Source organism: Anomaloglossus baeobatrachus, chromosome 3 (assembly GCF_048569485.1).
Source record: "Anomaloglossus baeobatrachus isolate aAnoBae1 chromosome 3, aAnoBae1.hap1, whole genome shotgun sequence".
Lineage (NCBI taxonomy): Eukaryota > Metazoa > Chordata > Amphibia > Anura > Aromobatidae > Anomaloglossus > Anomaloglossus baeobatrachus.
In genome coordinates, this window is record NC_134355.1 from 282,608,351 (window position 1) to 282,867,940 (window position 259,590).

The following is a 259,590-nucleotide window of genomic DNA, read 5'->3' on the forward strand; positions in this document are numbered from 1 at the left end:
TCCAAACAGTGAGTAAACACGTTAAAAGACTTCTTGGACTGTGTTTGAGTCATTCTGCGACTTGTGGTACTACAAACTCACACCGGGCCCTGGGGCTTGCCTCACTCTCAGGAGGCTACTATATCCGACTGCACCCACCATCAGCCCCAGGCATCCCTTAATCTGCAGTGGCGGTCCCCACTGACCGCAATACTGAGAGTGGCGTCACGATCAAAACTGAAGATTCCCTACCTGTGACCAGCACCAGCTACGTGGAGTCCCTGAAGGTATGCACCGATACAACACCTGTGGGGCTTCACAAATGTCTTAGAGAAAAAGGCACATGGGCGAAGTTTACCTAGTGACTGACCCTGAAACAACACAGCCCCCACCCCTACTTCAGAAGCGTCCACCTCCACAGTGAAGGGAAGTGACACATCAGGCTGTATAAGCACTGGTGCAGACGCAAAGCATTTTTTTAGGTAGTGAAACACATTTAATGCACTCCCAGACCAGTCAGAGAAGTCCGTACCCTGCTTTGTCATATCGGTCAGAGGTCTTGCTATAGCGGAAAAATTATTTATAAATTTCCTATAGTAATTGCGTAAACTTAAGAACCGCTGTAGCATGTAGTGCCCCTGAGCTACTCAGGGCACTACTAGGAACTGCATCCTCACCAGGGTGCAGGGCCTACCCCCTGAGACCTGGAACACCAGTGCCAGAAACACCCACACACACCAAAATCCTAGTTACTACTCCACACCAGGGGTAATTGGCTAGTCGGACACAAGGGGAGGGTCACCTAGAGGGCGGAGCCAGACCAGAGGACTAGACAACCTGGTGGGAGGAGACAGCAGGCAGACAAGAAGTAGAGAGTGAAGAGTAAGAAAGTGCCTGAGAGCTGGGTCGTGTGACGGTGACCCGGGGGCACAGGAGAGTGGTCGCCAGGGCAGGTACACCCGAGTACCACTGGGACAAGAGCATGCACGGGGCACAGGGCCCTAGGTCAGACGACAGTTTTATATGGCCTGGCAAATACCTGCACAGTGAGGAGACCTCCATGGACCTCACTGACGCACAGATCCGGGGGCATCAGCAGTAAAGCAAGGATCAGGGTTCAGGACACAGACCAGCCCTACAGGGTCAGCACTGCCCGCCGTATGTACAAAGAGGCTGCCACCACAAAGGGACAGTTGGGCCCCAAACGCTCCATGCTACGGGGACCCAACCACACTGAGAGTGCCGGGGACAGAGCAACAGAGTCAACAACTGGCACTGGAAATACAGGGACCTGAAACAGCCATCCAATGGTCCAGCATGAGTAGAGACTGTTAATTACAACCCCAGTGTGGCCTCCCTTATTCCGGCACTCCCACCATACAGCTCCCAGGGCTCAGCCCTACCTGCAGAGGGCCTACCACCTCAGCTGCCATTACCACGAGCCCCAGGAGTAACCAATCCAGCAGTGGTGGTTCCCCCATATTAACCGCAACCCGCAGGTGGCGTCACACAAATGATTTTAATCTCTCCTGTAAATACTTCCCATTAAAAAGCACCCAGGGCATGGGACCGGGCAACGGCCACTAAAATGACATTCCCCAGCTAAACACTGCCCGGAACTGAGTACCCCATTCCCTGGGTGACACAAGCACTTTAAGATTTTCAGGGTGGTTCCAATTTAAAATTATATGCAGTTTGGGGGATCCATCCTGAACCCCGATGCGAAATAATGTAACCCAAAAACGGTAATTCCTGCATGGCGAATACACATTTCTCAAGCTTGGCGTACAGCTTGTTTGCCCTAAGTATCTGCAATACCTGTTTAACATGTTCCATGTGTGCCCTAGATCTTGAGAAAAAATGAGGATGTCATCCAGATATATGATCACAAATTTACCCAGGTGAGAGAACACATCATTGATAAAATGTTAATATACTTCAGGCACGTTTATAACACCAAAGGGCATTACCAGATTCTCAAAATGACCATTAGGCGTATTAAACGCCGTTTTCCACTCATCCCCCTGATGGACCCTAATCAGATAATATGCCCCTCTAACATTGAGTTTGGAGAACCACTTGGCACCAGCATCTGGTTAAATAAGTCTTGAATGAGCGGCATAGGATAAGCATCGCAAACAGTATTCTGGTTAAGCTCCTGAAAATCCAGACATAATCCATTATCTTTCTTTTTAACAAAGAAAAACCTGCTGCAACCTGAGAGGAGGAAGGCCTAATATGACCATTGGCAAAGCTCTCTTTTATGTACTCCTTGAGAGCTTGTCTCTCTGTATCGGACAGATTATATAGTCTGCATTTGGGCAGCTTGGCCCCAGGCTTCAACTTTATAGTGCAATCATAGGGTCTGTATGGTGGCAGCTGCTGATAACCCTTCTCAGAGAACACATCCCTAAACTCTGAGAAAGGCTCAGGGATGATAGGGGTCACAGTCAAGATGCAGATCCGCAGACAATATTCCTAACAGTACGGGCTCCATTGACCAATGTCCTGCATCTTCCAGTTTACTATCGGGTTCTGTACAGCAAACCAATGGAACCACTTGCGCCGGTAAGTCCTTGAGCACCTGGCAACTAATACGTTCTGTATGAATGACCCCGATGCAGAGTTCCAAACCTTGTACATATTCCTTGAAGATCCCATGGGAGAGAGGAGACGAGTCAATGGCAACAACCCGTATCAGACTAGGAAGCTCGTCCACCCTCAACCCAGATGAGAGGGCAAACTGCTCATCTAAGATATTAGCCCAAGAACCGCTATCTAGGAACACCTTCCTAGAGACCTCTTGGCCCCCATTGTTTACCTTAGCAGGTAAAATACACTGAGAGATAATCGTGGAGGAGATGTGTAGAACCAGGCAGGAATCCCCTAATCCCCATGGGCCTAGGAGTTTTCCGCCGGACAGCCTTTCTTTGGTACCTGGGGACACACGCAGATGAAGTGCCCTTTTTCTTCCACAGAAAAAACATGCATTTCCCCTACTAGAAACAAGGGGTTCTTGCTTCACCTGAGTTGTCCCACCGAGCTGCCACAACCGAGGTCTCCGGGGGTGATACAGGTGCCGCTGCCCCCTCCCAGATAGATTTCGTAACATGAGACCTCTGATGGAACCAACGGTCAATACGGACTACAAGGGCTATGGCACACTCCAGAGAGGCAGGAGTCTCATACATCTCCAAGGCCTCCTTCACCCTCTTTTAAATGGCAGGGGTGGCTGTGATAGGACATCAGCAACTTGTGACCCCAGCACCCATTCACCAGCCAGCAAGAATTAACTCCTGCTAAACCCAAGAGCAGAGAGCACAAAACAGTCGACGCCTGACTCTGACTGAGTAACTAAGATGCATTAGGTTGCCTGCCAGACTTTGCAATGTGAATAGTTTGAAGTCGCCATAACAAAAACATGCATACTGTATGTGTCTTAATAGAGTGTATGTAGACTTCTGTTTTCAACTGTAACTGTAAATAATCCTGTAAATGATTAATTGCTGCTGTAAAACACTGATTGTACAAGGATGACAAGTGAGGAAAAAATTGTCCCAATTTTCTGGATGACTTTCTGATTTTTTTTGTATGCTCATGTGACCCAACCCTAAAGGCCCCGTTACACGCAGCGACGTATTGAACGATATATCGCCGGGGTCACGGATTCCGTGATGCACATTCGGCATCGTTCGCGACGTTGTTGCGTGTGACAGCAGGAACGACCGTTAACGATGGAAAATGCTCACCTTATCGTCCATCGTTGATACGTCGTTCGTTTTTAAAAAATCGTTGATTGTGCAGGACGGAGGTTGTTTGTCATTCCCGAGGCAGCACACATCGCTACGTTGGTTGTCCCGGGCCCGGTGATGGGGTAGGAATGGATGGCAGGCGGGTTACGGGGCCTGGCGAGGTGCAGGGTCGCGGGGGGCAACGCTGTGCCACATGGCACGGTGGCACTCACTCAGCCAATGATGTACACAGAGTCTCCGGTAAAACAAACGGCTGGATGGATGGGTCCCACAGACGGCTGCGGTGTTTCTCCTCCCAGCAGGTTGATGGTGACTGCCTTTCCCTGCACCTGTGCAATGTGATGGTTCCAATGGGTTCCCACCGGTAACCCGCTTCCCAGCTTGAAGGTTGCTGAAGGAGCCCTTTTTGCCCGCAGGCTCTGGCCCTGTGAACTTTAGCCATGGCGGTGACTGTGTTTCCCTCTCTCGGTTGGACTGTTGCCTTCTGTTGGGACTTGGCTGCTGGGAAACCCAGGAGGTTCCCTTCGCTAACGGATTTGTCAAATTCACGGCGACTCCTAGCCTTGCCGGGGTCCGTAAGCCCCTGCCGGATGGTGCTGGCTTCTCTTTGTGTACCGGTCCGGTACCGCCGGGCCACCGCCCGTCCACGGTCCTTACGGCTAGCTCCAATAGGCCACTCCTGCAGACGGTCACCACCGTCTGCCAACCTTGCTGATCCGTCCGGGCCACACACCCGGACCAACTTCAGGCCTCTCAACTGCTACTTCCCTCCTTCCACTTTCACTTCCAAACTCTATCTCTCTCCACTCCTCAACTCATCTGCCTGCTTTTCCCGCCTCCAGGACCGTGAACTCCTCGGTGGGCGCGGCCAACCGCCTGGCCCACCCCCTGGTGTGGACATCAGCCCCTGGAGGAAGGCAACAAGGGTTTTTGTCTGACTTTGGTGTGCCTGACCGGGAGTGTGGGGTGTGTTGGTGTGTGCTGTGACGACCTGGCTTGTCCAGGGCGCCACACATACATGAATACAGTTCTTGTGTAGTTCTTGCTTAGCTGTGTATACACATTCTTTACATTTCAACTGATACAGTTCATCTCTGATTTTTCCTTTTGCTAGTGTGTGACCCTCCTTTGAGATGATGCAGCTATCGTGCTTAAATGTAACTTCATTCCCTTGTTTTGTGAGCTTTTTCACAGATAATAGATTACTTTCAAGACTAGGCACATATAGCACATCCTTTACATGGATCCTTCTGCTTTGTGTTGCAGAGATGTTACAATCAATTTAACCATCTCCTATGCCTTCTGAGTTCATACACTGACCATTCACCATTATCACTTTCTCTGACTTGCTTTGGATAAGCTTAGTAAAGAAGTCTCTGTCATTGGTCATGTGACTGGTTGCACCAGAATCTATACACCACGCATGCTTTGATTTAAATGCATTGACTGATGTGAATGCAGCCTCAGTATTTACAGGATCATTATTTTCAGATACAGTGCTCTTAACTCTTTGTTGACTGTTTTGCTTCTTCAGCTGATTCATTTTAGCTTTCCAGACTCTGCATTCAGCTTTTAAATGACCTGGCTTCTTGCATACAAAACATTCACGTGTTTCTTTAGGGTGGTTTCTGCTGGTGGGCACATCCTGTGTTTGTAAAGCAGTTTCCTTGTTGCATATCTTGCTGCTCACACTTTCTGCCTTTCTCTTATATTCATCTACAAACTTTCCTCTGACGTACTCCAATGTAAGCTCATCATCTGGGCGTGCATCTAGTGCAGTTACAAGCGTGTCATAGCTTTCTGGGAGACCACTAAGTAGTAGTGCTGCTACATGGAAGTCCTTCATATCTTCCCCAATGCCCCGCAGGCGCTCTACGGTCTCTAGAGTGTTTCTAATGTAGTCCTGCATGTCCTGGTCATTGTGCAGCTTAGACTGATACAGCTTTCTCATTAGATAGAGTTTATTACTTAGATTTATCCTCTCATGTACTTTCTGCAGCTGCTCCCACATTTCATTTGCAGATTCACACTTACACACATGCACAATCTGATCATCCTCTATGCTGAGTGATATGGTGCTCTGTGCTTTCTGATCCATCTCTAGCCAGTCCTGTGGTACTGGGTCAGGCTTAAGCTGGTGTCACACATAGCGACAGCGACAACGACATCGCTGTTACGTCACCATTTTCTGTGACGTAACAGCGACCTTGTAAGTCGCTGTTATGATCGCTGCTTAGCTGTCAAACACAGCGACACAGCAGCGATCATAACGTCGCTACATGTGCAGAGAGCAGGGAGCTGCGCACACTGCTTAGCGCTGGTTCCTTGCTCTCCTAGCTACAGTACACATCGGGTTAATTAACCCGATGTGTACTGCAGCTACATGTCACAGTGCAGAGAGCAGGGAGCCGCGCACACTGCTTAGCGCTGGCTCCTTGCTCTCCTAGCTACAGTACACATCGGGTTAATTAACCCGATGTATACTGCAGCTACATGTCACAGTGCAGAGAGCAGGGAACCGCGCACACTGCTTAGCGCTGGCTCCTTGCTCTCCTAGATACAGTACACATCGGGTTAATTAACCCGATATGTACTGCAGCTACATATGCACAGAGCAGGAGCCGGCACTAGCAGCAAGAGCTACAGTGATTACAGCTTTCCGCAGCTGCCAGACGCCGGCTCCTGCTCCCTGCTCGCTTCATTTCGTCGCTCTCTCGCTGTCACACACAGCGATGTGTGCTTCACAGCGGGAGAGCGACGACGAAAAAATGAAGCAGGACATTCAGCAACGAGCAACGACCTCACAGCAGGGGCCAGCTCGTTGCTGGATGTCACACACAGCGACAGCGACGGGACGTCGCTGCAACGTCACAGAAAATGGTGACGTAGCAGCGACGTCGTTGTCGTCGTCGCTGTGTGTGACACCACCTTTAGGCTCCTGAGTGTATTTCCACGTACCTTCTCTTATCAGCAGCATCTTCACCTTGAATTTCCAGAATTGGTAGTTCTGGTTATTCAGGTTTGGCACTGTAAACTTTGCTGAGTTGCTGCTGGTGGCTATCTTTACTTCTTCTCAGTTCGCTGTTGTCTTTCTATCTCTGGAGGTCTGGGACTGCTTTGACTCTGGGCCCATAACCTGTTAGCAGCGGGTTAATCAGCGTGATGTCCACACCGAGCAACAGAGAATATTCATTTATTGAGAATTAAGAACATCCAGCTTACAACATAAGAATAGGATCAGTCTGGTTTCTGGGAGAGAGAAAAAATCTGCTGTGACCTTCAGCTTCCAGCTCCACACTAGAATACACACACTGGGGGAAGGAGGAGGAACATCCTGTCTGTGAATGAGGACTTTATCTTTTTTTTAACTTTGTTAACATCTGAACAATATGCATGCAGACATAAAATCACATCATATTAAACAAACAATAGTTGTTGCAATACAAACAGATCAATATGCATTAGGCCAACAGTTACCCTTCAACCCCCCATCTGGTGAAAATTTCATGTCAATAGCACCTCTAGAAATATATTTACTTAGAAAATTAGTGACGTGTTCAATACTTATTTCACCCACTGTATATGTCTGTCAATTATCTGGAGCGGGACTGTGGAACTAGTCTCATCTCTGGCAATGTTCTCCAGACAGATTTTTAAAGTTTATTTTCTCTGAAATGCCGGCAGCAAAGAGCTGATTCATGTTGCCTTTGTTTTCAGCAGCATAAATCAAATAACAGCACATTTTTTCACAGTTAAAATACAGCTCCGACTTCAGACAAGTAATATATAATATGGAGACATTTTAAATATTGTGATTGTTGGGGTGCATGAGTTGAAAGGCCCCATTGATCAAGAGTACAAAGGGGAACAATCTTTCTTTTGTTGTAGCCAACAAGGTTCTCAAGGGTGAACATTCTTCATGTATAGTACCATGATGATAGCAGTTGTCAATTATGAAGTACATATACTGTTCTTGCACAAAGGGCTTCTGCTGTTAGAATCCACCGCTGTGATTGGACTTATGAAATAAGTTCACAAACTTTTTACACTGTTTACTTTGTTGTGTTAGGTTTGAAGGACAAGTACAAAATATGTACAATATATATTAGGTGATCAGATTTAAAAGAAATACAGGTCTATTAAGTCCACAGTAGTATCATAATGTGCTAATCCAGATGAAGGCAAATACTGTCACCAATTATACCATACTAGGGAAAAATTCCTTCCCAACTTCCAAAAAATCCATAGAAACTTCTTGACTTATTTTTACAGTGATGTCCAGACATTTGATATGGATGGCGTATCGTTATTACAGGTCATCAATATCAGATATATAAGGTTCCAACACCCAGCACCCCATCGGTAAGCTGTATTCTGCTCTGGCACTGACCAAATGTAAATAATGAATGGAGTAGGGACACTGAGCCAAGGCAGTTGAATAGAACTCAGCTCAGTTTTTATTGCAGTGAATATCCAGTGAATAGCTGAAAACAGCTTAACAGTAAGACCCACTAATTTGATATTGATGCTCTATTCTATGATTCTTATTAGTATTATAAGCCTGGATAGTTCCTTTATTTATACCAACCATCATTTTTTCACTTATAGGTACATATATAGACTTCTATAAGAGAGAAGTTTTTAGAATAAATTCTAGTTTTCATTAGACCCATATATTTCTGGGGAACATACAACATTTTGAGCAATTTTGTGTTCTATTTTTTGTTTGTCGGCAATTAGTGATGAGTGGACCCATACTGTAAAAATACAGATCCATGTGGGTTCAAAAGAACCCGAGCACCAATCCTGAGTCCACAGTCCTCAGGGAACTCTGGGTAACAATCGGCGTCCAGCCACCAGGGTAATAAAAAAAAAAATCTAAGAAAAAAAAAAAGAAGGTAAGAATAAAGCAACTACTTTATACTTACCGGTTTCTGCGGGACTGTATCTCTGCTTCCAGCTTGCTCACTCTACTTCTATGGGCTGCTTAACATCTTCAGCCATACGCACTGCTTTTCCAACTCACCGGCAGTCCCGGTGTCTCTGGTTGCAGTCAGACAGCGCCCCCGGCCTGTGGGACAGTGTGTCTGACTGCAACCAATCAAAGATGGGGTGTGTGTGTCTAGATTGGTATAAAAATAAATAAATAAAAAAAATTGGCACAGGGTCCCCCCATATTATGATACCCAGCCATGATAAAGTATGTGGCTACAGGCTGCAGCCCTCAGCCGTGCACTTATCTTGGCTGTGTATCAAAATAAGAAGAACCGCATACGGCTTTTTTAAAAAAAATATTTAAGTTAATAATTTAAAAAACTGGTATATGGTCCCCCCCAAATTTGATACCCAGCCATGATAAATATGACAGATGGGAGATGGTATTCTCAGGCTGGGGAGGCCAAGGTTATTGGGCCACCCAAGTCTAAAAATTGCAGCCTGCAGCTGCACAGCATTGTCATAGCCATTAGATACGACAATCCCGGCACTTTACCCAGCTCATCTCGATTGCCCTGATGCGGTGGCAATGGTGGTAGTAAGGGGTTAATAACAGCTCACAGCTGCCACTAAGTCCTACATTTGTAATGGGACACATCTATGAGTCAAGCCATAGTTTGTGGCTGCTGGCTGTGGGGAGCTACAGTTCACTGATGGAAACATGAATGCCAACATGTACTGTGACTTACTGAAGCAGAGCATGACCCCCTCCCTTCAGAAACTGGGCTGCAGAGCAGTTTTCCAATATGATGACAACTCCAAACACACCTCCAAGGCAACCACTGCTTTGCTAAAGATGCTGAGGGTAAAGGTGCTGGATTGGCCAAGTATGTCTCCATCTGTGGGACATCCTCAATTGAAAGGTGGAGGGGAGAGCAAGGTCTCCAACAGCTACCAGTTCTGTTATTTCGTCATGAAAGAGTGGAAGAAGATTTCAGTGGCTCCTGTGATGATCTAGTGAACACCATGCCCAAAAGAGAAGAGTGAAGGCAATATTTTAAAATAATGTTGGTTGCACAAAATATTGACACTTTGGGCACAATTTGGATGTTTTGATTTAGGGGTGTATTCACTTTTGTTGCCAGCTGTTTCAACATTAATGACTGCGGGAGTTATTTAGAGGGCACTGCAAATTTACACTGTTATAGAAGTTGTACACTGATTACTTCACATTGAATAAAAGTGTCATATCTTTTGTGTTGTCCCATGAAAACATACAATACAATATTTATAAAAATGTGAGGGGTGAACTCACTTTTGTGAGTTATTGTAACTACTAAAGATTTTAGTTAACAAATTTAACTAGTGTTAACCCAATCCCAGTCTGTCAGGGGAACACCAGTGTTACCCTGCTTCTAGTCACAGTGTTGCATATGCAGGAAATCTGAAGTCCTATATAAGGGGCACACTAGGCTTGATGCAGTTGTGTTACAATGAACTGCTTTTTAACAGTTTAACTTTGGTAATTAGTTATAATTTCCTAGTACGATATGTCATGGAGTGAATCAAGGGTCTAGCTCACTCACACTGCACTAGAGCAAATGTTCGCTTCCTACTCTTCAGTATTCCCTTGGTATTTGTGGGTAATAAAGTTATATTCCAATACAGGCCTTGGATGTAAGCAGTCAGCTTGCATTCATCTGAAGAAACATTGATTTTGCTGTTCTTCACCCTGAGTCTTCTTGAAAATAAGTTATTTGTTCCCTTCCCCGTTTGTGCCTTCTTTAGAGCTTTGTAGGGTTGGCTCAGTGCTCATCACATCTGTTCTTTACCTAGGGCCCAGTTCAGGGTCAGCCAGGGCCAGGTGTCCTTCTCAGCGCATAGCTGCACAACCTATGTAGGGTGGTCAGGGGAGCCAAGGGCCAGCAGAATGTTTCATCAGGGGTCACCATCTCCCTCTTCCCTAGACACAGTGTTTCCCTTCCCTGTTGCCGTATATGTGGTACTTCCCCAAACATAGCGTGACATCGGCATTTTATATTTTGTAACTACACCCCAATTGTCACCTGACCCAGCATTTCCTTCAAATTTTTACCTTGAGAAAACACACTTCATACACTTCAGTTTCTGCTGGTTCTGTCTCACCAGCAGATGGCGGTATTTGTTTACAACTGCTGGGGTACATTGAATACGATTGTCTTCTGCTTGCCAACCTCTTATGTTCCTCCTCTTTTTTTTTTTTTTAACTAGTAAGTCCTCGGTCGAGGAGAGTCCTTCCACATTTTGATGTTTTTCGGTAGCAGTCTTAAAGCTGCCAGCAGTTGCTCACCTATCCTGTACCTTCTCTACATTAGTCTGCCATATGAACTCGTCTTGTGCATATCTCGTAGGTGGGACACCAGCATTTACATGCTCAGTTTTACAAAGTTCTTGAGGGGGTGTTGTAGTTGCAGTGTTTCAGGTACTTTATGTAGAGGTTCAGATTTGGGATCACTTTTCAACTCAGCTGGAGATGGGGGCTTTACTTCTCAAGATTCAGGGAATACTGCAAACCATTCATCCTCATTGTGTGGAGTCCTTCTGGATGAGGCATCTCACTGTTCCTTTGGCGGCTCAGCCTCTGGCTTTTCTTTTTCAGATACACAGGTCTGAGCATGTTATGATGTAATACCCCACCAGTTACTTTCTCCTATTCTTCAGCTCAGACTTCATATACCATATTGGGGAGTCACCTCCCAACGATAATCCAATTTGTTCTTAGGACGCTTAGCCCAGACCAGCACTCGATCTCTTAGTTGAAGTTGCAAAGCTTGTACTGGAGTTACATCCAGATAAGCCATCTCCCAAAGTATTTGCTCCACCAGCTGCCTCAGGGTTTGTAGTTGATGCCGATCTTCTCACACACAAGTATGGCGTTGACTCTTATGCAAACCTCTTCAGAGTCAAGTTCTAGCTTGGTAATTTCTCTGCCGTTTCATCGACACAGTCTTTTGTGGGTGTATTCGGTGATGTGGACACCTACACTTGTTCTGGGGAGAATTCGGGCCATCTCATTTTCCAGTTCTCCTCTAATGTTCTTAATATCTGCAACAATGTCCTATTAAAGCGCTCACATTCTCCATTTCCTTGAGAATATTAAGGCATTATTCAAGACTTATTGATGCCATAAAGATTATGTAATTCTTCCATGATTTTCACCTGGAAACGGGCCCCTTGGTAAGAATGGATCTTCTTCGGGCACCCATGCATGCAGATAACCCGACTCAGCCGAGACTTTATCTGTCATCTGGTCCCTGTTTGGGGTCACATCTGCTAATTTAGTAAATTGGTCAGTCATCACCAAGTGGTATTCGTAGTCCTTATGGGATGAACCAATCATAAGATAGTCAACTATCAGCACTTTAGTGGCTCCTAGTCCTGATCATCTGAGTGGAGGTCCTTTGTTCTGATGATTTGGTAGTTTACACTGTTGACACCTTAGGCAGGCTTCTTTAACCACACAACATAGTTGAGGCCTTTCATGAGCCACTGTAACTACCAGAAGTTCTCTTTGCCTCTGCCCAAAAGTGTTTGATTTGCACCTTCACTCCCTGTAATGTAGTGAGTACTGTCTGTCCCAAGGCCAGAGTCAAGGTGGAATTGGGGGGCACCACTATTTATCCAAGAGGTTTTGAGGCAGAGGGTAACTTCTAATTCTGACTGAATCTAATGAGCTGCTGGAACGCTTTTATTCCTCGGGGCCGACCATGTCCTTTTTGATCAGCTGTTAGAGACTGTCCCACGTCTCTCAAATGTTCATTCCAAGGATCACAGTACGTCCAGTGCCACCGGAACCTTTCACTAGCACAATCTGTTTTTGTTCAATACTTTTTATGCAGACACATATCTACATCCACACCTGCATCTGCATTATGGGAATAGACAAGCCATCAGCCAGATGGTCAATTCTTTTCTGGAATGAGCAACCAATTGCTTAGAGTATATGCGCATATACTGTGTGTCTGCTTTATGTGTTGTAGATAAAAACAGATAAGTTGTAAGTTGGTGTGAAGTCTTAAGCTGGGGTCACACTAAGCGACAGCGACAACGACGTCGCTGTTACGTCACCATTTTCTGTGACGTAACAGCGACCTTGTAAGTCGCTGTTATGATCGCTGCTTAGCTGTCAAACACAGCAGAAGCAGTGATCATAACGTCGCTGTGCTACATGTGCAGAGAGCAGGGAGCCGCGCTTAGCGCTGTCTCCTTGCTCTCCTAGGTACAGTACACATCGGGTTAATTACCCGATGTGTGCTGCAGCTACATGTCACACTGCAGAGAGCAGGGAGCCGCACGCACTGCTTAGCGCTGGCTTCTTGCTCTCCTTGCTACAGTATACATCGGGTTAATTACCCGATGCATACTGCAGCCACATGTGCACAGAGCAGGAGCCGGCGCTGGCAGCAAGAGCGGAGGCTGGTAACGAAGGTAAATATCGGGTAACCAGGGAAAGGGCTTCCCTTGGTTACCCGATGTTTACGCTGGTTACAGCTTCGCAGCTGCCAGACGCCGGCTCCTGCTCGCTTCATTTCGTCGCTCTCTCGCTGTCACACACAGCGATGTGCGTGTCACAGCGGGAGAGTGACGACCAAAAAATGAAGCTGGACATTCAGCAATGACCTGCGACCTCACAGCAGGGGCCAGGTCGTTGCTGGATGTCACACACAGCGACAGCGACGGGACGTCGCTGCAACGTCACAGAAAATGGTGACGTAGCAGCGACGTCGTTGTCGTTGTCGCTGTGTGTGACACCAGCTTTAGGGTACCTTCACACTTTAGCGATGCAGCATCTATCCGACCAGCGATCTGACCTTGTCAGGATCGCTGCTGCATTGCTACATGGTCGCTGGTGAGCTGTCAAACAGGCAGATCTCACCAGCGACCAGTGACCAGCCCCCAGCCAGCAGCGACGTGCAAGCGACGCTGCGCTTGCACGGAGCCGGCGTCTGGAAGCTGCGGACACTGGTAACTAAGGTAAACATCGGGTATGGTTACCCGATGTTTACCTTAGTTACCAGCTCACACCGCTTAACTTAGTGTGTGCAGGGAGCAGGAGCTGGCACTGGCAGCATGAGAGCTGCGGAGGCTGGTAACGAAGGTAAATATCGGGTAACCACCTTGGTTACCTGATGTTTACCTTGGTTACAGCTTACCGCAGGCTGTCAGACGCCGGCTCCTGCTCCCTTCACATTCAGGATTGTTGCTCTCTCGCTGTCACACACAGCGATGTGTGCTTATCAGCGGGAGAGCAACAATAAAAAAACGAACCAGCACTGTGTGTAACGAGCAGTGATCTCACAGCAGGGGCCAGATCGCTGCTCAGTGTCACACACAGCGAGATCGCTAATGAGGTCACAAAAAACGTGACTCAGCAGCGATCTTAGTAGCGATCTCGCTGTGTGTGAAGCACCCCTTAGAGATCCCCCTGGAGTTGTACTTACATGATTCACACCCCTCTATTGCTGTGCTAGTTATTCAGCCTGAGTACTGTTAGGTAAATTTGTTCTGTGTTTGCTGTAAAACATAACTTGGGGAACTCTGAGGCTGACACACTGACCCACAAGTATATCTCATTGTACGGTATTACTGTGGTAGTCTGGCGGAAGAGTCTGTATACTGTTCTTTATCTTACATCCCCTCTCCAACCCTGTCAGTAAACTCCGTTTGGTTAACTTTCTCCCTGCGTCTCTGTCTCGTGACTCACTGGATCCCTATTGGACCATCGGTCATTACAACAGTACATGGCTGAATTGTAAGGCTATGTTCAATGGAAAACTGCTGCATTTTGAAATAAGCAGCATGTCAACTCTTTCAGTGTTTTTGCTGTTTTTTTCACCATTGAAGCAATGAGAGTAAGAAAATGCAGCTGCGATTTTTGTTGGTGAATTAAGCTAACTTTAAACATGTAGACAAATTACTGCAAAAAACATGTCTTTTTACTGTCAAGTAAGCAGATTTTGCTGCCAAAAAAACAGCAAAAATGCAACGATGGCACTGCACATGAGGGAAGCATCACAGTGTAAAATAGTGAAGCCTACTCTATTAGCTCAATAATTCATATGGGGCAGGCATATAGGGACTGTAATGAATTATTTTATGCTTCAGCTTCTCTCTCTATCTTTTGTGCTCATTCTAAAGTTCTACATACGTAATGGATAGCTGCTGGCTGATCGATAATTTGGCCTATAATTCAGCTAGTAGCTAATGCATCTCTCCCAAATCATCCATAATCACTTAGTCTGAGCCCACCTGTGTTCTTTCCAAAAGAGTTGCAGTCAGACTCCTCTGGCAGTGGTTATCTAACAAAGAGAAAATGGATTCTCATCTTCCATGACATCCCATATTGGAGAAAAGTCAGAGGTCCCCATAAACATTAGACTAAGGGCGGCTTTGCACACTACGACATCGCAGATGCGATGTCGGTGGGGTCAAATCGAAAGTGACGCACATCCGGCGTCACTTGCGATGTCATAGTGTGTAAATCCTAGATGATACGATGAACGAGCGCAAAAGCGTCGTTATCGTATCATCGGTGCAGGCTCCGACATTTCCATAATGCCGGTGCAGCGACAGGTACGATGTTGTTCCTCGTTCCTGTGGCAGCACATATCGCTGTGTATGAAGCCGCAGGAGCAAGGAACATCTCCTTACCTGCCGCCAGCGGCTATACGGAAGGAAGGAGGTGGACGGGATGTTAACATCCTGCTCATCTCCGCCCCTCTGCCGCCATTGGCCGCCTGCCGTGTGACGTCGCTGTGACTTAGGAAGGAGGTCGGTTGCCGGCCAGAGTGACGGTCGCAGGGCAGGTGAGTGCATGTGAAGCTGGCGTAGCGATAATTATCGCTACGCCAGCTATCACAAGATATCGTACCTGCGACAGGGGCGGGGACTATCGCGTGCGACATCACAGCATCGGCTTACGATGTCGCAATGTGCAAAGCCCGCCTATGGGCCACAACAAACTTTTCCTTCAAATACCATGAATCGTTGTCATGATGATCATGTGATTGAAACATGAATGAATTTCCCTCGACGATCCAACACTGATGACCAAGAACAGACCTTCCCGCAAAGCTCCGAGTCTGTGTTTATGTAGGAGGTATTTCGCCCCTCCTACTGCTTTATGCTATTTCTCTGTGTTATGAAGATAATGTGTTTTTGTCATGAGTGGTGTGGAGATAACAGGGGACTGGGGGCTCCTAGACTGGCCCTCAGGCCAGGGGGGCCCTAAGTATCCCTGTTCCCAGAAATACCTCTGTAGGTGAGGACATCTGGGCCTCCTTCCTGGTCCTGCTCCTGGCCAGGCCTGATCTAATACCCCCTCTCCCCCTCCCCAGGAGAGAACAGGGACAGGATTGGTTACACCCATGGAAATAGACAAACAAGGGAAATCAAAACTCAATCATACAGCATGCTGTCACGGTTATGACATGGTAACAAGGAGTAAGGGCACCTAGACTGGCCCTCAGACTAGGGGACCTAAGCTGTCTCTTATTCCAGAGGTATGTTTGATGGTAGCCAGATCTGAACCACCAGCATAGCCCTAACTCCTGAGCACCCCTGGTCTAACACCCCCAGGAGTGTACATGCTCAGGGAGTACAGGGAGGAAATAAACAAACAACAAGGATATTTCCACAATGCTGGAGAAAAGCTAGAGCTATCTTCAGCATGTGAGGCTAAGTTACATAATTTTTCCTATGGCAGAGGCAGCTGTGACAGGCAGTCAGCAACATGTGACCCCAGCAGCAACACACTAATGAGCAGGAATTAACGCCTGCGATACCAATAACCAGAGAGCACTAAACAGTCGACGCCCGACTCTGATTGAGCAACTAAGAAGCATCAGGTTGCCTTCCAGACTCTGCAATGTGAACAGAGGCTGAAGTCGCCATGACACCTAGTGAGTGAGGGGCAGAACACTGCATGACACACACTCACACAGAGGTATTAGACAACAAGTGATGAGGAGGAAAATAAGAGCAGGGAGGAAACAAAGATCCAATGAGAGAATTACACAACACCCTAAGCAGCACGCAGTATAAACACCAGCAAATTGGAACATACAGCACATGAACCGCTTTAGCAAAAGATATATTCGGCATGGGAAGACAGATACCACCATCTTAAAAAGGCGGGGAGCAACTGTGATCAGTTTCCCATAACATGTGATCCTAGAGGTAACCAGCAGGCTAACAGAGATTAACTCTTGCTAGCCTGACCATTAATGAACACGCAACTGGCCGACGTCCGAGCCTGCCTGTGCAATGCAGAAGCACCAGAGAAACTACAGAGTGGAGTGTCAGAATCTGTAGTGTAAACAGTGTCTAATGCCACTATGACACTTGGCGAGTTTTGAGCCAAACTCTGTGTGACAGTTTTAGGTACGAAGTGAGTTCATACACACGGCACTTCTGGAGTGGTGCACAAGTAGGGTCCAAACCGTCTCAAGTAGATGTAGAAACTTGGCACTGAAGATCAATGTGAATGATGGTTTTTATTGTGAAGAACTTGCAGGAGCAGCACAAGCACAGACGTTTCAGTCAAAAGACCTTCATCAGTGTGTGTGCAGAGAGTCCTACCACATAGACAGTGGTGGACACCGCGTCTTACCCAGTAACGCCGCTCATCACCCTACTATTTTTCTAAGGACCCTAGTAGGTAGGACGATGACAGAGGCTCAGTCAATGGAAGAGATGGCTATTGGAGAGTCACCAGGCCATGAAGACAACAATATGGGAGCCCAGTGCAATGGTAGGTGAGTGACCTGTCAGGTCGTAGCCTTGTGGAGGCGGAGTATTGGTAGACCCAGGACAGGTGAGATGCTGATCTGGATCAATCACCCATGGCCAAGTGCAAGCGGCTGCCTACAGTTGGGGAAGGAGTCTATTTCAATCGGCAGTGTGTGCACGGTTACATCATGGAGGCCGACACTCAGGACTGGGTCTTTGTTGAGAGGCCCACAGTAGAGCACGGCCATCTGTTCTGGGTCAACCGTCCCTTCTCGGTGGGGCTCCAGGTGAGTTTCTAAAATTAGAAAGCCCCCAGGGCACCTATGCAGCCCACGTCATACTAGCCAAATTCACGTTTGAGGGTGAAACATACAGCTCAGCTGGCTGTGCAAGGAGGAATAGGAGAATGACTGCGAGTTGCATGGCATAATTAATTGCTAATCCTAAGTACCCCCTCAGTTGTCTGGTTGCAAGAGAGATGTGTAGGTGCTAACGTTCACTTCCACCCCTATTGCATTATCCTGAGTTTTATATTAGGTGTATTGTATATATTGTTGAATAATATATAGTGTATGATGGAATGTATTGTTGTTTGAGAGGTGCAGTTCCTGATGTAGCAGAACCAGGACTGCACCGTGGCTGGTGCCACCCAGTGTTGAGATCTGATAATACCAAGTTTATTTTTATGTGATGTTTAATGTACAATGCAATGTATTAGTCAAATAACTGTTAGATTAAAACATTGGTTTTAATAGATGTAGCAGTGCTAGACAATTCCTGGTATAGAGAGAGCTCAGAGTCAAGAGGGGAGGAGTGACAGATAGCCAGTGGGTTGGTTAGAGCAGGGTTCCCCAACTCCAGTCCTCAAGGCCCACCAACAGTGCATGTTTTAAGGATTTCCTTAGCATTGCACTGCTGTTGGAACCAGCACCTGGGCAGGTAATTACATTAACACCTGTGCAATACTAAGAAAATCCCAAAAACCTGCACTGTTGGTGGGCCTTGAGGACTGGAGTTGGAGACCTCTGGGTTAGAGAGACGGGCCTGAAGGGGAGTTGGTTCTGCACGAGAGTTTAAGGACTAAAGACACGTCATGGAGTAAGGGCCGGTCAGAGAACACGGAGGTTTCCTTGTAAGGTTCGGAGCCTATGGCTCATCCCGAATGGGCAAAAGGAGGTCTGTCGACTAGTCAGCCGCCAGAACCCAGACTAGAACAGCAGTGAGACAAGAGTGGGGGATTGGAGGCACAGGCCTGGCAGCTTGCAGACGAGAGGTCCAAGATGGTGGAGATAGGGCAAGATGGAATACCCAAGAGAATAACAGAAGCAGAACCGTAGGAGTGAGGCCTTGACTGTCATATCGGTGAGAAGGAAAATAAACTGTTCAAGTTTGCCAAAAGAACTCCAGAGTCAAATGTTTCACTCTGCGTCTACAACAGGGACCAGCAGTGGGATGATGGACACCACCCTGAAGAGAACAGTAAGTGTCGCACACTTCTCCCAAAGTGATCCACACACACTGACTCTTTCTGGTGTAGGAGTGCGGAAGCCCCACGGTCAGGTGTCCGTACCATCCTTCAGATGCAAGGGACTGTTCTCCATTACATTAGGGGTTGGGTCAGAACACCCAGTCCCTGAAGTTGGCACGGAGCAGTCAAATATTGTTTTCCACCTTCCTGTTTTGTTCTGCGCACATTGCGCTCCCCTCTGCTGGAATGCCAAACTTTTGGGCAGGTGACAAATCCACTTGGACCTGTACCATGGACACTGCCCTGGCTTCATGGACTTTGCCCTCGCCCCCTCAAGGATTGTGAGCAATGGAATGCTACCCACTCCCGGTGTTCCTGGACAGTGTTGCACATCAGTGACTGGCATCCGCAGAGAATGGAGGAGAAAGGAGGAACTAGTAGATCCTGAGAAGTGGGTTCGGTGCTGTTGTGTGCCCTTCTAACAATGGGCAAGTGCATGGACGATAAAGAGGAAAAAGGACTGTTGCCTGTGGGCGACTTGTTATAAAGGCTTTTACCCTTGTCCAGTACCCGGATGAGTGACGTGGACTCTGGTCCCAGGCCATAGAATTAGTGAACTTTGAAAATCTGCATGACAGTTGTAATACTGTATATTTACATTTAATGTGTTTTAATGCCTTATAAGAGAGTTCTGGTCAACGACGACCATATTTAATTGAGGAGGCATGTAGTAGGTGGCCACATACCCCCCTACTGTTTTATGCTATTTGTCTGTGTCATGAAGTTAATGCGTTTTAGGTATTAAGCATACAGTTAATGTGTGTGATAAAATGATCACTGCCTCTAGTGAAGTGCGGGTCCCCAATGTAGCAAAGCTGGGACCGTCTAACAGCCGGCGACACCTAGCATTCGGGCAAGAACAGCAGTGGGTTAGATGTTAATCAAGATAGGGGAGGAAATACAGATGGCTGGTGAAAGTGGGTTCTCCAGAAGGGTTTGAGGAGTAAAGATGTGGCATGGTGTCAGGAGCCAGTCAGAGAACTCGGAGGTAACCTCTTAAAGGTCTAGAGCCTACGGATCACCCTGGCAGGCTCATGTAAGCGGACAGCAGTGAGAAGAATCATAGGGAATGGAGACACAGGTGGCCATCAGCTTGAGGAGTAGTTCAAATATAGTGGGGATAGGTCCAGTGAGAGTACTCCAAAAAAACAGCAACTACAGAGCCATCAGGAGTGAGCTTATGTCTGTCATAGTGTGGAAAGTATAAACTGTTTAAATTTTGGTTTGCCAAGAATACTCTGATGTCACCTATTTGTCTAGCAATAAGTGTTGCACACTCCGCTCGATGTTGGAACACTGGTTCTCTCTGGTGAAAGAGTGCGCAGCCCCCAAGGTCTGGTGCCCATACCATCCCTCATTTACATGGAGACACCTTGCCGTACTACTGGCATCCACACTCAGCCATGATGCCAGTATGGCACTGACAGCAGTCAAGTATCAGCTGCCTGGAAACAATGCCTAGAGAGAGAAAGAGGTCATTGAAAATAGTCCTTGGCCATCTCCATCAAACCTATACACAATAAATATAGTGGTAGTGCTCATACATAATCACTAATAATGAGAGAGTGCGCTAACCACTGCTCACTATCCAGTCTAGCATTGGAGTGCTTCAATACGTCTCGAGTACTGAATAATGGAAGTCAATGGGAAACTCGAGCATTTTCAAACTCCAATGCTCAAGGCTTGATCGAGTAACGAGCTGTGGTGAGCACACTTGCTCATAACTAATGACCACCACTCCATTCCAATGGGGAACATGGGAACCCCATGGGTATGTCTACTTTTAGAAGACCACTTTTTACGAAGTGGTTAAAGCAGCTTTTTCTGTGGGTGTTTTCATAAAAAAAACATTTCTGTCAATTCTCTTGAGTCTTGTTTGATTATTTTCTAAACAGTTTAGAAATAGAAAAAAAGTTAAATCATAAAAAAAGAGTATTAGCTTTTTGCATATCAGATTTTTTTAATTCTTTATTTAAAATACTTTGCATTCTTGTGCATGGAAGGCTCTCTCCCTGCATAAACAATGTCATGTGTAACAAGAATTTCCAAATCAAGGGAAAATATTTTCACCAGAATAACAGCTGTTCAAGAAAAGTGCTAAACGTTATGTTCTAACAAAAACGTTAATTGCAAAAATTAGTTTTTTTAAAGCCTGTTGTAAACATCTGTCCATTTGTGAATGACCTCCTGATGGCTGCTGTAATCCCCTTGTTTTATTAAGATTAGAGACAGATGCTGTAGTCCAGCCAAAACTCTAAAATGATAAGTATGATAAAATATTAGTGACTTATTCACGTCATTCGGAATAGATTGCGAGAAGTGGACATGATGACATAATAATGGAATTCCAACTGTTAGCTTGACCTCGCACCTGTACTTTTTTGGGTCATTCAGCTGTGATTGTCACCATGGCCATGTTCTTGTTTGTCCATGTTGCTATGTCAACATTATTAAAAGCAGGCTCTTTTGTTACTAAAATAGTTTTTGAAGAATTTACATTTATTCCAGATCCTTACGGTACCCATCCATAGCACATACACTGTACATTACAGCAAAATTGTCTCAACCCTCTAATTTCAGTGGCAATTGCCGACTATATATGAGTATGTCGGCCTCCAAACCGGTGATGTCTGTGGAAAGAAGGATCTAGCATGTCTCATTTTACCACTCGATCATTTTGTTCTCAGTGTGGACAAAATATTGACAGAGGTCTGTGGTAGTGACTTGCTCCCCTCTCCCTGTTCAGAACAAGGTTCGTCCTGGGCAAAATTTTTGAGACTAAAGTTTGCTGTTTTCATGGTCTTTAGATGTTTAGTCTGATGTTTCTCTGGTTACTGAAGTACAATTATAGGTACCGTATATTTCGCTTTATAAGACGCACCCCCAAATTTGGTGAAGGAATAGAGAATTTTTTAATAAATGGGGTCCGTCTTATAATGCCAGTGTCCGTCTAACAAATAATATAAGGTATATGTCCCTCATAGCCCCCTCATCCTAAAATTAGCCCCCTTAATCTGGATATGGCCACCTTATATTGAACACGTCCCCCAGTGATGCCACATTTCCCCTATGGCTGGCACACATCCTCTATGGCTGGCACACAGGCCCACTGTGGCTGGCACACAGGCCCACTGTGGCAGGCAGACAGGCCCACTGTGGCTGGCAGACAGGCCCACTGTGGCTGGCAGACAGGTCCACTGTGGCAGGCAGACAGGCCCACTGTGGCAGGCAGACAGGCCCACTGTGGCTGGCAGACAGGCCCACTGTGGCAGGCAGACAGGCCCACTGTGGCAGGCAGACAGGCCCACTGTGGCTGGCAGACAGGCCCACTGTGGCTGGCAGACAGGCCCACTGTGGCTGGCAGACAGGCCCACTGTGGCAGGCAGACAGGCCCACTGTGGCTGGCAGACAGGCCCACTGTGGCAGGCAGACAGGCCCACTGTGGCAGGCAGACAGGCTCACTGTGGCTGGCAGACAGGCCCACTGTGGCTGGCAGACAGGCCCACTGTGGCTGGCAGACAGGCCCACTGTGGCTGGCAGACATCACCCTCTGTTACATATCGCCCCCATGTTGCTGCTTTTAGTAAAATAAACTATTTCCTTACCTTCTGCAGCACTGTCTTGTCTTGTGTCTCCCTCCTCGGGGTTGAGTGTTACGGTTGCTGCGAGCACTGGAGACTATGTCCAGATTTCTTGCTACTGCACATGTGCGAGCGCTGGAGACTAAGTCCAGATTTCTTGCTACTGCACATGTGCGAGCGCCGGAGACTAAGTCCAATCTTGGAGCCATTGCACATGTGCGGGTGACATCATCGCTGACACGAGGTCACATGTCTCTGACACCTTCTATGCCGATTGGTCGCTGGTCATGTGCTTGTGACGTCTTGCTTGGTGATAGGCCAGCATGACGTCACTCCTGTCGTTCTGGCAGCGGATTGGCTCTGGTGTCCTCCATCTTGGATGAGGCACAAAGTCTATATAAGACCCTGACACACGCCGCATGGTGCTCAGTCCTCTTGGTTCATGCATATGAGTAGACGCTCTGTGCACGTTCCTCTAGGCATTCCTCTGTCTATGCTAGGTGAGCGCTACCGGCAGGGTAGCGTTCTTATACCTTACAGCTTCGGCTGCTGTCCGTATCCTTACCTCTTAGGGGAGCGGACATAGGCAGGTGCCTGAGGCACATGGTCTGGCTGGGCCTTGTGATTCTACTCGTAGGTGGACGTTGCCGCTAGGGTAACGTTCCTTATACTGCGTCTGGCAGTTGTTCGTATCCTCGCACACTAGGGGAGCGAACAGAGGTAGGAGCTTTGTGCGGCTTACGCTGCTGTTCGTCTCTTTTGCACCACTAGAAGAGCGGACCTAGGCAGGTGCCATATCTAGTGGTTCGTGTCCTCGCACACTAGTGGAGCGAACGCAGGTAGGAGCTTTGTGCGGCTTACGCTGCTGTTCGTCTCTTTTGCACCACTAGAAGAGCGGACCTAGGTAGGTGCCATTTCGCACACATTGCCTTTGTCTCTGTGATTATTAACAGAGATCATTCCACACACCCTCCAAGTAAGGGAGGAATTGCTTTACTTACTTATTATATCCTTCTGTGAGTTAACAGAGGTATTGCACTCTGCCATAGTCTGCAGCAAAGTCTTTGCACGGTGGACCCTGACTGTCTGATACTCCTTTCGGTTATTATCAGACAGCCCCCCGTAACATTGAGCTCCTCCTGTCTCCTGCACTTCCTACTTCCTGGTTCTAGTGCAGGTCATGTGATCGGGACAGCAGAGAGATATCTCTGCGTGCCTAATCACAGCAGCAGGAGGGAGACCGGGCAGACGCTGGAGGAGGTTTGTAAAGAGTTTATTATTTTACTATGGGCAGCAGCACGGGAGGCTATAGCTAACACAAGGGGAGGGGGGATCCTGTGCGATCAAAGGTAAGCACAGGCAGATATAATATGTGCAGCTCCTCCAGCCCATCAGCGCGATGCAGTTTCAGCACCACACTTCTGATGGACAGCGGCTGTGCATATTATATGAGCGGGAGCAGGAGATCAAACGCTGCCGCTCCCAGCTTTCTCTGCCCCCAGCAGCCCCCAGCACAGCTCCAGAGCTTCCCGCACCTCCACTGGACTCTGTATATATATATATACACCCCCCCGTATATTCGGATTATAAGAGGCACCCCCTACTTTCCCCCAAAATTTGGGGGAACAAAAGTGCTTCTTATAAAGCGGAAAATATGGTATTTCATAAGTTTTTATACCTACATATTAATAAATACATCACGTTTATGTAAAGACTCAATATTTACAGTGTTGACCCTAATTTTACAGACTATTGCAACGTATCCTGTCATTCTGGATATCAGCTTCTGGGCCTAATGCTGACTGATGGCTACTCATCCTTGACTAATGATTGCCAGTGTAAACGTTTATTAGAAATTCTGTGTTTTTGTTTATCCATTTGCTTTTTGAGGATTGACCACAGGATCTGAATAGGATTGAGATGTGGCCATAAACACAATTTCAATGTGTTGTTCATCAAACCACTTAGTTTTCCCTTTAACTTTGTGACATGCTGTCCTGTCACTTTGCTCATCACCAACTTCCTACTGGATCATTGGGAGAAGTTGCTCTTAGATGATGTTTAGATACCATTCTCTATTTGTGGTAGTGTTCTGATAGTGAGCCTGTAAATGAGTGGTCTCAGGCTTTACTGAGACCACTCATACGTGGACATAGGAAACGTTACAGTGCTTACCTCTTCTTCTCTGAACAATCATTATTCCAGATGTGCTAAACAGTGTTAAAGGGGCAAAATCAGAAAAAATAGCTTTATCCCAGTCCCTTGCAGTCCCTTCAGACTGCTTGGGACATCTGGAAGAATGATTGTCTGGAAAAGGAAATATAATAGATACTATGAGTAGAGATGCAGAAAATCAGTATATTCCAAAAGGAAAAATTGTGAGGAACCGTAGTAAAATCCTTGTAGCTTTATTCAAACATGGTTAAAAAAAAATAGTCGGCTGGAAAGCCCTCCATGACACGTTTCTGGTGCTGCTTGTGCCCTTAGTCATGTATGGTGCACACTACATCCGATCACCCTGTTACCCCCAGTATGAGCCATTCAAAAGCTGCAAGCGGCTCGCACTGGGCCGAGCACTGAGTGTACCCAAGCACAGCGATGCTCGCATGAGTGGTGGTCATACATAAAGCATCCAAACTGCAAATCCTGCGAACTCTGTTTTCTTTGTAAAGTCTGTGTTTGGTACGAACACTGTGTCTTGCCAACAGTGACGTATTCAGTCATGTATGGGGTTCCCATGGGGTTCATCAAAGACAGTGGGTTCACTCAGAGTTTTTCCTAAGAATGCTTTAAAAAATGTAAACATTCTCTAAAAGCAGTTTCTCCCAATGATCCAGGAGCAACTTGTTTATCAACAATGATTTTTTCAGCATGATGGAGAACCATGTACAAGGCAAAAGTGATAATCAAGTGGCTTAAAGACCAAGTTATTTAAATTTGGGTACAGAGGCAGGAAACGTCCCAGATTTTACCCTCGTTGAGAACCTTTTTTCAACCCTTAAAAGGTGGGGGAACAAACAAAGACACAGAAATTGGGATAAACTACAAGCACTGATTTGGTTGATTAACCCCTTCATCACACAGCGATTTTCTGTTTTAGTTCCCCCCCCCTCCTTCTTCCAAGAGACATATCTTTTTTATTTTTCCATCAATATAGCCATATGATGGCTTTTTTTTGTAGGACAAGTTGTACTTTTGAATGATGCCATTCATTCTGCCACATATTGTACTGAAAAATGGGTAAAAAAAAATCCACAATTGTTTTTAGAACAAAACAGTGGACAGGATCCAGCTGGACTCCAAAGGGATAAATAAAAATGCTTCTTAATTTGTATCAATTCGATTAAAAATATATATCCATTTCTCAAGTAAAGACACCGGCTTGTTCACACTGATGAATGGCAGATGTATACCACTACGCGTTTTGGCGGGACGCCTTCCTCAGGTCCTGAGGAAGGCGTCCCGCCGGAACGCGTAGTGGTATACATATGCCATTCATCAGTGTGAACAAGCCGGTGTCTTTACTTGAGAAATGGATATATATTTTTAATCGAATTGATACAAATAAAGAAGCATTTTTATTTATCCCTTTGGAGTCCAGCTGGATCCTGTCCACTGTTTCTTTCTATTACCTTCTCGGCTTGCTGCCGTAATCCGTGCCGGACCAAAGGTTATTAACAGGAGGATATATTCAGGCTTGTCTCTGCAGTGGTGAGCGGTTTTGTTCTTTTTTTTTTTATATTTGACAATTGTTTTTAGGCTTTTTTTTTACCATGTTCCCTAATGTGTAAAACTGACCTGGTAATATGATTCCCCAGGTCATTAGGAGTTCGTAGATACCAAACATGTATAGTTTTACTTTTATTTAAGTTGTAAAAAAAATTCAGAATTTCATAAAAAAGAAAATAAAGGATTGCGCTTGTCACCATTTTCCGAGATCCATAACATTCTCATTTTGCGGGATCTGAGGCTGCGTGGGGCTTATTTTTGTGTCTTGAGCTGCCATTTTTTACTATACAATTTTGCAATGATAGATAGATGCAATGTCTTAAACTTCTGTTATTGCATTTTAATGCAATGTTGAGGCATCCAAAAAAATGTTCTGGCATTTTGAGGTTTTTTTTCTCGTTACATCCTTTACCAATCAGATAAATTGATTTTATATTTATTGCATCGGGCATTTCTGCACATGGCAAAACTAAATGTGTATTTTTTTTACATTTTTTTTGTTTTATTTTCAATAGGGCAAAGAAACTTTTTTTAAGTTTTTCATATTTCTAAAACTTTTATTTTATTGATTTCACTAGTCCCGTTAGGGGATTTGAAGCTCAGGGGGTTAACAGAGCCAAGCTCACATACAGCCTACATAATAATAATAGTGATAGTTGACTTTGTGCAACTTTCTCCCATGTTCCTACTGCATCTCTGAAGCTCAGCCACAGTGATCTTGGGGTTCTTCTTTACTTCTTTCATCAAGGCTCTTCTCCCACGATTGCTCAGTTTGGCTGGACAGCCAGGTCTAGGAAGAGTTCTGGTGGTCCCAAACTTCCATTTAAGGATTATGGAGGCCACTGTGCTCTTAGGAACCTTGAGTACTGCTGCAGAAATTCTTTTGTAACCTTGGCCAGATCTGTGCCTTGACGCAATTCTGCCTCTGAGCTCCTTGGGCAGTTCCTTTGACCTCATTATTCTCATTTGGTCTGACATGCACTGTGAGCTGTGAGGTCTTATATAGAAAGGTATGTGCCTTTCCAAATCAAGTCCTATCAGTTTAATTAAACACAGCTGGACTCCAATTAAGGAGTAGAACCATCTCAAGGAGGATCACAAGGAAATGGACAGCATGTGATTTAAATATGAGTGTCTGAGCAAAGGCTCTGGATACTTATGACCATGTGATATTTCAGTTTTTCTTGTTTAATAAATTTTTAAAAATGTCTACATTTCTGTTTTTTTTCTGTCACAATGGGGTGCAGAGTGTACATTAATGAGAAAAAAATGAACTTTTTTGAATTTTCAAAATGTCTGCAATGAAACAAAGAGTGAAAATTAAAGGGGTCTGAATACTTTCCATACCCACTGTATACTGTCCAATTAATCCACCTGTCACCTTGCTATTCCCCGACCTCTCCTCTCTGCCAATCTTTTCACTGGCTTCCCATTACCCAACGACTCCAGTTCAAAACCTTAACCATGATATACAAAGCCATCAACCGGTATCTTCCATACATTTGTGACCTCGTGTCCCGGTACTTACCTGCATGAAACCTCTGATCCTCACAAGATCTCCTTCCCTGGAATGCTCTACTGCAGCATATCAGACTCTACCTACCTTGACAAGCTTCAAAAAAACCCTGAAGACCCACATCTTTCAACAAGCATACAACCTGCAGTAACCCTCAGTCTACTTCAGAGCCACATGACCATCTCCCCCCTCACCTACTGTATCCTCACCCATCCCTTGAAGACTGTGAGCCCTCGCGGGCAGGGTCCTCTCTCCTTCCGTACCTGTCTGTGCCTTGTATTGTTCATGATTATTGTACTTGTCCCTATTATGTATACCCCTTTTCATATGTAAAGCCCCATGGAATAAATGGCGCTATAATAATAATAATAAATAATAATAATGTATATGTGTGATGCTTGTTTTCTATAGATAATACATATCATTAATTTTCAGGTGTTCACACAAAAGCATATTACAATCTTCACCCTGGGCTACGTATGAGCTTTGGTTTCTATAGTTTTCAATTTACTGTAATACTAGATGAGTTTAGGAAATATAATACATAGCCAACACTAAAAGAAAGAAGTAAAAAGCATTTTATTATAAACCCTGTGTTGTAATATGAATCAAGATAGTCAATCACTGATGATAGCATGGGCAGAACTAAAATGCCATGCGCAGAAACAGAAATGCTTAGTCATTTGTTGTCGATCTCACAGTACCAGTACTTGCTGCTACTTTTTCTGTATGGTATTTGTATTTGGTAGAGATGGGAGGATTGATCGGTGGAAGTTTACGTTCATCGTTATTTGTGTGTATATATATATATATATATATATTAGGAGTCATATTTATTTGCTGATTCTATCTGAAAATCAACAGTACAGATTAATTTTGGAGCCCACGCTATATAAAGTAGGATTATGTATATACATAGATAAAGTAAACCATTTACAGAAAATCTCAGTCATTATTCAGTTTACAATAGTCTCGAATGTTGGCAGGAACGTCTTCAGCTGTAAAACTTCAGTAATGTTTGTCCCCTGTTTTTTCCTGAAAAAATCCAGACCTGTGAGTAATTCAACATCTCTGACACGAGCGGCATGAGCCTTAAGTCTCTCTTCAACCCATTCTGCCTCTGGTTTCATATCCTGAAAAGTCAAAAACAGAGACGTGAAACATATAGCACTTTGAGAGATTCTCTAGTTCTTTCTATGATATTCATGTTCCCTTTGATTGAAATAAAGAAAAATGATATGCGATTGTAATAGATCCACTAGGTATATTACGTGAATAATAGAATAGATTGGCAAGTTAAGAGTTAGCTACACTATGTCCTTTACTACCGAACATGAAGCAATACTGAGCCTCCGAGCTAGGAAAAATTCCCAACTAGTCTCTATTTATACCAGTTTGTAGAAGTTTCCTACAAAGGAAATCCAACCATAATGACCTTCAGATGTTGAAATATCATAGTGGCGAAATGTATTAGGCCTTGTTCAGACATTCACCTTGTTTGCGTAAGTGAAAACAAAAATCCAGCAGTGAGATTTACCAGATTCTCAGTGTTTGGTCAGTGTCAGTTTTTACCATCAGTATTTCATTAGTTTTTCTCATATGCAATGAGAATTGATGGAGGTTTCTTAAAGGGAATCTGTCACCAGATTTTTGGTGCTGCATCCGAGAGCAGCGTGATGTAGAGAGAGACCCTGATTCCCATAATGTGTCACTTACTGAGCTACTTGCCTTAATTTTGATCAAATCAGTTTTATTTGCTGCAGGTCTACCAGTTCTCTGAATCTTGATCTGTGTAACTCCGCCCACACCACTGATTAGCAGCTTCATGTACGCCAAAAGCTCCTAATCAGTGGTGGGGCAGGGCTATACAGAGCTCATGAATATGTTTGAGTACCTTGTAGCAGATGTACAAGTACTCTATTGGTAAAATCACTATTTTATTAGCTGTTTTTTCAAATCTACACTAAGGAGACAAGTAAGTGATATATCACTGGAATCAGGGTCTCTGTTTCTACATTATGCTGCTCTCAGATTAGGTCACAAAAATCTGATGAAAGATTCCCTTTAAGCTTCACCTAGCAGACAGTGATAAATGGATGGCACTAGGATGCAACTAAGATGCCAGCAGTATGTGGTCAAGAGTTTTTGAGTTTACCATAAACTTGAATGGGTGTGTTTGATCCATGGTTAGGACCAAAACAGACCTATCTATGGTTTTCTTATGACCTCTCAGACCATCAAAAAATCACAGCATGTAAACAGCCACATACGTTATAATAGGTCCATTTTCTTTCAGTGAAAAGTATTGACTCTGTCCTGCATAAACCTATTTGCAGCCTCAAAAGTGGTTAAGTCTTCTCTCCTAAAAATGAGTAACACTAGATAGACAGAATTCATTTAGTCTCTGGTTTTACCAATGTTTCTGCGGTCATTTCAGTATGAAATAAGGTTTTGTTGCATGATAAAAAGTTATTCAACTTTTTAATATTCTTACTGTGTCAATTCCTTAAAGCTTCAGGCTTTAAAACAAGTGAGTTCATGTTAAATGTCAGCAGCAACACTGTGCCCCCGATAATGCCCTGATAGCGGCCCTGGCATGACGTCATTACAACACACTGTCGCGCACAGTGAACTGCGTGCGGCCGTGTCTCCTGTACTATAATGCTGCCGGCTGACACTGTCTGCGCCTGTAATGTGTCAGTGCCGGCCCCGCGGCATCACAGTACAGGAGACACGGCCGCGCACTTCACTCTGTGTGGCCATGTTTGTGTTATAATGACATTATGCGGCAGGTGGCCGGCCCTGTACAGCGGTTGGGATGGCGGCCTGGGGGCCAATTGCCCACCTGCCACCCAGGCCAGCCCGCCCCTGCCCCCGATTCATAAACAGCGCCGATTTTTCTCTTCAGTATTTATGAAGGTCGTGGCAGATTCATACTCTCCTGATTCATGAAGAGGTGCACACGTCTCCATGAATCTGGAGCACCTGACCCACGGTGTGCGCCTTCATGCACCATGTCAGAAAACGTTTAACAGTCAGTAAATGGAATGAGATTTGTGGTGTAAGGAATGCACGGCTTATCATGAATTAGACAGCGTTACAACCATGACACACCCTAGTGTCACCTATTTCAGCAAAGCTGGAAGAAACTGCAGTGAAAACGCCAAAAGTCATTACATTTTGGTGGAACTCCGAGTTAAGCAAAAATGTTGTTACGTTTCAAAGCCTTTACGCCATTTTTTTGGCACAAATTGTTTGATTAATCGGGGCCTTCGGCTGCAGTCATTTAAATGGAATATGTCACCAGGGTTTGGCTATTTTATTTGAGATCAGCATAACATGGGAAAAGAGACCCTGATTCCAGCAGTGTATCACTTAGTTTATTTCTTGCAGCTGTTGTGACACAACCAGAGTTCTTAGATATAGCATGTAGCAGAGCTTATAAAACAAAATATACCCAGACTAGGCTCCCTAAGTACATTGTCTATAGACAGTGAGTTGCTTATCAGAGGAGGGGGCATGGTCAGACTAGGTCTTATGTGTTGCTGTAGCTGCTGTAGTCTGAGCAGTGATAAGGTCGAGGTGATAAAACCTTCATTATAAGTAAACAACAGCACACAGCCTGATAAGTGGCACATCGCTAAATTCAGTGTTTTAACCCCTACCTCATACGGTCGTCAGATTACATAGCAAAAACCTGCTGACAGTTTCCCTTTAACATAAACTCATTCTGTCTACTTCTAATAGATAAGAACCTGTCCATGGTCATGTCATGATCATGCAAGAAGATGGAGTTAGTGCATAACAACTGAGCAAATGAACATCACCGTCTGCTGGCCAAAGAGTATAAGGAAGAAAGAACTGTGACAACAGGAACTCGAGGGCCAAGCGTTTGTTCCATTGATGAAGAGATAGTAAGGGACATTAGATCAGGTCCCACCTGTGTCATAGTTAGGAATTATAAAAGGCCCAAAAGGGCAGTGAAGGGGCAGAGTTGATCCTGGGGCTATGTCAGAGCAGACGTGTGAAGGCAGCGGATCTGGCTTATAGCAGCAATTACCAGCACAGGCCAGGCTAGTGAAGTAAAGCTTCAGCCTGAGTGAGGAGGAGTGATCCAATTAAGAAAGAGATGAGTGACCAGAACCAAAACTGTAATACAAAAGACCAGTGGCCAGAACCAAAACCGAGATACCAGAGGAGAGAGGCCAGAACTGAGATACCAGAGACAAGTGGCCAAAACCAAAACTAAGAGACTAGAGAAGAGCAATCAGAACCGTGACTGAGTGAATGGGGTCAAGACTCAAGAGGCGTGTAATCAGATGTAGAGCCGTGATAGATGACCAGACAGATGAAGACGGGTGTATTCATGTGAGCTGTGACCTGAGGTATAGAATTACAGTACAGAAGGGACCGGGTTGATGCCTAAGAGGATGGAGACTGCCAGCGTAACGTGTCATCAGAAATTCATCGAAAAGGGTCTTGCAGTGTAACAGTGCAATAAAATTGACTCCCGTTAGAGCCTGTGTGATGGTTATTACTGCCGACAGAGTGACAGAGTGATGATGGTGACGGACATGAGTTTGACTGTGATGCACTTTAGATCCAGGTAATAGGATCCAGACACCACTGTATCATAGAATTTCTCTGCTGTTATAAAACAAGACTGTGTGGTTGAAATTGTTTTAATATATTTCTGCATTCCTATTGTGAAATAGTTTACTGTGTTTCCGTTATTACCTCTTTATGCCCCATGAGGAAAAAAATTCTCAGTGCGATGGCCTCATGAAGTCAGAATGTTATTAACCTGCAGATTAACCCCATATATGCATGTTTATAGCATTGTTTTTATTTAACAAATTCCCTTGGTAAAAAAGTGCAATATGAAAAAATAAACAAAAATCAAAGTATAATATGTACATTTTAAAATCTTATGTCTGATTTCAGCAAAAAGCAGAAAAACTAGGAAGTTAAAGGGAACCTGTCACCAGTTTTTTGACTATTAAACCAAAAAGTGTCACCTTCTGCAGCTCCTGTGCTGCATTTGTCGCGGGCGGAGGAGGGGACGCTGCGCTCTCCCACTGCTCGGGTCCGGATGCTGCTGCTGCTCGGTGGTGGCTCGAGCAGTGGGCCGGATCCCGGGGACTCGAGCGGCGTTCCTCGCCCGTGAGTGAAAAGGGGGGGGGGGAATTGATTGTGGGGATTTGATATTGTCCGTGACGCCACCCACGGTTGTGGTGAGATTGGTGACACCACCGCTGCTCTGGACGGGGATTCCGGGAGCGATGGCAGGGAGCAGCCTGGATGTTAGTTCTCCCCTCCGTGGGTAGGGGGTTGGTTGTCCCGGGGCCCGGTGATGGGGTAGGGATGGATGGCAGGCAGGTTGCGGGGCCTGGCGAGGTGCAGGGTCGCGGGGGCAGCGCTGTGCCGCACGGCACGGTGGTACTCCCTCAGCCAATGATGTACACAAAGTCTCCGGTAAAACAAATGGCTGGATGGACGGGTCCCACAGATGGCTGCGGTGTTTCTCCTCCCGGCAGGTTGATGGTGACTGCCTTTCCCTGCACCTGTGTAGTGTAAACGGTTCCAATAGGTTCCCACCGGTAACCCACTCCCCAGCTTGAAGGTTGCTGAAGGAGCCCCTTTTGCCCACAGGCTCTGGCCCTGGGAACTTTAGCCTTGGCGGTGACTGTGTTTCCCTCTAACGGTTGGGCTGTTGCCTTCTGTTGGGACTTGGCCGCTGGGAAACCCAGGAGGTTCCCTTCGCTAACGGATTTGACAAATTGCACGGCGACTCCTAGCCTTGTCGGGGTCCGTAAGCCCCTGCCGGATGGTGCTGGCTTCTCTTTGCGTACCGGTCCGGTACCGCCGGGCCACCGCCCGTCCACGGTCCTTACGGCTAGCTCCAATAGGCCTCTCCTGCACATGGTCACAACCGTCTGCAAACCTTGCTGTTCTGTCCGGGCCACACACCCGGACCGACTTCAGACTCCTCAACTGCACTTCACTTCCACAACTCAACTCCACTGCAAACTATCTGCTCTCTTTTTTCCGCCTCCAGGACTGTGAACTCCTCGGTGGGCGGGACCAACCGCCTGGCCCACCCCCTGGTGTGGACATCAGCCCCTGGAGGGAGGCAACAAGGATTTTGTTTGACTTAGGTGTGCCTGACCGGGAGTGTGGGGTGTGTTGGTGTAGTACCTGTGACGTCCTGGCTTGTCCAGGGCACCACACATTCTATGAAGGTGCACCTCATTGCAGACCCCCCCTTGCAGACCCCAAAAAGAACTTTATAAAATCTCACCATGTTGAATGCTAATGAGCTGTGTTGGCCAGATGGACGGGCCCTATTTCGGCTCCTGTCCCTATTTGTCGCCTTGTTTGCCGTCCTCCTGTCATGATTGACAAGGATGGCGCCGCCGTCATCATCCCATGCTGCTCTCCAAGTCTCACGCAAGTGCAGTTCTCTCTGCCCCTATCACGGGCCGAGCATAAAAGCAGTTTACCTCACGCGCCGGTGATGTATCTGCGCTGGCGCAAGATCATGGTTGGCGCTGTGCATGACAGCAGCGTCATCCTTGTACCCGACCATGATCTCGTGCCTGCGCAGATACATCACCGGCGCGTGCGAAGTACACTGGGATGATGACGGCGGTGCCATCTTTGTCAATCATGACAGGAGGACGGCGAACAAGGCGACAAGGAGGGACAGGAGCTGAAATAGAGCCCGCCTATCTGGCCAACAAAACTCATTAGCATACAACACGGTGGGATTTTATAAAGTTTTTTTTGGGGTTTGCAAGGGGGGGTCAGCAACGAGGTGCACCTTCATAGAATGCAGCACAGGAGCTGCAGAAGGTGACACTTTTGGTTTAATAGTCCAAAAACTGGTGACAGGTTCCCTTTAAAGCTCAAACAAAATAATTTAATCAGTAATTTCCTCAAATTAAAATACCTGTACTTGAGGATTAAGGGGTGTAATACAGAACTTGTGGAAGGAACTCAGAGCACTAACTGTTCACAAGTTAGGGTACAAAAAATATTTGACTTGTTCCATGCTACACCACTAAAAATAATCCTTTAAATCTAGGACACTCAAAGCTCTTACTTGCCTGATAATCTGTGGAGAACACATTATGAAACTGTGTGTGTACTGGCAAATCTTAACTGCTCTCTAGTTAAGTATACCCCAGAGATTGGGAACTTGTTGAACTGGATGGGGATTTTGCTTAGTGGCTTTTCCTCTGTAATCAGCACACCCTATCCCAAAGTTATGGAATTTAAAGAAAAAACATAGGTTTGGAATTCTTTATTACTTTATTTGCAAACACTGGGGAAAAAGGTAACTGAAACTTTGGCCTCCTCCTGTTTCCTATTTGGACCCAGCGAAACTTAACAGGACGTAGATAAATATCCTGAACTATATATACACCATAACCACTGGAAGAGGGCAGTCAGACAAACTTTGGTTAGCTTGAGAATATTGTTAAAAAGAATGTTATGTTGAACTTGTTTCTTTGTGGAGACTGGCAACTGACACATGAGGTTATTGTCAGGCAAAGCTCTGTGGTACAGAAGCATGAAAATTACTTCTATGAATGTCTGAAATTTAGCACTATTACCTAATTATTAAAAATAATTTTGTTTATATAGTGTCGTAGCACTTTACAATTAAGCAGGGACACGCATAGACAATAAAGAGATTAGAGGGTAACACAGTCCAACAGTTACAGGAGGAGTGAGGGCTTTGCTCACAAGTTTACAATCTAGTAAAGTGTGACAGCGATGGGTGTGGACCCACTTTGCCACTGGCCGGGCTTCCTCTGGAGGGCCTTGACTAAGCGGCTACCTGGTTTTCACTAGAGCTTCTGATGGTGAGGTTAGGCTTGTGTAGCGCCCCTGAAGCCTTCATGGTGCTACAAGGTTCTGCATCCCCACAAGGATGCAGGGCCTAACCCCTTAGGGTCCCGGAGATCCAGTGTCGGTAACACCAAAATCCAGGTAATCTTAGTTTTTCCCCAAACAATCCCCCATATAATGGTACATAACTAGAGTGGGACAAATGAATGGCCGCCTAGAGGTGGAGCCAATCCAGTCCACTAGTTGACCAGGTGGGAGGGGCGGACTGAGGAGAGAGTAGTCAGACAGAGTCTGCAGTGAAAGGGAGCAGACAAGTGACAGTTGAGAGTGTGAAAGGTGGAAACTGTCTGACGCGGGTTGATGGTGACCTGGTACCCAGGAGAAGTGGTTGCCGGTGGAGTATGGTGGAGTACTCCCGGAACTACGCACCGACAGGGTACAGGACCCTAGGACAGGAAATAGCTCCAAGCCGACTTGTTAACACCATCAAGGACCTTGCTGACCCTAAGAATCCTAAGACTTAGTAGCACAGGGAAAACCCGGGACAGGACCAGAGACTCCAACCCCACAGGGTTCACGCTACCATCAGGCGGAAAGGAGTGGACAAACCACAGGACAGGGACCCCCAGTTGTTCCATACCACGGAGACCCACTTACCAGAGACAGGTGCAGGGGAAGAAGGTACCAGAGAACCAAACTGGTACTGGAACGAAGGGGACCTGTAGACGAAACCAGACGGCCTCGGGCAACCAGTGAACATCTGCAGTGAGTAAACCAGTTGCACTAAACCTCTGTGTGGACTACCTTTTTCCGACACCCACTACACCATACATCCTCTGGGGAAAACCCTACTTGCGGAGGGACTACCATTCTAGCTGCAAACACTATCAGCCCCAGTAGAGACATTCTGCAGCGGCGGCTCCCTACACTTAGCCGCAACACTGCAAGTGGCATCACAAGTGAACATTACCTTATTCTCCCCTGTAAATATCCCCATTACAAAAAGGGCACACGGAACTGTGTAACGGCCACCACCGTGACTTCCCCCAGATCAATACTGCCCGGAACAGAGTACCCCATATCCCTGGGTGCGACACTTGTGCCACAGGTAGTAACCAAGTGCCACTTCAGAGCTGTCCCAATTTCTGCAGCAGCTAACCAACGGGTCAGGGTAGGAACACTAGACACAAAAGGATAAGACAAAGACATGGTTCAGAACTCCGATGTTGGCGCAGGCAGCACAGGTTCAATATCCAAAGCAGAGGTCAGGAGAGATCAAGAGAAATGTGTAAACAAGCCTGGCTGATAACAAGTGTGATAAAACAGGAACACAACCATACACAGCACAGGACACTGATTGACTTGAAATTAAAGCTGGTGTCACACTAAACGACAGCGACAACGACGTCGCTGTTACGTCACCATTTTCGGTGACGTAACAGCGACCTTGTAAGTCGCTGTTATGATCGCTGCTTAGCTGTCAAACACAGCAGAAGCAGCGATCATAAGGTCGCTGTGCTACATGTTCAGAGAGCAGGGAGCCGCGCTTAGCGCTGGCTCCTTGCTCTCCTGCAGCACACATCGGGTTAATTAACCCGATGTGTGCTGCAGCTACATGTCACAGTTCAGAGAGCAGGGAGCCGCGCTTAGCGCTGGCTCCTTGCTCTCCTGCAGCACACATCGGGTTAATTAACCCGATGTGTGCTGCAGCTACATGTCACAGTGCAGAGAGCAGGGAGCCGCGCGCACTGCTTAGCGCTGGCTCCTTGCTCTCCTTGCTACAGTATGCATCGGGTTAATTACCCGATGCGTACTGCAGCCACATGTCACAGTGCAGGAGCCGGCGCTGGCAGCAAGAGCGGAGGCTGGTAACCAGCGTAAACATCGGGTAACCAGGGAAAGGTCTTCCCTTGGTTACCCGATGTTTACGCTGGTTACAGCTTACCGCAGCTGCCAGTGCCGGCTCATGATCGCTTCATTTCGTCGCTCTCTCGCTGTCACACACAGCGATGTGTGTGTCACAGCGGGAGAGTGACGACCAAAAAATGAAGCTGGACATTCAGCAACGACCGGCGACCTCACAGCAGGGGCCAGGTCGTTGCTGGATGTCACACACAGCGACAGCGACGGGACGTCGCTGCAACGTCACAGAAAATGGTGACGTAGCAGCGACGTCGTTGTCGTCGTCGTTATGTGTGACACCAGCTTAACTTCAGGCAAGGTGTGGAGGAAGAAGATGTCTACTATTTTCACTACTGGCAGAGGATAGACAACACTTGCAGGAAGGAAACAGGAGATTAAACTCCTGCAAAATATGGCCACACCTGACTAAAGCCAGGTAAAGACTCTCCAGCAACAAGAGGATGTAGCAGACCTGGATGTGTTGCAAGGGATAGCTCCCAAGACAATCTGACACTGGCGGGAGTAGAACAGAGCTAGCAGTGAGTAGGGTGCCACTTACTGCTGCGTGATTCACCGACATGACAATAAGGAAGTAGGGAGAAGACGGTAGGTAAAGAAGTGTCATGTGTGTTCCAGACATCACTATAATAAATAAGGGTTTTCAAAATAAAGCTGCAGGATACAGTCATCAGAACAGTTACCAAGTGCTATTAGGTAAATGGTGGATGTGAAGACAGATGAATAAGAATGACCACATTCTTAGAAAAAAATAGAAAGGGGAAAAAGGGAAGCATTAGATTAATGAAGTCAGATGACAGTCCTGCCTAAAGAAATGTGTTTTAGAACGTGATTAAAAATGGGGAGGCTCAGTGTTAATTGGATTGTCTCGGATAGGCCATCGGCACTGGCAGCAGCAGAAACGAGAAGATTAACTGGCGCTATTTGAGAGGCCCTCATGTTTTATACTAGCTGCGATAATCCCGTCTGAATGTGACTTTTCAGCATTGTTGTGAAATAGCACATGGCATTTTTATTTAGCCAGTTCACATAAATAATTTAGCAAACTACTTGCATTTACGGGTACCTGCAAGTTTCAGGCAATTTCACTCCAATTCGATCTTAGTAGATAGATTCAATCACTTGTAGTTTCTACTTTTGTACAAATCAGCCTTGTCTGAAATCACGTTTTACGCAAAGTTGCTTTACAACTTACCATTCACAGTTAGCCCTTTTAGCAAAAAGGTTCTTTAAAACTGCTTGTTTTTCCTCATTTCAGATGTTCCGGTAGGAAACTGACTTGTGAAATGCAGGTGACATAATCATTCTGAGTCAGAGGGTATTACTAAGTAGACTTTGATTATTGCCAAAAAAATAAAATACCATTTACAAAATGCCAAAAATTACTACAACGCTGGCTCATTTATCAAAACAGTCTGTTATTGATGACCACTGTGTTCTAAGCCACATTTTTCACCTAATGATTAACTTTTGATCACAACCAATCATATCTGGGATTATTTAGCATGGAATGGTAAGGAAGAGAAGATGAATCTGTTGAAATAAACACTGATCAGTTGGAATATTAAAACCATTTGTCTGTTTTTGTACAGTTCCCTCCTTGGCTGTCAAGCTCTGGCACATCCAGATTTGTAGACCACAATACCTATGTAGTTCTTTTATGTTATGTTGCAAAAAGAAATGAACAGCAGATCTTTAAATTCCAATAAGCACTCATGCAGGGTTTCCATTGGTAATGTTTCTCAATTCATTGAGAATAGATGGTTGGATCCATGGTTTCCCCGAAAAACAATGTCCACAGTATGGCACTGCCTCCCCAAGCTTGCCTGCTTCCCACTGTGCCATGTTTTCCGCAGGTAAGAGACACCCTCATACCTTATCTTCCACATGATATAAGAAAGAAATGCTATTCATTCAACTAGGACACCTTCTTCAGTTACTCATTCGTCAAGGTCAGCTGCTCATGTCCCTATTACAGGCTCTTTAAAGGGAATCTCTCACCAGGTTTTTGCTACTTCAACTGAGAACAGCATAATGTAGGCAAAGAGATTCTGAAACTAACCATGTTTAACTTAGATTACAGGGTGCAGCTCTTATGACTTTATCTCAGAATTCAGTGTAGCAGAGCTGAGAGCTGTCCCCACCCACACTAGGCTCTCAATAGAGATTATGCATTGACTTTGAGGTGTCAATCACAGCAGGGGTCTGCTCTTCATGTACCAGAGGAGTCACGCCAATGTTAATCACAGAGTAATATACTCTTTATTATGAGTAAACAATAGCTCACACGCAGATAAGAGAAACAGATTTTTTTATTTTTTTTTTTTTAACCGTTGCAGCATGCTGTCCTCAGCTTACATTGCAAACTCCTGGTGACAGATTCCCTACAAGTGGACAAGGTCAGGAAAGGAACTCTGACGCCTTTATATCATAGCCAACATTACATTTTTAAGCATTTTTTTGCTACAGTAGTGACTTTCTGGGGCTAGGTCAGAATGGCTAGTCTTGCTCCCCACGTCATTAGTGACCCTTGGACACAGATGACTGTTGCTAATTCAATGTTTGTCCTTTTTTGGACTACGTTTGGCAGGCAGAAACCACTGCATGCTGGAAACACCCCAGAAGACCTGATGTTTTGCAGATACTCTGACCTAATCAAACATCCGTCATGATTTGGCCTTTGACAAATTGTTTAACCCCTTTACCACAGAGCCATTTTCACCTTCCTGACCAGGCCAAATTTTTAAATTCTGACCAGTGTCACTTTGTGTTAATAATAGAGATGATCGAATACCAAAATATCCGCTTCGACGAATATACGACGAATAGGTCGGCACTATTCAACTATTCGCGAATATTCGATGCGCAATGTCAGTCTATGGGAAACTCGAATAATTTCACTTTGGACCTAACGGTGAGCTGTGGTGACTGAGTAAAAGGCTAAAATGGATGGGAAAAGGCAGAAACAGTATGGGCACAGCCTGTAGAAGGTGCATGACTGCATTTCTGGTGTCTTTGAATAACGTGCTCAGAGCAGCACGCGGCATTTACGTAGTCGCCAGAACAGCTCTCAAACCAAATCTCTTTTTTGACAAACAGAACGCAGGTCTTTTGGTCTCTCTCTCTGTCTGTCAGTCTCCCCCCTCTGCCCCCCTCTCTCATACTCACCGATCACTGACTGATCACCGGCCTGGCACTGCACGGTTGTCACACTGCTCTGGTGGCTTCTCCAGCCTTTGAAAATGCCGGCCGCTCATTATTCCATCTCGTATTCCCTGCTTCCCCCGCCCACCGGTGCCAATGATTGGTTACATTCAGCAATGCCCCCACGCTGAGTGACAGCTGTCTTACTGCAACCAATCATAGCTGCCAGTGGGCCGGTCTATGTAGTGCAGTAAAATAAATAAATAATTTTTAAAAAATGGCGTGCGGTCCCCCCTAATTTTGATACCAGCCAAAGAAAAGCCACACTAATGAAGGCTGGTATTCTCAGGATGGGGATCCCCATGTTATGGAGAGACCCCCAGCCTAGAAATATCAGCCAGCAGCCGCCCGGAATTGCCACATCCATTAGATGCGACAGTCCCTGGACTCTACCCAGCTTATCCAGAATTGCCCTGGTGCCGTGGCAATCGGGGTAATAAGGAGTTAATGGCAGCCCATAGCTGCTACTAAGTCCTAGGTTAATCATGGCAGGCGTTAATGAAACACCCACAATGATTAACCTGTAAGTGAAAGTAAATAAACACATACACCCAAAAAAATCCTTTATTTGCAATAAAAGACAAAAAAACCCCACCCTCTTTCACCACTTTATTAAAATCCCCAAATACTCCTCCAGGTCCGGGGTAATCCACACGAGGTCGCACAACACATCCAGCTCTGCTACATGAAGCTGACAGGAGTGGCCGTAGAACACCGCCGCTCTCTGTCAGCTCCACGCAGCAACTGAAGTGAGCCGTGCGATCAGCGGTGATGTCACTCAGGTTACCCGCAGCCACAGCTATCAGGAGGATGACTGCAGCTGGCCGCGGGTAACCTGACTGACTGGTTGAAGTGAGACAGCTGTCACTCAGAGTGGGGGCGTGTCTTAATGTAACCAATCATAGGCACCGGTGGGTAGGGGAAGCAGGGAATAGGAGATGGAATAATGAGAGGCCGGCATTTTCAAAAGCTGGAGAAGCTGCCGGAGCAGTGTGACAGCTGTGCAGCACCGTGACGGTGATTGGTCAATGATCGGTGAGTATGAAAGAGGGGGGGAGAGGGAGACACCGACAGACAGAGAGAGAGACCGAAAGACCTGCGTTCTGTTTGTCAAAAAAGTGATTTATGGAGCTGCTAGCAGCTACTGGACACTGTTTTCAGCCCTTACAAGGACTATTTATTAGTTGGATCTACGAACGCTCTCCCACACACAATACAGTCAATCACCACCACCAGCTCCCTATCATTGCGTGTTCACAAAATGGCCGCTGGCTTATATAGCCCCTATGACGCTGTGCAGCCAAGCCAATCACAGTAACACCACAACAAAGATGGCTGTGGCGTTATTGTGAGGGCAAGCAACATTATGTGTTCATTGGCTGGAAAACAGGCGCCAGGAAATCAGAAATGAAAATGAAAGTATCAGAGCGGATGTTGTTTTATCCATCAGATAGCGAATGGTGCGAATAGCCTGTTATCCATCGGATACCGAATAGTGGCGAATACATTTGTTCATCCCTAGTTAATAACTTTTCTAATACTTTAACATATCCCAGTGATTCTGAGAATGTTTTTTCATCACACATTGTACTTTATGATAGTAAATTTTGGTCAAAATGATTTGTGTTTTATTTATGAAATAAATTTGATAAAACTTTGATAACTTTTGCAGTTTTTGAACTTTGAATTTGTATGCTCTCACAAATTGAGGTTCTGATCTGGCATAAATCCTAAGTCATATGAAAACGCTTGTTAAAGGGCCACTTTTGACTTTTAGGCCCCTTTCACTTTGCATTTTTCCCTACGTTCGCAGGTCCCGTCGGGGCATCCGTCCGGACTGCCCCTCCCCCACTCTGCAAAGTGTGCTCCGGACGCATGCGCCCGACAGGGCCATTCACTGTTATGGAGCGCACTGCGTTAGCGTGTGCTCTGTTTTGTGCCATTTTTTGCACATATACGTTTATGCAGACGGACATCCGAACGTACTCCTCTACGAGGAAAAATGTATTTTTTCATTTTCAAGGCTCAATGTTATAAAATTCTGTGAAGCATCTGGGGATTAAATGTGAACACTATACAGTACAACTAGATAAATTCCTTAAGGGGTCTAGTTTGCAAAATGGGGTCACTTGTGGTGTTTTTTCACTGTTTGTGCACCTCCAAAAATGACATGGCATCCGCTATCTATTGCAGACAATTTCTCGCTCCAAAATTCAAATGGTGCTTCTTACTTTCTGAGCCCTGCCGTTTGTCCAACCAGTAGTTTTCCACCACACATTGGGTATTAGCGTACTCAAGAGAAATTTCACAACAAATTGTATGGTGGATTTTCTCTTGTTGCCCTTGTGAAAATTCAAAATTTGGGGCTAAAGTAACATTTTTGTGGGGAAAAAGTAAAATTTTCATTTTTTCCTTCCATATTGCTTTATTTCCTGTGAAGCCACTAAAATGTTAATAATCTTCTTGGATTTGGTTTTGACTACTTTATGGTGTGTGGTTTTTAGAATGGTGTTACTTTTGGGTATTGTCTGTCACCTAGGTCCCTCAAACTCACTTCAAATGTGATTTGGTCCCTAAAAAAATAATTTTGTAAATTTTGTTGGAAACTGAGAAATTACTGATAAAGTTTTAACCTTTCTAATTTCCTAACAAAAAAATAATGTTTCAAAACTGTGCTAATGTAAAGTAGAGGTGTGGGAAATGTTATTTAGTTACTATTTTGTGTGAATTAAGGGCATAAAAATTAAAAGTTTGAAAATTGCGGAATTTTCAACATTTTTACAAAATTTGTTATTTTCACAAATAAACACAAAAAATATTGTTCTAAATTTACCACTGTCATGAAGTACAATATGTCTTGACAAACATCTTCTCAGAACACTAGGATATGTTGAAGCGTTCCATAGTTAACTCATAATGTGACACTGCTCAGAATTGTGAAATCTTCCTGGACATGAAGGTGAAAACAGGCTGGAGGGTGAAGGGGTTCAAATTTTTAACACCATTTTACGCTGTTCACCATATGGTAAATGTGATAACATGACATCATTCTTCATGTCAGTACAATTACAGCAACGTCAAGGTTATAAAGCATTTTCACAATTTGCATGCTAAACACTGATTTACAAAAAAAAGTATTTATTGCATCACCATATTCTGAGGCCTATAACTTTTATATTTTTCTGCTAAACGAGCTGTGTGGTGGCATATTTTCTGTGAGATGAGTTGATGTTTTTATTCTTACCATTTTGAACCAGGTAACAATTTTTAAATCACTTTTTTATTTTTGAGGGGCAGAGTGAACAAAAAACAGAAATTCATAAATAGTATTTATTTTTATTTTTTCACGGCAACTTTATTCTGTTAGTCAGTATGATGGTAGTGATACCGCATTTATATAGGGTTTTTCATGGTTTGCTATTTTTGCACACAAAAATCAATTTCTTACAAAAAATAATTTGTTTTTCCATTGTTATACTTTGATAGCTGTAACATTTTTGCTTTTTTTGTTGATGGAGCTATATAAGGGCATGTTGAAAATCTATGGATAGACCTCAAAACAGCAGTGCATTCAAGAGAATCCAGGAATCTCACAGAAAATCCCTCAAACAAGAATTGAAAGAATCTTTGCTGGCTACAAAAAGTGTTTACAAGCTGTGATACTTGCTAAAGAGGGTGCTACTAGGTACTAGCCATACAGAGTGCTTAAGCGGGCTTTACACGCTACAATAAATCTAACGATGTGTCGGCGGGGTCACGTCGTAAGTGACGCACATCCGGCATCGTTAGTGTTGTTGTAGCGTGTGAAAACTACGTGCGTTTGAGATTGTACAAAAACACGTTGATCGCATACACGTTGTTCAAATTCTAAAAATTGAACGTCCGGTTGTTCAATGTTCCCGAGGCAGCACACATCGCTCTGTGTGACACCTCGGGAATGATGAACACATCTTACCTGCGTCCCGCCTGCAATGCGGAAGGAAGGAGGTGGGCGGGATGTTTACTTCCCACTCATCTCCGCCCCTTTGCTTCTATTGGCTGGCTGCCGTATGACGTCGCTGTGATGCTGAACGTCCCTCCCACTACAGGAAGTGGATGTTCGCCGCCCACATCGAGGTCGCATGGAGGGTAAGTACGTGTGACAGGATTTAATCATTTGTGCGACACAGGCAACAAATTGAACGTGTCGCACATACGATGGGGGCGTGTGCGATCGCATACGAGATCGCATGTGTAATTGTAACGTGTAAAGCAGGCTTTACTTTTGCATTGGCCCCTTTTTCCTTTTTTTTTGCTAATTTAAAAATGTAAAAGATGAAAATAAAATAAATTTTGAGCTAAAATACAATGGAAATGTCCTCTTTAACTTTATGCCTTTTAGAAATCATTTAATCTTCAACTTGCTTACCTATTCACAATAACAGTAATTTTGACCAGGGGTGCCCAAAAGTTTGCATGTCACTGTGTCTATTTAATTTGTCCTGTAATACTATATTAATTGCTGTATTTTTGAGCCATTTTTTAGATATATTTGGAGTTACTGGATTAATGTAAACATAACGACTCATATCATTGTTGATATTCATAAGACTGTCTTTACGTACAGGTTTTAAATGCTTTTATATATTACTAATAAAGCTATGTTTTTGAAATATTTATGGTATGAATAGTTTTTCTATATAGGTTTAATAATTATATATTCGAGTACTGCCAGTATATTTGGTTTACCTTTTGGCTCAGTGGCTTTGTCCAAATTCTATAGGTTTTAACCAGTATTCTGGTATAAAAACTCTGAAAACTGGTATAGTTTTGGCGCAACTTAAGGCTGCGCTAAAATTTTGAGACTTTAGGTTTTCTCATTCCATTTTTGTCCGGATCTGATAAAGCAAGCAGAGCTAAGGTGGGATAGGGGAGTGGCAACCACTGCTCGACAAATTCATGATGCAAATCTTACTACAGAGAGGAATGGTGTACGATTTGTGGCAAGGCCCACCTAGAGGTACACACCACTCATCCGACGCTCCTGATTCAGGAACACGCATGCTCCACTTCATGAATCAAGAGCGTCTGACTCCAGCACACCTCCTTATCAAGACCGGTGTGAAAAACGATTAATTGGGCCCAGTGTCCCATTCCTACAATCAATCAACCATATTGGAAATACTTTTTTGCACATCTACCTATAATCTAAGAAAATACTTACCGCACAGCTTTCCGAGTTATCTGGTCTGTGAGGAATGATGAAAGATAAGACATCAAGGCTGCCAGTGCAAGTGATTGGTGTCTGAGCAATATTTTTACAGCTGGTCAACACCATAAAGTAGTGTGTTGGAATAGGAATCTTTGTGCCATCAACATAACTGTGGGCAAAGAAATTCAAAGTGTTACAAAGGGAAAAAAAGCATGATATAGGTAACATTACTAGGGTTCTTCATAATATTCATTCAAAGAAAGTAAAAAAAGATATATTTAGGCAGAGTAAGCAGAGCAAAGTATTCCATTTATTACAGGGGCAATACAGAGGCATTATCTGAGACACATGGCAGGTTGTATACTGCTGTTACTTTGCATCATAATGCAAGTGAACTGAATCGCATTGTGTAGTGTGAATATGATAGGTCACAAAAAGCCAAAACCAGTTTGCCTTTTTGCAACTTGTCGCACTACGACTTCTTTCACTTGTGTTATGTCGTGATGTAACAGCTGCAAACAGCAGACTTTAAATAAAAAAACAACTGGCCTCGTAACCTTTGACGTGGCCAAAGAAAGCAGTCCTATAGCTCCAGAGCACCTATTACCAATCTGTGACTGACTATTTTCTTTAATAAAACAATGGGCAGTTGTAGAATGATGATTTTTATAATTAACATCTATTAAATAAATTGCAGACAAGTGTCCCTAAAGGACCCTACTTTTTAACAAAATATGGGTACAAACTTCAATGTATTTGAATCCCAGCATTTAAAGTTAGATCCCATAACTCTTCACTACCTCTCTTGCAGTGAAAGTATGCAATTTCATGCTCTGAGCTAAAAAAGTTCGGCTACATCTGCCACTAAGTGGTTACTGCATGGTAACATTGTTAGAGCAGTTACCATTCGGTAATCATTCAGAAAAGGGATAGTTCAAAGTGTTGTATTGATGAGGAGAGCCATAAGATGAAATACTTAATTAACCTCTGGACATAGAGCACTGTGAGAAGTGTTTTCAATGAAATTAATTCTCTATACATAAGCCAGTCAATTTTCAGAGGAAGTCAAGATGGCCCCTGATGACATCACAGACCCTACCATCAGCATGGATCCACCAGATGACCTCCCTCCCATCACCATCATCATGGATTCATCTACTGAAGTCAGACCTGCCCATTAACAGCAACACAGATCTCCCCATTGGCTAGCCCATGAACTGTACCACTAATTGGGCATATCTGAACTTGTGTATGTCCCTAGCCTATATCAGAGACCGCACGGGTTCTCCTGCTCTGTTCGGTGCCATCTTTACTGTGATCAAGAACAGATTTCATATCCGAATGAATTCTTTCTTTTCTTTTCTTTACGCATGCACTCGGTCTACAACAATTAGGCCAGGCAGTAGGCAACTAGTGATCTCTGGTTAAGAGTTCACCCTAACAGGATCTTAAGATCTTGCGCTGTCACTGTGAGAAGGGCTGCGGAGAGTTAGCCGATTCCACTCTGCATGCCAGGATCCAGAACCTTATTACGCACTTATCTTTTTTTTTTTTTTTTAAACTTTGAATTTTTATTGAGATTTTCAATTTTCATTTTACATACATAAAATAAAACATAATATTCACAATTCTTAAGACACATGTCCCCAAAGAAGGTAAAAACCATGAATTATGTTGCAATACCTGGTGATAGTATACCATGCCACCACTCCTTCCCCACAACCATGAGTAACCCCAAGCTGTAGGGCGGAGCCGCTGCGACCTGAGGGACATCTTACTAATGGTAATGATTGCCAACAAATACCAATATGAATCAATAAAACTTCGAACCTAGACAGACAATGACAAGACAGGTGAGGGGGGTTAGGAGGGGAGAGGAGAAGTAGAGGGAAAGAGTGAAGGGTTTCAAGAGTCCACGCTCCTTCTATAGGGCCCATAGGCTCCAATCTCACAGATCCTCCTGTCCTGCAAAGTAGTCCCATGGTGCCCATATGCCCTGGAAACGGTCAACTGTGTCATTCAGTAGTGCCGTGAGATGTTCCATGTGTCTAACATCCAGTAATCTATACTTGAGGCTCTGGAGTGAGGGTGTCTCTGGCTGCCTCCAATTCTTTGCAATTAAGCATCTGGCCGCCGTAAGGATGTGGGACAAAAGCCTAGAGGCCGTTCTTCCCACTCCCCCAATCCTAAGACCCAGAACATAGGGGATCAAGATCAACCTCTATATATAGTACTTTGTGAATCAACCCTCTAACCTGCTCCCAGAAGGGGACTATCCCTGGGCAGGACCAGAATATGTGCAGAATGGTGCCCCTGCCTCCCCCGCATCTCCAGCAACAAGCCGGTATGGAGGGGTCTATGCTATGAAGGAAGTCTAGAGTGTGGTACCAAAATAGCAAAATTTTATAGATATTTTCCTTATATAGTGTGCATATTGATGTCTTGGCGGCTTTGCCCCAGATTGCTGCCCATTCCTGAGGTGGTACCCGCCTTCCCAATAGAGACTCCCATTTCCACATGTATAATAAAGACCCCTCAGGCCCATCCCGTGACTCAGAAAGCAATATGTAAATTTCCGAAATCAGTCCCTTAGTGTCAGTGCCCCTTCTGCAAATTTTCTCAAAGTCTGTGGGAATCGAGGCCCCTGCCCTGCCAAACAAGGAGCCAGCCAAGTCTCTGATCTGCAGATATTGGAAAAACTCGATTAGAGAGAGAGAATTTATCTCTGAGATACTCAAAGGAATGGATCTGCATTGTGCTTCCATCAATAATGTCTGCAAATCTGAATAGACCTGCCTTGAGCCAGGGGTGCACCATATCCGACTCCAGGCTACTTGGGAGCAAGGGTTGGTATATGAAGGACACCAGAGGTGAGCAGGGGGACGCCAGAGGAAATCTTCTAATGCAAAATGCCCAGAGGTCCTTAGTGAACTGCATCGGTCCAAGAAGAGGGGGGGGGGCGAATCGCACCAGGCCGGGGGCCACAGGAGTGCGTTTGGATCTATAGGCGCCAGCCAAAGTTTTGCAATCTCAGTCCACCTGTTGTATGCCCAAAGGGACACCCAACAGGGGATCCTCCTAAGATGAGCCGCCCAATAGTATTTTAGAATGTCCGGTACAGCAAGCCCCCCCCTGTTTCTTCGAGCCATCAACACCTCCCTGGCCACCCTATTGCGTTTTTTACACCAAATGAATCTAAGCATAGCCGCCTGGAGGGACTTTAGCTCCTTCACTGGCACCTTAACCAGGAGGGTTTCAAAAAAATATAATAATTTGGGTAGCAAGCTCATTTTGACTGCCGCAATGCGCCCCACGCACTTATCTTAACTCCAAAGCCTGGCTACACTACTATACTCTATGGCCACCATTATCTGCTGTGCTCCACTTGGAGATTCACAAATAACCCAGTATTCCTTAGTGACATCATCACCCAAGTCATTATAAGACCTACTTAGAAACATGTATCTGAGTTTTCAGTTAGTGTCTGTTTGCAGATTTACCAGTTATCTCAATGCCAAGCTCTGTGAAACCCTGCCCCAACACTAGTTGACAGCTTTTTGTGTATACGTTACATTAGCAGAAAGCTGCTAATTAGTGGTGTGGGCAAGGTTATACAAAGATCATGAATATGGAGCATTACACAACAGCAGGTTTACTAGTCCTTTAGTGAAAATCCCTGCTTATAAAACACTGATTTATCAAAACTATAGCAACCAACCAGTAAGAGACACCTCACTGGAATCAGGTTTTCTGACAATAAATCATGCTGTTGTCAGATGACGCCGAAAAAAAAATGATGACAGAGTCTCTTTAATGGAGGGCTTTGCTTAAGAAATGACTCCTAACCTGAAGAACAGACACTGCTAGTTTGAGTGGGAGTCCTCATTATCATCACCAGGAATGAACTATGGTTTAGGCTCAGAATCTTGAAAACTAGGATACTGTAATGTATTTAGTTAGTGGCCAGGTGGCAAAGGTGTCATGACTGTAGCTTTACTCTGACGGGGTTAAGTCAGGTGAGAGGGGTCTGTTCTGTTGTGCCTCGTTCCGGGACTCACACCGCTTTATTATGGTGTGGAGACCTCCAGAACACCGCTAGTAATACTTCCTGCTCTACAGCGTGCGCAACTGGTTCTTGTGAGTTAGCCCTGATCCATCCCGCTACCCAGCTTACCTCTCCCTGACCTCTGTTTCCATTGTACTGTTTGTCTGCCCTGTCTTCCAGATCCTTGTAACGTTCTGTGTGTCGTTCCCCTCCCCCTCTTTTGTACTTACTTGCTCTCCCGGCCTCTGATGTCGATAACATTTCCTGACCGCGGCTCTATTTCTGCTTTTTTGGCTTCTGACGTGACCTCTTGGCTCCTGACCCTCATGCTTCCACCACTATATGGCTTGCTCACTCCCTTGTTCAGATGTGACCTCGTGGTTAAGACTAAGGGGCACTTTGCACACTACGACATCGCCAGCCGATGCTTGCGATGCCGAGCGCGATAGTCCCCGCCCCCGTCGCAGCTGCGATATCATGGTGATAGCTGGCGTAGCGAACATTATCGCTACACCAGCTTCACATGCACTCACCTGCCCTGCGACGTCGCTCTGGCCAGCGACTCGCCTCCTTATTAAGGGGGCGGGTCGTGCAGCGTCATAGCGACGTCACACGGCAGACGGCCAATAGAAGCGGAGGGGTGGAGATGAGCGGGACGTAAACATCCCGCGCACCTCCTTCCTTCCACATAGCTGGCGTGAGCCGCAGGATGCAGGTATGAGATGTTCCTCGCTCCTGCGGCTTCACACACAGCGATGTGTGCTGCCGCAGGAATGAGGAACAACATTGTAACATCGGTCATTTCCATATTATGGAAATGACCGACGCTACACCGATGATACGATTACGACGATTTTGCGCTCGTTAATTGTATCAAAAAGGCTTCCCACACTACGATATCGCCTGCGACGCCGGATGTGCGTCACTTTCAGTTTGACCTCACCGACATCGCACCTGCGATGTCGTAGTGTGCAAAGTGCCCCTTAGGCTTGCTGATTACCCTTTCCCTGGTGCGTGTTCCTCCTTGTGGGCATTTATCTAACTGCTCTTTGGAGTTCTATCTCCACTCTGTGTCTGCACCCCCCTGACAAAAGGATTTTATTTTTGTGTTTTAATGTACTTAATTTTCTCTGTGTATAAAGATAATAAAGTTGGTTGCCGTTTTGAGCCTAAGGCCAGGGCGACACGGGGACTACTGAAATCCTCGCATGACACTCGGCTCACGCTGGCAGCACAGCGGGAACCGAGTGTCATTGTGACTGAGGTCCAATCATGCGATCGGACCACAGCTGCGGGGGGTGGGCCAGCCCTGAGGATGGGCGGGCCAGCGCTGAGGAGGGGAAGGCCAGCGCTGCGGAAGAGAGGGAGGGATTTATCTCCTTCTCTCCTCTGTTGCCAGCTATTGCCATTCTCGCTCTGCAATCGCATTACACCGGTGTAATGCGAGTGCAGTGCGATTTATCTCTCGCCCCATAGACTTGAATGGGTGTGAGAGAAACAAGGATTGCATTACACCTGCAGCATGCTGCGTTTGTTTTCTTTGTCCGATTAGGGCTGAGAAAATAATTGCTCATGTGGGCTGGTTAATATTGGTCCTAGTGGAATGTGATGTTTTGTCGCATTCTACTCGCTCCGATTTTCATGCCGTGTGTCTTAGGCCTAACTCATTGGGCTGAGTGAAAGTTCTTTTTGGGCCAAGTAAGGCTGTGTGCGCACGTACATGCTGAAATTTCTGCAGCGATTTGACAGCACAAGTGTGTGACGCCTTGGCAAAACCAGGTAGTCACAAAAATGTACATCCTCTTTGTCACCACCAAGACCCACACTCAGGTATAATACACAGCCAATAAAGCCTAGCCACCCCCTTGTTATAATAAGGGACACACCAGTGGGCAGGATCAGGCGGATGAGAACGCCCACCTAGGGGTCCTGAGGTGTCAGAGGTGGGAACACGTTAGTCAGTTGAAGTTTGAGTTGAAGGGTGGAGTTGAGTCCTGACAGTGGAAGCTGACAGTCAAGAGTAGTCAGGGGTAGGGGCCCATGGACTACCCGGCTAGGTGGCAGACGGTGAACAGGGCCACATGCGACGGAGATCCGGTAGCGGGAGACCTAAAGTGGACCAGGGCAGGGTTGAAGAACACCGGTGCCGACAGCGGGAATCCGGTCTGGAACCGTGCACAGTCGGGGTGCCTGGACCCTAGGACGAGAAAGGTTGCATGTCCCTTGTTAATTAACCAGCTGAGGACGAGGTTTCAGGCCTTGTTCTCCCAAAGCCCAGAGAGCGAAACGGAAGCCCAACGCGAGGGATAGGTTGTCTGTCAGAACCCACAGAGATCCCAAGAGTCAGATTTCGCGGGCCAGAGCTCTCAAATACATACAAAGCCGGGAGTGGACTTCTCCGTTCCATGCAAAGTCGTCCAAAAGGAGAGACAAACACAGCATGCAGGAGGAAGGGACACCTGTTCACTAACCAGGGTGTGGGACCTGATACACCCTCCAATGGCAGCCGGTCACTGGCAACTTGGTTTACTACTGGACTTGTGTGAAATTACTGAACTGTGAGTACACCACTGACCCCCGGTCCAATCCGGCGCGCCACCTCCAACAGCCATCACTCCCGTGTACCGACACAGGGCCCTGGGACTACAACTCCCTACCCATGGAGGGGATCCCATCTAGCTGCCCCGTTCCACCAGCCCCGGGCGCCCCATCACCAGGCAGCGGCGGTGTCACCATCCCTCACCACAACCCACGAGTGGCATCACAGACAATTCACCCTGTACATAATCCCCTTTTCCGACGGTTGTGAGGACGGGCAGCCGCGCGAGCCCGGGTCCGGTCACCACTCGAGCCGCAGCAGCGAATCCGGATCCGAGCAAGCCCCAGGGAAGCGACAGCGGCCCCTTCCCGCAATATGTGCGCTTCAAATCGCTGCAGAAACACTGCATAGTGGATGCAGTATTTCAGCAGAATAAATGCCGATTTCATGCGCTCGGGATGCTGCCTCTCCCATAGACAGAGTGGGAGCAGCATCCAAAGCGCACGAAAGAAGTGACATGCTGCATTTTTAAAAGCACTGATTTGGATCAAAATTTCAGCATGCAAATTGCTGCGTTCAAAAAAGCATCGTGCACAAGGATTATGCACAATATTCATAGATTGTACAAGGGACGCAGGACACATGCATTTACGCTGCAGTGCTAGACGCAGTGTAAATTCATGCAATACGCACACTTGCGCACAAGCCCTTACCCAGAAGATGGTGATGTTATGACCTAATTTTCCCCCTATTTGTCATCTATGCTGCTTATACACTATACTGTTATTATACCTTTTGTTTTGATTTGCTGCATCATAATGTCCATCAAAATTGTAGTCAAAGACAGGTCCAGTAACCACGTTAATTCCATTTTTTTCTGAAGCGTACCTTAGTAAGAGTATGTTGTTTAAGTAATTCCAGATTTCTAGATCGAATGCAAATGATAAAACCATTAGCAACCAATGAATAAAATTACAAGAGTGGAGAAACGTTATGTTACAGGTTCATATTATTTTATCACATTATTTTATCACCCTTACAAATAGTCCCAGAGCTAGAAAGGAAGAGTTTTCCCCAAATCATCAGAAAACTATAAAAGTAATATAAACAGCCAGTTATAAATAGGCTGCCATCTAATAAGGATTAACAGGACCCACAAAGAACTCTCAAGGGGAGAAAGTGCAGCTAATAAAACCACAAGTGCTCTTTGTCACATATATTGTTAATTCACCACACTATGCAATGTAAGAATTACACTCACTCAAGAACTCTTTGTACATTGGAACGAGATTACTTGTAATTAGAGAGTCATACTGTTCCACAAAGCTGCTATTAAAGTCTGCAGGAAAAAAAAAAAAGATTTTTGTTAATGACAATGCCAGATTGAATCTGAAATAAAACAAACAACTTAATAGGGAATCCATTCTATCAGTATACTACACCAATCAATAAAAGTCCACAATAATCGTGAAAAAAATAAATTAGAATAACATCAATCAGAATTACCAAACATGCCCCCCAAAAAGTAAAAATATTTTTTTTTAGGTTAAATAAAAAGATTTACTGTGTATATCTGGGGAATAGATATTATCTGCCTATAGTGTCTACATAATTGGGCATACTATTTCAAAACAATGTAAACAAAGATGAGCTTAAAATGATGAGCTCTTAAAACTCTTATGAGCTCTTAAAATGAGCCAGCTTATCAAAGTGGTTCAGGTCTACTCTAAGTATTGTTGAATTTTAGCAAATTTAGCTGGGTAAATATCAATGCTCCACCATCTATACATTATGGGCCTGATTCAACATAACTTTTATAACAGAATTCCAGAGTAAAGACTTTGAAAAATTGCAAAATTTGATCGTAAATGAAGCTGTGGAAATTTTTTTGCAACACAAGAAGTTCTCACAATATTTTCGCCCGCCTTCGACAAAGCGGGCACAGCTTGTTGGGACAGAAGCATGGCAACACCTGTTCTTCAAATTCGTGACAAGCGCCTGTGTTCCTTACACCACAAATCTTAGCACTGTGGTGTACATGGAGGCGCACACAACTTGTTAGATGCTCCTGATTCATTAGGAGACATATCTATATAACTTAATGAATCAAAAGCATCTGATTTTAGTATGCCTTCTCATGAAGATGGGCATGAACCTTGATGAAGAGATGCAAATGGCCCTTGATTCATCATCATTCCGTTTATGCCTTAAATGTTATATTTAACCGGTTACAAAGTGGCTTAAGGATAGCAAAGTCAATGTTTTGGAGAGGCCATCACAAGACCCTCATCTCAATCCTATTGAAAATATATCAGAAAAGCTGAAAAGGCAAGTGAGAGCAGGGTGACCTACAAACATGACTCAGTTATATCAGTTGTGAGAAGCTTGTGGAAGGATATCCAAAATGTTTGACCAAAGTCATACAGTTTAACCTTTTCGCACCAGAGCCTGTTTTTGCCTTTGTGACCAGACAATTTTTTGATTTCTGACCAGTGTCACTGTGACAGGTTATAACTCTAAAACACTTCAATGGATCCCGACGATTCTGAGATTTTTTTTTATGACATATTGTACTTCAAGATAGTGGAAAAATTAAGACAATATATTTTGTGTTTTTTTGTGAAAATATCGAAAATGTGTCAAAAATTTTGAAAATTTTGCAATTTTTAAATTTTTTATTTTTATGTCCTTAATTGAGAGGGTTATGTCACACAAAATAGTTAATAAATAACATTTCCAACATGTCTACTTTACATCAGCGCAATTTAGGAAACATAACTTTTTTTTGTTAGGAAGTTAGAAGGGGTCAAAGTTCATCAACAATTTCTAATTTTTCCAACAAAATTTACAAAATTATTTTCTTAGGGACCACACCCTATTTGAAGTGACTTTGATGGGCCTAGGTGACAGAAAATATCTAAAAGTGACACCATTCTGAAAACTACACCCCTCACACTGGTCAAAATCATATCCATGAAGTTTATTAACCCTTCCAGTTCTTAACAGGAACTAAAGCAATGTGTAAGGAAAAAAATGAAAATTTTACTTTTTCCCACAAAAATATAACTTTAGCCACAAATTATTTATTTTTACAAGGGTAAAAGGAAAAATTGAACTATATAGTTTGTTGTACAATTTCTCCTGAATGCGTTGATACCCTATATGTGCTGTAAAACTACTCTATGGATGCATGGCAGGGCTCGGAAGGCAAGGAGCGCCATTTGGCTTTTGGAGTGTAAAACTGTCTGGAATGGATTGCGGATGCCATGTCTTGTTTGGAGTCCTCCTGATGTGCCTAAACAGTAGAGCTCCCCCACATGTCACCCCATTTTGGAAACTAGACCCCTTAAAGAATGTATTCAGATGTATAATGAGCACTTTAAACCTACAGGTGCTTCACAGAATGTAATAACACTGAACCGTGAAAATGAAAAAATGAAATTTTCCCACAAGAATGAATTTTTAGCCACAAATTTTGAATTTTTACAAGGGTAAAAGGAAAAATTGAACCATATAGTTTGTTGTACAATTTCTCCGGAATGCGTTGATACCCTGTATGTGCTGGAAAACTATTCTTTGGATGCATGGCAAGGCTCGGAAGGCAAGGAGCGCCATTTGACTTTTGGAGCACGTGTATTCCTAGAATAGTTTGAGGACTCCATTTGCAGAGCTGCTAATTGCAATAACAGCAGAATCCCCCTAAAGTGACCCCTTTGTGGAAATTACACCCCACTGAAAATCCATATTTAGGTTTAATGACAAGTTTCTCTTCTTCGATTATTTCTAGAAACAAGCACGCAGTGGATGTTTTTAGTACAAAAATTGCATATATCCATAGTAGTGCCCAATATATTGTGCCCAGTGTATGTCTCTGGAGACATCCACCGAAACAATTGTTAAGCAAACTCCCCTCAAATGTATAATTTACTATGTAAACCATGTGTTCGAATGATAAAATGGGATACTTTTATACAGTTTAAAAATGTGGTTCTGTGTGGAAGATTTTAAAGCAGTCAGCGAGGCATAAGACTAGTAATGAAAGGCATTGTGGGCAATAATAGCGGGTATCATGTCTCATTCCTCTCTTGGTACATACACTTCTTCTCTGTGGATTCCTTTTGGTTGCTGATGATGGAATGAGTGCAATAAAATGTCGCTCAGTCTGTCTTTTGACATTTTCAGATTCTATTGGATAAGTGGGGCCAAAATTTGCAAAAAGGACATTTTCGATTACCTTTTCTTGATAATCAATGAAAGTATCTGAATGTCCTGCTTTTTTTATATAACACAAAAGAATTGTACGTGGCAACCTGAAAAGTGAATGACTAACTTTTTGTACCAGGTGTATGATTTTCTTGATACCTGGTATGGCTGTAGAACCTGGTCTGCAAGGTCCAGACCCCCTATGTATTTGCTGTATTCAATGATTAACACAAGCTTTAGCTTTGGAGAAGTGGACCCTAATTCTTCAATAGCCGTTGTGGCATCTGTGTGGATCGAGCTGAGGATATAAATATCTTTTTTATCCTTATACTTGAGGGCAAGCAGCTTTCCACTGCGAGCAGCTCCTGACTGCCCCTTTTGGAACTTTTCATTCACCAAAGATTGCGGGAACCCCTGACGGTTTTTACGAATAGTCTCACAAGCCCCTATATTACATTCAACCAGGCTTTTAAATAGTGGTATGCTGGAGTAGTAATTGTCCACATACAGATGATAAAACTGGACTTATCAGTTCCCAAACAATTTTTCTAGATGTCCCCAGATAAGTAGGGCATCCTTGTGGGTTTAGTTGGCTGTCTTTCCCCTCATAAATGCGAAAAGCTGATGTGTATCCAGTTGAGCTCGCGCACATTTTATACAGCTTTATTCCAAACCTTGCCCTCTTAGATGGAATACATTGTTTGAGGTGCAGTCTTCCTTTGAATTTTACAAGGAACTCATCGATCGAATTGTTTTGTGTTTGGGTATAGAGCTGTAAGAAGGTTTCTGTGAACTCTTCGATGATGGGTCTGATTTTATATTGTCGGTCATGTTCTGGGGCATTTCTAGGCAGGCATTGACTATTGTCATCAAAATGCCAAAATCTCATCAGAATTTCATAGCGGCTCCTAGGAAGAAGTCCAGGAAACATTGGGGTGGCGTAAACAGGGCTGTTGGACCAGTAGGACCGAATACTTGGTTTTTTGACACGTCCCATGGCAAATGTAAGCCCTAAAAATGTTCTTATTTCAGGACAATTTGTTGGCCTCCATAAATTTGATCTGACATAATAGCATTGAGGATTCTGAGTGATAAATTGGAAGCGTATAAGTTTGTTTGCAGGACAATATGCTCTAGCAACCTATCTGTCACAAACAAATTAAAAAAATGAACTGGCCCAAAACCTTCCACCTCCACATTTATACCAGGGACAGCAGTAAAATCAGGGATGAAAGGGGTAGCTGAATCTGGAGCTTCCCATCTGGGAAATGCTATATCAAAAGGCAAAGCTTTTTGTACATTGGCATCCGCATTGGCATCCGCCAATTCACTCGTACTAGGTACTTCGCTTGCACTGGGCATTGTTCCCTGATTTGGAGCCGTTTGACTCTCTTGTACTGGTTCTGGTCGTTTTTGAGGATGGACCTGACTGACTGCTGATTTCTGAGCCATCACTGGCGCTGCCACTAAAGCCCTCAAAATCCTCATCACTACCTGACAGAACACTTTCCTCGCTGTCAGAACATAAAAGGGCATACACCTGCTCTGCAGTATAAAACCGACGAGCCATTTTATTACTTTTTAGATCTTTATATATATATAATGCACACCCAACAGTACGCTACTAACTGATTAATGCTACTTACTGATTGACGCTACTGACTGATTAACACCACTGATTGATAAAAATTTATTTTTGATCAATTTTTTAATCTTTATATATTACTAAATTATTTTAATTAATGATCTAACTTATCTAATCAACTTATATTATACTAAACTATACTTTATTCTATACTACACTATACTATACTACACTATACTGTATTCGATACTACACTATACTGTATTCTATACTGTATTTTATACTATACTATACTGTATTCTATACTATACTGTATTCTATACTACACTATACTGTATTCTATACTGTATTCTATACTATACTACACTATAATGTATTCTATACTATACTAAACATCTACCCTATCTAACCCTATATGCTGCCTAACTGGGAAAAGGAGGAATTGATTTTTATAGATGTGGGTTTTTTTACTGTGTGATAAAATCGCTGACTGACAGCGCTCCTGCCAGCAGCACTTGTCACACTGTTTCTCCTCAAATCAGTCACACACGGAGGATCTGAGGAGAAACAATGTTTTATACCGGCAGATCGCCCGGGAAAGTTTGTAACTACAAAAAACTTTCCCAGCGATCGTTCTCATTGGTTAGCGTGGCGCTGACATCACCAGGACCTGAACCAATCAGATCCTGGTGAGGTCAGGGGTCGCAGCTAGCGTCCTTCACCGGAATTCCAGCACCTACAGGTACCATGTGGTCACAATCGCTGCAAAACCGAAGACCGTTCATAAACGTTGACGCTGCACAAAGCCCTGCAAGGGCCGACGTTTATATACCGTCAGTGGTCAGGAAACGGTTAAGAGTAATAGTACCAAATACTAGTGAAATATATGTAAACTTTTGACTTTGCAGAAAGTAATAAAAATGCCTTAACACATTCTCTCGCACTTTTATTATTCTAGTATTTGGCAAATATAAATAATTTTGGTTCCTAATTTACCTAAAATGGGAAAGGTTTTTTCTGATTTCATGTCAGATAGTGAGAAAAAACATACAGATGTGTCTTAGATAGTGTATGTAAACTTCTGGTTTCAACTGTAGCTGATTGTCACCCGGCCTCACCCGGCCATAACATGGATATATTTTACCTCATACGTTCACAGTACCCATCTCGGATGGTCATCTAAGTCCACGTCAATGGCACCACTGGAGGTGCAGGAATTCCAAAAATGCACCTGTATTATGGCCATTTGAACATACACAGAAATGTGAGCTCATCTCATAATACAGTTATAAATACCAATGAATCATAATTCAACTGAATGTAGAACAATCACAGGAAGACTGATTCAAAGTGACGATAATGATGATCCTCTCTATTCCGCTGTCATCTTTTCCTGGATCCTTCCTTTCATCAGAATCATACATATATTGTATGCTTTGATCTACTGTCATGTCACATTACATTTTGCTAAGATCTTAAAACCATTGCTTAACAAGATAGTTAAAAAGGATTTCTGTATTAGAAAACTTAAAAAATAGAAAGTACCTTCAAAGCCGTGCACTAAATCAATGAAATATGGACTTTTTTGTACATGCCCCTTCATGTGAAGCCAACTGTGATGTTGGTATTGCTTACATATAGGAAGTTCATGTCATTTTAACAAGAACCACGCAGAGTGCATCTCTTGCCAGTCCACATCAGCGCCCACAACTGGCAACGCTCTTGTTTTGTAATAGGTTTAAGCTTACGCTCAGCCACATCCAGATGATTAAAGCTTTTGCAAATCCCTATTTAAAGAAATGTACTTACTGGGAGGATGGAGGAAGCTGTGGGTTATGCTCATATCTGGCATGTAATCTGAGCAAGTTTGGCTGTTTGCCTCTGGGACTCTACCGTCAGGCCGCAGACAGTCTGATAACGTAGGAGGCAGAGATGAGCCTTCTCCCTGTATGGCACAATCATAAAACCTTGTGTCATTTAACCCATATACCTAATTCATAAAGCAATCAAGGTCTCCTTGTCATATTTCTAAATTTTTCCATTTGTAGTAATGATGACAGCCTGGAACTAAACTTTGTTTGTTACTAAAAGTGATGAAATCAGTGGAAAGTCAATGAAAGAGTGTTCTGTATTATGAACTTAGTCACTCAGTCCTACAAGTGAATATCAAACATTGGACACATATTTGCCACACTCAAGCTGCAGTATGATGTAACTAGGTAGGGTACAATTTCAAGGTTTTTACAGTTTTAACATGTTTATGACAAGATTTTAGTAATTCAGCAAATAACATCACCCATTTGAAACAGTACAGATTTAAGTTGGTGGTCCAAAGGCCAAAGTTATTTTCATCTACACTAACAAGCAAAAGGGTAAAAATGTGTTAAACTTAAGACTTTTAGGCTCCATATTTCACCATTCAATAAAGATTTGAGAGTGAGACGACCTTCCTTTTATAGACAATCTTGGCTATCTCATACATAAATTTGACTTGCAACTATTTTGCATATGATTAGTTATTTAGATTTTTGTCATGTGACTGCATTGTTACTGTTTTACTCCTAGTGGTGGAAAAAGCTATTTATTTCTGTATACTACTAATTACAACCAGTTATCACATTCCCTAATAGCTCAGTATATTATTATGTTGACTAAATTGAATCAAGCCATGAAGAACATTTCCCAAGAAAAATAAAACAGAATCATCCAGTTTATCGCCAGCAGTCTCTTAGCCAAGAAAATTGCCAAACTGCATCATGTGAGTGCCATGACAGTTGGAAGAATCTATATATATAATTGCCTTATTCTGTCTGTCTGTCTGTCTGTCTGTCTATCTGTCTATCTGTCTGTCTGTCATGCTCCAAAATTGTGTCCTTACGGTGACACAAAGCTGATTGGCCGCTGGGCTCGCCATGGCCCCGCCCCCCACACGGATTGGCCGCTCGCCCAGGCTGCGCCCCCACACGGATTGGCCAGCCGCTCGCCCAGGCTCCGCCCCCCCACAGATTGGCCTCTCGCCCCGGCACCCTGCAGGCATTGGCAATTCGGCCACGCCACGCCCCGCCCCCCTCACGCAATGCACGCTAGCTCTGGCCCCGCCCCCTCCCTCCCCCCGCGCATTCCCCGAACTGACACGGCTGTCACGGAGGTGAGTACTGTACTCCCCCCCCCCCTCCCGCGCATTCCCCGAACTGACACGGCTGTCACGGAGGTGAGTACTGTACTCCCCCCACACCACCCCCCCCCCCCGGCCCCCGCTCGCACGGGAGTGGTGTGGATACGTTGGTAACCATGCTCGCATGGTTACAAGCGCATCAAGGTCCTGCTGCTGAGGAAGATCCACACGCACACACATAACAGCACACACACAAACATACACACACATCAGATCACACTCACTCTCACACACACCTCACACACACCTCACATCGCATCCACACACTCACAGCATCCGGCGAAATCGCTTGCTTCTCGGCCTCGATACTGTGCTGTTGTGACCTTCCAGGACCTGACGGAGGATCACATGGCCTGAAGCATGTGGTATCTCCGGATGTTGTGACTGTGAGCGCGTATGTGCGATATCGTCAGTGTCTGTGTGTGTGAGTGTATGCGATCGGGTGTGTGTGAGTGGATGCGATCGGGTGTTTGTGAGTGGATGCGATCGGGTGTGTGTGAGTGGATGCGATCGGGTGTGTGTGAGTGGATGCGATCGGGTGTGTGAGTGTCGGCAGAGGAGCACGGCGTGCTGGAGGAGGCTGGGAGCAGAGAGGCTGATCATGGGGAAGGCTGTGAGGGGGAGGCTGATGCTGGGGGAGACTGGGAGGGGAAGGCTGATGCTGAAGGAGGCTGGGAGGGGGAGGCTGGGAGGAGAGAGGCTGATCCTGTGGAAGGCTGGGAAGGGGAGGCTGATGCTGAGGGAGGCTGGAAGGAGAGAGGCTGATGCTGGGGGAGGCTGGAAGGAGAGAGGCTGAGGCTGGGAGGAGAGAGGCTGATGCTGGGGAAGGCTGATACTGAGGGAGGCTGGGAGGGGAAAGCTGATGCTGGGGAAGGCTGGGAGGACGGAGGCTGGGAGGAGAGAGGCAGATCCTGGGGAAGGCTGGGAGAGGGAGGCTGATGCTGGGGGAGGCTGGAAGGAGAGAGGCTGATGCTGGGGGAGGCTGGAAGAAGAGAGGCTGATGCTGGGGGAGGCTGATGCTGGGGGAGGCTGGGAGGAGAGAGGCTGATGCTGGGGAAGGCTGGGAGGAGAGAGGCTGATGCTGGGGACAGAGAGGAGAGGCTGATGCTGGGAGGAGAGAGGCTGATGCTGGGATGAGAGAGGCTGATGCTGGGAGGAGAGAGGCTGATGCTGGGGGAGGCTGGAAGGGGGAGGCTGATGCTGGGGGAGGCTGGGACGAGGGAGGCTGATGCTGGGGGAGGCTGATGCTTGGGGAGGCTGATGCTGGGGAAGGCTGGAAGGAGAGAGGCTGATGCTGGTGGAGGCTGATGCTTGGGGAGGCTGATGCTGGGGGAGACTGGAAGGGGAAGGCTGATGCTGAGGGAGGCTGGGAGGGGGAGGCTGGGAGGAAGGAGGCTGGGAGGAGAGAGGCTGATCCTGGGGAAGGCTGGGAATGGGAGGCTGATGCTGAGGGAGGCTGGAAGGAGAGAGGCTGATGCTGGGGGAGGCTGGAAGGAGAGAGGCTGATGCTGGTGGAGGCTGATGCTTGGGGAGGCTGATGCTGGGGGAGACTGGGAGCGGAAGGCTGATGCTGAGGGAGGCTGGGAGGGGGAGGCTGGGAGGAAGGAGGCTGGGAGGAGAGAGGCTGTTCCTGGGGAAGGCTGGGAAGGGGAGGCTGATGCTGAGGGAGGCTGGAAGGAGAGAGGCTGATGCTGGGGGAGGCTGGAAGGAGAGAGGCTGAGGCTGGGAGGAGAGAGGCTGATGCTGGGGAAGGCTGATGCTGAGGGAGGCTGGGAGGGGAAAGCTGATGCTGGGGAAGGCTGGGAGGACGGAGGCTGGGAGGAGAGAGGCTGATCCTGGGGAAGGCTGGGAGAGGGAGGCTGATGCTGGAGGAGGCTGGAAGGAGAGAGGCTGATGCTGGCGGAGGCTGATGCTGGGGGAGGCTGGAAGGAGAGAGGCTGATGCTGGTGGAGGCTGATGCTTGGGGAGGCTGGGAGAGGGAGGCTGATGCTGAGGGAGGTTGGGAGGAGGGAGGCTGGGAGAGGTAGGCTGAGAGAAGAGAGGCTGATGCTGGGGGAGGCTGATGCTGGGGGAGGCTGGGAGAGGGAGGCTGATGCTGGGGGAGGGTGGGAGGAGGGAGGCTGGGAGGAGAGAGGCTGATGCTGGGGAAGGCTGGGAGGAGAGAGGCTGATGCTGGGGACAGAGAGGAGAGGCTGATGCTGGGAGGAGAGAGGCTGATGCTGGGAGGAGAGAGGCTGATGCTGGGAGGAGAGAGGCTGATGCTGGGAGGAGAGAGGCTGATGCTGGGGGCAGAGAAGCTGATGCTGGGGGCAGAGAGGCTGATGCTGGTGCAGCATGGGGGATGGAGCACGATGGGGGGGTGCGCAGCATCGGGGATGGAGCATGATAGGGGGGTGCGCAGCATCGGGGATGGAGCACGATGGGGAGTGCGGAGTATGGCGGATGGAGCACGTTTGGGAGTGCGCAGCATGGCGGATGGATCACGTTTGGCAGTGCGCAGCATGGCGGATGGAGCACGTTTGGGAGTGCGCAGCATGGGAGATGGAGCACGATGGGGGGTGCGCAGCATAGGGGATGGAGCACAATGGGGAGTGCGCTGCATGGGGGATGGAGCACGATGGGGAGTGCACTGCATGGGGGATGGAGCACGTTTGGGAGTGCGCACCTCCCCCCAACACACACACACACACACACGCGCGCGCACTGCACAACACACCACACGCCACACACACACACACTGGGAACCACAAACAACTGCCCTACACAGACACCCACACACACAGACAACGCTGCACACACACAACACCCAACACACAAACACCGCGGCACACACAAATATACGCACATACCGCACAACACACACATTGCACAAAACATACCTCCCCCCAAAACACACCACACACACACAAACCGCGCAACACACAAACCGCGCAACACACACACAGCGCTCCACAAACAACGCAACACACGCAACACACATACAACACCGCTCTCACCCCCCGTCACACCCAGACAACACCCAGAACATGTACAGCCCCTACACAAACACTTGGTAACTACACACAACAACATCTATATATATATATATATATATATATATCAAAAATCATACATGAACTACACAATACGTAAATTCTAGAATACCCGATGCGTAGAATCGGGCCACCTTCTAGTATGAAATGAAATCCGTCCATTCAAAGTGAAGAGGTGGATATCCAGGCAAAATATCGGAGTCAACAAGTCTGCTCATAACAAGGTCTATCACCTCTGACGCAACAAACATGGCAGTGGAGGTGGCTTGTATGGTTCATAATAGTAAGATCACAGATGTCCATGCAAGTGCCAAGCAAGCAATGCACATTACACAAGCCTGGAATGGTCCCCCAAGAAGGTGAAGAAGCTTCGACTTCAGTATCGTCATAAGAAGTGTCAGCTCAAGTTTCCAAAGAAGTACGAAACGTAAACAGTACAAGACTGGAAATGGGGGATTTCGAGAGATGAGACAAAAGTCAATAGACTGGGTTCTAATGGGTACAAATGGGGTGGGAAGAAACAAGGGAAAAAAGGGGCTAACAGATAGATAAACTGAAGAAACTGTCAAGTTTGGTGGAGGAAGCCTGATTATGTTGATTTGTTTTATAGCCAAAGGTGTTGGATACTTGACCAGGATCCATGGTGGTCTAAATACTGAGCTATATTTGAGTATCCTGAAAGACCAGTTAGTTCGTACACTTGAGAACTATAGGCATGAAAAGGACGACAATGTTCCAGCAGGACAACGAGCGGAAACATACGTCAAGATTGGCAAAAAAAGTGGTTCAATGACAATAAAGTAGAGGTGCTAGATTGGCCCTTACAGTCCCTAGACATCAACCCAATCAAACACTTGAGGGTACAGCTGAAAACAAAGCTTTATAAATACCCAAGTGAGTTGATCAGTATGCACCAACATCAGATTTTGGTTGAGATAGGCTTGATTCTGATCAAGAGCTTGTACAGAAGGTTTAAGGCAGTGTTAAAAGCCAAAGGTGGATTTACAAAATACTTAAAATAAAAATTTAGATTTTTATAAGAGAAACAGTAACAATACAGTGACATGATAACTAGCATAACTAATCATATGCTAAATAGTTGCAAGTCAAATTTATGTATGAGATAGCCAAGATGATTGTCTACAAAATGAAGGAAGGTTCTGGTTCAAACTGTGGTGGATGGTGAAATATGGAGCCTGAAATTCAAACATTCAAACCATTTTCACCCTTTACTCGTAAGTGTAAATCCCTATCTATTTAATGTCATAATCTGAACTGATTTCTAATATACCTGCATTAAAAATGCCTACTATTTCCTTATTACCTTAACTGCTATTGTATTTTTGCCTGCTACTTCCTCTCTGATGAGGCTTTATCTGAGAATTCCTGTGTATGCTGGGATAATCAAACAAAGCATCAGAGGGCAGAGGCTGTGGTAACAGCAGTAGCCACTGCCCCCTCCCTGAGGCCCCATTCACACGTACGTGTCTTCGGTACGTTTTAGGTCTGTTCCTGCACGTACTGGATACACGGGCACACGTAGACCCATTAAAATCAATGGGTCAGCGCACATGTGTGTGTTTTACCATGGAACATGTGTACGTGTGGAGCATACGTGTGTCCGTGTCTTCCACACGTAGACATGTCCACGTTTTCTCCGGCATCACACGGCTCACATACGGACCACATGGATGTAGTGTGGATGCGGTCCCGTGTGACACGCGCTGGAGAAAACTCACGTGTCAGAGAAAAAAATAACAAACCTTTACTCACCTTCTCCTGCCTTCCTGTCTCTGCCGCTGCTGTCACTTGCTGCCGTCCGCCGCTCATTATGCTCATTGCATATTCACTTCACTGCGTCCGGAAGCTGCAGCAGCGGGGAGTCGGCTGGGCTGGAGACCAAAGATCAGCACCACGGACAGCGACGCCAGGGACAGGTGAGTAGAAAGTTCTCGTTCTCCGTGTGTTATCACGGATAACACACGGAGAACACACGTAGTGCCATAAACACGGCTCACGGAGGGGAAAACGCACCTTTGATACGTCCGTGAAAGACGTGCGTGATTTTCACGGACGTGTGAAGAGGGCCTAAAACAAAGTATCATCAGTGACACTTGTTTCACGTGTTGTGCACTGTGTTATGTGCACAGTAACAGGCACTCTCTGTTACCGGCTCAGAACTGTAGTAATGAGCCAGCAAAAGAGCCAAGCGCACAGTAGGTGCACATTGGCAGGATAGCTGGCATGCAGAAACCAGAGCCACCCCCACAAATAATGTCACTTTCCTGGGGGGTCATTGATCTTTGCACGCCAGGTATTCTGCTATTGTACACCGACAGTCAAGGTGTGCAGAATTATTAGGTAACTTGTCTTGCTCATGCAAAACAGAGATTTACAAGAAAAAAGAAAAAGGTAGCAGTGGCACTCACCTAGTGAAAAACATTTTCTTTACAACCTAATGAAGCACCACTGCGCATGAAACGGCTGCTGTTATCCTCTTTTTTGATCCATGCATCCCCTCAAGAATTTGGCAAGTTTTAAAATGTAATAAAGAAAATGTTTTTCACAAGGTGAGTGCCACTGCTACCTTTTTCTTGGAAATTTATCATCCTTTGAATTGGGTGTGCATCACCTCAATGTGAATGTGTGGTTAGACTATGTCAACACTAGGACTGATTTTTTTGACTCACAAAGAAAAGAGTTATTCTGATGAGTTGGTAGTACCGGACTTTTCTTTCAATTTAATTAAAACAGAGATTTATCTAACACTGAAAAGTCCAAATTTTTTAAAAGTCTTACAGAGCCATGCCGCACTCTTGAAATTGTTAAAATATTGGGGCATGATCACAGAACCATCAAACATTGTGTTGCAAATGGTCAACAGGGTTGCAAAATATTGTGTTGAGAAAAAAGACGAACATTATTTGCCAAAGATTTGAGAAGAATCAAACGTGAAGTGACCAAGGACCTGTTATCTTTCAGTTCTGTTATGATCCAGAATTGCAAGACCCAGAAGTACAAGGTGTTCAGTGCTCAGAGACATGGCCATTGTAGGGGAGGCTGAAACTGAGCACTACTGAACAAGACACAGAAGGGGAAACATCAAGACTGAGCCAAGGAATGTCTGAAGACAGGTTTTTTAATAGTTTTATGGACAAATTAGATGAAAGGGAGTCCTAACAGACCAATTGGATGGCCTATGGCTGGATTAATAATAAGTACAGACATCTATTTTACCTCAGCCGCTAGCAAGGTAGAGGTGGAGTACTGCTGGTATTTTTTTTGAAGATGAACTAGTTTGACATTATTGGGTGGAAAATGGATTCAAAATCAACTTCCAAATCTGCTACCAATTCTTAGAACATACTTTCTTCAAATATTGGGATAGGAAAAGGTCTGACTCTTTCAAAAAAACAATTATTATTATTATGCAGGACAATCCTCCATGACATGCAAACAAAGTCTCCACTACTTGGCTGCCAGTAAAGGCCTTTAACGTGAAAAAATAATGACATGGCTCCTCCCTCACCTGACCCAACCCCTATTGAGAACTTGTGGCCCTTATTAAATGTGAGATTTACTGTGAAGGAAACCAATACCACTTCTCTGAACAGTGTCTTGGTGGCTGTGGATGGTGCTGGACAAAAAGTTGATCATCAACAGATCAAGAACGGACAGACTCCATGGATGGCTTATGGCTGCTATTCAAAAGACGGGGGACTATATTGGTCTCTGATATTACTTTACAAATGTCAGAAGTATATTTTTGTACATTTCGAGTTGTTTAGCTATTCTCACTTTAACAAATGTAATCGATCAACTGAGATGGGAAAATTTTTGTTTTTCACTCTTAATGTCTTAAATATTACAGGTTACAGTTTTATTAACATTTTATATTGACTGACAGCACTGTAGTTGTTCAAGAATATGATTAATAATCAAAAATAGAAATTGCCTAAGAATTGAGTATACAATTTAAACTCTGTACTTCAACAATAGGTGTTTTATTTAAAGGGAGTTAGTGGGTCTCATTAATGGGCATCAATGTATTTGTATAATGGTGTATTAAGACATCAAATGCTGTGGTCCCCAGAAAGTTATCAACTATTAAACTTATACCGTAAAAGACTAATCTAAACAACTAATATATTAGTCAGATGGTCAAATACATACACTTGTGATTCACCTTTCTCTGTATGTAGCACTCACCTGGGCCTCCACAGTATAGGCACTCCAGAGAGGCATGAATAAATTGTGGCTATAGCCACTCACATAGCCCTCATGGTATAGGAGGCAATACGTGCTATTAACAATTAAATTACTAGGCCTTCCATATGGCAAGTGTTTTGCTTCTGCTTGACTAACTGTAGAGCAAAGTAGAAGAGTAGTTACAGTCAGTACAAAAAAACAAAGATCTAAATGGTTAAACAATTCTTATATTACTCACTGCTTTGTTGAGTAAGAGTTAATCTTCCATTAAGCACAGCTGCATCAGGCTGAAATGATAAAAATGAAATAAATGAGATAAAAATAAGACTAAAGGGGGCTTTACACGCAACGACATCGCTAACGAGATGTCGTTGGAGTCGCGAAATTCGTGACGCACATCCGGCCTCGTTAGCGACATTGTTGCATGTGAAACGTACGAACGACCGCTAACGATCAAAAATACTCACCACATCGTTGATCGTTGACACGTCGTTCAAATCCCAAATATCGTTGCTGGTGCAGGACGCAGGTTGTTCGTCGTTCCTGAGGCAGCACACATCGCTAAGTGTGACACCCCAGGAACGACGAACAACACCGTACCTGCGTCCTCTGGCAACGAGGTGGGCGTGTCTTTCCTTCGGTTGCTCACCGCCCCTCCGCTTCTATTGGCCGCCTGCCGTGTGACGTCGCTGTGACGCCGCACAAACACCACCCTCTTAGAAAAGAGGCAGTTCGCCGGCCACAGCGATTTGCCTGTGACGCACAAACGATGGGAGCGGATGCTTTCACGTGTAAAGCAGCCTTTAGTCCAAATTCACAATGCAAAAAGAACCTGCATTGTAAGCTATTTAAGAAGTCACAAAAGCAGAAACAATATTGGATATTACATACTTGCAGCCACATGACCGCCATTCCCGACTCTGTTGCTGGAGAATCCTCACAACGCACTGTACATATGATGTGAGGATTCACAAGTCTTCAGGCACATATTGCTACTGCAGACTTATCATTTTTAGACTGGACAGCCCCTTTAACAACTCACTGCTCATAATCATTGCATGTAGGCCAGCTGGGTTTGCTAGAGCATAACATTAGCTAATGATTCCTACCAGATTCTGCTTCAGTAGGGATCAAATAGCAGCACTGCTAGTGCACAATTTCGGCAAGCAGTACCCCAATACTGATGGTTTGACCTGTCAATCAAGTAGGAGTGCCCAGCCCACAGCAACTAAGAAATTGAGGAACAGTGTGCTCCTGCTGAAGAAGATGGGGCAAACCCTTTAATGCACATCCATTTTAATTCCTTTAGTTATTAGTAGAGATAAGCAAACCCAAGGTTGGTGTTCGGGGTTCGTACTGAACACAGACTTTACAAAAAACAGAGTTTGGGTTCAGAGATAGGATGGTTTACGTATGCAAACCACTTGCACGAGCATCACTGTGCTCAAGTACGTTCGGGCTCGCATTGGGGGTAACACCAGCTCAATTGGGTGTAGGGTGCATGAAACAAAAAAATGGAAAAACCCCACCTGCTCCCGGAAGTGATCTGTTTATGGTTGGCTGCATGTGGGCAGATAACCACTCAATTAGTGACTTCCATTGGGGTTCAGGTCAAGTCCGGGTCTCAAACCGAACTTTATCTAAAGTCCGGCGGAAGCAGCCGAACTGAACTTCCATGGGTCCACTCATCACTACTTATTAATCCTATAAAAAGAGTAATCAGCCAAAAACACATTTCTATTTAAACCTCATGTGGTGAATAATCAACAGTTTTAGAATATTGCAATGTACCTTCTGCATTAATTACGCATAGATTACAGGAACTTGGCTTGCTTCCAGTGGGTAGAAATCTGCCTAGTCATGAGATCCCAGAGGTTCTCAGCTTTATACTAAATACAGTGAAAACACTACACCGTCAGGCACACCAAGAAAAAGGAGCTGGGTGTGTCACCAAACTCACAGATACAAGCAGGCAGGATCAAACAAAAAAGAACAGTGTATAGGAAGAAATCATCCAAAACAAGATCGGCAGCACTCTGCCGTGTGAGAAGTTTTCATTTTGCTTCATACAAACAGGTGAGAAAGCATAGGGGAGGTGAGGGGAGGGAGCACAGAGGACGGGTGCTTTCACGGGTCCACCATAGGAAGAAATCACACTCAAAGATAATAATTAGAGAAATAAAAGTATTTTATTAGATTTATGCTAATCAAAATATTGACAAGCATTAAAAAAAATGTAAAAACATCTAAAAATGGATAACGCCAAGAGAACCTTGAATGCAAAATGAAACGTGTAACATTAGGCTATGTGCGAACGCTGAGTATTTGGTTCAGAAATTTTCTGCATCAAATCTGCACCTTCTGGCAGAAAAACGCACCAAAAAGCGCATGCGTTTTTGTGCTATGCAGTTTTCTTAATGAAGTCAACGGCTGAAGGGCTAAGACACGCAGATAAAAATGCACCAACAATTGACATGCTGCAGATTGTTTTCTGCACCAAATCTGCATGGAAAAAAAATAAGCAACATGTGCACAGCACTTCAGAATTCTCAATATAAGGCCTAAGCCACACGGCAAGAAAATCGGTGAGAGTGGAGTGTGATAAAATATCCGCTCGGACCAATATTAGCCTGTGTGTCAGCGCACATGAGCGATTATTTTCTCAGCCCTAATCGGACCGAGAAAACAATCGCAGCATGCTGCGATTGTAATGTCTGACTCTTTTCTCTCACACCCATTCAAGTGTATGGGGCGAGAGAAAAATCACACTGCACTCGCGGTACACCGGTGTACCATGCATGCAGAGCGAGAATCACAATAGCCGGCTACGAAGGAGAGAAATCCCTCCCTCCCCTCCTCAGTGCCGACCCACCCCTGCCTGCGCGAGCCGAGTGTCATGTGAGCATCGCACTAGTGCCCCGTGTGGCCCCGGCCTAAAGATAGACATGCAGACTCAGGCCACCATCTTCCTAAAAAAATGCATAAAAACGCACCATGCGCATACAACTTAAGTGCTCACTTGATAGAGCCACCCTTCACTGACAATATTGGAGACCAGAACTTTAAACACATTATAAACTGATAACAGATAAGACAGACCTACTACTCAAAAAATAGTCAAATGTGACTATTAGTAATGTCATTTCTAATAGTCAATTAGTAATGACAACCAAGGTCTCCACTCATATACAGCCAGCCGAAGAGCATTTCCAGGGGAGGGTAGGCAAGGTTTTTTTTTTTTATACACAGCATCCAGACAAGTTGATTTTTATCCCCAGTGAGAGCCATTCATAGACTGCAAGCGTCTCTCACTGGGGTGCCGGATCCCGTCATTCTCTGAAGTTAGCTTGCTCTTTGGGTTGCATTGTTCACGAATGACACATCCAAGCACCCACAAAACTTTGCCAAATACCAAGCACCCCGATGCTCTATCGAGTATCAAGCAGTGGCAAGCACGCTTGTTCATCATTACTGGAGATCCTAGGATCAGTAAGAAGGGATAGAAATCATCTTTTAGGCCTCTTTCACACGTACGTGCCTCCGGTACGTGTATGGTCCGTTTCCTCACATACTGGAGACGCGTACACACGTAGACCTATGTCTTCCTATGGTGTCGGACACACATGTATTTTAGCATGGAACGGGTATCCGTTCCGTACATACGTGTGTCCGTGTGTTTCTCACGCCGACATGCCCATTTTATCTCCGGCATCACGGTTGTCAAACGGAACGCAATCAGGTGACACATAACACACACGAACCACACGTATGTGTTCCGTGTGACACGCACCGGAGAAAAGACATGTGTCTGCGAGAAAAAAAAACACATTACTCACCTTCTCCAGCCCTCCTGTCTCTGCCGCTGCTGTCACTTGCTGCCGACCGCCGCTCATTATGCTAATTGAATATTCATTTCATTGCGGTCGGAAGCTGCGGCAGCGAGGAGATGGCAGGGCTGGAGACCGAAGATCAGCACCACGGACAGCGACGCCAGGGACAGGTGAGTAGAAAGTTCCCATTCTCCGTGTGTTATCACGGATAACACACAGAGAACACATGTAGGCCATGCACACAGTACACCAACGGCAATACGCACCTTTGACACGTCTGTGAAACATGTGCGTGATTTTCACGGATGTATAAAAGAGGCCTTTAAGGGAGTCTGTCACTGCAAAAATGCTAGCTAAATTACTTATACAAGGGTGTAGGGGACTTAGCCCCCATAAATATAAAAGACTTGTATGCAAATGGGAATGCTTTGGTGCACCCTGATGTAGCCAAAGGGCTCAGTGCATCATTACCCCCACTCAATTTGGGTGTAATGAGCTCAGTGTTAGGGCTTGCTCACACAGGCGAGAGAATTGGCCTAATTATGTTACTGACACTAAGCTCAAACTCTGATCAGACTGTGAGCCAAGTGTCAGTTTACTAAGATCCAATTCTCTTGCATGCGAGTATAGTAGTACAGCTGAGGAGGAGATGGAAAACTTAATTTCCCCATCTTATCCATTGTCTGTGTCAGTGTAAATCAGACGACCAGGGTCGGACTGGGGTGTCTGGGGCCTACCAGGGAAAATAACTCTAGGGGCCCACCCTACAGTTACATGCAAATATCTATTAGCTGCTATGCCCGTTATAGTTTAGCGCTGACTGTAAAGCACAGGCGGCTCCTGCACATCTCCTGTGCACACACAATAACTCTTTACAATTACAGTAGTTTGCAGTAATGGGATCTTTGGTGACAAGTTATCACCGATCCACAGGGTAGGTTGGTGATAACTTATTGATTGGTGGAACCAGACCAGTGGAAACCGCACCGACCGGAAGATTGGGGAACTTTTATCCCTGACAGGACACTTATATGCCCATTATACAATGCAGCGGCAGCAGGTGGGATGTGTGGCCGCAGCTCCATCCATCCTCTGTGGCGTGGGATGTGTGACCGCAGCTCCAGTCATCCTCTGTGGCGTGGGATGTGTGACCGCAGCTCCAGTCATCCTCTGTGGCGTGGGATGTGTGACCGCAGCTCCAGTCATTCTCTGTGGGGTGGGATGTGTGACCGCAGCTCCAGTCATCCTCTGTGGGGTGGGATGTGTGACCGCAGCTCCATTCATCCTCTGTGGGGTGGGGTGTGTGGCTGCAGCTCCATTCATCCTCTGTGGAGTGAGGTGTGTGACCGCAGCTCCATTCATCCTCTGTGGGGTGGGATGTGTGACCGCAGCTCCATTCATCCTCTGTGGAGTGAGGTGTGTGACCGCAGCTCCATTCATCCTCTGTGGCGTGGGATGTGTGACCGCAGCTCCAGTCATTCTCTGTGGGGTGGGATGTGTGACCGCAGCTCCATTCATCCTCTGTGGGGTGGGGTGTGTGACCACAGTTCCATTCATCCTCTGTGGCGTGGGATGTGTGACCGCAGCTCCATTCATCCTCTGTGGGGTGGGATGTGTGACCGCAGCCCCATTCATCCTCTGTGGAGCAGTCAGATAAAAACAAGCACAGCGCTCACAGCCACTGAGGGAATGAATGGATCAGGGGTCGGGTCATACATGAGCTCCAGTGTAATGGGGATAAAAGTTGCACATTTTGCTGATCAGTTCGGGTCCCAGCAATCCGACCACCACTGATGAATAAGTTATCACATACTTAGGCCACGTTCACACTTTCAGTATTTGGTCAGTATCTTACATCAGCATTTGTAGCCAAAATCAGTAGTGGGTGAAAAATGCAGAAGCGGTGCCCGTCTTTCTATTATACTTTTCCTCTCATTTTACTGATCTACAATTCCTGGTTTTGGCTTCAAATAATGAGGTAAAAAACTCACCAAATACTGTGTGCATGTGGCCTTAGAAAAGGAGATTACTTGTTTTCACTCTTCAGACTGAATAAGAACTGGATGTTCGAAACGCGTCCTCTCTGACATGGGCTTGACCACCATAGCATGGACTTTTTAATGATAAGAAAATAAAGGAATTTTTATTTTAAAGAACAAAATGCCTGGAGTTTTGTGCTGGTGAAATCCTTCAACCAATTTCCATCCAATAGTGTATGCAGGAGAGCAGACAGCAGCTGCAGAACTACAAGGCTCAGCATACTTCATCCAGGACTGTATGCAGGAGTTTTTTGCCCCCCAAAAAAATGACGTGGGCTTCGCCATATTTTTGTATGCTAGCCAGGTGCAGCAGGCAGCTACGGGCTGCCCCCAACCCCCAGCTGCCTATTTGTACCCGGCTGGGAACCAAAAATATAGGGAAGCCCTATTTTTTTTTTAATTTCATGAATTTCATGAAATTAAAAAAAAAAAAATGACGTGAGCTTCGCCCAATTTTTGAGTCCAGCCAGGTACAACTAGGCAGCTGGGGATTACAATCCGCAGTGCAAAGTGCCCAAGCTTTCTGGGCACCCCCGCTGCGAATTGCAGTCCGCAGCCACCCCAGAAAATGGCGCTTTCCTAGAAGCACCATCTTCTGGCGCTGTATCCAACTCTTCCAGATGCCCTGACGCCGGGTGGCTCGCTGGGTAATAATAGGGTTAGGGCTAGCTGTATATTATTAGCTGGCCCTAAGCCCGAAATTCATGGTGTCACGCCAATATTAGACATGGGCACCATGAATTTCTAGTAAAGATAAAAAAAAACACAACACAGAAAAATATTTTTATTAGAAATAAAACACAACATATTAGTGACTCCATCTTTAATGAAATAAAGAACCCCCCTCCGCAGTAATCCTGGGTCAAGGGTCCAGGGCCGTCCAATCCGGATCCAATATCATCTGATCGGTTTGCTGGAAGGCAAAGCGATCAGATGATGTGTCAGGTTCAACGCCCTGAATCACATGACATAGCAGCTGATTGTATAAAAGCCGGTTATACAAGCAGCTGATGCATCAGTGAGAAAAAAAAAAATATACATACGTCCGATCGCTGCAGGATCTGCCGGTAATCATCTGAAGTCTCCTGACGGCATCAGCTGATCGTTTAAGCCGGCGTCACTTTAAGACTTACGATCAGCTGATGCGTCAGGTGACCACTTCAGGTGATCAGTGCCAGGTCCTGCAGCCATCGGATGTACCCGGGAGCATACAGCCGGAGCTGTGTCCTGCGGTCTGCAAGGAGCAGCTGGACAGTGCGGGGAAGAGGTGAAAAGATACTTTTTTTTTTTTTTTTTTCTTCGGCTGCTGAGCGCTTACCTGCAGCCCTGCGCGTCCTCTCCTCTGCTGCTCCGGTACAGTGTGATGGCGGACGCTGTGTCGCTTCGGGGCTGAGCACCTCCTCCGCCTCAGTCCTGTCACCGGCCGCACTGTTCACATGTACGCGCGTCTGAAAGAGGCGCGTACATTTGAATAGCGGCGCGGTCTGGGACTTCCGCAGTGCAGGACATACGGTGATATCACATGACTGTGATGTCACCACAGGTCCTTCTGCAGCCACACAAACTACAGCGATAATACGGAACTTGTGTTATCACTGCAGCTTGTGATTAAAAGACTGGGGGGCCCTCAGAGCGTGGGAGGGGGGGTCCATCAGAGCGTGGGGGGCCCTGCACAGTCTGCCCGCACATAACGCCGGCCCCGAAAAACCGGCGGCACCACAGCACTATCACTGCCCCGTGCTATGTAAGGCACAGGGGCCCACTGAGGGCCCGGTGCCTACCGGGGGATTCTCCTGTACCCCGGCGGGCCAGACCGAGCCTGCAGACGACACCCTACCTAGTGCAGTCCAATGATTTCCACACACTCTTAGGCTATGTGCGCACTTTGCTTTTTACCTGCTTCTTACCTGCTTTTTCAACTGCAGCGTTTAATGCCAAAATGGTTGTGTTCTGCTTTTCAAGCAAAGTCTATGGGAATTTGGTTTTCTTGTCCGCACTTTCAAGTTCAAACTGCAGCCTTTTTGTTGCAGAACTTTGGTCAAAAACTCAGCTTTGCAGTGCAAAACCCAAATGGCAAAAACAATTGTCATGTTTTTGTTTTTGCCATTTGGGTTTTGCCCTGCAAAGCTGAGTTTTTGACCAAAGTTCTGCAACAAAAAGGCTGCAGTTTGAACTGCAAAGTGCGGACAAGAAAACCAAATTCCCACAGACTTTGCTTGAAAAGCAGAACACAACCATTTTGGCATTAAACGCTGCAGTTGAAAAAGCAGCAAAAAAGCAGGTAAAAAGCAGGTAAAAAGCAAAGTGCGCACATAGCCATAGACTTGTATGGGTGCATGTCACCCAATGATCACAGGCACTTGCAGCATGCTGCGATTTTTTTTTCCTCTTGTCAAAACGGTATGAGGAAAAAAAGTGCAAGTCGGCACTACCCCATAGTATAACATTGGGTCAAGCGCTATCCAATTGAAAACCAGAAAAAATTCTCTCTAAAACATCACTTTTATTAATACTATTAAAATACTAAAATAATACTAAATTCTGGAATAATATCCAGAAGTAAAGACATCAACAAGTCGTGCTTAGTGATAACTAAGTAGGGTCTTGAAGGTGGACAGGGGACAAGGGGTGTGCACCGCCTACTAATTTCAATTGATATGCTGATAGTTATGAGGTGGGACAGGGGGTCTGATAATCCCTGATGTTATTCCCTACCTAACCACGGAGGTCAAAAGCACCTTAATTTTTTGGGTGCCCCCCGTTCCTCGGCGGCTAGCCCTAACTGCCCCTGTTACTACTCCTGACCCTAGCCCACCACCAAGTGGATTGTGCAGTGGTGCATAACAGTCATGTGTCAAAGGTAATACCAATTACAATAATAAACCCAAATCTCATGTGCAAATTAAGGATTTCAAATCACAGTTTTATAAATTGCCTGTATGGCTATGAAACTGGGAAGATACATGAGAAAGAGGGTCTACACAAAAGATGATGGACCTGTGGTCCTAGTACTTATCCTGCCAGGACTAACTTGATTCCGACGCGTTTCCCCCCAGCGTCTTGGGGTTCATCAGGGGATATAGATATATCAAATTATCTCTAATCTGTTTAGGCCATCAATCTCCTCGTTGTTTATATTCTCCATGAGATGAAGATCCTGTGTGGTCCTTATGTGGGTCCAGTTGATACTCTGTACCCCCCCATTTAGGTGCTGGAGTTACAATGAAAAGCTCCTTTCACTTAATGGTACCAGGAAGGCTCTCTAGGCAATAGGTGCCTGCAGTAACAGCCTTTCACTGTGGCATCAGGTCCATAAGTGGGTGCATGTCACCCAATGATCACAGGCACTTGCAGCATGCTGCGATTTTTTTTTCCTCTTGTCAAAACGGTATGAGGAAAAAAAGTGCAAGTCGGCACTACCCCATAGTATAACATTGGGTCAAGCGCTATCCAACAAAACATCGGAGGGCACTCATGTATGTAGTGTGCGCTCTCTTCACTGGCTCATGTCTGCAGCTGATGCTTAGTACTGTGCTGCAAATAGGAGCCAGTGATGAGCGTGTACACTGACACTGAGCAAGGCTGGGCTCCTGCATTGTCATTGTGGAGGTACAGAGCCATTGATTGAATTTAGGCAGCCCTTGAGCACTGTCAATCACAATATGATAAAGTGCTCAATATGCAAATGAAGGAGAACAAACAGTGCACTGAGCCCTTTAAAGCTTATCTTTTAAGTTATCAACAGTTTTTGAGTATTTCAAAACACCTTCTGTATTAAGTAGGGATGATTGAATGCCTGAAATATTCGGCTTCACGAATATCCGACAAATAGGTTGCCGCTATGCGAATATTCCATGCGCAATGTAAGTCTATGGGAAGCCCGAATAGTTCCGAATAGTCGTTATTCAGGTTTCTCATAGACTTACATTGCGCATCGAATATTTGAAAATAGTCGAATAGCAGCGACCTATTCGGAAAATATTTGCGAAGCCGAATATTTGAAGTATTCGATCATCCCTAGTATTAAGGTATATGGATTTCGAGATCTTATCCTGCTTCTAGTGGATACAAGTCTGCCTAGTTGTGAAAGCCCAGAGGATACAATGAAAACCAAAGCTCACTTACTGAATTTGTGCAGCTGCAGCTCAAATTGGATAATGGTTGTGTAAATACACAGGTTAATGGATCTGATTTTTCTTGAATAATGGTTGGAGTAAAAAATGGTTCTTTTAGTAAATGGTTCAGACTGCCATGTGTTCCATTATTAGGAGCGGGATGAATTTTTAACAAATCTGTAAAAAAACAAGAGTTAATTAATTGACATTCTAGACTTTAGGTACTGTCACACATAACGAGATCGCTAGCGAGATCGCAGCTGAGTCACCGTTTTGGTGACGCAGTAGCGATCCCGTTAGCGATCTCGTTATGTGTGACACTTACCAGCGATCAGGCCCCTGCTGTGAGATCTCTAGTCGTTGCTGAATGGTCCAGGTCATTTTCTTCAAAGGCGATGTCCTGCTGGGCAGGACACATCGCTGTGTTTGAAACTGTGTGACAGGATCAAAGTGACTGCTGAGATCGTTATACAGGTCGCTACTGCGACCTGTATTGTTCCTGCATCGCTGGTAAGATCTGACTGTGTGACACTCACCTGCGACCTGCCAGCGACTTACCTGCGATCCCTATCAGGTTGCATCGTTTTCGGGATCGCTGGTAAGTCGTTGTGTGTGACTGGGCCTTTTCTCTGAACTTTCCTAATTGGGTGTGTATTGAGACAAGTACTTGGCAACTGAGGGACAAATTGAGGGATGACATGTACAGTATGGCTGCCAATGCTTTACATTACATTTCTGTACATTGATGTTATCGGGTTCTTGAAGGCAGTTGGTCCAACAAGATCACCAATGCAGCATGGCTGTGACCCACCACAGCATTCCTACTGCTGATAGAAGGATAGATAGATAGATAGATAGATAGATAGATAGATAGATAGATAGATAAAAGAGTCATTGAATTGAGAATGTAAATGAAAACTAGTAACAAAGAAATTGGTAACTCACCACACATTAGGTTGTACAGCTCTATATTGTCAAAGGAATCTACTTCTTCTTGCTTTTTAAATCCTGGGCCATGTCCTATGAAGATTGCCTGAAACAATATTGTATATGGGTCATTTACACGACCAGATAATTGTTTACACAATGAACAATACAAATTGATGATTGATCCATCTATGGTCTATAGATGTATACAGCTGGCATTTATTTGATGTCTTCTGATTATGATTATTATTATTATTATTATTCCTATTATTAATATAAAAAGTATAATTTTCTGTTTATGGTTTCTTGTTGTTATAAAGAAAGAGAATATGGACCCATTTGGCAGTGTACTAAAGGAGTTATCCAGGTTTGAGAGCAAAGTCTGCAATCACTCTATGTGACTTCTGAATAATGATAGCATGTGGTGCGGACACTGCCTCAATTCCTCTCAATTAGGCTACATGCGCACACTGCGTTTTTTGCTGCATTTTTGCTGCGTTTTTGGTGCAGTTTTGTTGTCAGAACTTTCTGACATTTGACTTCCCAGCAAAGTTTATGAGAAGTCAGATTTGCTATGCGCACGTTGCAGTTTATTTGATAGCGTTTTATTTGTCAAAAGTTTGTGACAAAAAAAAATGCAGCATGTTCATTCTTCCTAAGTTTTTGTCAACATTTGTCACAAAAACGCAGCAAAAACGCATGTTATGAAAAATGCACCAAAAACGCACCTACAATTACAAGCGTTTTTTGTGACATTTCCAGGCTCTCTCTGACAAGGTGCAGTTTTGGCTGCATTTTGGCGGCAATTTGGCTGCAGTTTTGGCTGCAGTTTGTGAACACAAAAAGATGCAGCGTGCGCATGTCGCCTTCCCTGTCCAAGCAAGACAAGATTGCAAGTATGCGATTTCCATACTTGTAGTCACTTGACGATTATTCTCATCCAGTTTATCTCAATAGAAAGGAATTGAGAGAAGCCAGAAATGTCTATCCGGCACATGATTGGTAGTAAGCAAATCACATACATGCAGTCATGTGACCACTCTTTGTATCCGAAATACCAGGGAATAATGACAGCATGTGTACTGCATGATGTCACAATTTCAGAGGTATACAGTTACATAGTCTGACAGCAGACTTTGCTCTCAAACTGGGACAACACTTATAAAATGGCAATATGTCTTTATTTGTACCATTTATATCACATGCTAATCTATGAAGATATAGAAATACAGCATTGAGACAAAAAGATTGCTGGAGTAAATTGTGTCAAATGTATTAACCTTTTTAAGGAGCAATCTGTACATTTATGAAAAAACAAGTGTATTATTTTAATAAGCAGGCTCAGTAGCTGAGCCCGCTCAATACAGTACAGGTGCTGGCTGCTTTAGGTATGTGGGCATAGTGTCTAATAGACGGTGAAGTTTATGTAGAGTTTTTGAAGCAGAGGATGTTTTAGGCCAAAAACACACTTCCGCATAAAAAACGTACGTGTCTCACATTCCGTTTTTTGGGTCCGTGTTCCGTTTTTTAGGGGAGTTTCTCCCGTAAGTATGACATCCGTGTGATGGCGTATGCTCTCCGTATGTACGTGTGGAATGTTCGTATTGGCATAAAATACGTACGTATGCAATCTGTGTGCCGTTCGTTTTTAGAGGTCCGCATTCTTACCCAAATAACGTTGTTAATCCTTCAGGACAAAAACACACTTCCGCATAAAAAACGTACGTGTCTCACATTCCGTTTTTCGGGTCCATGTTCCGTTTTTTAGGGGCGTTTCTCACGTACGTATGACATCCGTGTGATGGCGTATGCTCTCCGTGTGTACATGTGGAATGTCCGTATTGGCATAAAATACGTACGTATGCAATCCATGTGCCGTCCGTTTTTAGAGGTCCGCATTCTTACCCAAATAACGTTGTTAATCCTTCAGGCCAAAAACACACTTCCGCATAAAAAACTTACGTGTCTCACATTCCGTTTTTCGGGTCCGTGTTCCGTTTTTTAGGGGCGTTTCTCACGTACGTATGACATTCGTGTGATGGCGTATGCTCTCCGTGTGTACATGTGGAATGTCCGTATTGGCATAAAATACGTACGTATGCAATCCGTGTGCCGTTCGTTTTTAGAGGTCCGCATTCTTACCCAAATAACGTTGTTAATCCTTCATCATGAGATCCTGGTGTTATTTGGTCAATTTCCATCCCTCATCGGTGGATAAGGTTTAAAAACATTTCAAATCATTGTATTTAGGCTCTTCCACTCATTAGACTGACTTCAAAATGTCTCTCTACAATAAAGCAACCATGTATTTGCTATGGTTGATATCTAGGAGATTTGGGGTTAGGAGTAGAGATGAGCGAACCGGTCGCGGTTTGGCTCGAGCTTTGTTCGCCGAACAGAGACCGCAATCGGGTTCGGTTTGGTGAACCGTTCGGCGAACCACTCGAACCCCATAGGAAACAATGGGAGGCTATCACAAACACATAAAAACACCTAGAAAACACCCTCAAAGGTGTCTAAAAGTGACAAACAACTCACAAGACAACACAAACACATGGGAAAGTGACAAGAACAAATTCTTATGTGAAAACAAAACAGCTTGACGAGGAAAAAAGAGGACGAGACACAGATATAGGCATAGCATGCCCTTCTAAAATCATGCAAAACACCGCAAGGGGACTCCAAGCGGAGTCTCCCTTTTTTTCCAAAAATTGGGCCACACAGACACCCTTCAGTGGCAGCACTTTTGCCCCAGTTATACACTTCACAGGTACATTTGCATCAAGCACATTCAAAAATACGCCATCCTTAACTGTCCCCAGGATGACACCAGGGTAGGTAGCAAAGTCTTTGCTGATCCCAGATCTGTTCATCTTGGATCATTTTTAGAAACACTACAAGCAAGGGTTACTCCAAGCAGAGTCTCCCTTTTTTCCAAAAATTGGGCCACACAGACATCCCTTTAGTGGTAGCACTTGTGCCCCAGTTGAAAACTGTATGTGTTGATTAGCATCAAGCACATTCAAAAATACGCCAGCCTTAGCTGTCCCCAGGATGACACCGGGAAAGGTAGCAAAGTCTTTGCTGAACCATGACTTGTTCATCTTGGCTCATTTTTAAAAACACCGCAAGGGTTACTCCAAGCAGAGTCTCCCTTTTTTCCAAAAATTGGGCCACACAGACACCCCTTTAGTGGCAGCACTTGTGCCCCAGTTGCAAACTGTATGTGTTGATTAGCATCAAGCACATTCAAAAATACGCCAGCCTTAGCTGTCCCCAGGATGACACCGGGATAGGTAGCAAATTTTTTACTGAACCATGACTTGTTCATCTTGGCTCATTTTTAAAAACACTGCAAGGGTTACTCCAAGCAGAGTCTCCATTTTTTCCAAAAATTGGGCCACACAGACATCCCTTTAGTGGCAGCACTTGTGCCCCAGTTGCAAACTTGACATGTACATTTGCATCAAGCACATTCCAAATCCACAAGCATTTACTCTCCCCAGGATGACACAGGGGTAGTAAAGTCCTTGCGGATCCATGACTTGTTAATTTTGATGAACGTTAGTCTGTCCACATTGTCACTGGACAGACGCGTGCGCTTATCTGTCAGCCCACACCCAGCAGCACTGAAGACACGTTCAGAGACAACGCTGGCAGCTGAACACGACAATATCTCCAAGGCGTAAGTGGCGAGCTCAGGCCATTTTTCAAGATTTGAAGCCCAAAATGAGCAAGGCTCCAGTTGCAAAGTCATGGCATCGATGTTCATTTGGAGATACTCCTGTATCATCCTCTGCAGCCGTTGACTATGTGTCAGACTTCTTGTCTCTGTTGGCCTTGCAAAGAATGGTCTAAAAAAATTATGAAACGATTCAATAAAATTGCTGTTACCAGCACCAGATACGGTGCTGCTGGTACGGTTAGACTGTTGATGACGAGACCGACCCATGTTTGTCAAGTTACAACTGGGAGATTCACTCCGTGCACCACGGTTGTTTGGTGGAAAAGCCGAGCTAAGATCGAGTAACAGTTTCTGCTGATACTCCTGCATACATGCGTCCCTTTCTATGGCTGGAATTATTTCACAAAATTTGGACTTGTACCGGGGATCTAATAGTGTGGCAACCCAGTAGTCATCATCACTTCTAATTTTGACAATCCGGGGGTCATGTTGTAGGTAGTGCAGCAAGAAGGCGCTCATGTGTCTTGCGCATCCATGCGGACCAAGTCCGCGCTGTGTTTGTAGCATAGAGGTGCTAACCGTGCTTTCTTCCTTTGACATCCCCCCCAACCTCTTTCAACTGAAATTTGACGAAAGTCTCCCTCATCTGCTGAGTCTTCCATGTCCATGGACAGTTCGTCCTCCATTTCTTCATCTTCTTCTGCACCTTCCTCCACATTTTGCCTGCTACTATGCGCCCTTGTTGATCCCTCTCCCTCACCGTCCCATGCCTGCCGCCTTGGTGATGATGAACGTCTGGACCTTGTAGATGTTGGTATCCCTCGCGCATATGAATCCTCCTGTACTTCCTCCCCTTCCTGTTGTCCCACCGCCTGACACCGAATAGTGTTTAGCGTGTGCTCCAGCATGTAAATGACTGGAATTGTCATGCTGATAATGGCATTATCAGCGCTAAACATATTCATCGCCATGTCGAAACTATGCAGAAGGGTGCATAGGTCATTGATCTGAGACCACTCCATCAGGGTGATCTGCCCCACCTCTGCATCTCGTTGGCCCAGGCTATACGTCAAGGCGTATTGCACCAGTGCTCAGCGGTGCCGCCACAGTCGCTGTAACATGTGGAGAGTTGAATTCCAGCGTGTCGGCACAGCGCATTTCAGGCGATGAACCAGCAGGCCGAAAGACTTTTGGAGAGACGCAAGTCGCTCAGCTGCGGCGGTTGAACGGCAGAAGTGAGCAGACAGTTTTCGTGCCCTGTGCAATAGGCCATCTAGGCCGGGATAGTGTGTTAAATATTGCTGGACAACAAGGTTCAACACGTGAGCCATACAAGGCATGTGTGTCACCTTGCCCAGGCGAAGGGCCGCACCCAGGTTTACAGCATTGCACACATAACCTTACCTGGCTGCAGGTTGAGTGGAGACAAATATTTACCAAACTCAGTCTCCAGAGCTGCCCACAACTCAGCCGCTGTGTGACTTTTATTTCCAAGACATTTCAAGCTACAGACCGCCTGATGCCGTTGCGCTCTGCTGCCAGCATAGTAATGAGGTGTGCGTGATTCCTTGTGCGCAGTTACAACGCTGGTGGCCTGACCAGGCAGGCTTGGGGCGGCGGTGGAGGACCCAGACAGGGTTGAGGAGGCAGAAGCGTTGGAGGAACTAAAGCAGAAAGAGGATTGACGCACAAGTCGTGGGGACGGCAAGACTTGTTCAGCAGACCCTTCTCCATCTATCACCATAGTTACCCAGTGCCCAGTCAGTGACATGTAATGTCCCTGTCCATTAGTACTGGTCCAAGTATCGGTGGTGAAATGCATCCGTTCACACACAGAGTTTCTCAAGGAAGCGGTGATGTTGTGTGCGACATGCAGGTGTAGCGCAGGCACACCTTTCTTAGAGAAGTAGTGGCGACTGGGCATCTGGTACTGGGGCACAGCGACGGACATAAGGTCTCGAAAATCCTCTGTGTCCACCAGGCGGAAAGGCAACATTTCGGTAGCCAAGAGCTTACAGATGGATAAAGTCAACCTCTTAGCTTTGTCATGGGTCGGAGGAAATGACCTTTTATTTGTCCACATCTGAGGGACAGAGATCTGGCTGCTGTGTGGAGACGGTGGTGAGTAGTGTGTCCCTGGAAAAATGCAGATTTCTGAGGAAAGTGCAGGCGGAGACATGATGTTGCCTTCATCCAAAGTTGGTGCTATCGATGTCTGAGACAGGTGTACACCCACACTTGTTTCCCTTGCCAAACCAACAGACGACCTGGCAAGCAAACTGCCTGTTGTAGTTAAAGAGGTAGAAGGTCTGCGTGGAAGAACAGATGTGCCAGCTGTCCCCACAGTCATAGAAGATGAAGAGCGCACAGATGCACTGGAAGGGGCAGGCGGTGGTTGGCCCGCTATGCTAGGCCGCATTGCAGCACAGTGAGCTTCCCACTGGGACTTATGACAGCTATTCATGTGACGATTCATGGAAGAAGTTTTCAAACAGCTGAAGTTTTTGCCTCTACTTACAGATTCCCGCCAAATTTTACAGATCACATGATTTGGGCGATCCTTTGCAAGGTCAAAAAAGGACCAGGCCAGGCAAGGCTTAGAGGACATGCGACCTGAGCCACCCCGACTGGTGCTCAGAGCCAGAGTGGTGGCTGAGGATGCAGTTGTAGACGTGCTACCAGTACTCCTCCTCTGTCCAGGAAGGCGCAAGGTAACTTCGTCGTCAGTTGCATCCTCCTCCACCGCCTCTGTTGACCTCGAGTGCCTGACTGTGGGTTGAGAGTAGGTGGGATCTAGAACTTCATCATCAAGCGCTGTGTTTGCACTCCCCTCGCCCTCAGACCTAGCCTCTTCCTGCCATGACTGAATATTTAAGTTGTCATCCCAATCTGGTATCTGCATCTCATCGTCATCAGTATGTTCCTCATTGTCTACACCAACAGGTGTTACAGTTTGTGAATGAGGGTCTACATTATGCTCATAAACTTGGTCATCAGGACCTGAATCTGAGTCACAAAGCTTCTGGGCATCACTGTAGACCATTTCCTGGTCTGTACTCACTGTAGCTTGGGAGCAGACCTCTGATTCCCAGCCTATAGTGTGACTGAACAGCTCTGGAGACTCAGCCATCTCTGTTCCACCCTACTGTGCAGGGCGGGTGGAGACTTGGGAGCTGGGAGAAAGTAAGTGTGATTGGGATGACAACTCAGAGGACTGTTTTTTTTTTTGATGCGGTAGTTGAGGTGGAGGAGAGAGCACTTGTTGGAGTACTTGAGATCCATTCAAGCATGTTTTTTTTGTGCATCATCTACCTTTCTTACAATTGTTCGGGTCCGTAAAAAAGGGAGCACATCGGATTGTCCACGGAAAGTAGTAGACATCTTACTTTTGCTGGAAGATGGCCTATCTTCAGCAGATGTTAATGTAGCTTTGCCACCTTCCCCACGGACAGAAACTTTTTTTCCTTTTACAACACGCCTGTTCCCCTTTCCACCAGAATCTGTCCTTTTGCCACTCATTTTGTTAGCGACAAGATTGGCCACTTAAAATGTGGTAGCAAAAATTGAGAGGTGGTGTAGATTGCAGAGGTGGTCTAGCTTTATTGACAGCTGAAGAAACAACACTGACTATCCCTGACAATGCAACTATGGCCCTACAACTGGCAGCACTCTTTGCTATTAAAATAGCTTTGCAAAAAAGGGCAGCAGGGTACAATGCAGAGGTGGTGGGACTTGCTTGGCACAAGTGGGACACTAATGGAGTACAGCAGCCACTTTTTGGATGGCATTAACTGGCAGCAATCTTTGCTATTAAAATTGCTTTGCAAAAAAGGGCAGCAGGGTACAATGCAGAGGTGGTGGGACTTGCTTGGCACAAGTGGGACACTAATGGAGTACAGCAGCCACTTTTTGGATGGCACTAACTGGCAGCACTCTTTGCTATTAAAATAGCTTTGCAAAAAAAAGGGCAGCAGGGTACAATGCAGAGGTGGTGGGACTTGCTTGGCACAAGGGGGACACTAATGGAGTACAGCAGCCACTTTTTGGATGGCATTAACTGGCAGCAATCTTTGCTATTAATATAGCTTTGCAAAAAAAAGGGCAGCAGGGTACAATGCAGAGGTGGTGGGACTTGCTTGGCACAAGGGGGACACTAATGGAGTACAGCAGCCACTTTTTGGATGGCACTAACTGGCAGCACTCTTTGCTATTAAAATAGCTTTGCAAAAAAGGGCAGCAGGGTACAATGCAGAGGTGTGGGGACTTGCTTGGCACAAGTGGGACACTAATGGAGTACAGGAGCCACTTTTTGGATGGCACTAACTGGCAGCACTCTTTGCTATTAAAATAGCTTTGCAAAAAAGGGCAGCAGGGTACAATGCAGAGGTGTGGGGACTTGCTTGGCACAAGTGGGACACTAATGGAGTACAGCAGCCACTTTTTGGATGGCACTAACTGGCAGCACTCTTTGCTATTAAAATAGCTTTGCAAAAACGGGAAGCAGGGTACAATGCAGAGGTGGTGGGACTTGCTGGCACAAGTGGGGCACTAATGGAGTACAGCAGCCACTTTTTGGATGGCACTAACTGGCAGCACTCTTTGCTATTAAAATAGCTTTGCAAAAAAGGGCAGCAAGGTACAATGCAGAGGTGGTGGGACTTGCTTGGCACAAGTGGGACACTAATGGAGTACAGCAGCCACTTTTTGGATGGCACTAACTGGCAGCACTCTTTGCTATTAAAATAGCTTTGCAAAAAAGGGCAGGAGGGTACAATGGCCGGGTTGTGGGTCAGTGTAGAGGAAAGGAAGCCTCACTTTCTATCCCTCCTAATTGTGAAATGCAGCAAGGAATTCCCTGAGCTTAGGTACACAGACGCTGTTATCTGAAGCTGTATACAGCGTTTCCATGGACCTGAATGTTACCTATGGCTCTGAGCCCTAGGAAATGAGCCCTGAAAAGGGCTAAAATAAACTTCTGTCCCTATTCTGTAAAGCGTTGTGTGTATAGCGTACACAGCAGGACCGGCGACAGGAGCTGCGTGAGCGGTGACTGTCACCCAGACGCAGAAGGCAGATAATGGCGCTGTGAAAGAAAATGGCCGTATTTATAATGCAAGGACATGTGACATTTACAACCTATGACACATGTCCACTTACCTGTGTGTGTGTGTCTGGGATTGGCTGACATACTGGCCCGCCCCACTACACACGCGCTTAGAGAAGAAAAAAAAAACGGCGATCGGCATTCTCTCAGCAACTCAGATCTAAACCCCGTCCCCCTGCACACTATACGCTGAAATTTGATTATAGTGTGAATTACAGAGTGGCTCACACTAATCCAGTGAAAAGCCAGCTAGTAATTAGCAAGGCTTTTTGCTGATCGAACCGTTCTTGAACCCAGCGGTCATGGTGCACATTGGTACTAATGACATAGTTAGAGGCAGGTGGAAGGTCCTTAAAAATGATTACAGGGAAGTAGGAGAGAAGCTGAAGTCCAGGACCTCCAAGGTGGTGTTTTCAGAAATTCTACCGGTGCCACGAGCGTCACTAGAAAGACAGCGGGAGCTTAGTGAGATAAATACGTGGCTTAGAAATTGGTGCAGGAAGGAAGGGTTCGGGTTCATGGAGAACTGGGCTGACTTCTCAGTCGGCTACAGGCTCTACAGAAGGGACGAGCTGCACCTCAATGGGGAAGGTGCAGCTGTGCTGAGGGAGAAAATGGTCAGACGGATGGAGGAGCTTTTAAACTATGATCTGGGGGGGGGGAGGGTAGTGGAGCAAAAAAGGGGATAGATAGAGCAGATAGAGACAGTGAGACGGTAGGGGTCAATGAAGGATTAGGGGGGATGGGACATGCAAGGAACGTAGGGAGGCTAGGCGTAATAAAGATGTTAATAGGATTAAATGTCTACTGGCAAATAAAAGAAGTCTTGCAAACAAAATGAATGAATTGGAGACTCTTATGTCAACCATGGATTATGATGTGGTGGGCATTACGGAAACCTGGCTGGATGAAAGCCATGACTGCGTGACAAACATTCAGGGTTATAGTACATTTAGGAGGGACAGGAAAGACAAAAAAGTGGTGGGGTGTGTTTATTTATCAAATCTAACCTAAAACCTGTGTTGAATGATGACATTGGGGGGAACTGCAACAATGTAGAGTCAGTATGGGTAAATGTACATGGGGAGGGGAATAATGGAAAAATGCTAATTGGAGTTTGCTATAAGCCTCCTAACATACCTGAACAAATAGAGGGTGAAATGCTGGAACAAATTGAAAAGGCAGCTAATAATAATAATAATCAGGTTCTTATTATGGTGGATTTCAACTATCCAGACATACAGTGGGACATAGAATCTTCTGGTTGTGCTAAAAGCTGTAAATTCTTATCTACCATTCAAGACCATTTCCTCTCTCATATGGTAGATGAACCGACAAGGGGAGATAATTTGCTAGATCTGGTCCTGTCAAATAGACCGGAGACAATTTCAGATCTACAGATCCGGGAGCAATTGGGCACCAGCGATCATAATATGGTAAGCTTCAACGTAATAGTCAAAAGAACATTTCAAAGGGGAAATGCTAAAACCTGGAATTTTAGCAAAGCTGATTTCAACAAATTAAGGGAAGAGCTTAAATGTGTAGATTGGGACAAAGTCATGGTAACTGGGGATACTGAACATAAATGGGAAAAGTTTAAGGATATACTGCTAGAGTCCTGTAAAAAAACGTATACCCTCTGGTAATAAAATGTCCCGGAATAAAAAGAAACCACTATGGCTAAATAAGACTGTACAAAGTATAATAAAACAAAAACAAAGGGTGTTTAAAATCTTGAAGGCTGATAATACAGAAATAGCATTTCAGGAGTATAAAGATTAGAGATGAGCGAACCGGTCCCGGTTCGGCTCGAGGTCGGTTCGCCGAACGGAGGTCCCGTTCGAGTTCGGCTCGTCGAACGTTCGACGAACCGAACTCGAGCCAATAGGAAACAATGGCAGGCAATCACAAACACAGAAAAACACCTAGAAAACACCCTCAAAGGTGTCTAAAAGGTGACAAACAACTCACAACACATGGGAAAGTGACAAGGACATATACTCATGCGAAAACAAAAGAGCTGGACAAGGAAAAAGAGGAGGACACACAGATATATGAGTATATGCAAGGAAACATCGATTCCATTATTGTGCAACTTGAGCCCTGCTCATTTTAGGCTTCCAATCTGGATAAATTGCCTGAGCTCGCCACGCACGCCTTGGGGATCTTGTCGTGTCCTGCAGCCAGCGTTCTCTCAGAACCTGTCTTCAGTGCTGCTGGGGGTCTGCTGGCAGATAAGCACACGTGTCTGTCCACTGACAATGTGGACATGGCTCTCAGAGGACTTTTCTTCCCCTGGGTCATCCAGGGGACGGGAAAGGCACGCGTATTTTTGAGAGTGCTTCATGCAAAGCATCTTTTTCATCTTGAAAATTGGGTCAACTGATGCCAGTCAAGTGGGGTGTGTGTGGCCCAATTAGTGTCAACGAGGGAGACTGTGGTTGGAGTCCCCTCGCTGTGTTTCTAAAAGAACCAAGATGAACAAGTCATGGCTCTCAGAGGACTTTTCTTCCCCTGGGTCAGCCAGGGGACGGGAAAGGCACGCGTATTTTTGAGAGTGCTTCATGCAAAGCATCTTTTTCTTTTTCAAAAGGGGGCTCAACCGATGCCAGTCAAGTGGGGTGTGTGTGGCCCAATTAGTGTCAACGAGGGAGACTGTGGTTGGAGTCCCCTCGCTGTGTTTCTAAAAGAACCAAGATGAACAAGTCATGGCTCTCAGAGGACTTTTCTTCCCCTGGGTCAGCCAGGGGACGGGAAAGGCACGCGTATTTTTGAGAGTGCTTCATGCAAAGCATCTTTTTCATCTTGAAAATGGGGGTCAACTGATGCCAGTCAAGTGGGGTGTGTGTGGCCCAATTAGTGTCAACGAGGGAGACTGTGGTTGGAGTCCCCTCGCTGTGTTTCTAAAAGAACCAAGATGAACAAGTCATGGCTCTCAGAGGACTTTTCTTCCCCTGGGTCAGCCAGGGGACGGGAAAGGCACGCGTATTTTTGAGAGTGCTTTTCATGCAAAGCATCTTTTTCATCTTGAAAATTGGCTCAACTGATGCCAGTCAAGTGGGGTGTGTGTGGCCCAATTAGTGTCAACGAGGGAGACTGTGGTTGGAGTCCCCTCGCTGTGTTTCTAAAAGAACCAAGATGAACAAGTCATGGCTCTCAGAGGACTTTTCTTCCCCTGGGTCAGCCAGGGGACGGGAAAGGCACGCGTATTTTTGAGAGTGCTTCATGCAAAGCATCTTTTTCATCTTGAAAATTGGCTCAACTGATGCCAGTCAAGTGGGGTGTGTGTGGCCCAATTAGTGTCAACGAGGGAGACTGTGGTTGGAGTCCCCTCGCTGTGTTTCTAAAAGAACCAAGATGAACAAGTCATGGCTCTCAGAGGACTTTTCTTCCCCTGGGTCAGCCAGGGGACGGGAAAGGCACGCGTATTTTTGAGAGTGCTTCATGCAAAGCATCTTTTTCATCTTGAAAATGGGGGTCAACTGATGCCAGTCAAGTGGGGTGTGTGTGGCCCAATTAGTGTCAACGAGGGAGACTGTGGTTGGAGTCCCCTCGCTGTGTTTCTAAAAGAACCAAGATGAACAAGTCATGGCTCTCAGAGGACTTTTCTTCCCCTGGGTCATCCAGGGGACGGGAAAGGCACGCGTATTTTTGAGAGTGCTTCATGCAAAGCATCTTTTTCATCTTGAAAATGGGGGTCAACTGATGCCAGTCAAGTGGGGTGTGTGTGGCCCAATTAGTGTCAACGAGGGAGACTGTGGTTGGAGTCCCCTCGCTGTGTTTCTAAAAGAACCAAGATGAACAAGTCATGGCTCTCAGAGGACTTTTCTTCCCCTGGGTCAGCCAGGGGACGGGAAAGGCACGCGTATTTTTGAGAGTGCTTCATGCAAAGCATCTTTTTCTTTTTCAAAAGGGGGCTCAACCGATGCCAGTCAAGTGGGGTGTGTGTGGCCCAATTAGTGTCAACGAGGGAGACTGTGGTTGGAGTCCCCTCGCTGTGTTTCTAAAAGAACCAAGATGAACAAGTCATGGCTCTCAGAGGACTTTTCTTCCCCTGGGTCAGCCAGGGGACGGGAAAGGCACGCGTATTTTTGAGAGTGCTTCATGCAAAGCATCTTTTTCTTTTTCAAAAGGGGGGTCAACCGATGCCAGTCAAGTGGGGTGTGTGTGGCCCAGTTAGTGGAAACGAGGGAGACTGTGGTTGGAGTCCCCTCGCTGTGTTTTACATGCTTTTAGAAGGGCATGACATGGCTTGGAGGTTGACTTTCAGCATCTGCAAACTGTTGCCTACCAAAATGCTGCCTTTCCAACACCTGTGGTTATAGACAATGAGGAACATACTGATGAAGATGAGACGCAGATACCCGATTGGGATGACAACTTAAATATTCGGTCAGGGCAAGAAGAGGCTCGTTCTGAGGGGGAGGGGAGTGCAAACACAACAATTGATGATGAAGTTCTAGATCCCACCTACTGTCAACCCACAGTCAGACACTCGAGGAGGTCAACAGAGGCGGTGGAGGAGGATGCAACCGACGACGAAGTTACCTTGCGCCTTCCTGGACAGAGTCGGAGCACTGGTAGCACGTCTACAACTGCATCCTCAGCCACCACTCTGCCTCTGAGCATTATTCGGGGTGGATCAACAAGTCGCATGGCCTCTAAGCCTCGCCTAGCCTGGTCCTTTTTTGACATAGAAAAAGATCGCCCAAATTATGTGATCTGTAAAATTTGTCATGGTTCTCTTAGTAGAGGTCAAAACCTCAGCAGTTTGACAACTTCTTCCATGAATCGTCACATGAATAAATATCATATGGCCCGGTGGTTAGCTCACCGTGCTGCAATGCGGCCTAGCGGAGCGAACCATCCACCACCTGCCCCTTCCAGTGCATCCGCGCGCTCGTCATCTTCTAGGACTGTGGGGACAGCTGTCACACCTGTTTTTCCACCCACAACTTCCACCACTGTAACCGCAACAGTCAGTTTGCTTGGTAGGTCGTCAGTTGGTTTGGAAGGGGAAACAAGTGAGTGTGTACAGCTCTCTCAGACATCGATAGCACCAACGTTAGATGAAGGCAACATCATGTCTCCGCCTGCACTTTCCTCACAAACCTGCATTTTTCCATGGACACCCTACTCAACACCGTCTACACACAGCAGCCAGATCTCTGTCCCTCAGATGTGGTCAAATAAAAGGCCACTTCCTGCGACCCATGACAAAGCGAAGAGGTTGACTCTATCCGTCTGTAAGCTGTTGGCTACCGAAATGCTGCCTTTCTGCCTAGTGGACACACAGGATTTTAGAGACCTTATGTCTGTCGCTGTGATCCAGTACAAGATGCCCAATCACCACTGCTTCTCCAAGAACAGCATGCCCGTGCTACACCAGCATGTCGCACACAACATCACCACTTCCTTGAGAAACTCTGTGTGCGACACGGTGCATTTCAACACAGATACTTGGACCAGTAAGCATAGACAGGGTCATTACATGTCACTGACTGGGCACTGGCAAACTATGGTGAGAGATGGAGAAGGGTCTGCTGTCCAAGTCTTGCCGTCCCCACGAGTTGTTTCAATCCTTCTTCTGTATGTAGAAGTTAATACACTGCTTCTGCCTCTTCAACCTCGTGTGGGTCCTCCACCTTGGCGCAAACCCTGTGTGGTCAGGCCACCCTTCCTTGTAACTGCGCACAAGCACTACCACACACCTCCTTACTATGCTGGCAGCAGAGCTCAATGCCATCAGGCGGTCAAAGTTTTACTTTGAAATGTATGGGAAATGTGAGTCACACTACTGAGAAGTTGTGGACGAGTTTCATCAATGGTTGTCTCCACTCAACCAGCAGCCAGGGAAGGCCGGGTGCGACAATGATGCAAACATGGGTGCGGCCCTTCGCTGTGACAATGTGACACACATGGCTTGTGTGGTTCACGTGTTGAACCTGGTTGTCCAGCAATTTTTAAAGCACTATCCTGGACCACATGGCCTTCTGCAGAGAGCACGGTGTAACGCCTTCCTTGATCCACACACTCAGATGGGCTGTTAATGATAGGCTAGAGGGAAGCCACTCACCAAGCAGGACCCCTAGAACCCTGAAACCCTTTAACCCCTATACAGGGATTAGGAATTGCACAGGGCCCAAGGTGATTAATACCTGTGGAAGGCTGCAGTTCCAGAGAATAGTAGTCAGGCAGGGTCAAAACATTAATTGAGGAACAGGAACAGAATGGGACGGCCAGGACTTAATCAGAAAACAAGCAGAGGTGAAATGCGGATCGGCCAACAAGGTACATAAACAGCAAGCAGGAAAAGTAGTCAGGTAACAAGCACACAAAATCATAAAACTGAACTGGGGGTAAAAGTAACCAGAGGTCATAGCTATGTCTGGCAGTGGTCTGCAGACAGGATGGGCATAAAAAAGGGTGTGGTGTCTTCCCATTGGTTGTAGCTGAATGATGGTATTTCATCTGTGAGATACCCACCAGCTACATTCAGCCAGAGATTCTGCATCTGTCAAGGTAATGCAGCCCAGTGGGTGAGCATAACCTGCGTCCACCTGCGCCGCTGGCATCGACTCCTCTCCCATCATCAGCACTATTCATGAAAGGAACACGTTGTCACCTGGCGACCGGAGTACAAATTGACGGAGCGGACTCCGTTGGTGACTTAACAGCCGTGTGCGGCAATGATGCAAACCTGGCTGCGGGCCATCCTCAGGGCAATGTGACACACGTGCCTTGTATGGCTCACGTGTTGAACCGAATTCTCCAGCAATTTTTAAAACACCATCCCGGCCTACATGGCCTTGTGCAGCGTGCACGCTCGCTATGTGCTCACTTACATCGTGCGCACACAGCAGCTCAACAACTTTCATCACTCCGGAAGTCTTAGGGTCTGGCAGTTAAACGCCGGAAATGCGATGTTCCGACACGCAGGAATTGGAATCTGCACATGTTGGAGCGTGTGTGGCAGCACCGCAGAGCCCTGCTGAAATACGGTATGACATATAGCCTGGGATAACTTGATCAAGAGGTGGTGCAGATCACGCTGCTGGAGTGGTGTCAGATCAAGGACCTATGCACCCTGCTACACAGTTTACAAATGTCGACGAAGATGTTTAGCACTGGCAATGTCATTCTCAGCGTGACAATTCTGGTCATCTACATGATGGAGCACACTGTAATTATTATTCGGAGTCAGGTGTTGGGACAAGAGGAAGGGGAGGAAGTACAGGAGGAGTCATATGCGGAAGGGATAACAAGATCTACGAGGTCCAGATGGTCAGCGGCACCTATGCGGCATTCATGGTGAGGGAGAGGGATTAACAAGGGCGCATAGTATCAGCAAAAAGTGTTGATGAAAGTGCAGGAGCCCATGAAGAAATGGAGGACGAACTGGCGATGGGCATGGAAGACTCAGCAGATGAGTGAGAGCTTGCTCACATTTCGGTTGTGCGAGGTTGTGGGGAGAGGGCAGAGGAAGGATGCACGATTCTCACCTCTATGCCACCAACACACCAAGGACTTGGTCCTCCTGGATGCACAAGACACATGAGCGCCTTCTTGCTGCACTACCTACATGACCCTCGGATTGTATGAATTCGAAGTAATCCTGAATACTGGGTTGCCACACTGTTAGATCCCCGGTACAAGACAAAATTTGGCAAACTAATTCCTGCCATAGAAATGGACGCACGTATACAGGAGTATCTGCAGAATGTGGTACGCAATCTTAGATCTACTTTTCCACTAAACACCAGTGCTGCACAGAGTGAATCTCAATGCTTTGTCATGGATAGGAGGAAATGGTCTTTTACTTGTCCACATCGGAGGGACCGAGGGATGGCTGCTGTGCTGAGATGGCGTTGAGTACGGTGTCCCTGCAGAGTTGCACTTTTGGTCATATACCAAAATGAGTTGAAAAAGGACAGATGCTGGTGGAAAGGGGAACAGGTGTGTTGGAAAGGGGAAAAAAGTTTGGGTCCGTGGATTTGGTGGTTAAGCAACTGTAACATTTGCTGAAGAAACACCATCTGTTACAGTGGGACTGGCAGATTTGGATAAAGTGGTATATACTATGTTACCGCTATATAACGAAAATTAATAAGAAAAGAAAGAGAAAGGTATATATCCCCATCAGCAGTCAGTGTCCACCGTGCTCCCAGTTGGAAAAGGAGAGGTTGGCAACTGGAAGGTTTGGTGGAGGATACAGAGCTGTGTGGCTATGAAACAAATAGTAGCCTGAACCGAGTTAGACGCCATTCGGATCTGGAGACTGTGAGCCCTGTTAGCGTCACAGGGTCCACATGCCCACACAGCCCAGGAACTCCCTGTTAACAACACAGGGGCCATTGAGTACGCTGACCGTGTGCGTAGGGCCACACCTGTGGACAGCAGGCGCATCAGCAGCAGCAGGCCTGTTAATGCCACTGGGCTGCACAAGCAGGACTGGTAGGACAGGAGCTGGTCTTAACCATTCTGCGTTACCAACTGTGGTGGTGGCCTGCATCGACACCCTATCCCTGCCTACCTCTGGCCTAAAGCCGCAATGGGTTCAACACATGGAGGTGTGCTCTTTCGTAGCATAATAGAAGACTGCGCACCTCCTTGTTGGCTCCAGCCCCTTTTATAACCTGGGTCCGCCCCAAACCAGGGTGAACCACAATGCACCTCCTGGAGACAAAAGTAGAGTGACACGTCATGAGTGGCATAACTAGCGTCCTATTTGGAACCGCAACTTCAATGATGACCTCATGGCTGCCATGACCCAAACACCTCACCAGTCATCGTCTGACCATCAATAATGCGGTGACAAGTCATAGGGGTGGGCCTCTGCAAGCCATTTGGGAGGACACCTGATGCCCTGTGGTCTATATGGGACCCCCACATCAGGGGCAGGGCCAAAGAGTTCATTACCGGACCTAGTCTCTGATGCAGGAAGTGCCTGAGCATGCTCAGTAGCATGAAATACAGTCTCTGAAAAAAGACTATCAGCTTTAGCATGGTGTCTAGGCACAAAACAGGACTTAGACCCGGCACGGAATGCAAGCACCTGTGCAAAGAGGCTTTTCACACTTAGTGTGGGAGCATGCGCTGTATCTGTCACGCTCCCCGGGTCCTCGGTTCCGCTCCCCGGGTCCTCACCCCCGCTCCCCGGCTCACCTGCCACGCTCCCCGCTCTCCAGCCTCCGGTGCCCGTCCTTCCCAGGCCCCCTGGTCTCCGATCCCGGCGCCCGACGGCTTCCCAGGCCCTGGCCGGCTCCCCTGCGTCCTCCTCTCAGCTTCCTTCCCTGGCTTCTGGCACCCGGGCGGCGCGCATGCGCATTAGGGCGCGCGCGCGGTCACTGACCCTTTCTTAAAGGGCCAGCGTCCATTAACAGGAAATGAGGCTAAACAGGTACAGGGTATAAAGGGGGTTATTGTCCAAGGGGGCGGGGCCTGATCTTCGTGTTTCCTAAGCTAGGAGTCAGGTCTCCTGGTGTCTCCCCGAACGCTGTCCATCTGCCATCCTGACAGTCCGCACCATCTCGGATCCCTGCGGTGACCCGTCATCTCGCTCCAAAGGTTCCGGACCCCGCCTGACATCATCTCGGCTTCCGAACCTGAGCTGCGTCACCCGGACTACCACCCGTGACTCCGTGGTCCCAGGGACTTCTCCGCTATACTCGTGTGCACGGACTGTTCTGCTGTTTATAGTGTTCCAGCTACCGGACTCTCTACTACCATCTAGGAGTTCGGCCCAGTGGATCCACCTCCTGGGTCTGCCCGTCCACCTGGCCGTGACAGTATCCCGAAATGAAGACTTAGCGTCAGGAATAACACAGTCAGGCTGAGCATACTCACTAGGCGAAACACTGTAATTAGGCTGCAGCTGGGGTAAATCGGCACACGCATGCGCACTAGCTGCCTCTCCACACTTAGACGTGGAGGGGAAATTGCTCTTGGAGATGCTGTCTATGAACAGAAGGAAAAGCTAAAGGAAGCCTGACTTTCTATCCCTCCGAATTATGAAATGCAGCAATGAATTCCATGAGTTTGCTATAACATTAGCGTAGCAAAATGTGCATGAGGGTGTCATGTAGAGGTGCTATAAATAGCTTGTCACCAGTGGGGCACTAATGGAATACAACAGCCAGTTCTATGATGCCACTAAATGGCAGTATTTTTTGCTATCATTATAGCTTATTAAAAACAGAGCAGGAAGGTGTCCTGCACAGGTGCTAGAAATAGCTTGGCACCAGTGGGACAATAATGAAATGCAACAGCCAGTTCTATGATGCCACTAAATGGCAGTATTTTTTGCTATCATTATAGCTTATTAAAAACAGAGCAGTAGGGTGTCCTGCACAGGTGCTAGAAATAGCTTGGCACCAGTGGGACAATAATGAAATACAACAGCCAGTTCTATGATGCCACTAAATGGCAGTATTTTTTGCTATCATTATAGCTTATTAAAAACAGAGCAGGAGGGTGTCCTGCACAGGTGCTAGAAATAGCTTGTCACCAGTGGGGCACTAATGGAATACAGAGATGTGGAAGAGGGAAAAAGAGGGAGCGATCCAGCACAATTCCTCCTTGGTTTAAAACATTCAGATCTTTATTGATACATCTTTAAAAACATGGTGAAGACCGAAAAATAACTTGCATGGTAAAGGCACAATTCATGAGGGCTTTACGCGTTTCGGACTGAAAATAAAACCAACTAGTCCTTAGTCATAAGTGTTCATTCATTACTAATGGAATACAACAGCCAGTTCTATGATGCCACTAAATGGCAGTATTTTTTGCTATCATTATAGCTTATTAAAAACAGAGCAGGAGGGTGTCATGTAGAGGTGCTATAAATAGCTTGTCACCAGTGGGGCACTAATGGAATACAACAGCCAGTTCTATGATGCGACTAAATGGCAGTATTTTTTGCTATCATTATAGCTTATTAAAAACAGAGCAGGAGGGTGTCCTGCACAGGTGCTAGAAATAGCTTGGCACCAGTGGGACAATAATGAAATACAACAGCCAGTTCTATGATGCCACTAAATGGCAGTATTTTTTGCTATCATTATAGCTTATTAAAAACAGAGCAGGAGGGTGTCATGTAGAGGTGCTAGAAATAGCTTGTCACCAGTGGGGCACTAATGGAATACAACAGCCAGTTCTATGATGCCACTAAATGGCAGTATTTTTTGCTATCATTATAGCTTATTAAAAACAGAGCAGGAGGGTGTCATGTAGAGGTGCTATAAATAGCTTGTCACCAGTGGGGCACTAATGGAATACAACAGCCAGTTCTATGATGCCACTAAATGGCAGTATTTTTTGCTATCATTATAGCTTATTAAAAACAGAGCAGGAGGGTGTCATGTAGAGGTGCTATAAATAGCTTGTCACCAGTGGGGCACTAATGGAATACAACAGCCAGTTCTATGATGCCACTAAATGGCAGTATTTTTTGCTATCATTATAGCTTATTAAAAACAGAGCAGGAGGGTGTCATGCAGAGGTGCTGCACATAGATTTGCAGTAGTGTGAATAGACAAAAGTACAATAGCCACGTTTAGGATGCCACTAGGTACACTGAGTGTTTGCTAGTATAATGGCTTAGTTTAAAAAAGTTGGAGTGTGCAATGCAGGCAGACGTGCTGCAAATATCTTTACAATAGTGTGAATAGACAAAAGTACAATAGCCACGTTTAGGATGCCACTAGGTACACTGAGTGTTTGCTAGTATAATGGCTTAGTTTAAAAAAGTTGGAGTGTGCAATGCAGGCAGACGTGCTGCAAATATCTTTACAATAGTGTGAATAGACAAAAGTACAATAGCCACGTTTAGGATGCCACTAGGTACACTGAGTGTTTGCTAGTATAATGGCTTAGTTATAATGAGTTGGAGTGTGCAATGCAGGCAGACATGCTGCAAATATCTTTACAATAGTGTGAATAGACAAAAGTACAATAGCCACGTTTAGGATGCCACTAGGTACACTGAGTGTTTGCTAGTATAATGGCTTAGTTTAAAAAAGTTGGAGTGTGCAATGCAGGCAGACGTGCTGCAAATATCTTTACAATTGTGTAAATAGACAAAAGTACAATAGCCACGTTTAGGATGCCACTAGGTACACTGAGTGTTTGCTAGTGTAATGGCTTAGTTTAAAAAAGTTGGAGTGTGCAATGCAGGCAGACGTGCTGCAAATATCTTTACAATAGTGTGAATAGACAAAAGTACAATAGCCACTTTTAGGATGCCACTAGGTACACTGAGTGTTTGCTAGTATAATGGCTTAGTTAAAAAGAGTTGGAGTGTGCAATGCAGGCAGACGTGCTCTGCAAATGTCTTTGCACTAGTGGGACTATAGCAAAGTCCAATAGCCACGTTTAGGATGCCACTAGGTACACTGACTGTTTGCTAGTATAATGGCTTAGTTAAAAAGAGTTGGAGTGTGCAATGCAGGTAGAGGTGCTGCAAATGTCTTTGCACTAGTGGGACTATAGCAAAGTCCAATAGCCACGTATAGGATGCCACTAGGTACACTGACTGTTTGCTAGTATAATGGCTTAGTTAAAAAGAGTTGGAGTGTGCAATGCAGGCAGACGTGCTGCAAATATCTTTCCACTAGTGTGACTACACAAAAGTACAATAGCCACGTTTAGGATGCCACTAGGTACACTGACTGTTTGCTAGTATAATGGCTTAGTTAAAAAGAGTTGGAGTGTGTAATGCAGGCAGACGTGCTCTGCAAATGTCTTTGCACTAGTGGGACTATAGCAAAGTCCAATAGCCACGTTTAGGATGCCACTAGGTACACTGACTGTTTGCTAGTATAATGGCTTAGTTATAATGAGTTGGAGTGTGCAATGCAGGTAGAGGTGCTGCAAATGTCTTTGCACTAGTGGGACTATAGCAAAGTCCAATAGCCACGTTTAGGATGCCACTAGGTACACTGACTGTTTGCTAGTATAATGGCTTAGTTTAAAAAAGTTGGAGTGTGCAATGCAGGCAGACGTGCTGCAAATATCTTTCCACTAGTGTGACTACACAAAAGTACAATAGCCACGTTTAGGATGCTACTAGGTACACTGACTGTTTGCTAGTATAATGGCTTAGTTAAAAAGAGTTGGAGTGTGCAATGCAGGCAGACGTGCTCTGCAAATGTCTTTGCACTAGTGGGACTATAGCAAAGTCCAATAGCCACGTTTAGGATGCCACTAGGTACACTGACTGTTTGCTAGTATAATGGCTTAGTTATAATGAGTTGGAGTGTGCAGAGGACAGGAGGGTACAGTGCCAGGGTTGTGGGTATGGGTAGAGGAATGGAAGCCTGCCTTTCTATTCCCTCCTAATGGTGAAATGCAGCGACGAAATCCCTGACCTTGGCTACACAGACGCTGTCTCTGTTTTCAGGACCTGTCACCTATGGCTCTCTGACCCTGCCGGTTTGAGCCCTTAAAAGGACTGCTAGAAAGTGCTCTGCCTAAGCTGTCTAACGCTGTGTATGGAGCGCATACAGCTGTATCGGCGATAGGACTCAGGAGGACGGAGCTGCGACAGTGATGTCTGACACCAAAGACGCAGAAGAGATAATGGCGTCCTGGAGGAAAATGTCCGGTTTTATAATGCAGGGACATGTGACATGGACATCCTATCACACATGCCGTTGCTTCTCTGGCTAAAAGTCCACTTAGCTGTGTGTGTGTCTGGGATTGGCTGACATGCTGGCCCGCCCCACTACACGCGCGCTTAGGGAAGGAAGACAAGGAAAAAAAAAATGGCGATCGCCATTATAGAAACAGCAGTGATCTGAAGGCGCTGTTCACGCACACTATACACTGAAATGTCATAATAGTGTGATTCACAGAGTGACTTACACTATTACAGCAGAAACCAAGCTAGGATTTAGCTGGTTTTTTGCTGCTAGAACCGTTCTCGAACGTTTCTAGAACTATCGAGCTTTTGCAAAAAGCTCGAGTTCTAGTTCGATCTAGAACAGGCCCCAAAATCACTCGAACATAGAACTGGAGAACCTCGAACCACGAACCGCGCTCAACTCTAATAAAGATATCAATAGGAAATGCAAAAAAGAAATCAAACAAGCAAAACTAGCTACTGAAACAAAAATCACCAATGACTAAAATAATTCCCAAAATCTTTTATAAATACATTAATGCCAAAAGGAAAACAAAGAATAGTATTGGCTCCTTAAAATATAATAACAAGTTAGTTATAGAGGACAAACAAAAGACTGAGATATTAAATAGGCATTTCTCATCTGTGTTCACCAAGGAACTGACTGTACCAGGGATCATTCAACAAGTGAAAAATCAAAGTTCACCACCCGATATAATTAATTTAACACAAGAAGAAGTACGCCTACTTCTGAGTAAATTAAACATTGACAAATCCCCAGGGCCAGATGGCATTCATCCACGAATATTGAGGGAATTGAGCTCCGTAATTGACAGACCGCTGTATCTCATCTTTTTAGACTCGCTTGTAACAGGGTTGGTGCCTCAGGATTGGAAGATTGCTGATGTGGTACCGATATTTAAGAAAGGTAAGAGGATAGATCCAGGCAACTACCATCCAGTAAGCCTGACATCAGTAGTATGCAAAGTTTTTGAGGGCATTTTAAGGGATGACATGCAAAAATATGTTGCAGAAAATAATATAATAACTGACAGACAGCATGGATTCATGAAAGATAAGTCGTGTCTAACCAACCTGTTGGGGTTCTATGAGGGGGTAGTGCAAACCTGGATATTGGTAATGTAGCTGATGTGATTTATTTGGACTTTGCAAAGGCATTTGATACTGTACCACATAATAGCCTTATACTAAAGCTCCAGAAGCAAGGACTAGGGGAAACTATATGCAACTGGGTAAGGAATTGGCTAAAAGATAGGAAACAAAGAGTAGTCATAAATGGTACATTCTCTAAATGGGCTATACTCAGCAGTGGGGTGCCGCAGGGATCTGTGCTAGGACCAATTCTTTTTAATCTCTTTATTAATGACCTTGTGGATGGGATTGATAGTAAAGTGTCAGTCTTTGCTGATGACACCAAACTATGTAGGATATTAAAAACTGACCTTGATAGTACAATATTACAAAAAGATCTGGATAAGATGTCAGAATGGGCAGATACTTGGCAAATGAGATTGAATGTTGATAAATGTAAAGTAATGCACCTAGGACGGAGTAATCCTATAGCTGTGTATACATTAAATGGAAGTAAACTCGGGACTACAGAACAGGAGAAGGACTTGGGTATTCTCATTACAAATAAGATGAGCAGCAGCACTCAATGTCAAGCAGCAGCTGCAAAAGCAAACAAGATTCTAGGGTGTATAAAAAGAGAGATTAGATCCCGTGATCCCAACGTATTGTTACCCCTCTATAAATCACTTGTAAGGCCACATCTGGAATATGGGATCCAGGTTTGGGCTCCACATTTTAAAAAGGACATTCAGAAGTTAGTCAGTTCAAAAGCAAGCAACTAGACTACTACAAGGAATGGAAGGCCTCCCATATGATGACAGGTTGAAAAAGTTAGATATGTTTAGCTTAGAAAAAAGACGTCTCAGAGGAGATCTCATTTATATGTATAAATACATGTGTGGTCAATATAAAGGACTGGCACATGACTTATTTCTTCCAAAGACAATACTAAGGACCAGTGGGCACTCACTGCGAGTGGAAGAAAAGCGACAGCTAAATAGGAAAGGGTTCTTTACAGTTAGAGCAGTCAGACTGTTGAATGCCCTACTACAAGAGGTAATAATCACAGATACTATAACAGCTTTTAAAAAAGGGCTGGATGATTTCCTCAGTACACAAAACATTGTTGGTTATAAATGACTTAGTGACCAAATGTAGAACTGGTGGAGGAAGGTTGAACTAGATGGACCTAGGTCTTTTTTCAACCTTAGTAACTATGTAACTCGAGCTGCCTAACTTTTAGCAAAAAACTCGAGTTCTAGTTCCATCTAGAACACCTCCCAAAATCACTCGAACATGAAATTGGCGAACCTCGAACCGCGCTCAACTCTAGTTAGGAGACATATGCTTGAATATTAACCACCTGTTGAAAAAAGGATGTGGATCCACCCCCTTGTCAAGCTAAGGAAGACGCATGGCCATTTTAATATTCTTTATGGAGAAATGCGCAAATTTCCACCTAAAATTCAAGCCTACTGCCATATCACCATCACGTCCTTTGACAACATCCTTGGCCTTGTGCATCACCAATTGAAACATCAGGACATTTGATAATTTGACAATTGGCCTGATAGATTGGAAACAAGTGTTGCTGATGTTTGGATTAAAAACTCACACGGACGATACGTGCTGAACACGGACATGCTACGTGTGCCGTCCGTGCAGGCACGGACCCATAGACTTTATCGAGTCTGTGCCTGCGTGTTGACGGACAAAAACGGACATGTCGTCCGTGCGGGAAAACGCACACACGTACTTACCACACGGACACACATTCCATGTGATTTTACGCGTGTGTGCCATCACCCATAGGGTAACATTGGTCAACGTGTCTCCGTGTTTCCGGTACGTGCAAAAACGTACCAAACACGTACCGGAGGCACGGATGTGTGTTGCGGCCCTTAGGAAAACACCAGCAGTGGTTCTCATGAAGCATCTTCTCTAGCATCTAAATGGACACACTCTGCAGCATTGCTGCTGGCAACTTTTATTTTTTTTTACTTGTGCACATAAACTACTTAGAGGATTCAATATGGAAACTACCGTACCTCAGGTCACTTCTTTCAGCCACTTCACAGCTTTCAAAATCTGAAGTGGTCAAAAGAAGCTGAATAAGCAAGTTGTTTTGATATTGCTGCTGTGAATATATTCATTCTTTATGGCCTTTATTTAGTGCTTTTCCGCCTGAAATCTGCCTGAAAACACCATTGTGTGCACGTACTCTTATACAACAAGAAAAAAAAATAAGCAAAAAAATATATATACATATTGCGAAGGAGCTGTTTGTGGCCATATGAACATAAGTGGATTAGCGGTGGATCTGCAGTACAGGACCCAAACTGAAAATGCGCAACTAAATCACAGTAAATGGTTGTTTCAGCAATAGTATCAGTTCACATATAGTAAGCATATTTTACGGTTCTCATATGGACTGCAATACCCGGACTGACTGCAAGTTCACCCACCCAAACTTACAGCTTAATTTGTGTCTATGAGACTGTAGGTTTGAGTCAGGGACCAGTGGTCAGTCCAGCAATGTGGTCCATACACAGACCATAAAATACCCACTGTGAACTTCTGCTTAGAGATTTTACTTCAGTCTTTACACGACCCCCACTACTGGAGTAGAAATTGTGATTTATTTTTTTGCAACTTTTTTTTTTACAAAAGACACAATCTACAAACCTTACTTAGGCCGGTCTCACACTTGTGATTGCCTCGCGTGTATCTTGCGCGAGTCTCGTGGTGCATTACCCGTCACGGACTCACGGTTCGGTTGCTTGCATCTTTATGCAGCTGAGACGCTCCTGTGACGAGAGTGTGAGTGATGCATGAAACTCACAGTCTCCTCACGAGACTCGCGCGAGATACACGTGAGGCAATCGCAAGTGTGACACCGGCCTTAGACTTATTTGCCTTGCTAACCAAGTTTACTTCCTCATGTCAAAAGGTGCAATAGCTGCTTAAAAAAAAATCATAAAATATATCTAAAATCTGATTAGCTTCAAAATTTGCACATTTTTGATGCCAGAAAACTGGTGCAAAAGTCTTGATGATTCTCTTCAGAGTACATCAAAATGTTATAAAATGTTTAATTTACACAGTTATTCAGCGTTACTCCAAAAAAACAGTATCTCAAATGTTTATAAGAAATATTATCGATCCATAAAAAACTATTGTAAGTTACCTCCATGCTTTTGAACTCGTTATCATAACCATGATTGCCACCTCCACAAAAGGTATATCTATTGTCCCTGTGGAAAATAAACGTATTTATTATATTTTACTCACCTTATATAGCACTATTAATTCCACAGCGCTTTACATACATCATTATCACTGTCCCCATTGGGTGTCACAATCTAAATTCCCTATCAGTATGTCTTTGGGGTGTGGGAGGAAACCGAGAACCCGGAGGAGACTCACGCAAACACTGGGAGAACATACAAACTCTACATTAGTGACTTATGGTATCTGCAGTTATTTTTGATTTCATTACTAGACACTTTAGGATTGATTCTTATAAAGGACCTGTCAGGTCCTGCTGTGATTAAGGGGTGCTTCATACACAGCGAGATTGCTGCTGAGATCGCTGCTGAGTCACGTTTTTTTGTGACTCACCAGTGACCTCATTAGCGATCTCGCTGTGTGTGACACTGAGCAGCGATCTGGCTCCTGCTGTGAGATGGCTGCTCGTTACACACAGCCCTGGTTCGTTTTTTTATTGTTGCTCTCCCGCTGTGACGCACAGATCACTGTGTGTGACAGCAAGAGAGCGACGAAATGAAGTGAGCAGGGAGCAGGAGCCGGCATCTGGCAGCTGCGGTAAGCTGTAACCAGGGTAAACATCGGGTAACCAAGTTACCAGCCTCCGCCGCTCTCACGCTGCCTGTGCTGCCGGCTCCTGCTCTCTGCACATGTAGCTGCAGTACACATCGGGTTAATTAACTCGATGTGTACTGTAGCTAGGAGAGCAGGGAGCCAGCGCTAAGCAGTGTGCGCAGCTCCCTGCTCTCTGCACATGTAGCTGCAGTACACATCGGGTTAATTAACCCGATGTGTACTGTAGCTAGGAGAGCAGGGAGCCAGCGCTAAGCAGTGTGCGCGGCTCCCTGCTCTCTGCACATGTAGGTGCAGTACACATCGGGTTAATTAACCCAATGTGTACTGTAGCTAGGAGAGCAGAGAGCCAGCGCTAAGCAGTGTGTGCGGCTCCCTGCTCTCTGCACATGTAGCGACATTATGATCGCTGCTGCGTCGCTGTGTTTGACAGCTAAGCAGCGATCATAACAGCGACATACAAGGTCGCTGTTGCGTCACAGAAAATGGTGACGTAATAGCAACGTCGTTTTCGCTGTCGCTATGTGTGAACACAGCATTAGACTCTTAGTATAAACCTTTAATTTTCACAAAAGAATAGTTCTGTGGTATCTTATTTTAAAACTTACCATTTCCCTAATCTATAAATATGGAAAATCCATAAATAATTAAAAACTGTCAAAGTAATATTTTTGGTTGACAGCATCAGTTATTCATGTTTTCAATAAGCTTGCATTTACATGGGTTTTTGCCCAAATTTCTGCCACAAAAAGGCTGCAGTTTGAACAGCATAGTGCGGACAAGAAACCCAAATTCCCATAGACTTTGCTTGAAAAGAACACATCCATTTTGGCATTAAATGCTGCAGTTGAAAAAGCAGCAAAAAAGCAGGTAAAAAGCAGTGCGGACATAGCCTAAAAGTAAAAAATTGGGAGGGCAAAAATAACAAGTGCAAAAATTTGTAAATGGTGTAAAGTGGCTTAAAACCCCTGATAAATGTGCCCCCAAAGTTTTCAGTTTGCCACCACATACTGTAAGATGGATCATTTATGTGTAACTTTAGGTACTGGAATAGATTAGAGGATGCAAGAAAAAACATGCCAGTTGACCATATACTGTAATTGATAAGGGTGCCCGCTGACATTACCCCTCCAATACTAGCTTCATAACACACTATGATTTCACTTAACACTGTACCTTACAACAAGCCACTGTCTGTCCACGTAGAGATGAACATTATCAATACGAATATGGTTGGCATAATGAAATCTTTTGGGTAGGTCTTCCTTCAAGTAAGGTTTAAAATGCTGAATCGTCCTCCGGCACTGCAAGCAAGTTTAACGTAAATATATTAATAGAGAAAAACAAGGACATGCTAATGATTATCTATAAAGTATATTACTAAGCAAATATACTACAAAAATAAGGAAATAAATTGTTAGCCGGAGAAAAATTATTTGCCCCAATGTTTTAATGTTTCAGCTGCAGATGTGACGTTAATAGTTTACCTCACCACTGCAGTCGATCACTGAGCACGATGGCTCTCACTGATTATGAGCATAGACAATGGTGCTGAGCTCAGTGATTGGCTGCAGCTGTGATGTGAGCTGTCAACTGAGATTGAAGGAGAGATGTAGAGATGGTGCGGACGCCAGGTAAGGGAGTACTGTGATGTGTATAAAAGCATTTGGGATCTATTTTCCTCTTTAAATACTACTGTGTTAAAACAAAGTACTATAACTATATTACAGGGTAAGGCCCTGTGCGCACTAGAAAATGGAATTTTCGTAAGAAAATTCCGCAGGCACTGAAAGATTACCGCACCAGCGGTAAAAAAACGTAAGAAATCTGCACCGAAATCTGCATGCGGTATGTTGCGTATTGTTGCGTATTTGGTGCGGAATTGCCGCAGGTTGTTCCCTGCGGGATTTCACAGTTCTCCCCGCTCCTACTGTCCATGGTGCTGAAGTCTTCGGGCCGTGCTTTTGTCCCGCGCAGCTGCCTCTGGCGCTCTGCTGTTTGCGGGTCAGCTGTGCACTGCATAACTGCATATGCATGAGCCAGGCCGTCTCATGCATATGCAGTTATGCAGTGCACAGCTGACCCGCAAACAGCAGAGCGCCGGAGGCAGCCGCGCAGGACAAAAGCACGGCCCGGAGACTTCAGCACCATGGATAGCAGGAGAGCAGTGTCCGGAGGCAGCCTCGCAGGAGAAGGTGAGTATAAGATCAGCGTTGACTTCAGTCAGCAGATGTGTAGTGACCGCTGGAGTCCTCCACCTGTGACTGCAAAGCACATCACTGAAGTTACCGCGGATCCCGGCGGCTCATTTCACTTGCGTCCTGACCCCTTCACAGTAAGCAGTCATGGTTTATGGCGCTCACCGTGAGTGCCAGGAGTAGCAGAGCTGGAAGCATCGTGGGACATCTTGTGGATTACGTCGGACCTGGAGGGCTGTTATTAGGGGTTAATAAAGTGGTAAAAGAGGGGGCTTTTTGTCTTTTATTTCAAATAAAGGATTTCTGGGGTGTTTGTGCTTATTTACTTTCACTTACAGTTTAGTGATGAGGGGGTGTCATATAGATGCCTGCCATCACTAAACTAGGACTTAGTGGCAGCTATGCGCTGCTGCCATTAACTTCTTCATTACCCAGATTGTCACCGCATCACGGCAACGGGAAGAGTCGGGAAAAGTCCAGGACTGTCGCATCTAATGGATGCGGCAATTCCGGGTGGCTGCTGGCTGATATTTTTAGGCTGGGGGGCTCCCCATAACGTGGGGCTCGCCAGCCTGAGAATACCAGCCCCCAGCTGTGAGGCTTTATCCTGGCTGGTTATCAAAATTGGGGGGGACCACACGCCGTTTTTTTTTTTAATTACTTATTTATTTTAATTGTACGCTATAGACCCGCCCACCGGCAGCTGTGATTGGTTGCACTGAAACAGCTGTCACTCAGCATGGGGGCGTGTCTGCCTGCAACCAATCACAGCCACCGGTGAGCAGGGAAGGAGTGAATACGAGATTGAATAATGAGCGGCCGGCTCTAGAAGATGAAAGAGCCGCCGCGGGAGCAGTGTGACAGCCGCCCGGTCATCGGTGAGTATGAAGCTCTTGCTCCTACCCCTTTGGGCCAGATTCTGTTCCCCATAAACTTTATATGGGGAGCAGCATCTGGCCAGATACCGGGGATCAATCCTCCGCCGACCCAGAGTAAGCGGGTGATTGATCTGCCAGCCCTCGAAACCGCAGGGACCTGCTGAAAAGAAGTGACATGCAATTGTTTTCGCTGCGGGAATCCTGCAGCAAAACATGCAGCTGTCAAAATACGCATAGTGCGCACAGCATTTTTTTTCCCACAGCTTTTGCTGGTGAATCACTGCAGAGATGTTATGAACATTTCATGCAGCAGAACATGTAGCAAAACCACAGGAAATCCGCGGCAAAAACCGGCAAGTGCGAACAGGGCCTAAAAGTTTATTTATATTTTTTTTACAGGTGAGTCTTTGTTAACCCCTGGGGCACTGCATGCGTATTCCATTTTTAACTATATGAATGTTCTCCCAGTTATTCATTGGATTTCTCCTACAGGAAGAAAAATAAAAAGGGATGTCAAAGAAGACGCTTCAAGAAAAAATGCCTGCTCTTTCCTGAAGTTTCTTTCTACAGCAAGAACTCGGGTACGCCAGCGTCTATAGGACGCCATGTACACATACTCTTTGGGTATCTTCACAATGAATGTTTTTATGAGGATTTTGAAGCAGATCCACTCAAAAATCCTCATCAAAAACCTCTTAATTAAGATTTCAATATTATTCGTATTCATTTCAATAGAAAGTCCACTTTACTTTTCATATGGCAAGGTTATTTTTAATTTTTTTACATAAGGTTTTGATAACCTCATGTCAGGAAAAAAAGCAACAAGTAACATGTCACTTTGAAGCGGAATCCTCTTGGAATCTAAACTTGAGGCTATGAATTAAAAAGGATGTGTGTAAAAAAAGAAAACTTTCTACATACATCTTCAAAACACTTAAAACAATACTAAATGAAAAAACTGCACTGGTTTTCCATAAATATAATTTTGGGAACATTTTTCTGGGTTCAAAACTTTTCAAATAAAAAAATCTAAAAGCATATTGATTATTACTGGACTAATGGACTAATTTACTAGAATGTTCAGTTTGTGTAATATTCCTCTATGGGGCAGCCACAGCCTCTGTACTTTTAGCTCTGCCTGCAATGTAGTGACATCTGGTGGCTTTTGCTGTTACTACATTAGGCGCTGTCTACAGAGCAGGATAGCCAACTGTTCCAAAATATGAGACGTTTTGGGAAAATAGTGGACTTCTAGTTACCAGAAAACAAGAATTTATACTTTTTTTTCTTACAGTACATAGTGAATGTTAAGTTACTATTTGTGTTCTTGAGTGTAGACATGGGCCACTTAGAATTTTTGTAATTTCCTATGACATTCCAATTTGTTCAGAAAAATATGAGGTGCCTGTGATTTTTTTTATTTTTTTACATTGACCAGAAAAACATATAACCAGATTAGCAAGAATTGTACAAAACCTAATGTTTGTACCAAACCGAGTGTGAGCATACTTACTGTAAGGTTTTTCACAACTCCTTTCGAATCAACTGTCAAAAATATCAGAAAAATGCTATGTTAGTATTTATCCTAGTAGTAAACCATAGACATTTGAGATGTTTTCAACATTGCCATAGAATACAGTGTAATCAGACACAGACATATACAGAACTGAGAGAATCTGTAGCAAATAGTGATGAGTGAGCACTACAATCCTTGGGTGCTCAGTACTCAATAAGAGTAGTCGAATGCTCAGATGGGCTCGACTCATGTACAGAGAATAATGGAAGTCAATGGGGTACTCGAGCATTTTTCCAGAAGATTTCCTTATTGACTTTCATTATACTTGGTACACGACTCAAGGCCGTCCGAGCATCCAACCGCTCATTTTGAGTACCAAACACCCAAGCATGGTAGTACTCACTCATCACTATGAAGGGCCCATATTTTTTGGGTTATATATAATAATTGGATGCTGTCCTTGTCAGAGTTAAAGCTATACATGGGGCATAACCGGGTACTATTATCCAAACTGAAAAAGAAGACAAAAAAGAAAGCTCACCTGATATTGCAGACCTTGTGGATGAAGCTCGGAATCGCTCTGACAAGCGAGAAGAGTACAAGAAAACAGAAAAAATCCAGCTCCAAAAATCAGCTGAAATCAAATAAATTTATTGACAATTTCTCAAAAAAAACCCAGACAACAGATCTACAGTGCCTACAAGTAGTATTCAACCCCGTGCAGATTTAGCAGGTTTACACATTCGGAATTAACTTGGCATTGTGACATTTGGACTGTAGATCAGCCTGGAAGTGTAAAATGCACTGCAGCAAAAAAGAATGTTATTTCTTTTTTTTTTTTTTTTTTTAAATTGTGAAAAGTTTATTCAGAGGGTCATTTATTATTCAACCCCTCAATCCACCAGAATTCTGTTTGGTTCCCCTAAAGTATAAAGAAGTATTTCAGGCACAAAGAACAATGAGCTTCACATGTTTGGATTAATTATCTCTTTTTCCAGCCTTTTCTGACTAATTAAGACCCTCCCCAAACTTGTGAACAGCACTCATACTTGGTCAACATGGGAAAGACAAAGGAGCATTCCAAGGCCATCAGAGACAAGATCGTGGAGGGTCACAAGGCTGGCAAGGGGTACAAAACCCTTTCCAAGGAGTTGGGCCTACCTGTCTCCACTGTTGGGAGCATCATCCGGAAGTGGAAGGCTTATGAAACTACTGTTAGTCTTCCACGGCCTGGACAGCCTTTGAAAGTTTCCACCCGTGCCGAGGCCAGGCTTGTCCGAAGAGTCAAGGCTAACCCAAGGACAACAAGGAAGAAGCTCCGGGAAGATCTCATTGCAGTGGGGACATTGGTTTCAGTCAATACCATAAGTAACGTACTCCACCGCAATGGTCTCCGTTCCAGACGAGCCCGTAAGGTACCTTTACTTTCAAAGCGTCATGTCAAGGCTCGTCTACAGTTTGTTCATGATCACTTGGAGGACTCTGAGACAGACTGGTTCAAGGTTCTCTGGTCTGATGAGACCAAGATCGAGATCTTTGGTGCCAACCACACACGTGACGTTTGGAGACTGGATGGCACTGCATACGACCCCAAGAATACCATCCCTACAGTCAAGCATGGTGGTGGCAGCATCATGCTGTGGGGCTGTTTCTCAGCCAAGGGGCCTGGCCATCTGGTCCGCATCCATGGGAAGATGGATAGCACGGCCTACCTGGAGATTTTGGCCAAGAACCTCCGCTCCTCCATCAAGGATCTTAAGATGGGTCGTCATTTCATCTTCCAACAAGACAACGACCCAAGCACACAGCCAAGAAAACCAAGGCCTGGTTCAAGAGGGAAAAAATCAAGGTGTTGCAGTGGCCTAGTAAGTCTCCTGACCTTAACCCAATTAAAAACTTGTGGAAGGAGCTCAAGATTAAAGTCCACATGAGACACCCAAAGAACCTAGATAACTTGGAGAAGATCTGCATGGAGGAGTGGGCCAAGATAACTCCAGAGACCTGTGCCGGCCTGATCAGGTCTTATAAAAGACAATTATTAGCTGTAATTGCAAACAAGGGTTATTCCACAAAATATTAAACCTAGGGGTTGAATAATAATTGACCCACACTTTTATGTTGAAAATGTATTAAAATTTAACTGAGCAACATAACTTGTTGGTTTGTAAGGTTTATGCATCTGTTAATAAATCCTGCTCTTGTTTGAAGTTTGCAGGCTCTAACTTATTTGCATCTTATCAAACCTGCTAAATCTGCAGGGGGTTGAATACTACTTGTAGGCACTGTATATTAAAAACAAAACTCTCTGACTTGTATGCAGGAATGGCCTATGGCTACATGCTTCGGATGGAAAAAGACGTCATTTATCCAAGGCGTTCTGTTTTTAATATGGATCTGTTTTCTGTTTTTTACAGATTGTCAATCAATCTATTTCATTTCAGCTTATTTTTTGAGCTGGATTTTTTCTATTTTCTTGTACTATTATCCAAATCCATCTTCTGTTGCTTCTGTTCCTGCTATCCATTGTGATACTTGTCTCAACTACATATCAGGTGAGATCTACCTTTTCTGTATATATGGCACTTTTTGAATTGTTTATTTAGCACCCACACTTCAATGTTGCTGTCACTATATGCCCTGTATATATTTTAGGTATCTAATAAGTTATTTTTACTTCTTCATGCTATACATTACATTAATTTTTGAGAAGTCTATACTAGTGATGGGCGGACTCACAGATAACCAGGACCAGCGGGTCCCTGTTAACTGTTTTTTAAAATCCCGTTCCGTTCCGGATTCTGGTCCCCATATAAGTCTATGGGAACCGGAATCCGGCGATTAAAAAGGCTGGTAGAAGGGATAGGGGGATAGGAGTGTGCATGCTTTACTTACCAAATATCTGCCATGGCGGTACACTGCTTCCAGGCGATAATTAACCCTCATTGAATATTCACTGCTTTCCCCACCCCACCAGCACCTGTGATTGGTCAGACACGCCCCCACCCTGAGTGTCAGCATGTCAGCTGACTGCTTCCAATCACAGGCGCTGTGTGCGTCTATATCGTATAGTAAAAATAAATGAAAAAAAAACTGGCATAGGGTCCCCCCGTATTATGATACTCGGCATAGATAAAGCCCACGGCTACAGGCTGCAGCCCCCAGCCATGCGCTCATCTTGGCTGTATATCAAAATAAGAGGAACCACATGCGACCTTTTTTTTTAATTATTTAAATAAATCATTTTAAAAAACAGCGTGCAGTCCTCTCCAATTTTGATACCCAGCCAAGATAAACATGACTGCCCGCTGTGAGCTCCTGGCACAGAATGTGCCACAATCAGTGGTGGTAATGTCATTCAGGTTAGCCGCAGTCACAGCAGAAAGATTCCCACGGGCCTCCTTCTGCTATGACTGCAACTAACCTGAGTGACATCACCGCTGATCGCGGCTCATTCTCTGCCTGAAGTTACAGAGTGTAGACATGCTCCATGATCATGCACTGTGCCTCAGATGTAGCAGAGCTGAATTATCGTGGGATGTTGTGTTGATTATGTCAGACCTGCAGAGGTGTTTTGGGGTTAATAAAGTGGTGAAAGAGGGTGGGTTTTTTTGTACTTTATTTCAAATAAAGGATTTTTTGTGTTTGTGTTTATTTACTTTCATTTACAGATTAGTAATAGGGGTGTCTCATAAACCCTCCTCAAATAACTAATCTAGGGCTTAGTGTAAGCAGTGGGATGTTATTAACCTTTGCTATTACCCCGATTGCCAACACACCAGGACAATCAGGAAGAGCTGTGGAAAGCACCGGGATAATGGATGCGACAATCCTGGGTAACTGCTGGTTAGTTTTAGGCTGGGAGTGATCCAATAAGGATGGACCTCCCCAGTCTGCGAATACTAGCCCCCAGCTGCTGGGCTTTACTTCGGCTGGCTATCAAAATTGGGGGGGATCTCACATCGTTTTTTTAAATTATTTATTTAGATAATTTTTTTAAAAAAAGCCGCATGCTGTTCCTCTTATTTTGATACACAGCCAAGATAAGCGCACAGCTGGGGGCTGAAGCCTGAGCTGTAGGCTTTATCTGTGCTGGGTATAATTATTCGGGGGACTCTATGCCAAATATTTTCTTTATTTATTTTTATACCATGATAATGACCCGCAGACAGTGCCTGTGATTGGTTGCAGTTAGACGCTATCACACAGGTTGGGACGTGTGTGACTGCAACCAATCACAGACGCCAAGCTGGCCGGTGGGTGGGGAAAGCAGGAAAAGTAGTGCATATGGATGAGCTTAATTAGTGGCCCTGGAAGTGAAGGACAGGCCGCAGGAGCAGTTACAGCCATGACTGAGTTTTGGTATGTATGAAGCGCTTGCTTCATTCTCATTTTCTTTATTTTTCCTTTATTTTGTTTTAATTTCTTGAGTGCCGGATCTGGACTGAACACCCGGAAACCCGGGCCCAGGCCCGGCACCTGGGTACCTCTGAATCCACGTGGATCCAGACTTTTACATTCCAGGTCTGCCCATCACTAGTCCCTACAGAAGGAGGGAGGATAAGAACATGTGCAATGAGCTAAGTGGATGGACACAGACACTGAAAAGGTCATGTATATGTTCGGACACTGAGCCCATTCTACTGTAATGGTATGTTACTGAGATGAGATCAAAGGTCCTCTGCTGTACCACAAATCATCACTAGTACTAGGCGGGGAAGAATAACATCACAACTCACAAGTATAGAATAATCGCTGCCAGCGACATCAGTAGAGAATATTCACATATTCTCCCTCCTGATCCATGCAAACAGCAGTTAAGTTACCTCTATAAGTACTATTATAAGTTTATCTTTGTATAGCAGCATTTTATTTTTTACACAACCAAGTGTCAATAAATTGCTCAATATTGCACTATTTACTGATTAAGGGCTCTTTTTCATTTGCGATTTCCTGGTGCGAGTGTGATCCGATAAAAAATTGCACTCGCACCAGTGTTAATCAATGAGGCAGTTTCCTCTGTCCCGTTTTTTCTCAACACGAATCGGGCTCTCAGTGCAATCGCAGCAGTCTCTGCTCATGTGTGTGTAAAATCGCACTGCACTCGCATGTTATGTGACTGCAGTGTGGTGCATGCAGAGAAAGAAAACGGAGGAGATGGGGAGAAAGTGTTCCCTCCATCTTCTCCGCTCCTGTGATGCGATCACAAGATCGCATCACAGTCATATGACCCTCGGCTGTCACCGCAGCAGAGGGTCATTAGCATATCGCTTCCAATGCTCCTGCATCAGTAGCGGTACACAAGTGGAAAAGAGCCCTAAACAGAATGTTTGTGTCTAGGACAACTCCTTTTAGTTAAATATTTTGGCTGATGAGGATAGCCTTATGAAGACCTGATTCATAGAATGTTCTTCTATTCCCTATTTATTCTGGAAATCAGCTGTTTGACAGCAGTTAGGCTATGTGCCCACGCTGCGGAAAATACGCGGATTTTGCCGCGGATTCTCGCGGAAAAGCCGCGGATTTTCCAGAAATCTGCAGCACAGCTACTCCTTAGCCATTTCTATGGCATTTGGGAAATGCTGTGCCCACGCTGCAGATTTTTCCGCAGCGGAAATCGTGCGGATTTTCGTGCGGAAAAATCTGCAGCATTGTTGGGCTATGTGCCTTTGACGCGGATTTGATGCGGATGTGACGCGGATTTTGTTGCGGATTTTGCGATTTTTTTTTTTTAATTCAATTGAATAGGCAAAATCCGCACGAAAATCCGCAACAATAATTGACATGCTGCAGATTTTTCCGCACGATTTCCGCTGCGGAAAAATCCGCAGCGTGGGCACAGCATTTTCCAAATGCCATAGAAATGGCTGGGGAGTAGCTGTGCTGCAGATTTCTGGAAAATCCGCGACTTTTCCGCGAGAAATCCGCGGCAAAATCCGCACATTTTCCGCAGCGTGGGCACATAGCCTTGCTGATTTTGGTGCGGATTTTGCCTATTCAATTGAATTAAAAAAAAAACAACGCAAAATCCGCAACAAAATCCGCGTCAAATCCGCGTCATATCCGCATCAAATCCGCACCTATGAAAAGGTGCGGATTCTGGGGGAAGGCTGCGGATTTTGATGCAGAAAAATCCGCAGATACAGAGTCCCGTGGGCACATAGCCTTAGGAGTGGTGTTGCTTGTAAGGCTATGTGTACACGGTAGAATGTACCTGCGGATTTTTCTGCATGAAAATCTGCGACTTTCGCGGCAAATCCGCACCTTATTTTTGCCGCGGATTTGCCGTGGGTTTACCGCGGATTTACCGCGGAATTGCCGCGGATTTTTTTTTTTTCCCCATTCTATACCCAAAATCCGCATCAAAATCCGCAACAATAATTGACATGCTGCAGATTTTTCCGGATCAAAATCCGCGGCAAATCCGCCGCGGAAAAATCCGCAGCATGGACACAGCATTTCCAAAATGCCATTGAAATGGCTTGGAAGTGCCGCTGTTGCAGATTTTCGGAAAATCCGTGGTAAATCCGCGGCAAATCCGCGGCAAAATCCGTGCAAAATCCGCAGCGTGGACACAGCCTAAGGAGCAAAAGGTTGTCTCTAATAAAACCCCTCTTAATTTCTTTACTGTTGCTATGAAATTACACTTTCCCATACTGTATATGGTTGGACTGAAAGAGCCTCTGGGCTTTAAAGGGTTATTCCCATTTCCAATATCCTATCTCAATATGTAATAGTTATTGTAGTAATAATAATAATAATAGCAAATACTTCCAATTAGAAATGTAGTATAGTTCTTCTTATATAGTCATATCTCATACCTCATATGCAGGGCATTGCAGCTTATGTACCTATGGTTACAATCATGAGCATCTAATTAACTAACTCTTAGGTCTTGTTCGCACGTACCTGCTGAATATTCTGCAGCGATTTGACAGCAGATGTGCGCATCAAATCGTTGTAGAAACACTGCATAATGAATGCAGTGTTTCTGCAGAAAAAAAAGCTGATTTCATGAGCTCGGGATGCTGCCCCCACCATAGACAGAGTGAGAGCTGCATCCAAAGCGCACAAATTAATTGACATGTTGCATTTTTGAACGCACGGATTTGGATCAAAATTTTGGCATCCAAATCGCTGCGTTCATAAAAGCATAGTGCGCACGTATCATGCACAATCTTCATAGATTGTGCAGGGGATGCAGGACGCATGCATTTACGCTGCAGTCCAATATGCAGCGTAAATACATGCAATTATGCAACGTGCGCATGAGCCCTTACTATATGAGTACACATAACCATGGATGGCAAAAAAGAGAAAAGTGTATCCAGCTCACCTGTCATTAAAGTCCATGCTTTCCTCCGAGGTGCACGGTCAGTCCATACCGGTACGTGTAGCAGAAAATTTGGAAGGAAGGAGTGGGCTCAGCACCAATATGATAAAATATAAAAAACTTTTATTGGTTTCTGATTAAAATAATGTCAGGGAACACACTGTACAAAACATGAAACAGGTGAAACTTTACGCGTTTCGGCCAAAAAAATTTTGGCCGAAAAGGACACTTCTGGTTTTAAAAATTGTTTTGTCCGAAACGCGTAAAGTTTCACCTGTTTCATGTTTTGTACAGTGTGTTCCCTGACATTATTTTAATCAGAAACCAATAAAAGTTTTTTATATTTTATCATATTGGTGCTGAGCCCACTCCTACCTTCCAAATTTTTTGCTACATAACCATGGATACCTGATCTGCAATGCCCTGCAGTTGAGGTAAGACACATGGCTATCAGAAGAACTATACTACATTTCTATCATGATGTGACTGCACCTGTTGCGCCAGGTCCAAGAATACACTGGCGAGTGGCATAACATAGAAGTAACACCAGGAAAACAATATAACTGGAGGCCCTGGTGCTAGGGACAAGAGAGTGGGGTCACCTCCTAATACTCACCTGATCCCTGCACTCCCTAATGTCCCTAGATGGGTCATTCCCCCTGTACATCAATCACGTACCTAGGCCCTTGCTGACCCAGAATTCACTCTGACTAGTGAAGGTCAACATAACACGAGGAAGAAAGACAAACAGGTAGCGAAAGACACAACAAATAACACTCCAGCAGGAACTTCTCAGCAGCACCTGAAGCAACACCTCAGCTCTCTCCAGAGACTGGCTCCTTCCAAGTGGACAGCATAAGTATGGGCTATAACATAGGAAGAAGTGAGGAGTGGATACTTATAGCATAAGGGAGTGTTTTCAGTTGAGATTACAATTCCCTGTTAGATCACTGCAGGATAGAAATTGACCTTAGCCCCTTCAGTACCAGAAGGAATAAAAACGCTCCAACTCAGGGTAAATGATGAGCGGGCACGAAAGCGGATCTGCGATTCTGGTGCATATTCACTTGCGTAAAATCCACTATGTTTTACAACGCCAGAAAAGTGCATGAGATTTTAAGAAATGTGCAAATATGCTGCAAAATATATCTGCAATGTAAACAGACAGGAGAGGCAGGTTTGAGATGCACGGCATGTCAATTTATGCTGATAAATATAGGTGCACTCTCTGCACTGTAGATAGGGTGAAATGTGCTGCTTCCTTGTACGGTTTTTATAATGATATCTATACACTTAGTTTGGGGAAAGAAATAACTGGATTTACATTTTTTTCATACCCTGAATTTTATGGAGCATTTTACATGACAAAATGGCTGTTCTCCCCTATGGACATATGCTCTTTGATGCAAAGTCAAATGGTCAGTTCCTTTTGTATCAACATCAGATATTTAAAGAACACAAAGTAATGATTTAGGCTAGGGTTACACGATGACTATGGCCATGACACCTAGTGACCAAACTTTGCTAGGTGTTGCTGCTAAATTGCAGAGCAATATAAGTGAATGGTGTTGCGTTGTAACTCCCAAGAATACTGCTCCTGCGTCAAGAAAGTCATAAAAAACACAACCAAATCAGATTGTTTGTGACTTGCTTGAGTTGCAATACTTTGAAGGGTCGCAATGTGAGTCTATTCACTTGTGTTATGTTGTGATATAGCAGCGACACCTATCGAACATTGGTCACGCAATGGGTATAGCCGAAGCCTTAAAGTAGGACAAGTATGATTTGCCAATGGCAACTGATCTCATCATCATTGTTTTGCAATTTATTCTAAAAAAATATATGTATAGTTCTGGCTGCCTTGAGTTATATATTTAGCGTCTCGAAAAAGTATTCATAGCGTTAACTTTTTGCACATTTTTCATGTTACACCTAAATCCATTGGGAATCTGTGACGCTTTCCATCCAATCTCACTGAGCAAGAGCCATTTTGCTAAGAATAGGCAAAACTGTCGGCCTCTAGATGTGAAAATTTGGTAGAGACATCACCAAAAGACTTGCAGCAGTAGTTGCAGCTAAAGGTGGTCCTACAAAGTATTGCAAGTCATATTATCAGATTTATATGTTTAATATATTTAGAAAACCATGTATCATTTCCTTTACACTTCAAAAATACTTGATACTTAGTGTTATATCACTTAAAAACCCAATAAAATAGTTTGAAAAGTTTGTGGGTGTAACATTAAAAAATGTAGAAAACGTTACAGGGTATGAATACTTTTTGAATTCATTGTATATGTCCCTTTATAACAATTTTATACAATGATAAAATTATTAATGCAATTTATTTTTCGATCATTAGGAGGCAGTAGGAGCTCAACATAAGGCAGAAGTGTTGAGAAATGTAAACAAGACATTAGGAGAGAACGGTGATTCGTTTCTTGCCTGGGGGTTGGTTACTTTCCCGAATGTGTGTTGTATTACTCATAAGCAGGATCAGTACTTAGTTTTTACACAATCGTTTTCAGTTATAATTGAAGTGATTATGCTTTTCTGGGAACAATGTATGATGGATCTAAATGGTGTCTTAAAGAACCCAACTGAACTTGTCAACCCAATTGATGTTCCCATTTTCTTGACAGCAAGACTGTATGCTGCACTATTGTATCAGTGATGGAACTACCAATGGAAACAGCATATACAGTACATACATTTGTCAAGTTTTTGCATTTTTAGTGATACTTGGGGCCAAATTTTTATATTATTTTCATATTCTTTTTTTCCAGTTTTTGGGGTGATATCGGAAAAATAAAGGAAATGTGTGTTTTTCGGGTTTTTTTCATGACCACAAAAGACCAGTTAAATACCTTTTATAATTTGTATAACATTTTTTTTCCGACACGCCTGAGATAGTAAGATCAATTTGGATGGACAGCAGCATTTTTTTTTCCTGCTTTTTGTTTAATTCTTTGTTTTTGTTTTCCTTTATTTCACACATTGTGTCCCCTTAAAGGGACCCTGTGATGCAAAAATACGCTATTAACCTGGAGATATGGCATTAATCTTTAGGTTGACCATGCGACCACTGCAATGAGAGCCACACTGCCTGGAGGACATGATCTGTATTCTTCCCAGCAGCCTCCAGCTTTCAGTTATAGAGGAATGGGTGGCTGGTGCAATTTCATTCACCCCTCTGTAGTTAGTGAGTGGCAACTGTAACCACATCTGTGTCCCTACTGCTGACCAGGCTGTCAGCCAGTGCCAGGGGCATGGTTACAGTCGCCATTCACTATACACTGAGCTGTGAAAAGAAATTAGGCTCATTTCCTCCCAGCAATGGGGCTCTTAGTGCGGGTACTGGGCAGCTTATGAATCCTATTAGCCTAAAGATTAACCTTTTACCTGAAGGTTCCCTTTAAAGACTATTTATCACTTGTCTGTGACTGCCATTTTTATTTAAGTATACAATGGGCAGCCGAACACTGGTGATTTCCCCAAATTTGAAGATTTACAGTTAGGTCCAGAAATATTTGGACAGTGACACAAGTTTTGTTATTTTAGCTGTTTACAAAAACATGTTCAGAAATACAATTATATATATAATATGGGCTGAAAGTGCACACTCCCAGCTGCAATATGAGAGTTTTCACATCCAAATCGGAGAAAGGGTTTAGGAATCATAGCTCTGTAATGCATAGCCTCCTCTTTTTCAAGGGACCAAAAGTAATTGGACAAGGGACTCTAAGGGCTGCAATTAACTCTGAAGGCGTCTCCCTCGTTAACCTGTAATCAATGAAGTAGTTAAAAGGTCTGGGGTTGATTACAGGTGTGTGGTTTTGCATTTGGAAGCTGTTGCTGTGACCAGACAACATGCGGTCTAAGGAACTCTCAATTGAGGTGAAGCAGAACATCCTGAGGCTGAAAAAAAAGAAAAAATCCATCAGAGAGATAGCAGACATGCTTGGAGTAGCAAAATCAACAGTCGGGTACATTCTGAGAAAAAAGGAATTGACTGGTGAGCTTGGGAACTCAAAAAGGCCTGGGCGTCCATGGATGACAACAGTGGTGGATGATCGCCGCATACTTTCTTTGGTGAAGAAGAACCCGTTCACAACATCAACTGAAGTCCAGAACACTCTCAGTGAAGTAGGTGTATCTGTCTCTAAGTCAACAGTAAAGAGAAGACTCCATGAAAGTAAATACAAAGGGTTCACATCTAGATGCAAACCATTCATCAATTCCAAAAATAGACAGGCCAGAGTTAAATTTGCTGAAAAACACCTCATGAAGCCAGCTCAGTTCTGGAAAAGTATTCTATGGACAGATGAGACAAAGATCAACCTGTACCAGAATGATGGGAAGAAAAAAGTTTGGAGAAGAAAGGGAACGGCACATGATCCAAGGCACACCACATCCTCTGTAAAACATGGTGGAGGCAACGTGATGGCATGGGCATGCATGGCTTTCAATGGCACTGGGTCACTTTTGTTTATTGATGACATAACAGCAGACAAGAGTAGCCGGATGAATTCTGAAGTGTACCGGGATATACTTTCAGCCCAGATTCAGCCAAATGCCGCAAAGTTGATCAGACGGCGCTTCATAGTACAGATGGACAATGACCCCAAGCATACAGCCAAAGCTACCCAGGAGTTCATGAGTGAAAAAAAGTGGAACATTCTGCAATGGCCAAGTCAATCACCAGATCTTAACCCAATTTAGCATGCATTTCACTTGCTCAAATCCAGACTTAAGACGGAAAGACCCACAAACAAGCAAGACCTGAAGGCTGCGGCTGTAAAAGCCTGGCAAAGCATTAAGAAGGAGGAAACCCAGCATTTGGTGATGTCCATGGGTTCCATACTTAAGGCAGTGATTGCCTCCAAAGGATTCGCAACAAAATATTGAAAATAAAAATATTTTGTTTGGGTTTGGTTTATTTGTCCAATTACTTTTGACCTCCTAAAATGTGGAGTGTTTGTAAACAAATGTGTACAATTCCTACAATTTCTATCAGATATTTTTGTTCAAACCTTCAAATTAAACGTTACAATCTGCACTTGAATTCTGTTGTAGAGGTTTCATTCCAAATCCAATGTGGTGGCATGCAGAGCCCAACTCGCGAAAATTGTGTCACTGTCCAAATATTTCTGGACCTAACTGTATATTAACACGCTTATGGGAGGGTGTAGTACCTGACTTTCTAGCAAAAATTGGGTCGAAATTGCAACTTTTGGGATCATTGCATTTTCTGTGAAAATGTCCATTCGCAGACAATACCAAATTAGAGCTCTTCTTCAGTAGTGTTATCTTTTTTACAATGAAAGGAAACCTATAAAGAAAAATGCACCATACCTAAAGTGAAGCATGGTGATGGGTTGAAAATGTTGTGGGGCTGCTTTGTTGGTACTGGAGGCCTTGAAATTATTGTAGAAACATTGAAATCAGAACATTTTAGAGCAAAATTACAAATAAAACTGTTATGGCTAAGGTTGACCATTGCAGTGCTGCAAATTAATCACATTTATCATAAATACAATCTGAACAATGCATTGGTCTTACAAGAGAAATAATCCTGAGGGATATTCCTGGCACGAATTCGGGCTGCTGGTCCATCGTACAGATAAAAAAAGTTAATAGATGGAAAGTAATCGGTCATAAACTCCAGCTGTTCACAATAGGTTTTCTCCATTCCTTAAAAACAAGAAGATTTTAATTATATCAATACACAAAGATATATATAACATTGATTTAGCTACAGAAAACAGCTTATGTATTAGAACACCGTTAAAACTGACTGTTTTACAACATGGCATGATGCTTTATATGTATGTTGTATTTGTCACAATGAATGAAAGTTGTTATCAAGGAAGCATTTGCTATAACATTGTTTTGGCTAATCATAGTCCATACACATGCTAATTGCATATGTTGAAGATTTTCCAGGATACGTGCCTAATTTTTGCCCCAAATGTGGCATAAGCCTACTTTAAAATTGTAGGAATCATTAAAATGTTAAATAAAGAGTGCATACCATGATCAGCGACCAATATCAAGTTCACGCAGTTGTGAAGATTTCTTTGCTTCAACCCATCCATAAGCATCTGTACAGTCTTGTCAGCGCGTATCAAAGCCTTAATCACCTGAAAAGATAAATATAATATTGGTGCTAAAATGTAAAACATCATTACAGATTCCAACAGTATCGTATTTATCATCTTATGATATGAGAAAGTTCAGATTTATCAATGGGAATCTGTCAGCAGCATAATGTAGGGTACGAAAGTCTTATTCCAGGGATGTGTTACTTTAGCTGGTGTGTTGTAGTTTCAATATAATCAGAATTTTATAAGCAGGACATTAACAGTACAGGACAACATCTCACACGCAGAGTAGTCAGGCTGATCTGTATAACCGCGCCCCACCACTGATTAGCAGCTTGTGGACAATGCACAGTGTACACAGGACGCTGCCAGTCAAGGGTGTGGGTGAGGTTATATAGAGTCTAGAAGTCTTAACTCTGCTACATCGACTGTACAACAGACAAAACAGATATTCTATGAAAACTACACCAAGCAGTCTAGTAAGTGGCACATCCCTGGAATCAGGCTTTGTTACCCTATATTATGCTGCTCTCAGATTATAAATCAAAAGCCTGCTGACAGATCCCTGTAAGAATGGGGTCACACAAGCGAATGTTCTCTCATGAGAGAGAATCTGCCCAATTATGCTAATGATACTTAGGTGGGCTTTACACGTTGCGACATCGCTAACAATTGCTAGTGATGTCCAGCGCGATAGCACCCGCCCCCGTCGCACATGCGATATGTGGTGATTGTTGCAGTAGCGAACATAATCGCTACAGCAGCATCACACGCACATACCTGCTCTGCGACGTCGCTGTGACCGCCGAACAATCTCTCCTTCAAGGGGGAGGTGCGTTCGGCATCACAGCGACGTCACCGTGACGTCACTAATCGGCCGGCCAATAGAAGCGGAGGGGCGGAGATGAGCGGGACATAAAATCCCGCCCACCTTCTCCCTTCCGCATTGCCGTCGGGACGCAGGTAAGGAGATGTTTGTCGCTCCTGCGGGTTTACACACAGCGATGTGTGGAGCTGCAGGAACGACAAACAACATCGTACCTGCGGTCAAACCAACATTATGGAAATGAACGACGTTACACAGATCAGCGATATTGTACGCTTCTGTGCTCGTTCATCGTCGCACCTAGGATTTACAAGTTGCGATGTCGCTACCGGCGCCGGATGTGCGTCACTAACGACGTGACCCCGATGATATATCGGTAGCGATGTCGCAACGTGTAAAGCCTCGCTTAGTGTAAACTCTAATTCGAGTTTGAGCTGCGTGTCAATTTACTTCTATCGGATTGTGTCACATACGAGAATCATATCACAGGTACGGAAAAAACAGGTAGCTTAATTTCTCCATCTCCTCCTTTGTCTAATGTCGTACATGCACCCATAGACTCGAATGGGTGCACGCTATCTGATATACGCTGCCAACTACAGCATGCTGTGTTTTTATTTTCTCTTGCCAAATCGGCATGAGAAGAAAAGCACTGTTTGGCACTACTCCATACAATATCATTGGTCCGAGGGCTATCCAATAAAATATCAGATAACCTTCATCAGTGATATATGCCTGTGTGAATAATAGAGTAATATCTATCACAATCTGATCCTCCTTATGATCAAACATGACATAAGTGAGAATGGATCCCTAGAGCGTGATACTTAGGCCACATTTAGACATCTGCTTTTTCAATTATGTGTTCTTTTCATGTCATAGATAGAATATGTACCCATTACCATGTCATGGCTACAAAACGTTCCCCTTTATATGTAAGGGGCCGTTCACAAATCCATATTTTTTTCCAAACTGAGTGGACCACAAAAAATAAACCAGACAAATCAGTTTTCTTTTATCTAAGTCACTGGTCGAGATCACCATGAAATCATGGACAGCACAGGGATGCCACCTTTGTGCTGTCCTCATTTAACATTGTAGTGGGTAGGGAAAGCTTTGACATTTTTTTTTTGTTTTTTTTTTTTGTTTTTTAAAGCATATAAGAAATTTACTCATGAAACATTCATCATAAAATATGGTCACAAACCCTGACCAAACACAAACCCTGACCAAACACAAACCCTGACCAAACACAAACCCTGACAAAACACTGATTAAAATCTGATTCGGCACACTAATGAAAATTGGATTTCTTAATGAGGCCTTTGACTAACTGTATTTTTTATGCTTTTTATTCATTGTGCAAAAAAAGAAAAAAGTGACCTGCTAACTTTATTTTGCAGGGCAGTATGATTAGGATGATACCAAATAGCAAATGTATCTTTTTTTATATTTACTTTTAGTAAAAAATGTAAACTATTTTTTGTGCTGCAAAGTGAAGCTCTGTTCAATGTGGAATGGCCATTACTGAGCACAGAGCAGGTCCTATTCACCTATTAAAGGGGCTGCCCATTAGTCAGACGACTTCTCCTCATTCCCCATGTTCCCCTTTAAAATCAAAAAAGCTCACACCATCCCCCCCCTCGTGCTGGCGCCATTCTGCAGTGTCGGCACTCGCTTTCGCAGGGCTCAGGTGAAGTTCTTACTCATGTGAGCCCCACCGGCTTCCCTCTCCCCAGCTTAGGACATATGGAAGTGAGCGGCCAGCAGCAGATCTTACTTCCTATTGATTACTCATACATCTGAAGGCGGAGCGAGGAAAGCTGACAGTGATTAGGTGCGGGGCTTGTGTGATTTAACAACCTCATGTGAGCCCCAGGAGAGTGAGTGCCGACACTGGCTTGGGAGGTAAGTATAGGCTTTTTCATTTTAATGTGGACAAACATGGGGAGTGAGAAATGATTATCTGAATAGTGGACAACCACTTTAAAAAAAGCCTCAATAATAATTATCTATCTTCTGTGTCCTGCAATTCCTTCAAACCCACCACTTTAGAACATAGATGATGAACAAAAGTAGGGTCATGATGTTACCAGCTTTCCCATCAACTCTATTTAAATCAATTGTACTGACCTCTAATAACAGACAGAGGCACCTTCACATCCTCATGCTACGTTAATATTGCCACTGAGAAGAGGAAGACTTAGATTCAAGCCAATATCTTACACCAGGGGTCCCAACCCATAGCTCATGAGTAACATGTGGCTAGCCTGCTCCTGACATGTGGCTCGCCATCTGTCATTGAAAATGTAGCTGTACATGGCCGTGGGCCGTCTGTTTCTCAGGCCAGTGTTTACTGGTGGGCAGATTGAGCAGCTGATTCAGAGCCCCCACGCTCTGAGGGGGGGCTCTGAATCAGTTGCCCAGTCTGCCTACCAAACTTCAGTAATAGTACAAGTTTTGTATCTGTACTATCACTGAAGCTTCTGCAGTTGCATAATGTCCTTTGGTGATATCACAGTCATGTGACTCACCTAAGGTCCTAACGCTGCACTGCGGGAGTCCCCAGACCTGCACATATGTGATGTCAAGGACCTGTAGACCCCGCTTCTATTCAAATGTATGCGTGTCTTTCAGGCGTATATACATTTCAACACTGCATTGACAGGACTGAGGCGGAAGAGCTCCTCAGCACCGCACCAACATACCGTCATCACCGGGGCAGGGGCTGCATAGAGGAAGACTGCGCATAAGTAAGCGCTCCAATAGGAGAAAAAGTAGACATATAGGCAGGGGTGTAACTACCGCAGTCGCAGAGATCGCTACTCTGACTGGGCCCGGGGGTGCAGGGGGCCCGCCTGCCCCAGCCCCTGATTTAGATGGATGTGTGTCCAATGGCACGCATCCAGCTTAAATATTTCGGAGCACTACATCCCTGCACTGCAATGTGCCGGCCACCGATTAAGACCATGAATATTCATTGCTGCCCATGCACACAATCCTGGGCATGGGGAGCAGAAAATATGCTGACAGCTGCCAGTGCTGTAAGTGGCCATGCATGTCACTGATGTCATGCACTGCGCTGCTTACATGCTAGTCAGATGCCAGCATGCCAGCATCGCAGGAGCACACAGGGGGAGCGCAGGGTAGGTGAGTCCAATCGTTTATTATCATTTTTTTTACTGTGTGCGAGGGTTGGACTATATACCCGAAGGACGGAGTGGCTATATACCAGGAAGATGGGGAGGCAATATACCAGGAGGACAGGGAGGCTATATACCAGGAGGATGGGGAAGCTATATACCAGAAGGACTGGGAGGCAATATACCAGAAGGATTGGGAGGCTATATACCAGGAGGACAGGGTGGCTATATACCAGAAGGAGAGGGAGGCTATATACCAGGAGGAAGGGTAGGATATATACCAGAAGGATGGAGAAGCTATATACCAGGATGGGGAAATGTTTGGGACATATATCAGGATGGGGCTATATACCAGGATGAGGACATGATGGAGCCATATAAACCAGGATGGGGCCATGATAGGAATATATATACCAAAATGGGGCCATGATGGGAACATATATACCAGAATGGGGCCATGACGGGAACATATACACCAGGATAGGGTCATGATGGGAACATATATACCAGGATGGGGCCATGATGGGGCCATATATACCAGGATAGGGCCATATATACCAGGCTAGATCCATGATCGGGGATATGATATGTGGTCTGGTCATAGTGTTGTGGTATTTCTCCCTTGTATGTGATAATATTTGGTTATTACATGGTCTAATTATGGTGTGGTGGTATTACTCTCTTGTATGTGGTTGTATTTGATCACTATGTATTGGTAAAATGTTTTTTTCTAAGTACTCTCTATCCCCTCCACACTCCAAAACCACTGTTAGGTTATAGGGTTTACCCATTCTTGGTGGAATCTTCGGCAACTGTTGTAGCTTGCCAAATCCAATAGATGTGTAATGGACATACCGTTAGGATTCGGCTCCAATTGCCGGTTCCAGTGGTAAAGGAACTTGCATCTTGTGCCAACTAGAATCACAGTAATTTTTCAAAATAGAACATTGCAAAACTCAGCTGAGACTCTAGATGGCACCTGACCACAAGTATATAAATCGTATGCTTGCGGTCACGAGACAAGCACTGCAAGCTGCGCACAATTAAGATTTGGCCAGCTGTAGTGCTTCCTAAAAATTTCACCAGGGCTGAAGAATTATTTACCTTGCTTTCTGTAAAATTAGTTCTGTTTTTGACTGAGAACTTAACTTGCACAACTTATCAAGATAAGACACTGAAAACACTCAAAATATCTGTCCAGTGCTGTGGATTGCTGGTCATTTATAATAGGAATGATATATTTTATACATTTACGTTTTGATAAAGAGGACACTGACTTACCCCACCGCTAACTGGACCAAATGAATGTCCTGAGGAGTCCGGTTCTTCAATGTACAACGTATAAAAATCTGGCCTTTAAAGCAGATATAACATGTGTTACATAGATGAAAAGATAGGTTGCGCTATTACAACCGGAGCAGAAGTAGAGATACCTTTTATCTTTTGGAAGGTCGAGCCACTGCAGGATGGTTTGTATTCTTTCTTCATATGCAACAGACCTTACAAGAATAATGGAAACATTATTCTCTGCCAGTTCCTTTTTCTGGATACTTTTATGTTACTTTTATATTGTTTTTTATTTTTATTTTTTTGTTTAGACTTATCATTACAATTTGTGCCATTCTTACAAAAGGAATATTAGTAAAAATAAAAAGTGTCCCTTATAGATGTTTATTGGCAGCACAGAAGTGGTTGACACTTGAAATTTACATGTCAGCTATGAGGAACATCCAGCACTGCTCTTGGACTGCAATAACCCATGTCAGCAATTGCACAAATTTTAATTAACTCAGTGCAGACACATCAGAAGGTTCTGGGTGTTTGTTAAAGGAACTCTGTCAATAGGTTTCTGCAATGTAATTTAAAGACAACATGCTGTAAGAGTTAAAACAGAGAATTCAGCCTTTCATTTCTTATCTCACAGTCTTTTTTATTTACCTGCAATGTTAGTTTAAGCCTCTTAGCTTTATCATTAGTGGGTCTCAGCAGCCCGTGAGCAGTAGTCTTACTCAGTCCCCTTCTGTTATTAGCAGCTTCTGCCTGTGGAAATGTACACTGAAAGCCTGGTGTGGGCAGGGGCAGCTCTTCCAGCACTGCTACGTACAAAATCAAAAATCTTTCACTGTGTCAAAACAGCTGTGGCCACTAATCTAAGTGATACATCGTTGAACTCAGGGGTTCTTTGCCTACATCCTGTTGCTCTCAGATGAGGTAGCAAAAATCTGCTGACAAATTCCCTTTAAGGATACTTGCATTTGATAAAAAGCCAATACTCTTCCTGTTTGACTCATTTATCAGCAAGGACTAAGTTCATGTCAGGTCTAAAATCTCCTGATGTATACAGTGATGTACCCATAAAGTTTAACGGGCTGTTCTTATGCAGTCAACACCTGTCCATATGACCTATTAAGAAATATGGACTTTATGGAGGGGTGACCTGACTCAAAATCCAGCTGTATGAACCAGAAAGGCTTCCATGCTACTAAACTTCCACTGCAAGAATAATGCCTGACCAGTTTCTCTTGGTATATTCGGCTATTAGGAATACTGCTGCTGTCTGCATTTTAAAGGGAGTTTGCCTGATAAAAATAAAAATTGGCCAAAATGATGCAAAAACATTTTATTTTGAGGTGTATGTAGTCAGTTTGTTGCACGGATAAACACAAATAGCTATAAAGAAATGTATATGTTATTATGCAGTATACGTTTAATGGAAGTCAATAAGGAATATGGTTGCATATCTCTGGTCATATGAAAACACTATAAATAGTGTGAATCTAGCCTAACTTCAATTACTACCATGCTTCCATGTACTGTAATTACAGATTATACAAATTAAGATTTAGAATGGGTCAGTGTCTAATGGATTAACCCTCTTACATGGCAATGATGCACGCTCCCCTGCCTTTCAACAGCTGTTTATGTGCTGCCTCCTGCTCCCAATGCCTGCACACACTGCACAGGTCTCCCGGGACGGCACTTAGGGGGCACGGCTGTGAGCCTTAGCTGCTTTTAAAGTGCCAGCCTACTTTGTATTTAAGGCATCCCCCCACTAGGGAGGTGCCTGAGCAACATAGTCAATTAATTATTGTCTTCTGTGCTCGTTACTTATACCCGAGTCCATCCCTGCCCTGGAGGTCAGCTGCCAAAGTCCCGGACGCTACCTTGAGAGTTGCACCTGATATCTACCGTCAGTAAAGTCAATACTCACCATCAAAAGCTCTAGTGAATACCCAGGAGACACTTAGTTAAATGGTTACTCCCACCTTCAAGATCCTATCCCAATATGTAGTAGATGCAATAATAATAATAATAATAATATTAGCACATAGCTCCAATTAGAAATGTAGTATAGTTATTCTGAGTCACTACGTCGCTTCCCTCCTGTTCAGGGCATTGCAAGACCTTAGGTATCCATGGTTATGATCATCCATATAGTTACCGTTAGTTAGTTAGTTGCTAGTGGTTATAACCATTGATACCTAAGGTCCTGCAATGCCCTGAACATGAGGTAAGCGACATAGTGAATCAGAAGAACTATGCTAGATTTCTAATTAGAGGTATTTGCTAATATTATTATTATTATTACACCTACTACATTTTGGGATAGAATCTTGGAGATGGAAATACCCTTTTAAGCCCCCACCACACCAGGGTAAGCCCGGGTTCCCCCTGTGGTCCAATGGGTAAACTTCTGCTCACCGCAACACCGGCGAGCGTAAAACAGATATCCAATGATGTAACTGTAACGCCTGCCTGGATCAACAGACTCAGATGGGATGTAATGGACAGGCTAGAGGGAAGCCACTCACCAAGCAGGACCCCCAGAACCCTGAAACCCTTTAACCCCTATACAGGGATTTGGAATTACACAGGGCCCTGGAGATCACTACCTGTGGAAGGCTGCAGTCCGATGAGAGTAGTCGTCAGGCAGGGTCAAACCAGGAATAGCAGAACAGGGACAGAATCGGCAGGCAAGGACGTAATCAGAAAACGTAGCAGAGGTCAAATCCAGATCGGGTAGCGAGGTACAAAAACAGCAGGCAGAAGGGTAGTCAGAAAACACGCAGAAGTTAGCACACAGGAATCACAAAACAGAATAGGGTGGATCAGGAGCCAGGAAATCAGAACTATCTCTGGCAGAGGTCAGTAGACAGGAGGGGAACTAAGAAGGGTGTGGTGTCTTCCCATTGGCTGTAGCTGAATGCTGGCAACGTCAGCTGGAAGACACACGCCACCCACAGTCAGCCAGTGGTACTGCAGATCCCAAGATAACCCAGCCCAGTGGATGATCGGAGCCTGCACCCACTGGTGCCGCTGGCATCGACTCCATTCCCATCACCAGCACCATCCACGGCAGGAACACGGCATCGCCTGGCAATCGGAGTAGAAGTCGCTGGAGCGGACTCCGGTGGTGACGTAACAGTAACCTTCTGTCTAAATAAGTTTACAAAACAATCGACCAATGGAAAGCCCCTCTACAAATAATTAAATCTAATATCTGTGCTCTCCTGAGCATACTCACCCATCATACAGCTTATGGAAGTCAGGGTAACTACCATTAATTTTAACATCTGATCCAGGCCAAAAAAACGTGCCAGCCTTTAATCCTTGGTACATGGCCGTTAACCATACCTATATAAAAAATAACACATTTTTTAAAATAGTTTTCTCATGTCACAGAAAAATAACTGTCCCCATTTATATAGAATATATATTTAATACACTTACACCGTGTGCAGAATTATTAGGCAAGTTGTATTTTAAAGGATTTTTTTTTATTATTGATCAACAACTATGTTCTCAATCAACCCAAAAGACTCATAAATATCAAAGCTTAAAATTTTTAGAGGTTGGAGTGGGGTTTGTTAGATTTGGCTATCTTAGGAGGATATCTGTTTGTGCAGGTAACTATTACTGTGCAGAATTATTAGGCAACTTAATAAAAAACAAATATATTCCCATCTCACTTGTTTATTTTCACTAGGTAAAGAAATATAACTGCACAAAATTTAGAAATAAACATTTCTGACATGCAAAAACGAAACCCCAAAAACTTAGTGACCAATATAGTCATGTTCCTTTATGATGACAATCAACAGCCTACCATCCACAGATTCTGTCAGTTGCTTGATCTGTTTACGATCAACATTGCATGCAGAAGCCACCACAGCCTCCCAAGCACTGTTCCGAGAGATGTACTGTTTTCCCTCCCTGTAGATCTTACATTTTTTGAGGGACCACAGGTTCTCTATGGGGTTCAGATCAGGTGAACAAGGAGGCCATGTCATTATTTTTTCATCTTATAGACCTTTACTGGCCAGCCACGCTGTGGAGTAGATGGATGCAAATGATGGAGCATTGTCCTGCATGAAAATCATGTTTTTCTTGAATAATACCGACTTCTTCCTGTACCACTGCTTGAAGAAGTTGTCTTCCAGAAACTGGCAGTAGGTCTTGGAGTTGAGCTTCACTCAATCCTCAACCCGAAAAGGTCCCACAAGTTCATCTTTGATGATACCAGCCCATACCAGTACCCCACCTCCATCTTGCTGGTGTCTGAGTCGGAGTGGAGCTCTCTGCCCTTTACTGATCCAGCCTCTGGCCCATCCATCTGGCCTATCAAGAGTTACTCTCAATTCATCAGTCCATAAAACCTTTGAAAAATCAGTCTTAAGATATTTCTTGGAATAGTCTTGACATTTTATCTTATGTTTCTTGTTCAAAGGTGGTCCTTTTTCAGCCTTCCTTACCTATGTCCCTGAGTATGGCACACCTTGTGCTTTTTTATACTCCAGTAACATTGCAGCTCTGAAATATGGCCAAACTGGTGGCAAAAGGCATCTTGGCAGCTTCACGCTTGATTTTCCTCAATTCATGGGCAGTTATTTTGTGCCTTTTTTGCCCAACATGCTTCTTGCGACCCTGTTGGCTATTTGCCATGAAACACTTGATTGTTCGGTGATGACGCTTCAAAAGTTTAGCAATTTCAAGACTGCTGCATCCCTCTGCAAGACATTTAAAAATTTTGGACTTTTCAGAGCCCGTCAAATCGCTCTTCTGACCCATTTTGCCAAAGGAAAGGAAGTTGCCTAATAATTAAGCACACCTTATATAGGGTGTTGACGTCATTACACCACACCCCTCCTCCTTACAGAGATGCACATCACCTGATTTACTTAATTGGTAGTTGGCTCTCAAGCCTATACAGCTTGGAGTAGGACAACATGTATAAAAAGTATCATGTGATCAAAAATACTCATTTGCCTAATAATTCTGCAAACAGTGTATATACTGTACATATATGTTCGTGTACTGTCTAGTTATTATTCCTTTTAGTACACTATTTTTGAAGTAATTTGCACCACTTTGTCTTTTCTTCCAAGTACAAAATTTAAAACTCTTTTGCGGCATTTTTCTTTTTATTTGCACCTAAACCACCAGTTTAGGTTTTTGTTGGTGTAGAGTTTTCATAGATGACTAGATTACACATGATTTATATGCTAGCATTAGCCTCATGTCTCGTTCCTTTATAATATTCTGAACTTCGATATTGAAACAACCTCAGCAGAGTTTTTAAAGCCAGATGTTTGTTTTTTATTTATTTTTTGCCATAACAGGAAAGTACTTTTTTTTGCATATTTGCACTTGAAGTATGAGAGCTTTTTAATTGCTGTGATTATTTTTTTATGTATTTGTTTGGTATACATATATTATTTTTATTTAGGCAATGTGACTTACACACAACAATTCTGTTTATATTTATATTTTTATTACATGGTGGCATTTATCATTTGTGCAAAATAATGATATTTTTGCAAGTTTGTACCATGACTTACAGTGCCTTGTAAAAGTATTTATTCCCTTGGCTTTTTACCTACTCTGCATATGTAATCACCCCTTGAAGCCACTAAAAATTTCTGCTGCAGGCAATTATCTTCATAAGTCACATGCTTAGTGAAATGAAGTCCACCTGTGTGCAATCACATGGTGTCACATGGTCTGTCAGTATATACACCTTTTCTGAAAGGCCACAGAGGCTGCAACACCATTAAGCAAGAGGCACAGTTAACCAAATACAAAGAAGACCAAGGAGATCTCCAAACAAGTCATAGATAAAGTCAGGGTTGGGTTACAAAAATATATCCCAATCTCTGATGATCCCCCAGAGCATCATCAAATAGAACATGGTACCACAAACCTGCCAAGAGAGAGCCACCGACCAAAACTCTCAGCCCTGGCATGGAGGGCATTAATCAGAGAGCCAGCACAGAGACCAATGATAACCCTGAAAGAGCATCAGAGCTCCCAAGCAGAGACTGGAGCGTCTGTCCATATAACCACAGTAAGCTGTACACTCCATAGAGTTGACCTTTATGGAGAAGTGGCCTAAAAAAGGCTTTGCTTACAGCTAAAAATTAGAAGGATCATTTTGATTTTACCAAAAGACATGTGGGATACTCCCCAAATGTATGGAGGAAGGTGCTGTGGTCAGATGAGACCAAAATTGAACTTTTTGGCCACCAAGGTAAGCACAATGTCAGGTGCTAAACCAACACAGCTCATCACCCCAAGAACACGATCCCCACAGTGAAACATGGTGGTGGCAGCATCATGCTGTAGGTTGATTTCAAGCAGCAGGGATGGGAAACATGGTCTGAGTCAAGGTGAAGATGGATGGGGCAAAATACAGGGATATTCTTGAGCAAAACCAGTTTCAGTCTGTCAGTGATTTGAGACTGGGACGGAGGTTCACCTTCCAACAAGACAATGACCTAAAGCATACTCCTAAAGCAACACTCAATTGGTTTAAGAGGAAACATGTAAAAGTACTGGCGTGGCCTGGTCAAAACCCAGACCTTAATCAAATTGAGAATCTGTGGTCACAATTGAAGATTGCTGTTCACCAAAGGAAACCATCTAACTTCAAAAGCTGGAACAATTTTGCTTTGAGGAATGGGCAAAAATCGTAATGCCAAGATGTGGAAAGCTCAGAGACTTATCCAAAGCGACTTACAGCTATAATTGCTGCAAAAGAAGGCTCTACAAAGTACTGACTTTGGGGGGAAGGAGTGAATAGTTATGCACACTAAAGTTTTTAGTTATTTTGTCCTATTTGTTGTTTGCTTCACAATAAAATAAAAAACAAATGTATACAGATGTAGGCATGTTCCTTTACATGAACTGATGCAAATCTTCAAAAAACCCTGTGACTTTCCAGATTGTAAAACATGAAAAATGCCAAGGGGGTGAATACTTTTGCAGGACACTGTATTCTAAAATTCAAATATAGATTTTTTTTTTATGAAATCTTTTGATATTGGCAATGTTTCTCCTTAGCTATATTAAATCTGTTTTCTTTTTTTCCATGAAGGCCCGCTTTTTTTCACTCTACAAATTCTAGTGTTGAGCCAAAGTCAGGCATAAAACATATGACATTTTTGATAAATGTAGCACACAACCTGTTGACATAGAAGACAAGAAAACTATAAAAAAAAGGGCTTCAAAAATTCTCAATAACAACTTTTTGACATTTCAGAAAGAATTGAACAAGATCACTGTAATTATAAAAACAACAATTTTAACCTATTCCAGATTTCTGAACAGGAACCATCAGCCCTCTTAATAAATCTGTGCACGCTGCACAGGGGAGATGATATCGTGATTATTATTTAGATAACTATGTTAGATAGCTGTCTTTACTACAATAGTTAATATGATTTCATTGCAATGTTGATTATGACCTTCTATGTACTTACCGGTTGACCTTGCCACCAGGTTTCATTAAACTTTTCATTTCCAGAAAGAGAGAAATTCTTGTTCATATAGATATCATACATATTGTTGTCAATAATTCCATTTGATTCTGGATACAGCCCCTAGATTGAAATAGATTGAAAATATAACTAAATTGCATGGCCTATAAGTCTCCTGGCTTGCAACTCCCCACAAGGAGAAATATTCCCCCTTAGACGCGCTTACAGAGGCATCTCACCCAGCCAAATCAGATCTAATGCTTTGCACTGATGAGGGGCAAACAGACCGAAACATGAAAATGAAGTACTTGGTTTGGCTTCTTATCCTTAATTATGTGGCAATGCTCTTTGAAAGGTTGATATAGACTTTTAAGATTGCTACATCCAATAGGTGGTGGTAGAGTTCAAGTCCTCTTCTACTCTAAAATGTTTATTTGTATAAATTACTACAAATGAGAACACGTGAACATAGATAGGCAATCTCTACAAATGAAAAGGCATACTAATATAACAGGTGTGTTTTTACAGTGGGACAGGACAATATAGTATTCAATTTATGGATGCAATGTATACATCAATCAAAGATTCTATATATTCTATTACACAAACATTCTAAAGAACATCAGCCTATCTCTGTCATAATAAGATTTTGCTATTGTATTTCAACCAGGAATTTTATTTTTTTAATCTACCAGTGATTTATTATTTATTATTATTATTCGAAGACCTTGTCAACACAACGATCAGTAAATAAGTAATGGAAATGCAGTGGGTCAGACTGACATAAAATACATGACAGAATTTTTAAAAAGAACACTCCATACATTACTATAGAAAATCAAGCTTTTTTGCCAAAACTGATATGTTGTATAGCAACTAAACAATTTGTACCATTTTTCTGAATTACCGGTGCACTTTTTCCTGAGCAACAATATTTATAATTGTCCAAAACATTATTATTTAATCACTTACTCATATAGTACATTACCAAACAACTGTTGTTTTTTTTTTCTTAATTTTCTGAACAAAAATGCATGAATCAATGGGAAATGCAAAATCTATGTAAAGTCAAAAAAGGCTTTTTTTAATACATTTTTGTTTCTGTTTACGTACATTAAAAATAAAAAGTGCAGCTTTTCTTTTTGATAGCCTATAGACAACAGAAGAGGGAGTAGGGATAGTAGAGCAAGAAATGACTGCAAGATCAGACTATACGGGTGGGCCATAAGTATGGATACACTCTGATAAAAACGGTTAGGTGATATCAGCAACCACTTCCATTTTATCAGGGTGTATCCATACTTATGGCCCACCCAGGGTGTATCCCTATTAATGGCCCACCTAGGGTGTATCCATACTTACGGCCCACCCATGGTGTTTCCCTACTAATGGCCCACCCAGGGTGTATCCCTACTAATGGCCCACCCAGGGTGTATCCATACTTATGGCCCACCCTGGATGTATCCATACTAATGGCCCATCCAGGGTGTATCCATACTTATGGCCCACCCAGGTTGTATCCATACTTATGGCCCATCCAGGGTGTATCCATACTTATGGCCCACCCAGGGTGTATCCATACTTATGGCCCACCAAGGGTGTATCCATATTTATGGCCCACCCTGTAGACTACATATCTTCCTTTTAGTCTGTAACCAAGACACATGAAATTTTTTGAAAGAACTCAGCACAAAAATAGTAATATATTTTAAAATGAGGAGCATTTGTTTAATTTCACACATAGATACAAAAAGTGTACATAGCTTTTAAAGGGAACATTTCTTGTCCCCTACGCCCTCCAACCCAGCAATGTTGATACCTGTATGTCCAAATTCTCCATCTAACCAGCCCTGTATAATGCTATTCACTAGTATGAATCTTTAAAAAACTACTTATAAACCTCGCTTTCCCTATGCTTATAATGACCTTGACTAGTCAAAAGGGCTTTAGTTCCCCAGACTAGTCAGCCCTCTTTTAATGTTATCACACCCCTGTTAGAGTGATAACATGATTTCCACAAGCCGGCATCACTGCAGCTCTTGGAAATATGCGCACGGCAAGTTTTGGCCTTGTCAGTGCACTTCAGAAGAAGAATGGACAATTCCCAGGAAGGGACACTTGATTAATCTGGCTTCTTCAAGCAGCAGCACCGTACTATTCAGGTCTCTCTATATATCTTGTTTGACTCTTCTAATTATGTTTTCCCTGAAATACCAGAGTATTTCAGAGCATAACATACATGACTACAAGCATGCATCAAAGCTCCGAATTATGCTACCCGTGGTTTTGGCACATTAATCAAGTGATAGGTTCCTTTTAAACATAAAGCTATGCATTCTCTGGCAAAGAATTTAAAATTATACTTACAGTGACTATTGTGTAGTGATTGGGAAAAGTCTTTGTTGGGTATGCAGATCTCATGTACTTTGAATGTGTTCCACATTTCTCTGGGGTATTAAGAAATAATTTATTATACTTTTCAAATATGAAAACAAAATCATATATCTGCCAAAAAGCTCAATCCTGAACTCAAGCAGTGATCAGAAATTATCAACATTTTGCACAGTATTTTCATACATTTTTACTTATGTCACATCCCCATAAAAGTTGATATCCACCATTAGCCTACCACATAAAGTTGACATCCACCATTAGTCTACCACATAACATGTTAAATGAGTATCATGAGCACTGTGCATTAAACAGGGGCTGGCTACAAAGCAGACTTGTTCTATCTTGATAGATCGATGAGTAATCTCACAGCTTTTTTTTTTCCTCTGTAACTACGGCTCCTGTGAATGTCCTAGTTACAGTGGAAATCTATGCAGTAAAAAAGCCAACAAAATACAATTATAGAAAAAAAAACAGAACCACAACCCAACCCAGTACCTATAGACTGCCCAAATTACCCAAAAAGGATATATTTTACAAAATAACCCCAAAAATGCTGAAGCAATTTTAAAACTTTATTGTAATGTGAATTTTCAAGGAAAAAAAATTGCAATACTAAAACTGTTTTTGCTCTTTATGCAATCCTCGTTTATTATTAAAGCTAAAACAACAAAAATCAGCTAACTTATTTTTTAGCCAACTGACAAAATCATACCTTTCTAACATTTATGGACAAAATATTAAAACAAAAACTCACTCAATTTATTAATGGTTGGCATTAAATCCCCCCATGTCTGTAAATATTCTGCTCGAAATCCATCCAGAGAAAAAAGAATAACAGGTGGGAGATCAAAGCTGTAAAAATACAGAATAAATAAGGCTGTAAGGTGAACACAAGTGTAAAGTTGCAATAATAAGGTAACTGTAAATCTTTGAGCAAGCAATATACAGTTGGCAAATTATGTGTATGTAGTTTACCCTGCTCAATTTAAAAAGGGTACTCTTTAGAGATAAAAAAAAAAAGTATTTCAATAGTCATGCCTAAGATAACGTGAATAGAGTTGTTTGAAGGCCTGACAGTACCTGTTATTGGATGTGACAGTGGATCTGCTTCTTTCCCACTTACTTCTGGGATGTTGTGTCACAGATCAGGGGGCATGGCCAGATCCTAGTAACAGCTGGCCCATTTATAACACTTATCTGGGCATTTGGGGTGCGGGGGAAAGGGATTTTTTTTTACCCCCTATGAGAGCCATTCAGAGACTGCAAGTTGTTCTCTGGGGGTGTTGGCTCCCTTCATTCACTGCCTGTGCTGTATGTTTGATGTTCCGTGAATGACACAAGCCCCTGCAATACTCATCCGAGCACTGATGCTCGATCGAGAATGGAGCAGTGATGAGCATGCTCGCTCACTAGTACCGTATGTAAATTGTATAACATGACATGTCTTGTACTGCTTTTGCATTAAAAAGCCCATTTTGTTTTCACAGGTTCCCTTTAAATAAGAACATAATGGAAGCATGGATTACAAAAGTTTCATGGTATTACATAATTTATTGTTTTGGGAACTAGGTGGTATATTTATTTAATTTTCCTATTATTTATAAAGGTTGAATAATATATACTGATGTATAGTGTTGAAATGTTTATATAATCACAAGTACAGAATTCTAAGCTTGAGAACATTAGATGTCTTGAATTGTGTCACAAGAGAATGTGATCTAACATGTCAAACAATAAACTTGCTGACAGAAAAAAATAATACAAATATGGGGTGTTAACTTCCTTAAATGTTATACCAACCTTATGTTTCTCAACAATTACTTACCCTGCAGGACACTGTGGAGTGGCACTGCTGTTACAATCACCTTCTGCCCAAGCAGTGTCTCCTATAAGTCAAGAACATTCGTGAAATCCAAGAGCGTAAAATGTATTCCAGAATCACTCAATTGTACATTACATAGGTTCAAAATCCTGATGACATTGGGGATGTGACTGTATTCAAAATTAACCAATCACAGTTAAACTCATGTTAAATAGGAGAAGGGTACAACATTTTCTACAAGGGATTAGATATGGAACACTGTAATGACGGTCAAGATGCAACTTAAATTTTGCACAATAGCAATATTACATAGAACTAGAATAGATCATTATTAGAATAGAATATAATAGAACATCATTAGAAAATGATGAAAGGATAAGAAGAAAATTGGTTCAGGAGGCTGACAGCCATATTAAAGGAGCTGCAGGGATTTGTGGCAATTACTAATTGTGTAGTGCATGTGACAACTTGCATATATATAAACTTTGCATATACTAGTCTGTGGGGTAAGATGACAAGATGGAAGTGTTTGCTACAAAGAAAAAGCCCCAAGCCCTGCTATGTTATGCCAAATTCTACATCAAGCCTGCCAAAAACACTTATGAAAATATGTTATAGTATACAGAGACCAACGTTGAACTTTGTGTCTATAATTCGAAAGAATCAAAAAAGAACTCCGACACACCACAATGAAGTTAGCTAGATATCCCATCTCGTCTCAATTGGAAGTTCCTGTAACTGCGTTGGTGGTAAGGATGAAGATCCAATAATGACTCCATTATTGGATCTTCACCCTTACCACCAACGCAGTTACAGGAACTTCCAATTTACTGGTATTGCTGCCACTTTCTTGTTCCCCTGGAAGACATCCTGTCAATTTCTCATTATATCCATTGAGACGAGATGGGATATCTAGTCTGAGGGTATTATACCTCTTTAATTACGTGTCATGTCATTTTCATTCATGTAGAAGAAAAGCTCCTCGTTGAAAGCTTAACACTTAATTCTTGAGTGTCACTGCCTATTTAGACATTATACCATACACATGAAGGTATTTATTAAGACTGATTGTATAGTCATTCCAGATAAAGACGTCTGTTCATAATTCTTCTTGGTGCGAATTGATGAATATTTTGATAGTATTTAGTCTCATGGTCCTTGTGAAAGATCCACCTTTGGATCGAAACGTTGGACGGACTAGATTTTCAAACACTAAATAAACCATTATTTTCAAGCACAATTCTGGACTTCTCTATAACTCTATTGTGGTGTGCCGGAGTTCTTTTTTGATTATTTGGACTTTATTACTCCAGAGCACCCAATTTCATAGTTGAGCCAGGTTTGTTCTACAATTACTTATAATTCCAAAGAGACACTATGTAGACAGATAAGCATTTTTTTTGCATCTGCGTACGCTGATTTTACGCGAAATACAAGCCGTTCAAACACCGCACTTAGCTCGCACAGGGCTGAGCATCACTCATACCCAAGCACAGCACTGCTCGCTTGAGTGGTTTGCACTCGTGACTCACTCGAACTTTGAACTCAAACTTTGTTTTTTTGGAAGTCAGTTTCCGAACCAGAACCTCAGGTTCTCTCATCTCTATTGATCAGCCTAAATCCCTAAGTCTGAAGTCATTCTATGTGACGGCAGACTTGTGAATGCTTACATTTGCACACAATGTGTGCTGTGGGGATTCTTTGGTGTCAAAGGCGGGAACAGTGGTCACATGGCTGTGGGTATGCGATATGTTAGAATCCAATTAGAATGTGGCAGAGTTGCTCAATATGTTTGCATTGAGCATGGACGCGCCCCTCTAATCAGTTTCTGGCTGGCATCAGCCACGTGAACACCATTCCAAATTCTGGCACCGGGAAATCCTCACAGCGCATAGTGTGTGCAATGTCAGCATTAAGTCTGCAGTCACTTAGAATGACGGAAGACTTGTGGATTAGACCAGACAAACTCTTTAATTTGTTCCCATTATGACATCCTGTAATATTACAAGATATAAGGTTTTAATAATAAAATGTAATACTGGTGTTTTTATAATATTTATTATTCTTTCAATGTATAATGTTTGAGTGGTTATTTGGCCATGTATTATAGATATTATATCTCACCTTTGCAAACAGCTCGGTAGTTTGTACAACAATCTCCTTTTGTCACGCAATCTTCTGAGCAGGAGCAATAACTGCCAGCAATCCGCTTCTCTTCGCATCGTACCGTGCTACACGTCCAGTCTTCCTCTGTGATATAATAAAACAGCTGATAACTAAGTCGTAGAATACAGTAGTAAAACAAGAATGTCAGCAACTATTGAACTCTACAAATATTCCAAGCAAATGATTGAAAGAAAGGTTTGGCGGAATATCAGTGCAGTTATTTTGAAGCTCCGATAAGAAAAAGATAAGTAACCATTCCGACATATTCTTCCACAGTTTATAAAGTTCATGTATCATTTTTTATGATACATTTCATCTAGAGTTGTGGCGAAAAGTTTGGCTACTGACACAAATTTTGGTTTGATGCGTCACTGATTTTAGATCTTTTAGTCAAATGTTTCTATGGTTACTGATGTTTCCTACATGGTCCCATAATTTCAATGTTTTTGCCACCAAGCCACTTAAGCTGGGTTCACACTAAACGACAGCGACAACGACGTCGCTGTTACGTCACCATTTTCGGTGATGTAACAGCGACCTTGTAAGTCGCTGTTATGATCGCTGCTTAGCTGTCAAACACAGCAGAAGCAGCGATCATAACGTCGCTGTGTTACATGTTCAGAGAGCAGGGAGCTGCGCTTAGCGCTGGCTCCTTGCTCTCCTAGGTACAGTACACATCGGGTTAATTAACCCGATGTGTGCTGCAGCTACATGTCACAGTGCAGAGAGCAGGGAGCCGCGCGCACTGCTTAGCGCTGGCTCCTTGCTCTCTTTGCTACAGTATACATCGGGTTAATTACCCGATGCATACTGCAGCCACATGTCACAGTGCAGGAGCCGGCGCTGGCAGCAAGAGCGGAGGCTGGTAACCAGCGTAAACATCGGGTAACCAGGGAAAGGACTTCCCTTGGTTACCCGATGTTTACGCTGGTTACAGCTTACCGCAGCTGCCAGTGCCGGCTCCTGCTCGCTTCATTTCGTCGCTCTCTCGCTGTCACACACAGCGATGTGTGTGTCACAGCGGGAGAGTGACGACGAAAAAATGAAGCTGGACATTCAGCAACGACCGGCGACCTCACAGCAGGGGCCAGGTCGTTGCTGGATGTCACACACAGCGACAGCGACGGGACGTCGCTGCAACGTCACCGAAAATGGTGACGTAGCAGCAACGTCGTTGTCGTTGTCGCTGTGTATGACACCAGCTTTAGTTATCACTTTTGCCTTGTGATATGGTACACTATTATGATGGAAAAAAAACAAACTTATCACAACAATTACAAGCAATTTGGTGAAGGAAAATGCTTTTTCCACCATGATGGATTACCATGTCACAAGTCAAAAGTGATAACTAACTGGAGCAGTGAACATAAGTTATAACATTAAAATTTTGGGGCCAGGGTCAAGATTATCACCAGATCCTAAACTCATTGGGAACCTATGGTTAATCCTCAAAAACCGGGTGGACAAACAACATAGATACTATGATAAACCCCAAACACTGATTAGGAAACAATGGGTTGGCACTAGTGATGGGCATGGAGTAAAATGCTTTGTGCTCGGTACTCGAGATGATGATTAAACATTACGATGCTCTAGTACTTTTTACTCAAGATTTTACTCAAGTCTAGCAGGTCAGATGCTCTGTCAGGCTTGACTCGAGTAACAAGTGTAATGGAAGTCAATGATTGGCCAGTTCAGCTCTCATCCACATACACCCTGCCATGAACAGAGCATTTCCAGGGATGGGAAGGGGATGGGGGTTTTTTTGGACACACTACATCCAAAAATGTTGTTTTACCACTAGTGAGAGCCATCCAGAGATTGCAAGTGGTTCTCACTGGAGTGCCGGCTCCCATCATGCTTTGTGCTTTGTGTTAAGTTTTGTTGTTTTTTTACAAATGACACATCCAAGCACCCGTGAAAGTCAGCTGAACACTCTGAGTACCCTTGATCAAATATTGATCAGTGGCAGGTACACTTGCCCATCAATAGTTGTCACTAATGATGGGCGAGTTACGCGCCACTGCTTGATACTGAATTGAGTATTGGGGTGCTAGGACACTTGCGGGTGCTCGGATGTGTCGTTTGTGAAAAATCAAACACAAAACATACACTTTCTTCACTGATTGAATATGTTGTCAACTTGCCTTTGATGCGAGCTTGCACGCCAAACCTGCATTCTTCCCTATAGATGAAAGCTGAATTTATTCAGCCTTCATTGCCTCTAACATTCACAGGTGAATCTGGGCTCTGCCAGAGGCTGTTAACCTGTTAAATGCCACTGTCAATCTCTGAGTGGCATTCAACGCGCACCGGCAGGAGAGTGCACTGTTCTGCACCATCATCGTTGTGCTGGCGTCGCAATTGTGGGAGACCGATGAGCCTCAGTATAGGGGGGATGCACCCCCAACTTGCACAAAAGCAAGAGAGCAGACAAAAAACAACAAAAAACTGAGCTGTAACAAAAAATCAGTAAACATGCAACATTACAATCATGTAAGGGGACCATTCACATTGGAGTTTTGACATGACACAAGTCAGGTATATAAAATGTTTTTAACTTTTAGTTGGTTAGGGACCGTCCCAGATGGGTACACCTTGACGAGGTGGGATGGCTTCTTACCTTTTTGCAAAAATGTATGCACTAAGTACCCTGTTATTAAGCACTTGCATTTTATTTATTGATATTCAGGGTATTTTTTATATAATTTTTCTGTTTTTTTCTTGTCTTGAGGTTGGCCTTTAAATGCTTTTAATGTTGCATGTTTACTGATTGTTTTGTTACAGCTCAGTTTTTTGTTGTTTTTTTGTCTGTTCTCTTGCTTTATTGCAAGTTGGGGGCGCAGCCCTCCTTATACTGAGGCTGAACAACCAACTGCTTCCCACTTTGCTGTGTATTTAATCTGGGATCCAGCTGACCATTTGTTACCATTCACATTGGAGTTTTGATAGACACAAATCAGGTATAGAAAATGTTCTTAACTTTTAGTTGGTTAGGGACCGTCCCAGATAAGTACACCTTGACGAGGTGGGATGGCTTCTTACCTTTTTGCAAAAATGTATATACTAAGTACCCTGTTATTAAGCACTTGCATTTTATTTATTATTATTCAGGGTATTTTTCATACAATTTTTCTCTTTGTTTTTTTCTTGTCTAGAGGCTGTCCTTTTCATGCTTGTAATGTTGTTTTTTTGCTACAGCTCAGTTTTTTTGTTTTTTAATTTAAAAAAAGGTAAAATTGCCCACCTTTTACCATATTAAAAATTAAGAGAAAAAAAATTACATTATTGGTATCGCTCCATTCATAAAAGTCCAATATATCAAAATATTAAATAAAATAATACGATCAGCAAACAGCGTAATGAGAAAAAAAACAAAATGCCAAAATTGCAGTTTTTCATCCAGTGCAACAACAGGAAGAAATGTAATAACAGGCGCAATCAAAACATCGCATATACGCCAAGGTAGTATAAATAAAAACATTGGATTGTGGTGCAAAAAAATAAGCCCTCACACAGCTCCATATCCCAAAAATGTAAAACGTTACGGATCTGGGAAAGTTGTGACACAACATGTTTTTTTTTCAAAATTTTTGAATATTTTTCACCCCTTAAATGAAACAAAAAACATATTTGGTATAGACGTAATCGCCCTGACCTAGACAATCATACTGCCAGGTCAGTTTAACGTTAAAATGACCCTAGAAATAATTAATTAATTAATTGATTAATTAATTAATTGATTAATTAATTGCAGATTTTTTATTTTTTTTTTCTATTCTGCAACATTTGGATTTTTGTTTCTGCTTACTATGACAGCATATGGTAAAATGGATGGCAGCATTCAAAATTACAACTGATCCCACAAAAAATAAGCTGCCACACGGCTATATGGACGGTAAAATAAAAAAGTTACGGCTCTTGGAATAAGGGGAGGAAAAAACAAAAATGGAAAAACAAATAATCACCAGGTTATTCAGAGGTGAATTATTGTATTTAAACATTTTAAATAGTTAAATAGTTATATAGGTTGAAAAAGAGACCTAGATCCACAATTTCAACCTTTCTCCACCAATTATACATACGGTATCCTTCGATTACCCATAACGCGATTTGTTGTGAGGAATTCATCTATCCCTTTTTTAAAAATTGTTATAGTGTCTGCTATTGTGGTACGGCATTCCCCAGTCTGAGTTCTCTAACTGTAGAGAATCCTTTTCTATTTAACTTCCAGAATCATCTTTCCTACACCAGTAATGAATGTGCTTTGTAAGGTCTTTGGAAAGAATAAATCATGTGCCAGTCCTTTATATTGACCACACATGTATGTATACATAAAAAATGAGATCTCCTCTGAGATGTCTTTTTTCTAAGCTAAACAAGCCCAACTTTTTCATCATCTCATCATATGGGAGGCCTTCCTTCCCTTGTAAGAATCTGGTTGCCTGCTTTTGCAGAATAGCCAAGTCCTTTTTCTGTTCTGTAGTTTCGTGTATGAGAGGATGCTAAACATTAGGAAGAGAACGTCATTGCAAAATCAAATTATTTGCATATATTTAAAATAAAAGAATACGTGAAATTATTATTATTATTTATTATTATTTATTTATAGAGCACCATTACTAACTAAACTAAACTAAATTACTAACATAAGTGGTGCTAATAAAGATTGCACTTCATACTTACTTGGCTTTACACATAGGTCTTGAAAATCAAAACAACAGTTTCCAGGTTCAACACACTGTGTATCACAGCTGCAATCACCTTTTCTAACATTTTCGGTGTCATTACATCTGTTCCTACATGAAACTGGAAAAGCAAAAGGGAAAGAGTTAAGTCTATATGGACTGACATTCCTGTGGGTATTAAACAATATGGACACTACAGTGGGCACTGTTTTTACTTGCAACCCCAATTCCAAAAAGTTTGAGACTCTGGGTAAAATGTAAAGAAACAAGAAGGGAATGATTTGGAAATATATTATATCCATATTATATTCACAACAGAACATAGAACATATCAGAAAGTAAGACATTTTTCCTTTTAATTTGAACAAATCTCAAACAAGTTGCGGAAAAGTTTGGAGTGGTACCAATGAAAAACTGCTGGAGTGTCAGTTTTCAAGTAAATCATATGGCTGTGTATAAAAAGGGCATGTTAGAGAGGCAGAGTCTCTCAGACGCAAAGATGGTCAGAGGTTCAAAACTATGTTAACTGTTCTAAAAACTGTGGAAAAATTTTAGGAAAATGTTTCTCAATGTAAAATGGCAAAAGCGGGCTTTACACGCTGCGACATAGCTAGCCGATGCTAGCGATGGCGAGCGTGATAGCACCCGCCCCTATCGTTATGCCGATATTTGGTGATCGCTGCCGCAGCGAACATTATTGCTACGGCAGCGTCACACGCACTTACCTGGTCGGCGTCATCGCTGTGACTGCCGAACAATCCCTCCCTCAAGGGGGAGGGACGTTCAGCATCACAGCGATGTCACCGCGACGTCACTAAGCGGCCGGCCAATCAAAGCGGAGGGGCGGAGATGATCGAGACGAACATCCCGCCCACCTCCTTCCTTCCTCATTGCTGGCGTGTGGCAGGTAAGAAGAGGTTCCTCGTTCCTGTGGCGTCACATGTAGCGATGTGTGCTGCTGCAGGGACGAGGATCAACTTCGCCCACGCGACAGCAGCGATATTTGAGAATGGACCCAAAGACTTTTAATATTCATCCATCTATAGCACATAATATCAAAAGATTCAGAGATTCTGGAGAAATCCTTATACACTAGAGACAAGCTCAAGGTCAATATTGGATGCACGTTATCTATGAACACAGAAACAGCACTTCATTAAAGCCAGGCATGACTTATCATTGTATGGGCTCAGGAATACTTCCAAGAATCAATTCCTGTGAGCTCAGTTTACTGTGCAATCCAAATGGTAAAGTTATATCATGCCAAAAAGAAGCCATATATCAACACAATCCAGAAACACTACCAACAAAGAGGACCCAGGACTGTTGAGCAGCTAGAATTCTGCATCAGACAAGAATGGGACAACATCCCTCTTACAAAACTCCAGGAATTGTTCTCAGACTTCCCAGATGTCTATAGACTAATGTAAGAAAAAAAAGAGGGAATGATACACAATAGTGGACATGTCCTGTCCTAACTTTTTTGAGAAGCATTACTGGCATCAATTTCTAAGTTAGTTATTTTATTTTTTTCAAATTAAATGGAAAAATGTCGAACTTTTAATTTCTGATGTGTACTCTGTTCTGTTGTGAATAAAATATGGCTACAACAGATTTCAAAATCATTGCATTCTTGTTTTTTTTTACATTTTACTCTTCAGCCCAACCATTTTGGAATTGGGTTATAATAACTGTTTTTATGAATAGAGTTATATTAAACAGTAATTAAGGCTATGTTCACACCGTGCATCTTTGCTAACCATAAAGATGCAGTGTTTATGGTCCAAAGGAGGCACAAAAACGCACCTGCGGCAAAAACACATCAAAAAACGCATGCGTTTTTCACACAATTTTTTCTGTGTTTTTACCACATTTTGCCCAATGCGTTATTTAAGGCCAATCTATTGACTGGAAGGGCTCAAAAACGCAAAAAGAATTGACATGCTGCATCTTCAAAAACACAGCCAAGATGCAGACAAAAAAAGATGCACTGTGTGGACAGCAACATAGAAATCTCATAGACTTTGCTGGGAGAAGGAAATACTTACAATTAGGTGCATCTTTGTGACCTCAAAAATGCACCAAAAACACAATAAAAGATGCAGTATGTGAACCTAGCCTAAACCTGTATTTTTTATGATTTCTGTCCATCTTGGAAAATTATGAAACTTTTCAAATCACTTAAATAGGGGATTTGTCTTCATTCATGTAGAGAAACATTGCATGTACGTGATTTACAAAACTCTATCTTTTCCCAGTCTATTTTCCAACCTTCTATTGTAGTAATATGAAAACATACTTACAGTGCCTTGCAAAAGTATTCAGCCCCTTTGAATTTTTCAACCTTTTCCCACATTTCAGGCTTCAAACATAAAGATAAAAACAATTTAATTTTGTGGTGAAGAATTAACAAGTGGGACACAATTGTGAAGTTGAACGAAATTTATTGCTTATTTTAAACTTTTGTAAAAATTAAATAACTGAAAATTGGGGCGTGCAATATTTTTTGTCCCCTTTACTTTCAGTGCAGCAAACTCACTCCAGAAGTTGATTGAGGATCTCTGAATGATCCAATGTTGTCCTAAATGACTGATGATGATAACTATAATCCACCTGTGTGTAATCTAATCTCAGTATAAATGCATCTGCTCTGTGATAGTCTCAGTGTTCTGTTTAAGCACAGAGAGCATCATGAAGACAAAGGAACACAACAGGCAGGTCCATGATACTGCTGTGGAGAGATTTAAAGCCTGATTTGGTTACAAAACGATTTCTACAACTTTAAACATCCCAAGAATGTCACGCCTGCCTGTAGCCACAGACTCAGACTGGCTGTAAGGGGAGTCTAGAGAAAAGTTGCTCACAAAGCAGGACCCAGAGAACTCCGCAACCCTTTAACCCCTATACAGGGATTTGGAATTACACAGAGCCCCAGAGATCACTACCTCTGGTAGACTGTAGTCCGTGGTAGTCAGGCAGGGTCAAAAACCAGGAAATGCTAAACAGGAACAGAATTGGCAGGCAAGGGCGTAGAGAGGAGACAAAGCAGAGGTCAAATCCGGAACTGGCAGCAAGGTACAAAAATGACAGACAGGAGGGTAGTCAAAAAACAAGCAAAGGTCAGCGCACAGAAATCAAAATACAAACAACACATGAACCAGGAGTACAGAACTATCTCTGGCAGTGGTCACATGACAGGAGGGGGAATAATAAGGGTGTGGTGTCTTCCCATTGGCTGCAGGTGAATGATGGCAACTTCATCTGGAAGACACACGCCACCTACAGTCAGCCAGTGGTAATGCAGTTTCTAGGGAAACCCAGCTTAGTGGATGAGCGGAGCCTGTGCTCAGCAGAGCCACGGGCACCGACTCCTCTCCCATCACCAGCACTATCCATGGTGGGAACACTGCGTCGCCTGGCGATCGGAGCAGAAGTTGCAGGAGCAGACTCCGGTGGGGACATGAAAAAGAAGCACTGTGCAAGCAATCATATGGAAGGAGTATCATACCACTGCAAATCTACCAAGACCCGGCCGTCCATCCAAACTTTCATCTCAAACAAGGAGAAGACTGATCAGTGATGCAACCTTGAGGCCCATGATCACTCTGGATGAACTGCAGAGATCTACAGCTGAGGTGGGAGAGTCTGTCCATAGACAACAATCAATCATACACTGCACAAATCTGGCCTTTAAGGAAGAGTGGCAAGGAGAAAGCCATTTCTCAAAGATATCCATAAAAGTGTCATTTAAAGTTTGCCACATACCACCTGGGAGACACACCAAACATGTGGAAGAAGGTGCTTTGGTCAGATGAAACCAAAATCAAACTTTTTGGGCACAATGCCAAACAACATGTTTGGCATAAAAACAACGCAGCTCATCACCTTCAACAGACCATCCCCACTGTTAAACATGGTGGTGGCAGCACCATGATTTGGGCCTGCTTTTCTTCAGCAGGGACAGGGAAGATGATTAAAATTGATGGGACGATGGATGGAGCCAAATACAGGACCATTCTTGAAGAAAACCTGTTGGAGTCTGCAAAACTTAAAGGGCCCGATTAATATTGCACGCCCCAATTTTCAGTTTATTATTTTTTATAAAAGTTTAAAATAAGCAATAAATTCCGTTCAACTTCACAATTGTGTCCCACTTGTTGATTCTTCACCATAATATTAAAAAATTTTATCTTTGTGTTTGAAGCCTGAAATGTGGGAAAAGGTTGAAAATTCAAGGGGGCCGAATACTTTTGCAAGGCACTGTACATTGAGTACTGATGCTGGCAGCACCCATCATCTCCTCTGAGTGTTGTTCTTCGGGTGCAGTCAGACGGCCTTATAACTTGGACAACTATCGTATTGCAATGTTAGGACTGTCCGGTGGCCCTCCTGACCTGACTGAGGGATACATAGAAATACATGTTGTCAGGAGAGCTGCCAGTCCGTCCGAACATTGTGATATGATCGTTGTCTGAGTTATATGTCGTTGTCTGAGTTATACGGCCTTATGATTGTGACCTTATCAGAACAATCTCTTGCAGAAGGGTTATCTTGAGAGTTCATGAGACACAAGTGCTGACGGCTGAGCTGACACTTGCACTGACATTATCAGTACTGCAACAGACTACGTTCTGATCTAAAGGCAGGCAAATAGACTAGGGAAAAGTAAGGGTTTGGAAGCCACCTACATGAAAAACTATTTATAAGAATGAAGGTTAATCTCCTAATAAATTGGTTTGCAACATTTTATATCTTACCATGCTGTACTAAATTATTAAAAACAAAATAAAAGTTTAGTTACACTTTAAAAATGTTAAACTGTTTAGCTTCAGCCTACAGCCACTGTGCATAGCAGGCTACAGAGTGAATTAAGTCAAACCAACAGTGAGTTTTTGTGCAGAAAGCAGTCTGTAATCATTATGACCACATCAAAGTTCGCATTTTATGTGGTCATACTGTACGTCAGCTTTGCAGAAAGATCACAAGAAGAAATACAGTATATCACAAGTGAGTACACCCCTCACATTTGTAATTATTTTATCTTGCCATGGGACAACACTGAAGATATGACATTTAGATACAATGTAAAGTAGTCAGTGTACTGCTTGTATAATAGTGTAAATTTGGTGTGTCCTCTAAACAACTCAACACACAGCTATTAATGTCTAAACTGCAGGCAAGAAAAGAGAGTTCACCCCTAAGTGAAACTAGCAAAATTTTGCCCCAAGTGTCAATATTTTGTGTGTTCACCACTCTTTTCAAGCACTGTCTTAATGCATGAAGTTCATTAGAGCTTCATAGGAGCCACTACAATGCTCTTCCACTCCTCCATGATGATATCATGTAGCTGGTGGATGTTAGAGACCTTGCATTCCTCCACCTTCCATTTCAGGGTGCCCCACAGATGCTCAATAGGGTTTAGGTCTGCAAACATGCTTGGCCAGTCTAGCATTCTTACTCTAAGTTTCTTTAGCAAGGCAGTAGTTGTCTTGGAGGTGTGTTTTGGGTCGTTATCATGCTGGAATACTGCCCTGTGGCCCAGTTTCTGAAGGGAGGGGATCATGGTCTGCTTCAGTATGTCACAGTACATGTTGGCATTTATGGTTTCCTCAATGAACTTTAGCTCCCCACAGCCCCCCACTTTGACAATCCCACCACCATGCTTGACTGTAGGCAAGACACACTTGTCTTTGAACTCCTCACCTGTTTGCCTCAACACACTTGATACCAACTGAAGCAGATACATTTATTATGGTCTCATCAGACAACAGTACAAGGTTCCAGTAATCCATGTCCTTAGCATGCTTGTCTTCAGCAAAATGTTTGTGGGCTTTCTTGTGCATCCTCTTTAGAAGTTTTCGTTCTGGGATGATAGACATTGTGAGACTCATGTGGGATTAGTGGATGAGGGCAGGTATATCTCACCCCGGTATCGGTCCTATGTGACTTAGCCTGGCCAGGATCACCTGGCTACTACTGGATTAATGGGAGGTGAAGGACGGAGGTAAAAGGAATCTGGGAAGTTGGGGGAGGGTCTCCATCTGGGAACACAGTAAGCCTGTCTGTGTAGGAGACACTTGTGAGGAGCAGTGCCTGATGTTTGTAAGGTTTAGCTGGAAGGGAGAAGCCCTCCAGTTGGTAGTTAGGATATCACCGTGTATAGTTAGTGCCGGACAGGCAAGGATTTATTTTGTTGGTGTTTTTTTTTCCTTTTGTTTATGCTTCACTGCAATAAACCTGACCAAGCGTCAGTTACACCTTGAATTCGGCTGTCTGCCTGAGGTGAATACGTGCCCTTTGAACCCAGCAAAGGCGATCCCGGAGCGTGTTATCACATTGTGGTGGAGAATGCGGGCAGCACGTTACAGCGCATCATAATGGATGACGTGGTGAAAGCGCTGGTACAATCCGCAGCTGTGCAGCAAGAGGCTAATCGCTTGATGTCGGCACAGTTGAAGGAACTGGTGGAATCGACGATTAGAGACCGCCAACTTTTGCAGCAGGTGGCGCAGCGTCTGGCGACCGTACCTGAGAGTAATGCGGAGGCTGACCAGAGGGTGATTCATGTGAGTCGGTGCTGGCAGAAATTAACCACAGAGGACGATGTGGAAGCTTACCTGACCACGTTTGAACGGACGGCGGAGCAGGAAAAGTGGCCAAAGGAGCGATGGGCCGACTTGCTTGCACCGTTTCTGGCAGGTGAGGCCCAAAAAGCCTACTTTGATCTTGAGCCTGAAGCAGCGCATGACTTTGATAAACTAAAAGCCGAGATCCTTGCCCGGCTGGGAGTGACGACGGCCGTGCGAGCACAGAGAGTTCATCAATGGACTTATCAGCCCGATAAACCACCGCGGTCACAGATGTTTGACCTCATTCACTTGACCAAGAAATGGCTACAGTCTGAGGTTTTGACGGCGCCAGAGATGATACAAAGAATCGTTCTTGATAAATACCTAAGAGCTCTACCGCCGTCTCTGAGAAAGTGGGTAAGCCATGGAAACCCCACAACAGCGGATCAGCTAGTGGATCTAGTGGAGCGTTATTCCTTGGCAGAAGGACTTATGGACGATGCTACACATCCTCGCTCTTCCCCTTCTCGACGAGGATCTGGTAAGACTGTTCCAGGGTCATGGGGAGTAGGAAAATATCCTAAGGCAGTGGAGGAGGAAAACAGGACTGCTGGCCCTGTGAGGGCTAAGGTGCCAAACTATGGTCTTAGCAAGGGGCCCGTGAGGTGTTTCCGCTGCCAGGAGGTGGGCCACATTGCTGCAAACTGTCCAGTAACTGCAGAACCGATGCAGTGCGATGTCACGGACTTTGAAAAACGCAGGGCTATGGTTGCACGGGTAGTGTGTGTTGCTGCATGTCAAGGCGATATGAAAAATCACCTGTGTGAAGTGTCCATTGATGGCAATACTGTTGTTGCACTATTAGACTCGGGAAGTGTGGTGACTCTGGTAAAGGCCAGTCTGGTAGCAGTCCCGATGGGACCGTCAGATAAATTTTCTGTGACATGTGTGCATGGAGACACCTGCTCGTACCTCACAACGGTCTCCTGCATTACTACGCCCTATGGGTCTGTGCATCATAAGGTGGGACTAGTACCAGCGTTATTGCATGATATCATTTTGGGCAGGGATTTTCCCCACTTCTGGCAGTTGTGGGAGAACCAATTAGTACCCCAGGGTAGCCGCACGGATGATCCTTCTCCCACACCTTGTGTGGGCCCGGAGCCACTAGAGGATGCCCCACAAGAGGGTTCAGAGGAGGAATCCGCTGAAAACAACCCCCAGTTCCCCTTTTCAGTTCTGGCGGGTGATTCCAATGAACCCGGGGCAGAGGCGGACACGGGTGGCTGTCCCCCTTCCTCTTGGCTGAATTTGGAAGTCCAGAAAGATGACTTCCAAAGTGAGCAAATGAGAGATCCTACCCTTTCTCAGGCTATAAAAAATGTTAAAATGATAAACGGGGTGCAGGTGGATGCAGGTACTAGGCTGTCTTACACCTACATTGCACTGGAGAATGACTTTCTCTATCAGATAGAGAAGAAGGGGGATGACACAGTACAACGATTGGTTGTGCCGAGAGCCTACAGGCGGAGAGTGCTGGACCTGGCACACGGACACATGATGGGGGGACACCTGGGGGTCCAGAAAACTACCGAAAGGATATTACACTGTTTTGTTTGGCCAGGCATGCATCACGATATTTGCACCTATTGTGAGTCTTGTCCCGACTGCCAAATCTCTGCGCCTAGGCCCCGTTTCTGTAGCCCCTTAGTACCTCTGCCTATCATCGAGATCCCATTTGAGAGAATTGGGATGGATTTAGTTGGACCCCTCCCCAAGTCTGCACGAGGACACCAGCACATCCTTGTCATCTTGGATTATGCCACTCGTTACCCCGAGGCCATCCCTTTGCGTAACACGGCCACCAAGACCATTGCCAAGGAGCTGGTCCATGTGTTTAGTTGGGTTGGTGTCCCAAAACAAATACTCACAGACCAAGGAACCCCCTTTATGTCTAAAGTAATGAAAGAACTCTGCAGGCTGTTACAAATAGCACAGTTACGCACCTCCGTGTATCACCCTCAAACGGACGGACTGGTCGAACGGTTTAACAAAACTTTGAAACAGATGCTCCGTAAGGCGATAGACAAGGACGGGAAGAACTGGGACTACTTACTCCCGTATTTTCTTTTTGCCATCCGGGAGGTGCCCCAGTCTTCCACCGGGTTCTCTCCTTTCGAGCTTCTGTACGCCCGACGTCCCCGTGGACTGTTAGATGTCGCTAAAGAAACCTGGGAGGGACAGGTCACCCCGTTCAAAAGCGTAATAGACCATGTAACCCAAATGCAGGACCGTATTGCGGCTGTAATGCCCATCGTTAAAGAGCATATGATACAGGCTCAAGGAGCACAGAAAAGGATTTATGATAGGGGGGCCAAGATCCGTACTTTTGCACCCGGAGATAGGGTGTTGATCCTGGTCCCCACGGCAGAAAGCAAATTTCTGGCAAAGTGGCAAGGCCCCTTTGAAATTAAGGAACGGGTGGGTGAGGTAAACTACAAAGTGTACCAGGCTGGTAAAAGGAAGCCTGAACAGATTTATCACGTGAATCTGATAAAACCCTGGAAGGACCGTCCAGCTCTGTCAGCAGGTCTGGCCCTTCCGGTCTGCAAGCAGACCATACCGGATGTCGGGACTGCGGAGACTCTGTCGGAGCGGCAAAAGACCGACGTCAAGCAGTTTGTAATCAACAATCACGAGTTTTTCTCGGAAAAGCCCGGGCAGACCACTCTCATTAAACATGACATCATAACAGAGCCTGGGGTAACAGTTCAGGTAAAGCCCTACCGAATACCGGAGGCTCGGCGGGAAGCTGTCTCCCGAGAAGTGAAGACCATGTTAGAGTTAGGTGTAATCGAGGAATCGCATAGCGCCTGGTCGAGTCCGATTGTGTTAATACCGAAACCAGACGGCTCCATTCGATTCTGCAATGACTTCAGGAGATTAAATGCGGTCTCCAAATTTGATGCATACCCTATGCCACGGGTCGATGAATTAATAGATCGGCTTGGAAAAGCCCGGTATATCACGACCCTAGACTTAACGAAGGGCTATTGGCAGATCCCGCTAACAGAGGCCGCTAAAGAGAAAACCGCGTTTTCTACACCAGAAGGTTTATGTGTATATGCCGTTTGGACTACACGGGGCACCGGCAACCTTTCAAAGGTTGATGGACCGAGTCCTGAGGCCCCATAGGCAGTATGCTTCTGCGTATTTGGATGACATAGTCATTTACAGCCTGGACTGGGAGACGCACCTCCAGAAACTAGAGGCTGTGATTGAGGACCTGCGGGAGGCGGGTCTAACAGCAAACCCCAAGAAATGTCATATCGGGCTGGAAGAAGCCCGGTATTTGGGATACGTAATTGGGAGGGGAATTGTTAAACCCCAGATTGACAAGATACAAGCCATTCAGAACTGGCCGCAATCAGTCAACAAGAAGCAGGTGAGAGCGTTTTTGGGAATAGCCGGCTACTACCGACGGTTCATTCCCAATTTTGCGGCTACCGCTGTTCCCCTGACGGACCTTACCAAAGGGAAAGACTCTGTCATGATCAAATGGACCTCGGCAGCCGAAGAAGCCTTCCATAACTTAAAACTAGTTCTTTGCTCTCAACCTGTGCTAATGACTCCTGACTTCCGCAGCGAGTTCGTGGTCCAAACGGACGCTTCTGATGCCGGTATAGGGGCTGTATTGTCACAACTGAAGGACGGAGAGGAACATCCGGTCCTTTATCTTAGTCGGAAACTTAATAAGCATGAACGCAACTATGCCATAGTGAAAAAAGAATGCTTGGCCATTAAGTGGGCTCTAGAGTCCCTTAAATATTACTTGATTGGAAGGAAGTTCCGGCTGATCACTGACCATGCCCCTCTCAAGTGGATGCACTTGAATAGGGAACGGAATGGCCGAGTGACCCGGTGGTTCCTTGCACTTCAGGCCTACCGTTTTACAGTGGAGCACCGCCCGGGGGTGCGGATGGGGAATGCTGATGCCCTGTCTCGTGTGCACTGCTTTGTGGGTGCTGTTGCTCAGCTGCAGTGGTCTGAGCAGAGGGGGGGGATATGTGAGACTCATGTGGGATTAGTGGATGAGGGCAGGTATATCTCACCCCGGTATCGGTCCTATGTGACTTAGCCTGGCCAGGATCACCTGGCTACTACTGGATTAATGGGAGGTGAAGGACGGAGGTAAAAGGAATCTGGGAAGTTGGGGGAGGGTCTCCATCTGGGAACACAGTAAGCCTGTCTGTGTAGGAGACACTTGTGAGGAGCAGTGCCTGATGTTTGTAAGGTTTAGCTGGAAGGGAGAAGCCCTCCAGTTGGTAGTTAAGATATCACCGTGTATAGTTAGTGCCGGACAGGCAAGGATTTATTTTGTTGGTGTTTTTTTTTCCTTTTGTTTATGCTTCACTGCAATAAACCTGACCAAGCGTCAGTTACACCTTGAATTCGGCTGTCTGCCTGAGGTGAATACGTGCCCTTTGAACCCAGCAAAGGCGATCCCGGAGCGTGTTATCACAGCATGCAGAACAATTTGATGCAGTTTAAGGCATATGGTCTAAGCACTGACAGCTTGACCCCACACCCCTTTAATCTCTGCAGTAATGGTGGCCACACTCATATGTCTATTTTGAAAAACAACCTCTGCATATGCGGCTGGGCACATGCACTCAACTTCTTTGGTCAATAATGGCGAGGCCTGTTCTGAGTGGAACTTGTCTTGTTAAACCAATGTATGATCTTGACCAACGTGCTGCAGCTCAGTTTCAGGGTCGTGGCAATCTGGTTATAGCCTTTGCCATCTTTGTGTAGAGCAATGATTCTTTTTTTCAGATCCTCAGCGAATGGTTTGCCATGATGTGCCTTGTTGAACTTCCAGTGACCAGTATGAGAGAGTATGTGAGCGGTAACACCAAATTAACATACCTGCTCCTCATTCACAAATAAGACCTTGTAAATTTAATGAGTCACATGACATCGGGGTGGGAAAATGGCTAACGGGGCACAATTTGGCCATTTTCACTTAGTGGTGTACTCACTTTTGTTGCCAGTGGTTTAGACATTAATGGCTGTGTATTGAGTTATTTAGTGGGACACACCACATTTATATACAAGCTGTACAATGACTACTTTACATTGTATCAAATTGTCATATCTTCAGTGTGGTCCCATGAAAAGATATAATAAAATATTTACAAAAAGTGAAGGGTGTACTCACTTTTGTGATGTACTGTATAAGGGTTACAAACATGAACCCTTTAAACTCCAATAGCGCCTCATAATTCACAAGTACACCTGCTCTGGAGGTGGAAATGGGCTCCGTTTCCTCTTGGGCCACTTTGTGGCTGCACAGGTTGCGCCAATCGTTTGTCCGTCCTTATTACAAATCTGTTGTCAGAACAAGTTCACTGATGGCTTCACTTGTTAACCCATGCCACAGACAGATATGTACAGTGATACTCTGAGGCTGTAGAAGCTAAATGGTTAAAAAAAAGTTTAAGTAAACCCATTAGAAAATACATGGGCTTAAGAACTAACAAGCGAGCAGCATAGTTGTTAACTACCCACTTGTTCTACCTGGTGCCTGCTGAAAGAAAGAACAGAGAGCATCCTCTTCCAGGATTCTTGCTCTGTCAACGGGACGTGACTGTTGACATAATGCTGATTGACAGCTGGCTCCCTGCAGTTAGGCAGCAGGGAGCAGTCAACACTATGACATCAGCAGTAACACCAGTCAACATAGCAGAAGAGAAACTTCTGCTCTGTACACATGATGCCAGTGGAAGCCGCAGTATCACCAGTAGGAGCGGTCAGTGACCACTGTGCCGACAGTGACCTGGGCCAGGCAGAACAGACAGATAGATAGCATCTACCTGCCTGTTATTTCTTAGGTCCAAAGTAAAAAATAAAATAGTGACAGATAACTCTTTAAATATCATAGTAAACATAATGTTAAGAAATTATCTGTAAATATTCCAGTAGTCATTTTGGCATACAGTCACATTTTCCATAATGCTTGAGTTGTAGGTACTCTAGCATCTTACGTACATGAAGAAACTCTTGAGTGGCTACATGTCTTTAACAGGATTATAATGGGCTTTTCTACACAATGCAGGTATTTCAGTCACTATTCAAACACACATATAGTATATAACCCCAGCACTCAAAATGAAAGCAAGAGAATTTTTTGTGATGCAAGTGAATTTATTGACACACTGCAAAAGTGAACCTAAACCAGAGCAACACCGACGTTTCGGCGTAGAGCCTTTCTCAAGGTAGTTGCCTGCAAAGGTGTGAAAAATGACAAAAATAAGTGCATGTATATACAGGTGGGATACAGAATATATACAGAATAAATACAAGAAATATTTACAAAAATGTACATATGGGGAAAGAACATACATCAATGGTTACAGCTGGATGGCGCGGGTCACAAAGGACAACCGAAATAAAGGGAGGCAAGGTTCTTTCACAATTGCAGAGTGTGCTCTAATAACATAATGGAGATAAGAGTTAGTAGGCATGTATCAGACAAGGAAGTACCATGGGGAGAAATGGACAAATGGATTGCCAGGCGAAGGTACAAGCCAAAGTCAATATCCTGGGGTGTGGAGAACAGAGAAGATGTAGCAGAGGAAGAATAGGGTAGTAAAGGAAATGAGATATGTATAGAAGAAGAAAGAAAGAGGGGAAAAAAGGGGAAAGGAAGAAGGAGCAAGAGGGAGAAAGAGAGAGAGGGAGAAAGAGAGAGAGGGAGAAAGAGAGAGAGGGAGAAAGAGAGAGAGGGAAAAAGAGAGAGAGGGAGAAAGAGAGAGAGGGAGAAAGAGAGAGAGGGAGAAAGAGAGAGAGGGAGAAAGAGAGAGAGGGAAAAAGAGAGAGAGGGAGAAAGAGAGAGAGGGAGAAAGAGAGAGAGGGAGAAAGAGAGAGAGGGAAAAAGAGAGAGAGGGAAAAAGAGAGAGAGGGAAAAAGAGAGAGAGGGAGAAAGAGAGAGAGGGAAAAAGAGAGAGAGGGAGAAAGAGAGAGAGGGAGAAAGAGAGAGAGGGAGAAAGAGAGAGAGGGAAAAAGAGAGAGAGGGAAAAAGAGAGAGAGGGAGAAAGAGAGAGAGGGAGAAAGAGAGAGAGGGAGAAAGAGAGTGAGGGAGAAAGAGAGTGAGGGAGAAAGAGAGAGAGGGAGAAAGAGAGAGAGGGAGAAAGAGAGAGAGGGAGAAAGAGAGAGAGGGAGAAAGAGAGAGAGGGAGAAAGAGAGAGGGAGAAAAAGAGGGAAGGAAAAGGAAAGAGAAGGAGACAGAAAAAGAGGAAGGAAGAGAAGAGAGGGAGAAAGAGAGGGAAAGAAGGAGGGAAAGAAAAAGAACGTAGAGATAGGAAAGGGGAGGAAGAGGAAGAGAACAGCAGGTGAGCACAGCAACCATAAGGAACAAGGAGAGAAATACATACCGTATGCAGAGGAGTGACAGTGCCACTGTGGAGGATGGGTGAACGCCTGTAACAGAGAATATCATAGCCTGGTGAGGTCGAAAAGCAGGGTGCAGAGACAGTGCCTGGGGGGGCAAGGGGGAACGTTACCTGCAGTAACGGCCTGTAGAGAACAGCTGAGGCTGGGAGTATGGCAGCAGCGGCGTGTGCCCCAGACGCTGACCGGCGCCATTATAAGGAGGAGGGGGTGGCTGTGGAGGATGGTGGGGAGCGCGTCATGTCCGGCGGAAGCGTCACTGCCGGTGACGCGCATGTGGAACGCATAGTGCGGCCCACAGGGATGGCAGTGGGAGGTGGAGGAGAGGGGAGCGTGTCATATCCGGTAACGCGTCACATCCGGTGACGCGCTGTGGAACGCACATGTGGAACGCATAGTGCGGCCCACGTTAGTGACATGCGCAGTAACATGCTGTATGGGCAGGTATGGTAATATAGAGAGGGCGTTGTAATAGTGCAGGGCTGTGTGTGACAATACCTGCTGCAGGGCGTGGAGGAGAGCGTGCCACTAGGGAGAGGTGCAGGAGGGGACAGGACCAGTTGTGGGAGATCTGAAAGGGAAATGGAGAAAAAGGCATTAGTATACACAAGCTGAAGAATATGATAAGAGCATGTTGGAATATAATGGGCCAAAGCCTGTTGGAAAACTGGTATCACAATATAAGGAGAAAAATATACATTATAAGTATAGCAATGTAATAAGCACAATAGGATATAGGAGGACAAAGTATATTCATATAGGAGGCATATTAGATTGCAATGAGTCAACATGGGCCAGTTTCATAGCACATTAAAGAAACACAAATAAAAACCCAAAGAGAAAGCTTCATTTGTTGAAGGTCAAAAGGTATAAAGAGACCTGATGAGCAAACCAGAAGAAAACCAGGTAAAAATGGAAAAGTTGGTTAAGTAGGGGCCTCATATTCCCTATTGAGCCCAAAGGGCTCCAAAGTTTGTAGCGTGTGGATCCAATATGCCTCACGTTCTCTTAGTATTCTGATGCGATTACCCCCACGGCGAGGTTGATCAACATGTTCCAGAACCTGAAATCTGAGTTGTGGTATTGTATGGCCAGCTGTGATGAAGTGCGCAGGAATCGGAAGTGTGGTCAGTTTACAACGGATGGTGGATTTGTGTTTGTTAATGCGGTCCCGGATATGTTGGGTGGTCTCACCCACATATCCGAGACCGCAAGGACACTTAATGAGGTAAACAACGTAGTTTGATTCACACGTAAAATACCCCGGAATAGGGAACTTCTTCCCGGTACGTGGGTGGGTGAAATATTCCCCCTTAGTTATGTGTGAACACTGTAGACAATGTAAGCAAGGAAATGTGCCCTTACGTTGACTAGAGAAAAACGTTTGTTTAACCGTGGGTTTGGAGGGACCAATGTCGGCCCTGACCAATGTGTCCTTCAGGTTCTGGGGACGTTTGTAGCAAATGAGAGGTCGGGAATCAAACTCTGGAACCGAGGGGTAGGCTTGGTGCAGGAGAGGCCAATGTTTGAGAATAATGCCATTAATGAGGGGAGTGAATGGGTGATATGTACTCACAAATGGAATCCTTTTATCATGTCGCACATTGGGAGTAGTACCGGAAGGGGTGGGTTTTACATATGGTGGATAGCCCCTTGCAGAAAATTTGCTGTCCATATCACAGTGTCGTGAAACCCTGGTGGTAGGATCAGAGACAATCCTGTCCACGCGACAATGTTGGGAATGAGGTAGAGATTTCTTGATGTGTCTTGGATGACAACTGGAGTGTAAGAGGAGGCTGTTCCTATCAGTCGGTTTAGTGTACAAGTCTGTGGAGAGAGAACGATCAGGGTTGATGATAACTGTAGTATCTAGAAAATTGATGGAATGTTCACTATGCTGGAGAGTAAATGAGATGTTATTCGTAGCATCATTGATGTCATTAAAAAAGGATTTGAGTGACGCCTCGTCGCCAGTCCACATCAGGAAGATGTCGTCAATGAAGCGTTTCCATAGTATTGCCCGTTGTTTGAATAGGGGGTGGGTGTAAACGAAGAGATGTTCGAAGTGGTCCATGTAGATGTTTGCGTAAGGGGGCGCGACGTTGGAACCCATCGCGGTCCCCCTGCACTGAAGAAAAAATTGATCTTCAAATAAGAAAAAATTATGTGTAAGGACCACTTCAAGCATATCAAGGCAAAATGCCTTTTTGGGGGGTGAAAGGTCGGTATGGGTCTATAGGAATGAATCAACCGCCTGAATCCCATCTTGGTGGCCGATACTGGTGTACAGGCTGGACACGTCAAGAGTAGCAAGTAAACAATTGTCAGGAACACTAGGGATAGATCTCAGTATGGATAAAAAATGGTTAGTATCTTTCAAAAAAGAGGGAATTTTTGAAATATGGGGGGTCAGTATTTTCTCGAGAGTGATAGAGATAGGGGACAGAAGAGAATTGGTGGATGCGACAATCGGGCGTCCGGGTGGAGCAGATAAGTTTTTATGGATCTTGGGGAGGGTATAGAAAACCGGGGTGATCGGGTGGCTGTTAATGAGAAATTCACAGAGTTTATCGTCAATGATGGCTTTCTGTTGGTAATACCTCACTTTCTCATATATGAGGGCTGAGATATTAGATGTGGGGTCACGCGGTAATAGGCTGTAGGTGGTAGTGTCTCCGAGTTGCTGGCGTATCTCGTCGGTATAGTATTTTTTGTCAAGAACCACTATAGCCCCGCCTTTGTCCGCCGGTTTGATGACAATATTTTTATGGTTTTTGAGGGAGGTCAAGGCCCTACGTTCGTCAGGGGTCATATTGTTTTTGAGGTGAAAGGAACCCTTACTGATGTCCGATGTTGTAAGTTGGACATCCCTGGAGACTAGATCAATAAACGTCTCTATCGGGTGGTAGCAGCGGGGAGGTTGGTAACTGCTTGGGATTCTGAGATTGAGTCCCGTTAGTGTGAACCCGGTAGGGGAGGAGGAGGTCGAGGTTGTGGAAGCCAGTGGGCAGGTTTCAGGACTCTTATTAGAAAAATGCGCTTTAAGGCGAAGGTTTCTAAAAAACCTATTGAGGTCATGTTCTAAGTTGAAGGTACTGAAAGAGGGGGTGGGGCAGAATGAGAGGCCCTTTTGTAGGACTTGGGTCTCGAAGGGGGAGAGTGTCTGATTGGATATATTGAAGACAATATTGTCCCTACCTGGGAGCGGGTCGTGATGCAATCTGATCGTCCCCCGATGTTTCCTCCCCCTCCTCGTCTGTTTTTTGGGGGCCGTTTCTGACCTAAAAAAGATAGAGAGTCCATAGAATGATGGTCGCTGTCGGAACCAGAGGAAAATCCCCCGCCACGGCGGAAGTTGCGCGTAGGAGCCGAGGTATGCCATCTGTAGACGCGGTTCTTCAAATAATCGTCTTGATCCCGCACGAATTTATCACGTTTGCGTGTTTGCAGCGTGTCACGGTATTCAGAGATAGTAGAGGCACACTTGTTCTTGAGTTCCTCTAGAGCTGTAGCGTTCAGGGTCTGGGAGAGTTGGGTCTCAATGTTCTTGATACTGGCATCTATGCTGACAAGTTCCTTTTGCAGATAGTCAATTGTGAGCAGAATAATATCGAAAGAACATTTGTTAAGAATGTTCTCAAACGATTTGCAATACTCTGTATTCTCAGAGAACAGAGTGGGCCTCAGGGAAATCCTGAGTCCCCTCGGGATCCTCTGGGTTTTATAGTATTCAGCTAGTGTGGCTGCGTGCAATTCAAGAGCTGTGTTCCTCTTGACCTCCCTCAGATAATCTCGGGTGCGGATCTCATCTGAAGGAATAGTGAGGAACTGAGTTCTTGTGGTCACCTTAGCCAGGATACTGGCGGCTTGTTCGTCATTAAAAGAGAGAACAGGTGCCGTCATGGGAACAAATGGTACAATGGGAGCACTGAAAAATAAGTAGTAATATAAAGCAATGGTAATTTCAGGCTCAACCACTTAGTTTAGGTGCTTAGGGGAAAAGAGGTCGTATATAGTATATAACCCCAGCACTCAAAATGAAAGCAAGAGAATTTTTTGTGATGCAAGTGAATTTATTGACACACTGCAAAAGTGAACCTAAACCAGAGCAACACCGACGTTTCGGCGTAGAGCCTTTCTCAAGGTAGTTGCCTGCAAAGGTGTGAAAAATGACAAAAATAAGTGCATGTATATACAGGTGGGATACAGAATATAAACAGAATAAATACAAGAAAAATTTACAAAAATGTACATATGGGGAAAGAACATACATCAATGGTTACAGCTGGATGGCGCGGGTCACAAAGGACAACCGAAATAAAGGGAGGCAAGGTTCTTTCACAATTGCAGAGTGTGCTCTAATAACATAATGGAGATAAGAGTTAGTAGGCATGTATCAGACAAGGAAGTACCATGGGGAGAAATGGACAAATGGATTGCCAGGCGAAGGTACAAGCCAAAGTCAATATCCTGGGGTGTGGAGAACAGAGAAGATGTAGCAGAGGAAGAATAGGGTAGTAAAGGAAATGAGATATGTATAGAAGAAGAAAGAAAGAGGGGAAAAAAGGGGAAAGGAAGAAGGAGCAAGAGGGAGAAAGAGAGAGAGGGAGAAAGAGAGAGAGGGAGAAAGAGAGAGAGGGAGAAAGAGAGAGAGGGAAAAAGAGAGAGAGGGAGAAAGAGAGAGAGGGAGAAAGAGAGAGGGAGAAAGAGAGAGAGGGAAAAAGAGAGAGAGGGAGAAAGAGAGAGAGGGAGAAAGAGAGAGAGGGAGAAAGAGAGAGAGGGAGAAAGAGAGAGAGGGAGAAAGAGAGAGAGGGAGAAAGAGAAAGAGGGAAAAAGAGAGAGAGGGAAAAAGAGAGAGAGGGAGAAAGAGAGAGGGAGAAAGAGAGAGAGGGAAAAAGAGAGAGAGGGAAAAAGAGAGAGAGGGAGAAAGAGAGAGAGGGAGAAAGAGAGAGAGGGAAAAAGAGAGAGAGGGAAAAAGAGAGAGAGGGAGAAAGAGAGAGAGGGAGAAAGAGAGAGAGGGAGAAAGAGAGAGAGGGAGAAAGAGAGAGGGAGAAAGAGAGAGAGGGAGAAAGAGAGAGAGGGAGAAAGAGAGAGAGGAAGAAAGAGAGAGAGGGAGAAAGAGAGAGAGGGAGAAAGAGAGAGAGGGAGAAAGAGAGAGGGAGAAAGAGAGAGAGGGAGAAAGAGAGAGAGGGAGAAAGAGAGAGAGGGAGAAAGAGAGAGAGGGAGAAAGAGAGAGGGAGAAAAAGAGGGAAGGAAAAGGAAAGAGAAGGAGACAGAAAAAGAGGAAGGAAGAGAAGAGAGGGAGAAAGAGAGGGAAAGAAGGAGGGAAAGAAAAAGAACGTAGAGATAGGAAAGGGGAGGAAGAGGAAGAGAACAGCAGGTGAGCACAGCAACCATAAGGAACAAGGAGAGAAATACATACCGTATGCAGAGGAGTGACAGTGCCACTGTGGAGGATGGGTGAACGCCTGTAACAGAGAATATCATAGCCTGGTGAGGTCGAAAAGCAGGGTGCAGAGACAGTGCCTGGGGGGGCAAGGGGGAACGTTACCTGCAGTAACGGCCTGTAGAGAACAGCTGAGGCTGGGAGTATGGCAGCAGCGGCGTGTGCCCCAGACGCTGACCGGCGCCATTATAAGGAGGAGGGGGTGGCTGTGGAGGATGGTGGGGAGCGCGTCATGTCCGGCGGAAGCGTCACTGCCGGTGACGCGCATGTGGAACGCATAGTGCGGCCCACAGGGATGGCAGTGGGAGGTGGAGGAGAGGGGAGCGTGTCATATCCGGTAACGCGTCACATCCGGTGACGCGCTGTGGAACGCACATGTGGAACGCATAGTGCGGCCCACGTTAGTGACATGCGCAGTAACATGCTGTATGGGCAGGTATGGTAATATAGAGAGGGCGTTGTAATAGTGCAGGGCTGTGTGTGACAATACCTGCTGCAGGGCGTGGAGGAGAGCGTGCCACTAGGGAGAGGTGCAGGAGGGGACAGGACCAGTTGTGGGAGATCTGAAAGGGAAATGGAGAAAAAGGCATTAGTATACACAAGCTGAAGAATATGATAAGAGCATGTTGGAATATAATGGGCCAAAGCCTGTTGGAAAACTGGTATCACAATATAAGGAGAAAAATATACATTATAAGTATAGCAATGTAATAAGCACAATAGGATATAGGAGGACAAAGTATATTCATATAGGAGGCATATTAGATTGCAATGAGTCAACATGGGCCAGTTTCATAGCACATTAAAGAAACACAAATAAAAACCCAAAGAGAAAGCTTCATTTGTTGAAGGTCAAAAGGTATAAAGAGACCTGATGAGCAAACCAGAAGAAAACCAGGTAAAAATGGAAAAGTTGGTTAAGTAGGGGCCTCATATTCCCTATTGAGCCCAAAGGGCTCCAAAGTTTGTAGCGTGTGGATCCAATATGCCTCACGTTCTCTTAGTATTCTGATGCGATTACCCCCACGGCGAGGTTGATCAACATGTTCCAGAACCTGAAATCTGAGTTGTGGTATTGTATGGCCAGCTGTGATGAAGTGCGCAGGAATCGGAAGTGTGGTCAGTTTACAACGGATGGTGGATTTGTGTTTGTTAATGCGGTCCCGGATATGTTGGGTGGTCTCACCCACATATCCGAGACCGCAAGGACACTTAATGAGGTAAACAACGTAGTTTGATTCACACGTAAAATACCCCGGAATAGGGAACTTCTTCCCGGTACGTGACCACACTTCCGATTCCTGCGCACTTCATCACAGCTGGCCATACAATACCACAACTCAGATTTCAGGTTCTGGAACATGTTGATCAACCTCGCCGTGGGGGTAATCGCATCAGAATACTAAGAGAACGTGAGGCATATTGGATCCACACGCTACAAACTTTGGAGCCCTTTGGGCTCAATAGGGAATATGAGGCCCCTACTTAACCAACTTTTCCATTTTTACCTGGTTTTCTTCTGGTTTGCTCATCAGGTCTCTTTATACCTTTTGACCTTCAACAAATGAAGCTTTCTCTTTGGGTTTTTATTTGTGTTTCTTTAATGTGCTATGAAACTGGCCCATGTTGACTCATTGCAATCTAATATGCCTCCTATATGAATATACTTTGTCCTCCTATATACTATTGTGCTTATTACATTGCTATACTTATAATGTATATTTTTCTCCTTATATTGTGATACCAGTTTTCCAACAGGCTTTGGCCCATTATATTCCAACATGCTCTTATCATATTCTTCAGCTTGTGTATACTAATGCCTTTTTCTCCATTTCCCTTTCAGATCTCCCACAACTGATCCTGTCCCCTCCTGCACCTCTCCCTAGTGGCACGCTCTCCTCCACGCCCTGCAGCAGGTATTGTCACACACAGCCCTGCACTATTACAACGCCCTATCTATATTACCATACCTGCCCATACAGCATGTTACTGCGCATGTCACTAACGTGGGCCGCACTATGCGTTCCACATGTGCGTTCCACAGCGCGTCACCGGATGTGACGCGTTACCGGATATGACACGCTCCCCTCTCCTCCACCTCCCACTGCCATCCCTGTGGGCCGCACTATGCGTTCCACATGCGCGTCACCGGCAGTGACGCTTCCGCCGGACATGACGCGCTCCCCACCATCCTCCACAGCCACCCCCTCCTCCTTATAATGGCGCCGGTCAGCGTCTGGGGCACACGCCGCTGCTGCCATACTCCCAGCCTCAGCTGTTCTCTACAGGCCGTTACTGCAGGTAACGTTCCCCCTTGCCCCCCCAGGCACGGTCTCTGCACCCTGCTTTTCGACCTCACCAGGCTATGATATTCTCTGTTACAGGCGTTCACCCATCCTCCACAGTGGCACTGTCACTCCTCTGCATACGGTATGTATTTCTCTCCTTGTTCCTTATGGTTGCTGTGCTCACCTGCTGTTCTCTTCCTCTTCCTCCCCTTTCCTATCTCTACGTTCTTTTTCTTTCCCTCCTTCTTTCCCTCTCTTTCTCCCTCTCTTCTCTTCCTTCCTCTTTTTCTGTCTCCTTCTCTTTCCTTTTCCTTCCCTCTTTTTCTCCCTCTCTCTTTCTCCCTCTCTCTCTTTCTCCCTCTCTCTCTTTCTCCCTCTCTCTCTTTCTCCCTCTCTCTCTTTCTCCCTCTCTCTTTTTCTCCCTCTCTCTCTTTCTCCCTCTCTCTCTTTCTCCCTCTCTCTCTTTTTCCCTCTCTCTTTTTCCATCTCTCTCTTTCTCCCTCTCTCTCTTTCTCCCTCTCTCTCTTTCTCCCTCTCTCTCTTTCTCCCTCTCTCTCTTTTTCCCTCTCTCTCTTTCTCCCTCTCTCTCTTTCTCCCTCTCTCTCTTTCTCCCTCTCTCTCTTTCTCCCTCTTGCTCCTTCTTCCTTTCCCCTTTTTTCCCCTCTTTCTTTCTTCTTCTATACATATCTCATTTCCTTTACTACCCTATTCTTCCTCTGCTACATCTTCTCTGGTCTCCACACCCCAGGATATTGACTTTGGCTTGTACCTTCGCCTGGCAATCCATTTGTCCATTTCTCCCCATGGTACTTCCTTGTCTGATACATGCCTACTAACTCTTATCTCCATTATGTTATTAGAGCACACTCTGCAATTGTGAAAGAACCTTGCCTCCCTTTATTTCGGTTGTCCTTTGTGACCCGCGCCATCCAGCTGTAACCATTGATGTATGTTCTTTCCCCATATGTACATTTTTGTAAATATTTCTTGTATTTATTCTGTATATATTCTGTATCCCACCTGTATATACATGCACTTATTTTTGTCATTTTTCACACCTTTGCAGGCAACTACCTTGAGAAAGGCTCTACGCCGAAACGTCGGTGTTGCTCTGGTTTAGGTTCACTTTTGCAGTGTGTCAATAAATTCACTTGCATCACAAAAAATTCTCTTGCTTTCATTTTGAGTGCTGGGGTTATATACTATATACGACCTCTTTTCCCCTAAGCACCTAAACTAAGTGGTTGAGCCTGAAATTACCATTGCTTTATATTACTACTTATTTTTCAGTGCTCCCATTGTACCATTTATTCCCATGACGGCACCTGTTCTCTCTTTTAATGACGAACAAGCCGCCAGTATCCTGGCTAAGGTGACCACAAGAACTCAGTTCCTCACTATTCCTTCAGATGAGATCCGCACCCGAGATTATCTGAGGGAGGTCAAGAGGAACACAGCTCTTGAATTGCACGCAGCCACACTAGCTGAATACTATAAAACCCAGAGGATCCCGAGAGGACTCAGGATTTCCCTGAGGCCCACTCTGTTCTCTGAGAATACAGAGTATTGCAAATCGTTTGAGAACATTCTTAACAAATGTTCTTTCGATATTATTCTGCTCACAATTGACTATCTGCAAAAGGAACTTGTCAGCATAGACGCCAGTATCAAGAACATTGAGACCCAACTCTCCCAGACCCTGAACGCTACAGCTCTAGAGGAACTCAAGAACAAGTGTGCCTCTACTATCTCTGAATACCGTGACACGCTGCAAACACGCAAACGTGATAAATTCGTGCGGGATCAAGACGATTATTTGAAGAACCGCGTCTACAGATGGCATACCTCGGCTCCTACGCGCAACTTACGCCGTGGCGGGGGATTTTCCTCTGGCTCCGACAGCGACCATCATTCTATGGACTCTCTATCTTTTTTAGGTCAGAAACGGCCCCCAAAAAACAGACGAGGAGGGGGAGGAAACATCGGGGGACGATCAGATCGCATCACGACCCGCTCCCAGGTAGGGACAATATTGTCTTCAATATATCCAATCAGACACTCTCCCCCTTCGAGACCCAAGTCCTACAAAAGGGCCTCTCATTCTGCCCCACCCCCTCTTTCAGTACCTTCAACTTAGAACATGACCTCAATAGGTTTTTTAGAAACCTTCGCCTTAAAGCGCATTTTTCTAATAAGAGTCCTGAAACCTGCCCACTGGCTTCCACAACCTCGACCTCCTCCTCCCCTACCGGGTTCACACTAACGGGACTCAATCTCAGAATCCCAAGCAGTTACCAACCTCCCCGCTGCTACCACCCGATAGAGACGTTTATTGATCTAGTCTCCAGGGATGTCCAACTTACAACATCGGACATCAGTAAGGGTTCCTTTCACCTCAAAAACAATATGACCCCTGACGAACGTAGGGCCTTGACCTCCCTCAAAATCCATAAAAATATTGTCATCAAACCGGCGGACAAAGGCGGGGCTATAGTGGTTCTTGACAAAAAATACTATACCGACGAGATACGCCAGCAACTCGGAGACACTACCACCTACAGCCTATTACCGCGTGACCCCACATCTAATATCTCAGCCCTCATATATGAGAAAGTGAGGTATTACCAACAGAAAGCCATCATTGACGATAAACTCGGTGAATTTCTCATTAACAGCCACCCGATCACCCCGGTTTTCTATACCCTCCCCAAGATCCATAAAAACTTATCTGCTCCACCCGGACGCCCGATTGTCGCATCCACCAATTCTCTTCTGTCCCCTATCTCTATCACTCTCGAGAAAATACTGACCCCCATATTTCAAAAATTCCCTCTTTTTTGAAAGATACTAACCATTTTTTATCCATACTGAGATCTATCCCTAGTGTTCCTGACAATTGTTTACTTGCTACTCTTGACGTGTCCAGCCTGTACACCAGTATCGGCCACCAAGATGGGATTCAGGCGGTTGATTCATTCCTATAGACCCATACCGACCTTTCACCCCCCAAAAAGGCATTTTGCCTTGATATGCTTGAAGTGGTCCTTACACATAATTTTTTCTTATTTGAAGATCAATTTTTTCTTCAGTGCAGGGGGACCGCGATGGGTTCCAACGTCGCGCCCCCTTACGCAAACATCTACATGCACCACTTCGAACATCTCTTCGTTTACACCCACCCCCTATTCAAACAACGGGCAATACTATGGAAACGCTTCATTGACGACATCTTCCTGATGTGGACTGGCGACGAGGCGTCACTCAAATCCTTTTTTAATGACATCAATGATGCTACGAATAACATCTCATTTACTCTCCAGCATAGTGAACATTCCATCAATTTTCTAGATACTACAGTTATCATCAACCCTGATCGTTCTCTCTCCACAGACTTGTACACTAAACCGACTGATAGGAACAGCCTCCTCTTACACTCCAGTTGTCATCCAAGACACATCAAGAAATCTCTACCTCATTCCCAACATTGTCGCGTGGACAGGATTGTCTCTGATCCTACCACCAGGGTTTCACGACACTGTGATATGGACAGCAAATTTTCTGCAAGGGGCTATCCACCATATGTAAAACCCACCCCTTCCGGTACTACTCCCAATGTGCGACATGATAAAAGGATTCCATTTGTGAGTACATATCACCCATTCACTCCCCTCATTAATGGCATTATTCTCAAACATTGGCCTCTCCTGCACCAAGCCTACCCCTCGGTTCCAGAGTTTGATTCCCGACCTCTCATTTGCTACAAACGTCCCCAGAACCTGAAGGACACATTGGTCAGGGCCGACATTGGTCCCTCCAAACCCACGGTTAAACAAACGTTTTTCTCTAGTCAACGTAAGGGCACATTTCCTTGCTTACATTGTCTACAGTGTTCACACATAACTAAGGGGGAATATTTCACCCACCCACGTACCGGGAAGAAGTTCCCTATTCCGGGGTATTTTACGTGTGAATCAAACTACGTTGTTTACCTCATTAAGTGTCCTTGCGGTCTCGGATATGTGGGTGAGACCACCCAACATATCCGGGACCGCATTAACAAACACAAATCCACCATCCGTTGTAAACTGACCACACTTCCGATTCCTGCGCACTTCATCACAGCTGGCCATACAATACCACAACTCAGATTTCAGGTTCTGGAACATGTTGATCAACCTCGCCGTGGGGGTAATCGCATCAGAATACTAAGAGAACGTGAGGCATATTGGATCCACACGCTACAAACTTTGGAGCCCTTTGGGCTCAATAGGGAATATGAGGCCCCTACTTAACCAACTTTTCCATTTTTACCTGGTTTTCTTCTGGTTTGCTCATCAGGTCTCTTTATACCTTTTGACCTTCAACAAATGAAGCTTTCTCTTTGGGTTTTTATTTGTGTTTCTTTAATGTGCTATGAAACTGGCCCATGTTGACTCATTGCAATCTAATATGCCTCCTATATGAATATACTTTGTCCTCCTATATCCTATTGTGCTTATTACATTGCTATACTTATAATGTATATTTTTCTCCTTATATTGTGATACCAGTTTTCCAACAGGCTTTGGCCCATTATATTCCAACATGCTCTTATCATATTCTTCAGCTTGTGTATACTAATGCCTTTTTCTCCATTTCCCTTTCAGATCTCCCACAACTGGTCCTGTCCCCTCCTGCACCTCTCCCTAGTGGCACGCTCTCCTCCACGCCCTGCAGCAGGTATTGTCACACACAGCCCTGCACTATTACAACGCCCTCTCTATATTACCATACCTGCCCATACAGCATGTTACTGCGCATGTCACTAACGTGGGCCGCACTATGCGTTCCACATGTGCGTTCCACAGCGCGTCACCGGATGTGACGCGTTACCGGATATGACACGCTCCCCTCTCCTCCACCTCCCACTGCCATCCCTGTGGGCCGCACTATGCGTTCCACATGCGCGTCACCGGCAGTGACGCTTCCGCCGGACATGACGCGCTCCCCACCATCCTCCACAGCCACCCCCTCCTCCTTATAATGGCGCCGGTCAGCGTCTGGGGCACACGCCGCTGCTGCCATACTCCCAGCCTCAGCTGTTCTCTACAGGCCGTTACTGCAGGTAACGTTCCCCCTTGCCCCCCCAGGCACTGTCTCTGCACCCTGCTTTTCGACCTCACCAGGCTATGATATTCTCTGTTACAGGCGTTCACCCATCCTCCACAGTGGCACTGTCACTCCTCTGCATACGGTATGTATTTCTCTCCTTGTTCCTTATGGTTGCTGTGCTCACCTGCTGTTCTCTTCCTCTTCCTCCCCTTTCCTATCTCTACGTTCTTTTTCTTTCCCTCCTTCTTTCCCTCTCTTTCTCCCTCTCTTCTCTTCCTTCCTCTTTTTCTGTCTCCTTCTCTTTCCTTTTCCTTCCCTCTTTTTCTCCCTCTCTCTTTCTCCCTCTCTCTCTTTCTCCCTCTCTCTCTTTTTCCCTCTCTCTCTTTCTCCCTCTCTCTCTTTCTCCCTCTCTCTCTTTCTCCCTCTCTCTCTTTCTCCCTCTTGCTCCTTCTTCCTTTCCCCTTTTTTCCCCTCTTTCTTTCTTCTTCTATACATATCTCATTTCCTTTACTACCCTATTCTTCCTCTGCTACATCTTCTCTGTTCTCCACACCCCAGGATATTGACTTTGGCTTGTACCTTCGCCTGGCAATCCATTTGTCCATTTCTCCCCATGATACTTCCTTGTCTGATACATGCCTACTAACTCTTATCTCCATTATGTTATTAGAGCACACTCTGCAATTGTGAAAGAACCTTGCCTCCCTTTATTTCGGTTGTCCTTTGTGACCCGCGCCATCCAGCTGTAACCATTGATGTATGTTCTTTCCCCATATGTACATTTTTGTAAATATTTCTTGTATTTATTCTGTATATATTCTGTATCCCACCTGTATATACATGCACTTATTTTTGTCATTTTTCACACCTTTGCAGGCAACTACCTTGAGAAAGGCTCTACGCCGAAACGTCGGTGTTGCTCTGGTTTAGGTTCACTTTTGCAGTGTGTCAATAAATTCACTTGCATCACAAAAAATTCTCTTGCTTTCATTTTGAGTGCTGGGGTTATATACTATATACGACCTCTTTTCCCCTAAGCACCTAAACTAAGTGGTTGAGCCTGAAATTACCATTGCTTTATACTATTCAAACACACGACTGTATAAGAATATAAGAAAATGTTTGCATTTCACAACTATCTTCTAATTGACTTTTTGTTGAAGAATAGGAAAAAAATGGTATGCAATATTTTCTGATCTGATGCAAATGATGGAAATATGTACACTTTCCTACAATATAATTTTGTTAAAAGGACTTTGTCCACATAGAATGACTGTTCAGATCAAGTAGTTTGTGCATTATGGTGGAGCTAATCATTTATATACAGCCTCCTACCTGCTTGTTTTCCATCTATCCCTTCTCTACCTCTATGAACTGTTAATCAAAGAAAAGGCAGGAAAATAAGCATATGGGAAGGTGAATTTAAATTACTAGCCACACCATGAAACATCGAGCACCTCCCTGGTTTCAACAGTGATTCTGTGCTGACAGAGTCCCTCTTAAGGTTTTATAAATCCTTCAAATATAAATTTATAGAGTTCACTATGTATAGTGTGGATAATATAGTATATAAAGTTGCTGTCAAAAAAATACTAATGACAATCACAAAGGACTAAAACAGAACAATGTTGTTAAAGAGGTTGGACACTTTTGGGGACTACATGAAAGTTAGGGTGCTTTCACACATCCGGTTTTTGCCATCAGGCATAATCCGGCGAATACCGGATAAAACAGATTCGGCGCCAGTTCCGTTTCTATCCCCATTGAATTGTATTAGTGCTGCATTGTGCCTGATGCCCTTGTGTCTCATTTGGTGTGCACCGGCCAAATTTCTGTGTCCGGCTGCCGGAAGGGACGCACAAGGAAACTTTTTTTGTCATCGGAAAAAACCGCACCGTAATGCGTCAACAAACGCATTCCACTGGCGGATCCAGTATTTTTAACTGAGCATGTTCAAATGTGTAAATTCCTTTCTGGTTAAAAAATATGTCTTTCCCTGTCTGTTGGTCTCTCTCTCTCTCTCTCTCTGACGATGTCGGTCTCTCTCTCTCTCTGTCTGTCGGTCTCTCTCTCTCTCTGTCGGTCTCTCTCTCTCTCTCTATCGGTCTCTCTCTCTCTGTCGGTCTCTCTCTGTCGGTCTCTTTCTCTCTGTCGGTCTCTTTCTCTCTGTCGGTCTCTTTCTCTCTGTCGGTCTCTCTCTCTGTCGGTCTCTCTCTCTGTCGGTCAGTCTCTCTCTCTATCGGTCTCTCTCTCTCTCTGTCGGTCGGTAGGTCTCTCTCTGTCGGTTGGTTGGTCTCTCTCTCTGTCTGTCGGTAGGTCTCTCTCTGTCGGTTGGTTGGTCTCTCCCTTTCACCCCCTCTCTGATACTCACCGATCACCAGCGCGGCGTGGCGCTGCACAGCTGTCACAAAGCTCCCGCGGCTTCTCCTGCTTTGAAAATGATGGTCGCTTATTATTCCATCTCGTATTCACTGCTTCCCCTACTCACCTGCGCCTATGATTGGTTGCAGTAAGACGCACCCCGCACGCTGAGTGACAGCTGTCTCACTGCAGCCAATCACAGTCGCCGGTGGGCGGGTCTAAATCTTGCAGTAAAATAAATAATTAAAAAAAACGGCGTGCCGTCCCCCCCAATTTTGATACCAGCCAAGGTAAAACCCCATGGTTGAGGGCTGGTATTCTCAGGATGGGGAGCCCCACATTATGGGGAGCCCCCCAGCCTAAAAATATCAACTAACAGCCGCCTAGAAATGCTGCATCCATTAGATGCGACAGTCCCGGGACACTACCCGGCTCATCCCGAATTGCTCTGGTGCAGTAGCAATCAGGGTAATAAGGAGTTAATGACAGCCTATAGCTGCCACTAAGTCCTAGCTTAGTGATGGCAGGTGTCTATGAGACACTCCCCCATCACTAAACTGTAGTGAAAGTAAATAAATACGGACACCGAAAAATCCATTATTTGAAATAAAAGACAAAGAAACACCCTCTTTCACCACTTTATTAAAATCCCCAAATACCCCTCCAGGTCCGACGTAATCCACATGAGGTACCACGACGCTTTCAGCTCTGCTACATCGGCAGCTGCCAGGAGCAGCCGTAGAACACCGCTGCTCACTGTGAGCTCAACAGAGCAACTAAAGTGAGTTGCACTGTCAGCGGTGAAGTCACTCAGGTTACAAGTGGCCACAGGCACTGTCAGCGGTGACGTCACTCAGGTTACAAGTGGCCACAGCTGGATTCTCGGTACAAACTGCTACAACGGATCCGTTTTATTACCGGATCCATCGCATCAGTTTTACCACAATCTACGATGGATCCGTTGCATCAGGCACAGACCGGATTGTGCCTGACGGCAAAAACCGGATGTGTGAAAGCACCCTTAAATGTGCAGGAAAGCAAAGAGCATGTACACTGACGAGCAAAATGGTAACAATGTTTTGAACTTTTAATTTTCAGGCTCCATCTCTCCAATAAAGGTTCAGATGTGATGCTACCTTCATTTTATAGACAATCATCTTGGCTATCTCATTCATAAATTTGACTTGCAACTATTAAGCACGATTAGTTATGCAGATTCTTGTCATGCCACTGCATTGTTACAGTTTTGATCCTGGTGGTGGAAAACAATTTTTTTTTCCTGTATGCTATGAATTGAACGTTTTCTCACATTCCCCAATAGCTCAGTATGTTATTAGATTGATTCCTAAGTGAAAGATCACTGGTTTGAAATGAGGAACAGCAATGAAGAAGATTTCCAAAGACATGAGAAACAGCCTCATCCATTTCATCGATAACTGCCAGAAAAATTGGCAAACTACATCATGCGAGTGCCATGACAGTTGTAAGAATATGAAGTAAAGTCCATCCATCCATTCAAAAGCCAAGAGGTGGATGTCCAGGCAAAATATCGAAGTCAATAAGTCAGATCATCACAAGGTTAACCAGTTTTGGCAAGACAAACCTGGCTGTGGAGGTTGCTCGAAGGCTTCATAATAGTAACATCACAAACATCCATGCAATCACCATGTGACACACGTTACACAAGTCTGGAATGGTGGCCTGAAAAAAGGTGAAGAAACCTTGACTTCAAAATCATCATAAGATGCATTGGCTTGAGTTTCCAAAAAACTATGAAAAGTGGACAATGCAAAATTGGAAATGGGTGATTTGGAGCAATGAGATGAAAGTCGATAAACTAGGCTCTGATGGGTGCAAATGGGTCTGGAAGAAACAAGGGAGAAATGGCCTAACGGATTAAGAAATTGAAGGAACTGTCAAGTTTGGCAGAGGAAGCCAAATAATATGAGTTTGTTTCACAGCCAAAGGCGTTGGATACTTGACCAGAATTGATGGTGGTCTCAATGCTCAGCCATAAGTGAGTATGCTACAAAACAAGTTACTTCATTCACTCAGGTACTATGGGAATGAAAAGGATGATGAAGTGTTCCAACAGGACAACAAACCAAAGCACATCGAGATTGGCGAATAAATGGTTCAATGACAATGAAGTAGAGGTGCTGGATTGGCACCCACAGTATCCAGCTCTTAACTGAATCCAACACATGTAGACAGATTTTACGAAAAAGCTGTGTACATGCCCAAATGAGTCAGCTAGAATGCACCAACATTGTGACCGTGTAGAAGAAACATGGGATCAGATTTTGGTCAAGACACACTTGAATCTGATCGAGAGGGATTCAGGCAGGGTTGAAAGCCAAAGGTGGGTTTACAAAATACTAACAAAATAATGAAAATTAAAATTTAGATTTTTAGGAGCAAAACAGTAATAATGTACTGACACGATAATAATCTGCATAACTAATTATATGTTAAATAGTTTCAAAACAAATTTATGTATGAGATAGCGAAGATGATTGTCTATGAAATGGTAGTCTACAAAGGTAGTCTCGCACTCTGTAGTGGATGGTACCGAGATATGGAGCCTGAAAGTCAAAAGTTCAATACATTGTTACCCTTTTGCTCATCAGTGTAAAAGAAAAATTATTAAAAACTTACAATGAAACTCAATTGCAAAATTTATTTTCAGACCAAAATACATGCATTTAAGTAAAAAACAAAATGTACCCAAAGGTGGCTACCCCCTTTAAGTACAGCCTAATATTTTCTGTATGGGTTAAAGAGTAGCTTTCAGTGTACATTTCCAACATGTAGTTACCAAATCTGTTGCCCTACTTGTGATCACCAGTTTCTTATTTTCCAATATGGGCACCACAGTCACATGTAGAGTACTACGGAATGTCTGAATTATGCATCCCCTACCCCTTCACTGTTACAGTAATGGACACAGTGTCAACTTCATCAAACAAGTCTTTCATGCTTCACTAAGTATAAAAGTGAATCTATCAGGTCCCTTATGCCCTCCAACCCAGCAGCATTCACATATGTACACCAACATTCCCTGCCTAACGTTATTTACTTCAGCGCTCATCAGAGCCGTGAGCCTTGAGTGGCTGCTGCTCAAAGCCCATGGAGCCCCAGAATGATGCTCCATATACTTATCATCGGAATCGAGGAAAGTTGTGGAAAGTACTGGACTACGTTGGACCTGAATGGGAATTTTGTTTTATAATAAATTGGTGAATGAGGGACAATCTCTTGCTTTTAGTTTTTCAGGTTTCCATTTGTGGGCTACGTCAGATTCCCTGGACTATGTTGGACCTGCCTTTTTTTTACAAATTGGTGAGCCAGGGAAAAAAAGACAGGGTGTGTTTTTGTTTTTAAATAAACTATTTTTGTGTGCATAGTTTTTTTCTTTTTACTTACTGGGTTAGTAATGGGGGTGTCCAATAGAAACCTCTCCTTTACTAACACAAGGGCATGATGTCAGCTGTGTTTTTGGACACTTAATAGCTGACATCAACCCCAACTACCATTACCCCATTTGTGTAATGCCTGCCTGGATCCACAGACTCAGACTGGCTGTAATGGACAGGTTAGAGGAAAGCCGTTCACAAAGCAGGACCCCGAGAACCTGAAACCCTTTAACCCCCATATAGGGATTTGGAATTACACAGGGCCCTGGAGATCACTACCTGTGGAAGGCTGCAGTCCAATGAGAGTAATAGCCAGGCAGGGTCAAACCAGAAAATGCAGAACAGGGACAGAATCGGACAGGCAAGGACGTAATCAGAAAACCAAGCAGAGGTCTTGATCCAGGCAGACGTTACATTATCTCTGGCTCATCTAAAAAAAAAAAAATGGATTCTCTCAATACTGTGATGAAAAAGGTGCAAACCCTGTCTGGCCTTGTTCAAGGACTTGCACAGCAAGTGCAAGATCTCAAGTCTGCTCAAGTTCAAGCTCCTGCAGCACCTTCCTCATCATGTCTAGAGTCCCGTCGACTTCAAGGAGTAAATTACGTTGTGGAGCCATTTGTGGAGAGCCTGGATCTCAGAGGCAATTGCTTCCAGAGCAACAACCGCACCTGAGTGGGCCCCAGGATACTCACTCAGGTGCCAAGGTACTCCCGGCAGACCCTATAAAATTAATGTTACCTGTCCAATTGTCTCACCAGGGAAAAGCTTGGCGGCTGCAGGCCTTTGTTGATTGTGGCTCTGCAGCTAATTTCATAGACTCTAATGTAACGCCTGCCTGGACCCACAGACTCAGACTGGCTGTAATGGAAAGGCTAGAGGGAAGCCACTCACCAACCAGGACTCCCAGAACCCTGAAACCCTTTAATCCCTATACAGGGATTTGGAATTACACAGGGCCCTGGAGATCACTATCAGAGTAAGGCTGCAGTCTGATGAGAGTAGTAGTCAGGCAGGGTCCAACCGGGAACTGCAAAACAGGGACAGAATCACGCAGGCAAGGACGTAATCAGAAAACAAAACAGAGGTGAAATCCAGATTGGGCAGCGAGGTACATAAACAGCAGGCAGGAGGGTAGTCAGGAAACAAACAGAAGTCAGAACACCAGAATCACTAAACAGAACAGGGTGGGACAGGAACCAGGAATACAGAACTATCTCTGGCGGTGGTCAGCAGACAGGAGGGGAAATATGAAGGGTGTGGTGTCTTCCCATTGGTTGTAGCTGAATGAAGGTAACTTCAGCTGGAAGACACATGCCACCTACAGTCAGCCAGTGGTACTGCAGATCCCAAGGAAACCCAGCTCAGTGGACGAGCGGAGCCTGCTCCCACCAGCGCCGCTAACATCGACTCCTCTCCTATCACCAGCACTATCCACGGCAGGAACACAGCGTCGCCTGGTGATCAAAGCAGAAGTCATTAGAGCGGGCTCCTGTAGGGACGTAACAAATTGCCAATGTGATGTCATATGTCATTTCTGGGGAGGCTACAGGCTGGTATTTTTAGGCTGAGAAAGGCCCAATACCCATGGGCCTTAGCAGCCTGATAATATAAGCTCACAGCTGTTTGCTTTACCTTGGCTGTTTATCATAAATAGGAGGCACCACAAGTTGTTGTTTGTTTTTTTTAATTATTTACTTATTAGGTTAAACAAGCATAAAAAGATATAGAATAAATTCAACATGACAGGCACTGAGGGGGGCATGATTCTAATACATAGGGGAGTTGGGAAATAATGTATTTGTAGAATATCTATCTATTCTATCAATCTATTCTAGCTATCTAAAATCTTTCTATCATTTGTATCTTTAGATTAGTTTTTTTTCCTATGAGACGTGTGTGTAAAAATCAGACGGCATACAGATGGTCCGTGTGTCGTCCGATTTTTTTTTCTAATATGTATATGGGAAAGGGTATACAGCTACAATAAATAAGAAGTAAAGGGTGCTACATCCTGTATAGAGACAACTGTGATAAATAAAAAGTAGTCAAAGACAATATAGAATGGATTTGCACACCAATATAAACAATAATGATAAACTTTATTAGTAACCAAAGGGAAAAACACACCTAAAAACAATTAAAAACTGTATATTCCAGAAGTGGACAGCCCTGTGAGCCAACAATAGGCAAGGCTAAGCCCTAACACAGCATGCCGATATGAGGCTTAAAGAAGAGAGAATACAATACACTCCCTCAGCAGTTATACTGCTAAAAATGCCAAGAGATCCCTATGAACATAAAGTATGCAATAAGCAAAGCATGTCCCTTTAAGGATTTGATCAGAGAGAGCACCTTGATCTCTCTGGGCAGCTACAGTAAGCTGCAACTACATACCAGTTGACCCCTATGTAGACAGAAAGAGCGAGTAGGATAAGAAAAAAATATTATACATGCAGGCAGTTGAGAACATGAGTAATAAATGGATAACATAAATTAAAGCTGTTTTATACTAAACATATTATATAGTGTTGATTTTTCTATGTGTGTTAACATGTAAATGCTGCTAGGGTAGTGTAGGTTCTCGATGTACCTGACCTGAGGCCATTTACCAGCGGGTACCACCTAGCAGATGGGCTGAAGCAGTGGTAAAGTAAATATCAGATAGGAGAGGGTTAAGTAGAGGTAGAGAAGGAGTGACAGGTGGCAAGTGGGTTGCCTTGTAGTGCCTCATGCGGTGCCAATTCTGGAGAGGGTTCAAGTAAGAAAAGTCATGGCCAGGGTGTCAGGACCAGTCAGAGAACCCTGAGGTAAGCTCGAGAGGTCTGGAGCCTACAACTCACCCAGGTGGAATTAGAGTTGAGCGACTAGAGAGCCATCGAGGCTCAGAAGTGGATGGAGGTGTAAGGAAGATGAGGGAATGGATACACAGACCCAGCACTTTGAGGACGAGTTCCTAGATCGCTGGGGACAGGTTGAGAAAAAGTACTCCAGAAACAGTAGAATCAGAACTGTCAGGAGTGAGTCTATTTCTGTCATAATGGTGTGAAGAATAAATTGAACAAGTTTGGTTGCCAAGTAAACTCTGGTGTTGTATGGGCAACTATTTTGTCTACGATGAGAACCGGCAGCAGGGTGAAGGACACCAGCCTGGAGAAACTGGTAAGTGCCATGCACTCTACCTGAAGTCACACCCATACGCAGAGTCTCTTTGGTGAAGGAGCGAGGCGTCTGTATGACTTGGCATCTGTGCTTTCCTTCACACCCATTGACTTGAATTGCATATGTGACACCCTGTCCTATCATGTCATCACAGGGTATTGTGCAATCTGCCCTTCTGTACAATATCTACCTCCTCCTTGGTTACGGATCCCTGACCTTTGGTGTTGCCAAGAATAAGCAAATTAAAATCCTAGAAACACTCTGCACCACACCCACCGGACACAGTAGTGGCTAACCTGAAGGGAATAGGGTTGTCCACTCGGGGGGGTTGGTTAAGGGGAGGTCAGGAGTCAGTCAGTAGAGTAGTGACTCTCGAGAGGAGAGGTCAGGAGCTGGTTTCCTTGAGACTACTAGGTGGCAGACGTTGGTCTGGGCCTGGTAAGAGCTGGACCGGGGTCGCAGGGGATCGTGACAAGGGGAACGGACTATCGAGGAGGACAGCCGGCGGCCTTGTGCCATCACCGGACAGGGGCCATGGCACCGCTCCGGCCGCAGGAGCGGGGGCAACGGGACCCAAGGCGGTTGTTCCCATAATGCCGATAACCTTGCCCTATGTGCCGGGCGCCGCCTGGCTCCTACAGTATGATGGCCGACTGGACGCGCTGCAGGGATTCAAAAGGAAAGTATGTAATGTACTTGATATGTATGCCCTAACCGGACGGCAGCAGGCGTCTGTAGTGCTCGGGCAGCTAACCGGCGCTGCGGAATTGGAAGTGGAGACATGGACTGAGGCGGATCGGGTCTCAGTACCCGCCATTTTCAGAAGACTGGGAGCTGCCTTTGAGACCCGCACTGAAGCGGAGCTGAGGATGAGGTTCTACAGCTGCAAACAACGGCCCCAAGACAGCATTAGGATTTACGCCTTAAAGCTACAAGCAGCGCTGCGGACCCTGAGGCTGACCAGCAATATTGGAGAGCTGGAAGGGAACAAGATGCTGGTGGAGCAGTTCCTGCAAGGCTTATGCCGGCGTCACACGATACGATATATCGGGCGATATGTCGGCGGGGTCACGTCGTAAGTGATGCACATCCAGCATCATTTGATATATCGTAGCGTGTGACAGCTACGAGCGACGGTTAACGTGCAAAAATACTCACCTTATCGTTGCTCGTTGACACGTCGCTCATTTTCAAAAAGTTGTTTCTTCTTCTATACTCCGGTTGTTCATCGTTCCCGAGGCAGCACACATCGTTCCGTGTGACACCCCGGGAACGATGAACACAGCTTACCTGCGTCCCGCCGGCAATGCGGAGGGAAGGAGGTGGGCAGGATGTTTATGTCCCGCACATCTCCGCCCCTCCGCTTCTATTGGCCGGCCGATGTGTGACGTCGCTGTGACGCCGAACATCCCTCCCCCTTCAGGAAGTGGATGTTCGCCGCCCACAGCGACGTCGTCCGGGAGGTAAGTGCGTGTGACGGAGGTTAACGACTTTGTGCGACACGGACAACTAATTGCCCGTGACGCACAAACGACGGGGGCGGGTACGATCGCACGTGCGATCGCACGATAAATCGTACCGTGTGATGCCGGCATTAGAGTCAGTGGAAGACCACAAACAACTCCAGCTGTGGGCCCTGAAACATCCTGCCTTAGACCTTGCTACCATAAAAGAGCGGGCAATCAAAGCCCTGCAGCCCCAGAGGCCCCTGACTCTACACTCACATCCTGGCAAGCTGGAACATCCCCGATGCAAGTGAAGCACCCTGCTTTGGCACTGCCAGAGCCAACTCCTTTAATAATGTCCGGAAGTGGAACAAGTGATTTGTCTGCCCAAGTACCGCAATTGAGTAATGACGTCGCAAGAATTCTGGAGGCGATGCAGCTCAAGTCGAAGACCACCCTGTCAAGGGAAATCCAACTGGCTGACTGTCCGGAGAACGTCCCCTGGATGAGGAAGCGGACCTCGGCATATAAGGGACGGAGCAGTGACCGGTATGGACCACCTGTTTGTTATAAATGTAACAAGACCGCGCTAGGAGCTGTCCTTTAAACGGGCAACCCCTGGGGCCAAGGGCCAATCCCCAGGAATAAACTCACAAGGCCCAGCAGACTGGAGAGAGCGGTATGTAGGGAGACGGCCCATTGTTTCCATTACCCTGGATGGGATCCCAATCTGCACTCCTTGATACCGGTTCCCAGGTAACGACTATTCCCTATGTACTATATAAGAAATTTTGGCTTGATAATGAACTCACCCCACCAGATGACACCCTTACCATCTATGCTGTCAACGGGTTAGCTGTGACTCAAATCGGGTTCAAGGAGGTTACGATTAAGGTGGGCTGGGTAGAATTGCCGAGGCAAGGCCTCATAGTGGTACAAAATGACCCTAGTGATCGGAATCCGAAGATCATTTTAGGCACAAATGTCATTGAGAATTTTATGGGAGAAATACTGTTTTTGCTTCAACAGCTGTCTGAGACTGCAGGAGCAGGGAAGCAGAGAGTCCTGCAACGTGAGATCTGAGCCCTCCTGCAGTGGCAACAGGTAAATCTCTCTGGAGGTGAGATAGGTGGTGTACGGGTGAAGGATGTGGCCCCTCTTGTAGTGCCCCCACGAAGTGAAATGATGATATGGTGCAGGGCAGCTGTAGGCTCCCGGGGACAGGGTTACCAGGCAGTGGTAGAGCCCCTGCCCTTAGAGCATTGGCCCACCGTGTTTATGTCCAGAGGGTTAGTCGACGTCCAGAAGGGGAGAGTGTCCATGCGAGTGTTGAATTGTGGGGAGGAGGAAGTCACACTACCCATATATGCCACCATAGCCAAGCTGTTTGTAGTCAATGCAGATGACATCCATGCAACAGGTTCCTCACCCCAGCCTAGTCAATCTCCCAATAACAGCCCCCAGGTCCCGGTAGAGAAGTGGTGTCAGGAGTTACCGACTCTACACCTGCACATCATAAACAAGGGGTCTACAGAGTTGTCAAGGAGTATGAGCAGGTCTTCAGCAAACACCCATTGGATTTTGGGCGGAAAAAAGGGGTACAACATCACATACCCACAGGCACTCACCCACCTATCAAGGAGAGGTATAGGCCCATACCACCTGCCCATTACCAATGTGCCAAAGACATGCTCAGAAGCATGAAAAAGGCAGGAGTGATCCATGACAGCTGCAGTCCTTGGGCCGCCCCACTGGTACTTGTGAGAAAAAAGGATGGTCCCATGAGGATGTGTATAGACTACCGACAGATTAACAAAATCACACACAAGGACGCCTAGCCCTTACCCCGTATTGAGGAATCGCTAGCTGCCTTGAAGTCTGCTACTTACTTTTCTACCCTTGATCTCACCAGTGGGTACTGGCAGGTAGCTGTTGCCAAGGAAGACCGGGAGAAAACCACATTCTCTACTCCGATGGGCCTATGTGAGTTCAACAGCATGCCATTCGGGCTGTGCAACGCACCAGGGACGTTTCAGAGTTTGATGGAGTGCTGTTTGGGTCACTGCAACTTCGAAACAGTCTTGCTGTATCTGGACGACGTCATTGTCTACTCCAAGACATACGAAGCACACCTAGAACACCTAGCAGAGGTGTTTGATGCTCTGTCCAAATACGGGATGAAGCTCAAGCCATCCAAGTGTCACCTGCTGAAGCCGAAGGTACAGTACTTAGGGCATGTGGTGAGTGCCGAAGGTGTGGCATTGGACCCCGAGAAAATCACAGCTATACAGAACTGGCCAAGGCCCACCACCATCAGAGAAGTTCCTGGGCTGATGGGGTACTACCGAAGGTTCGTCAAGGGGTACACACTGATGGCGGCCCCTTTGCAGGACCTTCTGGTGGGTCAGTCTGTACACGGCAAATCCACAGGGCCTCCGATCCAGTGGGGTAAAGAGCAAGAAGATTCCTTTGAACGGATGAAGTCTGTCCTGACCAGGAACGAAATTCTGGCCTATCCCGATTACGGTCTCCCGTTCGTTCTGTATACAGATGCCAGTAATATGGGGCTCTGGGCCATCCTGTCACAGGTGCAGAAGGGCAAGGAGAAGGTGATAGCCTACGCCAGTCAGAAGTTGAGGTCCACGGAGAGGAATCCGGAGAATTATAGCTCCTTCAAGCTGGAGTTCCTGGCACTCGTATGGGCCGTGACCGAAAGGTTCAAGCATTACCTTGCTGCTGCCAAGTTCCCGGTGTACACAGACAATAATCCATTGACTCATCTGGATACAGCACAGCTGAAAGCCTTGGAGCAACGCTGGGTCGCAAGGTTGGCAAATTATGATTTTGTTATAAAATACAGGGCTGGTTGCAAGAACACCAATGCAGATGCGCTGTCCAGGATGCCCCATCTGTCCGACGATGGGAAGGATGAAGATGACCTGGAAGATCTTGAATTGCCTGTGTTTCATCAGCCCCCATCTGTGGAGCGGCCCTAACTATGTGCCCATCAGTATGTCCCAGTGGTGCTGGAAGCATACCATGATGGAGCCGGGCACTTTGGATGGAAGAAGCTGGAGATGTTGCTGAGAAGTCACTTCTACTGGGTAGGAATGAGAGACTCCATAGAAGCCTGGTGTAGAAATTGCGGCCCTTGCGCCTTGAGAAGGCAGGATGGCACCAGTCAGCGAGCACCACTTCAGCCGATCGTCACCAAGCAGCCCCTGGAGATTGTGGCTCTGGACCATGTCAAGCTGCCCCCCAGCAGAAGTGGGTATACGTACGCGCCCGTTACTCACGGTTCTTGGTGGTGGTTCCCATTAAAGATTTGACTGCCAGCACTGCGGCAAAGGCGTTTCAGGCACACTTTTGAAGGCCACATGCGTACCCCGACCGAGTCCTTACGGATCAAGGCCCTGCATTTGAGGCCGAAATCTTCCAAGAGTTCTGCAATCTGAACGAGTACAAGAAGATATGTACCACACCCTATCATGCGCAGACAAATGGGATGTGTGAGAAGATGAACCACCTGGTGATCAATCTGTTGAAAACCCTTCCTATTGAGGAACGGAACCAGTGGCCTGAAAAACTGCCAGACCTGGTAGGCATCTACAACAACATTCCGGTAGGATTCACCAAGTGCACCCCAGCTTACCTGATGAGAGCGCGGCCTGGAAGCCTTCCAGTGGATTTAGAGATGGAGGTTGAGTTGCCTGAAACTTACGCACCCAGAGAGGACTGGGACTCAAGTCGCCAGACTCAGTACAACCAGATTCAGAAGTGCGTTGAAGAGAGTTTGAATCAAACTCGGGAACGGCAAGAAAGAAACTTTAACAAGCAAGCAAAAGCAACCCCCTTCGCTCTCGGCGAGATTGTGTTAAAAAGAAAAAGGAAGCGGTGGTACTCCATCTTACCACGCACCACGGGTGGCGTCACGAACTTTCCACACCATTCCCTGTAAATATTCCCCCCTTTTATTCCAAGTGGCCGCGCGACCCCGACCTTCGGGTCTGGAGACCCCTCGAGCCACCTCAGATCCAGATCCGAGCAGCCTGGCTGCTCACGCGGGGCGGCACACATAGTTTTGTCCGATATACTCGGCCATACACAGCACAACATGCTGAGATTTTTTCAATTGCTTATGGTTTATGTGGACAATAGTGACAGAGAGAAAGTATATGTAATAACATACTTGTAGTTCGGAATTCCATTCACACCTTGTGCCCGATTCTTCATTCCTGTTTCTTTTTCTTATAAATCAAGTGACTTATTTGAATTCACTGACAATTTTGTGTCAAATTCTTCAAAATACCACAAATTGTTTCATAATGTTTTTATTTCTGACTCCAACCAATAACGCTTTTTTGACTTGTTTATGCAAAAAGTGGTACATTTAGCTAAAAAAAACCACTAAATTTGGGCAACAATTTCTGTTGTCTAAAAATAATTCCAGGGGAGGACTGGAGTACATTTGTGCAAACCTTTTTGTAACTTAAAATAGTCACAATAAATCAATCACGCAAAGACACCTGGAAACCCCACTGACAATCAGGAACTTAAAAAAAACAGGCAAAGACATAAAATAGAGATTGTTTAAAAAGGGACAAATTAAAAGAAGAATAAGGCACAAATGAAAAATGGGTGAAAAACGGCACCTGCAAAATGGCGGAAAAAAACCCTGGTGGACCTATCTAGGCTGCACAAGATTGATCTTCCTACAGAGTGTTCGTCCATCAAGTCACCATGGATCCAGATCGAGGCCGTTAAAAAAAATATTTTATGAATCCTGAAAATTTTCTAGATGTCTCATAAGGTGGGTGCTCCCCATTTTTCTGTCATAGTAGTGATATACATTAGTAATTGCTTTTACTGTGTTGCAACCAACTGGCATAAAGTCACCAATCTGGTATTTCTTGTTTTATCATTTGCCAGAAAGTTGACTTTCCCAAGATGTCTTGGCAGCTTGTGAAATGTGTTAGTGTAATCATAATAATACTAGGAGTATTTGCAGTAGATTAACAACAAACTCAATATTCCCTAATAACATATATAAAATAATTGTCCTACATGTGTCTGACACACTGCTCCTTATACTATTGCTTGAGTGGTGCACAATGCACATTTACACCAGTATTTATGGGAGGAAAATATGCCTGTATTTAATAAACTGAGTTTTCAAGACTTTTCAAAAACTTAAAAGGTAATTATGAAATGTTGCCTAGGCCTTAAGCCTGCTTTACACCTTACGATCCAGCATATGATATCGTATGCGATCGTAACCGCCCCCATCGTATGTGCGGCACGTTCAATTTGTTGAATGTGCCGCACAAACGATTAACCCCCGTCACATGAACTTACCCGTCCATACGACCTCACTGTGGGCGGCGAACGTCCACTTCCTGGAGTGGGAGGGACGTTCGGCGTCACAGCGACATCACGTGGCAGCCGGCCAATAGAAGCGGAGGGGCGGAGCTGAACGGGACGTAAACATCCCGCCCACCTCCTTCCTTCCACATTGCTGGCCGGGAGCCGCAGGAGGCAGGTAAGATCTGTTCATCGTTCCCGGGGTGTCACACACTGTGATGTGTGCTACCCCGGGTACGATGAACAATCTGACGTTCAATTCTAGAGAAATGAACGATGTCCGTGCGATGAACGTTTAACCGTTCAATTGCAATCGCACGTACCTGTCACACACTGCAATGTACCTTACAATGCCGGATGTGCGTCACTTACGACGTGACCCCGCCGACACATTGTAAGACACATTGCAGCGTGTACAGCGGGCTTTATTCCTATGTCTTTTTCTCATGTATGTGGCCTATGCACGTTTTTTGGATATAACATGTGCGGCGCCCCTGAGGCTCTGATCGCCACAGGGTACTGCAGCTCAGTTAAGGTGTGGCATCCATCTCATGTAAGGGGGGGGTTAATCACCGATATTCCACATTCACACTCTACATACAGCATAGGAGCCTTCTCACAGGATGGGATGGCTTGGGGTAAGCAGGGGGTGGCCACCACGATGCATAGGGCTTCCCCGATCACTGAAGCCAGCCACTTGGGGGGCAGGGTCCACTTGGGGGTAGAAGTAAGCGCAACACATTCACATAACTCAGATCAGTCGGGACCATAGTTCTGATAAGACACCTCTGGAACTCTTGAGCTTAACTAGGCTCGGGGTTTGGAGTGGGAACTCAGCCCGGGTACCTAACCGCTGAGGGGGACATCCTAGAAAAAGGACATTCCCTCTCTTTCTCTCTTCAAACACTGGTGATGGCCCCTTTACTTGCTTGGGATTGACCCGAGCCCACGACGGCAGAGACCAGCACCTGGGTGCAGCTTCAAATTAGTGAGTAAAAGAACCTGGAACCGCAGTTGCAAACTCAGACTCTGATTAGCGATACCGTCGCCTCACACTCCGGCGCTTCTAAGGGACTGCCAAACCTCATTATTCTCTCGTGGCCCACTCCACCTGTGGGGAGCGACACCATCCAGGCTGTCATAACACCTGCCCCGGCGAGGAATTCTGCAGCGGCGGCTACTCCCTGGCCACAGGTGGCGTCACAACAAACTTTCCCCAATCACCCCGCTTTCCCCACCATTTACTGCATGCCTCGGGGCAACAGAACCGGGCAGGGCCACCTGTGACATCGCCTGACCCGACCCGCGACTGCCCAGCAACGAGAAGGTTAACCACCTGCCCTGTGGGGCGCTGCACATGTATCTATTAGGCCTCATTCAGACATCTTTGTTTCCAGTATGTGTTGTATCTGCCTTTTTCTTGGATACAACACATACCCATTGTTGACTATGGGGCTGTTCACATGTTCATGTTATTTGGTGGATTGTGGGTCCACAAAAATATCACCATGAAATGCCTGTATTTATGAGCATCATGGATGAAAAACACCCATAAAAGCTATGGGTCTGTGAAAATCAGAGACAGAGCACAGAAGGCATCTTACCATTAAACAGCTTGAAATCTGTAAGGGAAAAGAAAAATGCGGGCGTCACACGAGGCGATCTATCATGCGTTAGATCTTCGGGGTCACAGTTTTCGTGACGCACATTTGGCTTCGTTGGCGACGTCTTCCTGTGTGACACCTATGAGCGATCGCAAATCGGTGAGAAATCGGGTATCGTGTACTCCTCGTTTATTTTTAAAAAATCGTTTATTTTACTTTGCACAGGTTGTTCATCGTACCCGGAGTAGCACACATCACACTGTGTGATACCCAGGAACGATGAACACAGCTTACCTGCGTCCCGCCGGCTATGCGGAAGGAAGGAGGTGGGCGGGATGTTTACGTCCCGCTCATCTCCGCTTCTATTGGACGGCCGCTGTGTGACGTCGCTGTGACGTCGAACGTCCCACCCCGTTCAGGAAGTGGATGTTCGCCGCCCACAGCGACGTCGCTCAGCACATAAGTAGGTGTGACGGGGTTTAAACGACTTTGTGCGACACGGGCAGCGATTTGCCCATGACGCACAAACGACGGGGGCTGGTACGATCGCTCGTGCGATCGCACGTTAGATCGTACGGTGTGAAGCCCGCATAAGTGATGTGCATGAGATTTTCAGAAATCTCATTCACTTTTCTGGTAGTGTTAAAGGCCTCATGCGCACGTCATAGATATTTTTTGCATTTTTGTCACGTTTTAAACTGCATTAAACGTCCTGGTGGAGCATCACCAGCTCCACTGCCACCAATGCTACTGTGCCGCCCCCGTACCAACAGTCGCCGCTGCTCAGGCCCGTTCCTTCCGGTGGGTGGCTCGGGGGTCTCCGGACCCGGGGGTCTCGCGGACACGCCGAATAAAAGAGGGACGTAGATGTATAGGCTAGGCCGTATTAGGTTTGTGACGCCACCCACGGTATATGGTAATAATGGGAGTACCACCGCTGCTGTTGTGGGGCGCCCGGGGGAGATGTAATGGCAGCTGGATGTTAACCCCTTCGTGGGTAGGCATGGCTGCCCCGGGACCTGGTGTCTCTGTGCAGGGTGTAGTGTTGGCAAGGGCCAATGCGCCCGGACGTGCAGGGGGATATTTGGTTATTCACAGTAAATGAACCACACGAGTCTTTTGGTAAACCAAGGTGCTTGTGGCCGGCCGCCGCGGCCGGTTGCATTCGAGTCCCCCACCCAGGCTGGTGGTCACTGTCCTTTTCCTCTGCACTGGTTTGTGTATGGTGGACTTCCTAGTCTGAAACTAAGGAGTCCGCTCCCGGCTGGATGTGGCCAAAAGAGCCGTGCCCGGAGACGCTGGCCCGTGGGATCCATGGGCCCTGGCGGTGAACTCCTATCCCTATCGGTGGGCTATTGTCTTCTAAGAGGGACCTTGGGTGGGACAGGACCCCCAGTCCTGGCCTCAATCGGCGAATCAACCAGGCCGCTGGTTTCCGTTCCTGGCTTCAGGGTCCGAGTACCCACTCTGTGCTACGGTTTCCAGGTCGGTTCCCCGTGTCGGTACTGGCCGGCTACAACCCTGTCCCGGTCCACCTTGGTTCTGCCGAGCCGTCTTCCTGTCTCCAACCCTGGTACCGTTCAACTTGAACCTCCTCTGCTGGAGCTACCCCTAGATCCAGCCCACATTCCTTTCAACTTGAACTTCAAACTAAACTGCTTGTTTTCCCACCCCGGGCTATCTAGACCCCGGGGTGGGCGTGTCCAGCCACCTGGTCCCGCCGACTGATTTGCCTATCTTTCACTAAGGGGGGGGGTGACTAGGGTTTCAGGTTGGCTGTGTGTTTCCTAGGTGGGGGATGGTGTTATGTGGGGGCCTATCTGTGACTACCTGGTTTTTGCCAGGGCGTCACATTCCCCCTTGGTTTAATACAGACTGTCCGCGGGCTGTGCGACCACCAACATTTAATGAACTCGAACTGGAAAAGATGAAAAGGGTAAAACATGATACAAGTATACTAACATATTTACATCAAGAGTATTTGGTTTCTTCCCTTACGGGAGGCACTTTTCGTAAACGTTGCACATATAAAAACCGGGACGGGATGGACCGGGTCCTTTTCACCTCACCCACCCAAAACAACCTAGCCCTGGTGCCCACACTAAAACACAGGTTGGAACCCCTTCACAGTTTCACAGTTTCACAGTTTTTAAGGTTGAAGGGAGACTCTAAGTCCATCTAGTTCAACCCGTAGCCTAACATGTTGATCCAGAGGAAGGCAAAAAAACCCCAATGTGTCAAATAAGCTCCAATGGGGAAAAAAATTCCTTCCTGACTCCACATACGGCAATCAGACTAGTTCCCTGGATCAACACCCTGTCATAAAATCCAATATACATAACTGGTAATATTATATTTTTCAATTAATGCGATCAGGCTCTGCTTAAATTTTACTTGTGAATCCCTCAATACAACATCATACGGCAGAGAGCTCCATAGTCTCACTGCTCGTACAGTAAAGAGTCCTCATCTGTGATTATGATTAAACATTCTTTCCTCAAGACGTAGCGGATGCCCCCGTGTTCCAGTCGCAGGCCTAGGTGTAAAGAGATCTTTGGAAAGGTCTCTGTACTGTCCCCTCATATATTTATACATTGTGATTAGATCCCCCTAAGCCTTTGTTTTTCCTAACTAACTAACCCCAAGTTTAATAACCTGTCTTGGTATTGCAGCCCACCCATTCCTCTAATAATCTTGGTCGCTCTTCTATCTACCTGTAAGATTATGCTATTTATAACCTTCTATACTTTTGCTAACAAGAAATGCATCCATTCCTCTCTTAAATTCATTCAGTGAGTTGGCCATCACCACTTCCTCAGGAAGAGAGTTCCAGAGCCTCACTGCTCTTACCGTGAAGAACCCTCTTCTATGCTGATGTAGGAATTTTCTTTCCTCCAATCGAAAAGAATGCCCCCTTGTTCTTGTCATAGTCCTTGGTACAAACAGATCATGGGAGAGATCTCTATATGGCCCTCTGATATATTTGTACATATTTATTAGGTCTCCCCTAAGTCTTCTCTTTTCTAGAGTAAATAGACCTAATTTTGATAACCTTTCCGTGTATTGTAATGCACCCATTCCATTTATTATTTTAGTAGCCCGCCTCTGAACCCTTTCAAGTTCAGTAATGTCTTTCTTCAGCACCGGCGCCCAAAATTGCACACAATACTCCAAGTGTGGTCTGACTAGTGATTTGTACAGAGGGAGAATGATGTTTTCATCTCGTGCCCCCAGACCTCTTCTAATGCATCCCATCACCCTATTTGCTTTGGTGGCTGCTGCCTGACACTGGGCACTCCAATTTAGATTCTTATTCACTAAGATGCCCAAGTCCAGGTTAGGTCTGGGTGTTGCCCGTACGGGCCGGGTAAAAAGTTCCTTACCCGGCAGTCCTTTTTCAAGGGCCCCACGTCCAGGGGACCCCTGACCCGGAGGGTGATCACCGGTTTTGGTGGTGACCGGGCCTCAGCCGACTCTATTGCAGGCCCTTCCTCCAACCAGCCAGACTGCTGCAGGGTGAGAAGGTTGGTTAGGGACTATTTACAAAACCCAATAGTTTATGGGTTTGGCCTGCCACTTCACGGCCATGGTCCTTTAACTGTAAAACTGGACTGTAAAACAACAGACGGTCCCAACGGGGACGTCAACTTAGGGTAGCCTGGGATCCGCTACCACTGCTGCAGGGGGCCGTATGGCTCACTTGGCCCCAGGGGTCAGCATTCCAGGACCAGCTGCAATGCATCCCGGAGCTTTGAACTTCCATCGGGAACAGAGGTGGTATAGCAGGTGATGCCGCTGCTCCAGGGAGCAGTGCCGGCCGGCACTCTCCCATCACATAGGAAACAGGCTCCAGCTCCGGGCAGGTCAAAGTGGTCGAGATGGTCTGGGTACCCTTCTCCCGACGCGACACTGTACGGGTAGCTCGGCTCTCCCTGGCCCACACCACGGCCACCATCCTCCGGACCTCCGCTTTCCACTCCAGCACCTGTTGCAGTGATGGTGACTGCACCCGGACACAGAATCTCGCCAGCTCCCGCTCCAGCCAGGCAGCGGTTCCCATTGGTAAGCGATCTGATTTGTGTTCCTCCGCGGGGATCGCAACTCTGCCTCGGGGCGCCGCTTTCCAGCGGTCGGCGCGGCTCCAGCATCAGGTTTAGGAGCAAGCATCTTCCCGCTTCTCCCCCTTGGTCTTTTGCAGGCACTCGCTTCTGCTGCTGATAAGTTTCGTTTTACGACCTCGGGGTTCACCTTCCGGCCGTGTTCCCAGGGGGCGGAGCTTCATCTTCGTGCCCTTTTCTCAGGGAAGAAGACGCTGGGCTGCAGTTTTCGCGCCTAAAAATGGTGGCAAAAATGGCGAGTTCTGAAAATTTCTCAACGAATCACCGCTGACTGTCCAATCCAAGGCGCACTTCCACAAGGTAAGTGGATGGGTAAGTATCCTGTTTGTGACGCCAGGTTTCGGGGTGTGCCGTATTAGGTTCGTGATGCCACCCACGGTATATGGTAATAATGGGAGTACCACCGCTGCTTTTGTGGGGCGCCCGGGTGAGATGTAGTGGCAGCTGAATGTTAACCCCTCCATGGGTAGGGATGGTTTCCCCAAGACCCGGTGTCTCTGTGCAGGGTGTAGCGTTGGCAAGGGCCAATTCGCCCGGACGTGCAGGGGGATATTTGGTTACTGACAGTAAATGAACCACTCGAGTCTTTTGGTAAACCAAGGTGCTTGTGGCCGGCCGCCGCGGCCGGTTGCATTCGGGTCCCCCACCCAGGCTGGTAGTCACTGTTCTTTTCCTCTGCACTGGTTTGTGTATGGTGGACTTCCTAGTCTGAAACTCAAGAGTCCGCTCCCGGCTGGATGTGGCCAAAGGAGCCGTGCCCGCAGACGCTGGCCCATGGAATCCATGGGCCCTGGCGGTGACCTCCTATCCCTATTGGTGGGTTGTTGTCTTCTATGAGGGACCTTGGGTGGGACAGGATCCCCAATCCTGGCCTCAATTGGCGAATCAACCAGGCCGCTGGTTTCCGGTGCTGGCTTCAGGGTCCGAGTACACCCTCTGTGCTACGGTTTCCGGGTCAGTTACCCGTGTCGGTACCGGCGGGCTACAACCCTGTCCCGGACCACCTCAGTTCTGCCGAGCCGTCTTCCTGTCTCCTGCCGACAGAGACCACCGTCTGCCTCCTAGCCAAGGCACCAGGGCTCCAACCCTGGTACTGTTCAACTTGAACCTCCTCTGCTGGAGCTACCCCTAGCTCCAGCCCACACTCCTTTCATCTTGAACTTCAAACTAAACTGCTTGTTTTCCCGCCCCGGGCTGTCTAGACCCCGGGGTGGGGTGTCCAACCGCCTGGTCCCGCCCACTGGTTTGCCTATCTTTCCCTAAGAGGGGGTGACTAGGGTTTCAGGTTGGCTGTGTGTTTCCTAGGTGGGGGATGGTGTTATGCGGGGGCCTATCTATGACTACCTGGTTTTTGCCAGGGCATCACACTACACCAGAACGTTTCCTCCTTCCCAGGCTCTCATCAGCAGTGGCACTATTTCCTCAATATTCTGTTCCATGATCCTTGGTTGAACCTTTTGTACTGCACTAATGTGGCACCTCTGAAATTACTCTGCATGGCGGTTCGCCTGTGATTCATGTCTCTTCTCCTTCCTCTCCACATAAAACCTTGAGAAAGGCTTAAATAGCTGAAACGTCGGGTTTGCTATACCTTATGTGCACTTTTTGCAGTTTATCAAAACAAAAATAAAAAATTTCAAAATTATCTCTTGTCCATATACTGTATTTGAGTGCTGAGGTTATTATTATATTGCGTTATATTTGTTTACCTCAATAGCACCTACCCATTAAGTAATAAAGCCTGACTTACCTCATTTGCTAAAAATATCAGCCAGCAGCCACCCAGAATTGCTGCATCCATTAGATACGACAGTCCCGGGACTTTACCCGGCTCTTCCCGATTACCCTGCTGCGGTGGCAATTGGGGTAATAAGGAGTAAATGGCAGCCCATAGCTGCCTCTAAGCCCTAGGTTAGTGATGTCATTCGTTTGAGACACCCCCAATTACTAATCTGTAAATTAAAGTTAATATACACAAACACCCAAAAAATCCTTTATTTGAAATAAAAGACAAAAAAGCATCCTTTTTCACCACTTTATTTATCCTCCAAACACCCCGTCAGGTCCAAAGTAATCTACACGAGGTCCCACGATGCTTCCAGCACTGCTACATCTGATGCTCATAGCGAGCGCCATACAACAAGACTGCCCACTGTGAGCTCCACATGGCAACTGAAGTGAGTCGCGCTATCAGCAGTGGCGTCACTCAGGTTAGCCACAGCCACAGCTGCAGTCTTCCACCTGTCACTCAAGTGATTTCCAGTCACAGCTGGAGTCCTCCACCTGTGACCGCAAATCAGGCCGTGACTGAAGTGAGCCCCAGGTGGAGGACTCACCTGAGTGATGTCACCACTGATCGCGCGGCTCACTTTAGTTGCAGCCTCATTTGTGGTCACTTCAGTCGCTTGGTAGATTTGCTGTCACAGGTGGAGGACTCCAGTTGTGGCTGTGGCTAACCTGAGTGACATCACCGCTGATAGCACAACTCACTTTAGTTGCTGCGTGGAGCTCACTGTGGGCAGACATGTTTTATGGCACTCACTGTGAGCGTTGAATGTACCAGAGCGAAATCACTGTGGGATCTCGAGTGGATTACGTCGGATCTGTAGGGGTGTTTGGGGGTTAATGAAGTGGAGAAAGGGTGATTTTTTTTTGTCTTTTATTTCAAACTAGCTGTACTACCTGGCTTCGCCCGGGTTAATAACTGCTGTTAAGAAAATAGAATGTATTAACAAAAATATATTCTGCACACAAAAACCACAAAACAAATAGATAGAAATGTAATTATTAAAAGGTAAAAACTAAGCTAATAAGCTAAGCATTTCACAACATATATTTCAACACCACAGATATTCCACACAGATTTAACTAAATTGGCCAAGTAATGTGCTCCGTCTGTCTCTTTCCAGATCTGTATCTTTCCCCGTCTGTCTCTGTCTGTCTCTTTCCCTGTCTGTTTCTTTCCAGGTCTGCCTCTTTCCTTGTCTGCCTGTCTCTGTCTTTTTCTTTGTCTGTCTCTATCTCTCTGTTTCTTTCCCCATCTGTCTCTTTCCAGGTCTGTCTCTTTCCCAGGTCTGTCTCTTTCCCAGACTGTCTCCCCCCCTCTTTGTCTGTGTCTTTTCCTGTCTGTCTCTTTCCCTGTCTGCCTGTCTTTGTCTGTCTCTATTTCTCTGTCTCTTTCCCCGCCTGTCTCTATCAAGGTCTGTGTCTTTCCCCATCTATCTTTGTCTGTCTCTCTGTCTGTCTCCTCCTTCCCTGTCTGCCTGTCTCTGTCCCTGTCTGCATGTCTCTCTGTCTCTTTCCCCATCTGTCTCTTTCCCCATCTGTCTCTTTCCAGGTCTGTCTCTTTCCAGGTCTGTCTCTTTCCAGGTCTGTCTCTCTTTTTCACCATCTGTCTCTGTCTGTCTCTTTCACCATTTGTCTCTGTCTGTCTCTTTCCCTGTCTGTCTCTATTGCTCTGTCTCTTTCCTGTCGGTCTCTCTCTATCCGTCTCCCCACCGACATCTTATTACCTCACATATAAGCTTCTTCTCTGGGTCACATAAGGTGTCTGTGCAAAATTTCATGATTGTAAATGCGACGGTGCGGATACACTTTTCGTTTCACTTTTTCCCCATTATGTAGATAGGGGCAAAATTGATTGGTAAATTGGAACGCTCGGGGTTAAAATTTCACCTCACAACATAGCCTATGATGCTCTTGGGGTCCAGACATGTGAGTGTGCAAAATTTTGTGGCTGTAGCTGCAACGGTGCGGATGCCAATCCCGGACATACATACACACACACACACACATACATACACACATTCAGCTTTATATATTAGACTAGCTGTACTACCCGCCTTCGCCCGGGTTAATAACTGCTGTTAACAAAATAGAATAGATTAACAAAAATGCACACAAAAACCACAAAACAAATAGATAGCAATGTAATTATTAAAAGGCAAAAACTAAGCTAATAGAAGCATTTCACAACATATATTTCAACACCACAGATATTCCACACAGATTTAACTAAATTGGCCAAGTAATGTGCCCCGTCTGTCTCTTTCCCCATCTGTCTCTTTCCAGGTCTGTCTCTTTCCAGGTCTGTCTCTGTCTGTCTCTTTCACCATTTGTCTCTGTCTCTTTCCCTGTCTGTCTCTCTGTCTGTCTCTCTGTCTGTCTCTCTGTCTGTCTCTCTGTCTGTCTCTCTGTCTGTCTCTGTCTGTCTCTCTCTATCCGCTCCCCACCGACATTTTATTACCTCACACATAAGCTTCTTATACTATGAATGTCTTTTGTTCCTATAGCAACCAATCACAGCTCCTACTAATAACCTGTAGTTCCAGGCTCCATTTACTTTAATGGAGGCATGTTTTTTGGAGAGTAACTGTAAAGAACGAGGTTACATTTTCCTGTCAAAACATAGTCTACGACGTTCCCTGAGTCACATGAGGTGTCTGAGCAAAATTTTGTGATTGTAAATGCGACGGTGCGGATACACTTTTTGTTTCACTTTTCCCCCATTAAGTAGATAGGGGCAAAATTGATTGGTAAATTGGAACGCGCGGGGTTAAATTTTCGCCTCACAACATAGCCTATGTCGCTCTCGGGGTCCAGACGTGTGGCTTCGCCCGGGTTAATAACTGCTGTTAACAAAATAAAATGTATTAACATTCCCGGGATAGAATGTATAAATAGAATACATTAACACCCGGGATAGTAACTGTCTCTCTGTTTCTCTCCCATTCTCTGTCTGTCTCCCCCTCTGTATATATCTCTCTGTCTGCACACGTGGGGCATTATTTGCTCCGAAATGGTCCGGACCAGAGCACACAGGTGACATTTGGCCATATGTAATTATGTTTGTATACTATATAAGAGGATTGGGATTTGAATTGCTACCACTGTCTGTCCCTGATGAAGCCTAGCGGCGATACGTGTGGGGCGTATCCCGGGGTCTCCATGAAGTGAGGTTGTATTATCCAGCTGGGTCCACCATTGGTCTGCAACAAACTGACTAGGGTTGTTTTATCAGCCTCTTCCCATAATGGAAATATCCAAGACAAGAAAGGCGGCAGCTCACTCCATCAAGTGCACAAAATTCCTTTATTCCGCGTTTAGCAGACAAATTCAGGAGCATGGGGAGAGAGGGGGGTGCGGGGGACGGTGCACCGTCCCCCGCACCCCCCTCTCTCCCCATGCTCCTGAATTTGTCTGGTCCGTTCACCGTCCCCCGCACCCCCCTCTCTCCCCATGCTCCTGAATTTGTCTGCTAAACGCGGAATAAAGGAATTTTGTGCACTTGATGGAGTGAGCTGCCGCCTTTCTTGTCTTGGATTCATGGTCATGGTCTTGTTTTGCTGCTGAGCACCGCTCCACCTAGCACTTCAAGTTCAGGTGCAGACGAGGTCCAGGAATACTGATTCCATGCAACTGTGAGTACGGCTCCACTGTCTGGCAGTTTTGCTCTGCAGTGCCCGATCTTGATATATTTTTTTTTTCCATAATGGAAATATGCACTGACTCTCTGTTTTAGGGACTATATGATGGTCTGATATATTGGATACTTTGGTGACCCTAACCTCATTAACAATACTGGGTATTGGTGTGTTATGACTTACACTGTATTGTACTTTTGATTTATTGTAAGTGTGTATTCTACATAGACAAGTGTAGTTTATGGAGACACCCAGGTGTGGGCTACATATGTTTTTAACTGTTTTTAACCTTTCTTGTAATTCAATAAAATCCCATTTATTTAATGATTGTTAGGTGTGCTTCCCGTTATAAGCAGTCCTTTCCTCTCTCTTTGTGAATTATACTTATACTGCTTGTGGCAGCACCCAGCCTTATTAAGTTATGTCAATATTGCTGTGCACCTTCTCTTCTTAAAACAATTGATGGTGTTTCTTGGTGTTTTGGCCAAGATTTTCTTAGGTAGCACGCAAACCTATTTTGGAGTTGACACCCATATATATATATTATTTACTATTGGCCTCGTGACCTCTCCTGTGTGTTATTTGGTCTGTTGGAACCCATGGATTGGGATGCTAGAGAAGCCGCATGGCAGGCACAAACTGGCACTTTGTTTTTTCAGAAAAACACGGTATTGGAAACATCAGATGAGTTATCACTGCTTATGTCTGACCTCACAACGGCCCATAAAACCGGCATCCGCCTATGGTGGAATATACGCAGCCTCGAGGAGTACCTTAAGGCGGGTATTGCTCCTCGGGGGCTGCGTGTTTCCATTTTTCCTGCCTGGGAACCTTCCCTAGATTTCCAGGAAACGTGGGAACAAGGGCTTTTAAAATGCTCGGGCATATTGATCAACATGCTCCTTGAGCATGATAGAACACTTTTGGCAACTACAAGAACTAATATCAAAGATCTTGAGGCCAAATTGGCGAGAAATGGGGACACTATACAGGTTACCTCCTTCCAGCAAAAGCTCAAGGAGTCTATGGACAAATATGAGCAGGAAATATTTGAAAAAAAGCGGAAAAAGTTCAAAAGAGATCAGGTGGACTTTGAGAACAGGACCGCTTTTAGATGGAGACACAAGGGAAACACTCGCAGGCCCTATAACTTCAAATACCGTGCAGAAAATTATGACAGACAAAATATAGAGAGATCAAGTTCAAGTGATTTTTTATCAACTACCGGCAGCGAGGCAGATATCGGACCCGCAGAGGTGGGCGCCGTCGGCACAACGAATCGAAGAACGACCAGACCAAGAAAACAAACGGGGCCATACAAGATCGGTGCCCGAACCAGACGATAGATCAGTCCACGGAGAATATCCAACTGAGTCATATCCAGCAGGTGAGAGATGATGCCTTACAGATCATTAATTTGTCTACCCATATACTCTCAGAACAAGAGACCAAGATACTCAAAAGGGGACTAACTTTCTCTCCTACAAATGGGTTAGACAAATTTGTGTTGATTAAAGACTTATATCTCTTCTGCCGTAATCTTGTATTCCAGGTGATGTATCACAAACCAGAAATGCTGAATGACCTTTCAATTGATGACCAACAAGTCTTTCGTGACCTCTTGGACCTATTGGAGGAAAACGAAGATACCCCAGGTAGAAAAAGATTTCCCTATAAAAATAAGTCCACAATACTACAATGCTTCTCCCTAGTCCCATCGGTTCGTATTTTTTTTGAACTGGCCAAAAAGGATATACTCCAACTAAAAAATGTACCTTTAACATCTAACCTAACAAATCATGAAAAAGCAGCAATCAGAAGCCTCAAACAGAACAACACCTTCGTAATAAAGGAGGCTGACAAAGGGGGCAACATTGTGTTGTGGCCCATAGAGATGTATTTGGAGGACATACAAGGGATAACCAGCACAACGTTGTAGGTAAACCTCTAAGTGCACATGTTCATATGTTCAAAGGGATAAGCCATGGAGCTGACACATATGATATATCATCCCTATATTTCCATAAGTTTTTTTTCACCTACTACACAAGGAAACATAATGAAGACAAAATATATATATATATACGCAGTGCTAGACCATCATTTTATATAGTTGTCATATAATGCAGGCAGTGATCTCCATCATCCATGCCTGCCAAAAACTCCATTGGGTACATTAGATGAAATACTGTAACCATGCTAATCCCGAATCAATAGGATAAGGTTATAATATCCGGCATATAACCTATTGTGCATTTATAGTCCCGTAATGCCCATTTCCCCTTCAAATTTCAAGTTTAGTGTTCCATATAAGTATCCACCATTATCTTCTTTCTCTGTTCTGTGTCCAGAAAGTAGAAAAATAAATATATCATATGTGTCAGCTCCATGGCTTATCCCTTTGGACATATGAACATGTGCACTTAGAGGTTTACCTACAACGTTGTGCTGGTTATCCCTTGTATGTCCTTCCCCTTCGGTTTGCCATAGCATTTTGAGACCCTCTCGGAAATTCTCTATGTTACGATTTCGGCGACACCGCGCATGCGCACGCGATATGCTTTCCTCCTTCCGTGCACTTACCCTGTCTCTATGACGATCGGAGACGCTGACTCTGTGACGGGTAGGCAAACGCATGCGCACTGTAAGATCTTTCCCACAGGAGCAGGAACTTGATCTTGTACAATAGATACCTACGCAGCGTCTGCCATGGACTGGAGTTACCATGGCTGGCGGTCTGCACACGTGGGGCACTATTTGCTCCGAAATGGTCCGGACCAGAGCACACAGGTGACATTTGGCCATATGTAATTATGTTTGTATACTATATAAGAGGATTGGGATTTGAATTGCTACCACTGTCTGTCCCTGATGAAGCCTAGCGGCGATACGCGTGGGGCGTATCCCGGGGTCTCCATGAAATGAGGTTGTATTATCCAGCTGGGTCCACCATTGGTCTGCAACAAACTGACTAGGGTTGTTTTATCAGCCTCTTCCCATAATGGAAATATGCACTGACTCTCTATTTTAGGGACTATATGATGGTCTGATATATTGGATACTTTGGTGACCCTAACCTCATTAACAATACTGGGTATTGGTGTGTTATGACTTACACTGTATTGTACTTTTGATTTATTGTAAGTGTGTATTCTACATAGACAAGTGTAGTTTATGGAGACACCCAGGTGTGGGCTACATATGTTTTTAACTGTTTTTAACCTTTCTTGTAATTCAATAAAATCCCATTTATTTAATGATTGTTAGGTGTGCTTCCCGTTATAAGCAGTCCTTTCCTCTCTCTTTGTGTCTATCTATCTCTGTCACTTTCCCTGTCTGTCTCTTTCCCTGTCTGTCTCTTTCCCTCTCTTTCTCTGTCTGTCTCTTTCCCTCTCTTTCCCTGCCTGTCTGTTTCCCTGTGTCTGTCTGTCTCTTTGTCTGTCTCTTAACCTGTCTCTCTCTTTCCCTCTCTTTCCCTGTCTGTCTCTTTCCCTGTCAGTCTGTCTCTTTGTCTGTGTCTGTCTCTTTGTGTCTGTCTCTTACTCTGTCTGTGTCTGCCTCTTTCCCTGTCTGTGTCTGTCTCTTTCCCTGGCTGCATTGTGACATGCCAACATTCCATATAAGGGCGTGGCTGCGCATTCTTCTGAAGTTCTGGCTGCACTGTGGCTCCCAGCTCCATTCGCTTTAATGGAGGCAGGTTTTTTGGTGAATAACTGTAAAGCGCGGGGTTAAAATTTCCCCTCGAAACATAGCCTATGACGCTCTCGGGGTCCATACGTGTGAGTGTGCAAAATTAAAGGAATTAATAGGTGTGGAAAGGCATATGGAGAGATTTTGTTGATCCATTAACATTTTTTTAATGTGACCTAATAAATTTCAAGATTTTTAAAGAGAATGGTGCTGGATTTGTTTCTCTCCCTGTTTTTCCTTCTAATGATTATGTCAGCTGTGGATGCCAACTACGGATACCGTGCACCGACACAAATTGAATTCTATGCAGAGGAGTGGTGAGCTGGAACTTGTTTTTTGTTACTTTTATAAAGAAAATAAACACACACATCCAAAAAATCCTTTATTTGGAATGAAAGACAAAAAAACACCCTCTTTCACCACTTTATTAATCCCCAAATACCCCTCCAGGTTCGACGTAATCCACATGAGGTCCCACGACGCTTTCAGCTCTGCTACATGAAGCTGACAGCAAGCGGCCACAGATCACGACCGCTCTCTGTCAGCTCCACACAACAACTGAAGTGAGCCGCGCAATCAGCGATGACGTCACTCAGGTCACCTGAGTGACAGCACCGCTGATCATGCTGCTCACTTCAGTCACTCAGGGGATTTGCGGTCACAGGTGAGTCCTTCACGTGTGACTGCAAATCAGGCTGCGACACAGAGAGAGAGACATGCGATATCAGTGAAATCGGGTGAAGCTCTGATGTCACTGCTGTGGACTCCTGTGTCCGTCCTGGCACTGACCTCGGAGGTTCATCTGAGTTCATGACAGCACACAGAGACAGAGCCGTGGGATGACAATGAAGTCAGGTGAAGTTCATCCGAGTTCATTCTCAACGCCCAGCTCTGTCTGTGTCTGCTGTCAGCGGGCATGTAGCAGAGCTGAATTGCCAGGGACCGCACTGACAAAAATGCATCCAAAACGCATGTAAAATGCATGCAAAACGCATGTAAAATGCATGCAAAATGCATCCAAAATACATGCATTTTGGATGCATTCTTTTTGTCAACATGCAGCGTCAAGTCTTCCAGAGGGTGCATTTATTTCTGCACTGGTCAGGACGCAACGTGCGCATGAGCCCAAACACTGTGAAAAATGCAATGTGTGAACAAGCTTTATTAGCTAAATTAGGTAACTTGTCTTTTTTACCTTTTTTGTGTCATGCTTTAAAAAAGCTACTTTGTTTTTGATGCTTTCTGTTTTTTGGCTATTGATACAGTCATGTGGTTTTAGAGAGTTTCCACAATGGAAATGCAGAGAGAAGAAGAAGTTTGGTTTCATAGGCCTTGTTATAGTTATATTTAGTAAAGTATTTCTGCATTCAGTTGTCTGGAAATTATATATATGAATATGTAATGGAAAATGTATTGGAAGAGAGTTTTGTCTCTAAGTGTTAGGCTTTACAGGACCCAGCAGCAGAGGCAGTGACCTGGACCCCTTGAGCAGTTTGGGAAGACTGCTCAGTAAGCTGTGGGGTGTCTTCTGGGTATGGGTAAAACGTGAGTGAGCCGACCCCTGTGTGTAATTGTCCAAGACGGCCTAGCTTAAGAAAGGGGAAATGTAGGGGGGTTAGGGTTAAGTCCCCCCCTGCAGTAGCCGGCACACTGATGGTCTATGTATAATGTGTAAAATGTAAGTGTAATGTATAATGTGCATGTGAGTTGTATAAAAAGCCACCAGATGCCAGTGGTGTAGCATGGCTGTCCTGGCACCTCGATGGGCAGGGAGAGAAAAATGGGAGGAGTGTAGGTTATATAAAAGGAAGTGATAAAGGGAAGGAGAGAGGAAAGTCCCAGAGGAGATTTGCTGATAAGAACCCCAATTTGTAGATTCTGACCCTAAGGGTCACCCTTGCAGCTGTGACACGTGGGATCTGTCTGAATTGTTAAACTATGTCCCTAAGAAGAGAGTTTTAGTCTGATGGTTGGGAGTCTGGCATCCGTATTACCTGACTCGTGATACTCGACGATTTCCTCACTAACTGAAGGTTAGTGCGCCCTCTAGGTGAAGGGTATGTCTAGATTGCCTGGGCACGGATGGGAAAGCCCTGTTGGTTGCGGTCCTTCTTACGTGTTAGTGTCCCCTGTGGGTGGGGTGAAGTGGCTCAACGGACTTAATGAACCAGTCGGTGCCAGTGTGAAGTATAGTTAAGGAATGAAAAGCCTAGAGGTGTCAGACAGAAGCCAGGTGCCAGGGATATGGAATGCTGCTAAGTTGTGTATGAGAAGAAAAAGTGGAAGGAACCCCTATGGGAAGTGTACCAGTACCGGCGAAGCGTGGACCGAAGTGAGACAGAAGTTGGGGAAAAATAAAATTTTAACGTTTAAGAGAAGAAACCTTGTCTGGACTTTATTTGCTGAAAGTGAGAAAATGATGTCACCTGAACAGTTACGGAGTTCTCCTGTGTTTGGTGCAGAGACGGGGAGGCAAGGAGTTAATGACAGGCTGTGCTGGGACCTGTTGGTCCCTGCTACCATGACTACGACCGCGGCCTGCCCCGTGCCCTCCACCATATATGTCTGATGGAGTGCGGGAGAGGACGTGACCTGGCCGGCGTAGTGAGTAAGTTGGTGTTCCCGCAGTGACGCCAGCGCTACAACATTTCTTAAGCCATCTTTGAAAAACATTGATGACACTGATGGTAAAATCACACACACACAAATACACTAATGACACACTGATCCAAAACACAGATGACACCAGTACCATTTTTTTCCCTATACATGTTTAAAGATGGAGGTGTGAATGTGGTCTTACAGAGTATTTCTAAAGAATAATAATAATAATAATAATAATGATAATAATAATAATAATACTATGCACCACCTTAAAGGCAAGCCTAGCACACAATATTTCTATAGAATAATACGTACCACCTTAAAGCCAAGTCTAGCACACATTATTTCTATAGAACAATATGTACCACCTTAAAACCAAGCTGACATACAGCATACAGTATTTCTATAGAACAATAATATGTACCACCTTAAAGCCAAGCCTAGCACACAGTATTTCTATAGAGTATATACCACCTTAAAGCCAAGTCTAGCACACAGTATTTCTATAGAATAATAATATGAACTATCTTAAAGCCGAGCCTAGTTCACAGTATTTCTAAAAAATAATAATAATATGTACCACCTTAAAGCCAAGCCTAAAGGGAGCTTTACACGCTACGACATCGCTAATGCGAACTCGTTGGGGTGACGGAATTGGTGACGCACATCCGGCCGCATTAGCGATGCCGTTGCGTGTGACACCGATGAGCGATTTTGCATCGTTGCAAAAACGTGCAAAATCGCTCATCGGTGACATGGGGGTCCATTCTCAAAAATCGTTACTGCAGCAGTAACGAGGTTGTTCCTCGTTCCTGCGGCAGCACACATCGCTCCGTGTGACACCGCAGGAACGAGGAAGCTCTCCTTACCTGCCTCCCGGCCGCTATGCGGAGGGAAGGGGGTGGGCGGGATGTTACGTCCCACTCATCTCCGCCCCTCCGCTGCTATTGGGCGGCCGCTCAGTGACGTCGCTGTGACACCGCACGGACCGCCCCCTTAGAAAGGAGGCGGTTTGCCGGTCACAGCAACGTCGCCGGGCAGGTAAGTATGTGTGACGGGTCTGGGCGATGTTGTGCGGCACGGGCAGCGATTTGCTCGTGTCGCACAACAGATGGGGACGGGTACGCACACTAGCGATATCGGGACTGATATCGCAGTGTGTAAAGCCCGCTTAAGTCTGTAAAATATGTTATGCCCTGAATGTGAACATTATTTTTTTTTTTATTCACCAATAACAGATCTTGAAAACAGGGAGTGAAAAACAAAGTATAATACAAACTTGCATAACTTTTCATTATAAAACGAGAAAACTCATAGAAGAAATATATAATTCACCGGTCTTAAAAAAGAATATAAAATCTACAGACTGGTAATACCTGAGGGCCTATCCGATTGTTTTTTCAGTCCTAGGCCCAATCCTAATCCAAGAGACATCACAACCAAAGCAACGAGAAGCACCTGGAAGAGAAATTACATGTATAAATTATCTTGTTCAGCACGGTCACATAATATTATCACAATGATTGTAGATGATAAACGTATATATTAGTTGTACTGCTGTCTATAAAGCCCTGTTGGGATATACTCACATGATTTTTTAGAAAAATGCACCAATTTTCATCATTGTTTTTGATCCAAGGTTCATCCGCGTTTCAGCAGAGTGTCTTCAGAGTTTTATCAGTTTTTCTTTTACGGAAATAAAAGTTTCTTATCTATCTACTCATGATAAATGAATAGCACTCGGATTGCATCTAAGTGCTGTCTGATTTTTTCACGGACTTATAGACTTGCATTGCTGGTTAGGGTCAGAACAATATAAGACATGTCTTTGCATTGATCAATTGGTCTGACAAAGAATCAATGGAATATGTGAACAATCTCATAGATTATTAAGGATAGAACTCATACATGAATTACGGATGTCTGAATGAGCCCTTACATAGCATAATATTGGATGAATTCAGTAAAAACAGAAAAAATGCCAAAAAAAAAAATATCATTTGGTTTATGCCCAGATCTTTTCTGCTACATCTGGATGTAGTTTTGAGATTTTGCATCTCAATTTCGCAGAAGTCAAAGTACAATCCTCTGTCCTGAAGATCCACTCGTAAAGTCGTAATGTAACTCAGATTACATAGATGCTCAGTAATCTTTAAAGGGAACCTGTCAAGTCCAACATGCACCCAGAACCACGAGCAGTTCTGGGTGCATATTGCTAATCCCTGCCTAACTGCCCCTGTATACACTAGCATAAATAAACAGATCTTTACAAAAAGTATTTCTAAAGCTCTAGTATCGTATACTAATGAGCAGGGGGACTAGTCCCAAGGGTGTTGCTTCCCTTGCTAGTTCGCTCCATTAGCATGTTAGCACGTCTCAAAATTAGCTCAAGAGAAATTGACAGTGCAGGTCAGTTTATGCACAATGAAAAAAGCACAGTGGGCAAAACTTTTCTATAAATGCCACCACTGTGCTGAAACTGTAAAACATTGCGATTTGTGAGTAGTGAAAATATGCAGCATTAAATACTCATCAAATGCTCATTATGAGAACTTAGCCTTACCCTATGTACTAATGCACTTTGGTCACTGCCACAGCACGTGTCTCCTCCCTGAAATGAAGCGTCATCAGTGATGTCCATTTCAGGGGCAGAGCTAAGCCCTGTTCTACTGAGCAAGTGTCAGTTGTCAGTTCCAACATGTGCTCAGCAGGCGCGCCTTGCATAGTGTGTGATAGTACTTTCAATACACAGTAAATGTGCACTCTTTTGTCGGAGCTGATGAGAAGTGACGATCCAGCAGCAGAATGCACGGTCAGTGCACATTGTAAAGAGAAACCGGGTGAACAGAGACCAACCCTGCCTCCAACAGTGGCATCTGTTTCGGTACAGGGCTGGTCTTTTCTTGACAGGTTTCTCTTTATTATGTGCACTAACAGTGTATTTTCTTGCTGGCTCATTACTACTGATCAGAGCTGGCAAGGGAGTGCACTGTCACTGTGCATTGAAAATACTGTTGAACAGTGAGTAAGGCACTGCATATGTTAGAATTGCCAACTGACACTTGCTCAGTAGAACAGGTTTTAACTCAGCCCCTGAAATCATCGTTACTGATGACGCTTCATTTCTGGGTTGGAACTGAGGCTGCGGCAGTGATCACAGTCCCGATCGTCTGACAACGTTTAATTTTAGTATCCCAGCATGCATTGGGTATTCTCAAATAAAGCATCATTAAATGTGAAGTTGGTAAAAAAAAATAAAAAACAGATAATGTAGTGAGAAAACGATAAGGATTTATTTAAGTTATAGATTATATTCTTACACCAAATAGATCGATATTTTTGAATAATATAATTATTAGCTTCGGACAACCCCTATAAGGACTTCAGGGCTTTGAAAATAATTACCGTACTTGTAACATCATAGTAATGCCAGAAATGTAAAGAAAAGATATTGACCACACATCCAAAAATCATACCTAATGCTTGTAGGCCAAAATTTACACAACTGAACATGAGTTTCTTAGTTTAACATTGTGATCAGATTATATGAAGCTTACTATCACGTCACAGTGAACCCCACACTGGTTCCCTAACCTTTAAGGTGCGGTACCATGCGTTAACCACTTTCAGTGTATCTGTAGGGTGAGTGATTTGGTGCCTCACAGCACCCATGCCGGGAGGCTGAGTCCTCGTTACTTCAGACCACATGACTCTACAAGCCCAGCACCACAACAACAATGGCCGACCCATAGCACCAACACCAGGAGAATACATCTAAAAAACTCAAATTCTACAAGGTTTCAGACTAAACTGAGAACTAGAAATAAGCAGAACCCCTACTGCAGTTTTCTGCTGCTATTTTAAAAACACCTTAAAAGCTGTGGACCCAATGAGAGGTTCGCCGTGACATTTCAGTGGGCTCATACAGTCTGATCAGAGGGTTAAACTAAGAACTAGAGATGAGCGAACCGGTCCCGGTTCGGCTCGAGGCGGTTCGCCGAACGGGGGGTCTGGCTCGAGTTCGGCTCGTCGAACGTTCGACGAACCGAACTCGAGCCCATAGGAAACAATGGCAGGCAATCACAAACACAGTAAAACACCTAGAAAACACCCTGAAAGGTGTCCAAAAGGTGACAAACAACTCACAACATAACACAAACACATGGGAAAGTGACAAGGACATATACTCATGTGAAAACAAAACAGCTGGACAAGGAAAAAGAGGGAGACACACAGATATATGAGTATATGCAAAGAAACATCGATTCCATTATTGTGCAACTTGAGCCCTGCTCATTTTAGGCTTCCAATCTGGATAAATTGCCTGAGCTCGCCACGTACGCCTTGAGGATCTTGTCGTGTCCTGCAGCCAGCGTTCTCTCGGAACCTGTCTTCAGTGCTGCTGGGGGTCTGCTGGCAGATAAGCACACGTGTCTGTCCACTGACAATGTGGACCTGGCTCTCAGAGGACTTTTCTTCCCCTGGGTCAGCCAGGGGAGGCGAAAGGCACGCGTATTTTTGAGAGTGCTTCATGCAAAGCATCTTTTTCTTTGTCAAAAGGGGTGCTCAACCGATGCCAGTCAAGTGGGGTGTGTGTGGCCCAGTTAGTGGCAACGAGGGAGACTGTGGTTGGAGTCCCCTCGCTGTGTCTCTAAAAGAACCAAGATGAACAAGTCATGGCTCTCAGAGGACTTTTCTTCCCCTGGGTCAGCCAGGGGACGGGAAAGGCACGCGTATTTTTGAGAGTGCTTCATGCAAAGCATCTTTTTCTTTTTCAAAAGGGGGCTCAACCGATGCCAGTCAAGTGGGGTGTGTGTGGCCCAGTTAGTGGCAACGAGGGAGACTGTGGTTGGAGTCCCCTCGCTGTGTCTCTAAAAGAACCAAGATGAACAAGTCATGGCTCTCAGAGGACTTTTCTTCCCCTGGGTCAGCCAGGGGACGGGAAAGGCACGCGTATTTTTGAGAGTGCTTCATGCAAAGCATCTTTTTCTTTGTCAAAAGGGGGGGTCAACCGATGCCAGTCAAGTGGGGTGTGTGTGGCCCAGTTAGTGGCAACGAGGGAGACTGTGGTTGGAGTCCCCTCGCTGTGTCTCTAAAAGAACCAAGATGAACAAGTCATGGCTCTCAGAGGACTTTTCTTCCCCTGGGTCAGCCAGGGGACGGGAAAGGCACGCGTATTTTTGAGAGTGCTTCATGCAAAGCATCTTTTTCTTTGTCAAAAGGGGGGCTCAACCGATGCCAGTCAAGTGGGGTGTGTGTGGCCCAGTTAGTGGCAACGAGGGAGACTGTGGTTGGAGTCCCCTCGCTGTGTCTCTAAAAGAACCAAGATGAACAAGTCATGGCTCTCAGAGGACTTTTCTTCCCCTGGGTCAGCCAGGGGACGGGAAAGGCACGCGTATTTTTGAGAGTGCTTCATGCAAAGCATCTTTTTCTTTTTCAAAAGGGGGCTCAACCGATGCCAGTCAAGTGGGGTGTGTGTGGCCCAGTTAGTGGCAACGAGGGAGACTGTGGTTGGAGTCCCCTCGCTGTGTCTCTAAAAGAACCAAGATGAACAAGTCATGGCTCTCAGAGGACTTTTCTTCCCCTGGGTCAGCCAGGGGACGGGAAAGGCACGCGTATTTTTGAGAGTGCTTCATGCAAAGCATCTTTTTCTTTGTCAAAAGGGGGGGTCAACCGATGCCAGTCAAGTGGGGTGTGTGTGGCCCAGTTAGTGGCAACGAGGGAGACTGTGGTTGGAGTCCCCTCGCTGTGTCTCTAAAAGAACCAAGATGAACAAGTCATGGCTCTCAGAGGACTTTTCTTCCCCTGGGTCAGCCAGGGGACGGGAAAGGCACGCGTATTTTTGAGAGTGCTTCATGCAAAGCATCTTTTTCTTTGTCAAAAGGGGGGGTCAACCGATGCCAGTCAAGTGGGGTGTGTGTGGCCCAGTTAGTGGCAACGAGGGAGACTGTGGTTGGAGTCCCCTCGCTGTGTCTCTAAAAGAACCAAGATGAACAAGTCATGGCTCTCAGAGGACTTTTCTTCCCCTGGGTCAGCCAGGGGACGGGAAAGGCACACGTATTTTTGAGAGTGCTTCATGCAAAGCATCTTTTTCTTTTTCAAAAGGGGGCTCAACCGATGCCAGTCAAGTGGGGTGTGTGTGGCCCAGTTAGTGGCAACGAGGGAGACTGTGGTTGGAGTCCCCTCGCTGTGTCTCTAAAAGAACCAAGATGAACAAGTCATGGCTCTCAGAGGACTTTTCTTCCCCTGGGTCAGCCAGGGGACGGGAAAGGCACGCGTATTTTTGAGAGTGCTTCATGAAAAGCATCTTTTTCTTTGTCAAAAGGGGGGGTCAACCGATGCCAGTCAAGTGGGGTGTGTGTGGCCCAGTTAGTGGCAACGAGGGAGACTGTGGTTGGAGTCCCCTCGCTGTGTCTCTAAAAGAACCAAGATGAACAAGTCATGGCTCTCAGAGGACTTTTCTTCCCCTGGGTCAGCCAGGGGACGGGAAAGGCACGCGTATTTTTGAGAGTGCTTCATGCAAAGCATCTTTTTCTTTTTCAAAAGGGGGCTCAACCGATGCCAGTCAAGTGGGGTGTGTGTGGCCCAGTTAGTGGCAACGAGGGAGACTGTGGTTGGAGTCCCCTCGCTGTGTCTCTAAAAGAACCAAGATGAACAAGTCATGGCTCTCAGAGGACTTTTCTTCCCCTGGGTCAGCCAGGGGACGGGAAAGGCACGCGTATTTTTGAGAGTGCTTCATGAAAAGCATCTTTTTCTTTGTCAAAAGGGGGGGTCAACCGATGCCAGTCAAGTGGGGTGTGTGTGGCCCAGTTAGTGGCAACGAGGGAGACTGTGGTTGGAGTCCCCTCGCTGTGTCTCTAAAAGAACCAAGATGAACAAGTCATGGCTCTCAGAGGACTTTTCTTCCCCTGGGTCAGCCAGGGGACGGGAAAGGCACGCGTATTTTTGAGAGTGCTTCATGCAAAGCATCTTTTTCTTTGTCAAAAGGGGGGGTCAACCGATGCCAGTCAAGTGGGGTGTGTGTGGCCCAGTTAGTGGCAACGAGGGAGACTGTGGTTGGAGTCCCCTCGCTGTGTCTCTAAAAGAACCAAGATGAACAAGTCATGGCTCTCAGAGGACTTTTCTTCCCCTGGGTCAGCCAGGGGACGGGAAAGGCACGCGTATTTTTGAGAGTGCTTCATGCAAAGCATCTTTTTCTTTTTCAAAAGGGGGCTCAACCGATGCCAGTCAAGTGGGGTGTGTGTGGCCCAGTTAGTGGCAACGAGGGAGACTGTGGTTGGAGTCCCCTCGCTGTGTTTTACATGCTTTTAGAAGGGCATGAAATGGCTTGGAGGTTGACTTTCATCATATGCAAACTGTTGGCTACCAAAATGCTGCCTTTCCAACAACTGTGGTTATAGGCAATGAGGAACATACTGATGAAGATGAGACGCAGATACCCGATTGGGATGACAACTTAAATATTCGGTCAGGGCAAGAAGAAACTCGGTCTGAGGGGTAGGGGAGTGCAAACACAACAATTGATGATTAAGTTCTAGATCACACCTACTGTCAACCCACAGTCAGACACTCGAGGAGGTCAACAGAGGCGGTGGAGGAGGATGCAACCGACGTCGAAGTAACCTGGCGCCTTCCTGGACACAGTCGGAGCACTGGTAGCACGTCTACAACTGCATCCTCAGCCACCACTCTGCCTCTGAGCATTATTCGGGGTGGATCAACAGGTCGCATGGCCTCTAAGCCTTGCCTAGCCAGGTCCTTTTTTGACATAGAAAAAGATCGCCCAAATTATGTGATCTGTAAAATTTGTCATGGTTCTCTTAGTAGAGGTCAAAACCTCAGCAGTTTGACAACTTCTTCCATGAATCGTCACATGAATAAATATCATATGGCCCGATGGGAAGCTCACCGTGCTGCAATGCGGCCTAGCGGAGCGAACCATCCACCGCCTGCCCCTTCCAGTGCATCCGCGCGCTCGTCATCTTCTAGGACTGTGGGGACAGCTGTCACACCTGTTTTTCCACCCACAACTTCCACCACTGTAACCGCAACAGGCAGTTTGCTTGGTAGGTCGTCAGTTGGTTTGGAAGGGGAAACAAGTGAGTGTGTACAGCTCTCTCAGACATCGATAGCACCAACTTTGGATGAAGGCAACATCATGTCTCCGCCTGCACTTTCCTCACAAAGCTGCATTTTTCCAGGGACACCCGACTCAACACCGTCTACACACAGCAGCCAGATCTCTGTCCCTCAGATGTGGTCAAATAAAAGGCCACTTCCTGCGACCCATGACAAAGCGAAGAGGTTGACTCTATCCCTCTGTAAGCTGTTGACTACAGAAATGCTGCCTTTCCGCCTAGTGGACACACAGGATTTTAGAGACCTTATGTCTGTCGCTGTGCCCCAGTACCAGATGCCTAGTCGCCACTACTTCTCTAAGAAAGGTGTGCCCGCGCTACACCAGCATGTCGCACACAACATCACCGCTTCCTTGAGAAACTCTGTGTGTGAACGGGTGCATTTCACCACCGATACTTGGACCAGTAAGCATGGACAGGGACGTTACATGTCGCTGACTGGCCACTGGGTAACTATGGTGATAGATGGTGAAGGGTCTGCTGCACAAGTCTTGCCGTCCCCACGACTTGTGTGTCAATCCTCTGTCTGTCCAAGTTCCGCCACTGCTTCTGCATCCTCCACCTCATCTGGGTCCTCCACCTCCGCCCCAAGCCTGCCTGGTCAGGCCACCAGCGTTCTCACTGCGCAGAAGGAATCACGCACCCCTCATTACTATGCTGGTAGCAGAGCGCAACGGCATCAGGCGGTCTTTAGCTTGACATGTCTTTGAAATAGGAGTCACACAGCGACTGAGTTGTGGGCAGCTCTGGAGACTGATTTTGATAAATGGTTGTCTCCACTCAACCTGCAGCCTGGTAAGGCCGTGTGCGACAATGCTGCAAACCTGGGTGCGGCCCTTCGCCTGGGCAAGGTGACACACGTGCCTTGTATGGCTCACGTGTTTAACCTTGTTGTCCAGCAATTTTTAACACACTATCCCGGCCTAGATGGCCTTCTGACCAGGGCACGGAAACTGTCTGCAGTGCTCACTTCCGCCGTTCAACCGCCGCACCTGAGCGACTTGCATCGCTCCAGAAGTCTTTCGGCCTGCCGGTTCATCGCCTGAAATGCGATGTGGCGACACGCTGGAATTCAACTCTCCACATGTTACAGCGACTGTGGCAGCACCGGCGAGCCCTGGTGCAATACGTCATGATGTATAGCCTGGGCCAACGAGATGCAGAAGTGGGGCAGATCACCCTGATGGAGTGATCTCAGATCAAGGACCTATGCACCCTTCTGCACAGTTTCGACATGGCGACGAATATGTTTAGCGCTGACAATGCCATTATCAGCATGACGATTACAGTCATTTACATGCTGGAGCACACGCTAAACACTATTCGTAGTCAGGGGGTGGGACAACAGGAAGGGGAGGAACTACAGGAGGATTCATATGCGCAAGACACAACAACATCACCAAGGTCCAGACGTTCATCATCACCAACGCGGCAGGCATGGGACCATGGGGGACAGGGATCAACAAGGGCGCATGGTAGCAGGTGAGATGTTGAGGAAGGTGCAGGAGGACATGAAGATATGGAGGACGAACTGTCCATGGACATGGAAGACTCAGCAGATGAGGGGGACCTTGGTCAAATTTCAGTTGAAAGAGGTTGGGGGGAGATGACAGAGGAAGAAAGAACGGTTAGCACCTCTATGCCACAAACACAGCGTGGACTTGGTGCGCATGGCTGCGCAAGACACATGAGTGCCTTCTTGTTGCACTACCTCCAACATGACCCTCGTATTGTCAAAATTAGAAGTGATGATGACTACTGGCTTGCCACACTATTAGATCCCCGGGACAAGTCCAAATTTTGTGACATAATTCCACCCATAGAAAGGGACGCACGTATGCAGGAGTATCAGCAGAAGCTGTTACTCGATCTTAGCTCGGCTTTTCCACCAAACAACCGTGCAGGTGAAGGGAGTGATTCTCCCAGTTGTAACTTGACAAACATGGGACGGCCTCGTCATCTTCAACAGTCTACCCGTACCAGTAGGACCGTATCTGGTGCTGGTAACAGCAATTTTATGGAATCTTTTCATAATTTTTTTAGACCCTCCTTTGCAAGGCCACCAGAGACAACAAGTCTGACACATAGTCAACGGATGGAGAGGATGATACAGGAGTATCTCCAAATGAACATCGATGCAATGACTTTGCAAATGGAGCCTTGCTCCTTTTGTGCTTCAAATCTAGAAAAATGTCAAGAGCTCTCCAGTTACGCCTCGAAGATTTTGTCGTGTCCAGCTGCCAGCGTTGTCTCTGAACGTGTCTTCAGTGCTGCTGGGTGTGTGCTGACAGATAAGCGCACGCGTCTGTCCAGTGACAATGTGGACAGACTGACGTTCATCAAAATGAACAAGTCATGGATCCAGAAGGAATTTACTACCCCTGTGTCATCCTGGGGAGAGTAAATGCTTGTGGATTTGGAATGTGCTTGATGCAAATCAAAACATCCTGTTTGCAACTAGGGCACAAGTGCTGCCACTGATAAGGTGTCTGTGTGGGGCCCAATTTTTGGAAAAAAAGGGAGACTCCGCTTGGAGTAACCCTTGCTTGCTGTGTTTTTTAAAAATGATACAAGATGAACAGATCTGAAGGCAAGATGAAGCCAACATCATGTCTCCGCCTGCACTTTTCTCACAAACCTGCATTTTTCCAGGGACACCCTACTCAACACCGTCTACAGACAGCAGCCATATCTCTGTCCCTCAGATGTGGTCAAATAAAAGGCCACTTACTGCGACCCATGACAAAGCTAAGTGGTTGACTCTATCCCTCTGTAAGCTGTTGGCTACCGAAATGCTGCCTTTACGCGTAGTGGACACACAGGATTTTACAGACCTTATGTCTGTCGCTGTGCCCCAGTACCAGATGCCCAATCACCACTGCTTCTCCAAGAAAAGCATGCCCGCGCTACACCGGCATGTCGCACACAACATCACCACTTCCTTGAGAAAATCTGTGTGCGACAGGGTGCATTTCAACACAGATACTTGGACCAGTAAGCATAGACAGGGTCATTACATGTCACTGACTGGGCACTGGCAAACTATGGTGAGAGATGGAGAAGGGTCTGCTGTACAAGTCTTGCCGTCCCCACGAGTTGTTTCAATCCTTGTTCTGTATGTAGAAGTTAATACACTGCTTCTGCCTCTTCAACCTCGTGTGGGTCCTCTACCTTTGCGCAAACCCTGTGTGGTCAGGCCACCCTTCCTTGCAACTGCGCACAAGGACTACCACACACCTCCTTACTATGCTGGCAGCAGAGCTCAATGCCATCAGGCGGTCAAAGTTTTACTTTGAAATGTATGGGAAATGTGAGTCACACCGCTATTACAGAGAATAGTAGTCAGGCAGGGTCAAAACATTAATTGAGGAACAGGAACAGAATGGGACGGCCAGGACTTAATCAGAAAACAAGCAGAGGTGAAATGCGTATCGGCCAACAAGGTACATAAACAGCAAGCAGGAAAAGTAGTCAGGTAACAAGCACACAAAATCATAAAACTGAACTGGGGGTAAAATTAACCAGAGGTTCATAGCTATGTCTGGCAGTGGTCTGCAGACAGGATGGGCATAAAAAAGGGTGTGGTGTCTTCCCATTGGTTGTAGCTGAATGATGGTATTTCATCTGTGAGATACCCACCAGCTACATTCAGCCAGAGATTCTGCATCTGTCAAGGTAATGCAGCCCAGTGGGTGAGCATAACCTGCGTCCACCTGCGCCGCTGGCATCGACTACTCTCCCATCATCAGCACTATTCATGAAAGGAACACGTTGTCACCTGGCGACCGGAGTACAAATTGACGGAGCGGACTCCGTTGGTGACTTAACAGCCGTGTGCGGCAATGATGCAAACCTGGCTGCGGGCCATCCTCAGGGCAATGTGACACACGTGCCTTTTATGGCTCACGTGTTGATCCGAATTCTCCAGCAATTTTTAAAACACCATCACGGCCTACATGGCCTTGTGCAGCGGGCACGCTCGCTATGTGCTCACTTCCATCGTGCGCACACAGCAGCTCAACAACTTTCATCACTCCGGAAGTCTTAGGGTCTGGCAGTTAAACGCCGGAAATGCGATGTTCCGACACGCAGGAATTGGAATCTGCACATGTTGCAGCGTGTGTGGCAGCACCGCAGAGCCCTGCTGAAATACGGTAAGACATATAGCCTGGGATAAGTTGATCCAGAGGTGGTGCAGATCACGCTGCTGGAGTGGTGTCAGATCAAGGACCTATGCACCCTGCTACACAGTTTTGAAATGTCGACGAAGATGTTTAGCACTGGCAATGTCATTCTCAGCGTGACAATTCTGGTCATCTACATGATGGAGCACACTGTAATTATTATTCGGAGTCAGGTGTTGGGACAAGAGGAAGGGGAGGAAGTACAGGAGGAGTCATATGCGGAAGGGATAACAAGATCTACGAGGTCCAGATGGTCAGCGGCACCTATGCGGCAGTCATGGTGAGGGAGAGGGATTAACAAGGGCGCATAGTATCAGCAAAAAGTGTTGATGAAAGTGCAGGAGCCCATGAAGAAATGGAGGACGAACTGGCGATGGGCATGGAAGACTCAGCAGATGAGTGAGAGCTTGCTCACATTTCGGTTGTGCGAGGTTGTGGGTAGAGGGCAGAGGAAGGATGCACGATTCTCACCTCTCTGCCACCAACACACCAAGGACTTGGTCCTCCTGGATGCACAAGACACATGAGCGCCTTCTTGCTGCACTACCTACATGACCCTCGGATTGTATGAATTTGAAGTAATCCTGAATACTGGGTTGCCACACTGTTAGATCCCCGGTACAAGACAAAATTTGGCGAACTAATTCCTGCCATAGAAATAGACGCACGTATACAGGAGTATCTGCAGAATGTGGTACGCAATCTTAGATCTACTTTTCCACTAAACACCAGTGCTGCACAGAGTGAATCTCAACACTTTGTCATGGATAGGAGGAAATGGTCTTTTACTTGTCCACATCGGAGGGACCGAGGGATGGCTGCTGTGCTGAGATGGCGTTGAGTACGGTGTCCCTGCACAGTTGCACTTTTGGTCATATCCCAAAATGAGTTGAAAAAGGACAGATGCTGTTGGAAAGGGGAACAGGTGTGTTGGAAAGGGGAAAAAAATTTTGGTCCGTGGATTTGGTGGTTAAACAACTGTAACATTTGCTGAAGAAACAACATCTGTTACAGTGGGACTGGCAGATTTGGATAAAGTGGTATATAATCTGTGACCGCTATATAACAAAAATTAATAAGAAAAGAAAGAGAAAGGTATATATCACCTTCAGCAGTCAGTGTCCACCGTGCTCCCAGTTGGAAAAGGAGAGGTTGGCAACTTGAAGGTTTGGTGGAGGATACAGAGCTGTGTGGCTATGAAACTAATAGTAGCCTGAACCGAGTTAGACGCCATTCGGATCTGGAGACTGTGAGCCCTGTTAGCGTCACAGGGTCCACATGCCCACCCAGCCCAGGAACTCCCTGTTAACAACACAGGGGCCATTGAGTACGCTGACCGTGTGCGTAGGGGCCACACCTGTGGACAGCAGGCGCATCAGCAGCAGCAGGCCTGTTAATGCCACTGGGCTGCACAAGCAGGACTGTTAGGACAGGAGCTGGTCTTAACCGTTCTGCGTTACCAACTGTGGTGGTGGCCTGCATCCACCACCCTATCCCTGCCTACCTCTGGCCTAAAGCCGCAATGGGTTCAACACATGGAGGTGTGCTCTTTCGGAGCATAATAGAAGACTGCGCACCTCCTTGTTGGCTCCAGCCCCTTTTATAACCTGGGTCCGCCCCAAACCAGGGTGAACCACAATGCACCTCCTGGAGACAAAAGCAGAGTGACACGTCATGAGTGGCATAACTAGCGTCCTATTTGGAAACGCAACTTCAATGATGACCTCATGGCTGCCATGACCCAAACACCTCACCAGTCATCGTCTGACCATCAATAATGCGGTGACAAGTCATAGGTGTGGGCCTCTGCAAGCCATTTGGGAGGACACCTGATGCCCTGTGGTCTATATGGGACCCCCACATCAGGGCCAGGGCCAAAGAGTTCATTACCGGACCTAGTCTCTGATGCAGGAAGTGCCTGAGCATGCTCAGTAGCATGAAATACAGTCTCTGAAAAAAGACTATCAGCTTTAGCATGGTGTCTAGGCACAAAACAGGACTTAGACCCGGCACAGAATGCAAGCACCTGTGCAAAGAGGCTTTTCACACTTAGTGTGGGAGCATGCGCTGTATCCCGAAATGAAGACTTAGCGTCAGGAATGGCACAGTCAGGCTGAGCATACTCACTAGGCGAAACACTGTAATTATGCTGCAGCTGGGGTACATCGGCACACGCATGCGCACTAGCTGCCTCTCCACACTTAGACGTGGAGGGGAAATTTGTCTTGGAGATGCTGTCTATGAACAGAAGGAAAAGCTAAAGGAAGCCTGACTTTCTATCCCTCCGAATTATGAAATGCAGCAATGAATTCCATGAGTTTGCTATAACATTAGCGTAGCTAAATGTGCATGAGGGTGTGATGTAGAGGTGCTAGAAATAGCTTGTCACCAGTGGGGCACTAATGGAATACAACAGCCAGTTCTATGATGCCACAAAATGGCAGTATTTTGTGCTATCATTATAGCTTATTAAAAACAGAGCACGAGGTTGTCATGCAGAGGTGCTGCACATAGATTTGCAGTAGTGTGAATAGACAAAAGTACAATAGCCACGTTTAGGATACAACTAGGTACAGTGAGTGTTTGCTAGTATAATGGCTGAGTTTAAAAAAGTTTGAGTGTGCAATGCAGGCAGACGTCCTGCAAATATCGTTCCAATACTGTGAATTGACAAAAGTACAATAGCCACGTTTAGGATACAACTAGGTACAGTGAGTGTTTGCTAGTATAATGGCTGAGTTTAAAAAAGTTTGAGTGTGCAATGCAGGCAGACGTGCTGCAAATAACGTTCCAATACTGTGAATAGACAAAAGTACAATAGCCACGTTTAGGATACAACTAGGTACACTGAGTGTTTGCTACTATAAATGGCTGAGTTTAAAAAAGTTTGAGTGTGCAATGCAGGCAGACGTGCTGCAAATAACGTTCCAATACTGTGAATTGACAAAAGTACAATAGCCACGTTTAGGATACAACTAGGTACAGTGAGTGTTTGCTAGTATAATGGCTGAGTTTAAAAAAGTTTGAGTGTGCAATGCAGGCAGACGTGCTGCAAATAACGTTCCAATACTGTGAATTGACAAAAGTACAATAGCCACGTTTAGGATACAACTAGGTACAGTGAGTGTTTGCTAGTATAATGGCTGAGTTTAAAAAAGTTTGAGTGTGCAATGCAGACAGACGTGCTGCAAATAACGTTCCAATACTGTGAATTGACAAAAGTACAATAGCCACGTTTAGGATACAACTAGGTACAGTGAGTGTTTGCTAGTATAATGGCTGAGTTTAAAAAAGTTTGAGTGTGCAATGCAGGCAGACGTGCTGCAAATAACGTTCCAATACTGTGAATTGACAAAAGTACAATAGCCACGTTTAGGATACAACTAGGTACAGTGAGTGTTTGCTAGTATAATGGCTGAGTTTAAAAAAGTTAGAGTGTGCAATGCAGGCAGACGTGCTGCAAATAACGTTCCAATACTGTGAATAGACAAAAGTACAATAGCCACGTTTAGGATACAACTAGGTACACTGAGTGTTTGCTACTATAAATGGCTGAGTTTAAAAAAGTTTGAGTGTGCAATGCAGGCAGACGTGCTGCAAATAACGTTCCAATACTGTGAATTGACAAAAGTACAATAGCCACGTTTAGGATACAACTAGGTACACTGAGTGTTTGCTACTATAAATGGCTGAGTTTAAAAAAGTTTGAGTGTGCAATGCAGGCAGACGTGCTGCAAATAACGTTCCAATACTGTGAATTGACAAAAGTACAATAGCCACGTTTAGGATACAACTAGGTACAGTGAGTGTTTGCTAGTATAATGGCTGAGTTTAAAAAAGTTAGAGTGTGCAATGCAGGCAGACGTGCTGCAAATATCGTTCCAATACTGTGAATAGACAAAAGTAAAATAGCCACGTTTAGGATACAACTAGGTACACTGAGTGTTTGCTAGTATAATGGCTGAGTTTAAAAAAGTTAGAGTGTGCAATGCAGGCAGACGTGCTGCAAATAACGTTCCAATACTGTGAATAGACAAAAGTACAATAGCCACGTTTAGGATACAACTAGGTACACTGAGTGTTTGCTACTATAAATGGCTGAGTTTAAAAAAGTTTGAGTGTGCAATGCAGGCAGACGTGCTGCAAATAACGTTCCAATACTGTGAATTGACAAAAGTACAATAGCCACGTTTAGGATACAACTAGGTACAGTGAGTGTTTGCTAGTATAATGGCTGAGTTTAAAAAAGTTTGAGTGTGCAATGCAGGCAGACGTGCTGCAAATAACGTTCCAATACTGTGAATTGACAAAAGTACAATAGCCACGTTTAGGATACAACTAGGTACAGTGAGTGTTTGCTAGTATAATGGCTGAGTTTAAAAAAGTTTGAGTGTGCAATGCAGGCAGACGTGCTGCAAATAACGTTCCAATACTGTGAATTGACAAAAGTACAATAGCCACGTTTAGGATACAACTAGGTACAGTGAGTGTTTGCTAGTATAATGGCTGAGTTTAAAAAAGTTTGAGTGTGCAATGCAGGCAGACGTGCTGCAAATAACGTTCCAATACTGTGAATTGACAAAAGTACAATAGCCACGTTTAGGATACAACTAGGTACAGTGAGTGTTTGCTAGTATAATGGCTGAGTTTAAAAAAGTTAGAGTGTGCAATGCAGGCAGACGTGCTGCAAATAACGTTCCAATACTGTGAATAGACAAAAGTACAATAGCCACGTTTAGGATACAACTAGGTACACTGAGTGTTTGCTACTATAAATGGCTGAGTTTAAAAAAGTTTGAGTGTGCAATGCAGGCAGACGTGCTGCAAATAACGTTCCAATACTGTGAATTGACAAAAGTACAATAGCCACGTTTAGGATACAACTAGGTACACTGAGTGTTTGCTACTATAAATGGCTGAGTTTAAAAAAGTTTGAGTGTGCAATGCAGGCAGACGTGCTGCAAATAACGTTCCAATACTGTGAATTGACAAAAGTACAATAGCCACGTTTAGGATACAACTAGGTACAGTGAGTGTTTGCTAGTATAATGGCTGAGTTTAAAAAAGTTAGAGTGTGCAATGCAGGCAGACGTGCTGCAAATATCGTTCCAATACTGTGAATAGACAAAAGTAAAATAGCCACGTTTAGGATACAACTAGGTACACTGAGTGTTTGCTAGTATAATGGCTGAGTTTAAAAAAGTTAGAGTGTGCAATGCAGGCAGACGTGCTGCAAATAACGTTCCAATACTGTGAATAGACAAAAGTACAATAGCCACGTTTAGGATACAACTAGGTACACTGAGTGTTTGCTACTATAAATGGCTGAGTTTAAAAAAGTTTGAGTGTGCAATGCAGGCAGACGTGCTGCAAATAACGTTCCAATACTGTGAATTGACAAAAGTACAATAGCCACGTTTAGGATACAACTAGGTACAGTGAGTGTTTGCTAGTATAATGGCTGAGTTTAAAAAAGTTTGAGTGTGCAATGCAGGCAGACGTGCTGCAAATAACGTTCCAATACTGTGAATTGACAAAAGTACAATAGCCACGTTTAGGATACAACTAGGTACAGTGAGTGTTTGCTAGTATAATGGCTGAGTTTAAAAAAGTTTGAGTGTGCAATGCAGGCAGACGTGCTGCAAATAACGTTCCAATACTGTGAATTGACAAAAGTACAATAGCCACGTTTAGGATACAACTAGGTACAGTGAGTGTTTGCTAGTATAATGGCTGAGTTTAAAAAAGTTAGAGTGTGCAATGCAGGCAGACGTGCTGCAAATATCGTTCCAATACTGTGAATAGACAAAAGTAAAATAGCCACGTTTAGGATACAACTAGGTACACTGAGTGTTTGCTAGTATAATGGCTGAGTTTAAAAAAGTTAGAGTGTGCAATGCAGGCAGACGTGCTGCAAATAACGTTCCAATACTGTGAATAGACAAAAGTACAATAGCCACGTTTAGGATACAACTAGGTACACTGAGTGTTTGCTACTATAAATGGCTGAGTTTAAAAAAGTTTGAGTGTGCAATGCAGGCAGACGTGCTGCAAATAACGTTCCAATACTGTGAATTGACAAAAGTACAATAGCCACGTTTAGGATACAACTAGGTACACTGAGTGTTTGCTACTATAAATGGCTGAGTTTAAAAAAGTTTGAGTGTGCAATGCAGGCAGACGTGCTGCAAATAACGTTCCAATACTGTGAATTGACAAAAGTACAATAGCCACGTTTAGGATACAACTAGGTACACTGAGTGTTTGCTAGTATAATGGCTGAGTTTAAAAAAGTTAGAGTGTGCAATGCAGGCAGACGTGCTGCAAATATCGTTCCAATACTGTGAATAGACAAAAGTACAATAGCCACGTTTAGGATACAACTAGGTACACTGAGTGTTTGCTACTATAAATGGCTGAGTTTAAAAAAGTTAGAGTGTGCAATGCAGGCAGACGTGCTGCAAATATCGTTCCAATACTGTGAATAGACAAAAGTACAATAGCCACGTTTAGGATACAACTAGGTACACTGAGTGTTTGCTAGTATAATGGCTTAGTAACAATGAGTTGTAGTGTGCAATGCAGGCAGACGTGCTCTGCAAATGTCTTTGCACTAGTGGGACTATAGCAAAGTCCAATAGCCACGTTTAGGATGCCACTAGGTACACTGAGTGTTTGCTAGTAAAATTGCTTAGTTTAAAAAAGTTGGAGTGTGCAATGCAGGCAGATGTGCTCTGCTAATATCTTTGCACTAGTGGGACTATAGCAAAGTCCAATAGCCACGTATAGGATGCCACTAGGTACACTGAGTGTTTGCTAGTATAATGGCTTAGTTAAAATGAGTTTGAGTGTGCAATGCAGGCAGACGCGCTATGCAAATGTCTTTGCACTAGTGGGACTATAGCAAAGTCCAATAGCCACGTATAGGATGCCACTAGGTACACTGAGTGTTTGCTAGTATAATGGCTTGGTTTTAATGAGTTGGAGTGTGCAATGCAGGCAGACGCGCTCTGCAAATGTCTTTGCACTAGTGGGACTATAGCAAAGTCCAATAGCCACGTATAGGATGCCACTAGGTACACTGAGTGTTTGCTAGTATAATGGCTTGGTTAGAATGAGTTGTAGTGTGCAATGCAGGCAGATGTGCTCTGCTAATGTCTTTGCACTAGTGGGACTATAGCAAAGTCCAATAGCCACGTATAGGATGCCACTAGGTACACTGAGTGTTTGCTAGTATAATGGCTGAGTTTAAAAAAGTTAGAGTGTGCAATGCAGGCAGACGTGCTGCAAATATCGTTCCAATACTGTGAATAGACAAAAGTACAATAGCCACGTTTAGGATACAACTAGGTACACTGAGTGTTTGCTACTATAAATGGCTGAGTTTAAAAAAGTTTGAGTGTGCAATGCAGGCAGACGTGCTGCAAATAACGTTCCAATACTGTGAATTGACAAAAGTACAATAGCCACGTTTAGGATACAACTAGGTACACTGAGTGTTTGCTACTATAAATGGCTGAGTTTAAAAAAGTTAGAGTGTGCAATGCAGGCAGACGTGCTGCAAATATCGTTCCAATACTGTGAATAGACAAAAGTACAATAGCCACGTTTAGGATACAACTAGGTACACTGAGTGTTTGCTAGTATAATGGCTTAGTAACAATGAGTTGTAGTGTGCAATGCAGGCAGACGTGCTCTGCAAATGTCTTTGCACTAGTGGGACTATAGCAAAGTCCAATAGCCACGTTTAGGATGCCACTAGGTACACTGAGTGTTTGCTAGTAAAATTGCTTAGTTTAAAAAAGTTGGAGTGTGCAATGCAGGCAGATGTGCTCTGCTAATATCTTTGCACTAGTGGGACTATAGCAAAGTCCAATAGCCACGTATAGGATGCCACTAGGTACACTGAGTGTTTGCTAGTATAATGGCTTAGTTAAAATGAGTTTGAGTGTGCAATGCAGGCAGACGCGCTATGCAAATGTCTTTGCACTAGTGGGACTATAGCAAAGTCCAATAGCCACGTATAGGATGCCACTAGGTACACTGAGTGTTTGCTAGTATAATGGCTTGGTTTTAATGAGTTGGAGTGTGCAATGCAGGCAGACGCGCTCTGCAAATGTCTTTGCACTAGTGGGACTATAGCAAAGTCCAATAGCCACGTATAGGATGCCACTAGGTACACTGAGTGTTTGCTAGTATAATGGCTTGGTTAGAATGAGTTGTAGTGTGCAATGCAGGCAGATGTGCTCTGCTAATGTCTTTGCACTAGTGGGACTATAGCAAAGTCCAATAGCCACGTATAGGATGCCACTAGGTACACTGAGTGTTTGCTAGTATAATGGCTTAGTTAAAATGAGTTTGAGTGTGCAATGCAGGCAGACGCGCTATGCAAATGTCTTTGCACTAGTGGGACTATAGCAAAGTCCAATAGCCACGTATAGGATGCCACTAGGTACACTGAGTGTTTGCTAGTAAAATTGCTTAGTTTAAAAAAGTTGGAGTGTGCAATGCAGGCAGATGTGCTCTGCTAATATCTTTGCACTAGTGGGACTATAGCAAAGTCCAATAGCCACGTATAGGATGCCACTAGGTACACTGAGTGTTTGCTAGTATAATGGCTTAGTTAAAATGAGTTTGAGTGTGCAATGCAGGCAGACGCGCTATGCAAATGTCTTTGCACTAGTGGGACTATAGCAAAGTCCAATAGCCACGTATAGGATGCCACTAGGTACACTGAGTGTTTGCTAGTATAATGGCTTGGTTTTAATGAGTTGGAGTGTGCAATGCAGGCAGACGCGCTCTGCAAATGTCTTTGCACTAGTGGGACTATAGCAAAGTCCAATAGCCACGTATAGGATGCCACTAGGTACACTGAGTGTTTGCTAGTATAATGGCTTGGTTAGAATGAGTTGTAGTGTGCAATGCAGGCAGACGCGCTCTGCAAATGTCTTTGCACTAGTGGGACTATAGCAAAGTCCAATAGCCACGTATAGGATGCCACTAGGTACACTGAGTGTTTGCTAGTATAATGGCTTGGTTAGAATGAGTTGTAGTGTGCAATGCAGGCAGACGCGCTCTGCAAATGTCTTTGCACTAGTGGGACTATAGCAAAGTCCAATAGCCACGTATAGGATGCCACTAGGTACACTGAGTGTTTGCTAGTATAATGGCTTAGTTATCAGTTGGAGTGTGCAGAGGACAAGAGGGTACAGTGGCAGGATTGTGGTGCTCTGGGTAGAGGAATGGAAGCCTGCCTTTCTATTCCCTCCTAATGGTGAAATGCAGGTAGGAAATCCCTGACCTGGGCTACACAGACGCTGTTGCTGTTTGCAGGACCTGTCACCTATGGCTCTCTGACCCTGCCGGTTGGAGCCCTTAAAAGGACTGCTATAAAGTGCTCTCCCTAAGCTGTCTAACGCTGTGTATGCAGCGCATACAGCTGTATCGGCTATAGGACTCAGGAAGACGGAGCTGCGACAGTGATGTCTGACACCAAAGACGCAGAAGGCAGATAATGGCGTCCGTGAAGAAAATGTCCGGTTTTATAATGCAGGGACATGTGACATGCAGATCCTATCACACATGCCGTTGCTTCTCTGGCTCAAAGTCCACTTAGCTGTGTGTGTGTCTGGGATTGGCTGACATGCTGGCCCGCCCCACAAGACGCGCGCGCTTAGGGAAGGAAGACAAGAAAAAAAAAAAAAAAAATGGCGATCGCCATTATAGAAACAGCAGTGATCTGAAGGCGCTGTTCACGCACACTATACACTGAAATGTGATAATAGTTTGATTCACAGAGTGACTTACACTATTACAGCAGAAACCAAGCTATGATTTAGCTGTTTTTTGGCTGCTAGAACCGTTCTCGAACGTTTCTAGAACTACCGAGCTTTTGCAAAAAGCTCGAGTTCTAGTTCGATCTAGAACATGCCCCAAAATCACTCGAGCCGCGAACTGGAGAACCACGAACCACGAACCGCGCTCAACTCTACTAAGAACCTCAATCAGTTTTGTAAATTCTTGCCAAATGGCATTAGATCAACGTATGATTTTGTGATGTGCGGTCCATGTCTTTTTCTACAGATGTAACATCAGACGTGCAGTTTTAACTAATTCATGACTCTAGTAACATTCTCTACAGTATTTATATAATTTAATCTATTGGTATTAAGTTGTTATACAATAACATAAAAAAAGTCAACTTACGGGAGGCTGGTAGTGATAACCCATTTTCTCCTCTGTGTTCAGATTTCTATACTATGCTTCCTGTGTGCCTTATTAAATTGTCAGCTGAGATTAGGTAACATGTAAATTACTTTTATTCAGGGAGTAGTCAACTGTAAGCAGGAGCCAAATAAACACTTGTACTTCTAGGGTACATGATTTACAGGAAACTCTTTTACATGTTTTACCAATAAAACTAAGTGGTCTAAATCTGCTTCGTAAAACTGCATCAATTACCAATAAAAAAACGTTTACATTTTTTTTTAAAAAAAAGATGGTCAAAAATGTCTTATGTAAACAGCTCTTACTGTGATTATAGCTGGCACAAAACTGAATGAGATGGAAGGAGGACAGTAGCAGGTAGAATATTGGGATTATAAACAGTAGCAGGCAGGATTAGGTTTTATTACAGCTAATCTGTCAATACGTGGGACATAGTCCAAGGTCCCAATAAAAATCTTACGTGCTAAGATAATCTAAAATAGATAACTCAATCATTTCTAAAGAATCCATTGCAAACTTTGGGAGCATGAGTCAGAGCCTTGGCCGCAAGATTGCACCAATGTTTTACTCTAAAAAGCATCATTGTTTCAGAGAAAAGAGAAAAAAATTACTGGGGAATATAGGGATAGACCTGAAGAGTCCAATGATGTCTATGGCCGATTTCTCCTTGCTTCAGTCCAGTTGACTATGTGTGTATATATTGAGAAGACCTTCATCAATTTGCATGCAGGGGGTCCTCAGAAAGTATAGCAACTTGGCAAAAGGTGTATCAGGTATGACGCGGTGTCATACCTGACTACGCCGTTTGCCAAGTTGCTAAACTTTCTGAGGACCCCCTGCACGCACACTGATGAAGGTCTTTGACCAAAACATCTGTGCTTGTGCTGGTCCTACAAGTTTTTCTCAATAAAAGACCACTATTCACATTTACCTTGAGTGCCAAGTTTCTACATCTACTTAAGCCCTGTGCCACACACACGTGAAAATCACGCACGTGCCGCGAGACACGTATTTTGCCTGCGTGTTGTGTTTGGTACGTACGTGTCTCCGATATGTGCGGGCCACGTGTGTTCTCCGTGTGCTATCCGCGATAACACACGGAGAACCGGTAATTTGCATACTTACGTGGTTCTTCCTGCTGACCGTGGTGCTGATCTTCGGTCTCCGGTCCTGCCGACTCCCCGCTGCTGCTGCTTCCGGCCGCAGTGAAGTGAATATGCAATGAGCATAATGAGTGGCGGTCAGCAGCAAGTGACAGCAGCGGCAGAGACAGGAGGGCAGGAGAAGGTGAGTAAAGATTTATTTTTTTCTCTGACGCGTGTCACACGGGACCGCATCCACACTACATCCGTGTGGTACGGGTGTGGGCCGTGTGACACCTGTGATGCCGGAGAAAAACGGACATGTCAGCATGAGGAACACACGGACACACGGAAGTACGGAACGGACACAAGTTCCGTTCCAAAATACTTACGTGTGTCCAAACCATTAAGAATACATAGGTCCACGTGTGCCCGTGTCTCCGGTACGTAAGAAAACTGTCAAACACGTACTGGAGGCACGAATGTGTGACAGAGGCCTAAGACGGTTTTGGACCCTACTTGAGCACCACCCTAGAAGTGCCGTGTGTATCAACTTACTGTACATATTGAGAGACCTGTGAAGAAGCTGGTGAAGGTCCACACAGGACTAATCACATCTCTATCTATAGTTATGAACCAGCTTTCCAAATTATGCTTTCTTTGAAATGTTGCAGTAAAACATATCTGACTGCAATCACACAGCCAGGCTATAATTTATGCTTCCCTTGTGTGCTGTGCCCTTTTGGCTGAGACCGGTTTTACTTAGCTCTTTTGGAAATGAGACATTAATCATACTTCACAACTTTTGAAGAACAGAGAGGGACAAAGCATGCGGTGTGTGCAGTGCGTTGGGGAAAATTTTGGCCATACCCAAACCACACCCATTTGGAAGTGAGGGATATTCAGCAGATGCCCCGGACTGTTCATTCATGCATAGCAGCCAAAACGTTCTTATATAAGCATCACTTCACACATTACTTTTTTGTGTCTATAAGGCTATGTGCGCACGTTGCGTTCTGTAACTTGCAGAAATTCTCTGGCAGAATTTGTCATTGTCAAATTTGGTTGTGACCACATAAACGCAGGAAATACGAAAGCGTTTTTCTAGCGTTTTTGCCGCGTTTTGACCGCGTTTTACATGCATTTTCAGTGCTTAAAATGGGATGCGTTTTCAATACAAACACACTACTAAATAAAGTCTGAACATTCAAACACTAGAAAAAAAGTGAAGAAAAAAAAAAATGTCATGCTTTAAATCATACACTATAATGATAATTTTAGTAAAAGATTATTGGGATTTAATATGTATGTTAAAAATAAAATTAACTTATTGATTGACTCTATTTTTAGTCAGGCTGGATGTGAGGGGAAAAGGAAACCTCTTGCCCTCACTATAATGGCAAAAACGCATACTTTGATTTTGACAAAAAAGCATGCATTTGGCATCAAAAATGCATGTAAAATGCTAGAAATTTGTTTTAGGATGCGTTTTGATAATTCTCATTGACTCCAATGTTACCAAAACAATTGACATGTTGCTTCTTCAAATGCAGGGATTTTGACAATTTTTTGTAAAAAAACCCGCCGCGTTTCTGGACGCATAGCGCACACAAAATATGCCTATTTCCCATAGACTTTGCTTGGAAATCAAAACGCATGCATTTTTGCATTAAAACGCTACAGTTCAAATTGCGGCAGAAACGCATTAAAAAAACGCAACATGCGCACATAGCCCTAGGCTATGTTCACACGTTGCATAAATCCTATGGTTTTTTGTTTTCTGCCACTAGTCGCACCAATTATACAATAACAATCTTTTCTGATTATTGCATTTTTGCTGCATTTATTATGCCTTTTCCCCATTATTTCATGCATTTTTGGTGTAGATGTGAATCTGTGTTTTTATAGTACAGAAAAGCATGGATTCTGCACTTATAAAAGTGACTGTATTTTTTTCCATTTTTTTAAGATCCACATAGAAACCTCTAGAGAAAAAAAAAAGCACCAAAACCGCAGATTTCAGTAACGTCTTTTCATGAAATCTCATCCACTTTGCTTGGACAGTTAAACACAGTAAAATTTATGGGCAAAAAAGCAGCAGAAAAACCCGGCATTTACACTGCATGTGAACACGGACCGAATGTCCAAGTAAAGTAGATGTGACGTCATGAAAGCTGCGCCCTCAGCGCATCTAAAGACACTGCTTAAGGCCCCTTCCACACGTCAGTGATTCTGGTACGTTTGTGCTTTTTTTTAAACGTACCAGAATCACTGACATACGCAGACTGATTATAATGAATGGGTCTGCTCACACGTCAGTGATTTTTCACTGCACGTGTCTCCGTGCGGCGTACCCACGTGTGCGTGATTGCTGCACGGAGACACGTCCATTTTTTTCTGGCATCACTGATGTCCCATGGACCACGCAGTGGTGTGGTCCGTGAAACACGTGCCAGAAAAAAACGTGCATTTAAAATAATAAACATTTTAACTCACCCGGCGTCCAGCGATGTCCTCTGCAGCCCGTGCAGCTTGCTGCTTCTAAGCCGGCTGATTATTGTCGCGCATATTCATTATACGCGACACAGCCGATCCGGAAGCAGCTGCTGCGGGGGTCAGCGCCGTCCGGATGCTGCACCGCGGGAGCGATCAGCACCATGGAGAGCGGGAGCGGGCGCAGGTGAGTTGATTTCTAAGTGCAATCATGGGCCACGGAGAACGGAGCCCGGATTGCACTTAGACAACCCACGTGTGCCGAGATTCACGGCACACGCAGGGACATGTGCGTGTTTTACACGCCAGTGAAAAACGTCTGTGTTTTTCACTGACGTGTGAAACGGGCCTAACTGTGCAGCTGTAGTGTGTTTTTTTTCTCTATAGGTTTCTTTGTAGAGCCTGAAATAAAAATGCAAGAGAAAATAAAATGCAGTTGTATTTTTAAACACAGAATCCAAGCTTTTCTGTAGTATTAAAATGCATTAAAAACCCAGATTCACATCTACTCCAAACAATGTATGAAATGGTGGGGAAAATGCTTAAAAAAATGCAGCAAACATGCAATAATCAGAGAAGATTGTTATTGCTTTGCGTGGTGCAAACAGCTGCAGAAAAAGCACAGCATTTACGCTACGTGTGAACACACAGACAGCGATACATTTTTATTACATTTTTTATGGGTTTTAATAGAGAAAAATACCGTAATCAATTGCGCCATTTCCCTTGCCATTTACCGATCCCCATAAATAATCTGATTGCTGTGTTGTTCGGGTTGTTACGATTACAGGGACATCACATATGTCCATATTATTTGCTCATTTTTGATGTTTATTAGTTTTTAAATAAAGTGCAATAAAATTACATTATTCAATTTTTTGTAATTATTTTTAGTAATTTTATTAGATGAAACAACTTTTTTCCTCTCCTTCTAGAATACAGGACACAGAGATGATCTTCACTGTACAATGAAGCTCTGTGTCCTTTGTAATCAGAGGCTGCATTTCAGGTTCATCTATGTAAAATCCTTCCTCTGATGTCATCAAAGCTATTATGTTATGTATTTGAAAGTTGGGGGTTTGATTCCAAGGTGGTGGTGGTGAAAAAGAAAATTATATTTTTGTCTTTTTGTTTATTTCTTTATAGTAGTTTTATGGGAACAAAAGAATCTGACTTGTTCCTTCAGTATCTATATGTCTATGTAATTGAATAATTTGCTTACCAAATCCTCTCCTGCTTCTCAATACAGGTAGCGGCTCAATGGTAGAGCTGCTGTCTATGGACAAAGAGCTCACAAGTTGATGAGTGTTTAATTTATGCACTGTTCTTCTTGAGTTAATTTATTTACTTCACTGAGAGGAGGAGTCGGGACAAAAGCTGTGACCAGCGGTACTGCAAGAGGTAGCCCTCAAATCGGGACAGTCCCACTGCATCGCATTCATTAATGTTGTCATGCGCCTGGCTAATAGGCTCTACAAACCCTACACTTCTCTTCTTAGATGTAATAATTGAAGGGGCATAGTGAAAAACTGATAAAGTTTCCATCTTCATAGAGGTTAGTGATGGGCGAGGGCGCTAGGTGCTGTTCGGTACTCGATTGGGGTGCTTGGGTATTCCCGGTATCCGGCCAAGTATCGTGCTCGGATGTGTCCATGAAACAATAAGCACAAAGCACAGGCTCACTTTACTTAATGATGTGGGCTAGCATCCAAGGAAGAGCCACTCACAGTCTATGAATGCCTCTCTCCTGCCGGAAATGTTTATGGCTGGCATGGCTGTTTGTGGGTAGAGCACCGAACCGGCCAGTTATTGACTTAACTAATGCTTGTTACTCACGTCAAGCTCATCCAAGCATCTGACCAGCTCAAATCCAGGAACAAGAATTTGAACATTCTAATGCTTAGCCATCACTAGTGGAGCTCTATCCCCATCAATCAAAATTTCTGACATGTACAGTGGGGAAAATAAGTGTTTGATACACTGCTGATTTTGCAAGTTTTCCCACCTGCAAAAAATGGAGAGGTCTGTCATTTTTTTATATAGATGCACTTCAACTGTGACAGACAGAATCAGAAAAAAAATTCAGAAGATCACATTGCATGATTTTTGTGTCACTAACGGTAATATTTGATACTGTGGTCCCAGCTCTTGTCAGGTCATTGACCATGTCCTCCTCTGTAGTTCTGGGCTGATCCCTAACCTTTCTCAGAATCATCATTAGCCCACAAGACAAATGTGGCGCCCTGTGCCTAGTCACCACAAATAATATCACAGAGAGAGAGAGAGACGAACATCTCTACTGGCATCACAAACTTTTTATTTATTGTCTTTTCTTTCTCCCCTTTTTAAATATTATTTTTACTCCCCATTATAAAAAGCCTGTCGCTCGTGCCCGGTACAGCCACATCACGGCTCGGAGCCACCGCCGTGACATCAGAAGCCTCTGGGGCGGCACACAAGATCTTTCATGGAGCCCCAGACTGAGTAAGATTGACAGTCATCTTGGGGTTTTTCTATTTTCTAATAATTGCGCCTTAATAGTTGTTGCCTTCTCACCCAGCTGTTTGTCTATTGTCCTGTAGCCCATCCTAGCCTTGTGCAGGTCTACAATTTTGTACCTGGTGTCCTTAGACAACTATTTGGACTTGGCCATGGTGGAAAGGTTGGAGTGTGATTAAGTGTGTGGGCAGGCGTATTCATACAGGTAACAAATTAAAACAGGTGCAATTAATACAGGTAATGAGTGCAAAGTAGGAGTGCTTACTTAAGAAAAGATAACAGATCTGTGAGAGCCAGAATTCTTGCTGGTTGGCAGGTGATCAAATATTTATTTCATGCAATAAAATGCAAATTAATTATTTAACAATCATACATTGTGATTTTCTGGATTTTTTTTATTCTTTCTGTCACAGTTGAAGTATACCTATGATAAAAATTACAGACCTCTCCATTCTTTTTAGGTGGAGAAAGCTTAGAAAATCGGCAGTATATCAAGTTCAGTGGAACCTTGGTTAACGAGAACAATCCGTTCTGGGAGTGTGCAAGTTACTCGTTCAGCAAAGCAAGATTTCCCTTAGGAAATCATAGCAATGCAGACAATTTGTTCCACAACTTGTTAAATGTCCCATTCTGGTCCCCTATTGTGCCATTCCACACACCTACAAACACACTCAAACACACACAAACATGCACAAACACGCACAAACACACACAAACACACACAAACACGCACGCACACACATATTATTCTCACCTTACCTTCCGTTCCATCGCCGGCCTCCTAGATCTTGCAGTTTGCCGGTACAAGATGTGTATCGGGTAACCATCACGACGAGGGAGGGAATTCCGCTGCCAGAGCGCTGACGTCAAAGCAAGGAGAAGCTTGCCTGTGATTGGCCAGCGTGCTGCCTTTGAGTAGCGGCTGACAGCGGAAGTTCCTCCATCATCACGATGGTTACTCGATACATATCCTGTAGCAGCGAACTACAGGAACCATGAGGCCGGCGATGGAATGGAAGCTAAGGTGAGCATAATATGTGTGTGTGCGTGTTTGTTTGTGTGAACTGCAAGAGCGGGTCAGAGCGCGGTGGATGTACAGAACCAGAAGTGTGTGCGGTGAGTATTTTGCTCGTACGGCAAAACTTGCTCATAAACTGAGTTACAAATTTACAGCAAGCTTTGCTTGTTAAGCGAAATACTCACTAACTGGGTTACTCGTTAAGCGAGGTTCCACTCTACTTATTTTTCCCACTGTAACAAAGATATTTAAAAAGTTTTTTGAAACAATAGGTAGCCATCAAGCAACTCGTGGAACAAATGTACAATATAGACTGTAAGCATGGCTTGAGGTAATTGTATTTCAAATACATCTAATTTTCTGGGACTAAACCATTAATGACATACTCTTCGGATGAGTATCAGTGTTTGAATATTGGGCACTTGAGCGCGGAACCCTGCCCCTTATCAGAATTAATTTGGGCAGAGCAGCTCATCTGTCCTTAATCCTTGGTGTCTGAAGACATATACGGTAATTATTTTTCAGTTGATCTCCATAAGGACTCTTTCAGATAAGCGTCTTATATGGGTGTGGGCTGTCCAAGTTAAAATCAGATAGGACACTGACCAATGTTGTTTTATCACATGATCTGAGTGTAAAAAAATGCCTCATTTCTCTTCTGAATATTCAAGTCCATGAGTGCACAAAAAAAATTGAATCCCATTTGGATCATACATAAAGTAACCAATTTTTACAGACTCTGCCATTATTAGCCTAGGAAACTGTATTTGATCATATACTGTACATTTTAAACTGTTGCTTTATAACTATGGATTTCACACAGAAGTAAAATATGGGCAAATGGATGTAAAAAAATGGACACACAATTAAGCCACAGATGGCAGAAGGATGGAATACGGATGACAATACAGATGAAAATGATTCAAGTTTTCTGGAAGAACTCATCATTTTTCATACTATCGTGTGAGCCTGGATTCTCTCTCAGATATCTGGATTTGACACAACAGCTCTGACCTAATAGACTGGGTTCACAAACCAGTATAAAAAAATTGAACAAGTTTCATCCAGTAAACTCATTTTTTCTTACTTGTCTTTCATATACAATACATACAGTTGAAACCAGAAGTTTACATTCACTCTCTATAAAGACCCATCTGCATGTTTTTCTCACTATCTGACATGAAATCAGAATAAACTATCTCATTTTAGGTCAACCAAAATTATTTATATTTACCAAGTGCCAGAATAATGAGAGAGAGAGAGAGAGAGAGAATGTTTTAAGGCATTGTTATTACTTTCTGCAAAGTCAACGTTTACATATATTTTATAAGTGTTTGGTACTATTGCGCTTAAACTGTATGACCTGGGTCAAACGTTAAGGACATACTTCCACAAGCGTCTTACAATAGTTGGTAGGAATTTGGGCCCATTCCTCCTGACAGAACTGTGTAACTGAGCCATGTTTGTAGGTCGCCTTGCTCACACCGGCTTTTTCAGCTTTGTCCATAAATTTTCAATAAGATTGAGATCAGTGCTTTGTGATGGCCACTCCAAAACATTGACTTTAGTATCCTTGTCACTTTGTAACCAGTTTGGCAGCACGCTTCAAGTCATTGTCCATTTGGAATAACCATTTCCACCCAAGCTTTAAGTTCCTGGCTGATATTTTGAGATGTTGCTTCAGTATTGTCATATAATCTTCTTTCCTCATGATGCCATCTATTTTGCGAAGTGCACCAGTCCTTCCTGCAGTAAAACAACCCCACAACATGATGCCACCCCCGTATTTCACAGTTGGGATGGTGGTCTCAGACGTCAAAGCTTCTCCCTTTTTCCTTCAAATGTAACGATGGTCATTATGGCCAAACAGTTCAATTTTAGTTTTGTCAGACCACAGGGCATGTCTCCTAAAATTAAGGTCATTGTTCCTGCCTGTATTTGCAAACATTAATCTGACTTTATATGTTTCTTTTGGAGTAATGGCTTATTCCTGGCATGTGTTGATACTGTACGCATTTCACTGTGGATAATGACACAATCTTACCAGTTTCCCCCAGCATCTTCACAAGGTCTATTGCTTTTGTTCTTGGGTTGATATGCACATGTCTGACCAAAGCACGTTCATTTCTGGTACACAGAACCCATCTCCTTCCTGAGCGGTATGATGGCTTGATATTCCCATCTTGTTTGTACTTGCATATAGTTGTTTGTACAGATGAACGAGGCACCTTCAGGTATCTGGAAATTGCACCCATGGATGGACCAAACTTGTGCAAGTCCACAATTCTCTTTCTGAGATTTTGGTTGATTTCTTTTGACTTTCTCATGATGCTACAGAAAGAAGCACTTTGTTTCAGGTGTGCATTAAATTGCATCCACAGATGTGTCTCTAATTAACTCAGATGTTGCCAATAAAGCTATCAGAAGCTTCCAAATGACATCATCGTATGGGCTGTCCCATATTGTCTAAACGCATAGTACTCTTAGTGTATGTAAACTTTTGACTTTGCAGAAAGTAATTAAAATTAAAATCTCTTAAAACATTCTCTCTCTCTCTTTCTCTCATTATTCTGGCACTTGGCAAATATAAATAATTTTTGTTACTAATTGACCTAAACGGAAAAGGTTTATTCTCATTTCATGATAGATAGTGAGAAAAATATGCAGATGTGTATTTTTAGATAGTGTATGTAAGGCCCCTTTCACACGTCAGTGATTCTGGTACGTTTGTGCTTTTTTTTTTTTTAAACGTACCAGAATCACTGACATACGCAGACCCATTATAATGAATGGGTCTGCTCACACATCAGTGATTTTTCACTGCACGTGTCTCCGTGCGGCGTACCCGCGTGTGCGTGATTGCCGCACGGAGACATGTCCATTTTTTTCTGGCATCAATGATGTCCCACGGACCACGCAGTGGTGTGGTCCGTGAAACACGTGCCAGAAAAAAACGTGCATTTAAAATAATAAACATTTTAACTCACCCGGCTTCAGCCACGCTCTCTGCAGCCTGTTCTCCCTGCTGCTTCTAAGCCGGCTGATTACTGTCGCGCATCTTAATGATGCACGACACAGCCGACCCGGAAGCAGCTGCTGCGGGGGTCAGCGCCGGCCGGATGCTGCTCCGCGGGAGGATTCAGCACCACGGAGAGCGGGAGCGCGCACAGGTGAGTTGATTTCTAAGTGCAATCACGGGCCACGGAGAACGGAGCCCGGATTGCACTTAGACAACCCACGTGTGCCGTGATTCACGGCACACGCAGGCACATGTGCGTGTTTTACACGCCAGTGAAAAACGTCTGTGTTTTTCACTGACGTGTGAAACGGGCCTAAACTTGTGGTTTCAACTGTATGTATTCCATTTTCATACACCAGCAGTTACAAATTTACAGGACTAAATACAGTTTCCTGAATTAAAGAATTACAATATACCCGTTAAAAATCGGATGCTATACGGTTTCTCCATATGGAATCTGAAAAAAAAATCACTCTTCTGCACTGCCTCATTGAATTACATTGGTCCGTATAGTGTTTGTTCTTAAACAAACAGCACTTGAACTGAAAATACGCTACAAACACTCATAAAAAACATCTTAGCACTTACCACGGAGATTATCTTATATTTATTCATTCCCTCTTGATTAGGAGGGCTTTCCATATTTAACCTCTGAGTTGATTCCATTTTCTTAAAGAGGAGCTCAGCTGTTCTGCAGCAGCTGGCAAGGAAAGGCGATCCCTGTACGTTTTGTGTCTTCTTGTTTCTTCCTGCACAGGAGAAAATCCTAACCTGTGGAAGGAACAGCAGCACAATGTGACACCAGGAAGATACCAGGGACTTATAACGGGTCAAAGACTAAAAAGGTTTATCTGCATGAGGAGAATGGGTAATAATAGTGAAAAGATTACCTTATTTCTTATGGACTCCAGGTAAAGTACAAACTGTGATAATAAAGTGACATTACTTTAACACTTTGTTTCCCTTTCCTTTACTTCCTGAAAGCCTTGCTAAAGAAGCTATGGCAGCATACAGCTTAAAATGACGCAGGTTGTGAAATAATGCACTTTACCCACTAGTGAGACAGCCTAACATAACAATAGTTAGGACCTGTCTGCCATGTGTTTTATATTAACACTTTGCTCAGCTGAAATTTACAGGCTCAGCCTTGGGCTTCATGTCAGTTCAGAGTGACTATAGTAATCTGGCACAAATACTGTCCTACATGTATATTCATGCTTGGACTGGCCTGCAGAGGCCTGGGTGAATCCTCTGGATGGCCCTTGGGCAGACGTGGCCCCCAGCCTCCCACCACCCTTACATGAGGAGAGTTTGGCATAAATTACTTGATGTCTTATCAGTAGCATAGCTACGGGGCGGGGGGGGGAGGCATATGGGGCAGTTGCCCCAGGCTCCTCACTCACAGGGGCCCACCCAGAGCTACTGCGAGTGTTAACTATATCGGTGTGCACAGCACAATTTCCCTGCACTGCCGCTCTTTCTACTGAGAACTAGAGGGCTTTTTAAATCTGTGGTCTACAAAACAGCTGGATGATGGTGCACTCAAAGGACGTCAGAACCCCCGCACGGTGAAGTCATTGCTCTGTGCTGTGACTGTGATGACCTGTGCATGCGATGGCTGCCTACGCTGGACCAATCAGGATCCTGGATCCTGGTTTAGTCAAGTACATGATGATTTTTTTTTAATTGTTATTAAAAAATGTGATGGCATTGTGGAGGTGTAGCGCCCCTGAATACATCAGGGTGCTACAGGGAACTGGATCCTGTCCCCCAGGGTGCAGGGCCTACCCCCATGGTTCCAGGTTCCCAACAACGGTGTCACTAACATCGGCACTACAAATCCCAACCACACCTCACACCATGACCTGTACAGACACACCAGTGGGTTGGTCAAGTTGGAGCAGGGCCACCCACCTAGGGGTCAGGCAGACTGGTGGGAGGGGAGACAGAGAGTTCAGAGATAGCCCTCAAAGAGTGAGGCGCTGGGGAGTTGTAGCTCCCAGGGAGGCGACAGGTTGGGTCGCAGACGGTGGTCCGGGACCACAGGAGTCGGGGACCGGTAGCAGGAACATTGGTCAGGGGTGTGACGGACATAGTCTAGGAGGACTGTCGGCACCAGAAAGCCCAATTACCTTACCGGTACCGAGCACGACGGGGTACAGGACCCTAGGTCAGGAGCCAATTCAACGTCCTGGCAATTAACCTGCAGAAGAAGGAGACCTTCAGGGACCTTCTCAGGAGTTCAGAGATTGAAGGCGTCAGCACAACGTGGGGTATAGGGTTCTTCAAAGTACACAACCCACTAAAATCCCAAGTGCCAGCCATCAAGAGCACAGTTGCCATACACACGTGTAAGCAGGGCCCCAACAGCTTCAAGCCGAGGGGCCACAACGGTCAATCAATTTGTGCACAGAGACAGGTCTCTGGACTTACCAAGTGACACCGGTTTGAGCGGGACCTGGACGGGCTCCCCCGCAGAAACTGCAGTACCTAGACACTTTGGTTTAACATCTGTGTGAGTGTCTGCTTACTCCACCTAATTCAGCACCAAGACTACCGCAGTGTGTAAATTGACCCCTGCACCCTGCTTTACAAAGGCCAAGCCACCCGATCACCAATCCCCCCACCATCCGGGGCCTTCTCTACCTGCGGAGGGACTGACACCTTGCTGTCCCACACCATCTGCCCCGGTACTCCCTTCGGCAGTGGCGGTACTCCCCTTACCGCAACCCACAGGTGGCGTCATGAACTATTATCCCCTGTAAATACCCCCTTACATTTGAGTGGCTGCAAACCCCCGGGTCCAGAGGCCCTCGAGCCACAGCAACCCCGGATCCGAGCAGTTCGACTGCTGCAGGGGCGGCACAGAGGCATGATAAAATAAGAGTGACCGTCATTGCAGGGAGTACTGTGGAGGCCCCTATACATTGTAGGTAGTACTATGGGGGCAGTTATAGAGTGTGGGAGGTCCTTATACAGTGTGGGGAGCCCTTATAGAGTGTTGGAGACTCGTATACATTGTGGGAACTCTTATACAGTGTTGGGGTCCTTAAACATTGTTGGAGGCTTTTATACATTGTGGGGGGCCATTATACAGCATGGGAACTATTGTGGGGGTAATTATACAGTGTGGGAACTATTGTGGGGGCCATTATACAGTGTGGGAGCTAATGCGGGGGTCATTATACAATGTAGGAGCTACTGCAGGGGCCATTATACAGTGTGTAATTTTTTTACATACATCTGTCTGATGTAATCATCCTCTAATTTCCTAAATATATGCATCCTCCTTATCCATGATGACGTTAAGAGCCCGATGTGTTTGGTCACTTATACTTTGGATGATGACAAACGGATTCTCAAAGGTATAGAGGAAGATGCAGCTTTTCTGAGTACACCCACCATTTTGGATTTAGGCCCTGTGCGCACTGGGAAGTGGAATTTTCTTGAGAAAATTCCGCATGCCCTCAAAGATTACCGCACCCGCGGTAAAAAACCGCGGGAAACCGCACCCGAAAACCGCATGCGGTTTGCTGCGGTTTTACCGCGGTATTATTCGCGGTATTGCCGCGGTTTTGCCGCGTGCGGGTTGGGATGTGCTTTATTGCATTCAATGCAATAAAGCACATTGAAAAAAAAAAAAAAAAAAGTCATTTAATTCTGAGATAGTAGATAGAAGAATAGATAGAGGGATAGATAGATAGACAGACAGACAGAGGGATAGATAGAGGGATAGATAGAGGACAGATCGCTGCATTTCCCACGGTCGGCAGTGAGTTCACATTACCGGCCGTGGGAAATGACCGGTAATTACCTCTGCTGTCTGCTGCATTCAGCGCTGTATCTGACAGTCGCGGCTGGATGGAAGCAGCGCAGGACGTCGGACCTGGATTACGCCGGAGCTTTGTTTGGGGGGGTTAATAAAATGGTGAACGAGGCTTGTTTGTTTTATTTAAAATAAAGGATTTTTCGGTGTCTGTGTTTTTTTCACTTTACTTACGGGTTGATCATGGCAGCTGTCACATAGACGCTGCCATGATCAAGCCTGGAGTTAATGGCGGTGGTCCCCCATCACCATTAACCCCTTGTATTACCTTGCCACCACTGCTACACGGTGGCAAGAAGAGCCGAGGACACGCCGGCATTGCCGCAAAATGCATGCGACAGTGCCGGGGCAGCTGCGGCTGATATTCTCGGCTGCCGGAGGGGGAGTGAGGCGGGGGACATTAACCCTGCCCCTCTCCCTCCCCAGCCTGAGAATACCGGGCCGCCGCTGTGTGCTTACCTCGGCTGGAAGGTAAATATACAGCGGAGCCCACGTTCTTTTTTTTCTATATTTCCGTTTTCTTTCTATGTGTGTTCTGTGTCTGTGATGTGTCTGTGTCTGTGATGTGTTCTGTGTCTGTGATGTGTGTGTGTTTACTCTGCACGGCTTCCTCTTCCTGTAATGACATCACTTCCCTGCAAAACCGCAGACAAGCGATGCACATTACCGGAGGTAAACCGCAAAATACCGCAGGGAATAACGCAGGAAAACGCAGTGAACCGCACAGAATTTGCTGCCTGCGTTATTCCCTGCGGGATTTCATGATTAACATTGAGTCAATGGAGTGAAATCCCGCAGCGATGTGCGGAAAAGAAGTGACATGCACTTGTTTTTGCTGCGGGATTCCCGCAGCAAAACATGCAGCAGTAAAATTCCGCCTAGTGCGCACAGGATTTTTTTTCTCCATAGGATTTGCTGGTGATTCACTGCAGAGATGTTATGAACATTTTCTGCAGCAAAACATGCAGCAAATCCGCGGAAAATCCGCGGCAAAATCCGGTAAGTGCGCACATAGCCTTAAAATGCAAGTATGAAAATGACATCAAATGCATTATAAGTTTGCGACTACATTTAACAACTCTTAGACAATATTATATAGAATGCAAGATTCCTCAGGGGTCTGTAATCTTATGTACTATCAAATTTACTTTTGGGGATTCCTTTTTCTACACACGTTTTAGCATCATCCCAAATAAATATGCCATGGATATTATATTTTTGAATATAGAATTTTTGCAACAAGAAATTAAAAAAAGTCAATCAATTAGACCATGGCTGGGGAACATCCGGCCCGTGGGCTGTTTCCGACCCGCGATTACTTTTTTGCGGCCCCCGGGCACATTTTCAGTGACTGCAGCACTTGGTCGGCATTCGCGGTTTTGCCAGCTGCCGACTCTTTAAATCCCAAGGTGTGATGCGAGGAAGCACACGAACCTGCGTGTGCATACCATGAAGTCCTCATGCTGGCGTGAGCCAGTGTACTCAGGGTTTATCTTGTAGGCAGCGTAAGTGTGGCACCCATGACCTGGTCAGGCACCACTGAGTACTGCACCCATGCTGGGTCAGTACAACACAGGTAATCCAGAACGCTGACCGTGGTGTGGACACACAGGCGCATAGTAACCAGGTCTCCCACATTGACCTTTGAAGGGACCCCTGGAGAATCCAGGAGGGGGTGTGGCCTCGATCTCCACTCAAGGGGTGTGGTAGAGAGTCTGGTTGCTAAGTTGCGGAGGGAGGCACAGAGGGGAGGGAGTAGTGAGCCGGTCAGTTAGTGAAGCTTAGGGAGAGAGAGCAGTCACAGAGAGAGAACCTGCAGGCTATCACTAGTCGGACACTGCAGGTGCAGTGGTCGCTGGCGGGGGAGAAAGGGCTACCTGGTAGTGCCGCCCGAAAACCACCTGAGGCTGGAGTGCAGAGAAGTGGCTGAGTACGGGGCAGGGGCCCATTCACTTGTCCTGCTCAACCTGCTGGTGAGGGCACTTCATGCCCTTCACCTCACCACACAGTCCGCAGCCACATAGCAACGAGAGGGCCTATAGGTGACAAGAGGCAAGCAGCCGGAGTTACCTGGTCCAGGCTACAAGCAAACGGGCCGAAAAGGGGAGAACAGGCGAAAGCAACTTCCCTGGGTGACCCCGTAGGATTTCAAGTCTGGATCACCACAAAAACAAGAGGGCTAGGAAGGCGAGTCAGCAGCCACCCCCTAAGTCAGCCTGAATGAGCCTGGTTCCCACTTGGAGCATCACAGCATCGCCCGGGTTAACTCACCCTTGCCACCTGAAGTGAGTAAAAAACCCTGCAAGATATTCCTGCTGTGCGTGTGAGTTCTTCTGCGACCTGTGGTACTACACACCTTCACCGGGCCCTGGGGCCAGCCTCACTCTCAGGAGGCCACCACATCTAACTGCACTCACCATCAGCCCCAGGTGTCCCTTAAATTGCAGTGACGGTCGCCCTAACCGCAATACCGAGAGTGGCGTCGCGAATCCCATAGAAGTCAACCTGCCTGTCACAAGAAGGATTCAGGACGTGCAGTCCCTGAAGACCCTGAGATAACCTGAAGGTAACGGGGGGTAAGGGGCGGCACATAAGCGCGAGATGCGCTGCCGTCCCAAAGAAGATGAGCAGCAGCTTTACTCAGCTGTATATGCCTCCCAAACCGATGCTTTGTGACTCCTCCCGCCCAGTGCTGTGTAGCCCCCAGTGCTGTGTACCTGCTGTGTATCCCCCAGTGCTGTGTGCCACCTAAGTGCTGTGTAACCCCCACTGTTGTCCAGGCACCCTTAATGCTGTCCATGTCCCCAGTGCTGTCCGTAATTCCCAGTGTTGTTGGTGCTCCCCAGTGCTGTCAGTCCCCCCTTCCCAGTGCTGTCTGTGCCCACACACCCAGTGCTGTCCGTGCCCCCCGATGTTGTTCATGCCCCCGATGCTCTCCATGCCCCCTGGTGATGTCTATGCTCCCCCAGTCCTATCTGTGACCCCCAGTCCTGTCCATGCCCTCCAAGTGCTGTCCAAGCCGCTACCTGACCTGTCCGTGCCACTGCCAGTGCTTTCTGTGTTCACCAGTCCTGTTCGTGCCACAGTAGTGCTATGTGCCTCCTTAGTGCTGTGTGCCACCTCATAGCTGAGAACCCTCACTCTTGTCCATGCCGCCAAGTGCTGTCCGTGCCCCCAGTGGTCTCTGTGCCCCCCAGTGCTGTCCGTGCCCCACAGTGTTGTCCACGCTCCTCCAGTGCTGTCCGTGCCCCTCTGGTGATGTCTGTCTATGCTCCCCCAATGCTGTCCGTGCCACCGCCAGTGCTGTCCATGCTGCCCAGTGCTGTCTGTGCCCCTCCAGTCATGTATATGCCCCAGCCCCTCCTGTGATGTATATACCCCTCCTGTCATGGATATTCCCCTTCTGTGATGTATATTCCACCAGCCCCTCCTGTAATGGATATGTGACGCCCTGGACTAGCCAGGTAGTCACAGGTAGACCCCCGCATTACACCTGTCCCCCAATAAGGTAACATCAGCCAACCAGTAAAACTTAGTCACCTCGCTCAGTGCTCGATGGACACACCAGGGGGCGGAGCAAGGCAGTTGGCCACACCCACCAAGGAGTTCAGAGGGCCTGAGGCAGGAAACACAAGTCAGATGAGTTCTAGTGTTGAGGAGTGGAGGAGGTCAGGCCTGTAGGACAGGCCTGTGACTGTCTGACAGGTGCCGGGGTCGGAGCCCTGGTACCTTGGCTAGGAGGCAAACGGTGGCCTTAGCCTGCAGGAGCCGGGAAGACGGCTCGGTGGAACCGTGGTGGACCAGGACAGGGTAATGGCCCGCCGGTACCTACCCGGGGAACCAACTCGGAAACCGGAGCACACAGGGGGGTACTCAGACCCTGAAATGAGGTCCAGAATCCACTGGACTGAGTTAATTAACTGACTGCGGTTTGGACTATAGCTCCTTTCCACCCAAGTCCCGACTGAAGACAACAGCCCACCGAGGGGGATAGAAAGCCACCGCACAGGCAGAGAGATCCCACGGGCCAGCGTCTGTGGTCAAAAGGGCTCTCCCGACATTCACAAAGCCGGGGAGCAGACTCCCGTCGCTGAAGCGCAGGCAGCCCAAATACACAACACGGTGCAGGAGAAAGGCCAAGACCACCAAACCGGATGGGGGACCAGACGCAGCCGGCTGCGGGCACCGACCACTATCAACTTTGTTTACCAGAGACTTGTGTGTGTCAATAACAGGAAGTAAAACAGTGCCATCCGGTCGCGCACCGCCCTGCACCGCCCAGCTACCCGCAACGGGTCCCGGGGCCACCATCCCTGCCCACGGAGGGGTTAACATCTTGCTGCACTACAGTCTCCCCCGGGTGCCCCGTAACTGCAGTGGTGGTGTCTACCTTCACCACATCCCATGGGTGGCGTCACGAACTCAAGCGTGCACCTACCTAACCCCCCCACCAAAAGCGACAGCATCCCCTTTCAGAGCGAAGTGACCACGGGTCCGGAGGCACTCGAGTCACCCACCAATGAGCCCGGATCCGAGCGGCTCGGCTGCAGCCGAGCGCGGAGCGGTACATATATGCCCCCAGCATCTGCTGTGATGTCTATGCACCAGAGTCTCCTGTAATGTATATGCCGCAGGCCCTCCTGTGATGTATATACCCCAGTGTCTCCTGTGATGTAATATGCCCTAGCCACTCCTGTGATGTATGATGTACAGTACAGACCAAATGTTTGGACACACCTTCTCATCTCTAGAACAACTATTAAGAAGAGACTTTGTGCAGCAGGCCTTCATAGTAAAATAGCTGCTTGGAAACCACTGCTAAGGACAGGAAACAAGCAGAAGAGACTTGTTTGGGCTAAAGAACACAAGGAATGGACATTAGACCAGTAGAAAGCTTTACTTTGGTCTGAAGAGTCCAAATGTGAGATCTTTGGATCCAACCACCGTGTCTTTGTAGAAAAAGTGAACGGATGGACTCTACATGCCTGGTTCCCACCGTGAAGCATGGAGGAGGAGGTGTGACGGTGTGGGGGTGCTTTGCTGGTGACACTGTTGGGGATTTATTCAAAATTGAAGGCATACTAAACCAGCATTGGCTACCACAGCATCTTGCAGCAGCATGCTATTCCATCCGGTTTGCGTTTAGTTGGACCATCATTTATTTTTCAACAGGACAATGACCCCAAACACACATCCAGGCTGTGTAAGGGCTATTTGACTAAGAAGGAGAGTGATGGCATGCTACGCCAAATGACCTGGTCTCCACAGTCACCAGACCTGAACCCAATCAAGATGGTTTGTGGTGAGCTGGACTGCAGAGTGAAGGCAAAAGGGTCAACAAGTGCTAAGTATCTCTGGGAACTCCTTTAAGACTGTTGAAAGACCATTTCCAGTGACTACCTCTTGAAGCTCATCAAGAGAATGCTAAGAGTGTGCAAAGCAGTAATCAAAGCAAAAGGTGGCTATTTTGAAGAACCTAGAATATAAGAAATATTTTCAGTTGTTTAACACTTTTTTCAGTATTTCATTCCACATGTTTTCATTCATAGTTTTGATGTCTTCAATGTGAATCTACCATTTTTAGAGTCATGAAAATAAGAAAACTCTTTGAATGAGAAGGTGTGTTCAAACTTTTGGTCTGTACTGTATGTGCTCCTAGTGTCTCCTGTGATGTATATGCCCCAGCCCCTCCTGTGATGTATGTGCTCCTAGTGTATCCTGTGATGTATGAGCCCCCAGCGTCTCCTGTGATGTATATGCCCCCAGCCTCTCCTGTGATGTATATGTCCCCAGCCTCTCCTGTGGTGTATATGCCCTAGCCTCTCCTGTAATGTACTGTATATTCCCCCAGTCTCTTCAGACCATGGAAAACCTGGAAAACCAGTTGTGAGAAGAAACATGATAAATATCACCTAACATAACAGCTGCAGCAGAGAGAAGCAGCTCCAGCCACCATAGTAGGGGTGTAGGGGTCAGTTTATTAATTGTTTGATCAAATATAGCAGGGCAATTTTTAAGCTGTTAATTTGGTGCGGCCCCCGAAGGTTGGTAGAAATTTCCAAATGGCCCCTGGCAGTTATAAATTTCACCACTCCTAAATTAGTTACTGGAGCTGCACTATTTACAATTGTAGATGGAGCTACAGGTAGAAAATCAACTCTATGTGATGGCTGATCAAAAAGATTGGTACTACCAAAAGTTCAACTACGCACTTCCTATAAGTGACCACTAGAGGGCGACCAATACAAGGTACCATACAAAACCAAATTACACACACTTGCAATAGAAAGTTAAGAATGATTAGTGTAGCCGACTTAAAGATGACAACAATAAATAATACACATAGGAGAAAACTATCTTGACGGATTGTATTCTATAGGTAACTTAATGAATTAATGATATTTGGTGTGCATATAAAAAGGAGATAGTCAGATGCGCATTTGATGGCTGCACTAAATTACAGCAGTTAATGCATACATAGATGCTGCAGTGAAAATAGAGAAAATATACGGTATGTAGGAAATGTAAAAAATATAAACGTAAATAGTATATACAATGCGGGGTGCAGCAGAGATGAACTAATAACGATAGGTTTGTGCTTACATGTGCTGCATAGTGATGATCTCCCCACAATCCAGCCGCGGGCCTCCTGCCTGGTGCCACATGAATGGAGTGTGTCTGCTGGGTTTCTGTCTCCCCTTCGTTCTACTGGAGAAGAATGGTGCTTTTGGCGGTACGCTGGTAAGATCAAGGCTGTCCCAGCCGACGGCTGCCCTGGAAACCATAAGGAACACCTGTTAGCCACTTAGATCACTGTGTCAAACTCTGAAAGCACGATCTAAAGGGCAATACCCCCCCCCCTAAATCATACAATTGCACTTTTTTTTGCAATTTCACCATGCTTTGAATTTTTTTTCCTGTTTTTCAGTACACTATATGGTAACACTAATGGTTTCAATCAAAAGTATAACTTGTCCTGCAAAAATAAGCCCTCATATGGCTATATTGACAGAAAAATAAAGTTATGGCTCTTAGAAGAAGGGGAGGAGAGAACAAAATCAAAAAACTTAAAATCGATGGTGTTTGGAACATACAACAAATCATTAATTTTTCTAATGTATTAAATTCTGGGACATATCGCATGGACGGCACATGGATGTGACATGGATGTCATTCGTGCACCGTACGTTTTTTTCATAGACCCATAGACTTCTATTGAGTCCTTTTATTCTTGCTGCCAGTAAAATCTGACATGTCCCTGTGTGTTTCTCATAGACACATGTGTTATTCACACGGACCATGTGAAAACACAGACAAGTAAAGATCACTATAGATTATAGAGGGTATGTGTGGAATCCGTGAAAAAAAATGGATGCCATATGTACCAGAAACACTGCCATGTGAAGGGGGCCTTAGACTGGTCCTACACTGCATGACCATTGCTTTCTGCTGATCAGCAATATATTTGCAGATTGGTGTTTGTTTGAACCTTTTTACAAATGGCAGATGTGCAATTAAAGATCTGTAATAGGGATGAGTGGAACTTGACCCAGGACATTGTACACACTGACAAGTAAAAGGGAAACAATGTTTTGAACTTTTGATTTTCAGGCTCCATATCTCACCATCCACTATACCTTTGAGAGTGAGACCAACTACATTTTATAGACAATTATCTTGGCTATCTCATACATAAATTTGGCTAAACTATTTAGCAGACTCTTGTCATGTCACTGCATTGTTACTGTTTTGCTCCTAAAAATCTATATTTTTATGTTTATTATTTTGTTAATAATTTGTTAATTCACCTTTGGCTTTCAACGTTGCCTGAATCCTTCTGGGCATGTTCTCGATCAGATTCAATCATGTCTCAACTGAATTCTGATCCCAGGTCTCTTCTACTTGTTCCCAATGTTGGTGCATACTGATTGACTCACTTGGGTGTATACAGCTTTTTCTTCAACTCTACCAACATGTTGTTGATTGCGTTGAGGTCTGTGGATTGTGGAAGCCAATCCAACACCTCTACTTCATTGTCATTGAACCATTTGTTTGCCAATCTCAACTCATGCTTTGGCTTCTTGTTCTGCTGGAACACTGTGTCATCATTTTCATTCCCATAGTACTCAAATGTATGAAGTAACCCATCTTGTAGGATTCTCACATATAGCTCAGCATTGAGACCAGCATCAATCCTGGTCAAGTATCTAATGCCTTTGGCAAGAAAAAAAAACATATAATCAGGCTTCCTCCACTGAACTTGACAGTTCCTTCAATTTCTCAATATTTAGCCCCTACTTCCCTTGTTTCTTACTGACCCATATGCACCCATTAGAGCCTAGTCTTTTGAATTTTGTCTCATCTCTCCAAATCATCTATTTCCAATCTTGTACAGTCCACTTTTTGTACTGCTTTGCAAACTTGTGCCGACGCTTCATATGGTCATATTGAAGTCGAGGCTTCTTCACCTTTTTTTCGGGTAACCATTGCAGACTTGTGTAATGTGCATCATACGGTACTTGCATGGACATCTGTGATCTCATTAATTCTGAAGTATATAAGACACCTTCACTGTTGTGTTTGTCACGCCAGAACTGATAGACCTTGGCATGAGCCGACTTGTTGACTCCTGATATTTTGCCTGGACGTTCACCTCTTGGCTTTTTAATGGATAGATGGACTTCATTTCGTATTTTGACAACCGTCATGGCACTCACAGGATGCAGTTTGTCAATTTTTTGGGCTGAGAAACCGCTATTGATGAGCTGTATGATGCTGTTTCTTGGGTCACCTTCTTCATGATTGTTCCTCCGTTAAGCCAGTGACCTTTTGCTTGGGAATCAACCTAATAACACACTGATCAATTAGGGAACATGAGAACAGATTGTAATTTGTAGCATATAGGAAGAAAAAGATTTTTCAAACACCAGGAGCAAAACAGTAACAATGCAGTGACATGACAAGAATCTGCATAACTTATCATATGCTAAATAGTTGCAAATCAAATTTATGTGTGAGCTAGGAAGATGATTGTAAAATTAAGGTATTCCTGCACTCAAAAATGAAGTAGCTATAGTGAGAAATGGAGCCTGAAAGTCAAAAGTTCAAAACATTGTTACCCTTTTGCGTGACGCTATAAGTCAATGGAGACCCCAACTTTGGTGTTTTACAATGGCTGTAAAAAATGGCTAAGGTGCTGCAAAAGGGTAAGAGCGGAACAATTGCCCTGCAAACATGTGGATTGGCAATTAATAAACAAAAAATTACGTGGGGTCCCCCTTATTTTTGATCACTAGTGAAGCAGACAGCTGGGGACTGCAGCCCTCAGCTGTTTGATATACCTTGGCTGGTTATCAATAATAGGGGATGGGCACATTACTATGGGACGGGGACATTACTATAGGATGGGGACAAGGTGGGCATATTACTATAGGATGGGGACTAGGATGGGGACATTACTATGGGATGGGGACTAGGATGGGCACATTACTATGGGATGGGGACATTACTATAGGATGGGGACAAGGTGGGCACATTACTATGGGATGGGGACATTACTACAGGATGGGGACAAGGTTGGCACATTACTATAGGATGGACAATACTATGGGATGGGGACAGGATGGGGACATTACTACAGGATGGGGACTAGGATGGGCATAGTACTACAGGATAGGGACATTACTACAAGGGGACAAGGATGGGAAACATTACTATAAAATAGGGATAAGGCTGGGGACATTACTATAGGATAGGGACATTACTATAGGATGGGGACAAGGATAGGCACATTACTATTGGATGGGGAAATTACTACAGGATGGGGACATTACTATAGAATGGGACAACTGTATGATGGGGACAGTACTACAGGATAGGGACGTTGCTACAAGGGGACAAGTATGGGGAACATTACTATAAGATGGGGACAAGGATGGACACATTACTACAGGATGGGCACATTACTATAGGATGGGGACAAGGATGAGCACATTACTACAGGATGGGCACATTACTATAGGACGGGGACAAGGATGAGGCACGTTACTACAAGATGGGGACAAGGATGGGGAACATTACTATAGGATGGGGACAAGGATGAGCACATTACTGTAGGATGGGGACTAGCATGACGCACAATACTACAAGGGAACAAGGATGGGCACATTACAACAAGATGGGGAACATTACTAAAAGATGTTGGCAAAAATGTCTATATAGTGCTAATTGTAACACTATTAGTTACAAGACAGGGATAAAATGTAAAAAAAAAAACAACAAAAACCTCAAAATAATGCATGACATTTTTTTCTACCATCCAAATTTTTTTTATATTTAAACAAAGAATGTGCACATTTGTTATAATAAACAAGTGAAAAATGTTCAAAATCAGTGATCCAAAGCTGTGTAAAAAAAAAAAATATGGTACCAATAAAAATGTCATTTTGTCCTGTAAAGAATGCGGCCCCCCAAATTATTTTTTTTCCTCTGTGCGGCCCATACACCCAGCCGAGTTTGAGACCCCTGATCTAGAGGCTGGCCGCTGTGCTGTTGCACCCTCTTTTTCTGTCCTGCTGGGGCAGCGTGACCACCTCCTCTTCCTCCAAACTGTGAAAGTCACTCTGATGGCCTTCACTCCATGTGGGGTCTAGAGCCCCATTATCCCCTGTATCATCTTCCAATCACTCCTCACCCTTGCCCTCTTTGTCGGTCTGCACACTACAGAAAGCCACAGCAGTTGGCACCTGTGTTTCACATCAAAGATGTGCTTCAGTTGTCTGCTGACTGTATGCACAAGCCCTTCCACGTACTCATCCTCCAGGGCCAGGTGGATACGCCACAGAACCTGATCCAGTGGATTCATCAAAAAGCAGAAGTGACTGTTACATGACTTGAGGATCTGACTGCTTGGCTAATTTGCAAGGGGGTGAGTTGAAAGATGGATGCTCACGATCCGCAGGTGCCAACTCTGCACTTTTAGCAGTTTATCCGGTGGAATACAAGGTGAAGAAACTGGTGGTACTGTTAGTCATTCAATATATAACTGCCTCAACATGTTCTGGCCACACCATTCATCCAGCGGTATTCAAGCCTATGAAATGATGCAGAACATCCTGTACCCTGTGTGTACCAAAGGAAGGTGTTTCCTTTGGGCAAGTAGCAGGTACAGATCAACCACATCCTCTCCCTGTAGCAGCTGCACCATGACCACCAGTATCATCACTGACACATCAGTGGCGCTCCTGACCTGGTCAGGCACCACTGAGTACTGCACCCATGCTGGGGCAGTGCTTCCAGGTAATCCTGAAGGTTGAATAGGGTGTGTACGCACGGACACATAGCAACCAGGTCTCCCACACCTTGAGAGGGGACCCTTGGGCAGACCCAAGAGGGGGCTTGCCTCCACATCTCAGCAAGGGGTGTAGTGGAGGGCCTGGAAACTAAGGTTGCAGTGACTGTCAGGAGAGGAGGTGGGCCAGTTTGATAGTGAGCGTGGTTGCTAGGAGATGCAGAAGCGCGCACAAGAGAGTCAGACCCTGCACGTGAAGTAGCCGTTAGCAGGGGAGATCGGTTACCAGCAAGTCAGAAAGACGCTGAAGGAGTCAGCTGGTCGAGTACAGGGACTCCTGGTGACTAGGCACGCACGGGGAACAGGTCCCTAGAGTGGACATCCATTTAGTGGTCTGCAAACCTGCAGGTGGAGGGACTAGAGGTTCCTCACCAACCATACAGAGTCTGAGCCTCAGCAGCAACAAGGGGGCTCATAAGAGGGATCTAGCCTGGAGCCATCTCACTTGGTCCACGCTGCCGGCAAACGGGCCAGAAAGGGGATAAAAGGCAGTAGCAACTTCCCTGGATGAATCTCACGGTACTTTAAGTCAGGGGTTATCCGAAACAAGAAGTGCTAGGAAGGTGAGTTAACGGTTACCCTTATACCAGCCTAAAGGATACCTGGTTCCACCTGGTTTAATCTCAGCATAGCCCGGGTACCTCACATAACATCAAAAAGTGAGTAAACAAGTTGAAAGACTTCTGGACTGAGACTGAGTTATTCTGGGACCTGTTGTTCTACACACACCTCACTCACGGGAGGCCACACCATCCGACTGCAGACTCCATCAGCCCCAGACGCTCGTTAAACCTGCAGTGGCGGTCACCCATAACCCTGACCGCAAACCGTGAGTGGCGTTATGACTCCGATATATATATCAATCCACAATACTTGTTGCCAGAGATAATCAAGTGGAGACCTTGTGGCGTCCCCGAAGGTGGAGTGAAGTCCCTGAGGCGACCACTGCAGGTGGGCGACACACATCCCTTATTTGATGCTATCCTCATTTTTTCCCATAAAAAAAATTCCAGAAGAGGAGGCTGTGTTTAGGGCAGTATGCACCAGGCGGTTAGGGCAGTGTGCACTAGGCTGTAAGCGCACTGTGCACCAGGCTGTTAGGTCACGGTGCACAAGATTGTTAGGGTAGTATGCACCAGCTGTCAGGGCACTGTGCACCAGCTGACAGGGCACTGTGCACCAGGATCTTTTAGCAGTATTTTCCAGGCTGTTATGGCAGTATGCACCAGCTGGTAGGGCACTGTGCACCAGACTGTTAGGAAACTGGGCACCAGGCTGTTAGGAAACTGGGCACCAGGATGTTACAGCACTGTGCTCCAGGGTCTTTAGGAAATATACTCCAGGCTGTCATGGCACTGTGCATAAAATTGTTAGGGCACTGTGCACTAGGTTGTTAGGACACTGTGCACCAGGCTGCCAGGGCACTGTGCACCAGGCTCTTAGGAAAGTATGTGTGGCGCCCCTGAAGCTTAAGTCGCCACAGGGTACTGCACCCCACTTAGGGTGTTGTGCTGATCATGGATCCAAGGGAGGTTGGTGCCGGTTTCATCATACATAACCATATACACACATGGGTTGCCCCTTCCCCACGGGGGACTGGGCTAGGGTCGGGTACAAAAAGGGGTTACCAACAGTGTGGTATTTACAGGATGCCATCACAACAGGGGCCCCAATCCACTAGCTTAGGACCTGGGTATGGGGAGGAGTGGCCACCAGGGGGAGTTAGGAGTCACTCACAGTGAATACAGGAGTTCTCCAGCAGGAGTGACAGTGTGCATATGTCTTTCCTGGTAGCTCCTGTGGGACATATGAGTTTAACGGTCGCTGAGGAGGTTACCGTCTCAGTTACCCTGAGACCAGAACTGTTCAGGGTGCAGCACCCCAGGGTTGTGCAATTCTACGTTGCATCACCAGATTCTGCCAGACGGAGAGGTTTCATGCTTCTCCAACCACACAAGTTTCCAGAGCCAAGTGGCACCTAGGATTCCGGGGCCTCGATCACGATCAGACTCAAGGGGATCCACGCTACTGGCATAGGCAACAGTACTCTACCTAGTACGGAAAGAACTCTAAGTGCTTCAAGCCACAGGGACCCACACTAAAAAGCGCAGTGAGGAAGGGCCCACAGACTACCGAACCGGTTCTAACCTCTCACAGATCCGGGATCTACCTGAGCCCATCATGGCAGTGACCAGTGTGACCGGGCTGGCAGCTGAAGTTGTAAGTAAACTACACCCTGAACCCGCAGAGACTGTGTTGGCTTGTCCTTACCGGCGCTGCCGCCCAGCGCTTAGGCGCCAACCGCCATCACCTTCCCTCTTCATCTACCCGGGGCCAGCTCCGCCTGTGGGGAGTGACACCATCCCAGCTGCCTTAACATCTGCCCTGACGAGGAATTCTGCAGCGGCGGCTACTACTGGACGCATATGTGGAGCCCCAGGGACGCTGTGTCGGTGCATTATCTTCAGGGACTCCACGTAGATGGATCTGTCTGGTCACAGGTAGGAAACCTTCTTTGTAGTTTGTCGTGACGCCACTCTCAGATTTGCGGTCAGTGGGGACCGCCACTGCAGGTTAAGGGATGCCTGGGGCTGATGGTGGGTGCAGCCAGTTGTAGTAGCCTCCTGAGAGTGAGGCAAGCCCCAGGGCCCTGTGTAGATGTGTAGAACTACAAGGCGCAGAATGACTCAACACAGGCAGGATGTCTTTCAGGGTTTTTACTCACAGTTGATGGCAGGGTGAGTGACCCGGGCGTAGCTGGGATGAACCAAGTGGGAACCAGGTGTCCTTCAGGCTGACTTGTGAGGGTGACTACTAACTCGCCTCCCTTAGCCCTTGGTGGTTTGGGGTAACCCCGACTTTGAGTCCCTATGGGGGTCACCCAGGGAAGATGCCGCA

At 45.0% G+C, this 259,590-nt stretch overlaps 1 protein-coding gene and 2 long non-coding RNA genes across 4 annotated transcripts in view; 2 read left to right on the plus strand and 1 right to left on the minus strand.

The window, feature by feature from the left end:
- Positions 1-28,349: 28,349 nt before the first annotated feature.
- On the minus strand, positions 28,350-242,293 carry ENPP3 (ectonucleotide pyrophosphatase/phosphodiesterase 3). Of its 2 annotated transcripts, none has more exons than XM_075339878.1 (25): positions 242,105-242,293; positions 210,233-210,314; positions 148,825-148,947; positions 144,097-144,222; positions 141,976-142,036; positions 140,905-141,002; positions 140,124-140,203; positions 137,760-137,879; positions 133,526-133,635; positions 130,434-130,499; positions 130,282-130,354; positions 124,962-125,070; positions 124,490-124,621; positions 111,595-111,626; positions 108,182-108,309; positions 106,353-106,419; positions 79,679-79,766; positions 78,744-78,910; positions 68,988-69,036; positions 68,750-68,904; positions 60,143-60,278; positions 53,807-53,884; positions 53,338-53,470; positions 45,974-46,130; positions 28,350-28,922 (listed from the first exon to the last, which is right to left on the minus strand). In XM_075339878.1, the coding sequence occupies exons 1-25, from the start codon at positions 242,180-242,182 to the stop codon at positions 28,746-28,748; spliced, it is 2,625 nt and encodes an 874-aa protein (XP_075195993.1). In that variant the 5' UTR covers positions 242,183-242,293; the 3' UTR covers positions 28,350-28,745. The 2 variants fall into 2 exon arrangements, with proteins under 2 accessions (XP_075195993.1, XP_075195994.1); XM_075339879.1 differs by lacking the exon at positions 242,105-242,293 and adding an exon at positions 231,385-231,456.
- Positions 110,581-172,556, plus strand: LOC142296376 (uncharacterized). The gene is made up of 3 exons (XR_012751629.1): positions 110,581-110,662; positions 141,638-141,688; positions 172,519-172,556. It is a non-coding gene; the product is annotated as an uncharacterized LOC142296376 (long non-coding RNA).
- Positions 242,294-256,480: 14,187 nt separating the features above from the next.
- LOC142295194 (uncharacterized) overlaps positions 256,481-259,590 on the plus strand; it is a 16,247-nt gene continuing 13,137 nt past the window's right edge. Inside the window, exon 1 of the long non-coding RNA XR_012751394.1 lies at positions 256,481-256,506. This is a non-coding gene — a long non-coding RNA (uncharacterized LOC142295194). The remainder of the gene's footprint in view (positions 256,507-259,590) is intronic.

Bases quoted from the DNA above. Each gene is read 5' to 3' on its own strand.
- ENPP3 (XM_075339878.1), bottom strand. From the start codon at position 242,182: ATGGAATCAACTCAGAGGTTAAATATGGAAAGCCCTCCTAATCAAGAG. The intron at 210,315-242,104 runs GTAAGTGCTAAG...TTTCTCTTCCAG, and splicing joins AATATAAGATAATCTCCGTG to GTGCTTCTCGTTGCTTTGGT. The intron at 106,420-108,181 runs GTACAGTGTTAA...TATTTTCCACAG, and splicing joins AGACAGTGGCTTGTTGTAAG to GGACAATAGATATACCTTTT.